General features: G+C 39.6%; 20 protein-coding genes across 41 annotated transcripts; 7 read left to right on the top strand and 13 right to left on the bottom strand.

Annotated features, from left to right (window-relative positions):
* Nucleotides 1-5,255: 5,255 nt before the first annotated feature.
* hrh2a (histamine receptor H2a) lies at nt 5,256-17,820 on the top strand. Of its 3 annotated transcripts, XM_033973632.2 has the most exons (6): nt 6,389-6,604; nt 14,912-15,196; nt 15,610-16,658; nt 16,736-16,910; nt 17,063-17,083; nt 17,358-17,820. In XM_033973632.2, exons 3-5 carry the CDS (start codon nt 15,662-15,664, stop codon nt 17,064-17,066), a joined length of 1,176 nt encoding a protein of 391 aa, XP_033829523.1. In that variant the 5' UTR covers nt 6,389-6,604; nt 14,912-15,196; nt 15,610-15,661; the 3' UTR covers nt 17,067-17,083; nt 17,358-17,820. The 3 variants fall into 3 exon arrangements, with proteins under 3 accessions (XP_055080907.1, XP_033829523.1, XP_055080905.1); XM_055224932.1 differs by lacking the exons at nt 6,389-6,604; nt 17,063-17,083 and adding an exon at nt 5,256-5,360; XM_055224930.1 differs by lacking the exon at nt 17,063-17,083.
* Nucleotides 17,821-28,205: 10,385 nt separating this feature from the next.
* On the top strand, nt 28,206-31,283 carry LOC117377843 (T-cell leukemia homeobox protein 3-like). Its single transcript, XM_033974347.2, has 3 exons — nt 28,206-28,808; nt 29,516-29,753; nt 30,462-31,283. The coding sequence occupies exons 1-3, from the start codon at nt 28,382-28,384 to the stop codon at nt 30,643-30,645; spliced, it is 849 nt and encodes a 282-aa protein (XP_033830238.1). The 5' UTR covers nt 28,206-28,381; the 3' UTR covers nt 30,646-31,283.
* Nucleotides 31,284-31,292: 9 nt separating this feature from the next.
* LOC117377844 (Kv channel-interacting protein 1) lies at nt 31,293-80,010 on the bottom strand. Of its 6 annotated transcripts, none has more exons than XM_033974348.2 (8): nt 64,078-64,550; nt 34,831-34,955; nt 33,610-33,679; nt 33,454-33,524; nt 33,260-33,367; nt 33,069-33,173; nt 32,862-32,924; nt 31,293-32,658 (listed from the first exon to the last, which is right to left on the bottom strand). In XM_033974348.2, the coding sequence occupies exons 1-8, from the start codon at nt 64,133-64,135 to the stop codon at nt 32,611-32,613; spliced, it is 648 nt and encodes a 215-aa protein (XP_033830239.1). In that variant the 5' UTR covers nt 64,136-64,550; the 3' UTR covers nt 31,293-32,610. The 6 variants fall into 6 exon arrangements, with proteins under 6 accessions (XP_033830239.1, XP_033830240.1, XP_055080825.1 ...); XM_033974349.2 differs by lacking the exon at nt 64,078-64,550 and adding an exon at nt 47,765-48,002 and having other exon boundaries at nt 31,527-32,658; XM_055224850.1 differs by lacking the exon at nt 64,078-64,550 and adding an exon at nt 79,867-80,010 and having other exon boundaries at nt 31,532-32,658.
* A 9,635-nt stretch (nt 80,011-89,645) lies between these two features.
* LOC117378010 (trichohyalin-like) lies at nt 89,646-100,867 on the bottom strand. Its single transcript, XM_033974550.2, has 17 exons — nt 100,721-100,867; nt 100,235-100,376; nt 99,005-99,718; nt 96,860-98,668; nt 96,693-96,779; nt 96,422-96,577; nt 96,220-96,336; nt 95,969-96,091; nt 95,820-95,876; nt 94,863-95,357; nt 93,975-94,142; nt 93,656-93,898; nt 92,214-92,850; nt 91,489-91,619; nt 91,354-91,407; nt 90,597-90,735; nt 89,646-90,488 (listed from the first exon to the last, which is right to left on the bottom strand). Exons 2-16 carry the CDS (start codon nt 100,295-100,297, stop codon nt 90,622-90,624), a joined length of 4,968 nt encoding a protein of 1,655 aa, XP_033830441.1. The 5' UTR covers nt 100,298-100,376; nt 100,721-100,867; the 3' UTR covers nt 89,646-90,488; nt 90,597-90,621.
* A 3,961-nt stretch (nt 100,868-104,828) lies between these two features.
* On the bottom strand, nt 104,829-124,613 carry jakmip1 (janus kinase and microtubule interacting protein 1). Its single transcript, XM_033974184.2, has 14 exons — nt 124,245-124,613; nt 117,533-117,833; nt 116,755-117,087; nt 116,123-116,284; nt 114,732-114,944; nt 112,282-112,395; nt 112,035-112,181; nt 110,696-110,866; nt 109,331-109,390; nt 107,425-107,553; nt 106,966-107,094; nt 106,801-106,884; nt 105,641-105,703; nt 104,829-105,321 (listed from the first exon to the last, which is right to left on the bottom strand). Exons 2-14 carry the CDS (start codon nt 117,686-117,688, stop codon nt 105,139-105,141), a joined length of 1,944 nt encoding a protein of 647 aa, XP_033830075.2. The 5' UTR covers nt 117,689-117,833; nt 124,245-124,613; the 3' UTR covers nt 104,829-105,138.
* A 691-nt stretch (nt 124,614-125,304) lies between these two features.
* Nucleotides 125,305-136,388, top strand: wfs1b (Wolfram syndrome 1b (wolframin)). Of its 3 annotated transcripts, none has more exons than XM_055224933.1 (10): nt 125,305-125,338; nt 128,443-128,775; nt 129,967-130,043; nt 130,158-130,302; nt 131,205-131,378; nt 131,456-131,536; nt 132,128-132,285; nt 133,200-133,436; nt 133,515-133,633; nt 134,224-135,962. In XM_055224933.1, the coding sequence occupies exons 2-10, from the start codon at nt 128,445-128,447 to the stop codon at nt 135,767-135,769; spliced, it is 2,868 nt and encodes a 955-aa protein (XP_055080908.1). In that variant the 5' UTR covers nt 125,305-125,338; nt 128,443-128,444; the 3' UTR covers nt 135,770-135,962. The 3 variants fall into 3 exon arrangements, with proteins under 3 accessions (XP_055080908.1, XP_033829938.1, XP_055080909.1); XM_033974047.2 differs by lacking the exon at nt 125,305-125,338 and adding an exon at nt 127,769-127,959 and having other exon boundaries at nt 134,224-136,388; XM_055224934.1 differs by lacking the exon at nt 125,305-125,338 and adding an exon at nt 127,797-127,959 and having other exon boundaries at nt 129,970-130,043.
* Nucleotides 136,389-136,732: 344 nt separating this feature from the next.
* On the bottom strand, nt 136,733-159,307 carry LOC117377738 (serine/threonine-protein phosphatase 2A 55 kDa regulatory subunit B beta isoform-like). Its single transcript, XM_033974223.2, has 11 exons — nt 159,180-159,307; nt 158,531-158,870; nt 155,928-156,084; nt 149,358-149,455; nt 148,113-148,278; nt 145,948-146,060; nt 144,459-144,636; nt 142,847-143,011; nt 142,275-142,444; nt 139,133-139,224; nt 136,733-138,343 (listed from the first exon to the last, which is right to left on the bottom strand). Exons 3-11 carry the CDS (start codon nt 156,007-156,009, stop codon nt 138,049-138,051), a joined length of 1,359 nt encoding a protein of 452 aa, XP_033830114.1. The 5' UTR covers nt 156,010-156,084; nt 158,531-158,870; nt 159,180-159,307; the 3' UTR covers nt 136,733-138,048.
* A 5,240-nt stretch (nt 159,308-164,547) lies between these two features.
* On the bottom strand, nt 164,548-170,915 carry LOC117377920 (zinc finger protein 91-like). 5 transcript variants are annotated; one of them, XM_055224939.1, is made up of 8 exons: nt 170,752-170,915; nt 169,397-169,731; nt 169,138-169,259; nt 169,005-169,062; nt 166,808-168,825; nt 166,644-166,735; nt 166,422-166,518; nt 164,548-166,341 (listed from the first exon to the last, which is right to left on the bottom strand). In XM_055224939.1, the coding sequence occupies exons 5-8, from the start codon at nt 167,094-167,096 to the stop codon at nt 165,518-165,520; spliced, it is 1,302 nt and encodes a 433-aa protein (XP_055080914.1). In that variant the 5' UTR covers nt 167,097-168,825; nt 169,005-169,062; nt 169,138-169,259; nt 169,397-169,731; nt 170,752-170,915; the 3' UTR covers nt 164,548-165,517. The 5 variants fall into 5 exon arrangements, with proteins under 5 accessions (XP_055080914.1, XP_033830335.1, XP_055080911.1 ...); XM_033974444.2 differs by lacking the exons at nt 164,548-166,341; nt 166,422-166,518; nt 166,644-166,735 and having other exon boundaries at nt 167,093-168,825; XM_055224936.1 differs by lacking the exons at nt 164,548-166,341; nt 166,422-166,518; nt 166,644-166,735 and having other exon boundaries at nt 167,447-168,825; nt 169,397-169,706.
* Nucleotides 170,916-171,456: 541 nt separating this feature from the next.
* Nucleotides 171,457-172,839, bottom strand: mif (macrophage migration inhibitory factor). Its single transcript, XM_033974445.2, has 3 exons — nt 172,648-172,839; nt 172,122-172,294; nt 171,457-171,735 (listed from the first exon to the last, which is right to left on the bottom strand). The coding sequence occupies exons 1-3, from the start codon at nt 172,753-172,755 to the stop codon at nt 171,669-171,671; spliced, it is 348 nt and encodes a 115-aa protein (XP_033830336.1). The 5' UTR covers nt 172,756-172,839; the 3' UTR covers nt 171,457-171,668.
* Nucleotides 172,840-174,010: 1,171 nt separating this feature from the next.
* On the top strand, nt 174,011-178,185 carry si:dkeyp-121d2.7 (zinc finger and SCAN domain-containing protein 22). The gene is made up of 5 exons (XM_033973923.2): nt 174,011-174,210; nt 174,650-174,971; nt 175,940-176,184; nt 176,465-176,567; nt 176,640-178,185. Exons 2-5 carry the CDS (start codon nt 174,662-174,664, stop codon nt 177,617-177,619), a joined length of 1,638 nt encoding a protein of 545 aa, XP_033829814.1. The 5' UTR covers nt 174,011-174,210; nt 174,650-174,661; the 3' UTR covers nt 177,620-178,185.
* A 63-nt stretch (nt 178,186-178,248) lies between these two features.
* Nucleotides 178,249-184,305, bottom strand: LOC117378007 (equilibrative nucleobase transporter 1). The gene is made up of 13 exons (XM_055225040.1): nt 183,903-184,305; nt 183,520-183,799; nt 183,321-183,450; nt 183,114-183,160; nt 182,969-183,045; nt 182,774-182,866; nt 181,785-181,924; nt 181,540-181,652; nt 181,319-181,462; nt 180,759-180,866; nt 180,260-180,446; nt 178,824-178,951; nt 178,249-178,406 (listed from the first exon to the last, which is right to left on the bottom strand). Exons 2-13 carry the CDS (start codon nt 183,770-183,772, stop codon nt 178,249-178,251), a joined length of 1,578 nt encoding a protein of 525 aa, XP_055081015.1. The 5' UTR covers nt 183,773-183,799; nt 183,903-184,305.
* An 822-nt stretch (nt 184,306-185,127) lies between these two features.
* On the bottom strand, nt 185,128-187,981 carry LOC117377487 (endonuclease domain-containing 1 protein-like). The gene is made up of 2 exons (XM_033973926.2): nt 187,661-187,981; nt 185,128-185,960 (listed from the first exon to the last, which is right to left on the bottom strand). Exons 1-2 carry the CDS (start codon nt 187,961-187,963, stop codon nt 185,298-185,300), a joined length of 966 nt encoding a protein of 321 aa, XP_033829817.1. The 5' UTR covers nt 187,964-187,981; the 3' UTR covers nt 185,128-185,297.
* A 1,223-nt stretch (nt 187,982-189,204) lies between these two features.
* On the top strand, nt 189,205-200,505 carry LOC117377486 (zinc-binding protein A33-like). Its single transcript, XM_033973925.2, has 6 exons — nt 189,205-189,812; nt 190,514-190,609; nt 191,368-191,601; nt 192,080-192,102; nt 192,853-192,968; nt 199,861-200,505. The coding sequence occupies exons 1-6, from the start codon at nt 189,294-189,296 to the stop codon at nt 200,427-200,429; spliced, it is 1,557 nt and encodes a 518-aa protein (XP_033829816.1). The 5' UTR covers nt 189,205-189,293; the 3' UTR covers nt 200,430-200,505.
* Nucleotides 200,506-205,938: 5,433 nt separating this feature from the next.
* Nucleotides 205,939-218,022, top strand: cabp2b (calcium binding protein 2b). Of its 3 annotated transcripts, none has more exons than XM_055224940.1 (7): nt 205,939-206,022; nt 206,955-207,218; nt 216,618-216,648; nt 216,726-216,857; nt 217,300-217,409; nt 217,614-217,761; nt 217,846-218,022. In XM_055224940.1, the coding sequence occupies exons 1-7, from the start codon at nt 205,939-205,941 to the stop codon at nt 217,869-217,871; spliced, it is 795 nt and encodes a 264-aa protein (XP_055080915.1). In that variant the 3' UTR covers nt 217,872-218,022. The 3 variants fall into 3 exon arrangements, with proteins under 3 accessions (XP_055080915.1, XP_033830069.2, XP_055080916.1); XM_033974178.2 differs by lacking the exons at nt 205,939-206,022; nt 206,955-207,218 and adding exons at nt 214,160-214,303; nt 215,323-215,493; XM_055224941.1 differs by lacking the exons at nt 205,939-206,022; nt 206,955-207,218 and adding an exon at nt 214,160-214,303.
* A 590-nt stretch (nt 218,023-218,612) lies between these two features.
* crybb1l1 (crystallin, beta B1, like 1) lies at nt 218,613-220,231 on the bottom strand. Its single transcript, XM_033974176.2, has 6 exons — nt 220,143-220,231; nt 219,956-220,053; nt 219,766-219,884; nt 219,551-219,683; nt 219,331-219,473; nt 218,613-219,239 (listed from the first exon to the last, which is right to left on the bottom strand). Exons 2-6 carry the CDS (start codon nt 220,046-220,048, stop codon nt 219,068-219,070), a joined length of 660 nt encoding a protein of 219 aa, XP_033830067.1. The 5' UTR covers nt 220,049-220,053; nt 220,143-220,231; the 3' UTR covers nt 218,613-219,067.
* Nucleotides 220,232-221,158: 927 nt separating this feature from the next.
* cryba1l1 (crystallin, beta A1, like 1) lies at nt 221,159-225,322 on the top strand. The gene is made up of 6 exons (XM_033974177.2): nt 221,159-221,276; nt 221,639-221,721; nt 222,119-222,237; nt 222,992-223,133; nt 223,630-223,772; nt 224,613-225,322. Exons 2-6 carry the CDS (start codon nt 221,647-221,649, stop codon nt 224,758-224,760), a joined length of 627 nt encoding a protein of 208 aa, XP_033830068.1. The 5' UTR covers nt 221,159-221,276; nt 221,639-221,646; the 3' UTR covers nt 224,761-225,322.
* A 173-nt stretch (nt 225,323-225,495) lies between these two features.
* Nucleotides 225,496-231,051, bottom strand: LOC129456578 (uncharacterized). The gene is made up of 6 exons (XM_055224760.1): nt 230,692-231,051; nt 229,957-230,078; nt 228,661-229,883; nt 227,287-228,069; nt 226,909-227,001; nt 225,496-226,780 (listed from the first exon to the last, which is right to left on the bottom strand). Exons 2-6 carry the CDS (start codon nt 230,057-230,059, stop codon nt 226,100-226,102), a joined length of 2,883 nt encoding a protein of 960 aa, XP_055080735.1. The 5' UTR covers nt 230,060-230,078; nt 230,692-231,051; the 3' UTR covers nt 225,496-226,099.
* A 2,474-nt stretch (nt 231,052-233,525) lies between these two features.
* On the bottom strand, nt 233,526-254,360 carry LOC117377697 (catenin delta-1-like). Of its 7 annotated transcripts, none has more exons than XM_055224590.1 (22): nt 254,095-254,360; nt 247,088-247,220; nt 245,841-246,004; nt 242,911-242,979; nt 242,703-242,822; nt 242,053-242,312; nt 241,687-241,968; nt 241,378-241,615; nt 241,049-241,271; nt 240,774-240,966; nt 240,563-240,680; nt 240,203-240,359; nt 239,967-239,984; nt 239,614-239,685; nt 239,388-239,515; nt 238,514-238,664; nt 238,228-238,420; nt 236,734-236,933; nt 236,562-236,603; nt 236,415-236,476; nt 236,167-236,266; nt 233,526-234,876 (listed from the first exon to the last, which is right to left on the bottom strand). In XM_055224590.1, exons 3-21 carry the CDS (start codon nt 245,997-245,999, stop codon nt 236,207-236,209), a joined length of 2,745 nt encoding a protein of 914 aa, XP_055080565.1. In that variant the 5' UTR covers nt 246,000-246,004; nt 247,088-247,220; nt 254,095-254,360; the 3' UTR covers nt 233,526-234,876; nt 236,167-236,206. The 7 variants fall into 7 exon arrangements, with proteins under 7 accessions (XP_055080565.1, XP_033830061.1, XP_055080568.1 ...); XM_033974170.2 differs by having other exon boundaries at nt 239,614-239,682; XM_055224593.1 differs by lacking the exon at nt 236,167-236,266.
* Nucleotides 254,361-255,635: 1,275 nt separating this feature from the next.
* Nucleotides 255,636-257,346, bottom strand: LOC117377698 (zinc finger protein 160-like). Its single transcript, XM_033974175.2, has 4 exons — nt 256,957-257,346; nt 256,799-256,845; nt 256,490-256,562; nt 255,636-256,396 (listed from the first exon to the last, which is right to left on the bottom strand). Exons 1-4 carry the CDS (start codon nt 257,249-257,251, stop codon nt 255,714-255,716), a joined length of 1,098 nt encoding a protein of 365 aa, XP_033830066.1. The 5' UTR covers nt 257,252-257,346; the 3' UTR covers nt 255,636-255,713.
* Nucleotides 257,347-257,769: 423 nt separating this feature from the next.
* Nucleotides 257,770-263,460, bottom strand: smtnl1 (smoothelin-like 1). Its single transcript, XM_055224750.1, has 5 exons — nt 263,213-263,460; nt 259,972-260,663; nt 259,341-259,452; nt 259,100-259,251; nt 257,770-258,420 (listed from the first exon to the last, which is right to left on the bottom strand). Exons 1-5 carry the CDS (start codon nt 263,282-263,284, stop codon nt 258,081-258,083), a joined length of 1,368 nt encoding a protein of 455 aa, XP_055080725.1. The 5' UTR covers nt 263,285-263,460; the 3' UTR covers nt 257,770-258,080.
* Between the last annotated feature and the right edge of the window lie 22,269 nt (nt 263,461-285,729).

Genomic DNA, 285,729 nt, shown 5'->3' with positions numbered 1-285,729 from the left:
CAAGATACTAATTATTTATTCTACAACAAAGAGCATATTATAATTGAAAAATAAATAAACTTCTGGTGTTATTTTTGAGGGTGCCCAGGGGTTTCAGAGTGATGAACAATTGGCAATTAACAATTGGCAATTAACAATTCAAAACTAAATATTACGTCCACTGACAGGAAGATCCAAGAAGTTATATAAAATTCAATAAATTACAGAAGAAACTCATGAATACAATGATAATTCTGTACGTTCATGCTTAATATTTCTATCCATTTTTGTGTGATACTTGAACCTGATATCCAGAAACCTTCCAAAGATCTTAAGAAATTACAATATGGACAGAACTCCCTGCTCCTTCACTCACTCCCACTCACATGACACACCGCCCCTGTCCTCCAGTGACTTCACCGACTCCCCATCCCACAGACAGAGCATTGATTTGAAGGTCCTGCTCATCACCTACAAAGCCCTCTATAATCAGGTGCCTCATACCTCACTGACCTCTTCTAGCCCCTCCGCCCCTCCCACCACCCCTCCCACCGCCTGCGCTCTGTCAACTCCAACCTTGTCACACCCACATAAAATCACTGCAGCCTCCACCCTCGAGAACTCACTTTCCCTCCTCTGATGCAATTATTAACCTCTATTCTCTTCTATTTATGTTACGCCACTTTGTTGATTTGTCGAGCATCTTGGGGTTTCTCATGAAAAGCACAGTAAAATAATGTACAAGACTAGGGTATTAAAGTTTCAAATTGGATTTTGATAGTAAGGAAGAGGCTCTATGATACCGATTTTGATATCACAATTTTGGTTTATAGCACAATGCAAGTTTCAACACAAAATGATTGCAGTTTCTTTAAAATTGCCATACGGTCAGCGAGTTCTAATACAGGCCCAGATCAAGAAAATTCTATTTAGGAAAACAAATGTGTCCTATTTATTATGTTTTTTCAGTACTGATACTTGTTCAAATTAGTATCCATAGTTTAAATATTAGTTATTGTTTTGCATCTGTGTATCAATTTTGTATGTATTTATTTTTAACAATTATTATTAATATCTATGAAAATTGGTCCAAAGAAGTGGTGTACTAGCAACAGGTGACAAGGGAAGAGAGATAGCAAGCAGTGTTAGGAAGTAACTGAATATGTACCAAAAATATGTATTCTGAATACTAATGCTGAGTACATGTATTCCCCCTTCCCGAACCGCCACCTTAACGTGGTGGAGGGGTTTGAGCACCCGAATGATCCTGGGAGCTATGTTGTCGGGGGCTTCATGCCCCTGGTAGGGTCACCCATGGCAAACAGGTCCTGGGAGACGGGTCTGACTAAGAGCGGTTCAGAAGCCCAGCATGGAAAGTAAAAGATCAAGGCCGGTTACGTCGCCCGGACTGGCGTTACCGGGGCCCCACCCTGGAGCCAGGCCTGGGGTGGGTGCTCGGCAGCGAGCGCCTGGTGGCCGGGCCTTTCCCCACGGGGCCCGGTCGGGCCCAGCCCGAAGAAACGACGTGGGGCCGTCCTCCCGTGGACCCACCACCTGCGGGAGGAGCCATGAGGGGCGGGTGCGGAGAGATCCGGGTAGCAGTCGAAGGCGGGGACCTCGACGACCGGATCTCCGGACATGGAGACTAGCTCTGGGGACATGGAATGTCACCTCGCTGGGGGGGAAGGAGCCTGAGCTTGTGCGGGAGGTTGAGCGTTACCGGCTAGATATAGTCGGCCTCACCTCCACACACAGCTTGGGCTCTGGAATCCAACTTCTTGAGAGGGGTTGGACTCTCCATTTCTCTGGCGTTGCCCGCGGGGAGCGGCGGCGAGCTGGTGTGGGCTTGCTCATTGCCCCACAGCTCAGCCGCTGCGTGTTGGGGTTCACTCCGGTGAACGAGAGGGTCGCGTCCCTGCGCCTTCGGGTCGGGGACAGGTCTCTCACTGTTGTGTCGGCCTACGGGCCAAACAGCAGTGCAGAGTACCCGGCCTTCTTGGAGTCCCTGGGAGGGGTACTAGACAGTGCACCAACCGGGGACTCCGTTGTTCTCCTGGGGGACTTCAACGCCCATGTGGGTAACGACAGTGACACTTGGAGGGGCGTGATTGGGAGGAACGGCCTCCCCGATCTGAACCCGAGCGGTGTTTTGTTATTGGACTTCTGTGCTAGTCACAGCTTGTCCATAACAAACACCATGTTCGAGCACAAGGGTGTCCATCGGTGCACATGGCACCAGGACACTCTAGGTCAGAGGTCGATGATCGACTTTGTTGTCGTGTCATCTGACCTCCGACCGCGTGTCTTGGACACTCGGGTGAAGAGAGGGGCTGAGCTGTCAACTGATCACCACCTGGTGGTGAGTTGGATCCGCTGGCGGAGGAGGAAGCCGGACAGACCTGGCAGGCCCAAGCGTATTGTGAGGGTCTGCTGGGAACGTCTGGCGGAGCCCTCTGTCAGGGGGGTCTTCAACTCCCACCTCCGGGAGAGCTTCTCCCTGATCCCGGGGGAGGTTGGAGACATGGACTCCGAGTGGGCCATGTTCTCCACCTCTATTGTTGATGCGGCTGCTCGTAGCTGTGGTCGTAAGGTCTGTGGTGCTTGTCGCGGCGGCAATCCCCGAACCCGGTGGTGGACACCGGAAGTAAGGGATGCCGTCAAGCTGAAGAAGGAGTCCTATCGAGCCTTGTTGGCTCGTGGGACTCCTGAGGCAGCTGATGAGTACCGGCGGGCCAAGCGTGCCGCGGCTCGGGCAGTCACAGAGGCAAAAACTCGGGGTTGGGAGGAGTTCGGGGAGGCCATGGAGGAGGACTATCGGACGGCCTCAAAGAGATTCTGGCAAACCGTCCGACGCCTCAGGAGGGGAAAGCAGTGCTTCACCAACACTGTTTACAGTGCGGGTGGAGAGCTGCTGACCTCGACTGGGGATGTTGTCGGGCGGTGGAAGGAATACTTTGAGGATCTCCTCAATCCCACTGTCACGTCTTCCGAGGAGGAAGCAGAAACTGGGGACCCAGGGGCGGACTCGTCCATCACCCTGGCTGAAGTCACTGAGGTGGTTGGCAAGCTCCTCGGTGGCAAGGCTCCGGGGGTGGATGAGATCCGTCCTGAGTACCTCAAGTCTCTGGATGTTGTGGGACTGTCTTGGCTGACACGTCTCTGCAACATCGCGTGGCGGTCGGGGACAGTACCTGTGGAATGGCAGACCGGGGTGGTGGTCCCTCTGTATAAGAAGGGGGACCGGAGGGTGTGTTCCAATTACAGGGGAATCACACTCCTCAGCCTTCCCGGTAAGGTCTATTCCAGGGTGCTGGAGAGGAGAATCCGACCGATAGTCGAACCTCGGATTCAGGAGGAGCAGTGTGGTTTTCGCCCTGGTCGTGGAACACTGGACCAGCTCTATACTCTCCATCGGGTCCTCGAGGGTTCATGGGAGTATGCCCAACCAGTCCACATGTGTTTTGTGGATCTGGAGAAGGCATTCGACCGTGTCCCTCGTGGTGTCCTTTGGGGGGTGCTCTGGGAGTATGGGGTCCGGGGCTCTTTGCTAAGGGCTGTCCGGTCCCTGTATGACCGGAGCAGGAGCTGTGTTCGCATTGCCGGCAGTAAGTCAGACCTGTTCCCAGTGCATGTTGGACTCCGCCAGGGCTGCCCTTTGTCACCGGTTCTGTTCATTATATTTATGGACAGAATTTCTAGGCGCAGCCAGGGGCCGGAGGGGGCCTGGTTTGGGAACCACAGGATTTCATCTCTGCTGTTTGCAGATGATGTTGTCCTGATGGCTTCTTCGAGCCAGGACCTGCAGCAGGCACTGGGGCGGTTTGCAGCCGAGTGTGAAGCGGCTGGGATGAGAATCAGCTCCTCCAAATCCGAGGCCATGGTTCTCGACCGGAAAAGGGTGGTTTGCTCTCTCCGGGTGGGTGGTGAGTCTCTGCCCCAAGTGGAGGAGTTCAAGTATCTCGGGGTCTTGTTCACGAGTGAGGGAAGGATGGAGCGTGAGATTGACAGGCGGATCGGTGCAGCGTCTGCAGTGATGCGGTCGCTGTATCGGTCCGTTGTGGTAAAGAAGGAGCTGAGCCGGAAGGCGAAGCTCTCGATTTACCGGTCAATCTACGTTCCTACCCTCACCTATGGTCATGAGCTTTGGGTAATGACCGAAAGGACAAGATCGCGGATACAAGCGGCTGAAATGGGCTTCCTCCGCAGAGTGGCCGGGCGCACCCTTAGGGATAGGGTGAGGAGCTCGGTCACACGGGAGGAGCTCGGAGTAGAGCCGCTGCTCCTACACGTTGAGAGGAACCAGCTGAGGTGGCTCGGGCATCTGCTCAGGATGCCTCCTGGACGCCTCCCTAGGGAGGTGTTCTGGGCATGTCCCACCGGGAGGAGGCCCCGGGGAAGACCCAGGACACGCTGGAGGGACTATGTCTCTCGGCTGGCCTGGGAACGCCTTGGGGTCCCACCGGAGGAGCTGGAGGACGTGTCCGGGGTGAGGGAAGTCTGGGAGTCCCTGCTTAGACTGCTGCCCCCGCGACCCGGCCCCGGATAAGCGGAAGAAAATGGATGGATGGATGGATGGAGTACATGTATTCCAGTACAGTTACTTTTTCATTTGGTGGTAGTCAGAATACTCTTTCCTAAGTTAAAAGGAATACATGGCAGTACTTTATCAAGTAATTTTAGCTTTAACTGCACACTATTAGTGAGGAAACACTGCTCTTGTGATCCATGTGGGATTTTATGTCTCTAATTAGACATGAATGAATGCATAACAAACAGAGCAAGCTGTTTGTAATTATATGTCATGTTTTTTTACACTGTAATATAATGCAACTTGTGTAAAAGTATTTTAAGCATTTAGTATTTATTTCATGTACCAAAATATGTTACAAATACATTTTAATGCAGGTATTCAGTATTCTGTAACTAAACCCATTTTCAAAGTATTGTTCCCATAACTGCTAGCTAGTGTGGCTCAAATTTCTTCGAGTCAGTTAATGCTGGATCTGTATGTAAGGTCAAAATACACGATGCAAAGCAGTTCGTTTAGTGTAGGGTTACATCAAATGCTGGTGATTGTTTTTGTTTTATGTTTCAATATTACACTCAAAGGAATGACGGAAGCGGAAAAGTGGAGTATAAGAGCAGATACGTTATCACACTTGAATCACATAAGTAAAAAGTTGTTAAAGTGGCTCACAAGGAGAAATGGGGGCGGGGTTAAAACTGCTACACAAGTGCGACATTACAACTGTTCACAATGGAATATCAGTCACACATGTCAAACTAAGGATATTCATTCAGGAAGGAACATTCGATTTTGGGCCAACTTTGATTTGAACATAGCAATAACAACATCTGGGGTTAATCCAAGAGGGACAAAGGTATGTATAGAAATAAGAGATGCACCGATACAACACTAGTATCGATATTGAAAATGTTGGTGGGTCGGGTACAGCCGATATCCAATTTTGGTCTATAATTTGGTGTAATAAGACGATTTACTGGACAATGGTTCGAAAACACCTCAGAATTGTTTTCAAAGTTATTCTGTAATTACTTTAATTATTTTAACAGCCTTTTTTACCTCATGCTCTTCGTGTTTATCCATGCATCCATTTTCTTCCACTTATCCGGAGGCTGGGTCGCCAAGGCAGCAGTCTAAGCAGGGACTCGCAGAACTCTGTGTGCAAAGAAAATAAATGATTTTTCAGTCTCTGCTCTAGTTGATATCAGATATTGCCAGATTCTCAAAGCCAAAGTATCGGCATCGGTATTGGAACAGAAAAACCCGTATCGGTGCATCCTTAATAACAATGGTTTAAATAGCTAAAAGTTAAAAAATGAAACTGACGGAAAGAAGAAAAATCCGCATTTGGCCACCAAAATCTCATAAAATATACATGAGTAAAAAGCATGCACCAGGAATAGACAGGCACATTTAGAAATCATTGGACCTTCGGGGTCACTGACATCACTGTGGTCCATCGAGTGCCAATTCTCAGAGCCTTATCCCCAAAGCTATTCATGACTCTCACCATCCTGAAGGAAACTTATTATTATTACATTGTTAAATGGAGCATAGTTTAGAAGCCATGGACCTTTGACGCAGGGGGAACAATACGTATCCATGCATAAATTACCCACTATCTCGCCCTTTCAAATAATGCTCATTTGCAAGCGATGCCATTTTGAACTACAATACAGCATGTTTGGATATGGGTTAATCCGAACAGCCTTCATTTTGGAGTTAAGCCCAACTGGCAAAAGCATGTATAAGTCTATATGATGAGAAGCAGAAACACTATTAAAAAAGCTATTAAAATAATGTATAGATGACAAATCGCCAAAGAAACTGAGGGAGGAATAATAGGTACAGACATTGGCTGCACAAAGCAAAGAGTGTGACTAGAGCTTGCGGTGCTGCCTCACTTCTCGTTCCCACATTGAGTTCAAAAACACACACACACACATAGTAGATAGACACACATACGCACACAAGCACACACAGGCATAGAAAGCACACAAAGAGATAGAGAGAGAGAGAGACTGTGCTTTTCCCCTACACTCCGGGAGCACAGCGGACTAACAGGGGCAGTCGGCACAAGGCAAGCTCTGCAGCAATGAGGTGAGTCTGAAAATCGACACATTTGAATTCATTTTGTCTGAGGCTGGAAGGGCTTTAATTGTAACTACTGTATATTTAATGTAAAAGATGAGGACAAAGAATAGTAAGAGTGAACAGTGATGTTGTGGTGAATGTGATGATTTAACTCGTGAAGCCAAATGCAAAGTAGGCTGTGAAGTATTTGAATGTAGAAAATCCACACTGAAGCAGCAACAAATTATTTCCTTAAACTAGCTTCAAAGTATGAGTAAGTACAGGTTATAATAGCAAGGTAGTTGACAAAGTAATGTTTCAATGATAAGTTCATATACTTCAAAATAGTATGATTTAAATTTAATTGTTACTAGATGTATACAGTATTAGGTACAGCGTGTCCAAGTACATACATCTCACTCTGATGTTGAGGTGCATTTCTGCAAATTGGGAACTGAGTCATTTAGACTTGTGCTACAAATGACCTCAATAAGTCTAATTAGCTTCTTAAGCAATGATGAGAGTACACTTTACCAACAGGTGTACAGGGTAACTGGGCTAGTCACTTTTATATAATGGACAAAACCCTATTATGGACAGAAACTCGGACAAAAAGTGCAGTATTATAATGAATGGTTATAAGGCTAATACGCTGGGGACTATGAATTAAGCATTCTTGTGATATAGTTATGCTAATCCAAAGCCCATGTGAAGAAGTGCTTGGAGGAAGGTGATCAGGAATGACTACCAGTGTCAAATATTAAATATAAAGACGGTATGTGAGTTCCTATGGGGATTCCAACAGAGTAAATTCAAAAGAAAAACACTAAAATGCACTAAGATCGTGGATTATTTATGAGAATTTTAAAACCACATAACATTGCCTGTGCAGTCTGTGTTAGTTGAAAAGAGGATGTGGTCAGGTGTCAAGGCGGGGTCAGTGCGCTACAGTCAAAGTCACCACAGCGTCGATCACAATAGAACAAATATGCCTTTGCTTCGCTCTATTTGCCTTGGCTAATGTCTGAGTATGCAGCACTGGTAATGAACAAGGAAGTTGTATTGTTGACATAGCGGAGGTGATGTAAGGTCAGAACTGACATACGGGGAGCCATCTAATGTGCTGTTTATGCCCGACTTCCACAGCACCGCACGCTGGCAGGACTCTATAAATATTTTATGTGTCTGATTCCCTGTCAGCAGCCGCGTCTGTCACTCAGCACCTTTTCTAACCATTTTTTCACAGTATCAGGTAGGTGTTCCACAAAGTCAAACAGGAAGCATGTAACAAAAACCCAACGCATACGGACGTGGACGTGTGCTATAAGGACTAATATAACGGCAAATATAGACTGCAAAGTTTCGGTAACTGCTGCTCCCTCATTTATTTAAATAACGAGGTAACAAATGTGTGATTGCATTATGCGGTTTCCCACACTTAGTTTGTGCAGTGTAGGCAAGTTGTAAATTCATAATTTTATTACAGCTACAGTGCAAGGAAAGTTAAATTTGTCATTAGAAGAAACCACTTTGCTATAAAAAGATAATTAATATAGATTTGCAATTGTTCACTACTCCATAAAAATCCCAGACATGCAAAATTGAGAAGAATGTAAATGGCTTAAAGAGAGGAGACGTCTATAATGATGAGTTATAAGATATTTTTAGCTAATGACTAAGCTAAATACAATGAATAATTAAATGAAATATGACTCATTTTATCTATTACTGAGCCCCCTGCTGGTGTTATAAATCACACCGTTAATGATGTTTGAAAGATGAAATGAAATCAGGACTTTGGGTAAAACATCGAAACCAGCCCCTGCGCATGTTTTTGGATGAAGAGCAAACATTTCATCACGTTTCTCTCCAAAGAGGGCACATCTGGCTGGTTTAAAAAGATCACAGAAAAGATGAGGACTTGGTATTTAGAAAATCTTACAAATGGTGTCCCAGCTGAGGCATAAATAAAGTCATTACTCATATGAGCACTCAAACTCATGCGTGTTAAAGAGGCGGCGCACCTCCTCACTCCTCGCGCCTTTCATCCCAAAAACCAGATTGGACTCCTTTTACCACATCGCTTATCCAGTAATGGAAAGTCTACAAGGGGCATATTCAGGTTCATCTGCAGCTTACGTCTGCTGTAAACATTCAGCGATTGAAAAAAAAAAAAAAAAAACAAAGAAAAAGTAGGAAGTGGCTTTTGAACAAAATTATACATTAAAGAATTTGTTAATGACTTAGAATTTTGTAATTTGAGGCCTGCAGCTATAGGTCTCAACTCAATTGAGCCCATTATAGTCAGTAAGCAATGTGACATCTTTAGGATTTATTTTTTATTAATAACTAAAAATCATTATATTTATATTACAATAAATCAAAACTATTTTTAAAAATCTCTTTGCAGTGAAATTTTGGAAAACAAGACCTGTTCATAACTGCAGGCACAAAATTATCACATTACACAAAATATTAATGAATCCTTACTGCAGCTATACTGATCTAGCTGTTTTTACATAAATATAGTAATTTGCCAATGTATTATAGTGGGTACAAGGTCTATTATGAGCCTCACAACACAGACAGGAGATAAAACAGAATCCTAAAACTCTGTGAAGGTTTGGGGCCAGTCTTTGAGCGTTGCAGCTGTAACATCTTCAGCTCTTATGGTCCATTACAGCCCTCCAAACCCATTACTTGGACATGCACCTTTGTTCAAGTGGTGATGGGATGAGGATGAGACGATGTATGGCTCCAAGTACACTGCACTCAGATAGTTAGAGTACAACAACACAAAACTAAAGAAAAGTTTGAAAAAGAAAGCAGATAAATGATTATTTGAACTTCTTAATGAGATGTATTTTATCATCTATAACTTTTATGGCTGTCCTTGCACGCAGCATCAGTCACATATAAATGGAGACTATACTTTCTCATTTGTATTGAGACAAAGAATTCATGAAGACCTGCTACAATCTTTGGTCCCTTTTGTAAAAGAGCGTGCTCATTACACATGATTGTTCTATTAAGTATAGTGATTAATCACATCACAAAGAACAATGGCTTTCACGCTTGTCCTGGTTTGACCCCAGTTTAGTCCAGATGTAGACCTGGTTGTGTCCTGTTCTAGTCCTGGTTTAATTCTGGTCTAGTTCCAGGTTCCAGGATCAGTCCCAGTTGATTTAGATGTGGGGTGCAAGTGTGAACTGACCCATCATGAAGTGTTCATAGCAACTAGCAACACCAAATTTCTCTTGCATAAAATGTTTCCACATGTCACTAGGGGTGGGAACACAGCTTTTTGTAGTATTTTTTTTAAATTATTATTATAAGCAGCATAATCAATATTCAAATGTTGTATATCCTCTACACAGTGAGCATTCATCTTTGCTCTTAAGTGATTGGGAATTCTTGTGCCTTCTGCATTCTCCTAAATAATGTTGTTTACGCAAGGCTAAACACAGGAAATAAATATAGTCATACACTTAGATAGAAACTGCAGCATGAGAATGGTCCATTTGGCTCAGGGGAATAACAACTGTCTGTATGAAGCTCACACGTAATCTATTAAATATACATTATACAGTCTGGGTTATACAAGGTTGTTAGACAGTTGGCTGCCCTACATAAAAGCACTCTGGTGAAAACAGTTCCCAGTAGTTTGGACTACTGTTCTCAATAGTGAGTAAAAGATCATAACTTTGAGTGACTTTTTACATAATGAAAGTGTTTGAGTGTGTTCCAGTTTCAGAGAGTAGAGCCGAGGTGGCTTTAGAGGCAAGTGCTGTTATCAGTGTTTGCTCTGGGTCTACTTCAAAGACACACAATAAAGATAGATTAGACCATGTACTATTCTGGTTTACAAACTGAAACAAAACAGTTCATTTGAATACAGTAATGGGTAGTAAAGTCTTTTTTTTTTTAATTTCTTCCAAGAGTATCTTACTGTAGAAGTGGGTAGAGCTCAGTTACAAGTTAGTTAGTTAAATAAAATTGTAGCTCTTGGAATATTTTTTCAGATTCCTACACTTGAGTAACATGTTTTTTCAGTTTTTTACAGCACTCCCATTTAAGTAAAAGTTTTGGTTACTTTCCCCATCTTGAGCCAAAACGTTTGTGTGGCAAAATGCAGAATGGTGAACAATTGTGTTTCTCGCACTGCTCTTTCAGATTAAGAATTTTTTGTTTTGTTTTTATGGTGTTGAAAAAGCCACTATATAATTTATTTTATTTATTTTATGTAATGCATGCTCTTGTGGTTTATTTTTTAGTATTATTATTCATTGTTTTATGTTGTAACGAAACCACCGTTCTTAGTTTGCCAGTGTCAATAAAACTTATTCTGATTCTGATTCTAAGGTTTTATCCTTCCAATTACATCACATGCAACTGTGAAAAAATGATAACAAAGAGCACTTCATGGAGCTCCAGATAGTGATGACAAGCAGTAAAAATAGTCAAACTGATGCTCTTTGGCAAAGGGACCGTCAGTGTACAAAAAAATGCAGAAGGCGCTCAAATAATGCATTGTGAGAGTAGCCAAACATTGTACTCAAGTCAAGGTACTGTTACTTAAAAAAAAATTACTCGAGAAAGTACAAATACAAATTGAGTCAGCCATAATATTGCACATGTAAGAGTGAAAAAGTATCAGGGGAGTCTTAGAAATTTTAACTAGTAACTGATTTGTAATTTTAGGTTGCATGTAATCTACAAAAATACAGAAAACACAAGGCACTCTCTCATAAATGTAAAATGTCTTGGTTATGACATGTCTTAAGAGACCTGAGCCCCAACACGTTCCAGTCTGCTTGGTTCAAGGTTCAACGTTACTTCATTGATGCCAACAGGTAAATTTTGTTTGGCAGTGAATCAGCTCATTCATTCACATGTACACACATCTGAATCTTGAGAAGAGTACATAGTGGAGACTAAAAGAACTAAAACCCCATTAAAAACAATGCATTAAAACAAGAGTACAAACACAGCACATGTGCAAAGGGCCATAAGTAAGATAAATATAATGCCATCACCTCGTTCAGTGCACTTATGGCTGCTGGAGTAAAGGTGTTTTTGTAACGCTTGGTTTTACAGAGAGGCTCTTTAAACCTCCGTCGTGATGGGAACAGTTGGAATCCATTATTTAGAGGATGGGAGTCATTTTTTAAAATGTCCTCTGGTAGCCTCTGTACCTGTCTAGAGTAAAGAGGAGCAGGGTAAAACTGAGACTCCCCAGTCAAATTGATGTCCCATTTTACCACCTAATTCAACCTGTTTTCAGAGACAAATTACCAAACCGTGGCCTTCTAGCCTTCATCAGGGGAACAAACTGAATTCAAAAGCACCATGTGATAATATATGCAAGTGTTCCAGCAATAGAGCTTCTTGACCTGACAGAGACAGTGTGGGAACTGAACCTATGTCAAACATGACTTAAAAAACAGTACAAAATGACCCTAATTTGAATAAACAGTTAATAATGCAAATAAGATTAGCAAATAACTATAAAAACATGGTTAAATCAAGGTCCTCATCTAGTCCAAGGTGTCCAGTGGCTTCAAGTGTGTAGATCCAGAATGCTTCCAATTTTTATAGGTCTAGTTCTTTTTTGTATAGTGTGTGGTATGTGGTCTGTTTCGTGTGTTTGGAGGGTGGCTGGGTTGTTATTATGGAAGTCTTAAATGTGTCTGGTCATCGAATAATTTGTATTCCCTGTACAGATACTGTGTTTGTGTTCCACCAGTCTGTCCTCTTGGCGCCTTTTGGTCACTCCTATGCAAAAAACAAAAAACAAAATGCAAATTTAGCAGATTTGGTAGATAACGAATGTGGTTTTGCAGGAAATGAAATGCTTTATAGTGTATAATTTGTGTGAAGAATAGTCCAGAAATGTTTTAGTCTGACAAATATTGTTGAAATGATTACAGTTATTGCACCTATAGGAACCTATTGGTGTAGACTTTTCTCATTAAGGTCCACATATAAAAACAAAAACAAAGCTGAGGGCCATAGACTGGTTGCCAGTACAGTGAATACTTCCAATCTGTGTGTTTATTACAAGTTAAACTGAACCACTAGATCTTTATTCATGCTTACATCCTCAATGGGATGCATTAAATATTTGATATGGGCTTGTTAAAGTAGATTTTCATAAATGTACAGTAAAAAAGTACTGTTTAAAGTAATATGGACCAATTCAACTGAAGCTTGAGGGCCAAGAAAAATTGGTCACAGGTCCGCATTTGGCCCCTGGACCACAGTTTGGGCATGCCTGGTGTAGATCTAAGCTAAGTCATTTTGGAAATGGGGGTTGGTAGCTGTGGGCCAGTTCATCCTGACAGGTGACAAGAGGTGGTTCTGTTCCTAGAGTGTCGTCACTTTCAATATTACTCCAGTTCATTCTATGATTAGTTCTATTCAGAAGTGCATGTGCAACTAAAAATAAGAGTCTCCTTGGTAGTCTTTGAAGAATGTCTTTCCACAAGGGAGTCCCTATATGGATTTTTGTAAATTCTAACTGGAGACTTGGATCTAGACCAAAGGGCTCCTATGAGTGCAATAACTGCATCATTGCAATAATATTCGTCAGACTAAAACACAGACTGCACAATTTTTCACACAGAGAATATACCATTTCCTGCAAACTCACGTTCGTTATCTACCAAATCTGCCAAATTTGCAAGTTATCTTTGCATAGGAAAAAACAAAAGTCACCTGATGGAACACAAATACACTATTTGTACAGGCAGCACAAATTATCAGATGGCCAGACACGTTTTAGACTTCCATAACAGCAACCCAGCCAGCCTCCAGGCACATGGAACAGACCACATACCAGACACTATACAAAAAAGAACTAGACTTAAAATACGGGAAGCATTCTGGATCTATATTTGAAGCCACTGAACCCCCTGGATTAAACGAGGACCTTGATTTTACTGTGTTTTTATAGTTATTTGCTCATCTTATTTGTATTATTCACTGTTTATTCAAATTGGGTCATTTCAACTGTTTTCTTTTAGTCACGGTTCACATAGCTTCACTTCCCACACTGCCTCTGTCAGGCGGAGAAGCCCTATTATCATATGGTGCTTTTGACTCCAGTTTGTCCCCCCGATGAAGGCCAGTTGACTCAAACATGTTGGAATCATACCCCAATAAAGGCATTTTACATTTAAGAGATTAGAGAGTGCCTTGGCTTTTCTGTATTTTTGTACATTACATGCAACTCAAAATTACAAATCAGTTACTAGTTAATATTTCTAAGACTCCTCAAATATGTTTTCACTCTTACATGTTTAATATTATGAATAGCTCAATTTGTACTTGCACTTTCCCAAGTTTCTTTTCAAGTAACAGTACCTTTACTTGAGTACAATTTTGGCTACTCTCCCCACTGCCCTTAGTGAGTACTAGTCTTACAATACATGTTTATCTGTTTATCTCTGTTTAACTACGCTACGTGATTTCATTTGTTTATTTAACTTGACAATTTTATGTAAACAGTTTGAAGTACGATCTTGCCTCTTGCTGTAGGGTTTGGGTTTTATACAGTCGCTCTGTACGCTGTTATAGTGAGGTGAAGGACTCTGTATCTCTTTGAGGTGATAAATGCGCTGCTTTGGACCGTGCTTGGCCCATGTCCCATAATCCATTACAGTGTTGAAAAATAGAAGAGCAAACAGTGTCTTCTGCTCACTGACGTATACTCATGCACTGCACACTTTCCATGTGTGGGGCTACTTAAATGGCCACAAAGCTATAAACAACACTGGCATGTTTATTATAACGTGTAACACTCAATTTTAACAAAGGGGATGTGGTTTTACTCATATCAGCTTTTACTAATAATTTCAATTTGAACATTCACACCAATTTGCAGTTTTCATTAGGAGCACCGGATTCCCAATTAAAATAAAAGTCCACGGGGTTAATTATTACATGACTTTTATCAGCAGACAGACTAGATCTACTTTTGCTTGGAAAATTAACAATGCCAACATAGAGGAGGTTTAATGTAGCAAGTAAGGAACCTATTACAGATAACAAGAAACTAATTTGTTTTCATAGTAAGGGGTTGTATGGACATTTGAAGTGGTGTGTTTTAGTGCATCATAGGTTGTGAAATCTAATGCAACAAGACCAGGTTATAATAGCTTTAGTGTTGTTACTACATTTACATTTTAGCATCAATCAAATTAGTGTTTGTTTTTTTTTTTTTATTTAACAAGTGGTCTGGGCTGTGTGTTGAGCAAACCCAAAATGTGTGTTTTGAATAAATCATTGAAAGGCTTGACCACACTGATTGTAATACCGTTCTCTTTCCGCTAGGTGTCACTGCAGGACAGATGACACGAAGGGGCACACAATGGACCGCTGACTCTATGAGAAATGGAGAAGGAAACTGGCATCAGAGACAACTCCACACCCAAGCCAAATGAGGATTTAAAATGTCACAGCCATATGTCTAAAATACCAGGGGTTACAGGAGCCAAAATACAGTTATGATTACATGGCATCCAGGTTAGACAAACAACTCAACAGTAGGCTATGTATAATGTTCAAATGATAGACGATAACAGATTATGGGTATCTCCGGTTAATATGGACCACCCAGTAAGTATAATTTCATGTAATCTAGAGCTGCACAATTTAGATTTTTTTTTTTTTTTTTAATAATAATAAATAAATAAAAATAATTGCAATTTTTCTAGTAGTACTGCAATAGATTTGTGATACATGTTTAAAAAGAATGATTCTAAAAACTGAAAAAATAAAATTAAAACATTTCAGAACATGTTTGTAGAAGTCTAATATTTTTTTTGTTTCTTTCAAAAGACTATAAAGAATATGTAGTTCTTTGCAGAGCATTCATTTATCTAAATAACTGCAGCCTTTGCGATTTGATAATTGTACCAACTCAAATTGCCATTTTGATTCAACTATGAAATATTGTGCAGCTCTAATGTAGTCCGGTAGTGGGCATTGAAAAGTGTGACAAAAATACTAAATCAATACTGTCTTTTTAGTTTGCACGAAACAGGATGTCAGCACTGAGTCCTTAGAGAAGTGGATGGCACCATGGTGAATGTGGCCCTGGCGGTGATCCTGTGCCTGCTGATCGGTCTGACCGTGGGTGGGAACGTCTTGGTGTGTCTGGCCGTGTGCGTGTCTCGTCGTCTCCGCTGCCTCACAAACTGCTTCATCGTATCCCTGGCGATAACAGATCTCTTACTGGGGGTCCTGGTGCTCCCCTTCTCTGCCCTCCTCCAGCTCAACAACGACTGGCCTCTGGGTCCCATTTTCTGTAACTTCTACATATCCATGGATGTAATGCTTTGTACTGCCTCTATTCTTACATTATTGGCCATCAGTGTTGACAGGTATCTTGCTGTAACCATGCCTCTTAGATATACCTCTATGGTTTTGCCCTGGAAAGTAGCAGTAGCCATGATAACAGTCTGGGCAGTGTCTTTAGCTGTTTCCTTTTTGCCAATCCAAATGGGTTGGAACACTGTGAACGGGACAGTGCAAAACCAAGGGCCGTATGCGTCAGAAAGGAGATGCCGATTTGAGCTCAACCGGCCCTACGTTCTCACCGATTCCCTCCTCACTTTCTACCTTCCTCTCATAGCAATGTGCTGGACTTATCTGAAAATACTGCGCATAGCTCGAGCACAGGCCAAGCGCATCACCAGCTCTCGTCCTACGTGCGTAACCACATACAACCGCAAAAACTCCTCCACGGTTACCACAGTGGTCTCCAATGTGACAGCCATCACCCTCCGAGAGCACAAAGCCACGGTGACACTGGCGGCGGTCATAGGGGCGTTTGTGATCTGCTGGTTGCCGTATTTTATCATGTTCACAGTTTTAGGTTTAAAAGAGCACCCTGACCCCAACACAGTGCCAGAATACCCCATAGTGCTGTGGCTGGGTTACGCTAATTCCGCCCTGAATCCTTTCCTCTACGGAGCTTTGAACAGAGACTTCAGGTCAGCATACTCACACATACTCAGGTGTAGATGCCCCTTCAGTGGGTGGAGGAGCAGACAGCCATCGCCTGTAATGACTGGAGGTAAAAGTGAACCAGTCCAGCTTAGTTAGAAACATCTTTAAATTTGACTCATCCACATTCATCTTGTTTACCTTTAGCCAGAGATAACCTTACAGAGGTGACACTGTTGTGTGGCCACATGCCCAGCACATGCAGGGCAGGACTCACGGACCAGAGCTTCAGTCTTCAAGAAATACACAGTGGGACCCCTCCAACAACAGCTGTGCAACTGACAAACGGCACCACACCCACAGACGTCAATGGAAACGACAGGTAAATCACATTAATGGCACTGGAAATACTATATAGGTCTGCGTTTTGTCTGAAAAATACAAAAATGCATTGCACCAAAAAGAACACACTATCAGATGCAATGAAGGTACACTCTATAATAAATGCTGTATGTATTTTTTTACATGTACCAGCTGACGAACATCTCAGGCCAAGTAAGGCAAATATTACACTTTAAATAACTACACCTTGATCAACGTTAATAAAGCATGAACAATTAATTCATTATGAACAAATCATTTCTTAATACTGATTACTAAATTGCTACCAATCCATGCAGAACAAAACAAACGGTACAAAAGAATGATTCAGTTATCAAATATGATGTCATTCTATCTATTGTAATAAAATATGTACCATTACAGTTGTTTTATTTGGATTCACACTGAGTTTCTACATGTTTTCTAAAAATATCTCACTGTTTTTAAGCCCGTGCTCATGCTCTGTCCGATCTTTGACGGGGGAAGAGTAGTCAAGATGAAGCAGTCTCGAGGAGAAGGTGCAACTGTTTAACCAAGACATCAGCTAAAATGGACAAACTTTAGTTTTTACAGACTTCAACTTTGCTTCAGTGTCCTTTGTGTCAATGTCTAGCCCTGAACAAACTGTGACACCAGCTCAAAGCCCAGATGAAGCCATATGGCCAAATGTGTTTTCTGCCAAAAGTCTTCTTGTTTCAGTCATTGCCATCAGCAGACTATAGATGTCTGTGAATATAACTGGTGTAAGGTGAAACCCAGCTACAGAAATGCCACTTGGACTTTTACAAAAACAAGATTAGGTTCTGTTTCTGAAATAGAAAATTGTATTGCCATAGTATTTACAGTGTGAAAGCAAAAGTATCCATTTATACCATCATCTGCAACTCCCTATAGACTGTAGTATAAATGAATTCAGTGAATAAATAAAGCTAATAAAGTGAAATAAAACTTGATGAACAAGTATGATTTCATTGAAGTCATATTCAGTCAAATGTTTACAAATAAACGTTTGTTTTTTTAAGAGCTCAGTGCACCATAATGTTTCTGACTAAAGACGTCCTCTTTATATGCTAACGATTACTGTTAATAATTAGTCATTTTAAGTCCACCACCGTGCTCTGAATGAGTGCAACTACAGCTTTTCCTGCATTTCCTGGTGTGATTGTAGATGCCCATAAATGCTGCATTTAATTGAGAAATGCATTTCCACTCAAATCTATCATGTCTCAGCATTTAAAGAATATATTCAATTAAAGAATAGGCAAGTACTTATTTTCTCACTAAGTTTAAATTGTCCATAGTGAGGGAATATGACATTGTGGAAGTAACAGACTCCAGCTGCCCATGAAAACACAAATGTACACCACACCTATCTTTATTCCTTATACAGCATTACTTTTTATAGTATTAAATTCATATCTAAAATTCATTCCCACTCACTTAACTTTGTACGGCACTATTACACCTCTTAAGACAAATGTCACTATATTAAAACTTTTTTTTTCTGCAATAGAGACAGGACAACCTCCTAAAACTAATATGAAGAGGGGTCATAAACGTGAGGAAATGACACTGAAGTGGCATTAATATTTGATTAAGTCATTTAATGGCTAAACCTGGATGGTTAACACAGCAGCGGCAGAGAGGCATTCATCAGTGTTCATCTCTTTGAGTGTCTCTTTCTCTGTATAAGCCGTATGCGTCCCCTGACACCTCCGGTCACCTGCTCCTCTCCTCCGCACTTTAATTTTCTCTGCTTTTTGAGCTGACCATTGACCGCCCAAACTACATGAAGGTCATTAATCATTGCTTCTTTTACATCAAATTAATCCGAGCTAAAAACGCTACATTTTCAACAGAGCGATGCCACACAAACAGGCCAGTGCTACACAGGCTATCAATCATACCCATTGTCATTATTCAACTGTGTCATCGACAGAGCCCTCTTCTTCTCGCTCTCTTTTCCACTTTCTCTGTCTGTTCTCTCCATCAAACGCTGTGGATTCATGAATCATAAATCTTATGTATGCCATCTAAAGACTGCTCAGCGCTATGAGCTGGAGACATGATTGATAGACGCAAGTGAATGAGGCGAAAGCAAAAACGATGGACAGAAGGTGGTAACCAGCAACACCCAGGTCAAAGGCAGAAGTTCAGAGGTCAAATGGATAGGAGTATGTACACAATATGGTCAAAAAGAAGTAGACAGGCCCAGAAGGATGGGACAGAGGAGGAGCGGAGTGGTTAAAAGGTTCAAAGAGAGAAAGAAAGAAAGAAAGAAAGAGAGAAGGAAAGGGAGGCAGAGGTAGGGGGAGGTAGGGGATGCTGCCACACTGAGGCTAAAGCCATAACTCATCTTTTATTAAAAATAATGAAAAAAACTTAATGAGTTAATAATATCTGGAGAAAGAGGAAGACAGAGATGGAGGAAGGGACAAGGAAGGACAGCGTAAAGAAGGAAAGAAGCGAAGGATGCAGAAGCGGGTCAACACTTGTGTGTCTTTGTGCCCTTTAGTCGTTTACACCAGCTATCAAAGTTCACACAAGAGCCATTAGACACACAGCACATAACTACTGCCAGCTCTCTTTTTCTGCCGACCCAAATCCCACAGCCTGCTTGGTAATTAAAGGCACTTAACAACCAATTAACCGTGATGAGCTAAATTAGCAGGATATTGTCTCCTTTGACTAGGCTACTGGATTAGCAGTGTGTTGGAACAAACCTCAGTGGCCCGTGTTTGCATGTAGGCAAATGACGGATTAATTACTATTAAAACATCAGCATCTTAATGAGCTTGGAAACAATTAGAGAGGTCGTTAGCATGTGAAGCGCGGCTGAGAAAACAAGAAGGGGGAGCAAGCACAAAACAGGAGAGAAATCTTCATTTTGAAGCAATACTGATTAAATGGACGCACGGTCTCACTCATCGTCCAATATCCACGGACTTATTAAATACATGACATCACCATTTGTCTCTGGTACCATCAAGCTACTTTCCTGCTGCCATTATCCTCTCCTTGTTCTGAGTCCTCCCCAACTCTCTCCAGCGCCTCACCTCTCATAAAAAGCCTTTTTCTTGCTCTTCCAGTCTTTTCTGCACTTTCTGGGTTTTAACTCCCATTCCTCCCATCCCTCCTTCATGCTTGGGGGGCACAGTCCTGTGAAGGAATTTAATATGCAACTTTTATATGAGAAACCAATCGCATACGTCTGGGTCTATTGGGCTCGCAATCTATCGGCCCGGATGGCTAATGCAATAGAAAGAGCTGGGGCTATTTATCACACAGGGAGCTATCTTTTCCTCTGTCTCTCTCTCTCTCCCCCACTCTCACCTCGCTCGCTCTGTCTTTATTCAAGCCCAGATTCCAGGCTGCCACTAAATCAGGCCAACTATGAGCTATGGCTGCCCAGAGGGCATCTTCTCTTTTATAGAGGGATTTGGATTTTGTATCTACTGGTTCCTCAGTGGTCATTGTGACTGCACTAACGGAAGCTATAAACATTCAGCAAACCAAGACAACAACGTACACGTCCCTGTGCCCGGCAGTAATGACCACAGACATCACACTTATGAGCCAGCATGTATATATGAAATACATATCATCAAGGGCATTTAAAACAGCAGACTTGGGTGCAAGCGCTCAAGACAGAACCTAAGTACAGTGAAGGCTTGTGTCAGTATAGTCAAGGTTTTCACAACAAAACTAGTTCACATAACTAATAGTACACAACAATGCCACTTTAAAACTTTAGCTTTGAAAAGCAAAAACAATAGCACCAGCTCCACACCTGCAGCACTTAAAATGCCTCCTGAAAACCAAATTCATTTCAACAAATTAGGCCACATTACTGGCCACTATGTAATCGCTGATGGCAATTAATAAGAAATTAGTCACTATCAGCCCTATATTAACATCTCACCCAGGGGCCGCGGCTGGAAATTAATAACCCAAGATTCATCTGTGTTACTGTCTTTTGGCCTGCTCCCCCTCACACACACACACACCTACACCCACCTATACTATCCATGAATCACCTCCAAGACACTCATTTTTTTCTAAGTGGATCATCTCATACAATCTGCTCATGTCAGCGAGCCAGCTTCCACTTTACCAGAGTGTGAAACCCCGTCACACACACATACATGTCTACGGCTGTTTTTGCCCTGTTGGCTCTGCTGCATTTAGAACAGAATCATGTCATCAAAACTTTTTTTAAAGTGACCGAGCGATTTAGGAAAAGGCTTAGTTTATTTCAGGATTATCCAAATAATATTCAAACATTTTTAAAGTTTCTTGTTTGAATGTTTTTTGTTTGATTTTGTTGCGTTGATGGTGTTTACTTTTACACTTTTATTTGTGAAAAACTCAAACAATCTTAATCCCAGCCAGAGTCCCGTGCCACTCTTTTGGAGACGCTCCCGTGGCGTAGATTTGATCCTTCTAAAATGTAATTACGTGTGCTAAGTGCGTTTGAAAGGTGCTACCACAGAGTAAACGGTTGAGGGGGCACTGATGCAGAGAGATCCCGCCTCTAGGGGTCCTCACACCAATCAGCGAAGCACACCAAGAATCAATTAACACCGGTGGGAGGGGGCAGAGGGTAAGGCACCGCACACACTGCCCACACAGGGTACTGTCTGAGGAGATATCCATCACAACACACATTGAGGCCTATGCCAGCGCAGTGCATCCTGGAGAGGCCCGGGTGCTCGTGGTGTAAGGTTGGGGAACAGATTGAAGGTCAGTGGGGGGGTCGAGCCAGGGTCACCCCCGCCTGAGCGCTGTGTCTGTAGACTGGTTTATGCTCACTGAATGTGTGTGGATACAATATAAAGCTTGACCAAACCAGGCTGGCAGGCAGAAGTGAATAAGATGGATGGTGTTGATTCATCCTACAAATTCATTGCTCTCCTTGAATCCACAGAGAATAAATACATCCACCAAAATTATTAAGCAAGGGACCAAAAGAGTATTTCACATTTCATATTCTTTCCTTCTGTGGTGTCGACTTTTCAAGTGGAGCAACATGAAAACCATTCATCATAGAATCTTTACCATAAAATTATTGACAGAAAGACAGATGAGGGATTATATTTGTTACAATTTGTCACTGTTGAACAAAAGAAAATCATCTGTCATCGCAATCTTGAATTACAAAATCTCACTCAAGTGAAGAGAAACAAATTGGGAGAAGATAGTGAGACAATGCCTTCCTACTACAATACTGAAAAAGCCAAATAAAGTGATCAAAGAGTGTGTAGCATTTGCCCGTGAACACTGCACTGTGAAACCCCACCTCGGCTCTTCCTCTCCATCTGTTAGCCCTAGCACTGGCCTGCACTGCACCCCCTCTCCTGGTTTCCTCTCTGCTCCGCTCTGGCCCTTCAGCCCTCGGGGAGGTAAGGTGATCCGCCCGTGCTGGTGTAAGTGACTGGGATTAGTCTCCTTCTCTGTCTGTCTGTTTGATCCCAGCACTAATGACTCCAGAGGGACTGGCCTCTGATAATGGGAAATCAATGCAGAGAAGAGCGCTCCGGAGTGGCCTCACTTAGCTCAGGCTCTTTCACGCCTCAGAGCAAACTGCCCCTGTGTATCCCACTGTAACTGTGTGTGTGGACATGGTCACACAGGAAATGAGCATATGGACTGTTTTCAAAAGACCCCTCCCATGTGGGCAGTGTTTTAACGTTGCTCTGATAAGAGATCACTAGTTCCCCTCGGATATGAGGACGTTTAGAAATCAAAAATGATTTGGGAATAAAGATATTTATGTTTGAGTACAATCTCACCATTTTATGAAATAAATAATAAAAATGTGAAATATGAAGTATATAATAATCTATCTATATGAAGCTAATCAAAGGTGAGAGAGATTACATTTTCAGGGTCAATAAGCAACAATATGTTTGTGTGGCTTTGTGTATCCAATCAGTCACAGTCGTCAGCCTGGAGCTAGACAGGTGGGGCTGGTGGCATGAGGCTGGTGCCCCCCCTTACCCTGAGGGGCCAGAAGGCCCATAGAAGCAGGGGGCTGGAGTAGTCCCTCTGCCAGGCCAATAGAGCTCTATGAGCTGGTGGCAGCTGGTCCTCTGCCCCCCCATCACCACTCTCTCGAACACCCTATGGGCGAGGCAACAGGCAGGGTGACGAGGTCAAGAGGCAACAGAGAGAGGCTGGACATGCAGATAATCGTCTTTTATGAAGCGGAGAGAATCCAGACAGAGAGAGATGGACAACACGATGACGACACAATTCAACTGCACACGAGCAGTAATGAATTAGCACATTAGCAGCACATCCAGGGGTGTTCAGAGCACTCAGCTGCTTTTAAATTAACACGCATCCTGACACGACCCCGCACATGTGCCCATGAATTAATGAGTCGTCATTAAGTCAGTAAATGACTAAATAACATTATGAATCTGTTCAGAGCTGAATTACAATGATACCATGGTGTCATCACTAAGCAGACAAACTTTTACTTATCACTCAATAATAAAGATAAGCCAGGGCTTAGAGATCGTAGCAACAACCACAAAAGCAGAGCAGGCTGTGGGAAATACAATAGTTCAAACTCAATCCATGTGTTCCATTATCATCAGCTTCAAATGACCCTCATTAATGCTTTAACTCTGTCACATCCTCAGCTCTGTCTCCTCTCTCTCCCACTTTCCCTCTCTCTCTCTCTCTCTCCCTCCCTCTCTTTCTCTCTCTCCCTCTTTCTCTCCATCCCTCTCTCTCTCTCTCTCTCTCTTTCCCTCTCTCTTTCTGCCCATAACTCAGTGTGTCTGTGGTTAACTCACATCCTCCTCCTCTCTGTCTCCTCCCTGCTTTAACCAGCGTGAAGAGGCAGCCATGCATTCAACCATCAGACAGGCTAACATGCGCTGTACACTCATAGACACGTGCACACACACGCACACACACATACGCAGGCAGGCACACACACACATACACACACATACACACATACACACACCACATAAGGCATTGTTTCCTCACTAGTAAAGTATTTACAATTCAATGAAATGAATATCTAGTATGTCGGGGCATCTTTCCCTTGTTAAATATGCATGCTGATACAGACACATCCTGATTTGTGTACAAGAGCTATGTTCAGCTGATTGCTGCTTCCTCTTTTAATCACTATGTGTCTGCTGTTAACTGTCCTCCACTGAACTAATACATCACTCTCAAAGCAAACAATTCAGCTTTCATGAACAGTAAAATATGATTTCTTTTCCCCAGTAAAGTGCACGTGCTCAAGACGGCTTCATCTGGACATTCAAATCCAGCAGTCTCTGTGCAGCCCCATGTTTGACATTTACACTGACATTTAACATGTGCTTTTTAAATGTCTCACACTTACAGTGTTTCCTCAGAGCATTAGCCCAGTGACAGGAGCACAATATGAAGATGATGGCCCTAACCATGTCCCTTATGTGGATCCCATTGCTCTCTGCTCTCATCCAACAGTCCCACTGAGGATGTCAATATGAAACCCAACACGCAACGCTGGAGCAGAGCTTGGGTCCTGTTATAGACAAAAACACAGCTCTGTGTATTGACTGACTGCTGCCTGTATGCATCTGAAATGTTCATGTGTAAATTAGATTGAAATCAGATTATTTTTTTCCTCTCAACAAAGACTCATTCTACATAAAAACTCTTTGCTAAATGACTGAACTGTAACACATCAGTAAGTGTGCAGGGAGTTTCACCATGAAATCCTCCTCAGTGAGTGCTTATGAAGAAGAGGTAAACAGCTCCACAATGTTCAGTGACTGTTCACAATGGTAAAAATATAGTCACTAAAATATCATAATTGTAATTCTCGTGATTAAAAACATAAAGTCATTCACAGAATGTAAAAGAGCCTGAATATGCTGCAAAATAAAACACACATCTAGATGTTTCCATTGTATCGAAATTGTTAGGGCTGAAACAAGTTGATTGACTACTGAAATAATCATCACTGTAATAAATGATAATCATTACATAAACTCTGTCAAACATGCCACATGCCAAGGAGAGAGGATTTAGGACTTATTTAGACAAAATGACATCAAAATGACACATATAACATGTTTATTTAGTGTGTGTGTTTTTTAATGAAAAACATTTTGTCTGTAAATATGGCCTACTCCATCAAGTCCTCAAGCTGCTTTTGTGTCATCTGGTAAATATTTCATAAAAATCTCATATTTGCAGGGCTCTTGCAATCTAAACAACTAATCAATTATTTCAAAGAATAGATTAAACAATTAACAAAATGATCGTTAGTTGCAGTGTTCATAAAAGTTGCAGTGTGAATATCTGCAAGAACAAGTCACAATGTGCAACAAGAACAAAGCCAAATCATATCAAATTATACAACTGGAACAGATTAAAGCCACAAAAACGTTTAAAAAATCATAATAACGACAATTCAGAATTAAAATCTAGATTCAACTCAAACCCAAACCAAACTTTCTCACTGGTTGTGTTCAGCCTATGACTGGAGCAGTGTTGCCAACAGTAAAGCACATTTCACATCATTACTCCCAATGTAAGGTGATTTACAACATTGCTCTAGCGCTTGTAAAGCCCATAAAGCAGTGTTTATGCAACTTTTAAAAATCTACAGCCTTGTAAATGTTGTCAGATGGCCCATGCCAGTGTCTTTCAGCTTAATACTACCTATATTAAATAGTTTAAATATTTCATAAGGACGGTTTTTAGAGCGAGGGAGGGGAAATCGTTAGCTGCGGTAAAGTTTCATTAACTGGTCCCCGTTCCGCTGCGAGGCAAACTCATCTCCTCTTATTGTAATAAAACAATCTCTGCGCTCTCAGTGCTCTCCGCGCGCCACCGCTCTCTCTCCGCTCATCTCCCTGACTTTTACATCATAATAATACACTACATCCCCTTTAAATGCACTATTACTTACCGCTGCCTTTTCATATTGGAACATCACGGGCACTTTAGCGACAATATAAAAGCGTGTCATTCATTATTCACAAGCAGCCGGCCTCGTCCCCTCCTTTTTAAAAAGTCAGGCGCGCTGCTGAAATTGATAACGGCGAAGAGACGCGCAATAAAAACGCAGCCCCCGGGTACCAGAGCAGCAGCCCAGACCCCCCGATTATGCAGATCAAGTGGTAATTTCTCAAACAAATCGCACTCTTTCACTCTTTTGTTGTCGTTTCTTTTTGGACTTTTGGAATCACCGTGTCAGCTTTTAGATTGCCCGTGGAGAAAAAACGCCAGGATTGATGTGCGTCTTAATTGTTTGCCCGCTGCTATAGGCTTTTTCCAGAAACACTAAACATTTTGCCCTACACCAGACAATGACAAAAGCTTCGGGGTGTCGTTTCCTTTACCTTCAGACTATTTTCTTTTTGTGATGAAAGAATTATTATTGAGGAAATGGAAAAATGTGTTCTTTCAGACCGTCTATAAATTAATAAAGTGTGCCAAAGGGCGAGGCGGGGGTTGGTCTGGCGCGTTTTGGATAAGATGTAATACTGTGTTATCTCCGCAGGTCACCACTAATGTGTAATAATTACTTTTAATCATTGGATAACACCAGATTACTAACACTTAACACATGACCCGTCTGCCCTTCATGTTCATGATTATTTGTCTAGAAAAACAAACTGAGGTGTAGTCTATTTTACGCGTGATAAAGGGAAAATGATCTGAATGCATTGGCGTTAATTTACTTGGGTCGTTGTTGTTGTCAAAACCGGATAAACAAATAAGGGAAATGTCCATGAAGCTGACAGCTAACAGCCCCATCATCTCTCCCATCAAAAGCCACCGGTGAGCGCGCATATGGCACAGAGATGCGGCCAACGCTCAGACTCTGTCCATATTGCCAAACAAACACCTCGGGCCTTGTCCCGTCTCATATTGCTTCATAAGGTTTTATTGTGAGGGGCCAAGTGGCGTGTTTATATTAACTTCAATACAACGGCATATCTTTGCATTTTTGTGTGACGTTTTTAGCCGCAGACTGCACATTAATAGTTTAATAGATTTCATTTTGAAATAAGTGCCAACTTTGAGATTTAAGTTTCAATACAATAATAACTACAATTCTAAACCCAAAAAAAGACGCGTCATAACTTTCGTGTAGCTACATAAAGCTTACGAAATAAATGATAATTATTATTACACACCATCTTTCATCGTAAAGTGACTTGATTGGCTCAATAAGTTTCCCTGCTTAGTTTGTAACGCTGATGTAATGTGATAGCTTAAAAAGCCACCTGCCGCATCCACACCACGCGCGCATTTGTCTGTCCCACAGACAAGTTAGTGCAAATGAGATTATGGGGTCACTTTGGGCGCCTCTACCATTGAATGTGAGCGCTCAGCTACTACTTCCAGAGGCCGGACACTTTATCTGCAGTAGCCCATGGCTTTCCCTTGTCATCTCATTTAATGTGCCACAGCAACAAGGAACAAATAAGAGGGGCGCACTGAGCATCACAACTATTGGTTTTCCACGACCCTATTTAAACTAGGCCTAAATGCAGTATTATTTGTGCGTCATTGCGCATACACTGAATGTTTGAAATAAATTCACATTTTCCAATTAACTACTTATTTGGTCACTTATCCAATTTTCTAGTTTTCAGAATCTTGCAAACGTAAAAAATTCCACTGTCATTCTGGTTAACATAAACGCATTATAGTAAAACAAACACATATTTGGCACGGTTGTACTGGATACATTTCTATTCCAGTTAGACGCTTTTCATAAAGACTTATCATCGTGGATGTCACATAAACTTCACTCAATCTGTGCGTAAAGGACAAATTCCGCGCGCCCATGTTAGCGCGTAATGGTCGGTAATGGTCGCTATTCAATTTATCTAAAACATAGCCTGCTATTCAAATCATTATTTAGAACGTTTCATGTTTATATTCGGAACATAAACGGAGTTATACGGAGATGGAACAAATGTAAAAGCAGTGATCTGAGTGATTCCCGATGAGACACATTTCCATAAAGTTGTCGTCGCTCGTAACTCTTCATTATATTGATAAAGATGTTGCGCGTAACGGCGACTCGGAGAAGAGCCATTTGTTGACATCTAGAAGGTCTATCAGTCTAGCGCCGGTGGTTATGGGACATGTTGGTTATTGTGCCAAATAGAGGGCCCACTCCCATTAACTTTCAATCAGTCACGGTACTGGTAGCCAATGGAAGGCGCGCAGAGATGGAGGGGGCGTTTTGACGTGTGGAGAGGAGGACAGAGCGTCACATCTCTCTGAACGCCCATCAAAGTTTGAGCGCAGAGCATGCAGAGAGGAGAGTCTTTACAAGAGGCCTGCTGGTGCATACGGACAAGAGCTGGACACGAGCAGAGAGACAACGATGGAGACACGAGCAGCTTTGACTAAAGGAACAGTTTAACCAGGCTGTAAAGCAAATACAGAGAGCAGTCTTTTTTCTTTTGAAGCAGTACAAAGACGGAAATGGAGCAACCACCGAGCGCACCGAGTCCTCCTCCCAAACCGGCCCAGCACGAGCCCATCAGTTTCGGTATAGACCAGATCCTGGGCGCAGGAACAGAACCAGAGAGCGCACGCACAGCCGGACGACAGAGCGGCTCGGACACAAGTAGCGGAGATGGCTATTATAGTTTGGGGAGTCCAACAGGGGCCAGTGCGCCCTCTTACACCGCGCTCTCTATCTCCCTATCGGGCATCATGCCCCCAGTGGACGCCCCTGGCTCGTACGGGGAGAGTAGGAGTTTAGGGAGCAGGGGGGTTATTCGGGTTCCGGCACATAGACCCGTAACGGCTTCTGGACCTCCAACCCCCGTGCAGAGCGCAGTTCCTGGGTTCGGAGGGCTCTGTTTCCCCTGGATTGGGAACAGGTTTGCAAAGGATAGGATATCAGGTAAGACAGACTGTTGCTGTCATGAATATTTCACTAGAGTCAAATCGGCGTTTAACAAGCAGCACGTGTCCACAGGTTTAAGGGTTATTGACAGACAAGACTTTTCATTATTCATAAGTATCACAGAAACACTTTGAGAGACACTGCAAAAGCAGGAACTGAAAGACAAGACTTTAACAACATAATAGTGAGTTAATAGGCCTCCATTTTTATTCTTAGATTAAATATTTAAAAACATTTAGGCCTGATGCAATAAGCAAAAACAGAGCTTTAGAATTTAATGTCTGAAATAATATGATAAAATTCAAGAATTATTTTTGCACATTTGGACACGCACATTATTATTATTATTATTATTATTATTATTATTATTATTATTATTATTATTATTAGTGCTACTACTGTTATCTTTATTATTATTATCAGCATCATCACATAGCACAGGGGAGCCATGTCTGAAGTAAAAAATAAATAACTGCATAGTCTCCAATAAAGGGTTTAGCTATTTCAGCTAAAAATCAGCTAAAATCGTGTTTTTCTTATGACAAAGATAACAAAAATGCATGGTGTAGAATAGAATATGCATCTTTGATATTTCTTGTTACATTTACAGGCCTTTTCTTTGAGCCACATCACTTTTAGAAGACAGTTTTATTATTGCCAGTCATGTGCCAGTGTTTTTAACCATGTGTGTGTTTTACCTGCAGCTGCCCTGGTGCCGTTTGCTGTCACGAGGCGGATAGGACATCCATACCAGAACCGAACACCTCCAAAGAGAAAAAAGCCACGCACGTCATTTTCACGTGTGCAGATCTGTGAGCTGGAAAAGCGCTTCCACCGCCAGAAGTATCTGGCCAGTGCCGAGCGCGCCGCTCTGGCCAAGAGCCTCAAGATGACCGACGCACAAGTTAAGACCTGGTTTCAGAACCGCAGGACCAAGTGGAGGTGAGATTCATGAATTCATACAAAATGTTTCGAGTTTGTTCAGAAGATAAGAGCTAAAGTGACGGTGTGTGTGGTTTGGCTGTTATTAGCCATTTATTAGCAGAGTTTCACGTGGAACAACTTCACGCGGTAACGTCCTAATGTGTCACGTGATTTCAAGGTTTTATGACCCCAGGTGGCTCGGAACAAGATGCAAAAACTGAAATAAAAGTAGTCAGCCAGTACGATAATATAGACTACTGTTGGGCCAAGAGTAATGTCTAAAGTATAAGGTGAAGTAACAGGAAGTAAAAAAAAAATAACAATTAGGCCTGCGTTACATTGGCCTTCATATTATGGAATATATATATATATATATATATATATATATATATATATATATATATATATATATATATATATATATATATATATATATATATATATATATATATATATATATATATATATATATATATATATATATATACATACGTACACACAGATAGATAAATAGATAGATAGATAGATAGATAGAGTTATTTCGATTTTACAGTCAGTGGCCCCTGTGAGTTTATGTTTAGTTAAAATGTATTTGCGCGGTTTCACTTTGCCAAATTTGAAAAATATACCGTGCGTTTTAAAAACATGTTATTGTTTATTTTTAATTCATATTATCTTAAAAAGAATAAAAATGACCTTTTTATTTTGTTTTTGTGCCGTGTTCAGGAGACAGACGGCCGAGGAGCGCGAGGCGGAGCGTCAACAGGCCAATCGCCTCATCCTCCAGCTGCAGCAGTCCGCCCTCCAGAAGTCCCTCGGCGAATCAGCGGTGTCTGATCCACTGTGCGCCCACAACTCCTCCCTGTACGCGCTGCAGAACCTTCAGCCCTGGGCCGAAGAGCGGGAGTAGAGCCTCGAGCAAATGCACTGATTCCCAGACCCATTTTGTGACTTTTGTTGTGGAAGATGATGAATCTTACGCACAGTGACGAGGATTGCGTCTTCCTGACTTTGAATGTGGAATGTGGAAAATGTGCCCTAATCCGAAGGAAAATCTGGGACAAAATCCTTTATCTGGAACCTGTCAAACTTCATACGTGCCACCTTGTCATTGTTATCAGTGTATATGTGAAGAAAATGAAGACTCTTCTGCCTCTATGGACCCTTAGAAGGATCGAGAAGCAATATCCCACACATATTTCTTTCCATGTCAGTAGTTTACTCTTGGGCAGATTAGTTTTGTAGGGTTGTTTTGGGAAAATGGAAGCCCCCATAATAACGAGACAAAATGTTACGTTCAAAAATGTGTTTTTAATGATTTTCACGCTTTATTTTATTACCAACAAATGTCTCTCTACAATTGCAGATGAGAAGTACTTGTGATAAATGGTCTGCCACTTAGACCCTTTCACGTTGCATTTCTGGCTCCCTTTGTCCTATAGCACTGTCGCAATCAAACTGCTCCCCACTGTGAACTACAGTTAGATGATAAAAAGTCTCGAAAAATAATGAAAACGAATGTCAGCAGCAGAGTCATTTAAACACGGCTCGGTAATAAAGACAGTGATGCATGTTTATTTAAGTTATTTCTCATATGCACAATATCATGCTTCGTTTGTGAGGCATAATTTACATGTCTTTTTGTACTTTCATTGTAAAGGTGTGTATATAACAGTATAAAAACAGCAACTGTGACCTTTTGCTTGTCTTCTTTGATGCATTAAAATAATGGCAAATATAAACATAAAAAGTGGCATGGAGCAATAGAAAAATGCCAGACATACATTCTGTTTCTTGAAAAGTTTATTGATAAATATAATGATTTTATACAATATTTCAATACATGTATGATTTCATTCTGAACTGTCTGTCTGTCTTCTTGTCTGAGGTGTCTCAATCTGTTTTATTTTCAAAGCACAGTGAGTGGGCATGACAGTAAATATTACCAAATCTGCATTTAGGTCTCATTCAATCATGAAAGCAACAATGGCTCTTTTTGAAAAATGGCTTCCTCTCCTTCAAAATCAGTGAAAAGGTCTTCACCTAATTTTTGACCTGCTCTCCTCACAGTGAACAGTTGGTCCTTCTGAGTCAATAATTGAACACAAATATTTTATGAACAAGGTTTTCTCAAGGTTTGATTTGTACTTGACTGATTTAGGCAAACGATAACGTCAGGACACCACACGCTCATGTACACAGAAATTTGAAAAACAGGGTTGATATAGCCACATGACAGAAAGACAGACAGAAGACCAGCGCCACAGACATACATGGAAGTATACACAGCATGTTCATGTCACAAATAACATTAACAATATATACAATCGAATGTAACAGTTATCGACACCACTGAACACACAGGGAGAGTTGGACATACGCCAGCTGGAGTCCATTGAACCAGATGAGTACTGCCACACAATCTCATGGCACACAAAGACTGTACAAGACGCGCTGTGCATGCGTAACATATTGCTCACTTTTGTCACATTGATACAAATGTCCTTACAAATGGTTGATTGTGCTTTAACCTATTTTTAAATATGTTTTAATATTTAGTAGAAGCTTCCAATACTTAAAATTCTGTTAAATTTACAAGAACGGTCCTTAGTTTTGTATTTGAGATTTTGTATTTACACGTTGGACTGAAGTGCACACTGAGGGAGGCGAATAGTCACATTGAGGCTGTATGAAATAAAGGGCTGAGTCTGAACCGGGGCTGGTCCCGTGTCCTTCATGCAGTCTTCACACACTGTCACACCCAAATGACACATATCCCATATATATTCTTCCTTTGGGCTTATAATCCGTGTTTCTCCTCTTGACCTTTCCTCTTCTGTCTTTGTTTTTTGCTTTTTCTAGTTTTGTTTGTTTGCTAGATGACATTTTCAAAAAGCTGCAGCGAGCGCATGATGTTTTCATCCTGCATATAAAACAAGAGAAGAACTTTACAATGTGTATGTAGGATCAATCCAGGTGCACTTAGACATTTAGCCACAAGGGGGCAGTAAAGCCCCATCAAAGACTCCTGTGGGCACATACAATTCATATTGAATAACAGCGAATGAGGCTTCACTTGCATATTTCTATGTTGTATTTACACCAGAATAAACTAAAATGGTCTACCTCTTGACATGACATGATGAATTCATCTAGTGTGACGACACCATCTCTGTTTTTGTCCATTTTCTGCAGAAATGCAAAGAAAAAATACAAACCACATTTGAGATCACTCAAAGCACTACCTGAAGAAAACTAAATGCCTGTCTTGTAACACAAGTAAACTACTTTTAACAGCTGCAACCTCATTATTACATTCTTCTAGGCTAATACCTGGAAAAAGGCATCCACATGCTGCTTGGGTGTGTCTGTTTTGAGCACAGGGTAAGTGTACTTCCCCATCATGTCATATATTGCCCTGACGATGTCCGTCATTTCCTGTTTAGACAGCAAAACGCACAAAAACTCAGTGTAGTTTAAACTGTAACACAGGTGATAATACACTATTATGCAAAGAGATTCACCTCTTTGTTGATGTAACCATCTCTATTGATGTCATAAAGGTTAAATGTCCACTGTAGCTTCTCAGTGACTGTTCCTCTGAGCAGAATGGAGAGGGCTGTTACAAAGTCCTGCAAGGAATCAAAGAAGAAATGTTCATTGACAAAGAGACTAGAACGAGGCCAAATCATTTTTACGCTGTCATAACAAAACAAACCTCAAACATTATAGATCCAGAATGTGCCGTGTCGAATGCATTGAACAGGTAGTGTGCGTATTGACTTGCATCTGTAAAAGAACACAATCATATACACAATAAGTAGAAAGATATTGATGTAATCTGCACAGAGAAAACAAAAAATGCATACAGTACCTCCATGCGGGAAGAACTGTGAGTAGATCTGTTTGAATGTGTCTTCATTTACTACACCGCTGGGGCACTCCTGCAGAGAGAGAAAAGTCAGTATAAGACTATCATAACACCAAGCAGACATTAAACAGATGCTGCTATCTAAAAGTGAACTATGTAACCTTTCTGGTGTAGGTTTTGCCACCTGCTAGTCATCCCCATGGCTCGTCATCCCCATATCTCGTTGCATTTATTAATTTTTTATTTTTATTTTTTATTTTTATTACTCATGTATACATTTAAAGACAAGGATTCGTACAGTGAGCTGGGTCTCCTCTTCACAGATCTGACCACTAACATGGCTTTGTGTTGTCACCTGCTTGTCTATATGGACATGCATGAGTTTAATGCCATACTACGGAATATTCCAGGCAGAGAAATAACATCTCCAGCTGGTGGGCTCTCTACCAGAAAAGTTATATAGAACACCTTTAGCAGACAACATCCAAGAAATTAGGAATGTTTGGGAACATTCCACATTCTCAAAACGGCAAAATGTCTCCAGCATTTTTATGTTTCCCTTCAGGTCTTCTCCCCAGAGAGGAAGGAGAGATTTACATCCATAGACTGTATATATAAATGGACATAGCGAACCTGCTAGCTGACACGTTCACAATAGGAAGTGAGCATTGGTGCGCTGCCGGCTCCATCGACTCTGGCTCCAATTCATTTTATATTGAAAAACTGTGACCCCTCTCTCTGTAACTGCTGGCTGTTGCTGTCAGACTTGTCGTTTGGTGTTAAAATGTTCGTATTAACCCGCTCTACATGATCCTGGTATTTTCATTTTGCTTTTGTCCATAAAATCAAGATATGAACATTAATAACAGACAAATCAGGTACCTTTTTCCCCCAAGGTCGTTCTTATTAGCTTTAGCAACAGGTTTGATTGACAGCATTGCTTAATACCCGTACCACTGGTTTAGCAGAGAGTGGGCATTACCTCGACAGCCGGTCTTGCAGTCGGAATTCTAAATATGGAACTCGGCTCCAAATTCATCCCTATAACTGCTCGCCTTGACAAGCTTCATTTAACTGGAGCTGATCTTTATACAGTCTCTGTTTACACCACATCCTTGTATCTCATATTATGTAGTATCCCAACATCAGAGCCTGCAATTTTTATCCATCTTCAGTCCAATAATTTAGTCCTGTATTTGAATATTGCTAGTTCTCAGTACGCACATTCTTGAAGCCTCTGTACAGCACTTGCAGCTCTCTCTTGCTGAAGTTGGTCTGAGCCTGAAGTTGATCCAGTCCCTCCGGCCGATGACACACCATGGTCATCTCCAGGTCATCATCTGCTTTATCTGCAAGAACATATTAAAAAAAACAATATTACTTGACTAATTTTACAACACTACTGTCTGCAATGAGCGAAGTCTTCAAGTTCACGACTGCAAAGGAGTCATTTGTTAGAAAGAAGAAAGACGTTTGGTCCGTGGGTGTGCGGAGAGGTGGAGGTCATTGGAACGGCTCTATAGTCTTTGTCTCTGAGGCCATATCATTAAAACAGTCATTACTCTCCTGCTGTAGGGGAGGAGACTGAGGACACACAGTTGCCTATAGGGCGCGCGTGCACACACACACACACATGCAGTAGATATAAATATAAAACGTACCACCAGCTCTCTCTATAGGTAGACATGACCGTGCAAAAGTTAGATAATGATTGAGTCAGCATGTCCGTATTTAGACCAGTGACCAATGCACGTCCAGTCTAGACTCTAACACTGTAATTATGCGACTTAAAGCTGCACTACGTAACCTTTCTGGTGGAGGGACCTGAATGTGTCCATGGAGATGCTATTGCTTTGATTAGAATGTTCCACAGTATGGTACTGAACTTATCAGTCACCGTGGAGACAAGCAAGTGATGCCGTAGATATTCTGTTATATTATGTGTTTATAGGTGATGCTACAAGGCAAACTAGTGCAAGTTACAGGTCATATCTGTGGAGGAGACATCTCGCTCAGAGTAAGAATGCATTTTTTCAAGGGATTTTTTGAGCAATTAAAGCATTTGTAAAAGAAAAAATGTAAAATAGATCAGTTTAATGGTAGCGGACTCCAGAAAAGTTACAAAGTACAGCTTAATCTCACCTTTATAAGATCACTGTGCACCGAGAGAAACAATATGACGCCATCACACTAGAATAACTGGCAGAGAATGATGGCTGTATGCAATGACCTTATGTTTGCTTTCCCAGCGTTGCAGTGTCATTAAGGGCAGCCATGACTTTCCTTGTTTTTCTAAAATAAATCCTTATTCAGTGAGTAGCTGTGATGTGATAGCCTCTGCAGTCGTGATGAAAAGCTGTTTAATTGGTGCCATGAAGCTCAAGGTTGACCAACACTGTGAAATAGAAACGTTTTATGAGTGCCAGGACTATTACAGACTCATAAAGTGTATCCACCATAACTCACTGCTGTTTCAGAAGATTATAGAGGAAAAGCACATGAGGTGAAACAACTGTCCCGCCCCGACAAAAGACCAAGCAGATAGGAGATATTTGTATTTTAAAAGTAACACCTCGGCTATACACAAGGGAAGGTTTTAGCTAAGCCACATAAATGCCAAAGTCTTTAATGTGCTTAAGCTCAGTGCCTAATGCCAAAAAGCGTAGTGTAGAGTGTAGTATGAATAGATCTATTATAGTAGTGTAGTGATAATAGTAGGAGCATGAGTAGTACAAATTCTGAAAAAAAAATCATATAAAAATGTACACAAAAAAGTTGTTAGTGTATTTTACTATGCATGAATTGGATCGTTGAGAATCTTCACATTCAGCATGACGCAGGGAGCTCTGTTGATGACCGTGTAACATGGATGGAGACGGAGGCAGAGATTGCAGCACATGGCGAGGTTTAAAAGTTACGCCCCTTAATTTCCATCAGATAGTGCAAAGCAGCATTAACATCAGAATACAACAGGGTTTAGATTAACTACAGGGACTTTATAAAGATGTACATCCAACTCAGCTGTTAATGTCACAACTGGACCAACACTATTCAAATACACTGTACAGCCAACCAGTTCTCTTGTGCATGGTATAGCCCTGAGAGTACAGTCACCGTCACGCTATGTGATTACAACAAAGGCACAGAACACAAACTCCCAATGCTACATGCCATACACGCTTAGCTTTGTGAAAAATTACCATAACCTGTACATTAATAAAAAAGACTCTTTGAACTATCGCAAAACTAACACAAATGTTGAAGGATACAGGAATCGCTCAACTTAATGATGTGGTATAGCTCATCTGCTCCCATATAAGCTGTATAAATACAACAGTTCAATCCAAGCTCAACTACAAGAAGTAGTAGTAACCGCTGTCCTGTGCAAAAGACTTATTTAGCTACTGACTTATTTTGCGTGTCATACTCTAGGCTATTAAAAAAAATCATCATTGAAGCGTGAGATAAGAAGGGGAAATATTTAGTTTTATTTTAGATACAAATATACACGGGCTGTACTGTGAGGCTGCAATTTCTTTTATTTTATTTATCTGTAGTTATTCTGAGAGAACCAAATACGGGTGCTCTGTTCAAACAAAACAAATAAGTAAACGAGTCCATTTTAAACATTAAAAAGTGGAGCAGGTGTGAGTATAAATCTTTGTTACCAGATTATTAAATTACTCTTGTGGTATCCAACTTTACTTGTCCTTGAAATATATTCCATTTTTGGGAGGTAAAACAGCCCAAAGCCCCTTTTCTCCATCTCAATAAAACAAATATGTTAACATGTTAAAGTTACATTTACTGCATGTACTAAAATAGCCTTAGTCTCACAGTTACATCTTTAAAGACTACAAAACAAGTTTCAGAACTCACCATCCACAGTGATGACTCCCAGCATGTGCAGCATTTTGACAGCTCCACAGCACATGAGTATGATGGCTATGGTATGGAGGCTATTTTCACTATGCTCCTCTCTTTCCATGTCCATGTTGACTGATTTTGGATTGAATCTTTAACTCGTGCGGTACAGCTGGTGGTATGTCCTGCTTTGTGCTGAGTGAGCTGTGATCTTACCTGGCCCTCTCCATCTCAGTCTTTTTATCCCCTCTGTACCAGCTCCCTCCTGGGCTTCCTCCTCTCTTCTCCGACCTTGGTTCAGTCCCACTAACTCCACCTGTCTGTCCCCATGTTTTGCCCATTTGTTCCCACTTTTTGACCCTTTCTCCCTGGGCCAACCCTCTCTTTGGTAGCATCACTGTGTCCTTGTATGGGAACAGTCTACTACTCGAGGGCTTGAACCAAAGTGAAGCAATGATATACCATGTGGGTGTATATGTTTGTATTGGCTGTGCATGTGTGGGCGCGCGTTCACATGCACGTCTGCACTTGATGAATTGGTCCCATTAAGACACACAGTCATCCCCAAACAACAGAAGCAGCTTAATTTAGCACAAAGTGACTTCAGTTGAAAACATGCCTCAGCCCTTTTGTACAGCATGACTTTACATTACTGTAGCTATGAATAAGCACAGGACCAAACACACCACTCATCCTCAAGTGAACCGCATTGATCATGGAGGCTGCTATAGCGGAGACGAGCCAGCAGATGGAAGCACAAACTAAACTTCTGAGCTGCTGTCTATCCACTAATTCTTTATTCTATCCACCAATTTCTTCCAAGTTTCTTCCAATTCCAAGTACTCAATTCTGTTACATAAGAAAGATTACTGATACCCAGCATCAAAATACTCAAGTAAAAGATATCACATGAAAAACTACCTAAAAGTCATTCACACAGATTTTGAAACAACAGATTCTTTTCCTAGCTGTTTTATATTTTTGTTTGCTCAAGCTATGAATATGTTAAGTAAACCTTCAGCTTTTTCAGCAGGTCTCAAACAGTAATAAAAATACTTTTACTTTTCAGTCCATCGAGACAAGCGGGTAACGCCACCAGGCCAAGTTACTGGTCAGATATGGAAAGGTGCCCTGCTCATAGTAAGAATTCATTTTTTTCCAAGGTTTTTTTTTTTTTTTTTTTTTAGCAAAAAACACCTGTAATGGAATATCACATCCATATACAAGTGGCAGATACTCCACCAGAAGAAAGGTTACATAGAGCACCTTTAAGAGCCACTGCTTCATATAGGTTAAACAATGTTAGATCTATATAACTGATAAACAACAATCAGGTATAACACTTCAAGAGAATACTGTCAGTGCTGTAACTTGTAAGTGATGGGAAACTGTGTCCAAGTTTTATAATGGTGCGTCTACAATCACTCTGTAGTAGTCATTAAGGTCTCTGTAGAGTGAAAGCACAAGCCAACACACTCTTCAGCTGTAGCTGTTAGCCTGTACACCATAGAACTCTCTGTCCAGCTGCTCCCCGGAGGCGCCTTGTTATAATGTGAATACATAAGCACTAATCATTACTGCGCAGCTGAAGTGCGCCCTGCGCCTGTGCCCGGCAGGGGGCTCTGCTGCATCAAGAGGCTTCACACAGAGTTGTCAATTGGATCTCTGCTTTATTTACTGCTTGGGAATTAAAACAGTCATGCTGAGTAAAATTACTCTTAGTGGCGAGACCACCTTTTAATTTAGCATGCTAGACATCTTAAAGATACACACTAGTGTAATCATGCTTATCCTTTGTAGACAGTGATTAAGTGGGACTTGTGTTCAGTAATCAGCCCTCAGCTATTTCTTACCGTGGCCAATAATTAGCAGCATTTTGATTAAAAGCTAAACAATGACACCTTCTGTGCTGTCATCAGGGGAAATCAACTAAATTAAGAATTAAATTTAATGTTCGGCAATAATTATGATGAAATGCCTGTCACATAGAAGCACTGTCTGGGCTAGAAAGGTGTGTTTTCAGTGTTGCTGCATAAAAGAGTGGAACAACACGGCAAAGACCAAAGTATACAGAGTTTGGCTCGGTGAAATCGTGAAAGTGCAGATGACTCAATGATCAAACGACTTTCAATCATTCCACTCATTAAACCAGAGTCAGAATTTTGATATTTGAACGTACTTCGACCTAAACCAGTACACAAGAACAAGTCAACAATTTAGGTGACCGAAAGTCTGAAGATATCAGTCAGTCTGAAGATGTACAATTTTATATACAGTAGATAAACGTGCTGATTAACTAAGTGGCTGGCACATCAGACTTTAGGCAGAAACTATATAATCATTGTATACTGTCAGAGAAATAAGTTTTTAGTACAATTGGAGCTGCCAAATTGTTCTATAAATCAAGAGAATTCATTTGCCTAATAGCTTCTAGGACACGCCAAGGTCTTTCCAAATTGTTCTCGCCTGAAAATGCTTGTACTTTTTTACTGTGAGTTTAAAAGATTAGAACAGCCCTCAAATGACCTCCAAATACAAGTGTTATTTCACTTCAGCAAAGTCACCTGTTTGCTAACTTTGCAGATAACAGGTGGGACCCTTATACTTGCTTGATTCATGAAGGCAAATGTGCAGGCTAAGCAGCTTGTGTACATTTTTTACAGTCCCAACCTAGAAAGCTAACTCCAGAGCTGTAAGCTATTCTCATCTGAACAGAAGACTTTTCTTCTTGGGCATTTCAAGCTTAAACGTGCCTGGCACTACCCACTAAGTTACATCAATCCTCCCAGCATTGCTTCGACATAACAAGATTTACCTCTCCAAGTGCTGTCCGTGTAACTGCTGCTGGCCCTGCCATTTACTATCTTCCTTTGCCCACCGAATATTCTTCTGTCTACCTTATCTCTGCCTCCCTGCCAAACTCCTGACTCCACTTCTCTTGTTAGCACTGAAAACGTGTCCAGTAATCCTCGCCAAGGAGTGTATGTCATTTGCATAATCTGAATTAGCCTAATCTGTCTCTCTACTAGTGGTAATGGAGAGAGTGACACTCATCGTCTTTGAAGAAGAAGAGGGAGCTTTCAAAATATACTACATCTGCCTTGCGTGGCATCAATGTTAGTGCATGCAGTAATTACACTGTGCACCACACTATATAAATAAATCACTGGTTTATGTTTGTTTTATTTCAGTTTCAATTTACAGCAGTGACCCTAACAGCATTAATAAAGGGAATGATGGAGGGATAGACTTTTTTTATGTATACTGACAGTGGCGCTGTAGATAAATGCTTGCCTTGAGAAGATAGTGGCTTCACTCAAGGCACATTCTTTACTTTTGTGATGCCCTTACCAGGGCATCACAAAAGTAAGTAAAAGTAAGAGCATTTCAACATATTGAAATTCGGTGTCACAATTATCATCCAAAAAATATAAATTAACGATTATATCACAATGATAATTAAAGCTGCAGACAGTTTAAAAATGTTATGTATAGTAATTATTTGAATTTTAATATTATGAATAGGTCCCATATTTAAACAGCTGTTAGTAGTCTAAGAAGGGCAAATATTTAGGGCAAATATAGTAGTCTATTTTGTCAAAGTGAACGCAACAATGATCTAGAAGAAAACATCATGAATACACAGCCTTCACATCTCTACAATGTGGCTACATCCAGCTCAAGTTATGGTAAATGTAAATGGTCACATTTTTATACAGCGCTTTTCACCTTCAAAGCAATCAAAGCACTTTACATCAAGGAACCACTCACCCATTCACACATACATTCATACACCAGTGTACACAGACACTAGGGGCGAAGTGGGTTAAGTGTCATCCATCTGTGGGATCTGTGAACTCAACCAATAATGTTTATGTCAAGAGCGGGATTCGAACCACTAACCTTCACATCAGTGGACAAATAAGCGTGAAGTTGAATGAATGAATTCAAATGTATGCTAAAACCTTAAAATAGATCATAGTCGGACCATGTTAAAGAGTGTACACAATTACATTCAGCTTCAGAGCATTGTTGTCTTGTCCAAGTCAGTGTAACCAACCCATGCATGGCCTTAGGGTGGCTAACTTCAAGTCCAATAACTCCCTTTTGGTTGAAAACACATGGAACGATCTGCAGCCAGCCCTTAAGACAAGCACTATTATTTACAGGGTCGTAGCTAACAAAAACAAGCGAGCATTTGTGTGTAAAACAATGAGCAGTCAATATACTTGCACATGTCGTACACGAGATGCTTCCAACTTCATGCTACTTTCTCTGTTGCTTCTGCATTTCTAATACTTCCAAAGCCTCAAATAAACCCATTTTGTAAGCTTATGTCAATATTGATTGTGGTGCCAGAGCATGGCTAGACTGGAAATGAGCAGAAACCCACAAAGCAAGCGCCCATGAATACAAACTACAGGAGCCCCATAAGAATGATGAGATGACTTAATAAGCACTCACACCAGGGCTAATGGGGAAGGTGGGTGATGGAGGAAGAGAGAGAAATAAAAGGGTACGAGGAAGCTTTGTGCCTTTGGGAAGGATAGACAAAGAAGAAAGAGGAAGGAGAGAGTGGAGGAATGAGGAGATAAGGGAGAGGGGATGAAAGAAAGGTGACGGTCTGAAGCTGGAGATGATTGAGACAACAGTGCTGCTGGGGGGCACGGGAGGAGGCATAGTATAGCGGGACAAAAACAAAATAACAAAGGAGCAGAGACTGTAGGTGAGGAGTTCTTGAGTACAATGATCTACAATACAATGTGATACGCCTGTACACGAGTGGGTTTCATAATGGATCCGGTATGACGCCTGGGAACAAAGAGCTTCTCATCTTGGTAACTTTGAACAACATGGGTTATATACACTGGTCTCATGGAATACAGCTGTGAGATTCCTGAAATGGGACAATATGTCTTTCATAGCAGCTTTAATATCTTTGTTCAAGGGCCTATATTACGCAAATGCTATAATGTTGTCACCTCATCACAAACATACCTGGAGTTTTGTTTCATTCGCACACGTTTAACACAAACTCTGAATATTTAGGTTTTAGTTCCTCTCTGAAACGGAAAACACTCTGTTCCACCTTGTGATGTCATGTGGTAATACAGGAAGTGCTTCACTGTGTTTTTAAACTCCCTATACCACATGTGTCAAACTTAAGGTCCGTGGGCTAAATGTGGCCCTCCATGTCATTTTATGTGGCCCTCGACAGGGTAAATTATTTGTAACTTGAAGAAGTAATGAATTGAATGAAGTAATGAATTGAATGAATTTGTAACTTGAAGAAGTAATGAATACATAAACTGTTAATTAATTAACAATTTAAAAAAGTAGTTACATTTATTTCCCACCTGGCCCTTTGACAGCATTCATTTTGCTGATGTGGCCCTCGGTGAAAATGTGTTTGACGCCCCTACCCTACACCTTCACTAGAATCATTTGGATGATTTCAGCCCTGGAATTGCCTGTCTCTACCGAACTAAAGGTAAAAGGTAGCTGTTAACTTCAGAACTATCACTGCATTACATCACAAGGTGGAACAGAGCATTTTGAGCTTTTCAAATGTAGACAGACTAATAAACAAAGATTACTTAAAAATGTGTGAATGAAACAAAACACAACTCCGGATATGTTTTTCAGGAGATAACGGCACATTATAACATGGCTTAAAGCTCACAAGAATCATTTTTGTGTAATATAGAACCTTAATCATTAATCACTGCCACCTTGACATTTTAATACAAGTTAATATTTCAAACTACAAAGCGCTGCATTCCTCAGAGTCTCGTAACATTAGATAACAGTTACAACCAGAGCCAAACTATAATACAGAGGTGTACAAATATTTTTAAACTCAAAAGTCTTAAAAAGTACACTCGCTTGTCTTCGTAATTTATCATGTCATTTCTTTGCCTGTAATGTTTCACAGTATGGCATTACACTTCTCATCTATCTCCAAGGAGACAAGCAGGTGACACCAACCAGGTCAAGTTACAGGTCAGATGACATATAGATTGCGTAGACCTGTCATGATAACAAATTTTGAAGTGTGACACATAGCTGCAGATGAATACTGGGATATACGATAATATTGAAACTATTTTATGTTACTGATACAATTAAAATAACACAATAATCCCAATAAAAACATGTTAAAACTTTATACTGGGTCATTTAAAGGCCTGAGCTGCAACAAATAAGAAATCTTAAGCCCTAGAAGTGAACCCTCAACCCTCTACAGCTCAAATCTTACAACAAAAATAAAAAAGACATATATATTGTTCCAGCTTTCACATATCAAACAATAAGTCGATATAGTCGTTACTGTGACAGGCCTAAGATTAAGTGAAATTTACAAAATAACTCACTGGCCAATTCTAGGACACACCAAGGTCTTTCCAAATGAATATTGCTAAACTGAGTACACTATTACTGTTACTGGAGAAAGGATCAGCAAGGCCAACATTTTCATTTTGTAAAGTCATTTTTTTTACAAACTTGGCAAACAGATGGGACACATTCAAACAGAAAAGTATGCCTTCTGTCTGCAGCTCAAACAACGAAAATAAGTAGTGAGTGTCCACTTGGTAAAAGGAAGGAAAGAACTTGACAGCTAACAGATGAAGTCAAGTTGATGGAACACGACAGATGAAAGCAGCAGCCATGCAAATAATCATGCCCCCACTAGAAGCAAACATATGAAGTCATTGCCGTTTGCTTATTCTGCAACTGGCCCCATATCCATCACCATGTACCAATCTAATCTCACAGTATACAATCTCCTAGTGTGTACTTTTCCCTCTGCACGACTGCGGTGTCAGTGTCAAACTCTTGGATAAGAAGTTACCACACTAAATACACGAGTGCTGACATACCAGCGCTGTCGGAGTAATCCTGGACAGAGCCAACATGTTGCAACAGCAGAGCAGAAAAATATGTCAAAATAAAAAGAACAGAACGGAAGGGAAGGGATGGAGTTGACAAAATGCATGGTCTTGTACAGCAGTTAGTGGATGATCTCACCATGTACCTGACCATCATCTGTCTGACCACAACACACACTAACTATACTTGGGCGCTTGACGTGATGCTCATTTTTAGCGATTTCACTTTAAATGACTTTCTAAATAATGTTTTTCCTCCTCAAAAAATAAACTCAACACTGCACAAATATGTTTTCTATCAGTTACACATCGTTTTAGTTTAAAGTCGTGTTTCATTTCTTTGTACATCAAAAAAAAAAAAAACTACAAAAAAACACTAAAATGCCCCATGGTTCACCCAAAAAACAAATTTTCTGAAAAGCTTTGAACATGCACAGTTTGATGTCCTGCAGTGTGACAGCTATATTTCCTGAGAAGAAAAAACATTTTAACTGTTAAAATGTTATTCTGTAAGATGGGGCAGTTGCATGAATTTTAAACTAGCACTAGAGATGTATTAAATAATTTATTAGAATTTTTTAACATGGCAGATTTGTAGTGAGTGTCCAGCGGGGTGACAGGAGAGGTCACAGCACAGGACAGGTTCAAATGTCCCAAATTAAAAGAGTTACACAAATGATTATATTTGTGAAAAGGCTTCTTACAATTGTTATAGAGATGATCTGTTTTGGAAAATCATTTTTGTGTTTTGCTACAAAGGGGTTACACGCATAGACTGTATAAAGAAGTGGACTAAGTGAATGTGACATCACCTGTAGCGCTCCAATCAAATGAAGCTCATCGTGGTAGGCAGTTACAGGGGCAGATTTAGAGTTAAGTTCCAACCACATCATGGCAACCAAAGAACCAGGCTGTTGAAGGTAACACCCCTTTCCACCTGCACCATTGGTTTAGCAGGGAGTGGGCACTTAGCAACGCTGTCAATCAAACCTGTTGCTAACGCTACTGGGAGCGACCTCAGGGAAAGAAGACGCCTGATTTGTCTGCTATTAATGTTCATATGTTAATCTATGGACACAATAGCAAAATAACAACACCAGGATCATGCAGAGCGGGTTCATGAGAACATTTTAAGACCAAAATGATGAGCCATGACAGCAACAGTTCCAGAGAGAGGAGTGACAGTGCTCCAATGTAAAGTGAATTAGAGCCAGAATCAATGGAGCTGGAAGCACACCCATGATCACATCCTATTTGGAATGTGGCGGCTAGCACGTTAGCTATGTCTATTTATATATACAGTTTATGGTTATGCTGCAGGCCAGAAAAAAAAGGTATTACACCTCCAAATGTCAAGTACTCACATACAGAAAAGTACAAGTAAATAGTCTATAAATATTAGTTAGGATTAGGGTTTATTAAGCACATTTAATACCATCAAAGCTGCCAAAAGTGCAATATTGTATAAAGGCAATATAAAGTGCAATCTCATAAAACTAATCCTGCAAAAACACAATAAAACAATACAACACAAGTGTCCCGCTCAGTTAGTGTTAAAAGCCAGTGCAGACAAATGAATTTTCAACAAAGGTTTTAAAATATTAAACAGGCTGTTCTAATACTCAGAGGTAGACTGTTCCAGAGTCTTGGACCAGCTACAGCAAAAGCTTGATCCCCTCTAGTTTTTAGCCGAGACCTTGGAACATCCAAAATCACCTGGTCTGCTAATCTTAAAGTTCTACTGGGAATATGGGCAGACAGAAGCTCAGAGAGAGAAGGAGGGGCCAATCCATGGAGACATTTAAAAACCATCAACGGAATCTTAAAAAAGACATCAACAGACTTTAAATCATGATTCACCCTCAAAATTCCAAGTAACTCACTCCAGGCCAAGTATTTCCTATCACTCTATGCCTTCTGTTTGCTATGGCATGTGTAAATGTGTTACAATCCACGTGAATTTAGTAGTAGTAGACAAATAGAGAGTGATATCTTGGTTTTTAAATGTACTATATAACACTGTTTTCACTGTGTTTTACTTATTTACTTATTCATATCTATACCAGTGTTGTATTATTGTTATTGCACTTTGGTAAGCTTTGGCTGCTATACACATGCTCTATAAATACATTTGAATGGATAAATGTATAAAGGCTGAATTGCTTCCAACCTATAATAACACTCTCCTCTTCGTTCTTGTATCGTGCCGTGTTTTGGGAGGATGTTTTCATTTGAAAGCAAGCTAGATTTCACACATTTCACCCAGTGGTAGTTCAGCATCCTCATTATTCAAAATAGCAACAAAATTGTGCTTGCTGTGTAACACCCTGAGGGAAAGGCTTGTTTGTTTGCTTTTGTAGTGGGAATGGGGGCAACTGAAAGGATAGAACCAGTCGAAAGCAGCGATTTGGAAAATGTACTGGTTGGGCCAATTGTGCAGTAACAACGTAAATGGGTGCAAATGCATTTAAATGACTTGATAGAAGGTGTTTTAGCTTTAGAAGTCACGTTGGGTACATGGATTATTTTGGCAATATAACACACAAGTACATGTTTAGCTGGCTGTAATACTGCAAAACACATCAAAGTAAAACTAACTTTAACTTTACTTTCTGTTATTAGGAACCGAACGCATTATTATATCTAGTAACTTGCCAGAGGTTTAATGAAATACCTTTCTAAAGGGGTTTCCCAAGGGGTTGTGAGTCTTATTACCCATATCTGATATTTTTTGTTACTTAATCTTCGGCACTGACCATTTTTGCAATAAAAAGCAAAAATTTAACAAATGCATTAGGTTGTTCTTATTTTTTATTTTGATGCAAACGTATACCTAGTTGCAACAGGTCTCACAAGCGTCTTATCCCTGCATTACCTGCCTGCATATTACCAGCTCTATTGCTTTGGCCTTGATTGGTTTTTGGTTTTAGGAATACCCCAATCTCATCACGCACCCCCATCCCACATAACCCCCCCCCCTTCCAAAAAAATCTGACATCTTTTGTGTTGCTATGACTACCGCGCTTCCAAGGTAACAGCAAGATGGAAAAGCCGTGTGAGCAGAGTGACAAACACCTCCGACATGTGTGTTTATTGGTGTCTGCGCCTCTCGTCTCTGCAATAGTCAGACGTAGACAATAGAGGTGTAGGAGTGATCTGGCAAAATATAGAAATCTGGAGTGAATCTGAGGTGGAACTTTAAGACTTCCAGTAGGTAGCACCTGTTGGTCTCTGCCTCTCATCATAAAAGCATCCTAACATATTGATTTCTGCCTGCAGCGTCTTAGCAGTGAAGCGCTACTTGAACTTGCCTTGCCTCTCCGTGGTGGTGTCAAAAATGGGTGTATTCATTTTAAAGCGCCCTGTGAAATGTGTTGTGTGTGTGTATAGTAGCTCTCTCTCACCCCTGGATGGCCTCCGCTGTTTGGTCTGCATGGTCAGCGTCCCCACCACAGCCCCCATGTTTTGGCGCTGTAGCCGTTGTCGTAGAAACTGCTCCGTATGCCGAAGTGTCGTTGTTGTGTCTTTTGGTGAGGTCACGTGCTTGGATGGCTACCGCGCACATTGACACATTCATGCACTGCACTCCCGCGTTCTCTGCTACCCTCTTTCTCTCTCATCCCTTCTTTCACGCTCCAAACTGGCACACAGCACTGCTCCTTCTTTTACCCCCTCCCACTCACTGCGTGCCTATTTTTTTTCCCTTCTTCATCATTTGGGTTTCATGCCTCGCTGTAAGATCTGCTTAAATATTCTCCTACATTTTGCTGCAAATCTAGAAGATAAAAGTGAGAATTGTATGGATTATAGTTCATGCTATCTGCAATAAAAAGCATGTTGTGTTGGTTACATGAAACTATGAGGTCACTGTACCTGTACTAGTTTGCAGCCGTAAAAAAGAAATAGCCTACATAAATCTTGTATTTCACTGCAGTAGCTTAAAATTCAGTTCACCATCTGTTGGAAAAGAAAGTGAAGATCTACCAAAATGCCATCAATAAAAGCCTCAAAATATATAGGCGCCCTGGAACTTCCTTCCAGAGTGCCCAAAGAGATTCATTTGCATTCGTGTAGTGATTTGACTATAAGATGCACACGGGATTTACACTATGAAAAGATCTTCATGTATCCAAGTTTTAAAATGTTATTTTCATCTGTTTCAATTGACTCAACAGCAGGCTCACTACTTCCTGACTAAAAATAATTGAATAGTCTTTATTTTAATTAATTTGAATTTTAATAGGTTGTTTATTTTGTGTTTTCTGATCTTAATAAAAGTTACCTTAATCTGGAAGTTTATTATTTTGCATGGGGCTGCCGATCTTGACAGCAAATGAGTTCTACAATCCGTTTTAAAGCCTCCGGAGAATCGGTGCAATGTTGACTTGTTGGTCACATGAACATAGAACGTTTTACACAAATCAACTTACTTTACATCATATTTTAGCTGCAAATTCTCCATTGTAGTAAATGGGAATCCCGTGGCACACAAAGAAAGCACGGTTTAGTCACATTTACGGCAAAAGTGGGCGGGGCAGAATAAGGTCAATACCATTCATTCATACTAATCGCTATATACAACAGGACTTAAATAATCACAATCACAATGAAAATAAAATCCATCCATCCATCCATCCATCCATTTTCTTCCGCTTATCCGGGGCCGGGTCGCGGGGGCAGCAGTCTAAGCAGGGACTCCCAGACTTCCCTCACCCCGGACACGTCCTCCAGCTCCTCCGGTGGGACCCCAAGGCGTTCCCAGGCCAGCCGAGAGACATAGTCCCTCCAGCGTGTCCTGGGTCTTCCCCGGGGCCTCCTCCCGGTGGGACATGCCCAGAACACCTCCCTAGGGAGGCGTCCAGGAGGCATCCTGAGCAGATGCCCGAGCCACCTCAGCTGGTTCCTCTCAACGTGTAGGAGCAGCGGCTCTACTCCGAGCTCCTCCCGTGTGACCGAGCTCCTCACCCTATCCCTAAGGGTGCGCCCGGCCACTCTGCGGAGGAAACCCATTTCGGCCGCTTGTATCCGCGATCTTGTCCTTTCGGTCATTACCCAAAGCTCATGACCATAGGTGAGGGTAGGAACGTAGATTGACCGGTAAATAGAGAGCTTCGCCTTACGGCTCAGCTCCTTCTTTACCACAACGGACCGATACAGCGACCGCATCACTGCAGACGCTGCACCGATCCGCCTGTCAATCTCACGCTCCATCCTTCCCTCACTCGTGAACAAGACCCCGAGATACTTGAACTCCTCCACTTGGGGCAGAGACTCACCACCCACCCGGAGACGGGTCTGACTAAGAGCGGTTCAGAAGCCCAGCATGGAAAGTAAAAGACCAAGGCCGGTTACGTCGCCCGGACTGGCGTTACCGGGGCCCCACCCTGGAGCCAGGCCTGGGGTGGGTGCTCGGCAGCGAGCGCCTGGTGGCCGGGCCTTTCCCCACGGGGCCCGGTCGGGCCCAGCCCGAAGAAACGACGTGGGGCCGTCCTCCCGTGGACCCACCACCTGCGGGAGGAGCCATGAGGGGCGGGTGCGGAGAGATCCGGGTAGCAGTCGAAGGCGGGGACCTCGACGACCGGATCTCCGGACATGGAGACTAGCTCTGGGGACATGGAATGTCACCTCGCTGGGGGGGAAGGAGCCTGAGCTTGTGCGGGAGGTTGAGCGTTACCGGCTAGATATAGTCGGCCTCACCTCCACGCACAGCTTGGGCTCTGGAACCCAACTTCTTCTTCTTGAAAATAAAATCTTTCTGCAAAATCATTTAGCAATGCTACGTATCTTCTTGCTACTTTCTGAGCACCAAAAATCACTAGGATCATTTAATTACACTAAACACTAATGCTAATGGTGCCACAATCAATGACTTGTCATCAGTCAAGAGCCGAGCAAAACAAACACGTCTTGTTACATTCACGCCCTGCTCGCGTGGGACCGGCGAGGGATAAAGACCCAAATATTGACACGAGCGAAAAGAAGATGAAATATTGACTGAAAGGAGATGTGGGGTTGTGTACGGAGCACTTGTGTTTCCTCGTCGGGCCTAAAATCATGTTCATGAAAAGGCCACTTCAATCCATCAAAGCTTGCATTCACACCATCCATCAGTTCTGTTCATCCATCCATAATGTCTCCGCGTGCACATATAAGCAGAGTTGTATGCCAGGGCGGAGAGCAGTGCAAGAGGGAAAAGAAAGAGAAAAACAGAGCTTAAAATCAAACATGGGAGAAGTAGAAGAGATTAAAAGCACTTGGAGACAGGGGATAGAGGAGAGCGTCAGCTTTAATAGCCTGCAAAATGGAATGAAGACCTTAAAATTCTGAAGGTGCTATAGCCAGTGGTATTGATCACATTTTAATTACAACACAAGTCGATATGAGCCAGAAGGATCCAAATGATGAAAGAGTTGGATTTGAAGACCAAGTGATGATAAACTTAATGCAGTGTGGGCGTATGATGGCTGCACAGAAGAAGCTGCATTGACTCAACGCAACAGAGCTGAGACTGATAAAAATAAAATCCTGACATGACCAAATGCTCATTCACACATCACTAGCCTAAGCTTCCGGACATAAGCGTCACTGCAGCCTTAAGGGAAATATCTAAGTGTCATGAGCTGTAACTGAAGCCAGCCTCATGTGACTACAATATCATATATATGTGCACTGTGTTGTAAATTCGTGTGCATGAATGGCTAAAAAATACAGATATATGCTAAAAGGAAAATCTATCAAAATTACCCCGCGTTGTTCACAAACTTTGGTTCTTTTCAAAGACAATAATTTAGGAGTTGTAATTACCTTTCTGATGTATCAGCTGCTTGCTGCAAGCCATCTTGAGAAGGTGCTACCGTGAAGTTGTGTGTTTGTTTATCACACCATCTGTCTTACATCTGACTAGTTTGAAAAGACTAAGAATAAATCATGAACTTCATTATAAAGGATGTCGAGATGAATTGTTTAAGTAATTCCAATCTGTGCTTCAAAAGAGTATGCAACTTTATAGTCTTTCACAAAGCACGATGCATATTTGAGGGATGGTAATCTGTTACACAGTGAAAGTGAGCATAAGTTAAAGGTATTGACTGTATAAAGAAGTGAACTAAGGTGTTGGGCTCCAGTCAAATAAAGCTCATTGAGGCTTGCAATTTGGCCAATTTAGAGACAAGTTCCATGTTTGGAATTCCGAATGTGAGTATCACAGCAACCAAAGAGCCAATCCGGAGCGAGACTGTTGATGCTAAAGCCCCATAGTTTCTTTTCATAGCTGACAGTTTTGACTGCTCTCTGCAAAACCTGTTTAAATCAGCTGACCAGACAAATCACAGCAGCATCATCTGACCACTCTGAAACTAAACCTTTAACCGAAGATCAGAGGAAACTCATTGGACCAAAAAAGATGCATCTTCTCGCAATAAAACATTAAAATTACATATAAATAACTGACAACCCTAATTATCTCATGTAAAGGACAGTGACATGTGCACCAAAAAAATTTAATTTCTCAATTTCATCTCAGTTCCACTTATATACCCCCGCAGAGTCATTGTGTGAATGGACTGGACACGAGCCACTTTCTGTCTGTTTACGCCGTATAATGAACAGGAGATGATTGTTAGGGAGCCATATGGACAGATTTAGCAGGAAAGACTTGGTGAGTAAAAAATGTGCAATCGGCCGTGTGTAGTGTGAAAATGTGCTCATGAATAGGCGGATGTGCTTGTTCCTCTTTCACAACAGCCTCGCAGAGACAGAACGGACAGCAGTGGGGAGTCTCCATGGTTCTGGCTTACACACACATACGGGATTGTACACACATGCCTTTGCACAGTACTGGCACAGAGAATGGCTGATTATAGGATGAGGTCCCAGCGGACACTAGTGGCATCTCAGCAGTGTGTTGTATGACCATTTCCTGCCCCTTTCTGCATACATAAACAATGATACTTTTACGGCTTGTTGTGCTTTACAACATGGAAGTGCGCCCATAGGAATATACAAGGCATCAAAGTGTATCCTACTTTATATCTAGCCTTAAACTATATCTATCCAACATCTCCCCACCTCTTTATCTCCGCATACATCTCCTAGCATGCAGCCTACACCAACTGGCCCTTATCTACACATCTTTTGTTAAATCTCTGCACATTTATCTTCTTCTCTCCTGCATCGCTATCTGACATACACTCCTGACAGCCATGTTTTTCTGTTTCAAAGTCAGTTCACGGAGCACAATCCAAAAGTGTGCGTGTGTGTTTTCAAAAGTGTGTTTGTGTAACTCTGCAGTTGGATTGCCTGGTGTTTCCCTGCAGGCTGTAATAAATGACTGCAGATTGTTCTAGAAGCAAACAGGCACAACTCAGACTCTAGCTTTTAAATACACTGTAACTAGTTGAGGAGATTTACTATCCCTACAAATATTTCACCCACTTGTCTCCATGGGGACATAATGCTAACAAATACCTTAAAAACATGCACATGTGTTATTACTGTGAGTGGACTCACCTCTCCACATATCTGACCTATAAATTGGCCTAATGTTGTCATCTGCTTGTCTTCATGGAAAGTAATAAATGTAATCTGTGGAACATTCCAAGCAATGCAATTACATTTCCACAGAAGCAAGCAGGTGGCAGACCTTCCACCACAAAAGTTACATTGTATATCTTAAAATACTACACTGCGATGGTTATGTGTTTAATGCCACTTCTTAATGGATGGATTTTAATTAAAGGTCCGTAATGAGTAAACAAACACAAGATCTATTCTGTGTTTTCTTACTGAGTGATAGGGCGACAGAAAACACCACCAGCCACAAGGGGTCAGTAAAGACTAGATAGCTTAGGATTATTTGCTAAAAATATAAGATATAAATAATATTTAAATAAAGATCTCTATAAAGAATTTAACTCTGGGCTAGAACATTTTACAAAGCAAATTAGAGCAATTAAACTGAATCGAAATTGTAATTTGATTGCAATTTTAACTATAGCTGACTCCAGATTTGCATTTATCATGGCTCTTACTAAAAGCGATCGGTAAATAGGAACACAGTTCAGACAAATATCTGAAGCTGATTGGGGTTGGGCTGATTGGATTTTATTGTGCATACAACCTTTTAAACCATGCTCTGAAATGCATTAGATTCAGGCCTGCCTCTACAGACAAGGTTAAGTTTAAAATTCTGAAGCATATTGTGTTTTGTGTTTATTTAGGACAGTTCTTTTGCAAAGCCTTCTATGTAATAAGAAAGAGAAACAGCAAAGTAGCGGGAAACACAATTGCTCAGAAAACAGTGAGGAGAAAGAGCCTCCAGAAGAGATTAGAGTGAGATCCAGAAGTGTGGGCGAGTGGCATCACAGGAAGAGAAAAGACAGAGCAAGTGGGACACGCAAACGTCAAGACGACAGAACAAAGAGAGGAGGAAAAAAGGATGTGAAAAAAAAAAACATGGAGCCAAAGCGTGAGAGAAAATGAAACGCCACAGATCTTGATTAAGATGAAACGCCAGAGTACAGGCTTCAGGAAATCAGTTCAGCTCCTTAAAGTTGGCCACTACAGAGACCAGCCTCGTCCTAACCTGCGGGCTAAAGCCAGCATGGTGGAAAAGCCATCCCTCTCCTTCTAAATACTTCACCCCAGCGGCTATGGATTATAGATCCATCATGTAACAGTATGAAACCATCTTGTCGGCACAGGAGACTTGGTAATTCGTCTGTACCGTGGGTTTGGACAGCAGAGAACATGTCTATTAGGAAAATCAATACTAATATCTACAGCTGTCCAAATGGCTTCTCACAGTGACGCGATGCTGTGTCTTTATTACCACACGCGCCACTTCAGGGATCCCATCACATTATGAAAAGAAGAGAATAATTAAGCAGGCTCAGATATTGATCATCTATAAGAGGAGGAGGAGGGTTAGGAAAAAAACAGCATGAGAACATAAAGCCACAAGACACTATAGGTCCCTGTGGTCATTAACAACCCAAAATCAGTTGTGTCCTTTCAACAAAAAGTCGCATCCTTGTAGTTTAGTGCCTTTATTGCTCTTGTGAAAGCCTAATTCTCTGCCTCAAGCTGCCCACTAGATCTTTTATGTCCGTATAAACACCGAATTCACAGCATCTCTCCATTTTATAGAGCAGCAATTTTACCAAGTAAGAAGTATCGCAGTGTCAGCCAGATTGTATCTTTCACATTAAAACAAAAAATTACTTTGCAATTCAACAAATCTGTCACAACAAAAACACCACCAAAAGAAGCAGAAGAAGGTTTTCATGAAGTCGATGTCAATATAGACATGAACTGAGTACAAAACAACCAGCTATGCAATAAAGTAACTAGATTTGGTATCCCTTAAAAAAAACATATTGTGCTTTTGTCTATAGTTATAATCTATGACAGCCAAGGAACATTATAATACATATGTTATAATAATTTGTGACATTTTAAATCTAAAAGGATTTAATAAAAGAAAGAAGTCCACATTACAAAACTGCAATGCACACCGCTGACGCCACCGCGAACGTCATCACGACAAAGCCAAGGAGTTGTCAGCACCTCTGATGGACAGCAGCAGATCATAAAAAAATGTAAAAAATAAAAAAATATATACACATTGGAGAATGAAGTACAGAGTAGTGGGCGCGTACTGTGAAAACGGGAGCAACAACGTCTTGAATATGCGAGCATAAAGATTCCTCAAACATGCACAGATCACGTTAAATACAACTTTGAGAGGATGAATGAGAAAGGGAACAACTATAACATGGTTAAAGGCTCTGAAATATTGATTTTGCAGAATAGGTTCATTTTAATTGAACAACAGACAATACAGACAATACAGATACAGACAATATCTGTATCTTTCTATAAGGAAAAGCAATGATCTCCATGATGAGCATGTGACACAACCTTAACAAAAGAAAAGTCACATAGTGCATCTTTTATTTAAGCGTTTGTGCCTGAGGATGCAATATTCTGCCACATTTACAAATGGAGCAAAAGTTGTTTAATATAAATGTTCAAGTAAGAGTTGGATACAAACAATAGATAAGAGATGAAAGCCTGTATTCTCAGCAGAAAGTTGAAACTTTTGCATAATTCCTGTGTCCTCCCATGCCAAAATAAAGACGCTGAAGTTAGCGAAGAAAATAAAGTTTGAAAAGTCAACAAAGATTGTAAACAGGATCAAGGGAGAGAAGTAAACAGTTGAGATTCTCTGTGAAAACTCCAGCTGGACTCAAACAGGGACAGAAGGCACTGCTACTCTATTGGGCGTTAAGCTCCAACTGTGACTGGAAAACTAAGCCACAGCACTAATACTGAGGGATAAAAGTGATTAGCCATTTGACAGGAAGAAGAGAACATTTCAGTGTTGCAAAAGAAGAGCCTCTGTTTCCATTTGAAGATGACATTTTTGGCACGTCTGATTTTTGGAGAGTTGTTATTAATCAATTTTGTGGCATTGAATAATTAAGCTTGTTTATTGTGCTTCAATAATTTATACTACCGCAACACTGCACTACAATACAACAATACCAAAGCAGTTTATCTGTGTTTCTATGAGTTGTGAGTGTAGTTTGTTGAGGAAAAGCAGAAGATAAGGAGGGCACCCTGACACCACTGTGAATCACTATAGACTATCCCTGGACTGACAGTTTAAGGGCAGCAGAATAAGACAGCACGAGAGGTATTTCTATTTCAACTGCTTTCATAACAAAACATCTTCAAAACACAGAGGGAGAGAGAAACAGCACATATTGACTTCGCAGCCAGAGCCAAAATACAGAAAATTGTTTTAGGTCTGATTTATTTGTTATATAAAGTGCTGTATACAGGAGAGATGTTCCAGATCTGTCTTGCTTTCACCAAAACAGCTTTTTATTTTGTTAAGGTCACTGAGCAAAAGCAGAGAACCTTGGAAGCATTGAGACCTCCACTAAGACATTAACTCTATATTACAATGATGTACGAGCACCTAGTTCTAGCGCTGTCCTGATAAATTGATATATTTTGGACGATAGGAAGTTTGAAGTGTCTTGTCTAGCAATATACTGTCAATTTTGGGGTTGCTGCAAATGTTCTAGCTTTCATGTCATTATAACTTTTACTTGTGCCATGTTTTCCCACCTTTACTGAAACTGTAAATTACATCATCTAGGACATGGTCTATATTTCTAAGCCACATAGCAATCTCCCAGCACCCCTGCAGCACCCTCTCAGCTTCTCATGATCTCATCGTCCCTTCACTCACCTCAGCCTCACCTCAACCACCTCCAGTGTCCAGGCCCCGGGGGGAAGACATCTCCTAAACGTCATCTAACACACGCTCTTCATTGCAATGTCTGTATCTGAGCGCTAAAGATGACTAATTCAGCCTATTAGTACTTTCTCTCTAGGTTGAAATATATATTGGTTGACAGAGATATCAGATCGATATTTGCACTTCAATCATGGTCTTCAATCTCCAACAGAGGGTGATATTTGGTTTGGGTCAAGCAACTGCAAAAAAATATGCATTATGCTTTATTTGAACCCTTAAGAGCAAAGAGAACACTGCACTTTATTAAAAACGGCTGTGGATCAGTTTGTAGTAAATTCAAAGTACATAATTAGGGGAAAAATCTGTCCTGTATATCGACCCAAAAATATTGGCAGACCTCATTGTCCATTGATTGGTCAGGATTCAAAAAAATCTTTAAAAATCAGTATTGCCATCAGCCATGAAAAAACAACAACAACATATCGGTCGATCTCTAGTCACAATTATATTTAATGTTTTCAATTCGAATAAAGTGTGTATCTGTTGCTTGTGTTTAGACTTTGCAAAAACACCACACTGGCAAAATAACTTTCTTTTTCATGTCTCATTACATTCGCTCCATTAAGTCTGTGTAGCGGTGTGCGTCATGCGGCCACAAGAGTGCATACAGTCAAGAGGCAAAGAGGGGGCCGTAAGTAGCTATCTATATTCATTTGCATTTCTCTCATTGGCTCCAGTATCACAACAAGGACCTGAAGGCAACACAAGGCAGAGCCAAATTGCACAGAAAATATTGTTTATACGTTTGAATAACTGAGCAAAGCAATTGCCTTTGAATATTATGCAAATAACACATCTATTTATATGCAGCAGTGATTTTTTAATATAATGGAAAGCTTGACAATTAGTTTAATCTGTAGCAGTGGATGATCTAACACATGCAAGCTTACACCAAGTCGAGATTCTGAAGAAGCTAGAAGACATTTAGCGTATAGCATCACAACATGGTACAGGCCTTTATCTTTGTTCCATCAATGCATGTTCACTGTCAACATGCTTCAGGGATGAGATTAAAAAGAGCCATTCTTCTTGTTGCATGCAGTTAATAAAGCTTTTTGCTGTCCTAATTGGGCCTTTTGGTGTGCTTCTTTTGATGTGCAGGGATGAGAGAGTGGGGTGGATATAGTAAAGCCTATTAGAGATATAGGGTACAGAGCCCGGCAACATGATTCTGAATTGAGCAAGGCCTGCACATACAACAAACGCATACAAATTCTCACATATATGCCCATACATTTGAGTGCTGGCCCAAAACAACAATGTGATTAGCTTAACTTCAAAAGGAGACTGAATTCTAAGGTCATTCACAGCTGAAATGAGAAGATATGAAGGGTTTTTTTTAAAGAGACGAAGAAATAAACCCTAGATAACCACTAGCCACGTGAAAAGCTTTTAGATCAATAGCTGTGAAAGAAAAGTTGATGGTTGAAACATAAAAGACAAAATGTGGGGGTGAAACGAGGTGACTTTGACAAAGGAAGAAAAAAAAACAGAACGAGGCATGAAAGTCTATGAGCTGAACAAGAGATGGCGGGAGATATAGAAGCAAAAACAAATGAAGCAATGGGACAGAAAGACAAATGTGCCGGTAAGGAGCGGGTTGTGTAGTTTACACGAAGCCCGCTGGGAAATATTTCACATGAGCAATGTAGTTTGTGCGCTATGACAGCTTTTAAATTTGTTTTTTGGCCCCAGGTGAAGAGGACACATACAGATAAATGCCTCAACACTGACCCTGAGCCACACGTACAAGCAGGTCACGGCACCAAGATAGAATAAGTTTTAAAAGTGCAGTGCCGAAGTTTTTCTGTGTGAAGTTGGTCTCTTGTTTGTCTCAGGAAAATGTTTAATGTTAATGCTTGCCTGGAATGTTCCACAGTACAGACTAATCTTTATCTTTCCTTCATTCAAATACAGGTGTTTTATAGGCTAGGACTGTCATGATATCATATTTTGAAGTGTGATAGATTTCTGAAGTAAATACAGAGGATAAACGATAATATTAAAACTAGCTTATGCCACTGAGCAAATTTAAACCACAAAATCTATTCTAAATCTACATATTCCTAAAAAATCATAATAAACAGAATGAAACACTTTAGTACTAGTATCTGTCATGAGTCATATAAGTTTTTAATTCAACCTTCTACAGCGTAAATCTTATCATACAGCCAAAAAATAACCAAAAAATGTCCCAGTAGCGCAATGAAAATGTACAAACGATCCATGGAGACTGATATGTTTTATGCCATTTTATGGAAGATTCCAGGCAAAACAACAATATCTTTCTGCAGAATAGAAGGTTTCAGACCCTCCACCTAAAAACATACGCCTCACTATATGCAGTGCCCCTTTAAGGACGAATAGTCTGTGCTCATGTTTTAGAATTTGAAGATGCCATATGTCCAGACAGAGGGCAGAGGCCAGTGTAAGTCTGTGGGAGAAGTGTAGTTTATGAGAGAAAAAATTTAACTGAAAATCCACAAATGTTGAACCAAGTTATAGAGATTTATTCCACAAACTCTACTGAACCTATAGCCTCAAGAGTAAAGGAATCACCTTGCGTTTTGCTCAATGTTGAACTCGGTACCGGTGTTTCATGTGGATAGGTCATAAGTTATTAACCAGGTTCAAACATCTCTGTTTTGATACTATAAAATTTTGCCAAGCCCTCCCGCTCAGTTTTAAAGATCTCATATTACACAACATGGATTCTTGTGAGCTTTAAACCATGTTATAATGTTGTTACCTCATCAAGCTCAAAATGCTCTGTTCCAACTTGTGACATCATGAAGTGGTAGTTTTTAAGTTAACAGCTACATTTTACATTTAATTTAGTAGAGATTGGAAATTTGAGGTCTGACATCATCCAAATGATTCTAGTGAAGGTATATGAAGTTTAAAAGCACTTTCTGTATCACCACATGACATCACAAGGTGGAACAGGGTGTTTTCTGTTTGAGAGAAGAACATGTTTTAATATACTTTGCATATTAGTAAATTGTAAAAAAAAGCCCAACCAGGGACGGGAGTTGAAAATTAGCTCTTGCTATAAACTGTATGCATCACATCAGCTGCAATGTTCATTTTGTAACTATGTCTGATTGCATTGTCCCTGTCAAATAAATATATAAATAAAATAAATAATGTGTGAATGAAACAAAAAAAGGGGGTATGTTTTGATGAGGAAACAACATTATACCACAGACCAGAAAATAGCATAATTCAGGCCCTTGAAACTATAGGCAGATTAGAATATTATGTCAGATGAATGCAGCCAATTTTTTGTCCCCAAGGCTTCTATACAATATAACTCCTGCATGAGGCTCTGAATATGTTCTTAATTTATCGCTACATAGCAGTTGGAGCAGGGTTATAAATTAGCCTCACTGTTATAATACTGCATACATTATGGAGCATCTGAGGATTTTTTTAGGCAATGAAGATTTGATTTGACTCTGCATCTCATCCTGCTGTCTCAATGTATTAATCAAGGCATGATTGCATATTGATTTTTTTCCTTCTTTTAATTTAAAACAGCCTGGAAGCTCGCTCTCTCTCCTTCTGCTTCAATCACAAAGTCTGTTATATTAAGGGTTGTTTGCTTTGGGTCGTCTTTGTTTTTTAATTCGACATAATCTATTGACCTTATTTTGACCTCCCACTTTTGCCTCTAAATGCTCCAAACTGCACTTCCAGTTCAGCAGGAATCCTATTCATTTCAATGTAGAATTTGGAAAGGTCTCATGGCTAAAATCTGATTTAAAGTAGGTTGATTTGTGTAAAAAGCAAAATAATACAACCCAAATGATGATAGAGGTATCTATGGCAACTCCCCGGCTCTTAAACTTCACACCAAGTACCACCAGTAAAAGATTTGCCTTTCCTTGTACCACGAGATCTAAACCAGCATAAACGATGTCTAAATACGACTACACAATTGCCGCAGTAACCAAGAAATTACCCAAAGGAGGAACAAAAAGTGGAACAAATTGGCTCTGGATTAAGAAAATATGAAAACCTCATCTGCTGTAGTGCCTCCTTTTATCAATTTATTTTCTATTTGGTACATGTGGTTGCCGTGGCAGTTACAAAGTACTGCACAGTTTGCAAGGTAATTTGAAAATGTAGATATTTTGAGGATTGGAAGCCGCAGTGAATTACAAGTCGCAAGTCCCATCACAGTTTGCCCATGCTATGTAAATCCAAAATGGAGGTCTATATTTGCAGCAAGAGGTTTATCCTGAAAAGCACTTTGGCTGTGGTTCACTCAGGGACGGTCTCAGCTGCTTGGTTTTCCCCATTTTGGACTGGAATCAAGGATGGTCCAACCTTCCATGTAGAACCAATCCTGCCCTGCTTTCCTTTGGCCACTTTTTATAACGCTGCAGCAGATGGCGAAATACACACAACTCATCCCTACATCCCCCTTAGGAGCTACCTCTCCTCTCCTAACTTTCCCTCAACATTTCTTCATTCACAGCTAACTGACTCCTTCAAACAGCTTCTCATCTCACCAGCTTCAATCTCTGGAAGGTTACGCAGTATTTGCCCTCAGAAGCGCTCAGCTAAAAATACTTGGATATCCATGGTGGTGTAGCATTGTTGCTCTCTCTAACTAGTAAATGGGTTAGGCTGCAAAGAAAGAGGACAGTGTGGCCGAGTTTTGCTCCACAGAGAAAAAATCAGTATTCAACTCCAAGTCAAAAAAAAAAAAAAAAAAAGAAATCATAATTTCAAAGCAGTTTCACTCAAAATTTGGTTTCTGATTTGTGATATTCGCATTTTTCTTTTGTGTTAACATTTTGAGTCCATTACTCATTCATTCTCTATTCAGACTAACTGGGACGAAGCTACCTATATAGACACAGTGGCCCCTTGGGATTGACAGGCTCAAACCTGACTATCCTCCAACACCAACCATCACACAATACACAAAGTGGGACGTCTGGGGACCATGAGTGATTGAACTGGCATCCTTTTGGTTATAAGGTGTATGTATCTGCAATGAATTTTACTGGTAACAAAGCTGTGTAGATATGCAGTGTATTATTAAAGATGTCTTTCAGAATATTCATAAGTGTCACCCCTGCTAATTTAAGCTTGGTTAACCACTTTCTCATATATTTCAAATGAGTCATAATGTCACTATGTTCTACTTACATTTGTTTCACATAAAGCTCCAACATTTTTGAAACTGGGTTGCTACTGAAGCTGCAGATATACTTGAATATAAATAATATGCCTCAAGTATGTGTCAAGCTGAGATCTGAAGTGGGAGCTGTTGCCATGCTGTTGAATGAGGCTCATCTTGGGAATTTAAATAAACAACCGACGCTCTATCTTATATATATATTACCGCTTTCTATCTGCCTTTACGGACCCCAGTCTAACTTTCGTATTGATTACTGCAATCACTTGAGTGGTTGAGCTATAACGTTTCATATTTTGACAATTTTTATTTTCGCACTGGGATTATTACACAGTTTTCACAGCTCTCCATCTCTTCGCTCACGTCGCCTCCACAGTTTTGGCGACATATGAGACACACAGCCTGTTTGTGGTGATCTCTGTCACTGATTGGTCCGGAGCCCAATTAGCGATTCAGCAGGATTTGTGGGGATGTTACAGGGGACAGGTGGTGCAGCGTGAAGTGGGATGTGTTATTCCTATGTGATCTAGGGGTGAAAGAATCAGGATGGAGGGTGGCTACGTCGCTCAATATATCTTAATTTGAACATAATTTGGATCTTTTCATTCAATTTATGCAAGAGGTGCAAAATTTTGGATTCTTGGATTTTTCTGACAAGCGTTGCAGTTGTGCATAGATTGGAGATAAATGTTTAAAAAGGATTTAACAGGGGTGCACATTGTAAACAAGTCCAGGAGCAATAACATTTTAGAGAAATCTAAAATATGAACTGAAAAACTAATAGTATCCCATGAATTTTCAGAATTTGTAAAGGTCTAAAGCAGAGGTGCCCAAACTTTTTTTTATTGAGGGCCACATCTCAAAACATATTCGAAGTGGAGGGCCACGGACCAGTGATCAGTGCAGTGCGGTACTTTAAAAACAGCTTTGACAGAGCCACTGTGTATTAATTAGGCTTGAAACACATTCATTTTAGGTCGGTATCACACTGCAATTTAATGTTTGAGGTTATAGTGGTAGAAATAGTTTAATTTGCTGTTAAAAGTACTGCTTGGGATCAATTGGACCGGTTCAGCTGGAGGCTTGAGGGCCAATTAAAACTGGTCTGAGGGCCGCATTTGGCCCCCGGGCCTTAGTTTGGACACCCCTGGTCTAAAGTATAGGCAGTATAGGTATAGTTAGAACAGCAATTTTGTTCTTTACTTCTCTACTTATCTAAATGATTGCTTACTATAGTACTTAAGAACCAAAGAAACATGAAAATAAAACAGGCCTGAGGTAAAATATAACATAGTCCAGTAAAGTTAGTTAGTGTCATTTATTTTGAAATTCAGTCTTACTCAACTAATGAATTCTGAGTCCGTCACGATAACACATTTTGAAGCAGTTACAGAGAAATATGGCGTAAATCTATAATATTGTCATGGACACAAAGCACGATAATCCCAGTACAGATATTTTTAATTATACTGTATAATTAAAAGGTACAAACCCAATAGAATGTACTTATTCAACCTTCTACAAATCAGATCTTACGTTATTACATAAAAATGGCAAAAAAAACTCCTCACTTTGGCAAAGAAATTGTACATACCCCAAAATATATTGTTCCAGTCGATATAGTAATTATCATGACAGGCCTATTCACATGACCGCTCTGCTTTTACATATTCTTATTTATGCTTACGGCTCATGACTTTATGCTAAAGAACAGCATTTTGTTGGCTAAAGATGCTGGCGTCCACAGTTTCATGAATATAAACAGCAAACACATTAGCATGCGTGAGTCAAGTGTCAGTGCCATTTCCCTCCTGTCAAACAGTAGCTGGGCAGACAGGGAGCAGGTTGGGTTTAAGAGCCAGTAGGGGTGAATACCATCCCCTTTTATAGACATACCCAATGTCACAGCCGATGCACACAGCCCTAAAAACACAGTTCAAACAGAGGACAGATGGGCTTGATATTGCATAATAAAACCCTACACTGACTTCTTTTTTTGTTTAACTTTACGTCCAGGCTGCTGTTTACATCCACGCTCATCCTCATAATGCATTTCCAGTGCAATATTCATGAGTTTCAGACGCAAACATACTTTACATGACACCATCAGCGGCTCAAACGAACACGCAACAAGACAGGTGACTCCTCTCCTACGACAGCCCTGTGCGTGTGCTTACAGAAAAGTCACGCAAGTATACACGAGAAGTATTTATAAATCACAAAATAATGCTTACCTTTGCGGTAGTCCACCTGCTTGGATTGCATTGAGAAAGTGCCCATTACCAGACCCATGTTGACGGTTGAGAGGTTAAGAGTGATTGGGGTGTTCCCTTTGCTATAATGAGTCCTACAGTAAGCTTGTACAAGTTAGTCCATGCGTTGAAGTCTAGATATCGCTACTCTCTCAAAGCACACAGGTCCGCTCGCTAAGCTCCGGGCTGTAAGTGCGTAGAAAGGAGTGGGAGAGATAGAGACGTGAATGAAATCGAGGCAGCACATGCACTAAAGCTACCTTTGTCTACTCCGTCACTGGAGCTGGCTGGGTCCGCATCTCTCCGCTATCTCTCTCTCTTTCTCTCTTCCTCCTCCGCCTCTCATTCAGTGCGTGTCCCCCGTGACCAGTCTGTCATCCCATCAATTCCTATGAGCCTCTTTATGTATCTGCCTCTCCTCCCTCTCCCTCTATCTGTTCTGGTCGTCTTGTCTCTTCGTCTGTCTGTTGGGAGGAAAAAGGAAAGATTGCACACTGTTGCACATTGACGGCAGGGAGGGATGGAGGGGGAAGATGGGAGGAGAGGGAAAGCAAGGAAGGGACAAAGATAAATTAGCAGGAATCATAAACAACAGGCTGGTAGGGAAGGTGGTACACTGGAAGAATAGGAAATCGGAAGGAAAGTGCAAAAGGTGAGGCAAGATAAAGAACCTATCTGTGCTGCTTTAGCTCCTGTGCTGCGTAGGGAGTCTTACAACCTTATCTTAACATGCAGCCGTCTTACAGGTGCCGCGCGGCCACTGTCCCTGTGTGATTACTCTGCTCGCGGGTGGGTCATGGGTAAAACCGGGGCATCCGACACCACCATGTTAGACGAAATGTCGCTCCTCATATGCCAGCTGCACCGCCATCAGCGAGAGGGATCAGATGGCTGGGCAGTAGCTGACAAATCAATCAACAGAATAAAAACAAACAGTGTAATGATGTCGCTCCACCTGACGCATTGACTTTGCTGTCAGTCATGGTTAACCCCAGGGCTCTGAGCTGTGTGGCACAATGGAGCTCAGACTGGTAGGTCCTACAGCGGCTATAGGTTGCATTCACGTAGGGGCGGGCGATATTGACAAAAATGAATAGCTTTTTCACAATAACGAAAATGATATTCAGTCAGTATTTTTTTAATGCATCAGTGTGCCTGTAAATGTATTGATTGAGCTTCAGTCGAAGGTGAATGGAGCATAAAATGAACCACAAAAATATCACTTGAAATTACACTTTACTTTTCTATCTCGTTTTGAGGTGATTGTAATTATCGATGATGTATTTGACATTGAAAATTCGCATATCTCGAAAACATCAACTGCAGATTGTACATTTCTTTTCAATTTATATTTGCCAGCTCTGTGCTCACGTTGGAGAATTTGGTGACGTCATTTCAGGTGGGGGTCAAAAGCCATTGTACGTTGCTATGAAATATAAAAAAAAGGGAACAAATGTTGAATCTGATCATTTATATTAATGGATAGACCCAAGAACTCACTGTATTACCTCACAAATCTGGATTTTAACAATATTCATTTAACCTGTCCCCATCTATATTAAATATTATTGGACTATAGAATGTCGTGATGTCATCTGAAACCCAGCAATACTATAGAACTCTACAGGACACTCACAAATCCACAAATGTTGAGCCTTTTCATTATCTGTTGGGGATTGGCTCCACAAACTCGACTACAGTCACATCTTTGAAATTGAAGAAAAGTACCGCTTTCTGAAGCTATTCTTTTGTTCATACTGACAGAAAATTCTTTTTTGGCAGTTTCCTGTGGATAGACCCAGTAATTACAGACATATTTAACAGTAAACCAGGTCAACAAATCGGCAGTCTGACATTTAAACAGCAAACTCCACCACTGAATTCTGACCTATCCTCCAGCTCAATTTTACACTATAGGCATTTTAGAATATTACGATCTCACATGAACGCAACCTATTGACTGCATCCCAATTGAAATTCCTCACATGGATTTAGTTAAGTAAACAATTTACAACAACACCAGAGCTGCGGTTGAGATGAGGCTATCCGGGGCAATGATAAAGCCATTAGGCCCTGGCATTCATTAAAAGCTACCGCCTCAGTCCCCAGCATGGAGGATCAATATAGAGTAAAACAGGTCGAAAAGTGCGACAGGAGACAGTGGACCACAGACAGAAATTGAAGTGAAATGCACAAATAGATAATTAAAAGCGAGAGAGGAAGCACCGCAGGCAGGTGGTAGCGTAATGATCTGAAAGAGTACGTGAATTTATGGGGTGCACAGTATACAGCTACTCTTTTGTATTCAAACCATTATTCTAAACTGATATACGCAAGCCCCTGTTCAATCTCACACAAGCAAAACAAACTCAGCAATATATTACCAGGGGAACTCGCTTCATAGCAGCCACACACATACATACACACACACACAAACAAACAGACTGAGTAAACACTGAAAGCTCAACTGAATCGACAATATAAGAGAGATCCACAGATGATGTTAAACTTTCATAGAGCCACACTTGTCAGGCGCAGAGAGCATATGGTTGATCAAACAGTTCCAAAACCCATCAAATCAAATGCAATACAAGCGACTGGGATCAGCGCGCTAATAGTGGCATTTGCTAAAACCCAACAGCCCGGCAAACAGCGAATTAATGGAACAGAACAAGAAACAAGCTTATCATTAAATTGAAATCTCAGCAAACAGTCGTCTATTTGGGTTTTATTTGTCGAGCGGTTTGGAGAGAGCAGAAAGTCACAATTTAATCCTCACTACTTCAGCTTGGCATTTTTATTGAGAAAAATAGTGAGTGGGTACAAAGCTAAGCAGTCATAAAAGAAAAACAATAGGTTGCATGAACAATGGCATTTAGGCTTCAGCGTTTGGTTCTTGAAACACAAATCAGCAGATTCGGTATTAGGGGTGAATATTTTGGGAATAATACTCAATTGGCCACATTCTGCAAGTATTGCTATTGAATTTGTATTTTTAATATGAAGATTTAGGTCAAAGCACACGTTTTAAACACATCCTGGGAATTTGCTTTTGAGAGAAGACTAAACCGTTAATCAGAAACACATGCATTTCAACAAATTAAGGCTTAAACTGCAGGATCAGTAGGTCCATCCATCCATTTTCTTCCACTTATCCGGGGCTGGATTGTGGGGCAGCAGTCTAAGCAGGGACTCCCAGACTTCCCACACCCCAGACACTTCCTCCAGCTCCACCGGTGGGACCTCAAGACCTTCCCAGGCCAGTCAAGAGAGCTCCTCCCGTGTGACTGACCTCCTCACCCTGTCTTTAAGGGGTTAGTAGGTTGCATACATAACAGAAAGCTTAAAAACCACGGTTAGTTATATAAAATGTACTTTTGTAAAACTATGTGACAGTTCACTTGCAAAAGCCTAGTTAAGAGCCTAGTTATGAGCTAATGAAGGCATAATCTTTGCATCTCTTATCACACAATACCACATCTGTACTAATCATAATAACAGACATAATCCCTATCTCTGAAAACTAATGAGGCTGCGTCAGAGATATCTCGCCCCTCCATCAGAAAAATGAAGCTATTAACATCTCTGAATGCACGAACCGGAATCAGCACTTAAACCACAACGCAACAAGTTCACTGCATTAAGACACCAGACCAAAACCATCTATGGCATCACGCTTGACATGCAGCTTTTGGCCAGCCGAATTCCATCTCATCATTTATTAACTATTACACAACGGACCTTTCACGAGCCTGAAACAGCTTTGCAAAATGGAAGCACAGAAAAAATATGTCAGAGAGCAAAACGCAGCAGAGACAGATTAAACATAGCAGAGAGAAGGTGTTGACAGGAGCTAGGCAATGTGGTGAGCAGGCTGTGAATTATAAATTGGTTAGTTAGTGGCTGCCCGATCTTATCAGACAAAAATGGGATGGGATCTGTCATAGCACAAGGACTGCACAGGGGGAGAAGATGGGGCTTTAGGAGCGGAGAAGGGGGGTAAATGAGAGCTGTGCAGACAGGTGGTAGAGAGAAAGAAGGAGTGACTGAAAGATAGAGAGAGGGGGGGGGCGAATTAGTGTTGAAGCTGCAGGGGGAGATAGATGTGTGGAGGTTCTGGTTGGAAGCAGGAACTGGGTGTAACAAATGAGTGGAGTGAATTGGATGGGGGAAAGAGAAGAGGGTTGAAAGATAAGAATGAAATGGGAAATTATATTGTGAGACTAGGATGTAAAATAATAGTGCAAAGTGGATAATGGCCAGTTATACATTATAAGCCATTAATTTACTAAGAAATTTGTTGCAAGATCGCTGTAACTAGCCCTGACGCAATAACACATTTTGACGTGCGATATATTGCTGAAGTAAATATAGACGGTAAATGACAAAACTGAGACTAATTTATGCCACTGACACAAGTGTAAATTCCACAAAACATCACAAAAATACCACAAAAACAGCAGAATGAAACACTTTTTGTTCAGTTGACAGAATTGAATTTTTCATTTACTCTAGGACTTAGTTTGCATCTGTAACGAGACACACTCTACAGCTCAAATCTTATCATATAGCTAAAAAATGATCCCAAATTTTCCAGTAGTGCAAAGAAAAAATGGCCACAAAAATACTGACCCCAAAAGAATACTGTTCCATCTAACATATACTGAGTGATAAGTGACCATAGTAATTATCATGAAAGGCTTAGGTTGGCTAAAATAAAAGAGCCGTGGATCTATAGCTGGACTAATTTGAGTTTTGAATGAATGCCAACTGCAGCAGCTTACATTTTAAAATCTCCATTACACGTTTGTAAACCAATGCCGTAAGTAGAGGTGTGACCACGCAATTGCTCTCTCTGTCAAAGGCATTTGTGAGATGAAGAGAACTCAATAGAAAGACTTGTTGTTTTAAATATATATTAAAGAGGAGATAATATACAAGTGGTTTTATGATTTTATATGAACATTTGAGCTTCAGAGTACTGTATATTCAGGAACTGTGAGTTGGTCAGACAGAAGACTATACCTTCAACTTCTTTGCAAAGATGCACCAAATACTGCTCCTATGACTAACTATGACTTTGTTTCAAACATTTTAGAAACTGGTAACAGACAAACTTTTAAATGGTTAAGTCAAGTACTGTCTTACAATAAATGTTACTCATAATCTTAGTAAAAGTCAATGTATGATACTAGGTCTGTCTTAAAGCACAATATATTGCTACAGATAAATACTGCAATAAATGATAACATTGAAAATATCGCAATAACAGTATGTTTATAAATAAGTTAGTATTAAAAGGCCAGAGCTGCAACAAATAAATAGCAGAATCACCTAGTAATCAGCGATATAAGTTATTTTTTGACCTTCTACAGAACAAATCTTACATTATTAATAAAAATGGCAAAAAAGCCTATTGCAAAGAAATTGTACACATGATAAATATAGAAAAACAAAATATATTGTTCTATAATTCATATACTGAACGATACCATGACAGGCTTGGCTGATACATACCAATTAAACGTATCTTTATCCAAGCAATTTAAGACATCTTGGTCTAGTTCTCTGTCTGATTCTGGTTTTTCGGCCAGCCTATGAACGCAGCGCAAGGAGCTCTAACACGCTAAAGGGTGTTGTCTGAGTCATCAGAACAAACAGATTGATTTAGTGCAGAGAAGAGCAGAGGAGAGCAGAGGAGACGAGCTAAACGACCCTGGCAGACCAAGGAATGAGGTGTTACTCACACAGAGAGATTGGCCAGACCCTGCTGCTCACAGTCAATCGCATGCTGCAGATAGGAACACAGCCAAAACATGTCAAGAACTACACATGTGAACCTGACCTGTAACAAGAACAGATCAAACTGCCTTCAAGTAATCTCCCATAGCTGGAAAACTCAAAAATCAACACTCTAGATCCATATTTCCAGTTGGTTCAGCGATATATTTGAACTCTCGCTCTGCTTACATTCCACTAAACTGTTTAATAACATTAGAAGAAAATTGCCTGGATTAGTTTATTTACAGAAGCAGGGGAAGAAACTATTACTTTGGGATAACACTTGTTTTCTGTTGATTTAGAATACAAACACGGTGTAATAGTAAAAATAACTAAAAATCATATTAACATTGCTGGCATGGGTCTTGAGGGGAAAATAGCTAGTTCCACAAAATACAAGACAAAACAAATTACCAGGGTTTTCTTCTGACAGGCAGCCTCCCCCACCCCCCATTACAGCTACAAACACTGTGATGCCTATAATAAGTACTTTCAACAGTTTGTGTGTGGCAGTCTGTCTTATCCAACCCACTTAGCAAATGAATCATGAATAATTTACACTATTGCTTGTTGTTGAAATTTGTGGTAGAACTTGTCTTGCATTATCATATCTTGGATTAAAAGGCTTTACCTGTTAAAACATCTATTCCACAGAACACACAATCATGCAATATGTTAAACTAGGCAACTTTGTACAGTGGTGGAAGAAGAACTCATATTTGTTACCTTAGTAAAAGTACAGATCCCGGAGCAAAAATATACTCAAGTAAAAGTATCACATGAAAAAATCTACCTAAGTAAAAGTTTTAAAGTGCCTGTTTGAAAATGTACTTAAGAGTGACAGATTTTGAGGTGTTATAAGGCTTCAAAAGGTTTCACACATGTTTGAGTAACCCTTTATTATTAATCTACATCTCCAAAGCTCAAAATACTCTGTTCCACCTTGTGATGTCATGCAGTGGTAGTTTTCAAGTTAACAGTTACTTTTTAGCAGAGATGGGCAATTCCAGGGCTGAAATTATCCAAATGAAGCGCTTCTTGTATTACCACATGACATGACAAGGTGGAACAGAGTGTTTTCTGTTTGAGAGAAGAACTCAGCTTAAATATGCAGGGTTTGTGTGTTAAACGTGTGTGAATGAAACAAAACTCCAGGTATGTTTGTGATGAGGAAACAATATAACAGAAAATGGAATAATATGGGCCCTTTAGGTAAAGTACTTTAGATACCTAAAATCTTAAGTAAAGTACTTTACTACTTTTACTTCATTACATTCCACCACTGACTTTGTACATATACAATGCCGGGCCAAAAAAACGTCACCACCAAAAAACAGGTCACACACTCTAATATGTCACTGGACCACCTTTAGCTTTGATTACGTCACACATTCGCTGTGGCATTGTTTCGATAAGCGTCTTCAACGTCACAAGATTTATTTCCATCCGGTGTTGCATTAATTTCTCACCAAGACCTTGCATTGATGATGATAGAGTCTGACCGCTGCACAAAGCCTTCTCCAGCACATCCCAAAGATTCTCAATGGGGTTAAGGTCTGGACTCTGTGGTGGACAATCCATGTGTGAAAATGATGTCTCAGGCTCCCTGAACCACTCTTTCACAATTTGAGCCCGATGAATCCTGGCATTGTCATCTTGGAATATGCCCGTGCCATCAGGAAAGAAAAAATCCATTGATGGAATAACCTGGTCATTCAGTATATTCAGGTGTCAGCTGACCTCATTCTTTGAGCACAGACTGTTGCTGAACCTAGACCTGACCAACTGGAGGAGGCTCGTACCTATTTGCTTAGTTAAAACCCAGGTGGCAACTTTTTTTTCAAGCAGTGTATATGTATATGTACAATACAAAGTCTATATTTTCATCTCAAGAGTCAATGGGCAGTGACAAATCAAAGAGCTGAATAGTCCATATATTGTAACAAAACAAACATGGCGGCCTACACTAGAAAAGAGTTATAAAAGAGGACAAAGATAGCTCACAAAAAGGACTAACAAACAGAGCAGACATGCCTGAACCAACAGTGCCAAACACTTTTAGTCAGAGCAGGGAGAAGAGGAAACTAAGATTAGATTCTGGAGAGTGGCTTTTTACAAAATGTCTAAATTGGTTTAAATAAATAAGAAGTTATAAGGTTTCCTCTGAATGGTATAGGGGTTTTGAGAGGAGCTGTCTTTCACATGTAAGTCACAAGTTATAGATACATGGCAGTGATTTGTTGTCCATAAACTGAGACAGTTCCATGATTAGCGGTGACCCTGTTGTATTAAAGGGGCGTGCACCACAGGCTAGCAATTTGTCATCAGTGGCACAATTCTACACAACACACACACAACTCCACTCTCTCTCAAACCGCAGCGTACGTCTTTAAATCAGTCTTATACCTGATCTAAACCCATTTAAACTGCTACCCTTTGATTGGTTGTCCTGTCTTCACTATCTCCAGGTTCATAAATCTTCTCAAGGCTTCAGCATCTGTTTCTCTACCCCTGAGTGAATCTATTGGGAGAGATTCACTGTAATCTGCCCACATACTTTATGTCACCTGTCACATGGGGAGGAACTCGTTGTGAATCCGCCTGACCTGCTTTCCTCAGTCGATAAGTAGAGATGACACACTTCTCCTGTCTTTTTCTGAAGCTTTTGCTGTGCCTAGAAACAGTAACAAATAAAAACAGTTTATCTAGGTATTATTTACAGCCGGGGTGCAAAATACATTTTGCCGGAGATGTAATGTTGCCTGTGGGTGCCGCTAGTGTCAGTTTCTCAAAACGTGAAAGGATTACTCTAAATATCTAACCTTACTTCTTAACATTCAGGTAGACAAAGACAAAGTACCTAGCGAGTATCTACAACTTATTCTTTCTATCTTTGTTCTAATTTTTATAACTTTTAAATAGCACAGAATTATAGGATCAAAGTAAAAGGTCCAATATTTATCTTTTGTGGTGGAGAGATGTTGTTGTTTTGTCTGAAATTTTACAGAGTGTAGCATTAAAAGTATCAATCTCCATAGAGACAAGCAAGTAACGCTATCAGGTTAGGTTACAGGTGATATCTGTAGAGAGGCAGGTCTACTTGCAGAAAGAATGCATGTTTTATTTTTATTTAGTTGTTTTATTTATAATATTTTTTTTTATTTTATTTTATTTATTTATTAATTATATATATATATATATATATATATATATATATATATATATATATATATATATATATATATATATATATATTTTTTTTTTTTTTTTTTTTTTTTTTTTTTGTAGTAAGGAATAAATGACAGATAATTTGAATGTCATGCCACTGTGAAACATTCAAGGCAAAGCTATAACATCCCCATGGAGACAGCCAGGTGGCAGATTATCTACCGGGTAGCCATGAAAGCCACGTGCTCCACACCCCACAGTGCAACGTGATGATGATGGGTAATGCCAACTCAATTAAGCTTGGAGATTGATTACAGTGTGAGGGTTGCCATGTCCCCTGAGAGGATTCTCTATATAAATTATTACCGAGCATTATTTTTCAGATTAAATATTCCCTCTGTCCCCTTTGGCCCAGTAAAAGAGATGAAGCCTTTTGTAGTGGAGCTGCTGCAGAGCGCGCACAAAGGTACCACACGCACATATTATTAGCTGCATCAAAGACCCTCCATGCGCACATTTACTTTTCAATATTTTAAAGTAAGATGCGTCCTACCCTCTGTCTCCACTTGCACCTGAAGCGAACATCTAATGAAAGATGCGCCTATTGAATATTTCATGCAGCACTTACGAATAACAACGCGGATTTAAGTCTTCCCGGTGTGAATTTGGATAGGGCCCCCAGTTTTAAGAGTCCACTTCAATGTCAGACACCATTCAGCCGCAATCACGTCAAGAGAGCAGTCACAAGAGTGCTAATAAGTGTAGGCACTTCCCTCAAGTTTTGTTGTGATTTTTCTGAGGATGTGAAGTATAAACGGGTGGCTATAGTGCCCCCTGCAGGACACTCTAAGAAAAGCGGTAGAAGATGCATTTTTGGAATAGGTTGAAGAATGCTCATAGTTATAGACTCCCACAAAGGAAATTACTTGGACACAGTAGCTCACACATAACGCTATAATAAAATACTATTGAGTATCTTCAGTGAATGAGCCTATAGTAACCAGCTGAAGCAATTAAAGTATACACTACCAGTCAAAAGTTTGGACACATCAGCTCATTCAATCTTTTTCCTTTTACATTTTAGATACATGCAGAAGACATCAAATATATGAAGCAAGAACTATGGAATTATGCAGTAGAGAATGAAAGGGTGTGACCAAACTTTTGTAGTGTATGTCTTTTAATATTTCAAATGTGCATACTGTTTTAAATTTGTCTGTGTTATGGGACTATGCGTTTGGTTGAATCGTAAACGCACAGGAAGCAGGATAAGGGGCGTTTGTCCCTTATTCCCTTCAGAAGACGCTTTGAAGAGTTCAGACAGTCAGCATGTTTAAAGTTACTCTTCCTCCAGAAAACTTCTCACTGATCACTGTGTAAAACTCCAGAGAGAAGGGCTGTATTTTTAGCATTGCAGATCAGAGTTCATTTGTCAAGATTAGACTTTTTTTTATTGAGTTTTATTTTTATACAGAAAGGTGAGGTTAACATCAGTATCAAACCAAACACAGAGTTCAGCCACATCTCATCCCAATCAAAATGATCAAACTCTGCATCCTAAATGGAGACTATCACACTGTGCACAAATGAAAGAATTCATCAATATAATCTTAGCCCAGCACCTGTGATGGCAAAAGTCCCCACACAGATACTACTACTATACCACTGATATACACCTGAATACAGTAAGCCAGTGTTGGGTAGTAACTAGCTACAAAGTAAGGGATAACTGTAATCAGATTACTTTTTAGTAATGTAGTCATGTAATTAGTTACAACTGAAAATTGAGTAATAAGATCACAGTTACATGCTCTGATAACTGAACCAAAAAAGTATAAATGGACTGTGGCGCTGCATCTGTGCGAAATGAGGATCTATAACTGAAAGTGTCATTTGTGTGAAGTATTTATGTTTTATGAAGCTGGTTCCTGAGCTGTATGTTTTGTTTCTTTTAAAATAACTTAAAGTAATCAGCAATCAAATTACTTTTGAAGTAAAGTAATCAGGGTAGTAATTAGATTATTTTTAAAAGGACTAGTATAGTCAGTAATCTTAAAGTAATCTGACCAGTAGGTCTGTATCATATCAGACCACTGAGCTTCTAAGTCGTCTACATTTTTCAGAATATAAATTCAAGTAATTTTTAATCAAACATTTTATTTATAAATTTCAGAACAAGAGGCTCACTACAGCACCCTCTAAAATATCCTTGAATAGATTAACTCCATTGCCCAATACTGATACAGCCACCTCTTATACCTCAAGGCTTTTTCTTTATATTTCACTCTTACACATAATGGTAAAATATAATATATGTGCCTTTAGCTGTTTCTAAGACAATTAACAGGAAAACAGATCCTTCAGCTTGCTGTCTAATGTGGTGAGAGAAGTGGTGAGAGAAAGTAACTCTGTCCAGGTCTTTAGCATATTTCTGCCCAGGTTTTTGGCTGCAGGCTACAATGAGTACCGTGTGTGAGCTGAAGCTAACATCAGGTGCCATGACACGAGTCCAGATCCCCACAGAGAACCGTTTCCTTGTCCAGCAGGACCCACCTGAGGCCAGGCTGCACCGGCAGGATAAGTGAATTCATGCATGGCTGGCACTGCTTATGACAGAGGGGCATAAAGGGATTGAACACAGCAGAACTGTAGGAATAAATAGAGGTAAAATAATCATGCCATTTCTTTATGTTTTATGTAAATAGAAACACCTAAATCAGAAAGGACATCACCAGGACTCAAACAAAGACAACGACCCATATAAATAACACTATAATAGTAAAAAGGAGCACTGTATAATTTTTCTGGAGGATAACTTGTCTTCATTTTATTTCTTTGCCTTGCACCACAGCATAGCACTAAACATTTTTATCTTGTGTTTTCAATTACAGATTTTTTTAGTGCTCACAAAAACCATGAAATACTGCAAGCGTGGTCACCTCTCCACAGAGCTGGCCTGCAGGAATCACTTGGTTGTCTTTATGAGACAGATACATTTAATGCCATGCTGTGGAAGGCAAAGAAATGACATCTTTGTGGAGACAAGCAGGTGTAAAACCCTCCATCAGATTTGAACTAGCTAATCACCCTTAATACAAGCTTAAAGCAAACATTTAAGAAAGTTATGTGTTGAACTAAGAGATAAAAGTGAATCTTGTGTGACCAGATGAAGCAGTAACCTACTACAACAGTTTACTGCAATGAAATCCATTAGCACATAGTTTATTGACCATCATGTAATACCCTATGGCCATCAGTAGGGGTCAGTGCTGTTCTGGGAGTCACTCATCTTGTCTGTATTAAGTCTTACAATTTACAAAAAAGTAAATTTTTTCTGCTGACTTTTTCCAGTAATATTTATAATTCTGAAAAGTATGTCATTACTGGAGCACTTTTTGTAGTTCCTTAGTACAACTTTTAAACTTTCCCAAAATGCTGACAGTTAAAGGTCAACCGTCAACGATTTGACATAAAAAATATGCTGAAATCTTTTCCTCTTTTAGCCAGGAACACAAGAGAACAGTTGCGTGTTCACATTTAGACACAATTATGTACAACAGACCTATAATTATGTACAAAATGTTCCTCTGGCTCTCAGCATACTGTCCTCTATATTTAGCCCAATTTAATTAAGGAAAAAGTGTGCTATGTGAGCTGTGGGGGATTGTATACATAGAAAAACAAAAAATAGAAAACACATTTATAAAATGGAATGCAGTGAATGTAAATTAGATTAGCCATTTTCACTGTAACTGTAATGGGGTTATATGACTGACCCACAATGCATTTCTGTTCTCATCAAATGAATAAATAGCACAAAAACTGGCCTGTACATTCTAATTGCTTCTAGAAATATGCATAACATGGAGGTGATTTAAGAATATAGGTTTACCTTGCCCATCTTTCAAAATAGTTCAAAATAGGCTATTAAATGTGCACAGAAATCTGATAATTGTCTGATTTCTGGAGTTATCAGAGTATGTTAGTAATCTGATTTCTTTCTGTTACAACTTTACTATAAACATTTACTGACTGTCCATGTGTTTTCATCACATATAATCATTGAAGTATTGGATTGGACAAGCTATCTGATTTTTACTCACCATGTAAACGTACCCAGTGACTCAAACACAATCTTTAAAACTGCACTTTTAAATGTCCTTTTATGGCGCTATCTATACATTGTGTAAGTGTTTCCTTGGACCATTTTATTTTATAGCAGTGCCATAATGTGTATGTGTGTGTTGTTGCCTAAAATTCCCTTGGAGGCTGTAGGAGAAGCAGCAGCATCTTGGACATTCTGCAAACCCAGATATATTTGGTCCCCTGTGCCATTTTGGCTGTGTGGGAGTTTAACGACTGGATAATAGTGCCATGTGGTCCTGCTTGTACAACAGCGTTTTATTTGTTTAATGACCCTTAAAGTGTCACGCAAAAAGTTGGATAGTATGAAAAATATGTGCTTTTAACTAAAATAACTTTGCTGATGACTTATTTTTGTTTCCTTACATAGTTATAATTTGAGAATAGAGCAGATTGCACATTTTTGTTTAGTGAACTATTGTTTGAAGGGACAATGTACAAAGATGTTCCACAGCAGATTAGAACTAAAAGGCTATTTTCTATCGACAGCCCCTGATTTACAGAAATAAATTATACAAGAGCAGTCCACACTGTCCACTCTCTGGCCCACACACACACAATATCACACATTAACAAAGTAAAGCATTAGGTAAACATGTCATGTTAAAACTACTTTATACCACTAATTAAGATTTAAATAATGCAAGGTAATCCCAGTAAATCATTTTTAAATAGACTGTTGCATTAAAAGACATGAGTTGCAAGAAATAAATAGCAGAATGAACCAATAATTAGCCATAAAAGGGACTTATTCACCCCACCACAGCTCAGATCTCCCCTCCACAGCTCAAATCTCCCCTCCACAAATCAAATCACCCCTCTGCAAATCAAATCTCCACAGCTCAAATCTTATCGTAGTACACCAAAAATACCTCAAATCGCCCCACTTTTGCAAAGCTATTGTTCCAGCTTTCATACATTGAACAATAAGTTGATATAGTAATCATCGTGTTTACAAAATCATGAATTTTAGATTATAAAATACATAGTAACCTTCTTTTTATACATTTCACATTATATCACTGATTTAGGTAAATTCATTCTTCAGGGTCACTCATAAACAGTTCATAGTAATTACCACAATACACTGGCTTTATATTCATGTTTACAACTCCATTTTTACTTTGTGTTTATTTTCAAAGTAGCCATTAAATTGTTACGCAACTCGCCCCAGCCGTGACGTTGGACCTTAAGGGCAGATTTACTGTGACCATGCTTCTAAATATGTGAATGAAACATGTTAACAGCCTGCATTTTACACACTGGTTTTGTGCATGCACTGTTTTTATATAACTGCCTATTTGATGTTTGTGAACCCTCTGGACAAAACGCCAACTGACTATAATACTACTGGACTATTCATGTGTGCGCGCTGCAGGCTTTCTTTTTGTATGTCCAGGATTAGCTAAAAACCACATAGTATATAAAAATATGACGGCATGCACTGCTAACCACTCAAGTACACAAGAACTTCACCCCTTTTTGACAGAGTGGAGGCAGGGTGGAGGCAGGGTGCGTGCAAGCAGCCCCACAATATGTTTTATTAGTCACATCTATCACTACATGTGTGCTCTAAATCAACTTTATCTCTCCTATATTAGCTGCTCAATTCCACTTCTTTGCCCTCAGGAAAACGCACAGAACAGAATGAGGTCAAGACAAGAAATAGAAAAGTTAGGAGTTGTACAAGTGGATTGGACTTTTGCCACTACTTTCTGCTGATGTTTGGGGACTTATCTCGGCCCTGGGTCAGGTTGTGTTATAAAGGTATACTGTACTTATCCTTAAATGTCCTGCATATTTATACCACAGCATGGAACTTTTACGGTGGTTCCCAGTTTTGTCACCATGGATACGCTATTGCATTGCCTGGAGTGTTCCAAAGTGTGATATTAAAACTATTTTCTGATCTATGTTATAATGCCTGGAGTTGTGTTTTGTTTCGTTCACACATGTTTAACCCACAAACCTGCATATTTAGGATAAGTAACACTGTGCTTTTACACTCCAGACACCTTCACTAAAATCATTTGGACGTTTTTAGCATTAGGAGTTGGTAAGGTAAAAGGTAACTGTTCAAAACTACCACTGCATGACATCACAAAGTGGAACAGAGCATGTTGAGCCTTGTGCATGCAGACAGCCTAATAATCCAGGATTAATCAAACATGTGTGAATGAAAACAAACATAACTCTGGTCTGTATTTAAACACACTGAAAAACACACTGAGAGCTGGGTCGCCTCTCCACAGATCTGAGCTGTCACCAGGCTTGATGGTGTCACAGGGTAAAGCAATAACGTCTCCATGGAAACAAGCAGATGGCTGGCCTTCAGCTAAAAAGTTACATAGTGCGACTGTGTCAATCTGCAAATCTATTCACATTAGACATTTATATTTTTATCTACGACTTTGTAATAACTATTAAGGCAATCGAACCTAAACAGCAATGTGATGTTCAAGGATGTACTACATATAAACAACTGATTCATAGTTTTTTGCAAACAGAAATACATAAAAACAAAGCAGAAATGGGGTCATACATGTATAAAGGTTCATCCAGACATCATTATGCTGTACAAATAAACTTGCCTATTAGGTCAAAATTTAAAACCAACATAAACCATTAATATAAACAAACACACAAATAAAAAAAATATGAAACAGAACTTATCCATACCTTTGATGAGCGTTCCAGTGACCAGCTTGTGGACCGAAATGGCAAACTTCACCAGTCCCTGTTTGCAGCGCTTGGCACATCCAGCCATCCTGACAGTGACCCGGGATAGTACAGGGTGAGCAGGGGCCAGGGCAGGAGCGTGTACGTGTCCCCCCAAAAGAAACAAACAAAAAAAAAGTCCCCAAAACTATAGGATAACAGGGAGAAGTGCTCCAGTAGAGACAAGTCCTGTGTGCCACCTTACGTCCCGGTGAGCTGTAAGGAAAAAAAGACATGGTGATCTGTTTTAGCCTCTCTCCCTCCCCCACTGAGTTACTTCACTCTCTCAATGTGTCTAAATTAGAGCTATTGCATATAGAAGCATGGGCAGAGAGGGAGGGAAAGAGAGAGAGAGAAAGAGACAGAGTAGAAAAGTATGCAAAAGAAATGAGAAAGAGCTGCAGCTTGTTAGAAACTTACCACAAAAACTTCTGTACAGTGTGTGTGAAAAGCCTCTGGGGTTGCAGTAATGAACTCCTTGATTCGTTCCTCTGCTTCTGTTATCCGCTACTGTAGACCCCCCACTATCACTCTTCTTCTGAGCCCACCAGTAATCCACTTTGAGCACCAGTGACAGTGGACAGCTCCCCACTCAGAGCTGCACACTGCTGCTACAGTACAGGGAGACACACCTCCTCCTCAGACTCCTCCCACAACCAACAGCTAATGGAAATAAGGGAGCATTATAATTAACCACTAACAGAATCTTTAAAGGGAGGACATTATGTAAATTTGACTTGGAGCTTTTAATCATGCTATGGTTTTCATATTGTCCTGCATTTGAGGCTTGAGTGTTCGGAAAATCTTTGTTTTTACCTAGCCCCTATCTCCGCCCGCTGCTATTTACTTGTGATTGTACAAAAACAATAATAACTCAGCGTTAAAAATGTTACATAATGGTAAAAAATATATATAATAATACAAAAACATGTAAATACAGATCTGCTGCTTGTAAAATGCAGTTCGAAAAAAGTCAATATTCCCACTTATTCAGCTATTTTAAATCTATACGGTGATCTATACAACTCTTTCCATTGATTCATCTGACTGTGTAAAGCTTTAAGTGGTTTCAAATCTAGTCAATTTATAACTCAAATTCTAAAGTATACTGTATAGTAGACAAATATATATAGTGCCACTGGAGAGAGAGGCAGAAGGGATGCAGAACAATAATCGTGTAAAGTCCCGCGTGGCTATATTTAGTTCTTGAATCACATGGGGGCTGCTGGACCGAAGAAGAAGAAAACAAAAAAATACTAATAAGGCAAGTTAGGGGGAAAGTAATGGCAGAACAGATGTAAGTCGACATGTTGCTGAGAAAGGAGGAGGTGAAGATGCAATGAAACAATAAAAATGCTAATAAAAGGCATAAAAAACACCAGGATACCAATTGATAGCTTAAGGGGAAGAGTGGCCAAGGTGCAAACTCTAAGAGCTCCAATACGATTTCAAGGGTTATTTGTGGGTGGAAGGTTTTGGCGAAGAAACAAAATCAATAGTGCTTTTGCTTTTCTGTGTTAACGCTGTTCTTGAAAGGTGAGATATTGAATGAGTCAAAGAAGTGAGAAAGAGGGAAGGCGAAGGAGATGTAGAACTGTTTACAAAGATGCCACCACTGTTTTGGTTATTAAGCATGTAGGAGATTACTGCACGCTGGAATTTGCATAAACAAGCCTCCCAATTCCCGCTCCTGTTGTTTCTGATTAATGAGATTACCCAACACGTATTCAGGGATGTAATAGCGTCTTAATTGCTTGTCTCATCCTCAAAATTAGAAGTTGCTTTGTTAGATGTTTGTGTTAAACTAGGTAACGTCACAGACAATATATGTACAGATATACTACACTACAGAAAGCGTATAAGACTGTTGGAGATAGACTTTATAGCTGCTGGAGAATTGGGGCAGTTTGTACAGGGCAACGGTGTTTCTGAATGTAGGTTCGGAATATGGGAATTTTAAGTGGAAGAAAATACGGTTAGAAGCGAGATTTAGTCAGACTAAGAAGGCACAAATTCCACAAATTGAGGATGAGAGACAGCGTAAAAGAATAAGCAGGGTTACAAGAGAACGAGGGATGCGAGTGGGGGAGGACGTGGGGAGAGAAAAATGGGGTATAGACAAAAAAAGAGGAGATTGCTTTGAACGTTGTAGATCAGTCAGAATTGAATCACAGGCGACCAGCTGTAAACTCTGATAGAGCCGAGCCTCTAAATATAACTGGGTCTGAGATGGACTGATACGGCCACAACAACAGACAGAGGGACGCAGAATAAAAGGGAGGCATCTTGAAAGAGGAGAGGGAGAAAAAGACCCACGGCAAAATGGCTGCGGACTCAAAAGGGCTTTTACAGTCTGGATATTTATACGAGTGTGAATGAACTGGATCAAAGTACAGGGAATACATATATAAGGCCTGGTACAGCTTATGACCACCTGTCTCATGTTTTGTTCAATACTGACAAAAAAATTATATCTATGAATTGGATTGTAAAATTTAAAAGTGTTTCAAGGGCCCGTGTTACGCTTCCTCATCACAAACATACCTGGAGTTGTGTTTTGTTTCATTCACACATAAACCCTGCATATTTCAGTTCTTTTCTCAAATAGAAAACGCTCTGTTCCACCTTGTGATGTCATGAGGTAATACAGGAAGTGCTCCACTGTGTTTTTAAACTCCGTACACCTTCAGTAGAATCAGTTGGGTCATTTCACCCCTGGAATTGCCCATGTCTGCTGAAGAAAAAGTAAAACATAGCTGTTAACTTGAAACTACCACTTCATGTCATCGCAAAGTGGCACAGGATGTTTAGAGCTTTGTAGATGGAGACAGACTAAAAAACAAGGGTTACTCAAACTTGTGTGAATGAAACAAAACACAACTCCAGGTAAGTTTTTGAGGAGGTAACAACATTATAACATGGCTAAAAGGTTGCAAGAAATAATAATAATAAGAAGAAATAATGTGATATATACGTATGTAATGTAAATATCACCCTTTGACATGTTGGAAAGATTGCGCTTAAAGTATCTGTTATTTTATTTTATTTTATTTATTTATTTTATTTTATTTATTTATTTATTTTTTGGGCTATTCTGTTTATTTCATCATGCAAGGGGATACTAACAAACGTCAGTACATCCATGTAAACAAGCTGGATTGCTTTCAATCTCACAAATGCTCTCTCATTCATACATGCTCAGAACTGGAGGCTAGTTAGGTAAAAGTGTCTTGCCCAAGGACAAAACATTATGCACAGGTTTGAATGAGATTAAAACCACCAACTTTCATAATTCACATTTTGCATATCATGAAAACAACAATTAGCCATTACCTTGCAGACAGTTCACAACCCATACCTATAATTTGAAGTTGGCTGGTTACACGTAAACAAACACTTACACTACCAGTCAAATGTTTCTACATTTTATGCACATACGGACGCATCAGATGCATGACGCAAGATATATGGAATTATGTAGTAAAGAAAAAAAGTAGAAAAACTACTAATATTATTTGACAAAGCAAAAGGTGGCTACTTTGAGGATTTTACTTCATATGTTTGACGTCTTCTGTATGAATGTATGTAGAAAGTAGTACAAATGAAGAAAAATAACACTGAATGAGATGGCGTGTCCAAACTTTGGACTGGTAATGTATGTAGCACAATAAAAGGCTTGCAGCACTTCCGACCATCTGGCCATTCGCTGCAGCTGGAGAGCCCACTAATAGAGCCTGTATCTGGGTATGAGCAACAAGTGTGGCCCTGGAGGTGTGAAATCGACTCCAGACTTAAGCCTTAGGTAGTTACGGTGTCATTGGTATGGTGACAAATTGACAACATGCCCTGTAGCTGAAATCAAAGACCCAGAACACATACACACACGCACACACACGTACACACACACGCACACTCCAAGCCTTTGTCCTATATATCCTCTTCCTATTGTGGCTTTTTCCGGCCAGCTCCCCTCAAGACACCCAGCTGATGACAACTGACTACAGCAGTCGATTTTCAGGCTCTCTTCCACTGACAGACGTTTGAATGAAGAAAGTCCCCTACAGAGCGCTGATAGCTCACACACATATGCACACACACACACACGCACACACACACACACACACACACATAGAGCCACATGCATACAATAGACTCACTGTGTTTCTCATTGGCGTAATGCATCCTCAGGCTATTTAACCTAACCTTAGCCATGACATGTAAAGAAATGACCCCTGCCCTGACCTGAATACAGACCCTAAACCTAAAACCCAAGTGGCTGCATGTGGTCAGTGGAAGTTTACAGCACGTGACGCACACTGTCCTTAATCCTATACATTTATATATTGGGTATCTTCAGTGGTGGAAGAACTACGCAGTTTTGTTACTTAGGTAAATGTACATATACTGGTGCGACAAATACTCAAGTAAAAGTAAAAGTATCACATGAAAAACCCTGCTTAAGTAAAAGTATTCAAGTAGCTGTTCAAAAATGTACTTAAAGAGTAAAAACGGAAAAGTATTTTGCACAGATTTTGAGGTTTTATAAAGTGATTTTAATGCAGATTTGTGCTGAATTTTGTTCAACAGAGACAGTTGAATCAATCAATTTTCCTAGTTGTTTTTATTTGCATATTTTGGTTTGTTCAAATTATGAACATGTTAAAAATAAACCCTCAGCCTTTTCAGCAGGTCTCAAACAATAATGAAAAATATATTTACTTTTCAGTCAAGTTAAAAAATCTGGTGGAGTAGAAAGTACAGATACCTGCTCTCAAACGTAGTGAAGTAAAAGTGAAATGAACTTATAGTACTTTACTACTTTTACTTTGTTAAATTCCACCACTGGGTATCTTATTGAATATGGACTGTTTGATGCCTTTGTTTAGCGTAGACAAATGGAGGAGTGTATATTTAGTATACACTCCTGTTATTAATAGTAATAGTAATGTAAATCAATGCAGTATACAGATGCCATACTAATTATTTATTAAGTTTTGTTAATAATTAATAACATTTTTGTCATTGCATTATTACTGCTTAAAGGTCCTATGTTATACAAAATGGACTCTTGTGCTCTTTAAGCAAGGTCATAATGCTGTTAGATCCTCAAAAACATACCTCTGTTCCACCTTGTGATGTCATGAAGTGGTAGTTTTCAAATTAACACTTACCTTTTACCTCTTGTTCAATAAATATTGGCAATTCCTGGGCTGAAATCATCCTAAAACAAATAGGTCAATTTATAGCTACACCGTTAACACATATAATTAATATGTCGCTCAGTCAAGGGAAATTCCCCGTATCATGGAAGTTTGCAAGTGTTATCCCAATATTTAAAGGTGGTAATCCCCAACTCACAGCTAATTACAGGCCAATTAGTATACTAATGTGTCAAAAATATTTGAGAAACTTGTAGTTAAACAAATCACTAATCATCTTAATCACAGTTCTTTTTCATTACATCCAATGCAATTTGGTTTCAGAACCAACCATTCTACAGAGACGGCAACATGTTATTTTTTGGAAAAAGTCAAATCATCTATGGATAAAGGGGGCACTGTGGGAGCAGTTTTTCTAGACTTGTGGAAAGCATTTGACACGGTCAATCATTCAATATTATTGCAAAAACTTAAAAATTTTATATTTTAAAATTTAAAATCTAATTCAGTCATATCTGTCAACCTGTACACAAACTGTTCAAATTGAAACTTGTCACTCTCTTCCTCTACAACTATCCACTGGCGTTCCGCAAGGCTCAATTATTGGTCCAGTTTTATTCAGCATGTACATTAATGATTTACCATCGGTATGTGAGAACTGTACCACCATAATGTATGCTGACAATACGGTCATCTTCTGTCATGGAAAAACTGCTGAGGATGTAGCAGTAAAACTAACAACAGCCATGTCACAGATCATAATCTGGCTTGAAAATTCTTGTCTTCAACTTAATCTCTCTAAGTTTGTATGTATTTCTCCAAAAGTAACCTACAAACAATGCCAGCCATTTCAATAGCAGGCCAAACGAGAATTCAAGTATCTCGGATTATACCTAGATTCAAATTTTAATTTCAAAACTTATATTCAAAAATTATGCAAGAAAGTAAAATTTTGTTTGTCAAATTTTAAATACATCAGAGATAGTCTGTCAATTGAAGCTGCCAAATTGTATTTCTTTACCATGATTATTTCTCATCTTACATATTGCATAGTCAGTTGGTCCAATATTTCATTCACAACAATAAAACAATTAGAATCACTTTATAAACAAGCTCTAAAAACATTGGATAAAAAACATTACAGATATCATCATTGTCACATTCTACAAAAATACAATTTGCTGAATTGGAATAATTTGGAATAAATGGAATAAATTTAAAAACATCTGCTTGGTCTATAAAATCAAACATGGCACTACCCCGCCGTCACTGGGTGATTTCGTAAAGTTTAGATCTAGTGAGGGCCGAGTGACCAGAGGAGCAGCGAGGGCAGACTGTGTTATTCCTCACAGAAGATCAGCTTTTAGTCAGGCAATTTTCTCAGTCAAAGCCTCCCAGCATTGGAACACAGTGCCTGAAGCCATTAGAGAGTCTCCATCATTCTTTTCATTTAAAAAGAATGCCAAAAAATGCTTGTGGAAACTCAGTCTTGTGAGCATTAATTGTAAATAGGTATTTGTAAATGTACATATTTTTAATTATGTCCACATTATATTGTCTTTCAATATGTTTAATTCTTATCTTTGAATGTTTTTGATATGAATGTTCTCTTAATTGTAGGTTGCCTTGTTACATCTGGCCTGGGGACAACCGATGAAAATTAGCTCTAGTCAGCTAACTCGGGCACATTTACTTTTTTTTTTTGTAATGTTGATTAACTGTCCCTTTTTTAAATAAATAAATAAATAAAATCCAAATGATTCTAGTGAAGGTGTATGGAGTTTAAAAACACGAAGCCCTTCCTGTATCACCGCATGACATCACAAAGTGGAACAGAGTGCTTTCAGTTTCAGACAAAAACTCAGCCGGAATATGCATGGTTTGTGTTAAACATGTGTGAATGAAACAAAACACAACTGCAGGTATGTTTGTGATGAGGAAACAACATTATAGCATAGATCAGAAAACAGTCACATGGGCCCTTTAATACAGGTCTGTTATTCTAAAAAGCTTTATCCAAGACACAGTTGAAGGTTGAAGCTGTCTGTCTGATCCACTGACAGCTCTGACAGCTCATATACACATGCAGGATTCTTCTTGAAGCATCATTTTTCTCCACACTTTCCCCCCAATTCTGGCCTATATGTAAGAGTCACCGCTGACATCATTAACAACCAGCATGGAAACTTAATTAACAGTGAGCCCATTAACTTATGTAAACACGGCGCAGCAGGGGCAGAGTGTGTCGTGTACTCTGTAGTGTGAGTTAATAATGAAGGTAGCTGATCCCCGGAGAGCGTAATGGGAGTCCTATATTGGTCAAGCTCATATAGGCTGAGAAACCAGGGCTTTTGTTTTTCTGTAGGTTGGTGCAATCTGATGATAGTTGAGAACCATTTTTCACGTGAGATTTTACCCCGACCACAACTGTATGACAGGTGCAATGAATCAAAAAGACAACACAACAAAAAGCGAATTTAGTTTTTTGCATAATGCGATTTTTAGAGTACAAACATCACATTAGGTACTGTAGTAGTGCTTACTCTGCTCAAAGGGCCGTATTACGCTATTTTCTGATCTGTGTTATAATGTTTCCTCATCACAAACAAACCTGGAGCTGTGTTTTCTTTCATTCACACATGTTTAACACATAAACCTGCATGTTTACGCTGAGTTCTTCTCTCAAACACAAAATACTGTTCCACCTTGTGATGTCATGTGGTGATACAGGAAGTGCTCCACTGTGTTTTTAAACTCCATACACCTTCACTTGAATCATTTGGATGATTTCAGACCTGGAATTGCCAATCTCTACTAAACTAAGCAGAAAAAGACAGCTGGTAACTTGAAAACTACCACTTCATGACATCACAAGGTGGAACGGAGCATTTTGAGCTTGGGAGACACAGATAGACTAATAATAAAGGACAATTCCAGGTATGTTTTTGATGCGGTAACAACATTATAACAGTCAATTTTGTGTAGTGTAGGACCTTTATGAGTTGTGTTTCTTTTCAGTAAAATTAATGCAGTGTCTGAGGTCCAAAACTGCCAAAAGACATTATTCTGACGGTTTTACTATGGTTCTTAGACTATATACTTCTCTAATCTATACCATGCCTGTGGGTCTACACTCCTGTACAACCGGAGGAAGCCTAAAGGTAAAGGACATACAGTACAGCACAAAGGTGAGTCGGTTTTCATTCCGCCTGCAGCATGTTCACGTTGGACCTTCCCCCCCTGAACCTCTGCACCTGAGCGCACGCGTCTCTGTTCCGCTCCCGGTGCTTTCTGCTGATCACGAGCGGTGCATTCCTCAGAGGACCCCCCCAAAGACAAAAAGCACAGCAGGACGCGCGATTATTATGGGGTTCATTTGCGGCTTTGCGCTCTTTTCAGTTCTTTGTGCTTTATTTTGAATGAAGAGCACGCGAAAAATGCACTCTGGATTTGATTATTTCTTTGTGCAAACGTCGACTCCACTGATCTGCAATGAAAGCGAAGCCCGCAGACCAGGGAACGCTGCCATCTAGTGGTTTAAACTCGAAATGACCAGATCAGAATATTACAAACAGAACAACAGTCATTAACCTCAAGAACTGCATAACACACTCAGTACAGAAAGATATTTGCTGAAATTGTATTTTTACTGTGAAGGATACCAAAATATTTAAATATTTTATATTACACATACCATTTAAGTACAGTTTAAGAGTTTGGAGTACCACCAGATCTACCCCAGTTCTAAAAACGGAACAGTGACAGTAGCTTAGTTAGGAGAGTGTTGTCCACTGATCTGATATGTATGGTATGGTTTTATTTGGACAGGGACAGTGCATGACAATATATTGACCTTAAAAAACAGGAAAGATGTTTGGTGCCAGGTTATAGTATAAATACTAATTTCCAACTGTAGTCCCTGGTCAGGCTGATGTTAAGTAAGAATAACAGTTTGGTGTAGATGGATGAAAGACCTGTAAACATATTGTACATACATCTAATACAACACATCTCACCCCTCAAATACGCCATTTCTAAAAACATTCAGTTCACACACACACACATGTACACAATCACTCAATTTCAGATATACAAATACTCTCTCTTTCATACACTAATGGGTGCTAACTTGCTTTAAATTCTGCTCTTGACATAACTGATAGAGCAGTCAGACCCACTGTTGTGTCCTTGGGAAAGCCTCCTCCACCTCACCCCCACTGTCTGCATACACTGGTGTATTAAAGTGTGAATAGGTGAGTGGTTCCTTAATGTAAAGTGCTATGAATGGCTAGAAGGTGGGAAAGCGCTATATATAAAACTGTGACCATTTACCAAAATAGGGCTACACGATTGCTATACCAGTTCTAAACCATTACAAAATGTGGATTAAATTGACTTCAGAGGAATCCATGTAGCACCTGAAGGCGCTACCACTGTCTAAGTTAGTGTAGTAACATAGGATTTCATTTACTAATTTTGACATATTCATGTAGAAACAACAGTTAATTTCCTGTAATGAGAAAGGACATAACCCACAATGTAGATTAGTAGATATAAAGATTTATTCTCTTGATAATTAAGGACTTGATGTGAAATAGCTGTTGATAGAAAAATAAGTTTGCTGCAACATTTTTGCTCTGAACCCAAACATACATAATTAGCATAATGAGTTATACTTGTTCTATAAAACAATATATGAGTGTGCATAATATCTACAGCAATACAAACTTTATACAAAAGACATAATTTAAGAGGTACATTAAACTACACCATTGGCAGATAGATTTTTTTTTAATCTACACTTTACAGAAAATAGCAATGTTCTCTACTTAAATATGATAATGTGCAAATTCAAAATACAAATTACTGTTTTGAGATCCAGGAGTAAAATGAAACTGTCTTTGGAGTATTTATCACATATTTGGCTTGAAATGTGTAAATCAAGTATGATGGTACACCTTTGTTCTTCTTCACATTATGCAGCCAAGTCCTATTATTTTTCCACAGTTTGAAAATACCAAAACCAGTCTCTTGAACACAGTGTAAACTTGCAGCAGTAGACATCGCTCTGATAGTTTGAGATTTTAATACGCAAAGACATCTTCAAAAAATGTTCTTGGCCTCATTATGGTATAGTAATTTGTCTGTATCCAGCAAAGAGGTATGATCCAAAAAGACGAATGCCATTTCTTGTATAAAACCATTTCTTGGTGCAGGGACCTTGCGAGATATTTTGATTGCCATCTTAAAACTCTGCTGTCCGCCCATGATCATTGGCCAAAAGTGGACCCGGAAGTTCACTTTAGGTTCTTGGTTGTCCTTCGTACTCGCAGTACTAGGTAAGTCCCAGCTGAATGGAGGTGTCTCTGTTGTTCTTGATTGAGGTTAGAAAAAAATCCCCTGGAGAGCTGCAGCTATATATGGCTGTGTAGTGAAGGACGAACCAAAATGCAGGACACAGCAAACACAAAAAGGATGAGCAACATATAAAAATACTGTAAAAAGTGTAAAAAGTGAATTGGCGAAACTTACCACTAAAGGCTTAAAGTTTCATTGGTCAGGTGGTTTGGACGTACATTGTATGGACACAGTTAGAGCTGAGAGCGTTAGATCCCAACGTCTGCACGCTGATTTTAATGGGAACACTCAGGTTTACATTCTCAAGTATACACTGTGAAAAAACAAAACACAAAAAGTAGTTAGTTATACATAAACTCTTAAAAAAGACATATTGTGCTTGTGTCTGCGCTATAGTTATAATCTATGACACCTGAGGATCATTATGCTATAGTTTGGACATTTTAAATATTGATCAAAAACGGCTTGATAAAAGAAACAAGTCAGCTAATTTTTGCATTGGGAAACTTCTGTCCCCAATGGGAGCTGACGTCGCCACAAATGTCATCACAACAAAGAGCGCACTTGTAGGCACCTCTGATGGATAGCTCCTCTTGCACTAGCGAGTAGCACATATTTTAAAAATTTGTTGAAAAATGGCTCTGTGACGCTGCAGAATCTTGCATGTATCACCGATTAAGAAAATTAAATGGTAGAATGAAGCAAAGCAGTGGGCGTGTGCCGGTGCTGATGGAAATGGTGGTTGATTGGAGCAGTGATATCTTGAATAAAGATTACTCAAACATGCACGATTCACACTAAATACAACTTCGAGAGGGTGAATGAGAAGGAAACAACTATAACACGGTTAAAAGCTCTGAAAAGCCAATTTTGCAAAATAAATCTGCTTTAAAGTAGTCCCTTGGTAAAAATAAAACCAAATTGAATGTACCTTAGTGCATGCTGAACTCATGACAGATTTGTGGAACACTCCATCAACAAACACCTGAAGAAAAACCTGATTTAGTCTACACAAAAAGTCACCATTATCTTATAAAGGCCACTAAAAAGTGAAGAGCCAGCTCACCCTGTATCCATACACAAACGTGCCATTGCTGCAGCCCAGTTCGTCCAGTGGAGGTCTCTCCCAGCCAATCATAAGGCCACTCACACCCACTGTTTTAATGACCTCGATGGATCGCACCTCAGCGGGAGCCTCTGCGCAAACAAACACACACTTTAAACCGTTTGTGAGGCTTCAGATTAATTTAAAGTTAAATAGTGCTGTTTTTTCTCTCTAAATGAATAAACACAAGAGTACCCAGACCAATAGAAGCTTGTTAATGATTTTGTTATGGCCTAAATAAACGCATTTTCAGCATCCCCGAATTGCGTTTACTAGCTATATAATCATTTATGCATTAAAAAGCTATGCTAAATTGTCCTTGTGTGGGCTGTGTTTTATTATCTTAAAATATATACACAAAACAATTTTCAATTTACTATGAAAATGAAGGACCCAATAAACAAAACAAACTACTTAATACTTTTTAGATTAGTGATTCTCAACTGGCCTTAAAATTATGGGAGCATATGTAAAGCCAGTTATTTCTCTTATAACCATCATAAGTTGCTTTTTAAGAACAATTTTTACTGTGTCCTAATGGAATTCAAACAGCTTTTATGGTTTCACGCAATTAAAACTGCATTTATGTATCACTTAAGATTAACAATGAAACTCTACCAGCCTCCCTATAACCTGTTTGTGTACCCACCAGTTGAAAATAACTGTCTTATTTACATAGGAATTACCTTGTTTCATTCTGGTTGGAGTTCTGGCTTTCTCTGCGTAGTTTGGTGACTTTTTGGCAGACACGGAGGTGGGCTCAGGAGATATAAGGCTGCCACAGCCATCTATTTGCGAAGTCCTATTGAAACTATTACTTCTGCTTGGGCCCATTGTATCAGAGGCAGTGCTTGCAGTAGTGTCTGGGTAATGGGACACGTTGCAGTCTGTAGTTGTCCGGCTCACGCGTAAAAATGCGGTCTTGTTTTCCATTGAAGAAGCCTTAAGGTCTTTGCCTGGCATATCAACGGCATGTTTAATAGCACCAGAAGTGGCTGTTAACATCACTTTGCTCTGTAATGCACTTGTACTGGAGAAACTAGAGACGTTTGATGAAGCCCGAGACACATTGTATTTAGAGGGTTTAAATGTCTGGGCAGCTGGATTGAACGCAATCGTTGCAGATCGAGACACAACTGCATTAAAAAGCTTATTGGAGGGTACAGGTTTGGTGTTTTCCCCTGAAGTAGATTGGCTTGAGGAAGCTGTGATATTGGCTGTTGTTTGTTTCTTCATCTGTGAGGCTGTAGGGAAGGCCAGAGATTGTGCTGAGAATGACAGGTATTTTCTGGGCTGCTGTCCTTTCACTCTGCCTGCTGGAGCCTAAAGGGACAGAAAATACTCAGGAAGTCAGTGCGTTTTCACATCGAATATAAATATTTTCACTCCAGTGTCATCAGAAATGGGCTGAACTGAGCATAAACCAGAACTAGAACAAGTACGAACCATGTCTATAATAATGGATAAACAGTAGGGCTGCAACAAATTATTATTTTAGTAGTGGTCAGTGGTTATTAGCTGACTAGTCAAACGACGATTTTACTCAATGTCTGATATCCAAGTTACCAAAATTTGTCATCATCCCTTAAAGTTCATAAGTTTCCACAAAAAATGACCAAGATTAGTGTGTTTTAAGCATGTTTTTAATGTGATTTGGCATATTTTTGGCATGTTTTAGCGTGTTTTGAAATGACAAGAAAGAAGGCCAGAGCCATTTAAGTGTGGTTTATGTTATGTTATGTTAATATTACTTGAGACCTGCTGGAAAGGCTGAGGATTTATTTTTAACACGTTCATAATTTGAGCAAAAAAAAATATGCAAGCAAAAACAGCTAAGAAAAAATTATGAATCTTTCTGTTGAACAAAATTCAGCAATAATCTTTATCCAAATCACTACATTTGAAGTCTTATAAAAACTCAAAATCTGCACGAAATACTTTTACTTTATACTCTTTAAGTACATGTTTTCTTGCGATACTTTTACTTGAGTACTTTTTTGCTTTTATTTAAGAAATAAAGTTGACTACTTCTTCCACCACTGCATGTGCCACAGTTTGAGAAATATAGGTGCAGCCTCCTATCATTTTACAATTCTTATAAATAATTTAATCCTAGGAGGCAGTTTACCTGAAAACTGCTGAGTAAGGTCTTCTGCAGTTGTTCCTGAAGGCTCATGATTTTTGATGGACTACTCAGTCTCGTACTTGGACCAAAGCAGGTGAGTGAAGAGGAAGAACCAGAGCTGGAACCGAACCCGCTGGCCTCTGTTAGCCGGGTCAGGTCTGGGGAGGACTTGGCTTTCACATTCAGTTGTTGATATTCATTTGTTTTTAGTGCAGAGCCTCTGGGAGAGCTTGGAGAAAGATGATGCTGCAAATGAAAGGAAGGTAAATTAGATCCAGATTAAATCTAAATATAATTGTTCACATTTTTGCAACCTATATACCTTTGTTGAGTTTGTGTTGCTTTTCCTTGAGGCAGCAGGTGATGTGGATCCCAGGATTTCTCTATGTTCTTGCATTGGTGAGATGAAGTTTGGGGAGACAGCCTTCTTTTCTTGTGTTGGACTAGTGTAATGATTTTGTTTCCTTGTACGGTTTGTAGGTGATAAAAGCTGTGGCAGAAAAAATAAATATTACATGAAGATGGTAAAACGGTCACATTTTTCTATAGCACTTTTCCACTTTGAAGGCACTCAGAGCGCTTTACATGAAGGAACCGCTCACCCATTCACATGCACATTCATACACCAGTGTATGCAGACACTGGGGGTGGGGTGGGTTAAGTGTCTTGCCCAAGGACACAACAGCAGTATTCATCTGTGGGAGCTGGAATCGCACCGCTAACCTGTGGGTCAGTGGATCTAACTCAGGGCTGTCCAAACTTTTCTCATTAAGGGCCACATATAAAAACACAGACAAAGCTGGGGGCCGATTGAGGGCCATAGTGAGTGAGAATATTTCAAATCTGCGTTATTATTACAAGTTAGACTGAACCACTAGACCTTTATTCATGCTTACATCCTCAATGGGACACTTTAAAAATTTGATATAGGCTTGTTAAAGTAGATTTTCAGAAATGTACAGTAAAAAGTACTGTTTAAGGCAATAAGGGCCAATTCACCTGGGCCACAGTTTGGGCATGTGTGATCTAACCGCTCACCCATTGATTTACGTTATGTTTATGTTGACAGCGTGATTCAAACTGCCAACCTTCAGATCAGTGAACAAACGCTCTACCAACTGAGCTACTGTCGTCCACTAAGCTACTGTATAAGATGCTCGTATAATCTCAAAAACAAATGGTACTGTCAAATATTTTGTTTGTTAATTACCTGGGAGTTAACTTTGTGTGAGACAGCGGGTGACGTAGACCCCATGACATGTCTGTGTTCTGGCAGTGGGGAAATGGACTGGATGGAGAAAGCCTTTACTGTTGGACTTGACTCATGGCTCATCTTACTCGTGCAGTCTCTGGGTGAATTTGCAAAAGTACTCGAAGTAGGTGTTACAACAGAAGGACTTCTACCACCCCCATAGATATGACTTTGCGAAGCAAATTCATGCATTTGTTGTTGTTTTGGCGGTGAAGCTGAACAGGGTTGATCTTGAGTGAATCTTTTCGAGTCTTCAAATGTAACCATTATTTCAGGGGTAAATCCGGCGGTGAATGAAGTGGCGTAGCTTTGCAGGGCGGGGTCTGTGAGCAGCTGTTCCACTTGTTGTTTCAGGATGTAGTCGATGCAGCCGTGTTTCTGTAGGATCTTCGTCATCTGAACCAAAATGTTGTTCCTCTCCTGACACTTCACCACCATACATGACAGCTTGGCCTAGACAGTGCATCACATATATTTAGATGATTAATAAGAAAAATAGCAATCAGTCCTATACATAACATATTAAAATAAACACACATGAATATCTTTAAACTTAGATAATATTTGGTTTGAGTATGAGTTTTTATTTATTTATTTTGTTTGATGAGGCCATTTATTTATTTATTTTGTTTGATGAGGCCAAGTCACAAAACTAAATGGTAAATAGTCAGATTTTTAAATAGTGCTTTTCCAACTTCGAGGCTCTCGAGGAACCACTCACCCATTCACCTATTAATTTATACAATTTATACAATATTGATACTGTATAAATACTTCAATTGTTATCTGGATATCAAATGAAAACTGAAAATGGTACAGAAATGTTATAGGCCAATAGAGGACCTACTGTAGCCGATCATGTTGTTCCAAATATGAAATATGTGAAGTTAATATAAAGCAATGTTTTATTCTTACCTTCAGAGGCGCAATGTCCATATCAGCTTGACTTTTCTTATGAAGTAAAGCGTCATACTGCAGACAAAAGTAAAAGTCAGTTTGTAAAAGTCACAAATGAATAACACACACAAAAGAAAAAAAATCTTTCAGTAATCGTAGAGACCGACCTTGGCTCTGATGTCATTGTAGCGGCTCTGCATGGAGACTAGAGTGGTGCTAAGGTCCTCCCTGATGCCCTGACCTTGTTTCAGACTGATGTATTCTGAGTTCAGCTCCTGTAGAGCCACAGTCTGCAGAAACCACACACGTAAGCATACATATTAAAGGGAGTGACAGAAGTTTGTAGCACTTTTAAATAGTAAACTAGGACCGTCATGTATTATATATACTGGATTCATTTGAGTTTTGTTGTTCTTACTTTGGCTCTGAGTTGTGCAGACAGTATATTGTATTGCTCATCTATTCGGGCCTTTAGAGCCACTGCTTCATTCTTCTCTCTGGTCAGATTTGTCACCTTGTTTTGTAGCTCCTTCACCTGCCCAATTCATACATACATATACATATTACAGAAATGTTTTGGGATTTATCAAGATTAAACAAGATACATTTGCTGTATTCACCTGTGCCTTAAGACTGTCACTCTCCTTCCTTGTTTCCTGTAGCTGATTAGATTCATCAGTGATTTTGAAAAGTCTGTCAGCCAATTGTGATGCTCTCCTCTCAGCCTCGTCCCTTTTGATTTCAGATTGAAACAGTTCACTCTGCAATCTTTGTCTCTGTGAAACCAAAAGGAAAAACAATAGGATTATTTTAGGGATTCATCTATGCATTACAATTAAAACATATTGATATTCTCAGTGGAATAGAAACGTTATAACAGTGTAAACACACCTCTGCTTTTGTCTCCTCCAATTCATTACAAGTCTTGTGGAGTTCTGTTGACAATGTTTGTATCTGCATCGCAACATCATTTTGACCCTGTTTGGTGAAAAATAAACAGAAGATATCACAAATTATCTAGTGCTAAAATATAAAATAACACAAAAAACCCAACATACCTCCAGGTTATTCTGATTTCCATATTGCTCTACATACTCATTGGCTGGATATGTTGGGTCCATTTCACTAGCTTTAGTTTGCCCTTGCGGTGTAGCTTGTAGTCTGCTATGCTCCTCTCGTAGTTGTTGTATTAAAATTCCCATTTGATTTTCCTCTTGTTTTAAACGTGACACTGAAAAGGTCATTCTCCTCTCCTCCTCTGTCAAACCTGAAACAGATTTTTGTAGCTTGGCACATTCCTCTTCTAAGTTATGAAACAGGTGCTCCTTATCTTTTGTTTCTTTTAAACTTTTAAGGTGACTTGAGAGTTCATCTTTTTCCTGTTTTAATTTGAACAATGCTTGGTTCAACTGTTGACTTTCTTTTTCTAAATTTTGTATTGTTTGCATGATCTGGTCCCTTTCTTTGATCCCACTTGAGATAGACTCCAAAATGGCATCTTTTTTCCTTTTAAGATTAGGTAAATCTTGAAAAAGCTGCTCTCTTTCTTGTTGAAGACCAGCCATGGATCTTTGAAATTGGTCTTTTTCCTCCTTGAACCCACACACTGTCCTAGTTAGCACCTCACGCTCCTGTTTTAGCCCAGTCAGAGATTTAAAAACATTATCTTTCTCCTCTTTAAGTCCCCATACCTCACGAGTCAAACGCTGCTTCTCTTCTGTTTGCACTTGAACTGACTGAGCCACTTCTTTTTGTTGTAATCTTTGGGTTTTAATTCTTCCCATGAGGTCCTCTTGTTCTGTTTTAAGGCTGTGCACCAACTTGGTTAACCGGTCCACTTCTTCATTCATCAAATTCACTTCAGGACTGTCAGCAGATTTGGCTACTGTTTGAGACGCTTCACTTGCATCTCCTTGCTTGGACATAAACTGTGGTTCTTTATCACTTTCAATTACACAATTCACCACTATATCTACACACTCGTCAATATTATCTTTCCTGAAAACTGTTTGTGTGTGTTTAGACTGAAATCCAAATAGTTTCTTACGCCTAATCTCTTCTTTCAGCTCTTCATATTCCACCAACTTTTGCTGCAACTCCATAATAGTATTCAGATCATCCTCTGTCTTTTTAGTCAGCTGTGCCACCAAAAAAGCCTGTTCATTTATTTCCTGTTGTTGCCTGGCCCCGTCTATTTCTAACCGACAGATCTGCTCCTTTACTTCACTTCTCTCCTTCATAATTTCCCCATCTCTGAGTTCAATATGGTCTCTTAGCTCTTTTATTCTCTCTGCTAACGCTCTGTTTTCTTCATTTAATGCCTGGACAAGATCATCCGACCCAATGCTGAACCTAGCGCTGTCGTCCAACACTGAATTTTCACAAAATGCATCTTTTGAAGACTCCTCCCTTAACCCGGTTTCTTCTTGCAGTTTGATTTGTGATTTTAAACTTGCATTTTCTAACAGGGTTATCTTTAGCTGCTCGTGTGTTTGCTGCAGGGCCTCCTCAAAGCGGTCACGTTGTTCCTTTATGAAATCAAGATCTCCTCCTAAAACCAAGCTGCGATATGCTTCCCTCAAGGCGTCAGAGTCCTCCCCGGGGCTCTCCTCCAAGTTCAACACGCCGTTATAGCACCATGCCCCCATTCTCAACTCATCTATTGTCTCTGTGGTGAGCGTGAGAGATTGAAAGCTGGGGTTTGACTTCGATCCAAAGTTGCCAAATAGAGTTTCTGGGTGATTTGTGGTTATCAATGAGGGTTCTGCTGAGGACGAATCCGCTGGGGCATTTTCAGAGCTCTCTGCTGTAACCTGGTGGCGATCTGGCAGAACTACAGAAAGCTGTCCTTCATCACTGATATGAGCCTAAAAGCAAGAGCAGAAGGATTTATAATTATTATAGAAAATATTATGCAAACTTGAACACCAAAAGTAATTATATTGAATGAGGTTCACCAAATATCAGTGATAACATTTGAAGGTAATTTTGTACTAAAAGGCTATAATAATGAGGATAAAATATAGTGTTAATATTAAGTTAATGGGGTGATGATTAGATGAACTTTCTTCTAAAAACATGCAGTAAAGCAAAAAATGGGGGAAAGACTTGCTCATAGCCAAAACCAAAATCATGCCGCTTTACATTATAGAAAAAGGCAGTCACGTAAACTTGCCCACTGCATACAATGATGTGCCACACACCTTTTGAACGCACACTTCACTGTTATTTGGCAGGTGGTCAGCATCTGTAAGGCCCTGTTGTAGTCTTTGGTTCTCCTCTCTCAGCTCCTCCACCTCCTCCTCCAGTGACACTTTAGACAGATTCAGATGGTCGATTTCTGCCTTCAGCTCCTCCACTTTACAGCCTAAAAAATGACTGCTCTCCTGGGCCTCGTGTAGCTGCTCCATCAGCTCTCTGTGTTCGGTCATAGCCTTCTCCTCTCTCTCCAGCAGCACCCTGAGGTCCTCCTGTAGGCTCAGTATAAACCCCTGGAGCCTGGTCTGGTCTGAGTCCTTATCCTTGCCTCTTTCGTCTCCTAAACCTTTTGGCCATTGCTTCTTGCGGTCTTCCTTCTTCTCCTCTTCTCCTTCTCCCTCTCCTCTCAGTGAAGGCAGTATGTCTTGTTCTTCCCAGTGCGCTACAGAACCAGCAGTGATTCGGATCGGTTCCGTTGTGGCGAGACCAGTAGCCGCGGTAACTGTCATGTCCAGTAGTTGCTTCTCTAAAGTGTAAATTCGGTTTTGTAGCGCTTCCTCTCGGTCCCGACCCTGTTTGAGCTTGTACTGAAGTTGGCCCTTGAAGCTCTCAAAGTATTGGGATTGACGAATCATCTCATCCTCTTTTGTCTGTAACTGCCTTTGACAACGCTGCAGCCGCTCCCTCCAAACCTTCTCCACCTGCTCCTTTTCCCGACTCTAAACAAAAGGAAACAAAACATGTAGAAAAACAAGGATACAATATTTTTGTTTCTATAATGTAATCTATTAATCAACAGAATAATGCCAATTAGTGCACTTTCTAGTGCACTACATTTTTTATATGCACAAAATACTTTTAGTTTTTACTCTTTTTACTCACTAAACCAGTACTTTAATATTTAAGTAGATTTTTTGCTCCAGTGTCTGTACCTTTACTTAAGTTATAAAACTGAGTACTTCTTCCACCACTGACTAAAACAATCATGGCCATTTAAAATATAATGTAAGAAACACTATGTGGCTGGACTAACACAGAGACAGATTAGACTTTACCCCACCAACCACAAACATCTCAATGAAACATTTACATTTTTTGTACCTACAGTGTTAATAAGTGCCCAGCTTTGAAAATTGTTAATGTATTCTTGGTATTTTAAAAACCTGTATGTTAGATAATATGAATAATACATGCATCTATATAGTTTTACGTGTGTGCACATTCATATTCCGTACCATGGTCCTGACTTCCTCCCTAAGCGTGTATAGCTTTTGATCCAGTCTCTGGGAGTGTTGCATCCTGGGTAGCTGAGATGTAGCTGCTAGCTAGTAGAGCCGATGCAGGAGTCTCCTCTCTGACCGCTACAACTGTCTGATCCTAAAAGTGAAAAAAAGATCAGGTAAAGTTACAAGTGTAGTTCAGTGGATAGAGAAACTTTAACACAAAACATTAAAGACATTGTAATTAAGTTAAGTGTCTGACCTAAACGCTACTTACGTAAGAAAAGAACTGGACACATGGATGTAAAATGGCTCTTTGTAGCAGAGAGCTCCAGGAAACATGTTGACAGTGACAGGCTCACAGTGGAGAGTGCACCGGCGCGAGGTGTGTGGGATATGTGATAGCACTGGACCAAAAGTGAGGATATGGTAGCAGCTGTGTGTGTGTGTATGTGTGTGTATATGTGTGTGTTACTGGATCCTCTGCAGCCAGTCACTCACCTGTTTGTCAGAGAAAGGTCCAAGTGAAGTCGGCTCTCAGGTCTGGACTCAAGAGTCTGCAAGTCTGAGTTAGCTCGTATCCTCTCCTCCATCAATGAAACTGAAGAACTCCCAGAATGCATCAAGTCTAGCTCAGTCATTTTATCCCGAATTAGCCATTGCATGATCGTTTCAGTGGGTTCTCTCTAAACAGGAAGGTATAACATGGTATAACAGCAGTTACACAGGTGAAAATGACACAACCAAAAGTAAACAGGACTAAAAAGATAGAAAATGCAATCATCTATTATTAACCACGTCAACAGCTTGGTAGCAATGGCTGGGCACCGGCATCTCTCAGGTTTCCACACCTCCTGGTCTCTCTCCTTTCTGGCCTCCTACAGTACTATGTTTCAACAATCCTCCCAATTTAATATGTAAGCCAGCATCAAGGTAAAATATGTGCTTGTCATAGAGATAATGAGGCTTTTGTCTGGAATTCCATGCAGACAAGCAGTTATCACATCTAGGCTAAGTTACAGGTCAGATCTGTGGTTAAGTGAGCCCACTCACTGAATGCATATTTTTCAATGTGTTTGTTTATTATTTAAGTAATGTGGAAGTCAAATGTAACTGAGAAGGTGGTTAAGTGTTAGGTCATACTGTGAAGAATTCCAGGCAAAGCAACAACATTTCCATGGAGACTAGCAAGACCACTAGAAAAAGTGCATAGTGCCCCTTTAAGTTGCAACTTTTTAGTGGCAGCTAATGGTTAAATGAAACAAATAACAGAAATCAGCAAAGCAAAATAATTCCTCTTTCTAAAAGAACTCAGCACTATACAAATTTGAAATATATGTGTTCTTACCATTAAGTTCACTTTAGCTCCATGTTCATTTTTGTTTCAGAGTGAGAAGCCTTTTCCCCACACGCTGGTGGTCTGTGTGGTCGTATCCCTAGAGACACAGCAGGCGTTTTGCCAGATTCCTCCTGATCCGGTCGGCTCAACTCTCACTCCATCTTGGTTCTTGTCTTCCACTTTCACTCCCCTCTTCTCTCTCTTTAGTGTCTTTATGTAAATACTTTCCACTATATTTTTTTCAAAGTCCTGGTATTCGATGCCCAAACTACTTATGTCGGTGTTTAGGCTAGCTTTCTTTTATCTTAGTATATCTGTTCATGTAAAAATTCTCTATAAAATTGCACATTTATTAAAAAGGCCATTGGGTTTTCAAGAGTCAACAAAGGCATAAAAACTGGTCTTTCATCCTTGTGTTTTGAGAGTGCTTCAAAACCTAAACAAATTATAAAAATACAATTTAAGCTTTGTTTGTTAATACCACTGCAAAATACAATTGGGTGTACCTGATTTTGGTCCATATACCATCTTGTTAGGGCCAAAGTATGAATGCTAAGGAGAAAAACAAAAATAGGAACAAAAACTAAAGGAACAAAGGGGTTGAATTAATAAGTAAAAGGAGAGAAAAGACAAAAAGTATTAATATAAAAAACAACTAACAGTGACACATGGTTAGATTGAATTCAGACTTTTAAGATCTTGTAGATCAACTACCTTTTCCTCTATTTCTTTTATTTGTCTCTTTTGCAAGTCAATCCTGTCCTCCAACTCTCTAATTCGCTGCAAAGTAAGAAGAGAAACATTTTTATGAGTGAAAAGGCAGAAAGAAGAAATTTATTGACTACCAAAAAAAACAATAGAGAAAATTATGCATTATACATTTATGGTTCAACTTTTCTTATCACGTCTCTAGGAGAGCTGCTATGGCAACTGCAGAAGAGGTCTGTACAAACATTAAACATTATATATAGATCTATAATGAACAGATGTTTCTTTTATGTTTTAAAAAGTTTGTATTAACTGTTAAGTGTAACACTGCTTCCTTCCCCCATGTTGTATTACAAATCCACTCATACTGGGAAAGAGAACTCACCCTACAACAGAGATCAAAGTGCTATGTTAATGTGGAGAAATGATAACAATGAGGTTAATGGGAGTAAACTACAGTGAGGGCAGGAGAGTGAAGGGACTGAAGGAGAGGGGTCATCACAATGAAGACTGATTACGGTTCATTCTGTCACAGTAAAGGCACAGGAGCACACAGAGGGATACTGCATCTTTTCCATTGAGGTTTGGTTCAGACCAGGGTCAGAGGTAGGATCATATAAACCCTGGGGTTTGGGCCTTACCTGCTGCGCCTGTTGGAGGAGCTCCATGCGCTCCTGTAAGATCTGACTGTCAAACTGCCGGCTCTGCCTGAGGATCTGCCTCCTCAGCTTCTCCACGGAGAGCTGCAGCTCGTCCCTCTGCCGCTCGCTCAGAGACTCGGCCACAGCGCGGCCCCCCGACTCTTCTTGCTGCAGAGCGCTGTACAGAGTGGCCTCCAACTCCTGGATCCTCTGCACAGGCAGCCACACACATGCCAGCACATGCACATGCAGGACACATGCACATAGACCAGAGACACAGACACACCACTGAGACCAGGAAATCTGCAGCACTGTCCACTACACACTGAGGGCCACTTGACTTTTACATACTGCACTGTGGCACAGGGCTAATCTACTGGAACGATAAACAACTGCTTTACTTCTCTACCATACCACCACAGCATGTAGAAATCAAGCACCATAATTTAAAGTGGAACATTACCCAGGAAACAACAAAACTGATAAAATAAAGTAATGAGAATTATGTACATGTTTTGTGCTATAAATCAATAAAAGTCATTATTACATCACATTCTTTAAAGTAACACCTAAAAACTGTTCAAATCCACAACCATGACTTCATCTTCAAGATCAATATTTTTTGTTAATTCTTTGAATTGTATTCAATGTGAAACGTATATCTAGTGTAAAAATCCAAACATATTCAATTGGCTTAATCTCACAGGTGTAAAAGATGCAGTATCCCAACAAAATGTAAAGTACCTTTATGAAAATGTTCATGAAGTCCAAGATGTGTCATGCATGTGTTCTACTACAGCGGCAACATTATATGAAACAATTTGCTCATGGATTACTTGTCTACAAAATCATCAGTTTTCTGCAAAATAACTCAAATATTTGTTTTTATTCTTTAGAAAAATTCATACCATATAGGCCTGATCCAGAGCCTGCTTTCTGTAATCCAACTCCTCCTCAAGAAATCCCTTCTGTTTACTGAACAGCTCCTGTCACAAAACAGCATAATCAACTGCAAATCATGGCGGGATATTTGAACAGTAAAAATCAGTATTTCTTACCTTGTCATTTTCCAAATCAATCATTTTCTGAGTTAAAGCTGCCTCAGTGTTGTCAATTTGCTTTAGCCACTATAAAAACACATGGCACATGGTTATGAAGACAGACGGTGTAGTAGCAGTAACTGTCCACTGGGTGTCAGTAAAAACAACACACTTGCCTTTTCACAGAGGGAGATGACTGTCCCTGCTTGGATCACAGCAACCTGCTCCTCATTTCTCAGGTTCTGGTCATTTGGAACAAAAAAAGAGTTATGTTTATATAATAATGTACCAAAAATAAAGTTTAAAAGCTTTTTAAACTCACCCCATTATCACCAAGTATATCAAGCTTCTTCATGAGCTCAGGGATAATTACATCCTGTTGACAACATAATTAAGTATAAATATGACTAATTGAATGTACTTGGACAAAGGCATACATATGCACTCACCTTTACCCCCTGCTGGTGGCAGTAGGTCTGCAGGGCGCTGCTGCTGTTTTCAGGAAAGGCTGACATGTGAAGATTCAAAGCAGGAGACCTCCGCTCTCTTTCCTGGAATAACAGCAATTCAATTAATGCAGACAGGAAAACACAGCATCAGCAGAACACTATAATCTCATCTGTAAACTATGGCCTCGACACTGATCCAGCCAACACGTTTGACAGGTAATAAATACTAACAGTACTTCAGTGATAAAGGAAACCATTGGGATGTTACTTACATTAAGACAGAAAACATGACCGGGATCTGCTAAAACAAAGGAGGTGAAAAAACAAATACAGAAATGGGGTGCAAAAATTCACATGGACAAAATTAAATCTGGAAAAGGGATCGCCAGTGAACACATTGTTCAAATTGAAAACATCAGTGAAGATATGTGCTCAGATATAATAACAATAATCATTTATTCACATTATAAATATTATACCTCAGTAATATACAACACTGATGATTTACACAATACAAATAAAGTAAAACATGCGTGCAAATGGGATACAAAATGAGCAAAGATGAAAATGAAAGTACTTAAATATGGTTTATTCAAGTAAAATACATCAACATTCATGCATTCAAAATGATTCCAGTTCACGGATGGGGCCAACAGCTGCCATGCAAAACTATAAACAACAGTCATATGGATACAGTGTCGTTTTTTGTGTGTTCAATGAAACAATCCAGGCAGTCTATGGATCACTGTAAATAGGTCTTGATTCTGGAGCTGAGGTTGTTGTTGTCGCCTCCTGGTGACACTATGATGGTATTACAGTCTCTTACTTCTAGTTCAAGAACTCTGAACTCCAGCAGCTCATTTTGGTCCCGAGCGTCCTGGACCTCAGCTTCTAGTCGCTTCTCCACCTGCTGCAGTGCACAAATCTAGGACAGAAGCATATACAGCATATCAAAATTATATTGTAGGTAAAAGTGGGCGATGTGGCAAACAATGTCATGATTTTTTTGGAACCAGTTCAGGATTTGGATTTTATCATGATTTTTGTACGCATTTAATTTTTCTATTCTATCTATCCAGCTGTCACTCACTTAGAGCCATACAGTCTAACCAATAGGAGAAGTGACAATATGACCAAAATATCATCACAGGGATGAGATTCACTTTTCATCACCATATTGCCCAACTCTAAATGTACGTTTGCATTATTTCAATTCTAATTATTATTTTCATGAACAGAATTACCTTTTCATGAAGATCCTGATTGGTCCTAAGCAAGTACTGCTTCTCTTCAACCCATTTTGAATCCTGTCATAGCAACCAAGTCAAACATTAGAAGAAAAATCACAAAACAATGTGGATGTCCTTGTTTTCATGCCAACTTTTCAAACACTCAACATGCACTGTAAGTGAATTGAAACAAGCTGATGTGATGTAGGCACAAACACAAGACAAGAACAAGGTGAGACATAGTTTTATTGATTTGGAAGAAAATCAATATTTGGAAGAAAAGAACAGGCCACCACCTGAGACTAGAGGCACGACAAACTGGGAACAAATGCTTTTGGTAAAGAACATGCTATGTCAGTAAGCCTGTCACGATAAATACTATATGGGCTATATATTCAGTATATGACAGATGGAACAATACTTTTTGGGAGCATACTTTTTCTTTGTACTACTAAATTTTTGGTTATTTTTCTGTACTACGACAATATTTGAGCTGTGGTGTGAAGAATTATGAACTTCTGTGAAACATTATAGATACAAACGAATAACTTATTATTATTATTATTATGAGTGTTGCATTCAGTCACTTATTTTTGTAGCTCATATTTTTTAACGATATTGGGAATAATTCTGCTTTATGGTTTGGTTTCAATATTTATCGTCTATATTTACTTCAGCAATATATCGTACTTTAAAATGTATTATCGTGACAGGCCTATATGTTACCCAAGAACACATGACACATATTCTCAGTCTCATGCTTAAATCAACACTTCTGAAATTAACCTGGTAAAAATATAATGCCACTTTAAAGATCATTTACTTACTTACTTACTTTATTATTTGCAAATATTAACTTACATGGATTTGGAAATATCACATATCTGAAACAATAGCTTTGATCTATTTCTGGATGGACACAGTGGCCTCAAATAAAGTCACACAGAAATATACAGCACCAGCAGACAGATTCATCTTTGGGACATAGAGTAAGGCGCAGATGACAGCCATACATGCAGGAAGTGATGTCACACATGCAGGAAGTGACATCAAAGAAAGGCGTGGATGTGTTCGGCATAGCGCCAGCCCAAGAACAGAGCAGCCAGAAAAACATGCAGGACGGCCAGTGAGAGCAAGACCCGCGAGCTCCTGCCCCCCTCCCTCGTCAGTGTTACCTGCCCCCGCTCCGACAGGGCCTTCTCCAGGTCCACAATCTTCGCCTGGCAGCTGCTCAGCTCTGCTTGCATCTGCTCTCGGGTCTGTGGGGCATAACAGGAATGAGTCCCGATGCAAGAGCAGCGTCTGTTTGAGGTCATTACAGATTATGTAGTTGTACAAACCCTGGCCTCCCGTTCAGCATCCAGTGTCCCACCAGTCTGTTCCTGTAGTAGAGCGTAGGCCCGTTGCAGCGCCTGGTACTCTCTGGTCAGCTGTCGAAAACGAAGCTCTGACTCCTCACGAGAAATATTCTGTAGTGAAAATAAGAATTACAAACCAACATAACAACTTTCAACGTGTACAGAAATAGTTTTAAGTTTTAAGAATCTTGCTACTGATGGTGTGTTATTGTGGTTTTTAATTTGTCCTACTGATGCAAAAACAATTGGTTAGCCTTATTTAGCTTTTGAAGAAAGACTTAATTCATAATGGAGATATACCGGTAGATATACCAAGAATATTTCAGGCTACTTCATTAATCCTGTAAGCCTAACTCCTAAATTAAATAGTTACAATAATAACGAGGCATTAGTTTAAAATGTTTAAATCTTGAAATAATCTAGAGTCAATCTGACATTTACCTCTTCCAAATCTTCCTCCGGAGTGGCAGGCGTGCGGTCTGTCAGGTCGGTGTTAAATGAAACAAGCGACGATGTTTCTGAATCAATCGACTCCTCATCAAATCCAAAATATGTCTCCACAACATGCCTCTGTAAGAAAGGTAAATTAACATACTGTATTTTAGTACTACAGTTTTAATGTTTTCTTATACCGCGTTCATGTTAAGTAGGGCTCCAATGACTACTGAATTAATGGCTGACTGGACCAGACATAGACCTGTCACTATAACATATTTTGAAGCACGATATATCGCTATAGAGAAATATTGCGATAAACAATAATACTGAAACTACTTTAAGCCACTAATTAAGACTTAAATAATGCAAGATAATCCCAGTAACCCATTTTAAATAAACTGTTTCATTAAAAGGCTTATTCACCCCTCCACTGCTCAAATCTTTTCGTATTTCAACAAAAAATACCTCAAATCTCCCCACTTTTGCAAAGAAAAAGTACTCACAATAAATATTGAGTTGCAAAATATGTTGTTCCAGATTTCATATACTGAACGATAAGTCGATATTGTAATTATGGTGACAGGCCTAATCAGACAGACAAAAAAAACAAACAAATTTTCCCTATCTAGAAATTTTAGTCAGCATATTGTTACCTTAATCTGTTTGAAAATATATCTAAAAAAAATCTCATTGTGCAAAAGAAATTACAGTTTGGCTGGTCAATTTATCAACAAAAAAATACAAAATGCTAAAATAATCTTAGTTATAGTCCTGATGTAAAGTGCTAAAAACTGCTCGTCTATTCTAGCTGCTCTTTCTTAACATTAACTCTTACCATCATGTTTATAAGTCATCTCCTGACAACCAGAAAAATACAGACAGACCAGGGCACACAAGCAGATGAAGGCAGAAAAATACAGGATCAAAAGAAAGTACTCCGTCATGATGCCAATGAACAAACTGGTGTAATCTACCAAAACTGTCTCTACAACATATAACCCACAAAATGGAGTGTAGTTTAGAGGACTCTCCAATAAATCCTTGAGTCAGTGGAATACCTAAAGAATAAAAGTACTCAACAGTCCAAAGTCAAACTGCTACATCGTTCACACAGAACCAACACAGACGGACTAAGAGAAGATGAGACTGAAGACCCACATCATAAACTCCACCCTTAGCAACATCATGGCCTCCAGTGAATCCATCCAAACGTGTGGTAACAAAGGCGACCTGTTTTCTCTTTTATCAGAAGGACAATAAGCAAAGGGAAATTTAACTATTATGTTTATGTACAATCCCTAATGATTTTTAAATTTAATTACACCATGTCATCATAAGCCTAGTCCTCTTGAGAAATTGTATTTATTTGTTTTCTTTTTATTTAACCTTTATTTTAAAGTTTAAATATTTGAAAACTAATTATTATTCACAAACATGACCTGGCAAATCAAGCCCGAAATCTAGATATATAGTGTAGGCCACAAACTCAAATGCCCATCAAGTCTAGATGCACATTTTAGTATTGAAATCAATTTATACCTGTTTTTTAGACAACAACTGTACCAGAAACACAACGCATCTTAAAACTGATAGCCATAACCTATAATCCTGTTTATAGACACAACAAGAAACATACAGCCAGCAGCAATACCAGCCGTGACTCCACTTCACTGGGACTAGCACAGCAGGAGGTGTGTGTTTGGACAGCTTGATGCTTCTTGTTGTCTGGTGTACTGTCATTAAAGTCCCTTGAGGCCAATTACATTAAAAATACTGCACACAAGCATCAAAACACACAGATGCACACTTGCACACACTTGCACACACGCACAAACAGACGTCAGGAAGAGGAGTTGCTAAGGTACAACACTGTTTTATCAAGAGAATAAAGGAACCAATTCACACTTACTTTAGGCATCTTCACTTGTCTCCGCTTGGTTTTTATAGTCATGGCCAATCTGTCACGTTCCTACAAACAAGGAAAAAGATTTATATAAGTGAATATTAAGGCTATTTTTTTGTTTTAGATATTCTTTTTAACCATTTCACCAATTTTAAGTGTAAATTCTATAGGGACAATTCTCTATTCTGATATTACTTTAATTAACTTCAATAAATACATCTTTTACCTTAGTGGAGTAAATCTACCATGTTTTCCCATTAATAGTGGAGCAACCCATAGTCTAAAGTTCTCCTCCATATTCTAAAAACATACTGAACAATATCTGTGTAATCTCTCTGTTGTCCAGGTTTGACATCCATCGATAAGAAAAAATTCAATTTTGTCAACTGGAATGGGGGATTAGACATAATTTATCTCGTGTTTATAACTCCATCCTCAGACCTAAATCAAAACAAGGAAAACAATAGTGCTAGCCAGTATGATATGAGTATAATACGACTAGGGCACAGTTCACACTTGTGTAGTATAGTTCAATACCTAGCTAACAAACAAACTGTAAACAAATAGGTGTGTTATTTTTAGTGTAGTTAGCACCTCCCTTTAGACAGATATAAGGCAGTGTCCAGAAGTAATCTGACCAGAACTGAAGAAGCAACTTGGATGAGTCTTCTCTCTAAAGCTTTTGTCCATTTCACAGAATTACATTTTTCTTTTGCTAAACTGAACTATACATTGGCATCACAAAATCACATCATGAACATTTGGATCCACTATTTCACTCTACCCTTTGCTTTATTACAGGTGTTAGATTTGAAACCCATCACTGTATTCTCTATGAAAAAGTGGGTTGGCCATTACAGTCTGTTAGAAGAGAACATATGAAAATGTATGAAATGTATCTATAAGGGCCTACTTCAAAAACTGCCAGAACACCTCACCTGTTTGTTAATCATTGATAATGGCACATTTAATACCACATCACATGACTGCATAAGACTAAGGACGAGCCGCACCAAAACTGAGACAGCAAAGAGACTTTTAGCTGTTTTGCTTCACAAAAATGGAGCACATTCCAAGGAAGAGCAAAACTAAATACGTTGGTGACACAATCGCAATATAATAATCAGGTAACAAACTTCTATACTCACACCTGCACCTGTTTTCAATGTTTTATATAGACTTTTATACTTTTATACTACTCAGTTTTTCTGCTTGTATCGCATTTTAAACAGGCCGCCTATGAAAAACAGAGCCCAAGTGCACTCATGTGGTTCCCCTGTATAAATAAAGACTTTTATTTGACATATTTTATTTTATATAGTAAAGTTTTACTACAGTAGTAATAGAGTGAAACTGTAGGCCTCCTCAAACCTGTGTGAGTTCATCAATGATGCCGCGTTGCTCGACGACCTGCAGTTTGAGGAACTCCACTTCCTGTTCCTCGTGGGCGTGGCTCAGGTCTGTCAGAGAGCTCCGCCGCTTTAACTGGGACTGATGAGGCTGTTGTTGTGATGGGGGACGAGAGGAGGCAGCTTTCTCTTTCTAGGAATAGAATATGACAAAAGAGCTGTTAGTTTTTGTCCCTAATTGTCATGGGGCCTGCATTATCTGTCCTCCTGTGCTCTCTCCCCCTCCCCTACCTGTCTGCTTGGAGCTGGGCGGAGTTCCTGACTCCTCCCGCGCGCACCTGGAGTGCATCAGCGCAATTACCTCCACCTGCTGCTGAGTATTTGAGGGCTCGGCAGAAGGCACTCGGAGCCAGACTGTCCGCGTGTCAACGTGAATGCTCCAGCTTAGTTTTTGCATTTTTGTTACCTGTCTACCTGATACTCATTGGAATTTTGCCACCTTCCAGATTCCTGCTCTTGCCTCTGCGCTCCAGCTCCGGTACAGTCCACCCCTCTGCCTTGCCTCCTGTCCCGTCTTGGTCTCCAGCTTGCTTCCCGTCTCCTGCCCTGTCTCCCGCTCTCTGGATTACTCCTGCTGGGTCGTCTTCCCTGGCCCTGTCCCTGGTCCCGTCGTGCCCCGGCCCTGGCTGTCTCTGTGCCCGCTCTGGACATCCCTGCTTGGCTTGTCCTGGTCTCGTCCTGATCCTCTCCTCGTTACGGTCCTGGTTTCCCGTCCCTGTTCTGCACTACTCCCGTCTGGTCTGCCTCCTGCTCCCCGTGTGTGTGTTAAAGGAACTATTAAAAACTGAATTTCACCATTTTGTAACTAAACACTGTAAATCTGCACTCCTTGGTCCGCACCCGCACTAGCCGTTACAACACTAATGTAAGAATCAACACTACAAAACATAAGTACTTCAATATATCGACTTATTTTTCAATATGACAGAACAATTATTTTTTGGGGTCAGTATTTATCATGGGGACTTTTTCTTAAACTTTTTGTTATTCTTCCTGTTCTACGATTAGATTTGAGCTGTTGATGCTTGAATAAATAACTTCTATGACTCATTATAGATACAAACTCACTACCAAAGTGTTTCAAACTGCTATTTATTTATTGGAGTTGGTGTTTTTTTTAACCATATCGTACATTTAAAATGGGAATAATTCTACTTTTAGAGTTATTCTGTCAGTGTCATAAATTTTTCTCAATGTTATTGTTTGTCGTTTATATTTTTCTTCAGCGATATATCGTACTTCAAAATCTGTGATAGGCCTACTTGTTTGTCTGCAAAAGCTTCTGAATATGAAAAACTCACCATCTCAGCATTATCGCGGCTCAGGTTCTTGAGTTTCTCCTCCATTCGCTGCAGAGTTTGTAGGAGGTCATCATTCTTCTTGGACAAACGCTTGTTCTTCTCAAACATGGGTTTCATCTGGCTCTCTGCCTCCCTCACCCGCTTTAGCTATACATATAAAAAAATTTAAAAAGACATAATTCCTGATAACTGCCTTTACATAGTCCTGAATTTGCATTAGTTATGTTTATTAATCTGCATGACTCACCAGTTCATTTCTCTCATCGGCCAGTAGTGCATTTCTGTCTTCAAGTTTCCGGATCATCCCATGAAGTTCAGCAATTTTCAACTGGAACCTCCTCATGTCACGCTCGTCCACCTCCTGAACAGTAGGGGGCAGAGGAGAGGAGGAGGAAGACACAAACTGAAAAGGGGACTGTCATGCAGGCACACATGCAGGTTTTGAGAGTGGATGGAAAAGATGAGGTGAATCAGAGATGCAAATACGGTTTAAGCATGAACGGTGCTCTGTGTCCAAACTTTCCCCAGCACCTGAGCAAATATTTGACTTTCAAAGTATCATTCTGCCATATGAGAAACACTGGTAGAAACACAATGGATTTCAATGATGAAGCACTTCTCATTCGGATGATCAGCAATTTAAAGATTCTATGTTACATAAAGTTGACTCTTGTGAGTTTTAAGCTTTGTTAGAGTGTTATTACCTCCTAAAAACAGACCTGGAGTTGTGTTTTGCTTCATTCACACGTGTTTCAGTGACACTTTATTATTAGTCTGTTACATTTCCAAAGCTCAAAATGCTCTGTTCCACCGTGTGATGTATTGAAGTGGTTAACAGTTTAAGTTAACATCTACCTAAACTTTGGCAATTCCATGGGTGAAATCATAAAAATGATTCTAGGGAAGGTGTATGGAGTTTAAAAAAGCAGTGGAGCACTTCCTGTATCACCACATGACATCACAAGGTGGAACAAAGTGTTTCAGTTTGAGAGAAGAACGCAGCCCAAATATGTAGAGAAACAACATATATATATATATATATATATATATATATATATAAATAATATATATATATATAAAATATATATATAAAATATATAAAAAAATCAGAATATAGCGTAATATGGGCCCTTACAGTTTTGGAATTATAAACGTCTTCAGTTCAGCCTAAAATAGAAAATAGACCAGGCTCTGTACTTCTTTTATTTCAAAGGGAAGGCTGTTCTAAAGATGTGGTGCAGAACAACAAAACACTTCCCTCTCCACAGTCAGGCTCTGCCTAATGCTGCGAGCACTGAATGGCATTAGGACAAAGCAGTAATATTCAGTTATATCTGCTTTATGTGATTCACTGCATTTACGCTTGTTGACCTGGAGATCTTTCCATTTTGGGGGGCAACAGCTCTTGATTGATTCAGATTCAACTTAATTGTAACTGCACTTGTACAAGCACAGTGTAACGAAATGCAATTTTAGCATCTAACCCGTGTGCAATCAGCAAGTACTAGATACAAATTTACATTATAATTTACATATAATTTTTAAAGTTTATTTTTCAGGAAATTTATTAAAGGTACATTAGAAACATCAAGTACTCAAACACTAGAATTTCACACTTGGTTTCGATACTTAGGAAAAGGCCCAATACTCAAGGCCCAATATTCAAAGCCCAATGCATAAAACCACAGCGATAGAGAAAAAAAAAACTTGCCATGTGTTCTGATACTAACTCTGTCTCTGATAGATCATGATCATTCTAAAACTCATTAAAAAAATACTTATTTATGTAAAGGAGGAAGGTTTGACATGAGCATATTTGTTCATTACTAAAGTTCAGGTTGAAGTGCATATATTTAAAAGTTTAGAAGTGTGACAGCCCTGGAAAAGAAACTGTGCCTTAGCCTGAAGGCTCCTTTAACACCTTCCAGGAGGCAGGAAAGTGAATCTGATTTTGATATCTGGTTTTCTTTATCATGTATTAATAACAATCTAGAATGACAAAACAGAATTACAACATTCCATTTAACATAATTTGTTTGAGCTTACTTTTCATTATCTATTTATGGTGACACTGCCTAGTAACAGAATAGACTTTAAAGCAGCTCTACTTGTGCACAAGTCTCTGCATGGCCTAGCACCAAAGTACATCTCCTACATGTTAGAGCCACATGAACCATCTCACACTGGTGTAGCTCTGATTCAGTTCTGGTTTAGTCCTGGTTTAGGGACTGGCCTCCTCCTGGTGCCCAGACTCAGGACATGAGGAATCAGCGTTTCAGTTTCATGCAGCTAAAACCTGGAATACTCTTCCTGAACCTGAAGATGTGAGACAGGCCTCTACTTTGAAAATGTTTAAATCCAGGTTCCAAACTGTTCTGTTTAGCTGTGCATATGACTGAAAGGCTTTTATTCTTTATGATGATTATTTATGTTTCGATTTGTTGTATTGATTTTAACATCTTTCTTATTCTGTAAAGCACTTTGAATTACTTTGTGTACCAATTGTTATATACAAATAAACTTGCCTTGGCTTACTTTCTGCAGTGCTCTCCCAGGACCACCATCAAAAGAAACAAAAGAAAAATACTAATTTTTTTGTTACTGTACTCATACCTTTAAACGGTCCCCTGCCCTATGTGTGCGTAGCAACCGTGAAAGGAAAGAAAGTAATAACTTCTTTCCAGTATGACGCCATACCTGGTTGTACTGCAGTTCTGAGTTATCTCCAAGCCCAGGCACCACTTCTCTTTTGGGGCTGCCATGGTTGAACTTCTCAGCCTCCCGGACCTGCCCCAGCTGCTCGTCCAGTGCCTCTTTCTGTAGCTGTAGTTTTTGAGCATATCCAGCCTGCGCTCCCAACTCCCTCTCCAAGGCACACACCACACGATCCTTGGCTTTCAACTCATCCATCTGCAAAGAAAATCAGAAAACAAATGAAACAAATATATTGACTTCATATTTCTAAAACCATCAACATTTTATGATGTCTGTACAATTTTATGAGATATCAGTGCATTACTGGACTTCAAATTCTTAGTGACTTTACGATTTTGGTGCTCACACTAATGTTTATGCTCATAAAAGTTCAAAGATTTATTCAATTTTGCCATTTTATTAAAACAAAAAAAAGTATTTCATTCAGGTTTACAATATTTTCTAAAACGTTCCCTCCAGTGTTTCTACCATGTCTCACACTTCTAACAAGTTCCTCCTCAACTTCCGCCCAGCACTTTGTTCTTTTAGCTCTGGTATTTCCTGAAATGCCCTGTTGCAATCAATCAGCATTACAGACTCACCGGTTTCACCACAACAAGTCACCTTTGTTTTACAGTCAGTGCACATTACATAATCATATAAACCTACTGTTTGGAATAGGCTTAATCAATGACACTAGGAAAAGCAGCATATGCAGGAGAAAACTGACTGAGACTGGACAAACTGAATACCTAGGTTTTAGTGCTGTTACAATTTTTAAAGTTTATTTGGCAGGAAATGTATTAAACATGCATTAGAAACAGCAAGTACTCAAATACTAGAATTTCATCAGTTTCAGTACTAAGGAAAAGGCCCAATACTCAATACCCATTTTAAAACCACAGTGACAATGAAGAAAAACACTGTGGTTTTTCACAATTGTATCAGTAAACCTGTCACATGAATCAATATAATCGACTTCTCATTCAATATATGACAGCTGCAACAATATTTTTTGGGGTCAATATCTATCGTGTGTACTTTTTCTTTGCACTACAGGGAATTTGTTGTTATGTTTTAGCTATAGGATAAGATTTAAGCCGTAAAAAGGTTGAATTAATAACGTGTATGACTCATTCCAGATGCACACTAAGTACGAAAGTGTTTTTATCTGCCATTTATTTTTTTGAATGTTATGTTTAAATTGTTTTTTTTTTGTGGTTTAAAGCTGCTCTTGGATTATTGTGTCATTGGCATAAATTAGTTTCAGTGTTATATTTACATCTATAATATATCGAACTTCAAAATTTGTTATCGTACATTCTGTAAAAATCTCGTCTTGGCTCGCTCTCGTGCATCCAATCTCGTGTCTCAGCCCTGACAGATGCCCTCACCAGTCTGCGGATGTCCCTCTCACAGTCTCGTTTGATGCGGTGCACTTCATCTTGGTGCTGTTGATAAGCCGTGCGCAGGTCTGCAGCTTTGGCTTTATCTGCCTGGAGAGCGTTAGCCAGGGCCTCCTCAGCCTGCTTTCGGCCTGTCTTCTGCTCCTGGATCTAAAATGATCCAATAACACACATAAAGAAGTTACAGCATTTTATAAGCGCATCAAACCAATCATATAGGTGCAGTATGACATAAACTTGTATTCAACTGTATAAATAATGAATGTTGTGCTTCATGAATTGACCTAGAAAAACAATAGCTTGGCAACAGGCATTTCCACTGTTTCCTGTGGTTCAGAAAAATACATTTACAAAGGGGTCTACAGTCTCCTATCAGCACTTGGCCTACACCTCATACAGTTCTATATATAGACACACCCACACTTATGCCGTTTTACTATATAATATACATATACAGATAGGCACACATGAGACTAATAGAGAAACAAAAAGCAAAAATAATAAACTTCACCCATGTTTCTTTACTGTAGTTACCCTTCAACAGAAATGAGTTCTTGTTTTGATTTTGTACTAACATTAAAATACACAAGCCCATGATTATTCTTGACTTTAAAACTTACCTCTTGTTGCAGCTTGAGTCTTTCCCCGTCAAACGCCCTCCTGGCCTCCTCTCGTGCCTCTCCGAGCAGTGCATTTTTGAGTTTGTCAGCCGCTCCGTCCCTCAGCGCGTTGACCAGGCCCTGCAACCTCTGGACCTCCGTGTCTCGGATCTTGATGGCGCGGGCCAGCTCCACCTCATGTTGTCGGGCTAAAGCTTCTCGAGCAGCACCCACGTCTCGGAGTTTCTCTTCGTGGAGTTTGGCCCTCAGGTCTGTGATGGCCACAGAGTGTTTGTGTTGTTCAAGCTCTCGAGCCTGACGCTGTTCCTGGAGACGCTCACGGAGCTTACAAACCTGAGGAAAGAGGAAAACAGAAACATTACAGTATTCACCTCTTTTCAGTTAGTCCTGCCTCTCATTAAAATAAAATCAATAGGTGTGCATATTGTAAGCATATTTCTGTCTCTTGAAAATATCATGTTTTTCTTCATTTGTCAGGGCCCTGATTAAGATTAGGGTTTGGGTCAAGGCACACTTTATTGTCCCATAGGAAAATTTGTTCTCTGCATTTGACCCAACTGCCTCTTAGGAGCACTGGGCGAGCCTTAGCTGGTGGGTTTTGCAAAATGCCCATGTTTTGTGTTGATGAGGAAAACCAAAGTGCCTGGAATAAACCCACCCAGACACAGGGAGGAACAAGCAAACACTGCATAGAAAGGGAATCAAACCCAGAACCTTGTTGGTTGGTGTGAGGTGAGAATGCTAACCACTCAGCTACAGTGTCACAATGTGAGCTCACCTTGGCTCTCTCTTGCTGCAGTTCGACCTGCACATCCAAGAGCTTGGACTTCAGCTCCTCGTTGGTGGCTGGAGCCGGGTCAGCCATCACCTCGGGTTTGTCTGGCTTCCGGCCCTTTTTAGAGGGTTGGGCCCCAGGGGGAGTGGTGGATGACATAGCAGCCCGTCTGCCTGAGCGGGGCAGACATAGAGGTGGTAGGTTTGTGGGGAACAGACCAGAGTCAGAAGCTGCTCCTTCGCTCTGCTTCACTGAACAGGCTCATTATCAACACGGTGGCAGTTATGGCTACATCCTGCTGGATCTGTAAAAGAGACAAAGAGCACATGAACTTAGACAACTGCGCGTTTTCATGCATTTTGTATTTTGTATTTGATTAATAATAAACAGGTGTGGTGAGTGAGATACTGACACGAAAAAAATGAATATTTAACTTTTGGGAGGGGGGGTTTAGGAATTAGAAGCAATATTTGTTGTGGCATTTCATAATGTAATAAATTGCAGTTTGATTTGATTACATTACAATTTATATTGCAGCTATAGTTTTATAGTTTTACTTTTTCCCTTTTTTTTTTTTAGCACAAAACAATAAGGTACAAAAACTTGAGCATAAGAGCCTAGTTTTGGATGAAACATACTTCGCTTAGTTCTGTCCTGCTTTCAAAACCTTGTGGATCCAGCCCTGACAAAACCCAAGGCATTTATCATTGTCCAGTTCTATTCCCTGAACTGTGCTTAGAAGCTCCATTGGGCAGAGAAAAGTGTCTGGCAAATACACAGTCGCTGCTCATCCGCACTCTCCCTACGGAGCGGACTGCGACAGTTTTGACGCTATAGATTTGTTCAGATTTTGTGTTTTGCCTTATTAAATCCTGGTTAATTAATTAAATACATTTGAAGACCATTTGCAATTAAAACAAGCATATTCATGGATGTCATCTTCTCATTATATGTAACATTATGAGGGCTTTTTTACCAACTGCTATGGCAACAGTCCTAATTTTTCATCATTTTGAAACCCATGGATAGACTAGACACCCACATTAACTGAGCTGAGACATGTCTAATCTCTTCAATGAACATAGCCCAGTGACCTCGCCATCTTCCTTATAACTATTCAATAAATAATGTAGTGATGAGAGAGCTGAAGATCACAAACGTAGCCCTCTTTTCATCCACAGACATCAGACATTCATGCAACAAACACAGATGGATGAAATTGTTACCAAGGCAATCCTTAGTCTCTGAAAACCTCCATTTCTCTTAAAGCAAAGCATGCTGGGAATGGAGGGACATCCACTAAACCAAACACAGAGTAATGAGAGAAAGCACTTTTGTAAAACACACTTAGTGGTGCACATGATTTTGTAATCAGCTCTCCTATCTTTAAGCTGGGGTTGAGTGCCAGACAGAAATGCACCAACCCAGGCAATGGGGGCAGAACAGCACTCTCTCTCATGCAACTACACAGCTAGCATTGTTAAACCGTAACATCCAAATGACTTCACAAACTAACAAACATGCAGTGGAAAAAATAGACTAAGAAATAGGAAAATGGCCATAAATAGCTCCCATTTGCTTAAAAAGACGGCCTTATCGGGTGCAGTGCAATGGTGTGTGTGAGGTCATTGTTTAATTTAAATAGATAAGACAAGAAGAGAAATCCCTCACAAAGAAAACATTGATGCCATAACAACTAGAGACTGACACAGCTGCATCTGTTCACATCAGCACAAGTCACACACATGATAACATTCACACTTAGGTCTTGGCAAGAGTTTTTAGCCTTATATTGATCAATTATCATTTTCAATTTGATTATATATTATAATTTTTTTTTTTTTATCAACAAAAAATGAATGTGGGTTATAATCTTGCTTTTAAAGAAGACATACTGTGCACATTTTAAATCACAATATTCATCTAAAATGCCTTAATAAAAGTCTGCTGATTGCTGCGTTACAAAACTGCAGTGTGCGATAGGAGCTGACATCATCACAACAAAGAGCCGTGTAGCTGTCGGCTCCTCCTATGGATAGCTGTGGATCACACTAGTGAGTAGCACATTATTTTTTTTTTTAATTTGTTCTAAAATGACTATGTGATGCTGCAGGAACAGAAATTGATCAGTAATATGGCGTCTTGAAATTAAGCAATTAAACATGACTCAAACATGCACAAATCACCCCAAATACAACTTCAAGAGGAAACAACTATAACATAGTTATAAGCTCTTAAAAGTTAATTCTGCAGAATAGGTCTGATTTTAAAAGAAATTTAAACTGTATTCCTCAGAAGTATGACTCTTTTCCAAACAGCATGCCACGGGATTGGCTATAGAGCTGTCAATTACAAAACCCACGCAACTCATTAAAAATTTGAAAAACTGGAATGTGATTCACAGCTCTATTTACAGCGTTCATGACAACAGTTTGCAGCAGAGTAACTATAAACTGCACTTTAAGCTCCCTTAAGATAAAACACCCTGTATTGTCTGTAAACCTTTGAAACAAACACACATATATGTAAGCACAGATAAAACTTACAATCATTTCTTAGATAGAAGAAAGAGAGAGTTTTGTTTGGACAGATCATCATGACTCATATCATGTGGTGCATTTGTGCTCAGGCTTGACACCTTGAAGCTAAACACATTTATAGTTCAGGGGAAAATAGGAATGTTACGGGAAATGGGACACTTTAACTGGGGCACCCACAAAGTAACAAGGGTCTGGTTGTCATCACGGCCAACCAAAGTCACCAAAGGTCTGAGGACAAGCGCAGTCACTTTAAGTAGTAAGACTGGGACTTTAAAAACAAATGTACAAGTGGACTAGGATCAGGGTAGATATTGGAGAAAAAAAAAATTCCCTTGCATGCCCCTGGCTGATTCAATTTTATTTATTTATTTTTTATTATTGTTGTTTTTTCTATCTTATTTTAATAGAAAAGACTGACTTGAATCAATGACATTTAATATAAAAAATCGAATTTATTCAACCTACGTCTGAACTCTACTCCAAAAAACATATAGTTGGTAGACGGTTTGTCCACTAACCCAAAGGTTAACAGTTCAAATCTCGCTCTTAACATAAACAACATTAGTTAAGCGACCAGACCCACTGGGCAAGACACTTAACCCACCTCGCCCCCAGTGTCTGTGTACACTAGAGTAAGAATGTGTGTGTGAATGAGTGGTTCCCTGATGTAAAGCGCGTTGAGTGCCTTGAAGGTGGAAAAGCGCTATATAAGGATGTAACTATTTACCGTGTATATAACAATTTAACAATAACAACGTGATCTGGATGAGATTACATTTCAATTCCACAGCCTTACTCACAACAACGGGGAAAAAAAACTGTAAAAAATATTCCAATTTCAATACCGTAAATGAACTCTAATTAAAAGAGCACCAAATTAAAACCTTTGACTAATCTTCTTAGGACAAACAATGGCTAGAGACTGGATAAAGAGCATTAGTTGCACAATCAAGCTAATGAGTGCTTTTGAAAAATAAACTTGTTTGGTCCAAAACCACAAGACCACAGCCCCACAACAGCATAAGAGCATAAGAGCATATGAGCATGAGCGGTTCTAGACTAAAGCCATATGTGAGTGTATAGTAAAGACGGCTCAGGCTCAAACTCGGCTGGTATTTATGTATGTTGTAATCTCGCTTGTTAAAAACAGGCAGAGCTGCAGTAACTGTCATAGATATAGAGTTGCACGGCTTTGAGGAATTTCTGAATCTCGGTTACTGTTCAATTGTAACCTCCATTAGAAGACGTGGAATAATAGGATCAGTGGCTGTGGTGAAACTATTATCCACCTACAGGTTAGCAAGAAACGGCTGCCTTTTCTGCTTCTGTGGGTTCATTTGGCGGCACAGACTGTTGAGCTAATGAGCTTTTAAAGATTAAGAAAAACACAATATAATGTGATTTAAGCATCATGTGCCAACCTGCCAAACCAGCAATCTGACACAGTTATTTAATATTGTTTGAGATATAGATATTGAAATGCAACGAGATCCCCCCCAACTATGATGATATGAAAAAGACACAAAACAAACACATCTTCTTCTGAGAGTTCATGTCACTGTGAAGTACTCAGTTTTAAGTACCCATTCAAAAATGTACTATAAGAGTAAAAACTAAAAGTATTTCACTCAGTACTGTTCATTTGTTAAAGTGTAAATGTAGTGATATTGACTTGATACATATTTTGGTCAACAGAAACAATATGAATCAATGTCTTATCTTATCTTATTTTTCTCATGAATTTTGTGTATTTAGTTTTGTTTACTCAAAGCTGAAGCTTGAACTCAAAAACATTAGTCAGGATGTTAAAAATGTAGTGGAGTGGAAAGTACAGATACCTGCTCTCAAATATAGTGACGAAAAAAGTGTACTTTACTTTAAATTTACTATAAAATTTACAGTGTATAGACTTTGTTACGTTCCACCACTGGTTAAAACTGCCTGTCAGTCACTCAGATCATGCTGGAGGCTGACCAATAGAAGGAAAGGAGGGAAAAAGCAGGTGTTTGTTGATATGTCAGGTTGGCAAATGATGATTCAGTGAGTTTGACTTCCTATCTTGCCATCGCTGCTCTGTGGTGATGTTTTTTCTGCTGTTGTCACTACAGAAATGATCTCACATTAACTGGACATTGGATTATTATGATTTTTATGCGGCTAAATTTGAAACAGTCGTCCTGAAGATGTAAGACAGACCTCCACTTCACAATGTTCCCATCCCAGCTCAAACCAGTTCAGTTTAGTTGCGCATATGACTGAAAGAATTTTATCAGCGCTCTCCTCTTTTAAAATTAATTTCATAATGATTGTTTATGTTTTATTTACTTTTTTATAGTATTTTGTATTATTTTTTGTATTGTAACATGCTTATTGTACTGAATTCCCTACATCCGGACAAACTTAACCATCACGGTTTATTTTTTGGAAAGGTACACTCCCTTAAAATCCACAATAGCCAGAGTCTCAAAAGGCATTCATCTTTTAACTTAAGGATAAAATGACAGGAAATGTTAATTAGATTTACTTAACAGATGTGGAGTGCTCCTTCGCTTTTAACCAACTCCAAACACTCCTCTTAAATGCTCAAGACCCCACACACACATTCTTAGCGAACGTCAACCATTAACCAGACTTGAGAGGGACCTGAAGCCTCATAAATACATAAAAAGGTACTCACCCTGGACAAAAAACAACAATCAGGGCGTGGAGCAAAGTGCCACCCTGTTTGCATGTGTAGTACAATGCCACAGACAGATAAACCGGGCAAACAGCACACCTTGTCATTGAAGCATAAGTATGAAAAGCTGTGGACTGTCAGAACTAGTCACAATCTAGACCCAGACGCACACTGATAGTCCAGTCTGTGTAAACTTCACAGAGAGAGGCTGAGTAACACAAGAGGCAGGAGAAACGTATGACCTGAAAAAGTCACTGACCTCAATGACTAGTCAAGCCCAATGAAACACACACAAAATGTTTTATACTTCAGGGCGTGTTCACATTGTCCTGGTTGTGTTGTGGTTTGAGCCCAGTTTAGTTCTGATGTAGTTCAGATGTGATGTTGTTGAGAAAGACATTTACAACGTGTTTTTACACCTCAAGATACTGTTACATCATGCATTAGGTTACTAGCATTAGGTAACTTACATGATATTTTGGTCATAGCAGTGAGGTGTTTTAAGCTTCTCATACTTAGCATTTTTCTTACCATTGTCTCAAATAAGCTTCCAGAGGCCTGCGGCTGCATAACATCACAGTGCACATACAGCTAGAGCTTATTCTTAAAGCAGCTTCATATGCTTACTGGGAAAGGTTTATGATTAAAAATGAAGTCCCTTAGCTGCACACGCAAAAGGTAGAAGTGAACACTGTAAGATGTAAATTATAGTAAAATATTGCCTACCCAAGCTCTATAATTGGGCTGTAGCAGTCTTACAGGCGGAAATGAAGTTCCTATGCAACACATGCTGTCTGATGTGGCGGATTTACAAGGCCCCAGAGCAGATGAGGCAGGGTGCTCATTAGACATGCATGGTAAAGCTGAGGTCTGATGAAGATGTTGTGATACTATACTGCAGAGTGGTCAATCTGTAATGACTTCAGTGGACAGAAGGTGCCCCTAAAGGAAACATTTCAAATGAGGATGCTTTGCCAAACCACACCCCACAGCAACAAACAGCATCCTGTAGCCTATGGCCCTGTGTCCTTGCATTAGAGTTACTACTGAGGTGTATCTGTTATAGGCTCTGTGCTGAAAGATGCTGAGACGTCTTTTCTAATGGTGTGCACCAAAAAGCATTTACAGACAACATCAATCTTGTTCAACGTGGGCCTTCTTCCCTTGGGCTGGAGGCACAGGCAAAGCCTTTCTAATGCAGCCTGATGATAATGTTATCAAATGGACCGCGTTAAATGTAATCTCATGGCAGCTATATGACCGTGATCCTTCCTCTGGAGCTGTCCATGTGCACAGATGTCACATCAATAGTCTCTGCTGCAGCATCGCTCCTACACTGTTTTGGTGAGAATCAGCTGTAGCTTCTTACACCTGGTTTAATACAAATTTAGCCACGGCATGAAGTGTGCTACAGTAGATTCCCACGCTCCTCCACGCGCACACGCATCAGCAGCAGCAGATAAAGTGATTTATAAAGTGATTAGACACGAAAACCTACCTCGATGTCCAAGTGTCCAACTCACAGCTGATGCAAAATGTGCCGCTGATAATTTCTGTCACATCCAGGAAAAGAAGGCAGCAGGGCTTCGGCGGAGGCTGCGGCGTGGACTCTTGAAAACGCACAGCCAACCGCTAAAAAACCGCCACAAACTTTAAAATAAATTAAAAGTGTTTTCGCCCGCTGACATAAGTACTACAGCTATAATGAGTCCAGTTATCAGTGGCTTGTATGGTTCCAGGTTTGTCCTGTGCTCTCACTGCACGCTGACATGTTCGCTCCCGCCCACACGCGCGCACAGCCCGCGTAACGTCATCTCTTCCTTCCTCTGCCCTCCACTGCATCCATGCGCTTCAGGAAAAACACTCGACAAACGAAACCGGTTCAGCAGCTGTGCGTAGTGAACGTGCATGAAAACGGTCAGCGGGCGTCGCCTGCAGCGTGTAAGAAGTGCGACACCTGACTGCGTGGACAAGAATGACACCGCGCACTGAAACTGCGTGGACACGCAGCTCTTTGGCGCGCTGCGCGTCAGGACGCAGGACAGTTTGACCCATCTGGCTAATTAGGAAATAAAACAAACAAACCTGGTATTCGCTGGGTTTAGGCCACTGGAGACACACGGGTAACGTGACTTAGCTGCAAAGTGAGGTTTCAGAACCAGGGTCTTTATATTTATCTTGAATAACACAGGATCGACAGCATTAGTTCATTTTAAATAATATTATATATACAGTCTTATAAATTAAATATTTTTAAAAACGAGACCAGAACCAGAATGTCATTCATTTCTGATCTATTCAGTCTAAATGAAAAATGAAGTCACACTTTGCGTAATTAATGTTGTTTCTCCAGAGGATTTTCAAAATGCTGAATATAAGAGTAATATCAGTAGATTATGAGATGATGCCATCTTGACAGACAGTGAGATACCATGACTTGTTAATTATAAAAGTAGGTGATAGTGTGACCCACATTCTGGTGGGAGCATTACTTACGCACAGCTGCCTGACTCTGCCTCTCTTCACTGTGCCACTGCCATTCACATCCTTTGTGCTTGGCTGCATAATGTAACCCACTGCTGCAGGCTAAAGGTAAGACTAGACACAAGATAATACAGAGGAAGAGGATGAGTTTCATCGCATCACTTTTATTCTCTGCCCTTTTATTGTCAACTATCCACTTGGGATCAGATCAATTTGCACTCAGCCATCACATAGGCTATAATTTTTAGTGCAAGAATGCTAAGGCTTATATCAGTAAGTTGTCCTAAGTACCCCCAGAATAGTATTCCTCTTTTTCTAGACATCTTCAAGTTATGTCATAATGACTTTTAAGCATGGTTTTGGCCCTGTGACCAATTATGCAATCTTCATATCTAATAGTATAGTGTATCTAAATGCCTGAATAAACAAATATATACACTTTTGCCTCCCAGCGTAACTGTTGTATTAGAGATTTACAGTCATTAGAAATCCCCGCCAAGCACACAGACATAACATTGTAAAAGCAGACTTCAAGCCAAACTGACCTCAATTTTCCGCTGAAAAGGTCTTTGGATGACGTCATGTGAAGGTAATCAGGCTCTCCATGACTCACTCACCCCAACAGTGGCTCCAAGATGCCCACATTTTATTAAACATATGACAAATACAATGCAGTCTAAAGAAAAAAAAAATCCAACAAGATTTGTAAATGTTATTTGGGCAAACACAAGTATCTGCGGGTTTGGCTGTGGTTTGGGGAAACGCTGATGGCTGTTTTTCCACAGAATCCTATCCAATTTTCAGCTGGATAATTAGCTATTATACTGTCCACGTTCGTTATGGGTGGGCTATTATAGCTTTTTGCATTAATTTGTTTTAAAGCACACTGAGAGACTGTGTTGACAGTGTTGTTTGATTCTAGCTTTGTTAGTAAAAATAAAGTGGTTGCTCCTTTCAGTGTGCACTGGCCTACTCCCATGGGCTACAGACCTAAACCTAGTAACAAATCAATACATGGCTTGATGGCTGGCTAAATTTCCTGTTTGTGGAACTATATCAGATGTCACTGTCATGGCTGTCTATAGAAGGCTTTATCAAGGCTCATCTTTAGCAGCAACATTAAGCATGTAATGTTAAGAGTTTAGTTGTGATGACGACTCACTCAATCTTTGTTCATGGAGAGGGGAAACTTCAAAGGCCAAAACTCAGTGACTTGAATTCATGATGGAAAACACATCATCATTGCAGTCTTGCGTTGCTATGGTTACATGTCTTACTCTTCTTCGTGTATTTTATATATTGAAGACTGCTACCACCACTTCGTACCAGTATAGACATTTTACACAGACTGTAGGTTATATATCTCAAAACAGATAAAATAAAACAAAACATGAAAGGGTATTTTCAGACCTAATTCAGTGAAATGTGATTTGGACAGATTCCTTAACTAGATTGGCTATTGGCACAATGAAAACAGACTTGCTCCAAAGAAAACAACCACATTATCACAGTTCACCTTGAGCTGCTTTTCCTAATTCAGATCAAAATTGCATTTGCAGTCATGTGTCTTGAGGCTTTTTTAAACAATGGGAAGTATGAGGAACTTGCTTATCCTCTCAACAGGATTGTGTTAATCTACTAATCTAGAACCATTTATATAACTACTTCTTGCAGCTGCACTTAAGCAATTACTGCCCCCGTTTCTTACTTTTCCCAGGATACTCTATTCTGCTCTAGACTTGATCTTTAATCCTCCCGTCCAGATGGTTCTTATTGTCTTATCTTTTTAATTAGTTTATTTCCTTTTCCTTTCCATTTGAGTTGTAGCCCTCTTTTAGGAAGCCCAGAAAAATAAATTAAAAGTAATGAAGACATATTATCTCAGCAATCTTTTATCTTCATTCTTTTATCTGCAATACATTCTTCTTCTTAATATTAAAAATGATCATAATATGTAATGTTGTACGCACAGGCTAAATTTACTTACCTGTCAAATATTTAAAAAGTAATTTGGACTGGTTCACACATTGGAGTCAACTCATTACTCTTTCAGAAATATGCAAGTATGCCCTCGTGTGGTACAAAATTGACATTACATGTGTTTTGCAGGAATTCAGAATCAGAAGAATCAGAATCACTTTTATTGATCCCCGAAGGGAAATTCTCTTAGTTACAAGATGCCACAACCACGGGATAGAATTTAAGAATAAGAATAAAAAGTCATTTAAATAATAAAATTTGTGCAATAAGAATAAAGTGTCATGCAATAAGAATTAAAATCAATAGCAGACATAACCAACTACCTCGCTCTATTTGTACAAAGAAAACTACTTAGGCTTAACCAAGAAATGTATCTTTATTAGTATAACCTTAATTATGTCTATGTAGGGGTGGTTTTCGTTTAATAAAGGTTTTAAAAACGATGTTCGGCTGGAGATCGATTACTAATGTCTGCCACAGAACCCACACGGTAGCCAATCACAGGACTCAGAGTACTCCCCGTGAGCCAATCAGAGCCGCGGATTGCAGGGTGGGCGTGTTCGTTCAGGGAAGCAGCTGACCCGTTTTGTCCCTTGTATTGTCTGTTTGGAGTTTGACCACGCAGAACCGCCCTAAACATACATCCAACAGCGACAAAAACGAAAGGATAAAATGCCTCGAGACACTGTAAAGTAAATTTGTATTTGAAGTCGCCATCGATCGAGTTCAAGGCACATCTGTCTGCAAAGGTCAGTGCTAAACATCAACCAAAAACAAGTCCAGATGTAGCTAAAAGGTTGCAAACTCCACAAGGCTGGAAATCAGTGTTTATTTGAGACAGTTACGTCGTAATGTGTCACCTACCCACGTTTCTACATCAAGTACTTTTGGGCTAACTAACACTATAGCTGCTTATTATGGGGTCATCAGTGTCCTGTTTGAGCCTATTCTTTTTATAACGGGGGTTCCCCATTGTGCAACTGTGCACACTTTTCCCATTCAGGGCATATGAAGGATGCCATTGTCTAGATATAGCCAGACCTTTCCATAGCTCCCTTGACTAAAAATAAACAGAACATCATGCAACCATATGTTTAATGCCATCATAGTACCTAGGTTAAAATAATCCCCATGTGTTACTATGGTATAACATCTGCTCTATAGGTTAACCCAAAGTAATCAGTTTGAATGCTTTTAAACGTTACAAAATATATCATTTATCTTTGTTTTAGTCATGGACCCATCACTAACCGGAGTCCCGAGTGGCCCTGCTATCAGATCAGGTGTTTCAGTGTCCACGTCATCTGCTACCTCAAATCGAACCAGACCTAAAGTCAACATGCCAACGCTGCCAGCGACCCCTTCGACCTCCACTGCCTCTCCACGGTTAGCTCCAGGGCAGCTTTCACGCTCGTCTTCCTTTTCCACCCCACCTGACTCCCCTCTGCGTCAGCCCATCCGGAGTGCCTCTATTGGGGGTAGGTCTCAGCTCAACGCAGCCTCCCCTGGAAGTCCCCTTTCTGGAGCAAGCACACCACCGCAAACCCCTCTCACACCAGAGCCAGGTAAATGGTTATCTTTGCAAAAATTCAAATTTATTTCTCATACTTTTTTGTGTCTCTCAGTGCAACATGCAGGCTACCACTCCTATTTTTTTCTCTATGGTAACTCCACACATTCAAACGTTATGTAAAATAGCCTCTCCCAATTTGCTGACCCACAGAAAACCTCCCTTATCATGTAATGTCAAGTCAGCTTATTTAGCTGAGTGCCAAATGTTTGTGTTCTGAATCAATGTATAACACAGCACACTGAATCTATACTACAGATTGATTGTCTGGGTCACTGAAGGTAAATATAGCCTATAGCCTAGTTTTACGAAAAGAGATTGTACTTCTGGTTATGTGTTCATTAGACAATTCATTTTACATATGCTTTTTGGATTTTATTTTTATTTCCTAAAACTTTTTAACTACTAAAGCTGACAACATCAACAAAACCGCTGTTTATTCATGTTTGCATAAGATACATTTAAGACAAAATGGTCTTTTTAAACACACCCATTTTTAAGCTGCTCTTCATGTTCAGACCCATAACTGTACATTCCTACAGGTGACTAAGTACATGTATGTCAGTGTGATGCATGCAATATATTCTGTATATGTTACTGACAACATTTATAATCTATAATAATAATAATTATACTACTACTACTACTACTACTACTACTACTACTACTACTACTACTACTACTACTACTACTACTACTACTACTAATAATAATAATAATAATAATAATAATAATAATAATTGTTGACATCAATAATAATACTAATAACTGTCACATAGCACTCAGTAGGGATATCACAATGTCAAATTTTAGTTTTACGATTATTGTGAGAAAAACAACAACACACAATTTAACAATTATTCATGATTATTGACCCCAGGAAACTGTGAAAACCAAAATTTTCATTTCTGTAATGTTACAGTCTGTGACCTCATTTATGAAGTCACTTTTTGTGAATAAAATAAATTTGAGATGACCTAACCAGTGAGGAAAAAAAACATTTTTCATGAGTTGGACTTTTTTTGGACAACTCTATAAAATGCCTAAACAAAGTTGAGAATACTGATTCATTTCCTGCTTTGCATAGTTGTTTCTGCATAATTATCAACTTTGCCTGTAACATATATATTTCTGTGCAATTACTCCCCATGTTTGTTTGTTTTTTTGTTGTTGTTTTTTTTTCCAGGAGACCAAGAAGAGGAATTTACTTTTGAGGTTTTGGAGGAGAGAGCAAAGTCAGGAGATGCCAAAGCCCAGATGAAGGTTAGTTTGATTTTTACATAATGTAGCATATGGTGAGCTATTCTTAGGTGCTCATAAGTCACCCAAGTCGTAGTAATGTCCTGAATGCTAATTGTGTTATGTATTTGTGTCCAGATGGGACGATACTTCCTGGCACTGGGAGAAGAGAGAGATGAGGAGCTCAATAACTGTACAGCAGTGACTTGGCTGATCCAGGCAGCTAAACAGGGGCGTAGGGATGCTGTTAAACTACTTCAGCAATGTTTGGCTTCTAGGAAAGGTAAATGTCCCAACAGTACACTATGGCTTTAAAGGGAACATATACAGAATCAACTTTTATGAGGATTAACCATGTTATAACAGCGTTCCCTCGTCATTTCTTTACTCAAAGTTTTATGTCAGTGTACTCAGATAATTCCTGTATTCACTGACCCCCCCATCTCCACCCACCGCTCTGTACTTTCTTCCAGTTATTCAAAACATGCTGACTCCATGTCATGCATGATGAGTTGAAAAATGTCACATAACAAATTTTAACAACATAATTCTGCTAAAAATTTCAGTGTAAAGACGCAGGGCTTAGAAATTCTGGAGTTTTGTACAGGAAGCCAATGTACCAGTTTCATTTATTAAACGTCCTATATTACACAAAATTGACTCTTGTGAGCTTTAAGTCATGTTATAATGCTGTTATCTCATCAAAAACATACCTGGAGTTGTATTTTGTTTCATTCACACATGTTTGAGTAATCCTTTATTATTAGTCTGTCTACATCTCCGAAGCTCTAAATGCTCTGTTCTTCTTTGTGATGTCAGCAGTTTTCAAGTTAACAGCTCCTTTTGCCTTTAGTTCAGTAGAGATTGTTAATTCCAGGGCTGAAATTATTCAAATGATTTTAGTGAAGGTGTATGGGGTTTAAGAACATAGTGGAGAACTTCCTGTATTACCGTATGACATAACAAGATGAAACAGAGACTTTTCTGTTTGAGAGAAGAACTCAGCCAAAATATGCAGGGTTTGTGTGTTTAACATGTGTAAATGAAACAAAATACAACTCCAGGTATGTTTTTGATGAGGAAACAACATTAGAACATAGAACAGATCATATGAGCCATTTAAGCATCGTATATCTTCTTTAAGTGATTGAGCACAACAATAAGTAGTGATCATTTGTTTTGTAGGTATCACTTTGGAGAATTTTGAAGAGGTGAAGAAGCTGAGCACAGAGTCGCGTTTTGAAAGAGGTGTGAGAAAAGCCGCTCTGCTCATGTACTGGAAGCTCAACCCAGAAAGAAAAAAGTCTGTGGCTGTTTCTGAGATGCTTGAAAATGTGGAGCATGTCCACACTGAGCCAGGTATGAGAAATAAAAACTATTGTTAGGCTTTATTATGAGACAATTATGTATGTCTACTACTTTCTGTTCATATACAGGCCAACCAGTGTCCCAGAGCCCACTAAACAGCTCTGCCAAGAAACAGAGGAGAGTTCTGGAGACTATGGTCACCAGTGAATGTAAGTAGAAATTTTAGGTATCTGTACTTAAGTAAAGTTTACAGTGGATGCTTTTTACTTTTACTTCACAACATTTGAGAGCAGGTATCTGTACTTTCTACTCCACTACATTTTGAACTGGACTGAAAAGTAGAAAGTACTTTTTGAGTAAACAAAAATAAATAGATAGATAAATATATTCATGTTGATACATTTCATCACTGTTAACACTTTAACAAATGAACAACACTGAATACTGTGCAAAATACTTTTCTTTTTACTCTGAAAGTACATTTTTAAACGTGTACTTAAATACTTTTACTTCAGTTGATTTTTTTCACATGATACTTTTACTTGAGTAACTTTTTACCTCTGAATCTGTATTTTTACTTTGAGTACAAAATTGATTACTCCATCCACCACTGGTTGTCCCTATCCATGGGTTTCAGAGTGATGAAAAAGAAGCACAGTTGCCATAGCAATTAACATATTAAAATGCCATATATCTTTTGAATGGTGATAAGTACACAAAATGGCACCTATAAACAGGAAGCTGAATACAAAACGCCTGTATAAACAAAATATTTAATGCTAGACGTTTGTTTTTTTCAGCCTGTTCCCATGTGGGCCTGGATGACTTTGTCGAGATGACCAAAAAATACGCTCAGGGGGTAGCACCATCTCGAGTCATGGCCGCAGCTGGAGATGACGACGATGACGATGATGCTGTTCACGTGAAAAATCCCGACGAGCTCCCTCTTCCTCAAAAGGTAATGGAATCTCACGTCAATACACCTACACAAGGTCTACACAGTCTTAGCAGTGTGTTGAATGGATTCTATGACTTTCATTTAGGCCTGTCACGCTAATCACTATACAGACGTACTGTTCAAGAGATAAACTATATTTTTTTCATTTATTGCATGCTTTGTTTGCAGTTTCTTATTTTTTGCAGTATTAGACCTAATCAATAACATGTAAATTGTAGATGGTATAAGCAGTAATGAGCATTGGAGACATTATAAAACTTAAGTGTTTCATACTGTTTATTTACTGCAGGACAAATTGTTTACAATATGAATTAGTGGGAAAAGGGTTTACTGGGATTATCCTGTTTCAAGGTTATTATGTCAGTGGATTAAATTCATTTTGACTTCAGTTTTGTTTGTTGTGGCATTTTTCTGTATCAGTATTGAAATTATCTGATATTTTGTGTTTAGTTCAGAGTTGACGCCTTTTGTAACTGTTTATGGGTTGTTGTTTTTGTTGTTACTGCTTTTGTATATGACACTTGGTTGCCGACAAATTGATAGGAAGGTTTTGGTGTGGGTTACGGCCATCTTAAAATGTTCGTATTGACACACTCTACATGATCCTGGTATTTTTTATTTCATCTGCAACTCAAGATATGAATTAGTAAGAGACAAATCAGATGCCTTATTTCCCCGAGGTCACTCCCGCTAGCGTTAACAACAGGTTCGATTGACAGCGTTGTTAAACATCCACTTCTTTATATAGTCTATGGTTACGGCCCACAGTAGCCCTTGTGCTCAGAAAATAAACAAATAGAAGAAATTTGATGTGTTTCCTTACACCAGAATGCTACAATATGTTGTGCAGTTCAAATATGTTGCCTAGTTTCATGATGTACTCAGTTGAGCTTATGTGTTTGTACTTCACCCAGATGCTGAAGTTTCCCCTTCACGCTCTCCTGGAGATAAAGGAGCACCTGATCGAGTGGGCGTCCCGGGCCGGCATGCAGTGGCTGAGTGCTCTGATCCCCACACACCATGTCAACGCCCTCATCTTCTTTTTTATCATCTCCAACCTCACCATTGAGTTCTTTATATTTTGTATTCCTTTGCTAGTGTTTTATCTGTCATTCTTTTCCATGGTTATCTGCACACTGAGGGTATTTCAGGTAAGTACCTGTGCAGTAGTACCTTCAAAACCCTTGACTTTCAGTAAGTGTAATAAATTCTTTGTTTTTTCTGAACAGAATTCAAAAGCTTGGGAGAATTATCGTGCATTGACTGATCTGTTGGCACACTTTGAGCCTGGCCTCGACTTGGACCAGGCTGAGACAAACTTTGGATGGACACACTTGGAACCTTACTTGTAAGTAAATATACCTATAGATATTACATACAAATTACTCCTCCCCAAACCCCAGACAACAACTAAAAACATAGCAAGAAAGCATTTTTCTGTCTAATCTCTGTAATCTCAGCCAGACGTTTTTTTTTAATAGCTTTGCCAATATGCTGTATTTCATGTAACAGTTGTAGGTGCAATTATAAATGTTTATCACCAGATTATTAAAGAGCATTAGTGGCACCAGTGTATCCAGTTTTGAATGTTTTTGGGTTTTTTTGGGAAGCAAGCACAGGCACAACCAAAAGCTTTTTTTCTTTTCCCCATTTCAGTTCCAGTGCAGTTTTTAGATGTAGACAGTCATGAGATCTTATATTAAAAGGTCCCACATCAATGTTCAAAACGCAAATGAGATATTCAGACATTCTGTCGTCATAGTCCCTTATAAATTAATAATTAATAATAATTAATTGTTCTTGACAGATAACAATGGCCAACCTACTTTTCCATAGTGTACAGTGATGGGTTTTAAATTCATCACCTGTTATGAAAATCTATCTTTTTGAATGGAGCAACAGTTTTGTCATTATTTTTGCGCTTTATTTATGTTTCAGATACTTTCTACTCTCTGTGATCTTCGTAGTATTTTCCTTCCCTGTTGCTGACAAATCCTGGATCCCGTGCTCAGAGATGGCTGCAGTCGCCATGTTCTTCACCATCACTGCCTTCCACAGTCTCCACGCCTCCGCTCAAATTTTCGCCCGGAAAGCCCTTTTCACTGAAGTCCTCTCCGGAGTCTGCTCTCTCACCCACCTGCTCCCGGACTCCCTTTGGATCCTGAAAATATTTGGGATGACTTTGTTTTCGTTACCTCTTGGAGAAGTTGTGGCGTTAAACATCGGGGTGCCCTGTCTTCTATACGGGCATCTTATCTATCTACTTTTTTGCATGGCACAAGTAAAAGGATTTAAAGGCACTTATCTTTGCCTGGTGCCTTACCTTGTTTGTTTCACCTGGTGTGAGTTGTGTTTGGTTTTTCTCAACAACGCCTCCACAATTGGACTTATCCGTACCTGTATTGGCTACTTGCTGTTCCTATTCGCCCTACCTATTCTAACGCTGGGCCTCGTCGCTATGCTAATTATCCAGCTATGGCACTGGTTCCTTGCGCTGGAGGTTACCAAAATGGTGGTCACGCTTGTCATCTGTTTGGTACCTGTTGTGTTACGATGGTGGACACGTTTTAGCCTGAATCCTATCAAAGTTTTACGCTCATTGTCCCGAAGCAGCATCGTCAAACTCATTTTAGTTTGGCTCAGTGCAGTGGTGCTGTTCTGTTGGATGTATGTCTATAGATCAGATGGTATGAAAGTTTATAATTCCACACTAACATGGCCTGAGTATAGCAATCTTTGTGGTCCTTTGGCTTGGAAGGAGTCTAACATGGCTCAAACTCAAATCCTCTGCTCTCATCTTGAGGGACACCGCGTCACTTGGACTGGGCGCTTCAAATACGTTCGTGTAACTGACATAGAGAATGGGCCCCAGTCAGTTATTAATCTTCTTCCTGTTGTTGTGGGGAACTGGATGCGGTGTCTCTATGGTGAACCGTATCCCAAGTGTGATGGAGTGAAGGATTCGTCTGATGGGCCTCAACCTGCAAATGCCCCCATTCCAGAAAATCCTTTATGCAGACTTAAAAAACTAGCTAAAAACGAATGCCATGTGAAACGTTTTGACCGATACAAATTTGAAGTTACACTGGGCATGCCTCAAGAGAGAAAGACTAAAAATGGCACAATAATAGAAGATGAAGACTCAACTAAAGATATTGTTTTAAGAGCGAGTAATGAGTTCAAATCTGTGCTTTTACATTTGAATGGAGGCAGCCTGGTGGAGTTTAGTACCATCCTAGAAGGACGGCTAGGCTCCAAGTGGCCTGTGTTTGAACTGAAAGCGATTCATTGCCTGTCCTGTGGAGATGCCCGAGTCCCCACCAGAAAACAGTACAAGATTGAACACGACTGGAGACGCACTGTTCAAAATGCATTGCAGTTTGGTTTTGACTTCTTTTTCAGCCCCTTCCTCACAGCACAGTTAGAGCATCCAGACACAGAAACTGGGACAGAGATTGTGGTCAGAGACGATGCATCTGACTAGATGTCAACCACTACTAACAGTAATAATGGATTTATATAGCACTTTATAAGCTTGATAAGCCTCAAAGCGCTAGGTAGAGCAAACAGTAGTTAAATAATCCAATACACTGGTGAGAAAGTATTCCTGTAGTCACAACTGTCTGGGGCAAACTAACAGAGATGTGACAGTCTGCCTGGCAGCCATCTCCAATGATCAGTCCTGAAAATGTACTTGTACTATATATTCCATAATTTATGTAATAATTATCTAATCTTTGACTATTGTTTTAATATTTGGAGTTTATAATACAAAGTCAGTGTTTTGATACACATAGAATATATTAAGTATATTTTAATATTGACTGTAATCTATAGTGCTTGACAGTAAGTTTCTGCTGTTGGTGCAGTTCTTTGTCATGGAGAAATATTAAAGTGCCTTTTACACAGAGTTTACCAAATTATGCTACACTTCATTCATACACTTTATTTATGTCCAAGTGAAGAACCATTTTGTGTCATAACATTCAGTCCATTTATTTCCCTTGACCAATGTTTCCTGCTGTGCAGGCTCATAATATTATGTGTTTAATGACACTACCTTGTAGCTGTACTATGACCAGTAATAAATATGGTAAAACTTAAAGATTTTCCTTGTCTTATTTTTTGATTTTTACAGATATTTAAATGTAGCATGTTTTAAGGTAAAAAAACAAAAAACAAAACTGAAAACCATAATGTGCAGTACTGTATTGCATACGTGTAATGTATCCATGCTGGCACTAGGTGGCGTGTCGGATCATAAAGCTCAGATCACTGAATGGAAATGTTTAATCTCAAAAGAACCCTTTAAAAATGTATTAGCAATATTAGCAGTCTTTGGTAATTACATTGCAATAAAAATCACAGGTGGTTATTTCATTGAAATATTTATTCAGAAAAAACATATTAACATTATTTATAATTGCCCATTTGACAATTAAATCAACATTCATTAACAAAAATATGTGACACTTGAGGGTATGGACAGTGAAATGACGGACGCTCATTAAAATAAAAAGTTTCTAAAAATAAACATTCTGCAGTGAAGCTCCGAAAACATTCATCAGTGATGGAAGTTACACTTGGATCAATGTTTTGGTCATGAGTTACAAAAATCAAACATGTACAGAAATGGTTTATTATACAGACACATTTTAGCCCATTATTATTTTATTTTTAGATTACATTAATCAGAAACATTCGCCATTTTCATTGGTTCTCAGTTTCAGATTAGAAACTGATCATTCAAATGTACAAGTGTATGAGCCGACACTGGTAAACATGCGTCTGTGTCAGAGACACAAAGAAAGTATGGGCTCGGTCCTCTATAGTGCTGCATAGGGCTCCAGGCCCAAGAAGCCTTTGTACAGCTGGGTCTAAATAGGTTAGAAGGCAGCCATGTCAGTCAGTTTCTAAACAGCAGTAGGTTAAATTTGTTTAACATGCAGCATATGTTTGATTGGTGACATTATGTAGGTTATCTGTTTTTTGCTTGATTGACTTTGAGTATTGACGACAGTACAGAAGGCAGACCAGAAAGTACACGAGGAGCAGATGAAGGCCTGTGAAACACTGGCTAAAGCAGTGGGTGCAGCAGTTTGTGTCTCCTCACTTCAGCCCATTTGTCAAATCTGCTTCAGTTAAATCAATGAACTCACTGACCTCAGCTCAGCTGTACGTTTTACTCCTGAATTATGGAGAGACTGGTGTCTAGGTGCACTTGGGTTTAAACAGAAAGGGTCCAGGGTCCGACTCATTTCACATCACACATTATCACTGTCTTCATATTTACCATCATTTACATCATTCCATAAGAAGCATATGAATTTAGGTAGCTGTAAGAAACAGCCATTTACATTAAATAAATGCCCTATTTTTTTAATCCATGGTGCTGGTAAAACAGGGTCATTCAAAACAAAGAGGGGAATACGCAGGTGGGGTGTGTAAAAAAAACAGGGATACCCAAAAATGTAAAATGTCTGAAGTAGCCAAAAAATAAAACACGCTCAGTCCAGAGGTTAAAAATCAAGAAATCCTCCGTTTAGACATTTTTACTAATCCACAATCAATTGCATAATCCAGCCCGTTCCCTTCTAGTCCGCTCGCTCGCTCAGTTCTGGGAGCCCAGGGAGGACATGGGGGGGAGCGGGGGGTATAGACCTAGATCTGTCAGCCTCTTGAGGCATATTCATGGGTGTCTGCATGTTTCGCATAGTGGCATAGTAGTTGTGTGTAAACTTGTTCCCAGCTCAAATTGCTCCATCAATGCATCTCCGAGTTGAGTTTATCCTGAAATATGTACAGGTTGTTGGTGGCAGCGATGGCGATGATATTTTCGTTTGGGTGCCAGGCGGTGTGTAGGATCTTTTTGGTAAAGTCCAGACTATCCACGCTGATGTCGTCCTTCCGTCTCTTTCCTCCTGCAGCACAAACTCTCCGAGGTTTCAGGACGGCTCGGGGTTTGCTGCTTTCTCTCGATGCTTCCAGAGTCACATCACGTTTGGTGTTTCGGTCAAACATGCGGAAGAAGTTATTGTAGGCTCCCGTCATGATCACACTGAAACAACATCATAGGAAAAAAAACATTACACAAGCCTAGAGAATTAGTATCAATAATGTAAACTACCCATTTCCAACTCAAGTGTGAGTTTCAAAATACAGCTGAGTAAAAGTATCACATTAATAAATCTACTTAAGTTTTAAAGTACCTGTTAAAAAATGTACTTAGAGTATTTCACACAGATTTTGAGATCTAATAAAGCTTCAAATGTAGTGATTTTGATACAGATTTGTGCTTAATTTTGTTCTAGCTGTTTGCCTGAACTATGAACATCCTAAAAATAAACCCTCAGCCTTCTCAGCAAGTCTCAAACAATTATAAAAAATACTTTTACTTTTCACTCCTGTTCAAAAACATAGTGCAGTATAAAGTACAGGTACCTGCTCTCAAATGTAGTTAAGTAAAAGTAACAAGTATCCACTTTATAGTAGTAGTACAATACTTTATTACTTTTAATTTGTTACTTTCCACCACTGCTTAAATGTTGCTACATATAATCATCATCAAGAATTACAGTGAAAAGGACACAAAGCAACATATTTTACTGTGCTGGAACACAGTTTTAAATAAATACATTTTTGTGCAGGTTCTCCCTCCTACACTCTCATCCGACGCACACATTTTTACACATTGATTTGTGGTGTCTTTTATTATCCTGTTGGACAATACCACAATGCAGCAGTTATAATAGTTGGTATTTCTCACTCATACATTGATACCACAGACAGCATAAATAAGATGTATATATACACTCTATGATCGATACACACTTGATTATTGTCCTACCTGTCTGTGCCATTCCAGGCGCACTCAAACTTGTCAAAGATGCAGTCGTTCTCGTAAAGTGAGCACAGCTTGCTTCGGAGGTAATCATGGACCTAGAAAATGAAATAAGCAAGAAGCAAGATTAGCAAGAATATGAGCACATTATAAATTGACTTTTTGTTTTACCAATTTCAGTATTCATCATATTTAACTGTTTAAAGGCCCCGTATTAGGCTGTTTTCTGATCTCTGTTATGATATTGTTTCCTCATCAAAAACATACCTGGAGTGTACCTGCGTTTTGTTTCATTCTCACATGTTTAACACACAAACCCTGCATATTTAGGCTGAGTTCTTCTCTCAAATTGAAAACACTCCACCTTGTGATGTCATGTGGTACTACAGGAAGTGCTCCACTGCGTTTTTAAACTTCTGACATCCATGACATCACAAGGTGGAGCAGAGCATTTTGACTTTGCAGACTAATAATAAAATGTTACTCAAACATGTGTGAATGAAACAAAATACAACTTCAGGTATGTTTTTGAGGAGGTAATAGCATTATAACATGGCTTAAACCTCACAAGAATCCATTTTGTGTAATGTAGGACCTTTAATTTACACTTATTATGAATTCAACTACATTTCATAATTTGATTTTTTTTTTCTAGGTCAGCATAGAGACTAACCCTGGCTTGAATTTTAAAAAAGTCAAAACTTTGATTCAACCAGTAATTATGTCTCTCACTGTACTATCAAGGGCACAATAAGAGATACCCACATTCCCTGACTAATATGTCTTCTCCCCTGTGTTTCTCGTTGACCTGTGTCAGCAGCGTTTCTACAGACAGCAATGCAAAAGGCTGAAACCAACACCTTTCTCTGCGTTAAGCCCCTGTTTCCCATTCTGCATAAAGTCAGCACTCAACCGACTTTCAATCAATAAGTGGTCAAGCTAAGGTCAGCTCATGGCGGTACATCAAACACAGTGACATTTTTGTTTTCCCCCATGGATGCTCCTTTTGCGCCAGGTGGGATCATACAGTGTCAGCTTTAACGAAAGATATGTAGGCTTTTTCCTGTCTGCACTTTCTCAGATTTAGTGTGCTGTGTCCCAGAAGCCACTGCTGCTTTTTCACAATGCACAAGGTCTTTAAAGCTATAAATTTAACATTGCCATCAAATTTAACTCATTCTGCACTTCCTCTATGCTGCGAACGCTACCACTGAGTTTCAAGATTTATCGCAACAGAATCAAAATTACTATTTGAGTCATTCCAACTGTTAACTTGTGAAGGCAGTGAGTAATTGCATTAATAGTCCCTTGCAAACGACAAAAACATTATGTCTGTATGGAGTTTTATTTTGCATTAAATCTCCTAACCCTGTAGTTTAGATCTTTACAATCATGCCCTGAAATGCATGAGATTTTTGTAGTTGCACAGTTAAATGTATTTCATTATTAGCTCCTACTCCTATTTCCTGCCTCCTGCGTGTTTTATGTTAAAATCTAGACTGTGAACTGAGTCTTGGGATAAAAAAGTAAGTTAAAAAATTTACAAAAGCAAGATTTCAAAAAAGATTCTAATGTAGTATTGTTAAACCCTGCAGTGACATACTTTTTTCTATTATCTAAACTACTTCCCAATCCTCTATGTTTTAATCTGAAGTCCCCTATGAACCCTTTCCCTCCCTCCCCTCTCGTCTCTCCCCCCTCTCTCTCTTCTTGTGGTGCATTGCAGATCTAGGTGTTACTTGGGCACTGTGTAAGGTATCCCTTCTTCCCACTCCTCTTTGTGAGTGGAAGCTCAGTGGACTATAAATAGCTTGAGTGCATCTTAGCCTCCCACTTCTGGCTGCCTTTAGACGTCAGGGAGACAACACATGTTCACTGTGGCTAGACTAATAAAATCCAACATCTCTAAACTAATAGCACATTACTTACTGAAATATAAACTGTATGAAACTGAGCATGCTTTTTCAAACACAGCAGATGCACAAGAGAATAGTCGACTATGTAACTTTCCTCAAGCTACTATTGCTTTGCTGGAACCTTTGCACCTTTGCACAAATCTGACCTGTAACTTTGCCTGGTAGAGTAACCTGCTTGTCTTCATAGAGATAAGTTTATTGCTATATTATGGAACATTCCAGGCAGAGCAATAACATCTCCATGGAGACAGGTTGCATATTAAATACTTGGCATGTAATCAGTTCAATTATCTTTAAAAGGTTTTGCTGAACTAAACACTGTGATGCCAAAGTTAATGCTGCTATTTTGTATATAGTGAGGAACAGTGACTGAAATAAGATAAGAGAGCCTTTGTTTGTCACACAATGGGGACATTTCACCAGTAGCTCACTTGGCAGAGTGTTTGTCCACTGATTTGAAGCTTGGCGGTTTGAATCCCGCTCTCGACATGTCCTTGGGCAAGACACTTAACCCACCTCGTCCCCAGTGTTTGTGTACACTGTTGTATGAATGTGTGTGTGAATGGGTGAGTGGTTCCTTGATTTAAAGCACTTTGAGTGGATTGAAGGGGGAAAAATGCTATATAAAAATGTGATCATTTACCATTTCAGACTCCTTCAGATGTAAATTCTTATTTTCTTTATTATTTAATCTAATTTGTTTTATCTGATTGTACTCAAGGAGTCCTTTGGTGAACATATTGCTGGATTTCAGATGACATCATAACAATCTATAGGACAATAATATTTAATAGAGATGGGAGGGCAGCTAAAATTAATATTGTTAAAAATGCAGATTTCTCTTGTAATACAAGCAGTTCTTGTGTCTAGTAAATAACAGAAATGACCAAGTTCAACATTTATGAATTTACTTTTTGGGCATTTCATGGTGGCAAAGTACAATATAATCAATTGGGAAAACCTTCTCTTGCCACCCATCTGGGAGTATGATGTCATCACACTTTAAAATCTGAAAAAGACCCACCAAGATCTGTAGTACTAGTGCAATAATACTAGAATGAATGGACCATTGTTCAAGTGAAGGTGGAGGCCTGACAGATGAATCACTCACAGATAGGTATGAGTAAAACAGCTAACAATGCAGCAGCTACAACTCTGTCAGCTGTGACTGTGGCACTCAACTGTAACAATTAGATTTTGCCCAAAGCGAGCTCAGTCTTTCAAACACAAACCTGGTATGTCTCCAGGGGCTTGCTCTCCATGTTGAGGTCCCAGACTTTGGCCGTCAGGTAGTCCCTCGTGAGCAGGTAACGGCCGCTGTGACTGAATTTGACATCTGACACAGAGGAAATTATTTCTGAGAAGAACGAGCGAGCGCTGGGGTCCTCAGGCTCCTCGAATACTGCAGAGAAATAAGGGTTAGGAGGTTGTGAAATGTATAGGAGCCATAAAATACACATTTTAATGAGGTACAAGTTGTTTATGTTTCCATTTTGTGTTTTGGTTCTCAAGCCGAGTATCCAGTGAAAGAGCCGTCTCATACTTTGTGTTGCCAGTTCCTATTACTAAAATCAGTTGGAAATAAATCTTAAACACCTCTCTCTTGACACTCACTACCTAAACCCCAGCACCTGAAGAATCATTAATCAGTGTTAATGCAGCCTCTGCAGCTCACTGAGTGAATTCTGGAGGTTCTGAGTTTCCCCATAAGGCCTGTCCATATACTGAGAATTGCTACTGTTCTGCAGTGTATTTTTTTTATGAATCACAGTTTGTACAGTAAAATTATGACAAACAGACTTACATTTGGAGTGTTTGTCACAGAGCGCTGCCTCTCTCATGTCACACAGACGCAGAGTTCCTTTGCTGCTGCTGTAGACAAACAGGTTACAGTGATGAGGGTGAAACTCCGCAGCTGTGATCACTTCCGTCAGATCCTCCATGTTGGCAGGTTTAATGTCCACAATGTCTGAGAAAGGGATTTTGTTCAGGAACACAACAGGGTCAAAGATTTATCAAGTACTATGTGTTCTATCCAAATTTCGATTTTGATACTTATTCTACAGACACTTTTTTTGCTCTCAACAGTGTGTAATCTGGATCCTCAAAAGTATCGTGTGTTGTCCTGTGTCCATTTGTCCTTACTGTTTTCTACCTCTAAGATTTCTTTTGACAGTGTCTGTCAGTATTTCCCCTTAGGGACAATAAAGGTCTATCTATCTACACATAGACACACTCATTCTTTAATAACACCATCATAGACAAATGTTTCTTTTTAACTACACATTATCAGGGTTTGTATGAGGAATACATTATATACCTCTGAGCATTTTTTTGTAGTGAAAGTTTTATGTTTTTGATATTTACAAGAATTATTATTATCTAAAGATGTAACCATTGCCAAATCAGGAAGGAATAATTTGCCTGTTACTCTTTGATACAGTATTTTCATCCACAAATGGGACAAGCCCACTAAGAACACAATTTTAACAATGACTCTTAGGAAATGCTGTCTGACTTCACACAGTTATATAAATTCACTCATAGCATAGTAATAAATGTATAATATTTGTGTGCAAGGGCATGTGTCACCAACTATGTAAATTATTGATGGCTGAAATAAACAGACCAATAAAAATGCGTCTTGGGGGGAATTGTCGTGGAAACCATAATCCAGACATATAAATTGTCATATGATAAATCCTGCATGGGTCATGGGTGAGACTCCGATGTGTTCTCCTACTGGGCAGGATTAAAACTCAGAAAAAAGCCTGCAATATTTATACCGCCTTTGAATTATTCATTAAGTTACATTTTCACTCCTCAAGAATAATATCCCCCTCCCCCACAGCGACATGTCTTTGTGCATTTCTTTACACAACAAAGTGGGATGTAAATGAGTTTGTAGTGTAGGCATTTGAGTGTGTGGCCAAGGACTGGCTAATGAACATATATATGCATTTATTATGTGAAGGGTTGGGTTTAGGTAAATCTGCTTCCAGATTTTGTGGGCTCAGCGTTTTTACAGGCTACTATCAAGACTAAACGTAATGTGTGAGTATTTCTATTTATTTGATTTTTTGTAGAGTGAGGTGGTTTTTAATTTTGTGTAAACATATTTTTTTGTACTCCTAGTAGTAGTTTTGTCACACCTTAATTGTACTTCAGAAGATTCACTTATATTATGACCATTACTGAGTACATTTATAGAGTAATATTGTTAAGAATGAATAAATTAATATTTCATTTCATTCAAGATTTTTCAAAATACAATTCCCACTTCATCAATACTAACAGTTGTATATATATTTTTGCTTCTACATTATTTGAAGGAACTATTTTCCTTGTTCATCACTTTTGATGACTTGGCCCTATCTGTATATCAATATTACTAGTGTGAGCAGTGCAAAGGATACTGAAGCTGCGGTCAGTGATGTCCAGGTGCCACAGGTTGATCCGCAGGTCGTCTGCAGACATGTAGGTCTCATAATCCGAGTTCACAGAGATGGAGTTGACGTGGTACGTGTGAGCGTTAGCGAAGACTCTGCGCGGGCTCACCTCCACCATCAGGTCCATGGGCTTCAACACAGGCACCTACACACAGCATTTATTTAGGCTTCACTAGAGCAAACACATTAACACTCACTAAATGCTAACACTTAGATAACACTTAGAGATAATCATGTTGTTGGTACATCTTATCAAGGCAGAGTTGTTTAAATAGTTCAAGATCGTGAAGTGATGTCATTAAACACATCCATCTTCAGGAAGACAAGCAGGTGGCACCACCAGGCCACAGCAAGAGTTTTTTCAAGGTATTTTAACTATAAAAAAGTCTGTAATTTAATAAATGCAATTCAGATAACTTTAATTCCATACTGTGGAATATTCTTCACAAAGCAGTAACATCTCCTTGGAGAGGTGTATCCCAAACCAGAAAAGTTACATAGTGCACCTTTAAAATGAAGTGTTTCATACAATCTTGAGTAATTTAAATATTAATTTTGTCACATTCAAATGCATCATATTGTTAAAGGGCCCATATTAATCTATTTTCTCTTCTATGTTGTCATGTTTTTTCCTCATCACAATCATATTAGTTGCATTTTGTTTCATTCACACGTTTCTCTCAAACAGAAAACACTCTGTTCCACCTTGTGACGTATTGTGATAATACAGGAAGTGCTTCATTGTGTTTTTAAACTCCATGCACCTTCAGTAAAATCCTTTAAATAATTCCAGCCCTGTAATTACCAATCTTTACTGAACAAAAGGTAAAATGAGCTGTTAACTTGAAAACTACCAGTTCATGACATCACAACGTGGAACAGAGCATTTTGAGCTTTGGAGGATTACTCAAACATGTGTGAACGAAACAAAACACAACTCCAGGTATGTCTGAGGAGGTAAAAACATTATAACATGACTTAAAAGTCAATTTTGCATAATATAGGAACTTTAATGAGTGAAATTATAATTTGTAAATTAAATTAAATTGTGACTGTGTATTGCTTTTGAATGTTATTAAATTAGTGTTAATTGCAGTCACAAATTCTTTATTATATGGCTAACTTCTAGTTTATTTTCTCATTTTACTGTGTTGATAATATCCAAAATGACTCATATTGTCTTTATAAAATGCAGATTAACATACTGTATAATGTAATACATGCTTAACCCTGTAAAATCCAACTAATCTTTGCCCTTAGCAGATGCTGTTGTGCTGTGTTGACTACAGCTGTAAATATCTCCACTTCCCCCACACATGAAGTACCTTTGTGCCAGTGACCCATTTCTACACATGGAAACACATCTGTACCCACTGACCCAGTTATCAGGGTCAGTCTATTGTATTTGTGAACAGCTCAGCATATGTACAGTAGGAATAGTAAAAAGAGGCATTGCCTGTAGAGACGTGACAGTGGAGATGTCCTTGATACGGCCCTCCTCATCCTTTAGGTTGTATCCCTCTGGCCGCTTGTCTCGCTCACTCACCTTCCACAACTTAATGGTCTTATCTACAAAATAAACAACAATATTAAGATTACAGATGAGAAATTCCACTACATATATTCAGTGGTGGAACATAACAAAGTACAAGTAGTAAAGTACTGTTCTTAAGTACAAATTTTAGGTGTCTGTACTATACTTAAGTCAGTTTTAAAGTGGATACTTTTTACTTCACTACATTTTTGAACAGGACTGAAAAGCAAAAGTGTTTTTGTATTACTGTTTGAGACTTGCTGAAAAGGCCGAGGGTTTATTTTTAACAGGTTCATAGTTTGAGCAAACAAAAATATAAAAATAAAAACCGCTAGAAAAAAAAACAATGTAATTGTTTTTGTTGAACAAAATTCAGCTCAAGTCTTTATCAAAATCAGTACATTTTACGTTTTATTAGATCTCAAAATCTGTATGATACTTTTCATGTGATACTTTCACTTTTACCCGCGTAGTTTTTCAGTACCTGTACTTTCAGTTCTCCAGTATCTGTACTTTTACTTAAGTAACTAAATTGAATACTTCTTTCACCAATGCATATTTTATATTATTGAATTAATTCATTATTGCCAACAAGTATAACTGTATAAAATTTGGATTAGACTTTGCTTTCACAATGTTCAAATTCAGTCTCAAAATGACTCTTTTTAGCTGTGCATGTGAACACTGAAAGGTTTTTACTTATAAAGCTTTGAATGTATTTTTTTGTTTTGTAGTCTCAAAATATAATTTAATGCACCTTTCTTATTTTTATCTTTTTTTTTTTAAACTTTATTTCATTTATAGAATATAAAGAGACATCAACAATGTCATAAAGTCACACAAGAAATGAATGAAAAGGAGCAGAAAGAAGACTAATCTTATGTTATGTGCCCCTTAAAACTGATAGTTACATTTTAGATAATTTCATTAAATACACATTGCATGTTGTAAATTTTGCACAATATTCAAAAACACGCAGCTATTAGTGGGGATTTTTATTGTAAAGAACTGATCATTTGAGAGAAGAACTCCTAAAGCCTAAATATGCAGGGAGTGTTAAACATGTGTGAATGAAACAAAGCAAAATTCCAGGTATTTTTGAAGAGGATGTTAACATAGATCAGAAAATAGTGCAATACAGGCCCTTTAAAAAGAGATCATCAGCTCTAGACTCACAGGTCATAACAGGGCTAGATATTAATAAAGCATGTTTTATTTCATTATTTAAATGAAGTTTCCAAAAATCATGACAAATTCACATTATATTGCACCTTCTTTTACACAATATCAAAATACTCTAGAGGTGAACAAAGTATGACAAAGAAGATGCTGGTTTCTGCTCAAAATGTGGTGGGCTTTCAGGCAGATATCAGCCAGCCGATATGACAGGTCGTACATTTTTCATACTCTCTATCATAAATAATAAAACACTTAAATAAATCAGTGGGGCTGTGCTCTATAGATTTCCAATAATGCCATAAACTGACAGTAAGGCATCATTTCTTCAGCACTCAGAACCTTAGACACCTTAGAAACCCTTCGATATCAAAACAACACAAGACATTTGCAGCCAGGTGCCAGTGTCATTATTTCTGGAAGCTGTCTGTCCGTCTCCTCGCTCGTCTACCTGCCTGCACCTCTGGACACCCCCAGCCTCATACTTACCACATTTACCCGATTACTAGCCTGGACCATAAACAGTTGAACTACTTAACAGTTTTGGGTCCTAAGTAAAACTGTGACAAGAAGCGAGCTATAAGGGGCTTTACACTGTATTTATTTAATTACTGTTATCTTGTATATGCGCATTTGAATCTTAATATTATGAGATTTGTGTGACTTTATAATGCATGTTCAAGAAGCATACTAGAAATGTATTTTGCATATATAACACAGAAGTGGAAATGTATAAAAATGACTTCATACCACTCAAGTGTATTCATGCTTTTTTTTTTTTTCCTTTTCTTAGACAAGTATGAAAAATGATCCCAGATCAAGGCTCGAAATAAACAAATCATCATCAAACGACGAAATCAAATGACATTTGGCCCCTGTTTTGCTGTTGTGTACATATGTTTTGGTCGTACCGTTGGTGGACAGGAGGAAGTGTGCTGCGTTCTGTTGAGGCAGCCATCGGATTTTGTTGATTTTCTCCTCAATTTCCAAACTTTTAAGGTAGTCGAACTCGGGCTCATGGCTCTGAAAGGTGCTGTAGACGTTGTACTCTCCCTGTGAGAAGGGCTCAGTCTTGCTCTGTAAGAAAAAAGACATTTTATTTACTACAACTGTGGAAGATAAAGAGAAAATGTGTGTATGTCTTATTTAAGGAAGTGCTTAATGATGAGCATTTAATATTTATCTGAATCTAAATTTCAACACTGACCAGGTTTGTTACAGCATTTGTGTTCTGTAATTTTTGTCAAAGTATAATATTTTAAAAAGGGTTCATCAAACTTTAAACAAATCTGTATTGACTTCAGCTTCTGCATTTCAGGGTATTGTTAGCAAATAAGCCTTATTTCTTTTTCAGGTAAGTTTATTTTTTATAGCACAATTTGTACACAAAGTAAATTAAAGTGCTTTACAGAATAAGAAAGCCATTAAAAAAACAATACAAACCACACAATACCAACCATCACAATCAAAACATAAATAATCATCATAAAATGAACATTAAAAGAGCAGAGTGCTGATAAAAAACCTTTCAGTCACATATTCACAGCTAAACAGAATCGTTTGGAGCCTGGATTTTAAATATTGTACAAGTATATATATATATATATATATATATATATATATATATATATATATATATATATATATATATATATATATATATATATATATATATATATATATATATATATATATATATATATATATATATATATATATATATATATATATATATATATATATATATATATATATATATTCTTTTTTATTGTACAAGTATATTTTTGCATTTTACTGCTGAAATGGTCCAGGACTAAACAACACTGGAGCGTAGACTGGCTTGTTACTTTTAGAAGCTGGATCAAAGGCAAAATGTTACATGTTATAATAATATAAATGTGGATATATCAAGAAAAGTTTGTCTCTTCTGTAATTTGCAATTTACACAACGCCACACACACTAGAAAGGCACCTTTCACAATCACTACAACAACAACAACAGAGAAATCTGCAATCTATATATCTACAGAAAGGCAGAAACTCCAGCAGAACCCATACAGAGATTGACTCAGCAAAACCTGAAATTGTCCATCACTGTAAACTGCAGGGAACAGTGGAATATAATAGTGACTTGTGTGTTGGGTTTGTGCTTCTACCTCAGGTTCTCTCTGAAAGATGACCACTCGGCCTCCTTTGTCCCCTGTGGCCAGCAGCTCTCCAGTGTGGTTGAACTCGACAGTGGAGATGATATCAGCTGCAGAAACCCAGAGCGGGACATGGGGGTAAAGGAAGAAATATGAGGAAAGGGAAAAACAGACACAGAGGCCATTAGCTAATTGACAACACATCATCATTCATCTGTGTAATCTGTTTATGTATGTATGCAAATACATCACCACACCAAGTCAAATGTCAGTGCATTACAGTCTAAGTGGATTTAACATATGCAAATGAATGCACAGAATAAGATTTATTTAAAGAAACAGTGAAGAGTGGAAACTGGTCAGGCAAATTCAATCCCCTGTCAAGGAAATATACATGTATTTGATATTTACACTAGGCATGACTGTTTCTGACATTTATACAGCACACTTGTGACACATAAAACTGGTCAGAGCTGGAACTGAAATGACAACCTTCAGGCAGTGGTTGATGAAGAACTTCACTTTGTAACTTTGTATCTGTTACTTACTACTGAGGCAAAAAGTTTATTCAGTAAAAGTAAGTAAGTATCGAATCAATAAATCTACTTAAGCAAAAGTATTTATGTACCCGTTTAAAAAAATGTATTTACTAAAAACTAAAAGTATTTTGATAAAGTGTTAAATGCTATGATATTGATTCAGAAATGATACATATTTTGATCAATAGTAACAATACAAATACATTTCTTAATTTCTCTGATGAATTTTGTGTATTTATTTTCGTTCGCTCAAAGCTGAAGCTTGAACTCAAAAACTTTAGTCAAAATGTTACCACGGGCCATGATTGAACTAAAAATAACCCTTCAAATCACATGAAAAGTACCTTTTACTTTACAGTTCAAAAATGTGCTGAAGTAGAAAGTGCAAAGTACAAAGTGCAAATACCTTCTCTCAAATGTAGTGAAGTAAAAGTAAAAAGTCACTGTCAAATGTACTTAAGTAAAGTAGAGATACCTAAAAATTCTACTTAAGTGCAGTACTTTACCAGATTTACCTTCCACCACTGCCTCCGAGTGTGTGGGCAAAGACTCTACAGCTGACCCTTTTAAATGTGCTGTGATTTAGGGCTTATATTAATTCTTGACTTGAATGATACAGTAGCTACTTGAACGTAATGAAATGTACTCATTACTGCTTAGAATCACGGATATGAAGGTATGCATATCTTAGTTTTAATAATGAAAGTCAGTGTATTTACAGTTGTAACACTGCACATAGTTTCACACAAACCAACGACTAAAGGAGTATTTCTTCAGTTTAGTGCCACAGTTTGTTTAGTGCGTCATCTTCAGAGCAGTTTCACACTTGTAAATACAGCAGACATTGATGCTGATCACCATGGCGATGACATCAGTGCCTCTCACACTGCATGCATTCATCTTTGTTTTCTCCTACATCACTGTCCACCGCAGAATCACTCATGCAAATCACATTAATAACTGCACTGTTTATTCAAAACATGAGACGCCTGAACCCAAGCCATGGCGTTGATGAATAAAGAGAAGCTGAGATTTCAAGTTCATTTGGCACGCATTTACACATTTATTGCAATATGACAGCAAAACTTGATAAGTGCTCTATCAAATATATGTAATTTATTTGAAATGCACAGTTCTATTCACACATTAAAGGTATTCTTATATATATTTATACGAGGTTAACCACTCTCATAGAATTCGACTGCCCCCATCACCTTATTTGTATACAGTATAAATTACAATATTTATAAGTTATTTCTATACAATTTTGTTTTTTATTACCTATATATCGCTCTCCCTAATATTTCAAAACCTTATCTTAATATAATAATAATCATACCTGTAAGTAATGGCCTGAATGGAATACACTAGCAATTGTAAATTATATATTTTCTACGCAGGCTGCCACTACGAGCCCAGTTTTGATGAATAGGAACATCGAGCTCCATGGGCATTGGTTGTAATAAAACCAGCGAGCGTAAATCGTGTTTACTGAAAATGTTTCGAGCCTGGAGCCTGGCCCATTTTGCGGTGGCCTTGAGAGAAAATAGATGTTATGATGAAAGGAGGTGGGGACACTCTTCTCCCTCTGCATATAACAATATTTATTATTTTGCTAAGCTGATTTTTTTATCTAAATTTCTCTTCTTCTCTGCTTCGTGGTTGTCTCTCTAAATTCATTGCCGTGTGTTATACCTCCCCCATGGTCCAATGCCTCCTAGTTATGTATGCTACTGTGCGCGTAGTGGCTGTGGTGCGGGTGGAAGAATGAAAAAGATGGGGAGAGAGAGAGGTGGTGGAGGAGGAGGAGGTGGCTGGGGGGGCTGGAAAGCGGAGGGGGGTTTCTCCAGTGAGCTGGGGTTTCCATAGTAACAGGCAGAACCAACCAGTGGCTGTGATACTCATAACAATTTGCCGTATATGGTCGTCAGGAGAAATGAGGAAGTGGAATTCATCAGTGCAATCCTCACAGGGAGACGTGGCCCAGTAAAATAATTACTCTGCTGCTGGACACTAACAAACAACAACGGATATTCTCAATAGAATAATAAGGGAATAAGTAAAAGACAAAAGACAGAAACATGTGAAACTGGTGAAATCTATGTAGTAGTAATTGTAATTATGCATCATTAACAAAATATAATGAATTAATAAATGAACAGACAGAGACATTTTGCTAACATGTGCAGTCCATACAGTGGAAGAGCTAAGCTAAGCAAAACCACAGGAGCGGTAAATGGTTTCAGAATGAAATTTAGTGAGCACAATCTATCATTTCTTTCTCATCCACTGCCGTATTCCACTCAGTCCATCACCACCACTGTCTGTTTTACTGCATTTAAATGTGGCAAATTAGGAAAACAAGAAAATGATAAAACATAATGCTTCTTCTCCCACCAAATGAAATGACCTCTGCTCTATAATATGTGCTGGTTAGATCATAAAGTGGTCATTTAAGCTGCTAAGATGTGGTCTCTCACTACAGAGACAGTGAACCAGTGGACAGTCCATTAGTATGAACAGGCCTGACTCATCACCACACTGCAAACTGGGGAGCACACTGAGAGAGCGAGTGCGCCTTTCACCCACTCATGTTGTCTCTTTTATGTACAACCAAATAAAACACAAACAAATATGCATGAACTCACTGACACAGAGAAACAGCATAGAAAACTCATAAAAAGAGCTAAATTAACTGTAAACTGCATAATACGGTATGTATGATTTTTACTGTCCAACCCCCCAATCACACAATCACATGAACACATTCATACAAGCAAAATGGTAAGGCTTCTGTCCAAGGATACAATGGCAAGAGATGTTGGTAGCGGGAGAAAAATCTATTCAGCATGGAGGGAATGAATAGGGCTGTAAACTGCTTTGGGTGTCTTAAAAGGCATAATATAAATTCAGTGTGTCGTTGTGTTGTTTGAATGTAAGAAGGTAAAAGTTTCACTACTTCAGTATATCCAACAGTAACATCCAGCGACAAGAGAGTAGACTCCATGTTAATATCATTTTTCTTTTGCTAGAGCTTGAAATCTAATTGAAAAAAAAATGTAAAATGAAAAACTGTAAATGGAAAACTGTAGATGGTCACATTCAAGGCACTCAAATCGCTTTACATCAATGAACCACTTAACCATTTACACACATATTCATACATCAGTGTACAGACAGGTCTTGGTTTGAGCCCAGTTTTTAAAAAAAATCTGACGTAGACATAGTGTGGTCATGTTCTATCTAGTCCTGGTTTAGTTCTGGTCTAGTCCAAGTTAAATTCCAGGTTTAGTCCCAGTTTTGTCCCAGTTTTTCCCAGTTTTCATGTGGTGTTTGTGCAAGTTCCCACATGTTAGTGCCATGTGTACCATCTCACACTCTGAGGACTTCAGGGACCGGTCTGCTGGTGCCCAGAGTCAGGACTAAACATGAGGAATAAGCATTTCACTTTTAGTTAAAACCTGAAACAGTCTTCATGAAGATCTGAGACAGGCCTCTACTTTGACAATGTTTAAATCCAGGCTCCAAACGGTTCTGTTTAGCTCTGCATGTGACTGAAAGATTTTTATTCTGCACTCTTCTCTTTAATGTTCATTTTATGATTATTTATGCTTTGATTTGTTATAGTGATTTTAATATCTTTCTTATTCTGTAAAGCACTTTGAATTACTTTGTGTTCGAATTGTGCTATCCAAATAAACTTGCCTTGCCAAGTGTGAACGCACTTTAAAATCATGTCCGCATTAGCACAGCACCCAGTGAAGGGGAATTCCTATTTGTATTAGCAGCCACTATAGGGACACACAGCAGAGCGGCCATCACACAACCCCAATTATTGCTATCTTAGGTCCGTGTAAACACAGTCAATTAGAGTGGAGCCAAAAACACACAGCGCTAAGACCTCCGCATGCGCCGCCACTCAGCAGGAGACAAGTGCTGTTCTGTGGGACCAGCTTGCGCACATTATAAAGATCCAGCTACACAACATTTCCCGGGCCAGTGTGTGGACTCAATTACCCTGTAGAGAAATAAACTGGTTGTAAGGGGGTAGGAAGCAGACTGCCGGAGGGGGACATCAAATTGATCCCTGTCCTGCAGTTATGGAGCTATCTGTAAAAAAAAAGCGCTCTGTTTGTGTTGTCTGTACATGTGTGGGGGAAGGAATGATTTAAGTACAGCCCAGCAGGACACCTAACCATTTCACCAAACATAAAATGACACATTGACGTAAAAGCCAGTGTGAGACGAGCGCTTCTGGACATAAACAATAAAAGTCAGGACATAAAAACCTCTCAATCTGAAAACAGGGCTGGCTCAAATGTAACAGTAACCATTTGTTAATAAATGCCAATAAAATCAATTTGATATTTAAACTGATTCAAGGCAATACAGGAAAATAAGATTAGGGGCTTAGCTGGTTTACACTCCTTCCAAGCACTGAGATAAAATTCACTGCAGGAGATGCTGACATATCAAATATACTAATCCCTAACACGCAAAGCCTACACAGTTTCATAGTTGTCATTTTGTCTGTCAGATCAGGCGTTTATGGGGCATTTGGGAGATTTCAAACCAACACATTTGTGGTCATTTACACAACACAACAAGACATTTATTCAGTGGATAAATGTTCTCACATATAAAGCAATAAAAGCTCTGTGTACATATCCTTTGTGGGTGGAGGAAGGCACATTTCAATACCGTTAAAAGAGCATTTATTGGCATACTTGTAACTAATGTTAAAAGTTTAATGCATGTCCTACTTTCTAAATTTGTCTAAGTCTGATCTCATCTGATCAAGGAAGCTAAGCAGGGTTGGACCTGGTAAGTACTCCAATGGGAGTCAACTATACCGCTAACAGCAGAAGTAGCTATAGAACATACTTTTGTGTCCTTAGACTAGATGATGCAACTACACATTATCAGAAGTCTCACAATAATTTGAAGGACAGTTATAATATAAGAATAAGAAATGACTGTTATCAAATATAAATAAATACATTCATTTGTTTATTTATTTATTGTAACCAGATACTAGTCTGCACTAAAATTTGTATCAAAACTAGACTTGGTTTATAGCAGAACTAATATAAGACTGCATAGTGATATTAAAAAAAATACTATTAATATGTGTTGAAAATTACAATGTATTGCCATGGTCAATGTGGTATCAAAAACAGTGAGTATTGAGCCAGTTATATCCTTAAACTCTGGTATAATGGGAATGAAAATAAAACTGATGGAACAAAAATAGAGAAGACAAGAGACAGAATGAAATGTGTGATATTTAAAGCACTCACTTACAAATACACCTGACTCATACAACAGATGCCTTTACAGCAGCTCAAGCCTGTGTGATATCCCAGTGGAGTTGTGTGGGTGAATATAGCGTTGAACGATATGACAAAAAATGTATATCACAATTTTCTTGGAGCCAGATCACGATTTTGATTTTATCATGATTCATGTACACTTTGTATTTTTCTATTGATTTAAAGCAGTAAAGTAAGCCTTCTTCTTCTGAAAGTTCACTGTCATCGGTTAAATCCACCTGTCACTTACTCAAAGCCTTACAGAGAATAACCAATTGGTGGTTGTCAGATTCTCAAATGTGATACTGTCTACTACTCTGAGATGGGGGACATCAAGAACCTGTTTTTCATATTGATTACATTGTACTTTGCCATGAAATAACTAAAAAGTACATTCATAAATGCTGAACCTGTTCATTTTTATTACTGACTAGACCCAAGAACTCACTATTTAACAATAAAAAGCAGCATTTTAGCCATTTTAATTTTAGCTGTCCCCCATGTATTAAAAATATTGGCCTAAAGAATGGTGTGATATTATCTGAAACCCAACAACAGGAGAGGCAGGTGGGAAAAAGCTTTGTGTTTGAGCAGATAGCGGCAATAAATAGAGAACTAGTCAATTGCGAATTAGAAGATCACAGGGACCAGGATGGATGGAAGATCACAGGGATAAGTTCACCATATCGCCCAGCCCAAGGTGTATGGATAAAATAGGAGAGAGCACACACCTTCAGTGTAAGAGGCAAACTGCTCGGGCTCCAGAGAAAGGGTAGTGATGTCGGAGCACAGCACCTGGATGGGGCTCAACATCCTGGGGGAGGACTCCAGGGTGGAGAGGGGTGGACGGGATGGGCGGAGCTCTTCAGGCTATAGCCAGGAGCAGCCCTGCAAAAGGAACAAGGATGGAGGGAGGCAGGGTGTAGGGAGGGGAGCCAACAGAAAGGGAGAAAAGGAAAGGTCAGGCAGGGAGGATAGGAATGGGGTTAGGGAGTGAATTACTACATCACCGCATCAGCCATAAGCACTAAGCAAGAAGAGCAAAGATGATGATGTATTGATTATAGTAAAGAGATGTCAGTCACAGCCGTGGTGCTTGTAAGACATGAAGATAGAGACAGGGAGCAGACTCGATCACGTGTGCAGTGCTGGCTGGAACAAACAATTGAGTTACAATTCATTTTCACCAGCACCACAGCCAGACATGACCTATACTATGTTCCCGGTGGCTGCTTAAAAGCTAGTCTACGGACAGGACTGCATTTTGTAAATTCAGGAACTGGATTAGAAAACAGGTTTACCAACATCTTAAAAGAATATAGCACAGTGATAATGAATAGTTATTGTGGTAAATATGCATAAAATGGACCAGGCACTAGTTAATTTGAATTTATGCATAACTACAATCTAAGAGTCTAAGTCTAATTACTGTGTTTATTTATTTAACTCATTTATATGTCAAATTATGTTATAATGTCACTGGTACATTCAAATTACTGGTATATTCAAATTTATTTATGGCCAGTTGAGGGATCCATAAAGTTTAGGCAGGACAAAGATATTCCTAAGGTCAACAGAAGCAAAGGGGGTTTAAGATGGTAGGGGGTGCTTTAAGGTGAAGGAAGGTTAAGCGTCTTTTCCCCGAGTTAAAGGGCAGGGAAACCCCCACGGGACAGTACAGACAGACATGATGCACACACACACACACACACACACACATATTCATGAAAGCTGAACACAAAATGAAACACGCAACATGTCTAAACCCCAGACGAGATGCAGAGACATGACATGAATACAACTCAAGCAAAACAGGCAGGCAGTTAGCAAGCAAATAGATAAAAATGCATATGCCCTTTCACCTTTTAGCACCCCGCTTCCTGCTTTAATGAGCACATAGAGCTACATAATAGTGCACTGGATCAGCCTTTGTAGCCTTGTTGGATAATTGTTTGGCAGGCGCACCTCTTCATCACTGGGCAATGCTGCATGTTGCATTTGAGTGGAAAGGTGGGGGGATGAGTTGGACGGAGACACTGGGAGGTGCAGGGGGATGGGGTGAGCAATGAAAATGGTTTTGGATAAAGGAACAGGTTTTATTCTGTGACCTGTAGTCCACGTGTAAGATTACTACTACTACCTTCTGTTTCTTCTATTTAATTTTATGGTTGAAGCTAAAATTATATATAAATTATGTAGTCCAGTCTCGTAGAAACTCATCAGCAATTCAAGCTGAATAATTCTCTGTCGACTGGGATCTGTGGAATAATTAATACAGCTATTATTGGTGGGTGTTGACCAGCTGTCAATCATACTAGCTAAGCATGAAAAGCAGCATGTTTATCACTGGTTGTTCCTATGGCAATGGGCATAATGGACATTTGGTAATAGATTTTAAGGTGGTCATAACCTTTGCTGGAAAATGAAATGAAGTACCTGCAGCCTGTATAACCAAATGTGAAATTACTGACTACTAGCAATGCAATTGGTTGAATCCCCACCTACACACGTGTCACCAGTGAGCATGTGTGCCTGGATGAAGGAAATTATATTGCAGAGCCCAGATTCAGGAAACATAATTCTCTTTCTAGGTTGAGATTGGATCACAAATCAGCTTCTAACACATTCATGACCCCCAGATGATAATCCGCTGTTCTGGTCTGAAAGGTGTAGTGAACAATGAGGTGACGCGAGGAAAAGGGATTGAGGGCAAACAGACACGCACACCATATGAAGCTCAAGCACAGGTGAGATTAGCAGCGTAATTGAGATTAGCAAGAGGCAGCTGCACGAATGTGATCCCACCATTTACAGATGAAGAAGATATACTAGACTAGATAAGAAAATAGATTTAAAAGAGAGATTGTTTCCCCATGTAGGCCTATTTTATCTTACCGTGGCAATATGTTAATTTAAAAAGACATGATAATAATATACATGATTTTCTATTTATAAAACTACCCTGATCTTGTAAACACACAGGCCTATTCAGATGAAAGATCAATTGTTCTTGGTAGTGGCAGAAGGGTTGCATAATAGCAATATCTGATGTGTGAGTTTCTAAATGCATATAAGGTGAATAGATTTTTTTTTAAGATTACAAAACACTTGTTTCCTTCCGGCTAGTTTAACACTTATTTTGTCTTCAGCTCAGGCCTGTTTGTCAAGCTGCTTATTGGTGATAAGTCTGGAAAGCTGTGCTGAGCTGGCTTTCCCTCCCAGACAGCACATAAGCATTTACATTCAAATAACCCTCACGTGAGACATGCATACAGTCACACCACTATAATCCTACTACTACGCTATTAATACAGTTTTGTTGTCATAATCTTACCGTCAGTCACATAGTTGTGGTCTGGGAGGAAGCCGCGGTGGTTTAAATTCTCGCTGGAGTCAGTGTCTTCGCCCATCAGAGGGGCCGGTCGGGGTGCCCGGTTTGGGGGGGCAGCGTGGAGGATGTGGTAGAGTGGTAGAGAGATAGGTGATAGAGGTAATGGTGGTGGTGGTGGGGATTTCGGCTAAATCTGTGCCCATGCTGCTGCCTGCTGACGCCTCCTCAGCAAAGAGGCGCAGAGCAGGGCATCCTACACCCTTTTGGTTGGGACCAGTCAGGACGGATGGAGCCAGCCCCTTGGGAGGGATAGTGGCATTCAGGAGTCCACACCAATTGAGACCTGCAAAGGGATTTTACAAGTCACTAATGAAGGAGTGGGAAACACATCGCTCACGAGGATAGCACACCTCATGACCATGCTGCATCTCCTTTGGACAGATATTGGGATTTCTTGTGAAACCAAACAAACCAGAATGATATAGAATCCTAATCAGTAAATTCACACCATTCTGAATATATAGCAATGTTATACATGTGATTGGGGGATGGGGGAGGAGGGATGTTTTTCATATCTGCAGTGCTGATGTTAAATCCACTTGCACATTCACACACTCACTGACACACTCCAACAGCTCAAAGTCAGTCATACCTGTACGAATCCTTGAGAGATGTCGCCACTGTCTTCTGGTGTGTTCCTGTATTTTCCACTACGATGGAGGAAAGGGGGGAGAGCCTGATGGTCCCGCTCGCTGCTGCAGTCTCTGGCGTACGTCTGAGAGGATATTCAGAGGTAGAGAGAGGAGAGAGAGGAGAGAGAGGGAGGGGGAGGGAGTGAGAGAGTCCTACTGCGCTGCTAGCGTTTGTGATGCATTGGAGCAGGTACCGCCTCTTTCCACTGCAGCCAATAGTTATGGAGCTATGATCTGTCTGACCATTGACTGCAGGTGATTAAATATGGGAACCGAGTGGAGATATGAGAAGAACGAGTGGGTGGAAGTGAGAGTGAGGAGAAGTCTTACTCAATGGTGGCTAAATAATAGATAGAGAAACAAGATAGTGAATAATTTTCCTTGAAATACTACGCATACAGATATGGATATTTCCCTCAGGTAAATTGGTATAATGGAAGTTTACTTGAGGTCAACATTTATGTATAAGATTTCCTTCTAATTTTAAAGGTCCTATATTACACAAAATGTACTCCTGTGAGCTTGAGCTTGTGAGCCATGTTATAAACCTGTTACCTCCTCAGAAACATACCTGGAGTTGTGTTTTGTTTCATTCACACATGTTTGAGTAACCCTTTATTAGTCTGTCTACATCTCCAAAGCTCAAAATGCTCTGTTCCACCTTATGATGTTGCAAAGTGGTAGTTTTCAAGTTAACAGCTACCTTTTACCTTTATCTTAGTAGAGATGGTAAATCCAGAGGTGAAATTATCCAGTTATTCTAGTGAATGTGTATAGGGTTTAAAAACATAGTTGAGCACTTCCTATACTACCACATCACTCTAAATATGCAGGGTGTGTGTGTTAAACACGTGTGAATGAAACAAAACACATCTCCAAGTATGTTATGTTTGTTTTCTAATCAACAATAATCAGCTTGGGTCTTGTTAGTCCAAAAAAAGATGTGCTTTTTTTCTCCAAGCCAATTTCCATTACACCATCACAAATTGCACATTAATGTAGGCACATATGTTTGCATTATGGAGCTGCAAGATTAATCACAACCCAAATCAAAATAGAAACATTAATAGTCACAATAAGGAAAATCGAAAGGATGTAGTTATTTATGGATTTCAATTTCCTTTGCAAGTAACATAATATTCTGTCTCCTTCGAGTCTTTTTTATGTGTAGAATTTGCTGATACACGTAGTATAAAGCTCCGCAAACATGATTCTGAACTGCTGAGAAGTTTAACAGTTCTTCTGTCAATGTTAATTCTCATTATAACTCATTCGTCCCTAATTTGCACTGCACCATCTCTTTCCCTTATATTGATTGTAATGTTCATCTACTGCTCTACACCCTAGACCAGATCAGAACCAGTTATATTTGACAGTGTTCAGTCAGCACGCAGCACAGACTGAGGAGATGCCAGGGACAGTTGGTGCCATCTCTGGAGCTGGCTGTCTGCCACCAGGCTTTAAACCCACACTTTACTCTGAGACTCGCGGCACAGTCCTCCCCCACTTAACAGTTATGGGCACAGCTCCATACGCCACCAACCATATCTGCCCCTAGAACTGTCCCCCCTACCAGTGCAACATAACCACAAAACCCCTTAAGCACCACTGTTCATCCGTTATAGTAACTCCCCCTTTATATGAGCTTCTTATGAGTTTTTCAGATGTATTTGAAAATCCAGACTTCTTTTTTTACATTCAAATCCATGAATTTCTCTTTACCTCTTACTGAAAATAATCATGGTGGGTGATATACACATATTTAAGAGCTAAGAGCTTTATCTGCTTTTATCTGAGTCATCACTGATCAAATATTTGAAACAATCATTTTTGAGCTGTGCGCATAGTGAAGAGGCTTAGTATCTTGCTTATATGATTTAAAAGCTTCTGTAGCTTTGACAAGTGACTGATGTGATATGTTTTACCCATGATTGTACTCGCAATATCAGATTTAAATAACTGCACACCCCTATTTTTATATCAAAATGGACCAGGATAATAAGGCTACAGTTCACTCAAAAACTGTCAATTTACATTTTCTACATTAATTCCCATATATGAAAAAATATACGTAACCTGTTTGTTAAAAAATTGTGCTGCAATCGCCCTATTGGTTTTACTCTTTGTAGCATCTTGCACAGACAAAGGTTACTGATTACTGAAGTGTATCATGTCAGCAGGTGCCATGCATCAACTGTCAGTGGCAGATGGGTGAATCTCTGGGCTGTGAACAAGAATCTAAATCAGGACTGAATTACCATTGAAAATCAAAACGTGTTACCTTTGTGAGAATTATGCTAAAGGAATCAATTTTCAGTGACCTTCAAATTAACAAGTGTCAATTTAAAGTAGGAGTGCATGATTTTGGGGGAAAAATCAAATTAGGCCTATTACAATTGTGATTAGATTGGAAATATATCAAAAGTTTAAAAAGTACGATTCTGTTCAGACTGCAAATTGTAAACAACTCGAGGAGCATTAATATTTGAGAGAATATTGAAATATGTAATGAATGTATTATGCAACTAATACAAGAATTGCATGCATTTCATAACATGTTTGACAAGGTCTAAACTACAGGTCTGAAAAAAGCAAAAAAAAAATTCTCATAGGCCTATTTTAGTGCACTACAGGCCAATACATTTGCTAAAGAGTCTTGGAATAAACTACTGTGTAGATGAGGGGATGGGGTCTACTACAGCCTAATCGTTCATCATGTGTTCAATCAGATTCGTGCAGACGCTGTTTGGGACCTGACCTGGTGCATGCCTGATGCTTGCGGTGCGCGGATCCTCTCCAACCCCCACTTCACTGCGCAGACACTGTCACCATAGCAACCAGGGCAGCCCAACGGTGAACGTGCACTTGTCTGAGCACACATAAACAAGACACCTGGAAAAGCCTTGTGGGAATTTTAAATAATGGATGTTTTCTATAGCAGCTGAACTAAAATTCTCACTGTTTTATTCTTATTTTAATTTTATGCAGCTGCAGGTTGAATTGGCACATTCTTAAGCTGGATGCCCTTCCAGTCACAACCAAACACAACACAGTTACAACTAGATCAAGATGTTCTCGATTAATCAGCTGAAGTAAATAGGCAACTTGCTCCTCATTGTTTCCTTTCAGTTAAGTAAGTGCTTGTTTGAATTTATACTTTTCCAACTATAATTGAGCCAGCTGCAGGGTGAATTGGCAGATTTTTACGCCAGATGCCCTTCCAGTCACAACCAAACACAACACAGTTACAGCACAACTAGGCCTCGATGTTCCCAGCAACTCAGATAAAGTAAATAGGCAACTTACTCCTTATTGTTTCCTTTCAGTTATGTAAGTGCTTGTTTGTATTTATTCTTTCCCAACTATAATTGAACCAGCTGCAGGGTGAATTGGCAGATTTTAAGACGGATGCCCTTCCAGTCACAACCAAACACATTACTGTAACTGGTATGGGCAAGGGCTAATGAAAACTACATTTGTCAGTGTATTTTTGCCTCGCATAGAGTGCACTTACTGCTTATTACATTCCTGGCCCTGCTGGCCTTGTGACAGTAAACTGTTCTAATCTATTATGTTTTGAAATGTGGAAGCTTTACTGTGTCTCAAATTAGTAGCCTTTAAGTGCTTAACTAGTGAAAGAATCATTGATCAACTCTTCCTGGTGGACTGCCATAATCACTTTACAGGGGATGGGGGTGCCACACAGTAATGGAAAAATGCATTTAACCACAGTCTCTGGAGAGAATGGGTCTGTATACATTAACCATGGGACCACGCTGAACCCCTCTTCCCTCTGCAAAGGCACTCAATCTCACAGGTGTGTACTTAAACATACCAGTGCCAGAAAATGAAAGTAATTTATCAAATCTATTGTATTTATAAACATTGTTCTGATATGTTTTGAAATCCTGCAGGCTATGTCTGTGGCTGGACAAAAGGACAGTTACTATATTTTCAGCCGTATATGTTAGTAGCTGCAGTTTACATATATAGGCCAATCACAATAACACATTTTGAAGCACGGTATATTGCTACAAAAGGATATGGGATAAACGATAATACTGAAATGCTAAATGATCTATATAGCACTTTTCCCCATTCAAGACACTCAAAGCGCTTTATATCAAAGAAACACTCACCCATTCAGACACACAGCCATACATCAATGTATGCAGACACTGGAGTTAAGTGTGTTGCCCAAGGACACAACAACAACATTCATCTATGGGAGCTGTAATCACACTGCCAACCTGTAGGTCAGTGGATCTGACCGCTCAACCAATGATGTTTATGTTGAGCGTGGGATTCGCACTGCCAACCTTTAGATTAGTGGACAGATGCTGTACCAACTGAGCTACTGTTGCCCCAAACTACTTTATACCACTGACACAATAACAATAATACAAGATAATCCCTGGAAAACATTTTTAACTAGGCGGTATCATTAAAAAGCCTGAGCTGCAACATGTTAATAGCAAAATGAAGCAGAAATTAGCCATAGAAGTTACTTATTCAACGCTCTACAGCTCAAATCTTATTGTATTACAACAGAAATACCCATGTTTCAGCTTTTATCTACTGAATAATAAGTAGATACAGTAATTATCATGACAGGCCTACACATATATTCAACTGTATGCAAAAAGAGAAAATATTCAACCTATACATTCAGCCCATGTTCAGATCAAATCACTTCCTGTTTATTTGTAATATGTCACATGTCCATGGGATAATGATAAACCATGGTAAGCTTACTTAATGTTGTGCTACTATCGAGTAAACCGTAAATACCAACTGTAAACACATACACACATTACAGTGTGGTCAACTGCTCACTTGTACTTTCTCAGGAAAAGCAGCTTATGGTATAAAGGAGATTACACAAAATATACAAACAGAAGAGACAGCAGAGATTTGTATTCAGTTATTTTATAGTATGTGCATCCCATTGGTTACAAGCCAAATTCTGTAGCCCTGCCTGACCCATTACTGTACTTAAACTGGACACCGCCTGCAGCTTACTTAATTAACTCCACTGCAGTTTCCATTCTCATCAATAATACTTGCATGATCTGATTGACAAACCAAACCATGAAACATATTAACTTAACACAAAATATCCTCACTTTTAAACAAAAGCGTTGGTTGTCTGGTTTATTTCTAATTTCCTAAAAATGACAACTAACAACTAAAAATAGAAACTAAGCCCCAGGTGGCGGATACAGGTGACCTTTTGGGGGAGGGTGAGGTCACTGTAGTGCGTCACTGTGGGAAATGTTCAAATTATCCAAAATAAAGCTTGCAAGCCAAAGAAATATATCATTTATGATGTACAAAAGTGATTTTAATATATAATACTATAATACTCAGGTCTAATATAATCACCACAAACATACACTGTAAAATGATAAAGGATGAGGAAAGTGAGAGATTAACTGGTGAAACACTGGTTAAACATTTGTGCTTTGAGGCCAATTGAGATAAGCATTTATTATTATCAGTACTATGAGAGAAAGCATTGAAAACATGGGATGCAGACGCGCAGTCATTTCTATCAGTTTTAAATTGGCATTGCCCCCTAGTGGCTAAGAATCAACATTGCAATAACAGTATTCATATTCTTTATTAGTATTTGTCACATTGGAGGACTGACAAGATACTGACAATACTGAACACGTTTAAATAATTTGAGTTAATAATTTGCTTAAAGCAAATGGGTCTATTATGTGTTATTAAACAAGCGTACCACTACTTTTTTGATAAACCTATACTTGCGACTTAACTGGAAGTAGTAAAAACAACATTGAAACTTTGCCACGGCAAATATTTTGTAAAATATTTGACTACTAGTGATAAATGACTGTACCTTAACATTTTAAAATCATTTTATACATTGACATACCACAACAATAACAATTCTCAATATAAGTCTACATCAAAATGACAAAATAAGTTAAATAAAGCAGATTATATTCTTATATACCGTAAGTGATCTACACGACCAGTCAAATGTTTGGACACACCCTCTCATTCAATGTTTTTTCTTTTTTTAAATTCCTTTAGACATTTTATATACACACAGAAGACATCAAATATATGAAGCAAGATAAGAAGATAAGAAAAAAATGAATTAACTCAAAAAAATATTTTTTCCACAAAGAAAAGGGTGGACATTTTGAGCATTTGAATACAAAGTATAAAAGTATATTTTAGTAGTTATTGATACATTTTTCCTTGGTACATAATCCCATAAATCTTATTACATATATTTGATGCTTCTGATATTCAGTATCAGAGCCTATTGAGTCTGTTGGAGATGTAGTCCATTGTGAACTCTGTGTTTATGTACCCGCAGGTTGCCCTTATGTGCGAACCTCTGCCCACATTCGGTGCAAGCAAACGGCCTCTTGCCCAGGTGCACGTCCCTCTGGTGGGCTCTCAGATTTCTGCTGCGGGCAAAACGTCGTCCACACTGGCTGCAACCAAAAGGTCGCTCCCCCGAATATGTGCAAGTGTGTGTCGTGAGCTCCGAGGGGGTCAGGAATCGCTTCTCACAGAACTGACACAAGGGCAGCCGGACCCCCGTGTGACAGAGGAGGTGTTGCCGGTGATGTGAAGGGTGTGTAAATGACTTTCCACAGTAAGGGCAGGAGTATGGGCGCCTGTTCACTCCACTGGCTGATGGACGGTGGGTTAAAGACTCCATGTTTCTCAGTGTTAATGTAGGAAAGTTGGACTGTGGTTGGTCCCTGGATACAAATGTTGAACCTCGTTTGGTGTAAGGAGTGAGTCCACCTTCTAATCTTTGAGCTGACTGAGCAATTTGATGACTGGATGTAAGATTTCCAGGATCTTCTTCCAGGAAAGTAACATAATTGTCTTCTAAACATGTTTCTCCAACACCAAATACAGTGTTTCTATTCACTGGACCAGGGCAGTTGGTTTCATTTCCCTTAAAGTTTTCCATTGTAGAGTCTTGAGCGGCGCTTAAACCTGGGACCCATCCCTCTGTCTGGCTTGTGTTAGAACATACCTTTGGCAATATGGACAGAAGAGAAGGGGAAAGGGCCTCTTCTGCATTTAGTTGTGCTGCAGTGTGAATACTCTCATCCCAATCTGGCACTGCAATGACAGAACATTTGCAGTTTGTTAACACTGATATTTTTTTTTAAATGTCAGTCAATCAGTTACTAGGCTATTACTTTCATCCTTGCATTGAGCCGGAGGGAACAGGTTAATTTGTTGATTCAGTTGAATTTCTTGTATTGTAGCAGAGGCCTGTCTTGGTGACCCGTTGTGCTGGAACAAACAGGAAAAATACCAATTATCTGAGCATCTATGTCTGTACTAAAACACAAGATCAAAGTTTAAAAGAAGAGTATTAGTATAAAGCAACTATACTACTACTGAAAAAATGAAATTACTTCAAGTTTGGATTCATCAGCTTCAAAATCTGGGAACTCCTGGGACTCTTTCTTTATTCCACTTAAGTTCAGACGCAGTGCCTTTTCTTCATCTGTGCAAAAAATGATAAAATATGACACCAAAAATGGTATTTCCAACTCAGGTACAGGTATATTTATCCTACCTGATACATCCACGGTGTTTGGCTCTTGTTTGACGCACAGTCCACGCTCTGATATTGGCTCATCTGCATCTGAAATGTTTGTATTTGTGCTCTTCTCTGCACATTTTCTCTGAACTTTCTCCAGCTCTTCTCGAAGGATGGTGATTTCGTTTGTCTTTTGCAACAGCTCCGCCTGGTGTTGGCTCAGGCTGCTTTCAAAGATCTTCACTATCTCACGCACTGCATTTGCAAGCAGAGTGTCCATAACGGATGCCAATTTTGCATGGAAAACACTTTTAGCAATCTCCATTTTGCCTATAGATGAGCACTGTCTGGACCACGGTTAAGTTTTAAATATAATCCATGTAAACTGCATCCGACGCTACGATGCCACCTTTAACTAAATCTCAACAAAGACATATTTTGAGACATCTACATGGTTAAATATTAATAACACACGACCAACAGAAACTAATATTACTTATTTAGTTAATATGCACATCAGATATATAAAATTGTACAGGTTTAAGACATTTGTTTGTACCCAGCTAAATGCTACAGATAGGTCCCTCCGATGACAATGTCGCCAAGTCTCGCGAGAAGACAAGTCTCGCAATCCCAAATACTGTATACCAAACATAAGCAGCCATATAAAACATAGAAAGCTGTGGAGATTGGGTTTTATTTGATTGAAATGTCATGACAGTACTTCAATAATTTTACACGACTACAAAATCAGACAGACAAAGCACTACAACACGTTACCTACAAAATACAACCAACATTTAGTTTAAAAATTAGTAAATCTAAAAGATACATCTGACAGCACAATAGTTACGCCTTTTTTCCATTTTTCTGAGCATTAGCAGTGGGGCAGATCAGTGTGTGTTCCTTGTACTTTAATTTGTACATAAATCTCTTGGAACACGCACATATTAGGTACTTCATATGCATACCATGAGTAGTTATTCTATGGTGGCTCAGAGCAGATCTGTGAGCAAATGTTTTCGAGCATACACCACAACTGTACGGCTTCTCCCCAGTATGTGAATAGTAATGTTCCGTAGCACTGTATTTTGTCGCACAGACCCTCTTACAGATCAAGCATTTAAACCCATCTGAACATCTTCTTATATACTTTTCAGTTAGCGAGAAGTCTTTTTCTTGATTGTCCTCATTCTCATCCAAGGGTTTGGTCCAAGATAGTTCCAATGTATTGTACGTGGGATTCTTGTGTATTTTTGTTGTATGCACCTTTAGATTCATTTGACTGGTAAACCTTTTTGAGCAGATTGGACAGACCGCAAAATTACAAGAATGCTTTATAAGTAGCGAACGTGTAGCAAACTTTGTCAGGCATTTTTTACAAGTAAACTCTTTGATAATCCTTCTAACACGCGATGTGCTTTCTACTGAAGTGTTGCATTTCTCAGAGACTTGTTTGATACTTGGGCACTTTCCTCCCTTTGTAGGCAGTTGTTTGGATAACTTCATTAACGCCTTATAATATTTACATCTGATCTTATGTTCTTGAAGAACACTTGGAAAAGGAAAGATTTTTTTGCAGCCTTTGCATTTCTTGTGTGCCCGATCATGAACACTGAGGCCGAATGCTGTGTCAAAGACCTTAGGACAGAACCTGCAGCAATACTGTTGTCCTGTAGAGTTGCGTCTTTTGCGTCTCTTTGTGCGTCTCTTTGTGCGTTTGTGGGTTTTCTGTATTTCTGTTTGTATGGGTGGCTTTACTTCATAGTCGGAGGGTTCTTCTTTAATATTCACTAGCACATCTTTAAATCTGTCCTTTTCCAGAGGACGGATCCTTGGTCGGCCACGTTTAGATGGGACTTTGGGTTCGATTTTTTCATGTAAATCTTTAAATGCGTCTTTTTCCAGAGGACAGATCCTTGGTCGGCCACGTTTAGATGGGACTTTGGGTTCGATTTTTTCATGTAAATCTTTAAATGTGTCTTTTTCTAGGGGATGGAGCCTTGGTCGGCCACGCTTTGACTGGCCTTTGGGCTTGATTTTTTCATGTAAATCTGCAAATGTAGCAACACAGAAAAGATTATTGAACAATATTACCGCACATACTACATGTAAATTTAAGATGGTTCCAATTCACCATCATCCACAAGAGATAACTGTGAATCGACCAGGCTAAATTAAAGCAAATAAATCTCTTGCAGCATTAATTATCACAACATTTTGAATCACAAACCTTTATTATCTCTGTTTTGACGTGGTCTAAGCCTTACTTTTGGGATTTTCAGAAAAGCCTTCAGACATACAAGTATAATATCAGTATAAGTACACACATGATACACAATATGTGTATGAGAAACGCTCATTACCTCATGCTGTAAAGAAATGGGCCACAGAGGAATAGAAAATTGTTTTAGTCGAACACTTGGGCAAGGAATGTCTTGTTTGACCACATTCTCAGAGTCCAGAGGAACACACCAGTCATCAGTTACTGCACAAGAGCACAAAGGAGATAAATGTAAGAAAATATAAAATTTTGTTAAAGAACAAATGCCATTACAAGAAACTAAATCCATTGGCTGGAAGAACAAAAACACAAAAATTATACAATCTTCAATGGAAATATACCTTCAAAATCAATTTCAGGGTCAGTGGATTTTTCAGGTGCAGGTTCTTCTGACTTTGGTGAAGTTTCATAAATCTGTGTAAAGCTCGTGTCAGTTGCACTTTGTGCTGACATGTCTTTGAGCTTCAGCTCAACTCGCTGCAGCTTCACTTTCAGATGAGCAATCTCTTCTCCTTTACGTGCGAGCTCCACCTGATGATCATGTAAGCTATCCTCAAAGATCTGCGAAATCTCCAACACTGCAGTCCTTACCAGGTTCTCCATGGCTGTGGTTAGCTGGAGTCTGCATGCCCTGGACAGATAGTCCGCCATCTTGGACCACAAAAGGTGATTTATTCTATAACAAACAAATCTGGCATTGAAGTTATAATGGCATATGTATAGTATGTTAATACTAACAGAACTTTTAATAGAGTCAAAAAATTTACATTTCTGGTCACATGTACAAAACAAATATATTTTTAAAAAAAGTAAACAAAAGAATCAACCAGATAAGATGCTGGGTCACACCTGGTAGATACATTCATCATACTATAGTGTCAGAATTCTTGTGTGTTACTGTTGTGTTTAGTAGCATCTTATTCAGTCTCCGCTGGTTCAAAATGTGAAAATCTTCTATATTAGATATGGTCTAATTCATGCAATTAGAAATAGAAATTCATTCATTTTCAATCACATTAATCAAAAATCACCAAATAAGTTATTTAGTTGTTATTATTTGATTTGTGTACCTGTGATGCTGTGAGTGTTTTGCCATCAGAGCTGTGCAACTTTCTCTGAAGTAAGACACACTAAAATGTTTTTTTTTGCCTAGTCTGTTTCTTTTGTAATTGATCTTCTATTGCATTTTCTTTATCTGTCAATATTTAAAATCATAATAATAAAAATCATAAAGGTCAATCATTTTGCTACTTTATCAAGGTCTTTCATAACTACTTGCTACTTGTTACTAATTTACTTTTAATGTGTGTATTATTCTTTGCCAGAGGACACATGTTGAACCCTTCACACCCACAGCAGTTTGTGCCATTTGTGTGTGTTAAACAGTAAACCTTGTGAACCTGGACTGAGCCTGTGTCATCTTTACCGCAACATCTACAGCACAGCACAAAACACAGTGCAAACACAGCGCAGAGCCACATCAACAAGGGCTGGACTGGATCCATGAGCATGTGGCATCTATTGTAGCATTATTCATAAACACAACAGCGAGCATGACGAGGAAAAGCAAGCCACAGGGTGCTACTTGGACTTGGGACTACTGTCTCAAGATAAAGTTATGTTGCGCAAAGAACCCAGGTCCGCGGAGATACTGCTGCGACCAAACACTAAAAAAACACCAATCCAGAATACTCACGTTTAGGGAAAGCTGCGGGCTTAAACTGCACACGTCACACCTCACAACAGTCAGTCAACATCATAACTTTACACTTTAGCTCTAGATCGATACATGAGGTTATAAAATTAGACCTCACTGGGCTTAAAAATCATTGGGCCGTGATCGGCCATCTTTGGAGTGACGGAAAGCGAGGGAAACGCGTGGACTAGACGAGCGTGAAAACAAAACAAATCCTAGAGAGGTCTGGCTACTGCTGCTGTGGCGAATGTGGCGGCCATCTTGAAACTGTAGGAAGGAGGACATTCTAAGCCAAGTGACCAAACTTCAAAGACTGCACAAAATTTTAAGAACTAAAATTAAGTTATTGTTATACTTTTAAGGTTTTACCCAAGTCAAACATAATGCATTCTCTCTTTGTAAGGATGTGATAACCGTATTATAATTCACTGCAACAGGATGGCAACCTTGCAGGACAAGATCTCTCTTGAATTTATATATGCTTGTAAGCATGTGCTGTGCTGCTACTAAGTCTAAGTACTTCTCAATACCGCCACCTTTTGGAGCAAAATGTTTCCTCCAAACTCATTGAATGTTTTAACTTGATTAAAAAAAAAATGTACATGGAACTCACTGTAGTATCCCCCGTCAAACCAAATTCACATAATTTACACAATATATCTAGAATCCACTGTAAATGTGAAACAAATAAAACAAAACACGCATAAGTTACAGGATTTGTTTTATTCATTCTAGTCAGTGCAATTTTACCAACAAACTCCAGATACTTTTCTAGTACTAATTTCTTATCCCTAAACTTAATGACTGCAATTGAATTTGTTTGTAGGTTTTGTGAAACATACTCTGCCAACATGTAATATAAGCAGTATGAATTATCATACAAAACTGGAATGATATTTTCTGTCTTGATTCTTATCTTATCCAAAGGTGGTGTTGTTCCAGCCCACGTTGGCTGCATCCATATCGACAAAGTTGATATAAATCCTAGAAGAGAGAGAAGGAGGGGATATACATTTGTTAATGAATGTATTCTGTGTGGTATAGTGTGATCATGGACCAATCACTATTGAGGCTAGTTATTATTAAGATTTTGCCAATATAATACATCTCGATACAGTACTTTTTCGATTCGATACAATACATTTCAAATTCGATACGATTCAGTGAAAAATATAGATGCGTCAGATGCGTCCAGTTTACGTTCACACCGGTGCGTCAGGTGCGTCGCGTTCACATGTAAAGTCATGGTGGACGCGCGTCTTGAGCGTCCTGCGTTTTTGCAGCGCGTCTTGAGCGTCTAGAATCCCATTTTGCACACACCTAATCACTATTATAGATTTCTATAGTTTCATAATTTGTGCATTCCTCACCTCTCAGGGGCGACCCCCAGGTGTTTTTTGAGCAGCCCACATAGGAGTTTGGAGTATTGCTTGTTTTGAGCACCACTGATTTTTCCAATGCTGTGCAGTGAGCAGAGGGCACAAGGATCTCCTTTGTTTCCGAACATCATCATTTGGTCAGGGTTGACTTGCACAGCGATGTACTGAACAGAATGCAGGACAAATCAGAAACAATTTTAAAACGCACAAAAATAGGCTAATAGTACAACTATTGAAATCACCCAGGACCATTATTAGAAAAAGAAAAGCAATTCTATCCTCAATATACCGTCTAAATATTATGCAAGACCTGTGCACTAAAAGAAAAAACAAACACAGAACTCAGCTCCATTCAACGTTATGAAATAGTGTGCAAAGGATCTTATTTGTTTTAGCAGATAAGACTAAAATACAAGATATTTATTTCTATGTGTAAAACAAACAACACACCATATGAAGACAATAAGTACAACTGATTATATTAAAGTTGACATGTTAAACGGTCAAAAGGACCTACCTGTATAGGTTTACCCATGGCTTTGGCCAGCTCTTCGGTTGCCTCTGACAGAAATGCGTCTGGCACCTCACTTCTGGCTACATTTGTGTGGACAACACACATCGGCATGATTGCTGCTTTTGGAGAGTTTTGATTTTATGGAAGAAATGAATGTGACAAATGATGATCCGCCTCTTTTACCCAGGTCTGCTTCGACTATGAAAAAGCAGAACAAGCACAACATGTGTGTGCTACTGCCCCCTGCTGTACCTGCACTCCCAGAACAGGTACTCTTTCATTTAGAGGCATTCAGAATACACTTACTTTTCTAAAAATCAAATAATACATTGTTGTACTATTGTGTATCACACAATTAAGGCTTCAAACTGCATAGTATTAGTGAGAAACCACTGCTATTGTGGTAATTGCATTTGTGATTTTTCCTTCTCCCATGAGTAAGAACTAACAGTGAAACAAACATAAAGCTTTTTTTTAATGCTATGTTGGGTTTTTACACTATACTTTAAATGAAACCGTGTGTAAAATTATTTTAAGAATTCAGAATACAGTATTCTGATTGGACCATGTATCAGAATACGTTACAAAATACATTTTAATTCAGTTATTCAGCATTCTCTAACTACATACATTTTCAAAGTATACTTCCCATCACTGAATATTAATAGGATATGGATGGATATGGATGGAAGAAAAACTGAAACCACTGCTCTTGTGGTAAGTGCATTTGTGATTTTTCCTTCTCCCATGAGTAAGAATAAACAGTGAAACAAACATAAAGCTGTTTTTCAGAATCAGAAGACTTTTATTGCCATTGTCAGTGAACACAGCTTACAAACTAGGAACTTACTTCAGTGATAAAGTGCTACATAAAACACTGAATAAACACAAATAAGGGCATGCATAAAGTAAAAAAAAAAAAAGAAAGAAAAAAAGAAACTTAAAAATAAAATAAAATACTTAGTGGCAGAAAATATATACAACACAATATATACAATACTCCTAGGGGTTTTTACACTATAATTTAAATGGAACTGGATGTAAGTATTCAGAATATAGTATTCTGATTGAACCATGTATTGGAATACGTTACAAAACACATTTTAATTCAGTATTCTGTAACTACATGTATTTTTTCAAAGTATACTTCCCATCACTAGATATTAGTAAGATATGGATGAATGCATACAACTCTATTAAATGAAACATGTTTGAGTAGGCTTCAGTCTTCAATAATATATAATTGAAGTAATACAAAACTAGAATGAAAAAGGTAAAGATCCTCCTCATGAGTGATCCTGCACATATCCACGGTTGGGTGGGTTGTGTGGACAAGTCAGCCTGTGAGTGACTAGGCAACTGAGCATGCGCAGAGCTCTCGAGCGCATCCGCGAGCTAAGGGAGGCGAGAAGGAAAACACTGGTGGCTTTGGGGAGAGAGAGCGGAGAAGTTTCCATTGTCGAGGGGACTCTACCTCTTCAAACGGCGTGTGAGCTTTTTCTAAGTCTTGTATCATCCGTCGGATCGTTGTAGTTTGGGTGCATCTCCGATTTGTCCTTCTAAGCGGTGAGTAATAGTGTTAGCACGGCAGCTAGCTCGACCACTTCCCAACATGAAAGAGGATGTATGGTGGTGTCTCGTCTCCTACTTCAACGCCACTGCCACACGATCAATAATTATAGCTAACTTTGCTGTGTAGGCATGTAGAATTTTGGCAAACAGCATTGTAATCTATGTTTTTGTAAAGTAATGATCACTATTCGTCTTGCTAATCCAGTCAAATTGTTGTATTTTAGGTCGCGACTTGCTAGTGTCAATACATGGAGCTGGGGACAATTTGTAAACTAGTATAACAACACTGGAACTAGCAGGATTCATGATCATAACACTGGTTTACAAATCTAGTAGTGTTTGCCCTTCTAAACCAAAACGTGATACAGGGTTGCCAAATAAACTGTACACTTTCCATCCACTGAAATAATAACTCTCACAGTTTTTGTTCCAGGTCTGCTTTTATATGGCTGTAATGAAGATGATGGAGGAAACGGTGACCACCTTTGAGACCCACCTCACTGCGGTGATGGACAGTCTCATCCGGGCATCAGTGTGTGAAATCACCAAACTCTTCCAAGACTCAGTGAACGACTACCTGGTGGAGTTATCGCTAAACAGGAACGAGAATGAGGCTCTGAAATTGAGATTAAAACTGACAGAGAACAAACTAAGAAATGAGCGTAAATATGGGATGAGCTGGGCTGCCCATCGTCGCACCTCTGGGCTGGCAGCTGACGGAACTACTCGACAAAAACGAAAAACTGAACTAGCCAGTAAGTATTTTGATCAGCCTCGGTAATAGCTGGTGAATTATTTCTATTACACCAGGTAAACCAAGTGTTGAAAATAGATTCTCTCCCATATGACCCCAATTATTTAATCCTCATCAGTACAACAAATACAGTTTTATTCATAGTTATTGTTTCCTTATAAATTATTACAATAGATTTCTATTAGGCATTTTATAAACAAAGGTTTCTGATTTTGTTCTCTTTATTGTATTCATTTGGCTAGGAGCCATCTGTCTCCTCCTCATTCTGCTCCCTCTGTCCTTGGCCTCCTGCTACATCAGTGTATCCACTCCTCTGGGCCCTCCCTCCCCCATCTTCTCCCTCCCTTTCTGCTTGGCTCCTCTCTGCTTGGCTCCTCTCCCTCCCCCACTCCCTCCCTCCCTTCCTTCCTGCTTGGCTCCTCTCCCTCCCCCGCGCCCTCCCTCCCTTCTGCTCCTCTCAAATCTCCTCCCAATCACGTTGCACACAGCTCCTACTCCTACTTGCTCCGTAAAATGTCCTCCCTGTCACGTGTTCTAGTCTCAACTCTCCATATCCTTTCTCCCCTCTTTATCCTTGGTGTCTTTAGGCTCCCTTAGTAAATATCAGTTTGCTCTTTTTAAATCAATGAAGAACTATAAAATTTTAATATTGTGTTTTCATCTTTCACCACAGTGATTTTGTTAATTGTAGGTTTCTACAGGTGTAAATTTTATTTATTTATTTTTTAACAATGGCAATGATTAAAATTCTTTATTGTTAATGTTCAGGCAGTTAATATTAAAATACATTCCATATGTTTTAATTAGTGTTAATAAAATAACAGTTGAAAATTGTGAGGAGAAAAAAATCTGAATCAATTTTGTTTTGTGATTTACATTTTTTGACATATTGCCCAGAACTACATCAAACCTTTATACACTTGAGATACAAGTTTCTTATACCCTTCTTTCATCTGCTTTTCTCCACAGGAGGCAAGTCAAAAAGGGGCGTTGCAGCAGCCTATGGCAAAAACTGGCCTGGAGGTGTGTGGGAGGCGGGCAGCAGTGGGGGAGGAAGCGGAGGTGCAGTGGTGAGAGCGGGGAACGAGGCCAGGGAGATGTTCCTGGTGCAGCTCCCCGGAGAGGAAGAGGAAGGAGTCGTGCAGGAGGAGGAGGAGGAGGACGAAGGCAGCCTCAGCGGAGAGGGGGAGGAGACAGCTGACATCAAAGGGGAGGTGAGCGCAACACAGGCTTCTCACAGGAGCTGTAGGAGGAGAACATGCCAGAGCAGAACTGCAGTGCCCAGCAACAAGCTCAGTGCAGATGGAATGAAACATATTATTGAATCTGCAGTAGTTTTCAGTCTTGTAACAAAGAAATACACTAAGTTTAAGTCAAAACCAATGTTGATTTTAAATGACAAACATGACATTGAAAAATATATTGATCAACATTGTGTATCTCCAGACCCTTTCCCTCTTCATTTTATTAAACCTAATGAATGTTTCTCCTCAGTTGGCTGCAGCAGAGGGTTTTCAGCCTGCCTCTATTCGGCTTATTAAAGAGGCTCTGAAAATGGACCCACCCAAACAGAACCATCACGCCTCCCAATGTGAAGGTAACCTTGCTTTTAACTGATTAGAATTAAATTAATAATACTTGCTTACAATGGGTACTTCTTGTGTTTTAGGAGATGTGTCCAATCGACCTTTGAACTCTGAACGCTCAATGGGAGGGATGACGGCAGATGAGCTCAGAGGTTTGGAGTCTGCCCTGAGAGCTGAGAAGAGTCGTGAACAGGCTGCAATGAAGCCCACTCACATGATTAGTCCTGACTCCAAACACAGCAGCGCAGCCCCCAAATACATTGGGTTAGACGGCCTCGAACATGAGGAGGAGCTGGACCTCGAGCCGCCCACTCTTCAGAGAGAGGACCAGTTTGGGCAGATTCGGGTGAAGGTGGAGCTCGGTGGTGGGGAAGCAGAGGCTGAGGAGGGGGCATCTGGGTGGGTAAGAGAAGTCCACCCCACAGACGTTATGGATGAAGACAGTGAGAGTGAGCAGGGACAATCAGAGCCTCCTCCGCACCTCTCTGCTCCTGCCAGTGTGGGCGAGTGTGTGGGCGCTGAAAGTGGAACGGGAGATCTGCTTCACTTCTGTCCACATTGTGGAGGCGGCTTTAACTCAGAACATGAGCTGGAGGAACACCCCTGTCCACTAGGTGGCGCTCCTATAGAAAGCCCCTCAGATGAGCACTCTGGCTTCCAATGTGCATCGTGTGGAAACTCTTTTAACCATGCCTGGGCCCTAAAGACACATGAATGTTCCCAAGCTACAGATCGCCCTCATGCCTGTGAGATCTGTGGGAAACGCTTCACACACTCGCGCTCTCTAGAGCGCCACCATCTGGTACACACAGGGGAGCGGCCTCACCGCTGCCCTCAGTGCGGACGCAGCTTCAGTCGCTTAGGAAATTTGGAGCGCCACCAGCGCATCCACACAGGCGAGCGGCCGTACGGGTGCGAAGCCTGTGGGAAGAAATTCAGTCGTGTGGAGTATTTAAAAAGGCATCAGCTCATTCACAGCAACGAGAGGCCTACACTCCAGTGCTCAACCTGTGGACGAGGGTTTGGTGATGTGGAGGAACTGAAAAACCACCAGTGTTTTTAGACAAAAATGTTAAGAACTTAAACTCATGTGATAGTTGAGGTAGTTTATGAATGTGACAAAAATGTGATGTATATTACAACACCATAATAGTTCACATACATAGATAATGGAGTATCTCCTTTGGTAGAGAATCAGAATTGGTATTTTGTTTTGCTATGCTTTTTCAACTGTGCTTTTGTAAGAAGAATTTTATAGTTTACCCATAACTAGAGTTGGTCTGGTTTTTAAAGTAGCACATAATGCTATGGTAAACTCAATAACCAAACATCAGATTTTTTTCTAGTCCTAGTTTTTCTGTTGTGATTTTTTTTTTTTAATAATTGTGAAAACAGTTTGTTGTTTGTTCATTTCAGATTGTACAAACATAACTACAAACCTTTGGGAGGACACATTACTGTTCTCACTCTTATCTGAGTGTTGGCTAAACTTTAGTGTTATGTTAAACATTTTCCAATATGCACTCGGTTGTACCATTTTTATTCATTGTTTTATTTTCTATACAAATTATACCTTTTTCTGGAAGCTGGTCAAGGTGTGATATGGACTAATAAATTTGACGTAATTATAGTTGGATTTTTGTATCAATGCAAATAATGAACAAAATGTGAGTTTTGTAGCATTTACTTTTGTTATGCAGTAACAGACATACAGACTTCATTTGTGACTAACATGAGACAGTATTGACTTTTATTTGCTTTTGTCTTAAAGCAAGTCTTTGACAGTAGATGTACACAGACACAGGGTGGATGAAGATCACCAGGACTAGTACTGTGAGACCAATGTTGACCTGGAAATGAAAATATAAGTCAAAACAGTAAGGCCACATATGACAATAATTAGAGGTGGACTGGATAGCACGGTTGGCTGAAATATCGTGTGAATATTTGGACTTTAGCATATTTGCCTTAAATATCCAGCACAGGCTGACATTTTGTTTTGGTCACAAAGCTTTATATCAACACTTACGAAGAGACAGGGCAGTGCAGTCACGTTTTATGCAGCTTATAGCTTTGTGGTTAAAAACAGGCTTGAGGAGTTTGGAGTAAGCTTAAGTTGCACAATTTGGGGAAAATAATCAAAATCTGCACAACATATCGGCAGAGCTCAAGAGCTATCGGTTGCTGTGTACTCTAAACAACTGGAAAAAAAGCCATATCGGTCAATCTCTAATAATACATTTTAAAGAGCATTCTATGAGATGTACTTGCATATAAGGGATCCCCATTGAGGATGTCCTCCACCAGGATAAAACAGGGGTACTGCAGCAGAGACAGAAGAGCTGACAGACCTTTGATAAGGCCATACACTTTACCAAAGTGACATGACGGGAAACTGATAACAGAAAAATAACTAGAGGTTAAATTCAAATAGAATCATTACAATTACACCGAGTTTTTTAACCACTCATGCACCATCAACTGCCTGATGGTAAATGGCCTTCCAAAACACTCAAGGACAAGTTAAAAACATAAAAATAGGTGTAAAAACACAACAATACAATACAAAACTGGATGACTCTGATTGGTTTTGTGAGGGATTGTCTGAATAGGTCATTTTTGAGTCATGATTTGAGTCGATGTTGTGGAGGTCAGGTGGGAGTGAGTTTGAGGTGGGGAGCAGTGCAGCTGAAGGCCACAAGAGCAGATTTAAACCACAAAAAAAAAAAAAAAAAATCTAAATCTACAAAATTGTTTAAAAAAAAACCCAGCCGTTTATTTATTGCATGAGCTGCAATAAACAAACAGCAGAATGAAACACTTTGGTAATTGGTTTGCATCTGTAATGAGTCATAGAAGTGATTCATTCAACCTTTTACAGCTTAAATCTTATCGTATTGCCTAAAATATTCATAAATTCCCCAGCAGTACAAAGAAAATGTACCCACTATAAATATTGACCCTAAAATTATTGTTGTTCCAGCTTACATAAATTGAATGATGAGTGAATGATATATACTGCCTGGCCAAAAAAGAAGTCACCACCACCAAAAAAAAAAAAAAAGTCACACTAATATTTTGTTGGACCGCCTTTAGATTTGATTATGTCACACATTCGCTGTGGCATTGTTTCAATTTCGCTTCTGCAATGTCACAAGATTCATTTGCATCCAGTGTTGCATTAATTTTTCCCCAAGATCCTGCATTGATGATGGTCGAGTCTGACGCTGCACAAGCCTCCTCCAGCACATCCCAAAGATTCTCAATGGGGTTAAGGTCTGGACTCTGTGGTGGACAATCCATGTGTGAAAATGATGTCTCATGCTCCTGAACCACTCTTTCACAATTTGAGCCCGATGAATCCTGGCATTGTCATCTTGGAATATTCCTGTGCCATCAGGGAAGAAAAAAATCCATTGATGGAATAACCTGGTCATTCAGTATATTCAGGGTTCAGCTGACCTCATTCTTTGAACACAGACTTTTGCTGAACCTAGACCTGACTCGTACCTATTTGCTTAGTTAAATCCAGGTAGCAACTTTTTTTTTGGTCAGGCAGTGAAGTAATTATCTTGACAGGCCTACTTCTACTACAACTTTTCACAAATACCAAGTTGTCCTGTAGGTCTTAAAGAGTATGTCTTTATAATATATTCAATTAATATTCCATCTGAACAATTCAAACATGTTTACACTGACTCACATGATATGGATAAAGGCTGCATCACTGCCAGTGTAAAAGGCTCGGTTTAAAACCTGCAGGAAAAAGGTGAAGTACTGAAGTGGCAGAACAGGGATCATGGCACAAACCGAAAACAGCACACAGAACAGAGACGTCAGGGTGAGAGAAAGCATCACAGCTCGCAGTTCTGCCTCATGATCTTCAAGCCCTACACAAAAGATACACTGACTTTAAAGGGGGCAGTATTCAGGTCGAGGGTCTAAAACCTTTTCTCCATTCAGATTAAGTTTTGCCAGAAATGTTTCACAAAATGGCTTAAAACTTCAAACTCTATGCAGACAAACAAATAACTCAGAAGAATTTTGGTGCAATACAAATAGCTATAACTGAGTGAATGAAAGATAACTTTATACCATACAGTGAAGCATTCGAGGCAAAGCAAAAACACCCTCTGCCAAAAAAGTTAGTCGATTTTAGCCACCATTTTGTTCTACATAGAATACTTTTTTTTTTTTTTTACCAGCAGCTTTTAGCTTGGCCTGGTGTCTGTCCATGATGAGACCGTTCCAGGGAGCGCACAGGACACCACACAACTGAGTGACGGCAAACGCATTGCTGTATTGGCTCACTGCAATGAGTGAACAGCAGTAAAACAGACATTAAAGGGCCCATATTACTCTGATCTATGTTATAATGTTGTGTCCTCATCAAAAAACATCCTCCGTGTTGTGTTTTGTTTCATTGTCTAGCACATAAACCCTTGTCTTTCAACCAGAAAACAATCCGTTCCACCTTGTGATGTCATATGGTAATACAGAAAGTGCTTCACTGTGGTTTTAACCTCCATACACCTTCACTACCACTGCATGACATCACAAGGTGGGACTGAGCATTTTGAGCTTTGGAGGTGTAAACAGACTAATAAAACGGTTACTCAAACATGTGTGAATGAAACAAAACACAACTCCAGGTATGTTTTTGTGGAGATTACATCATTACAACATGGCTTAAAGCATTTTAGAGTCAATTTTGCATAATATAGGATCTTTTAAGTTTAGAAATGTACGTAATGCTTCATACCAACTGACTGGTCCTCTCCACTGAGCCTCTGCAGCATCGGGTTAAGTGTGCCAATGAACAAATAATGCCTCAGCTGTATCACAGACAACCAAAGCAAGTGCCAAAAAAAGAAACTGGACCACAGACACTCACGGAAACTCAGCTCTGAGAATAAATAGAACAGAAAAAACATCTATGTAGAATTATAAGTTTGAAATATTTTATCATTTCACTGTGCGTACCTTCGTTCAAAGATGTGCTATCCTCAGCTGAAGTTTCATTCAGTATTGTGTGGGAATTATTGTTTGTTTCCATTCGTCCCAACATCATAGGGTTTGATTTACAACAAACTATTCTGGTAAAAGAATTAAGGCCACATTAGCAGTTGTTGTAATATAGTGTTAAATCATAGAGGGGCGCGGTCTCCAGTTCGTAAAGACCATGCATGCAGTTTGGATGTGTAAAAGTAAAGTTGATGCTTTATTACCCGTAGGTGTAGTGCTCAGGCAGTGGGTATGGGATTCTCTTCAGGGGGAGGAGGAATAGAGTCCTGAACACCAGAAAGACGCTGCAGGCCGACAGGAACAGAAAGGAGGATTGGAGCGGGACCCCTGCTTCATATAACAACTACAACAACAAACAGGATCAAACTGAGAAGCTTCGAGTACTATGACTCAGTACTGCACAGGACTACAAGGGTTATACTCTTCATCATATTTTAATCAAGATCACTGGTGGAAGGTAACAAAGTAAAAGTAAAGTTTACTTACGTAAAATTTTGAGGTATCTATATTTTACTTAAGTACATTTTAAAGTACTTTTTACTTTGCTACATATGAGAGAAGGTATGTGTACTTTCTACTCCACTACATTTTTGTGCAGGTCTGAAAATTAAAAGTATTTTTTATTATTGTTTGAGATCTGCTGAAAAGGCCAAGGGTTTATTTTTAATATGTTCATAATTTGAGACCCGGCCCCGGATAAGCGGAAGAAAATGGATAAGCGGAAGAAAATGGATAAGCGGAAGAAAATGGATAAGCGGAAGAAAATGGATGGATGGATAATTTGAGTAAACAAAAATAGTACAAACAAAAACAGGTAGAAAAAAAAAAGACTAATTCAGTTGTTTTTGTTGAAAATTAGGTACAAATCTGTATCAAAATCACTTTGTTTGAATCCTTATAATCTCAAAATATGCACAAAATACTACTATAATACTACATTTTTAAACAGGTACTTTAATACTTTTACTTCAGTATTTTTTTTGCTCCAGTATCTCTACTTTTACTTCTTCCACCACTGATCAAGAGTCATTTCAAATAGTCAGTGATATGCTGGGGTCTTTTTAATCAAGGTCTATAGATTATGTTCAGGACACTGATATTAAAATACATTTGTTTTTAATAAATAAATAAATAAATACAAATGTAGATGGCTCAATATTTTATCATCATTTTGCCTATCCCTGGGGCTCACCTTAATGATGAGGAAGAGCAGGGAGGAGGATCCAAAAGCTCCGGTGTAGACTGTGATGACTGTGGAGCGTCGAGCACCAAACAAGTTCCCCACCTTCACAAAAACACACACACCATTATATGCTACATGGTCACATATAAAACACCTTGCTTTGTGTATTTTAGTTACTATTGGATTATAAGAACAGCCTCTCACCTGCAGGTTGGTCATGAGGTACATCCTGCCTGCGACCCCCATCAGGGACAGAGCAGGGAAGAGCAGCACCGACAGGGCTGAGAGAGAAAATACTGTTCATTTGAGACACTTTATGATAATCCTTCTCAAATACTACAATTTTGACCTGGTGTAGAGAAGGCCACCATCAATGTCCCTGAAGTGAAGATACATCTAATAAGAACAACACCTCATTCAGAATTGTTTCATGTCTAAAAATGACTGAATGCAACAGAGACATAACTGCTATATTCTTAGATTGATCTCAGATTCTCAGGAGTCAGATCTCATGACTCCTTTCTGTTAAGCATCTAATGTATTTGAGTGGACTTACATGGCACAGAGCCGTGCGATTGCCGTGCCCACCCAGTCAAAGAGGACCCCGCTGGGAAAGGACAGAAAGTTTGATGCAAAAGACGTGATGGTGAACACAAGAGAAAAGTGCTCATCTTGCTTACTGCACTCTGCCAGAGACAATATATTTAAAAAGTAGACAATATTTGTTGAACCCAATGATATGATTGTAAACTCACCCAATGCATGTGTGTTGTTAACTCCAGTAGAGCTGAATTTCAGTCTCTCACTGGCTACTACTGTCCTGTTCGGTCCTGTGGCTCTGACCGCTGTGTTGTTCACACACAATGAGCTAAAGTATCCTTCACTCCGGAGGATGATGACAAGAGAGGCCCATCCGAACACGGCTCCAGCGAAACACAGACACTCCAGCAGGCCCGTGGTGAAGGTCAGCCACCTGCGCAAACCTGAGCTGCTCCCCTTACAAGGCATGGTCCTCAGAGCTACTGATGAGGGCTACTGGAAAACATCACCCCTGCTTTTATAAAATTTCATTCAATCTTGCTTGTTCAAATAGAGTTTTCATCAACTTCAAGACCTGCTGAAATGGTAAATTACTTACCTGTATGACACTCTAAAGAAACACTATACCCCACTACCCTTCTTTTGTTTATTTACTTCCTACTTTTTTTTTTTTTTATTACTTGGCCCAAGGCATGAAGGATAGCTTTTAATAATATGTATTTTTAAACTAATGATAAATTCAGATTTTTTTTTCAACCTAAAACTATGCCCTTCTCATTGGTACTTTGTTTGCAGCTATTCTTTCCTTCACATCGAGTTAAATCTTCAATCAAATTAATTGTATGATTTTATTCTATTAAAATTATTAATAAAATGACATTATTTTTTTATATTTTCTAGATATGCAGTTTCTTTAAAAACACAGTACTTCCTCTGCCGCTGAGCTGATGTGTCTGATCCAGACCTAAGTGCCTAATTGGTGCCACCTGTGCATTAGGACAGCATTTAAAAATACAAGCTGAGTTAGAGCAGCTGTTTGCCTTTTACTGATTTGGTGCAAAGTAGTAACCAAAACATGGCTCATAGCTGAGATGCAAAATAAAGTGTGCATGTAGTAAACATTCATCAAAGGGTCATTATTTCTTGTTTAGCTGTGAATATGACTGATAGTCCTTCATTCTGCACTCTTTTCTTTATGTTTTGCTTTGTTTGCATTGTGATTTTAATGTCCTTCTTATTCTGTAAAGTATTTGAATCACTTTGCATACAAATTGTGCTCTATTTGTGTAGGTTGGTAGTAGCCTTTTACCCACATCATTCACTTGGTAAATTACAAAACACTTCCATGTCAAATGATTTATTGTTGTTAAAATTAAACCAAGTTCCTGTTGCACCCCCCAAAGGAATGACCAGGCTCACATTCATTAGTGTTTTTTGGGCGACTTTAATTCCAGTTCTCAGTTTGGTTACATCAGGCTTTTTTTTTGTTTTCTTTTTGCACACGCGCGCGCACACACACACAAAAATCAGTGTTCTCTGTTCATACAAGTCCTTGTGTCTAATATTCTTAAAGTAACATGCCGTCGATATATAGGTACAATGAAACGATAAAATAAAAGTAATTACCCATCAAATTAAAACAGTTTTCACTATTTAAATGAAATACATTTTGAAATCAATTGTTTAATGAATTTTAGGACAGCATTTTTTGTATTTTCAACTTGGAAGGCACAACATTAGTGAATAGTGAATACAAAACATTTAGTCACAATCTTACAGTGAAGTACACGAGCAAGCTATACCACTGCCAAATAAAAATGATAGTGATTTCAAACATGAGAGTATAAATTGTGGAATTGTGGGTGCCAAATATACATTCCAAGTACCTTTCTACCTTCTCTCCCATGTGGCATGTTCACTACTGTTCCTACCTACTTCAAATAACTTTACACTGATCACTGTGAACTGGGACGCGCCATGAGAGCTGCAGATTTCAAGCTATTTCCTCCACTTTTTCAAGAAGCTCATTTGGTACAGGGGTTGTTGTAGCTTGCTGCTGACACTGGTCTTGAAACAGACTAATGGGCGTGCCTAGTCTTTGTGTCAAAACCTCCTCCAAGGCCTCTAAGGACATGCGCCTCACATCGTAGCCCACCTTTGAGCGCTTTTTCTGGGCTTTTATGGGCACAATCTCCTGGTCACTGTAGCGGTCGTTCCGCCCCACTGCTGCAAATGTCGGGAAATATGTGTGGTCAGAGACATTGTGATTGTAAGATGGACAACAGTACGCGGACCACATGTATTCTGGGATTAAAACTCTATTATTAACCCAGCGTTGAGTATTTTTATAAGGCAGTGCCCCTGTAATCACATACATCGGACCAGTACAACCTCTCTTAAATCGTTTTAATACTTCTAGTTCCAGTTGACTCCATGGGCCAGAGTTGGAGCCGGCCCGCTGAGGCACTATATTGGTCAAAGTGAAAGTGGCCATGCGGTTAGTTCTGGTCTCCTGGTGCATGCTGGGATTTAGATGCCCTTTAGTATAGTTGGAGTATTTGTAGTCTTGATGCACAGCCTGGCTCTCTATAATGTTGTTGTCCATCGTAGGATAGGGGAGAGGCCGCATCTCAGGGTCGGCACGAGAGAACACCAACTGGAAACAGGGAAATTTAATTAGGAAATGCCTTAGAGGATTAATCAGAAAAAGAAATTGTTCAAGCAAACTTATATAATATACATGCAGACATCAGACTCTTCTTTGAAACCTTTACACACAATATAATAACGCAGAGAGGAGACATATAGGAGAGAGGACCTACATGGAAACAGCAAAATAAAGAACACATACTGGCTACTCATAGTCATGTTTATTATATGACCATCTATGTGTACAATAAGAGTTTGGTACCCACTAAAACTAACAGCTACAGTAATCTAAATAACAGTGTAAATACATTAAATACATCCAGTCAATAATTGTACATATACAATAATAAAGCACACAGTTTCGTATTGTCATTTAGACCTGGGAAGTTAGTGTTTTGCAGAGTTTCAGTCCAAAAATATTTCCCTTAGACACAAAGTTTTTAGTTTGTCTCACCCCTAATAGTTTTGGGTATGACGTACAAGGCCATAACTTTAAGAAGGTTACACCCAGACAATTTGAAATGTTGTACTATTGAGCGATTGTGATCAGAAAACCTGTCTCTTTTTGAACTGTATATAATGCATTTATGAGGGACGACTTGACAGAGTGCCAAAATATCTCTTTCCTGTTGAACTTTGATATGGGAACTTTTCATTCAAGTTCTCATGACGTCTAGAAACTGGCCGCATTACAACTAAATGGGGGAAAAAATAACTTTTGATTTCGCTTTCCAAAAGTGGAATACATTTCGAGGACAAGCAAAACTGGATACATTGGTGCCACAAATGCACTTTAATAATCTGGTGATGAAGATTTATAATCACACCTGCCCCTGTTCTGTGCAATTATTTATTTTGTTTGTTTTTTTTTGTTTGTATTATAGTGCATATGGTTCTGACTAAACAAAAGCATGATAAAATCTTTCTTACTTGGACGACGGAATGTAGTTAGTAACATGTATTCAAATTGGTTTGGCTGTGGCGTTAAATTGTTTATGAAGAGTGATTTGGGAATTGTTATGTTTAACCTCCATATTTTTCATCTAGAAAAGATCAGTTACTGCAAAAGTCTATCTTGACCTTTGACTGAAAATGTGGCACCACAACTGCAGCACCTCCAACCAACCATAACGGCAAGAAATCCAGTCCCGTCTTGACGTACATTGTCTGACTAATGGTGCCCATATAGAGGTCAAAATGAGGTCAAAAACTTTGGAAAACCACTGAGTACAATAGAACAAGTCTGATTAAGATATCGTATCAATTGGCTTTGTAATATTTTTTTTAAATTGTAAGGAGACTTTATGGACACCCTATATACTGACCCACAAATGCGTTGAGAATGCCATCCCAACCCGGGTGTGTCCCAGTTTTGAAAATCTGGTCACCCTAGTTACAATACTAACATTTCAAACTTAAATTGATTATCAAGACTTTTTCTTTGTATCAAAATTCTGTAGGTCTGCCACAATAATGACAAAAACATAATTTTCCTAGACAACAGAATGCAATGTTAAATTCAAAAATGATACTTGTACTTTCTTTCTTTTTTTTATACCAATTAGTGTATGGGAGTCAATATTTTTGCACAACTCTGTAACATATATAAACAAACCTACAATATATGGAATAAATACTATATTCCATTGCATTCACAAGTCCCAGAAGAAGAAACATATTATCAAACATAATAGTTTCCATACTCACCTGTGGTTCATACATCCATGTTGAATTTGGTCTTTTTCCATTTGCAGGTCTGAGGATATAGGCGGAGAACAGTGGCACCCGGTGGTCTCTGTGATACAAAGTGGCAAAGTGGTACTGGTTTCTGAAGCGCTGACATATCGGCTGGTGGGACGCTCCAATAAAACCCTGTGGGGGGATCCCTCTGTAAAAGAAATCAGGACATTTGGAAAAGTCCTGGCTCAGTTCTGCTTGCACCAAAACTATAGAGCAGTGCAAGAGAACTAGGGTCCAAAGAGAGAAGGGCATTACTACGACACAAGACATTATGCACAGAGCACCATCACTGACACACTGAACAAGTTACAAGGGTTATAAATTTCCTGTCAGTCTCAACTCTGGGGGCAAACAAAACCAAAACTTCCTCTGTAGGAGGTTAAACGAAAAATGCTTAGGTTGACTGTCTCATTTCCTTTTACGGTCAGCAGAGTGTCAAACAGATGAGCTGTAGTTTTCATCTTTTGGGATGCACAAATTTCTTGGTAACCAGAAAAAGATAGATAGATAGATAGATAGATAGATAGATAGATAGATATGTTTTAATATTGCTAAAGAATCCATCTTTAACTTACAGGAATACTAGTCATGGGACTTTCGGCTCTTTTATGGGATCCGAATCTTTGGGATCCATTCAAAAGACTGTCTGTTAAACTATGTATTTATATGTGTGGCCAATGTGAGAACTCATTTTAACAACAAATTAATCACAGAAGAAATGACCAAACTGAGAGAGGGAGTATCTTTTAAATTATGCATAATATAAATACAACATTGCACTACAATAATAATAATTTAAAACTGTTAATATGCTGCCAAATATGTATTTGTGCACAAACCTCTCGCTCGTGTCGTCTGTTCTGCTTCTGTTGATTCTTGTGTCAGTTCAGTGTTAATCAGTGTAAAAACAAATTAGAAAGTAAGAAAAGATTCGGCTCTTTAAAAAAAAATGAGAGACATTACTAGTCGCAGCACATCACATTTTTAAACAGTGGCCTCGACATGTACAAATACAAAGATTGTCCGGTAAGTGCCTGTGCTCGCTGTTCTTTCACTTCTTTCACTTACACATTAAACAGATTAAATAAATCCTCAGACTCTTGGCACTTCACTTTGAGTCACTCCCTCGCTCATTCTCACTACAGATGTTTCTGTCAGACCCAGCACACAGCAGCTGCAGACTGTGTCAGAGAGTCTCTCTTATGGACTTCATGTAAACAGTTTTAGGCATTTGTGATTTTGAAAATGAAGCACGTGACGGAGCACATCTGATCCTTTCCAGATGGATATTTGGACTGTTACTTGTGTGCAGATTAGAATAGACTCTAGTCACTAAAGACTAGTACCTGGTTGTATATTTTGTTACTTGTAGTTACTTGTGTATGTTGCAGTATGTCTGCAGTTCTATTCCCATGTCATTTCGTAGAAAACCTGTTTTGGCCCTGGTGCGCACAGGGTCTGCCTCTGCTTGTAGCTACACGCCTCCAGCCTTTTCCGCATCCACATAGACCACGCCCTCCCGCTCTATTTCTGCTGACAGTTACAGACTTCTCCAACCTGAGTCATTTCTTGTTTTTGGGGACTATGTTCTCTGCTGAGAATGGCGGAGTCCAGCGCTCTTGAAGAGCTCCAGTCTGAGCTCACCTGCCCCGTGTGTCTGGAGCTGTTTCGGGACCCAGTCATCCTCGAGTGCGGCCATCACTTCTGTCAGAAGTGCATCATCCAGTGCTGGGAGGTCAAAGCTGAAGAACTGTCCAACTGCCCCAAGTGTAGAAAAGCCTGTGCCCGCAAACTTCGTCCCAACTCTCTGCTGTGCAACGTCGTGGACAGCGTGCGCCGCGCGCGCGTCATGGACAGCTCTGCTGTGCCAACGGCCTGGGACACGGAAGACGCACTTGAATACCCCGAAGAGCGCGAGGTTGGCTCCAGTATGAGCAGTGTGGCCTCGTCCATCTCTAACTGGCCCCGGATGTGCTCGGACATGTGTGAGGAGCACGAAGAGAAGCTGAAGCTGTACTGTGAGGATGACCAGCTGCCCATCTGTCTGGTGTGTGGTATGTCCAGGGACCACAAGACCCACAATGTCATCCCCATCAACGAGGCGTTTGAAAACTACAGGGTACAGCCTTTGACACTCTCATTATATAATAACTGATTAATACCTTACATTTAGTGTCACTGCATAAATACAGTACATGTCTCTAACTCATACCGCATCACAAACTCATCTGGCATTTTGTAAAGAGATAAACTATTTACCAGTGCAAGCCTAATTTTACATTATTTTATTGTAACTTTGAAGTACTTTCCACTGTTCAACTCTTTATGAGCTATTTTTACAGACTAGTACTAGAACAAGAGAAGGTAAGACATGTTTGCTTCAGTCTTTGTTATAGACTTAGGCTGTTACTTTTAGGGAATGTCTTCACTCAGCAGATATGAACTCTTTTCTCTCTGTTTCCTCCGAACCTGCCAAAAGTTCAAAAGTTTATAAGAAAAAAGTATTAGCTTTTGCCATCTGGTGCCCCTCACTCCTGTCTTAGGGCACTGGTCTATGCGGGGCGTATAGACACTGTAACAGGAATGCAGCAGGGCAGTGCAACTCTTTTAACTTTGTTGACCCTCCATGTTTGAATGTTTTACTGGTGCTAAATTCCTGATTTGTTTGAATTTGTAGATCACATGGTTTGGTTGGAGGTAGAGCATCATATGAATCCTGTTTAACACTGTTGTTTTTCAGAGGAGGAGCCAATCAGATCATGTCTTAAGTTGACTTAAGGGACAGCACTTGTTAATGTGTTTCATATGACTGTTGTCCAGGATAAACTGTCAGTCGCCCTGCAGAGGGTGCAGCTCAAGGCAGAGGAGGCCACGCTCTTCCAGAGACAAACCAATGAGAAGATTCTCCTCATTAAGGTATAAAGTTGCATAACCCTAACCCTAGATATATATGTCAAGTCCATTGTCATGTGTGTGGTATGCTCACGAGCTTTGGCCCTGACAGTAAACACAGACAAGTTGTGGGGACTGAACCTGAAAAGCCTGTTGCTAGGCAGCGCACACCTGCATTCCACCCCATTATCTGTGATCCACAGACGACCCAGTCATTACTCACTGTGTTCAGGCCTGGGCTTTCTCACATTTGGTAAGACTGTAATGCTCTGAAGTGATATTTATGACAGAAGAGTGCGTAAAGCTGTGTTTGTCTTTCTCACCCTCTTCAAATGAAAAGTATAAACACAATATTAACGTGAACAGTGTACTAATGCCACACACCCTCATAAAGACAGATAAGGGCTCTGGTCACCTTACACCCTGGCCTGTGTGTTAAGATGTCTACAGGGTAAACTCACTATGGAGCCTGCAGCCTGTAGCTACACTAAACATACCATCCGCTCCTACTATGAACATGTGTTTTCCTGTCTGCCAATTTGACCCAGTTTGTGTGCACAGTGTGCAGTGCACACACAAAGATTTCACTTCTGTAAGGATGTGGCCAAATAGAATGAGTAAATACTTCCTCTTTCTTTCAATACACGTGTTCCCTGTTGATATGCAACCGAAAACCTACAAATCATATGTAATAATAAATGATCTTTTGGGTCATTGCCATTTTATCCACACTGAATAATATAATATATATGAATGGTACTTATTCAATACATGTGTTTTAGGGAAAGGCTGGAGACCTGGAGGAGCAGGTCACAGCGGAGATCAGCCGTCTGAGGGACTTTCTTCTTGAAGAGGAGCAATGCATCAAGGAAAAACTACAGAGGCAGAAAGAGGACAAACTTAATCAACTAGAGGAGGCTCTAACACAGGCCACGGAGCAGATAAGCCAACTGGAAAAAACAGCTGATGAACTGTGTGCCAAGCTAAGAGAGGAAGAAGACCCAGAGCAACTCAAGGTAAAAAAAAAACATAACATAACAATAGGTGAATTTTAGGAGGATAAAATGAGTGGATCTGGATGAAGTGATGCACAGTATAAATTAGTATAAATTTTTACATTTCTTAAAATAATCTTACAATGTGAATTTACTTTTCTTTTTTTTTAAGTGCATTTATATTAGATTATCCAGGTCACTTGTTTGGTAATAAACATTTTTACCATGCACACAAAGACATTTGAAAAAGTTTTGTTTCATATTGTGTTTTAGTAATTTTAATTAATTTATGTTTGCGCAAATCTGGGAACAAAAATGAATTCCTCTTTTATTAGATCACAGCTCAATTGGGTTCTGAAGATAACATCAGATCATCAGAGTGAATCCATTGTTTAATCCGTATTGTTGCAACAATGAGGGACTAAATGACAAAGCCAGATGGCAAAAACATGTTTCTGCAGATAGCTGAATCTGACATGTTTCAATCTGCTCTCTACAGGGAATCAAAGACTTCATCGGGGGGTGAGTATTCCTCTTTAAATCAAACCATATCGCACCAGTATATCTGCTACGTGACCGCTGTGTTGTTCTGTTGAGTAACTGACATTTGTAAGTCTCAAGTGTGTCCTATGATGACCTAAGGCTGTGACAGGATGTTGGGACATAACTGTGGTTTAACTGATAAAGTCCACAAAAACAAATATGAAACTATACTTGTGTATATTCTGGTTTTATTAGGTTTACACACACTGAATAAACTTAAGAGTCAAGCCTAAACAATCCATTTCTTTCCTTTTTATAAATTTAATTAAGCGCAAATCCCCAACTTGAAATGAACTCAGGAGATTGGGTCAAGAAAGACAACTTGCATAAGTTATGAATCAAGCCTTACACGCTCTGGGTGGACAGTTTGGTAGTGCTTATAAATGGATTAAGCTGAAACACTTATCTGGTATTTTTTTTTTCCTGTTTATTCTAAAAGCAGAATATATGGACAAAATTCTCAGACAAAGGAAAGTTGTCATGTCTATTTTTAGTGTGGGAACAGTTGTTGATAAAGCTATGGTTTAAAGAATTCAAATCGTATAGGGAGACATATTTAGTTACAATGCATAACAGGAATGAATGGCATTTCCTCTGTCTGTGAATTTGTATTTCTGAGAAAACTAAAAGCGAGGCTTGTGAAGTCATTAAAAAAAATGTCAAGACAATGTTTTGATTTTGAAACCTGCTGAGTGCCAGTGCTAAAAGCCTGTTCCTGTGTTTGTTTAGGGCTGAGAGCCTGTTTGAGCACCCACCGGAGGTGAGTGTGGATCTGCAGTCTGGAGAGTTCCTTGGCCCTCTTCAGTACAGAACATGGAGGAAGATGTGGTCATTATTTAAGTCAGGTAAAGCCAATAATACAGACTCATTAAAAGTAATCCATCATTTTGCATGCGGCTTATTATTTAACAGTAAGGCAAGGCAAGGCAAGTTTATTTGTATAGCACAATTCGTACACAAGGTAATTCAAAGTGCTTTACAGAATAAGAAAGACATTAAAATCACACAAATCAAAACATAAATAATCACCCAATCTGCAACTCTCTCACCCACTCGTTTGCACCTTTTAAAAACTCTCTAGCACTCTTTAAACACCGTCTTGCTCAGTTTAAGAACTTTCCCATTACTTTACAAAACTTTCCTGTCACTTTACTATGTCTAATAAAAGTCCGTCAGCCCATGTTTCTTTTGTCATCATAAAATTACCATTAAAGGAGAAGAGTGCAGAATAAAAACCTTTCAGTCGTATGCACAGCTAAACAGAACCGTTTTGAGCCTGGATTTAAATATTGTCAAAGTAGAGGCCTGTCTCACATCTTCAGGAAGACTGTTCCAAGTTTTAGCTGCATAAAACTGAAACGCTGATTCCCCATGTTTAGTCCTGACTCTGGGCACCAGCAGGAGGCCGGTCCCTGAAGTCCTCAAATTGCGAGATGGTTCATATGGCACTAACATGTCGGAGATATACTTTGGACCTAGGCCATGGAGAGACTTATACACAAGCAGAGCTGCTTTAAAGTCTATTCTTTGAGCTACAGGAAGCCAGTGCAGAGACCTGAGCACAGGACTTATGTGCTCGTACTTCCTGGTTCTAGTCAGGACCCGAGCAGCAGCGTTCTGGATGTACTGCAGCTGTATTAAGGCTCGTTTGGAGAGGCCAGTGAGCAGGCCGTTACAGTAGTCTAACCTACTGGAGACAAATAACGGCAGCATGTAGAGATTGAACAGCAGGGGTCCCAGGATTGAACCCTGGGGCACCCCACAGGTCAGGGATATTTTATCTGATATACATTTTCCAATTTCAACAAAGTACTCCCTGTTTTCTAAATAGGACTTGAACCAGTTTAGTGCAGTACCAGAGATGCTCACCCAGTCCTCTTATCTCTGTAAGAGAATCCCATGATCCACAGTGTCAAAAGCAGCACTCAGATCTAACAGGATCAAGACTGAGACTTTGCCAGGATCAAGACTGAGACTTTGCCTGCATCAGTGTTCAGGTGGATGTCATTTGTCACCTTGATAAGAGCAGTCTCAGTGCTGTGGTGGGGTTTAAAACCTGATTGGAAGACATCAAAGGAGTTGTTGATTTCGAGGAAGTTAATAAGTTGTTGGTAAACAACTTTTTCGAGGACTTTGCCAAAAAACGGCAGATTTGAGATTGGTCGATAATTGTTCAATATTGTGGCATCAAGACTGCTCTTCTTTAGGAGAGGCTTGATAACTTGGGAATGTTCCAGATTGAAGTGACATATTAACTATGTGAGTGAGTGGTGATAGCAAACTGTTGAGCACAGACTTTAGAAATTTAGTGGGTAACACATCGAGGCAGCATGTAGATGAACTCAGACTGGTGACAATCTCTTGGACAGTTTTGTCAGTTACAGGTGCAAAGTGAGTCAGCTCTAAGTGTCTAGGTGGGTGCTGGGTTGTTATTTGCATTGTGGAATTTATGGCATTTTTAATGCCCTGAACCTTGTCATTAAAGAACACTGCAAACTCATTGCACTTAGATGTGGAAATTAGTTCTAACGGCAGTGGAGCTGGGGGGTTTGTTAATCTGTTTACCATTGCAAACAGGACACGAGAGTTGTTACTACAACTTCCAATAATGTCAGAAAAATACCTTTGCCTTGTTCTACATAAACTGTGGTTGTATATGTGCATCTTTTCTCTGTAAATCTCATAATGAACCTGGAGCTTTGACTTGCGCCATTCCCGCTCGGCCCTCCGGCACTCCCTTTTCTGTGCCCTGACTGAGTCATCATTCCTCCATGGTGCTTTCTGCTTATCTTTAACCATTTTAACCTTCATTGGGGCAATGGTGTCCAGAACATTCAAAACACTCGAAGTTACAGAGTTCAACAAATCATCAACATTAGAACATGAGGCATTTTCAAAGTGTATCATTTCCATGAACAATGCACCTGTGTGGTTTGGGAATAACAGACAGGTCAAAGAAGACACAGAAATGATCAGACAGAGCAACATCCACCACATTGACATTTGAAATATTTACTCCTTTTGTAATAAGCAGGTCCAGAGTGTGCCCTCTGTTGTGGGTAGGCTCACTGACATGCTGAGTCAGACCAAAGGTTTCAAGGACAGAACTGAGCTCTTTAGCGTTTCTGTTAAACACATTATCCACATGTACATTAAAATCACCTGTAATGACTAAACCATCAAAGTCTGTGCATACGACTGAAAGCATCTCAGTAAAATCATCAATAAAACTCAGACAGTGCTGGGGAGGTTTGTATATGACTAAGTAGAGTATGGAGGGGGATTGTTTTAGCTCCATTTTGAATGAAACATACACAAAAGATGAAAACACCCCAAATGACAATCTGTGAGTAACTAAATTAGCTCTAAAAAATGCACACACCCCTCCACCCTTTTTGTTTACTCATGTTTCAGATTCAAATTTGAAGTTGGGTGGAGTTGATTCCACTAGAAATGCATTACCTGTGTTTTTGTCAAACCATGTTTCAGTTATAAACATAAAGTCAAGACTAAAAGAAGAAATAAAATCATTAATTAAAAAGGACTTGTTACATAAAGATCTGACATTGAGCACAGCAAGTTTCAGATTAGTTTCAGTAGGACTGGATATTATCATCTTACAGGGCATGTGAACTAAATGTCTCTGATTGGAGAGTCTAACTGTCCTTCTGTTAATCAGTCTATGTGGTGTAACTGTAGATATAGATATAGCTCCATCACAGGGCCTCAGCATGATATTATTTTTTATCATGACTGTATGACCTGAGACAGCAGAGGCCCTGTGTGTCCTAGCTCTTGTTGATAACAGCTCTGGGGGAAGGCAGGGAAGGGCGAGCTGGGGGGAGTTTGGGTGAGCGCCAAAGAGGAGCAGGGGGGAGTTTGGGTGAGGGACCAGGTGAGGGCTGAGGAGGCGGAGCAGGGGGGAGTTTGGGTGAAAGACGAGGGGGCATAGGTGAGTAGGGGGAAGAGTTCAACATAGTTGATGCCAGAACTCTCGATCGCTCTATATTAGGTGTGAGGGGAGCCATCTTAATTCCTGATCTGATGAGACTTTCTAGATGGTCGGGAAGGGCCATAGGTGAAGGTGGGGAGGAAAAGGAGAGTGAGGAGTCCCTAGAGGGAGTAGATGTAGCAAAGGGGACTCAGGGCTGGTCTGTGGGCAGGGGAGGTGATGTGGGTGCTGCTGCGACTGAAACCTCTGCTGGGGCTGTCACAGACAGGTTCAAGGCCTGTGATGAGGGCCCTGAGGGAAGTGACGCTGGAGATGCATCCTTCACTTTTGTAGGTGGTGCTGATGCTGATTTGTTCTCTTGGGGAGGTGGTGGTGCTGCTGAATCCTTCACTGGGGGAGATGGTTGTGCTGCTGGTGGTGAGTCCTTCGCTGGGGGAGATGGTGGTTGTAGTTGTGGTGCTGCAGATGGTGCTGACATGTTGGCTCAGTCTCTGGTTGGTGCAGCAGGAATGCTTCCCTCATTCCTCTTTTCTCTCACTGGCCCAGGACCCTGTCCAGGCCGGTTTCTCAGTGCGTGGAGGAGGTTATCCGTCAACACTCTTACTCCACCTCTGCTCAGGTGCAGGCCATTTCCCTTGAACAGGTCCTCTCGTTTCCAGAATAGATCAAAGTTCTCAATGTAGTACAGTCCTCTGGCTGCACATTCGTTGAACAGCCATGTGTTCAGCTGTCTTCATTCATCACTGTCTGCAGTTACCAAAATCAGATCAATATCTGATTTCTAGAAAAATCTGATAATAATCCGATTTGAGTGTGCATATAACCGCAACCACTGTAAAAGTCTGAATATACCAATAGAGATACTTACAATTTATTGTTATTAAATTCAATTATAATAGTTTTTATATTTATTAAAGCAATAAAAAAATATGCATGCTGTGCTTTTGTTTTCCATAGAAATACATTTACAAGTGTTAAATGAGATGTTACCAGTTTATCTCTTTTTTGTAACCTACATCAAACCATAACAAAGAAATCAGTTAAGCTTCTTGTCAAAATACTGTTTATTTAATATGCACACATAAGTCAGAGATACACATGTTTTATCCAGCCATTGTATCTCTGCTATGGTTTGAGTGCTGTAGTAATCAGTAATCCCTCTCTGTGTCAGGTCTTTCTACACATGCACATACTTCCACCTTGAGCCAGCTTTACTATTAACAAAAGGCGGACACAAATTATACAGTGAGGCAGTGACTGTGGCCTCATTGTCTAAAACCCTCTAAACTGTTTATTTTCCTTCGCTGTAAAACTCCTAAGTTACGCTGAGCTTCGACTTCCAAGAATGTCAAAAATGCAATGATTAATGGACTTGTAACTTGCCTTCTTCCTTCGTCTCTCATTGTGTACCCGCCAAGGGCATTCGGACTGACCAGACAGATCTGAATTTCAGTATACGTCAAAGTAGTTATGCACACTACCATTTAAAATTTAGTGTGTCCATTTAGCTACAACTCTGGACCGTCTCGTCTTTCAGTAAATTAGCAGTGAGTGATTAACGGCTGAAGGTCAGGAGCAAGGATATACCGCAGGATCATTGTAGGCCTTGTTTAGAATATCTAAGTCCTGCTCAGGTCTAGTTTATTCATATTTATTACAGATTTAAAGCTTGGTTTAGTTCTTAATAGGCCTGTCACAATAAAAACTGTTAAAGTACAATAAGTTGCTAAAGAAAATATTGGCTAGGCAAGACTAGTTTATTAGTACAACACAATTAAAAGTGCTTTACATAATAAGAAAGACATTAAAATTAAAATACAACAAATCCAAACTTAAATAATCATCATTAAATCAATATTAAAAGAGAAAAGTGCAGAATAAAAAGCTTTCAGTCATATGCGCAGCTAAACACAACCGTTTTGAGCCTGGATTTAAACATTGTACACAAGTAGAGGCCTGTCTCACATCTTCAGGAAGACTGTTTTGGGTTTTAACTGCATAAAACTGAAACGCTGATTTCCCAGACAATAAATTATAATACTGAAACTAATTTATGCCACTGACACAATAACCCTGAAGTAAAATTATCCCTCCAAAAAATGTCTAAATGTGTTTTTGTAACCGTATTACACAGACTGCAATACATAAATAGCGGATTGAAACACTTTAGTAGTTAGTTTGTATCTATAAAAAAGCTAAAAGTTATTTATTCAACTCTCTAAAGCTCATATGTGAAAACAGAAAAATAACAAAATGATTCCCAGTACTACAAAAAAAAAGTACCACAATAAATACTTACCCCCAAAATTATTATTATGCTGAAACATGATAACTTGATACAGTAATTATCGTGACAGGCCTAATTCTTAGTATAGTCTTGGTTTAGTCCCAAATTACTTTTTTTATTTTTTATTGATGCAATACATTTCCACAATTTGATGAAATGTTCAGATTTGATTATTCAAGCGCAACTGTAAGAACTAAGAAGTAACTAAGAAGCAGAAATGAAAGCGCCAGTTCAGTTTGCACTACAAAAAAAGAAATGTTCTTTTGCATCGGACTGTTTATGTCATGTTGACTTAACTCACTCAGAAACTTTAATCTCATAAAGCTGGTTACCAAGGATGAGGCAAGGTCTTATGCCACAAGAGCTTGTGAGGTGAAACCGTCACAAGATTGGGAACACATGAGGAAAATGACCTTGTAAACACACGGAATCTTACATTTGGATGGGGAAAAATTATTAACTTTGCTTAGTCACACCTCTTAAGAAGCTGTAGATCCAGAAAACTGTCTTAAAAAAATAAATGCAATATTGTGATGCCAAACTTGTGACCTGTATTCATCTCGTTGTACAATTGATGTCGTAATCGTGTCACGTTCTAGTGGACTCAATCTTGTGTCGTGTCTCTCTGTCATCAAAATGGCTTCGTCCAACTCCTACAGTGACATATTCATTCATATTTATTCATATTCTCAAAACAAAACTCATATAACTGTCATGACAATTACTATATTGACTTATCATTTAATGTATGAAAGCTGGAACTATAGTTTTTGGGACTTGATTTTTATCGTGTGTACAATTTCTTTGCAAAAGTGGAGAGATTATTGTTATTTTTGTTGTAATATGATAAGATCTGAGACTTCTGTAGCTAATTACTGCTTCATTCTGTTATTTATTGCTGCAGCTCAGGCATTTTAATGAGACTGTCTATTTAAAAATTTGTGTCAATCTCAAAAAATGCTATACATATACATAACACTCAGACATAACCAGTGATGGATGAAGGATACAGAGGTAAAAAGTATCTCAAATAAAAGTATGAAAAATGGATGTAACTTTAAGAGTAAAAGGTAAAAGTATTTCACACAAGTGTTGTTAATTTATTAAAGTGTTAAATGTAGTGATATTGATTAAATATGAGACATATTTTGGTCAACAGCAGCAAAATGAATGAATTTGTTAATTTTTCTCATGAATTTTGTGTATTTATTTTTGTTTTTCTCAAAGCCGAAGCTTGAACTAAAAAACTTACTACGATCATAAAAATAACTCATCAAATCATATGAAAAGTACTTTTTACTTTTCAGTCCTGTTTAAAAATGTAGTGGAGTAGAAAGTACAGATACTGCTCTCAATGTATGAAAATGTAGTGAAGTAAAAGTAAACCTAAGTAGAAGTGCAAGCAGTAAAATACTGTACTTGTTATTGTCCACCACTGCTCATAACACAAAAACTTTACATTGTAACATAAAAGTAAAAGTTTTCTTCTTTGTTTTAGCCATGACCAAAGTGACTCTTGATCCGGACACCGCCTACCCTTGCCTGTGGGTCTCCGAATGCCGCACCAGTGTCCAAGTGGGTAACATCCGTCCGACGCTCCCCAACAACCCCGAACGCTTCACCCGCTACAACATCGTCCTGGGAGCTGAAGCTTTCACCTCGGGACGGCACTACTGGGAGGTGGACGTGGGTTCAAAAACTGCCTGGGGGCTGGGAGTGGCCAGGGCCTCCGTCAACCGAAAGGAGGAGATCAGCCTTTGTCCCGAAGACGGATTCTGGACCCTGGTGCTCCGGGACAATGGGGACGGTACCAGTGAGTATGAGGCCTGCACTGATTCAGAGGAGGAGGGCTTGATTTATCCAACCAAACGTCCCAGGAGGGTGGGGGTCTACCTGGACTACGGTCGGGGGGAAGTGTCATTTTATAATGCAGAGGACATGGACCATCTTTTCACTTTCTACGACGCTAAATTCAAAGAGGCAGTTTTCCCATATTTTAACCCCTGGCCAATTATCAACAAGCAGAACCGAGAGCCCCTCATCATAGTCGCACCGCACTGGGCTTAACTTGCTTTATATTAAAATAGGAGCTTTATTATAGTAAATGTACACTAACCTGATATAAAATGTGCCTTTATTTGTATATTTGAATACTGTTTATGTAAAATAATTTAAATCTCCAAAGCTTTCAAACTGTCAACCAAAATGCATTTCCTAACAAGTGTAATGTTTAAAAAAATGTGTTTTTACATGAGCAATGTTAGATCCCCTTTTCCACTGTATTTTTCTGCTACTTCTACATAGCTCCACTAGAGGGCAGGCATGTGTACCAACTTTACTCTGATCATTTAAATAATGTGAATCCATATTAACGTGTGAATCAGATTTCACATTTTGTACATTGTAACACCACACATCACTGATCTACTAATACAAGATTTAATTGAATTTATTATTACAATTATAATTTTTCTCAGTATTAATATTTTCTGAAAAAATAGAAAAAAAAAAGTAACATAATTATGATTGAGGAATAAAATTATTGACCAATTTAGAGTTAGAAAAAAAAAATAGAGCCTATAAAACATTATTTAAAAAAAACAACAAAAAACATTAAAATAAATTGTTGGTACTGCATTAAAATGAATAAAATACTTAATCCAGCCTTCAATTTGTTCTTTGAGTAATCTGTCTGATGCCAAAGACTTTTTAATGTCCCACTGTCCTTTTCGACATGGTGAACACGTTGCCTTTTTACCCTTTGAGTATTTGAAATGACTTCTGTTACGAACAAATAAATAATGAGAATTGGTCTGACCCAAATAAAAGTTTTATCTTTGTTTGTGTGCGTCACCCGCCTATAGATTAACTGCTGACTTCAGTGTTACGAACTTGATGGGGTCATGTCTAGGCTCGCCCTTCATGTCTGACACCAGCCTCATCTGTAATTAGATATTATAGAGGCCTGATCAACATGACATTCGTAACACAAGCCTACACTTCTACATTGCGACTAACCTGCCACTCCCTGAATCACTAACTCATCTTGGACCAAGGTTAAAACTCAAATTCTGTCAAACTTTTCCCATCTTCCCCATCATATTTGAACACCTCTACACATTTTGTCAGACCCAAACCTGAGGATAATGTAATGTAATGTCTATTTTTAACCTTGACTGTCCATATGTTTCATCTATATTTAATAAGGGTCGGGATAGTGCGAGTGAGAGACAGAGAGGTATGTGGTTTAAGTCCCACGTTTAAGTGATTAATGGAAACCTCATTAGAAATCGGAGATAACTTAAGCCATACGTTATCCACTGTCTGGACGGATTACAGTGTGTATCAGATGTTTAATACGGGTTAACTTGAGAGAAGAGAGGAAGATGGAGCCAAGTTAAACAAAAAGTCGTCCAAAAGTCAAGTCAACCTGAGGAGCTTAAAGGGCCATATTTCGTTATTTTCTGATCTATGTTATAATGTTGTTTCCGCATCACAAACAGACCTGGAGTTGTGTTTTTTTGTTTCATTCACACATGTTTAACACATATTTAACCCTGCACATTTAGACTGTGTTCTTCTCTTACAGAAAACACTCTGTTCCACATTGTGATGTCGTGTGATAATAAAGGAAAGTGTTTTTAAACTCCACACACTTTCACTAGAATCATTTGGATAATTTCTGACCTAAAATTGCTAATCTCTACTGAACTGAAGGTAAAAGGAGCTGTTAACTTGAAAACTCCCGCTTCATGACATCACAAGATGGAACTGAGCATTTTGAGCTTTGGAGATGAAGACAAATTAATAATAAAGTGTTACTAAAACATGCGTGAATGAAACAAAACACAACTCCAGGTATGTTTTTGAGAACAAGAGTCAATTTTGTGTAATATAGGACCTTTAATAGGGCTGCAATCATTAATCTAAATGTATTGAAAAAATAATTGCTGATTAGTTGTCCATTAAACGGGCACTTTTGGTAATGTATATTTATACTATGGACAGTTGCCAACACCTCACAAAGCTTGACACAATGACATACCACACTAATAATACCAAGCAAATTTAATAATGTATTGTAATGTTACCCAAAAACACAATTTTTCATATTTTTAATGAAACTAATGCAGTTGGTAAGAATCATAACATCATATTTGGATAAAAAGTCTCCCTTCTCCATACAAGCAAGACAATGAGAACTGTTCTTTTTTTTTTTTTCTTTTTTTTCAGGGCTCATATTATTCTATGTTCTGATCTACACTCTGTTCCACCTTGTGATGTCATCATGTAGTAATACCAGAAGTGCTCCACTGTGTTTTTAAACTCCATACACGTTAACCTTAACTAGAATCATTTGGATCATTTCAGACCTGGAATTGCCAATCTCTAATGAACTAAAGGTAAAATGTAGCTGCTAACTTGAAAACTAAAGCTTCATGACATCACAAGGTGGAACAGAGCATTTTGAACTTTGGAGATGTAGGTGGACTAATAATAAAGTGTTACTCAAACATGTGTGAATGAAACAAAAAACAACTCCAAGTATGTTTTTGAGAGGTTAAACAGCATTATAACATGACTTAAAGCTCAATTTTGCGTAATATAGGAGCTTTAAGCTAATAATATAGTAGATTGATTTATTTAAGTATGTGTTGTAGACTATGTTCTTGCTCATAATATCACTACAGCTCACCCCTGTCATCTGGATATGCCTGATTTCTATATTTAAAGAGCTTTTAGTGAAAGTAGGCTTTATGCACTCACTATTGTGCCTTTGTTGAGTTGAAACTAGCACAGATCTGTTAGTGTTTGATGTGCACTTGCTTCTTTGCACTTTAACAGACATAACTAGGGCCTGTGATGGGACACTGCACCTGTGTATGCCGCTCATCCACACATGGACAATATTATTATGTAAGAACGTGGACGTCATTCAAGAGATGTGTTTTTATTCAAAACCCATGATTTCAGAATCGTTCATCTGACCCGGGCAAATGTAACAAAAATCCAATTTGGACACAACAACGGCTTCAGATATGACAGAGGAGGAAGGATTAACGGCGTCTCCCCAAATCACCTTCCTGCTATTGGCCCAAATATTGACACAGATTCTTAAAAATTTGTCAATGTAAAAAGAAAAGACAAAAGTGGTGCAAGGTCTCCTCTATTTTTATTTTTTTTCTTCTGTGATGATTTAATGCTTTTTTGAAGTAGTCACTATGTCGAACTATTAGTTACTATTACTCAAGTTTCACTCTGGTGTAGTCCAAGCTGAGTCTTATTTTAAACTTATTTTTGTATTTGGTGTGAATAGTTTGATCATACTCCCACCTGTTCTAGTTTTTCAAATCAAATCAAATCAGACTTTATGTATAAAGCGCTTTTCATACAAAAATGTAATACAAAGTGCTTTACAGTCATTAAAAAACAATCTCTCAACCCCCACAACTGCCCAATCCCACACAATCATACAACTGACAGTCACACACACACACACACACACACACACACCCGCACCCCCCCCCCCCACACACACACACATACGCTAAAATACATAAGGCTAGATACAGACCAACTTTGATCTCATCTTTGAAATATAAAAGTAAAACAAAGGATGAATTTTGTATGTTTGTTTCATTATAGACCTTTCTTAAGAAATTCTTTGTCAAACCTAAAATCTTCACCCCTCACACTATTAGCTTACCTATTTGTTTAAATCATAGACTATATATATAAATGGACATAGCTACCCTGCTAGCCACCGCATTCCAAATAGGAAGTGATCATGGGCGCGCTTCCGGCTCCATCAACTCTGGCTCCAGTTCACTTTACATTGGAAAACTGTGGCTCCTCTCTCTATAACTGTTGCTGTTAGACTTGTCATTTTGGTCTTAATATGTTCAAATTAACCCGCTCTACATGATCCTGGTATTTCTCTTTCACTATTTCACTAATCAAGATATGAACATTAATAACAGACAAATCGGGCCACATCACCAAAGTGGTTTGTCTCAAATTTGCAAATATATTAAAAATATGTCTGTGTAACTGCGTAACTCCTGATAAAATGACATTTTAAGACAGTCATACATTTATATTTACCTTGTCGCGGGCCACATAAAATGACATGGCGGGCCGCTTTTGGCCCCCGGGCCTTGGGTTTGACACATGTGGTCTATGGTTTAAATGTGCACTGTGACCTTTCTGGTGCTGAGGCTGCCACCTTCTTGTCCCACAGAGATGTTATTGCTTTGCCTGGAATGTTTCACAGTATTGCATTTATCTTCCCTTCCTCCACCAAGCCAAGAAACAGGTCAGATCTGTGGAGAGGCAACCCTGCTTAAAGTGCACGTTTTTCAAGGTACTTTTAAGCACTAAAAGCGTAACGCCATACTATGGAACAGTCCAGAGAAAGCAACAGCATCCCCATGGAGACGAGCAGATAACAGACCCCCACCAGAAAGTCACAATGTGCATCTTTAAATTTTAAACTTGCGGTTTAGAAAGATGACCTGTATACCTGTAGTGTTGAGAAGAATACTGAAAACGTATTTAGTTACAGAATACTGAATACCTGCATTAATATGTATTTTGTAACGTATATATGGCCCAATCAGAATACTGCGTTCTGCATACTTTTACACCGGGCTGCATTATATTATAGTGTAAAAATACACACACACACACCCACACACACTCAAACACAGACTGCTAGAGCCATGTCTTCTTTTTTCTCACTAATACTGCACTGTTCAAAGCCAAAATTGCATGATAAAGCACTACCATGTATTTTTTTAATTTAGGATGTGCATTCAGAATATGTATTTTCAGTACAGTTACTTCAGTTACTTCCCAATACTGCCTGTAAAAGTAGACATACAGTATGCTAAAGATGAAGTCAGTGTTGCATATATTCTTATTTGCATCAACTAAACTGAGAAATATTTTACCTTTTGTCAGCGTTGATGGGAATTCAGAGTGGAAGAGGAGGAGAGAGAGAGGTCGGTGTGTGAGAGGTAGATAACGTGAGAGACCAGTAAAGTTGGGGAGGTATAGAATGACACCTAAAGGAGCTGGGATCGGCAACGAGGGCAGAGGTGCAGGAACCCAATCCCGCAGCCAAGACTACTGCTGATGATAAAAACCTGCTCACCTGAAACACACTCCGAGACCGAAATCTAGACAAGCAGCATGCAGCACTGAGGAAACCAACCAGAGCAGTAACTTGGATTTTTCACATTTCATTTACAGGAAGAAAGAAGCATTTGGACAGTTATATTTCACTACACACTGGAGTTTTTTTTTATAGCTTTTATATCTGGAGCAGGAAAAAAGTTTTTGCTAACTTTGCGCAACTTTTTGGGTGGCACATTTTAATATTTTTGATTCTATTATGAGCTTTCTTGCAGATTGTGTGTGCAGGTTGAGATTTAAGACATAAAAGTAAAAAAAAAAAGCAAAACAAGGCAGCGTTTAGGGTCAGCTGCAGCGGAGGAGAGAGGAGTGAGGCGGGTGAGGGAGGGGGTGTGGGTGAGCGAGAGAGAGGGAGCGTCGGGATCACCGCGGAAACAACATGTTCATGATCATTCGGGAGACACCAGCAGCAGGAGGCGCTCCGGGTGCTATGAGCGCTCCGCCCGAAAGGACTGCAAAACAGGTGCGTGGACAAATCTAATGGCTGTTCTTTTACCAGAGAGATAATGCAAAGGTAGGGCATCTGAAGGGGTTGGATAATGCTTAAACAATGAAAAAAAAGCTAACAAAAGATGCTTTCTTTTTAATCAAAGCAAAGTGTTAAGAGTCTATTGGAGAATTTGAATATAGACTCGCTTTTATTTTAATTTTTTCATAGTATTTAGTTGTGTCTGGCTAAACCCTTTATATTCCACATAAGCATTGTAAGTTAATTTATTCATTCATTATTATTCTAAATCTTCAAAAGTTTCTAATTGAAATACAGAAATAGGTCCAAATCACACAAAATTTCCCCGTATATATAATTTAGTTGGCCTGTCGTTATACACTATTTGGTTGGCGGTTCAAATCCTGCTCTCGACATACTCATCATTGGTTGAGTGGTCAGATCCACAGCTTCCACAGATGAAGGCTGTCGTTGTGTCCTTGGGCAAGACACTTAACCCACCTCACCCCCATTGTTCTTGTACACTGGTGTATGAATGGGTGAGTGGTTATTTAATGTAAAGGGCTTTGAGCGCCTCTGTGAATAATTTATTGGACCCTGGTTTTGGTTGCACCTAATTATGAATCTACAATGAAATGCAAATGTAATATTACTTTTAATCTGTTTTTACATGTATTATAACTTCCTTAAAGGGACTCATCTTGTGCACTGCAAACCAAGAGTAAAACAGCCCATATAAAATGTTAATAGAGCTCTCATTTGTCTTGTTTCCTGGAAAGTGACAGAAGCCCTGCCTAATTCACATGCATTTTAAATGTCCAGGTGTCATATAAAGGACACTGAGCCTCATATTTTGCACACTGTGACATAACTGTACCGGGCTTGCGTGTACAGTCTCTTTTTTTCCCCCAAATGTCGTAACTGTCCCTCTCCTATTCCGTCTAAAGGTTCAAGCTGCGATCAAGAAGAAAGTGGAGAAGCAGAAGAAGAGAAGAGACGGGCAGGAAAAGACGTCCGGCGAAGTCCCAACGCCGCAGACGCGTCGACAAAAGAAAGTGGTGAGGCCAAACCCCACCGTGGAGGAGGCGCACGCACTAGAGAAGACCCTGGAGGAGCTGATGGAGGGACCACACCGAAAAGAGCCCGAGGAGCCAGAGAAGGAGGCGGAGCCAGTGGACCTGCTACCCATTGTCACCTCTGTGTTCGGACAGGTAAGAGCTGCATAAATTTGACTTTATCCCATTATGAAGTTACTCAAATGTTCTATATTTTTTTTTATATAGACACAAAAGGCTATCGTATCAAAACATTGTAATTCACATAGAGCATTTCTGTCTTCATCTTATCAGTTTTGGTCTAAAAAGTAACTGTTGAACCTGCATGATTCTATGGAAATACAAAGTTGAAACCATACTCTGGACCATTTCGGTGTTAGATACGTTTGTGCCAAACTGTGGAATATTATAGTCAAAGAATATTTCCATGGAGACAAGCAGGTGCCCAAATAAGAGTCAGGTTTGTTCAAAGTAAAGATGCAACACTTAAAATGCCAAAAAACAACAAACAAACAAAGGGAAAAAAATACCTTTCATGGCTTTAGATGTTATTATAGTTCTATTATTTGGCTTTATTTGGAGTGTCCCTGCCCTCAGAGTACTATTAAAGTTATATGAAGTCGCAGGCTACTGTTCTGGGCTTGTGTTACCAAACGCTTTATGTAAGTGCGTAGTAGAATCGTCCTCTGTGTGGGCCCATGTTGCGTGGCTCAAGTTCTGCGGCTGATTAAATGTCTTTCCAGCCACATGATTGAAACTCTAAGCCCCGAATACAAATTTAAAACCATCTCATCGGAGTTACACTTTTTGTCTGGAGCCCCACCTGACCCCCTTCCCTCCCTCTGTCCCCTCCCTCCTTGTCCTTAACATATAGGCTACTTTAATTACCTACATGTCACTAACGACTGTGACAGCTGCTGTGACCCAAACCACTCCAAACAGGACTAAAGCTGAGAAGATAGCGTGCGTTTGGGGGGGGGTTTAAGCTTCCCTGCATTGGAAAACATGACGGAAGTGTAATCCTTACGGGATACAGACACTGCCAGTCTGACATCTGATAAATCACTGAAGGCATTGTGCGTTGGTGTCAGCTCAAATATGGAACAACACTGGCACGTATAGGTTTTACACATCTGTCACTTAACATGTGGATTCTGGCGGTATCATGTTGAGTTAAGCTGGGAAATGTATGGACTTGTGTTTTGAGTAGGAACGCAAACAGATTACGTTTCACTCACTACAAAGCGCTCATTGCCTTTTTAGAAACAAGTAACCTGATCCCAGCTGAAGCCAGGTCAAAAACAGGAAGTCATTATTACTGAGATGCTCACGAGAAGTCAACCGTGATGTAGTTGATCCTAATTAGGGGGACTGGGGTAACTGACAAAAGAGCTGGTGACGCAAAGAGAGGCCCCGGTTATTTTAAGAACCTGAGAGACAGCCCATCAGTCATTATGTTTACATGTGTAGAGGTTGCATCAAAAGCTTTACCTTCACTGACCGCTACTTTTAATTATAAATGAAAAAAAATGGCCTCTTCTTAAATGTATGCATAAATTATTCATGTTGTTTAACGTATCGACTCCAGAGAAATTGTTGCATCTGCGTCTTGGTAGTTTAAAGTTGATTTGGTTGTGGAAGTAAACCGTGGTGGAAGGTAATGAAGTACAAGTAGTAAAGTATTGGACTTAAGTAGAATTTTTAAGTATCTGTACTTTGGTGAAGTACATTTTACAGTGGATACTTTTTACTTTTACTTCACTACATTTGAGAGCGGTATCTGTACTTTCTACTCCTCTACATTTTTTAACAGGACTGAAAAGTAAAAGTACTTTTCATATTATTTGAGGCGTTATTTTTATCATACTCATGGTAACATCTTGACTAAAGTTTTTTGAGTACAATTTTCGGCTTTGAGCAAAAGAAAAATAAATACACAAAATTCATAATTAAGAAATGTATTCGTATTGTTGACCAAAATATGTATCATTTTAAATCTATATTTACCGTATTTATTATTTATTATGTTTTTAATACATATTTATTATGTTTTAATACATCTACATTTAAACTACATTTACACTTTAACAAATTAACAACACTTGTGTGAAATACTTTTTAAATGGGCACTTAAATACTTTTCCTTAATTACATTTTTTCATGTGGTACTTTTACTTTTATTTGCGTATTTCTTTGCTCCGGTATCTGTACTTTTACTTAAGTAACAAAATTGAGTACTTTTTCCACCTCTGCAAGTAAATCATGTAGTCTTATATTTGAGTAAATATTGTTTTCCTCAACACAAGCGCATTGTAAAAACATATCTTTGTGACAAAAATCAAACTCAGAAACGTGTAATTAAGAGCCTTGTGAGTTGCTGTAAGACGCTTTGGGATGAGAGCTGATTGGCTGTTCTTTGGTGGTCCAGCCTTCTTCTATTTTCTGTCTGAAAAAGTTCTTTTAAAGCTATGATAGTGGTTAAAAAAATAAAAATAAAAAAATCCATGCATGTAAATACAATGTGCCAAAGAGTTTGCGAGAACTGAAAACTAAAACCAACTTCCTCCTTTCACAGTCTGAAAATCAGGTAGTATAAAAATGTTGTAATATGACAGTGAATACTGTTTTTATATATTTCGATATATAAAAATAAAAATCAGATTACATAGAGATTAGTATCCATAATCTGCCTTTTATTTCATTGTTCTGACCCATAGGAACATGCTGGTTCTGTATGATCCGGTCTCCTCTGTCCATAGACCCTCACCTGATCTCACATTACAGGTCGATCTGTAATAGAGATGCACCGATACGATACTGGGATAAGATATCAGCTTCCAAATATCGCTTCAGTCGATATCCTGGTTGGACATATACATTGATGTAATTAGATCATTTAATCCAAGTCTCATAATGTTTGAACTTGTTGTTTATTCAGAGCTGTTTTGTGGTTACTTGAGGGATAAATAACAGCTGCGTATCACATTTGAATCAGTTTGTCTTAAGTTATTTGTGTTTTAAGGAAATAAATGTTGTTTTCAGTCTCTATGCTGGTTTTGCTTCATATCAGATATAGGCAGATCCTTAAAGCTCTTGTACTGAAATCGGTATCAGAACTGAAAAAGCTGGACTGGAGCATCCCTAATCTGCCCCGTGCTGCACAAACACTGTTATTCTAAGATCACTTTACTGTTGTTGTACCATGCTCACCCACAGAAGACATGGACAGCTACTATTACAAGTACATGCCACTAAATTAACCTACCACTGGTGGAGTTACAGCCGGTCATGTGCCGACTCGGGACATGCAATTGAAAAGTAAACAAAACACAGTGTGGACAAAGCTGTGGGTCCAGCATTAAAGAGTCATTCACATAAAATATTAAAATGGTGGAGTTTAATCAGACCTAATGGCTCTGCTCAGGTCTTTGGTTATTTAGAGACGGACTTAATGTTGGCCCAACTTGTGTTGTCTTTAGACAGATCAAGTGATGTTTACAGTGTGCGCTTGGATAGACTCAGTGGTGAAAGGTAGAGAATTACAAGAAGTAGAAGTACTGTACCTAAGTAAAATTTCTAGGTATCTGTGCTCTACCTAAATACATTTTACAGTAGATACTTTTCACTTTTACTTCACTACATTTGAGAGCAGTATCTGTACTTTCTACTCCTCTACATTTTTAACTAGACTGAAAAGTAAAATGTACTTTTCATATAATTTGCGGGGTTATTTTACCATGTTCGTAGTAACATCTTGACTAAAGGTTTCAACTTCAAGCCAGGGTAAGAGAAGACACAAAACCCCACAATGCCAAACCTGATGTAAAGACAAGTATAATTTGAAATGAAATATAACAATAACCTAATTATCCTAATGCAATAGTTTGAGGATAAATGCTCATTTCATGGTTTTCTATAGAAATTACAGAATATAAAACTAAAATTAAACATCGTTGTGCTATTAGTATTAAGGCAATTTATTTATAGAGCTCTTTTCATACAAAACAGCAAATCTGTGTGCTAAAGAGGAGGAATAAATACAAGGACCACTGTAAAAATATAGTTAAAAAATATAAAAATATAAACAAAAACATACAAATAAGAAAATATATTAAACTGAAGCTTATTAATTAAATACAAAGGTTCCTTGTCTCACAAATTGTAGTAAACTATGAATGTGACTAAAGGCATCTGTCCCTGCCTGGTCTTAAGTCTGGGCACTAGTAGCGGTCACATATGTGCAAGCAGTTTCACTTTTTCCCCCCGCTCAAAGTGCTTTTTAATAGTTGAAAGTAAAAGTGCATTGATATCATGACCCCTGTCACATTTGGTGGTATAAGTCCCTCTGCTTAAGCTCCATATCTGTCCATGAAAGAACAGCCACATTTCAGCTTAATGCCAGTGCAGCTGTTAGAGGAACTCCCTCAATCAGCCTGTGCTACAGCGGCCTCTGGTGGTGATGATCTTGCAATACACCATTCTACAGAAGTAACTGAATACATGCACTGAGATTACTGTTCAGAATACAGATTATGAGTAACTGTTTTCTGGTACAGTTACTCCAAAAATCAAAAGCACATTGCAGTACTTGATCGCACAACATAGGCTTGAACTGCAGGAAACTAGTGAGAAAAATATAACACAGCCCTTGTGGTGAGGCAGGTGATATTTTTCCCACTCCAATCAGTGAAAGAACATGCAGAACAAACAGTGAAACAAACTTAAAGCTGTTTTTAATCCTATGTTGCGTATTTACATTTGAACGCATATAGTTCTATTTTTTTCTCTTATTGAGGTCCCATATAACATTATTTCTTTCACATTTCAGTTCAGCTAAGATTCAGTTGTATTTGACAGTATTTGAGCAACAGAAGCTTCAACATTTTTTGACAACCCTAAAATGAAAAAAGTCTGCCTTAAAAGTTGCATTATTATTATTATTATTATTATTATTATTATTAGTAGTAGTAGTAGTAGTAGTATTATTAGTATTATTATTAGTATTATTATTATTATTATTATCATTATTGCTATTATTATTATTATTATTATCATTATTGCTATTATTATTATTATCATTATTGCTAATATTATTATTATCATTATTGCTATTATTATTATTATCATTATTGCTATTATTGTTATTATTATTATTGCTATTATTATTATTATTATTATTATTATTATTATTATTATTATTATTATTATTATTATTATTATTATTATTATTATTATTATTATTATATATCTGTGTTTGTGTAGATTTGTGGCAGATGTGTTGCAATCTTTGGTTAGTTCATGATTCCAACTCTTTCTAAAGCACCACGGCGATGACCCCTCATCAAAGGTCATCAGATTGTGTAACAGCTTAAACACAAAATATTAAGAAGGAATGAGAGCCTCGTTCATCCTGCCACACCATATGACATAGGAACCTGCCTCAAAATACACTGAAAATAAGGTTGGCTCAAGTACAAACGGAATAATAAATACTTGATTAATTTATGCGACTGCAGAAAAGTTTGATGCGTTTATGAAAACAGCCAGAAAACAAAATTCAACACACATCTTTTTCAAAATCACTACATTTGACGCCTTATAAGACCTCAAAATATGCACAAAGTAGTTTTACTTTTTACTCTAGTATATTTACAAATGGGAACTTGAATACTTTTATGAGTTGATTTTTTCATGGTACTTTCACTTTTACTTGAGTATTTTTTGCTCTGGTATCTGTACTTTCACTGAAGTAGCAAAATGAAGTACTTTCCTCTTCCTTTCCCTATTTTGTCCTAGTTCGTGTTCTTCCTTCTGTTGTATTTGCACCTTTTCTGCAGTTTCTATGGAGAGTTATTGATTTTCCTTGAATGTTCCATAGTTTAGCATTAAAAGGGTCTATCTTGCATTTACTTTAATTATTTTACATTACTCAAACTTAAAAGCATCTTACTTATTTTTGCCTCATTGTTAATTTCTCTTGATCAGTGTATCTTTCTCAGTAATCTAAAAGCATAAGGATTAACCCCAGTTCATTTATATGCTCTTAATTCCCCCTTCAACACAGATAAACCCACTGCATCTGAGCGTGAGATGAGGGGAGGATGAGGGGAGGAGAGGATGAGACGAGGAGAGATGACAGGAGGGAGGGAGAGGGAGGGGGGGGTGACAGGAGGGGGAGAGGATGGAGAGGGAGGAAGAGAGAGAGAGGGGAGAGGAGGACAAGAGGGTGAGAGAGAGGGAAGAGAGGAGGGGCTCTGAGATAGGGAGGAGAGAGAGAGAGGGGGGGATGACAAGAGAGGAGAGAGGGAGAGAGAGAGAAGGGGTAGAGGGAGAAAGAGAGAGAGAGGAGGGAAGGGTGAGAGGAGGACAGCATGAGAGGAGGGGAGATGACAGGAGAGAGAGAGAGTGGGAGGGAGGGAGAGAGGAAGAGGGAGAGAGAGGGAGGGGAGATGACAGGAGGGAGAGAGAGAGAGGGGAGGGAGAGAGGTGAGAAGAGGGGAAGAGGAGAGGGTGAGAGAGAGGGAAGAGAGAGAGAGCAGAGGAGGGGAGATGACAAGAGGGGAGAGAGGGAGAGAGAGAAAGAGAGAAGGGGTAGAGGGAGAATGAGAGAGAGAGGCAGCAAGAGAGGAGGGAAGGGTGAGAGGAGGACAGCGTGAGAGGAGGGGAGATGACAGGAGGGAGAGAGAGGGAGAGGGAGGGAGAGAGGAAAGGAGGGGAGGGAGAGAGAGGAGGGAAAAGAAAGAGAGAGGGGAGGGGAGAGGATGGGAGAGAAGGGGAGAGGAGGGGAGATGGACAGACTGGAGAGTGTGAGACTGTGAGAGAGAGAGTGAGAGAGTGAGAGTGTGAGAGTGTGAGTGTGAAAGTGTGAGAGAGGAAAAGGGAGAAAGAAAGAGAGGAGAAGAGGGTGAGAAGGAGGGAGAGAGAGAAAAAGAGTGAGAGAAATGGGGAGTGACGGGGAGAAAGAAAGAGAGAGAGAGAGAAAGAGAGACAGGAGAGAGAAAGAGAGAGAGATGGGGGGAGGGAGGGAAAGGGAGGATTTAAAACCAGTGCCTCAGCTGTGGACCCACTTCTGTGTCTGCAGCACTGACTTACAGAGACTAATTGGGCTGTAGAATATTTACAACATGATGAACGACAGGATCCTGCTTTTTATCATAAATGTGGCACAGAGGAACACAGGACTTTACTGATGTTATTTGGTGATGGGCAACTGCACCAAACCATCTATGAAAAACAAAAAGGTAGGAACTTTCACATTCACTGACAGATTTTTGTTTAGTGTATTTTTTGACTGATAAAACTTTGATTCTATTTGATGCGTAGAACATTTTGAGAGTTGACAAGACACAAAAAAGACACAAAAAAGAAAAAAAAAAGTTAAATAAAAATATAAGTCAAAAAATAAAATTTAATTAAAACTTAAAAACAACTTGATCAGAAAATATATTTATGTATTCATTTATTAATTAATTATGTTTGGTATAGTTTTGCTGTGAATTTTTAATTGAATTGACTTTAATCCTTAACTTTATTATGTATTTCCTATTTCCCTCTTAAAGTTCCTATATTACACAAAATTGACTCTTGTAAGCTTTAAACCATGTTATAATACTGTTGCTTCATCAAAAACATACCTGGAGTTGTTTAAGTCATACCTTTATCATTAGTCTACATCTCCAAAGCTCAAAATGCTCTGTTCCACCTTGTGATGTCATGAAGTGGGAGTTTTCAAGTTAACATCTCCTTTTACCTTTAGTTCAGTAGAGATTGGCAATTCCAGGTCTGAAATTATCCAAATGATTCTAGCAAAGCTGTATGGAGGTTAAAAACAGAGCGGAGCCCTTCCTGTATTACCACATTACATCACAAGGTGGAACAAATTGTTTTTAAGAGAAGAAATCAGCCTAAATGAGCAGGGTTTGTGTGTTAAACATGTGTGAATGAAACAATATTATAAGATAGATCAGAAAACAGCATGATATAGCCCTTTAACTGAAGAACACATTGTACAAGACGCTGTGAGTCTTATGTAACTCCAGAAGATGTTAGAGGATCAGACAATTAGCAAAATGAGCCTTTGGGATCGGATACGCAAAGTTGTCCAGTGACTGGGCAAAGGCTGATGTGAGAGGATTGCCTCGAAATAAAAAGCAGCTTATGTAATCCAGGCTTACAACTCCACTCTCACTGTGTGTCTGTGGGTCTTATCTGTTTACACAAAGATGATTATGATTAATACTCATAATTGTGTGACTCTAAGGGGGCAAATGACAGCATTAAGGCTCATTCGGAAACAGAGCACCAGCTAGAGGACGATGAAGACCTGAGGGAAAAGCCGTTCAGTGAAACTTTTGGTGCTTTGGTGAAGAACTGCAAGATGCTGCAGATAGTAGGCCCGGCCTGTGTGTTCCTAAGACAAGGGTTTGCGTTCGTATGTAACAAGTTCTGTACTTTAAATCATCCAATTCTTCAACCACCTCATCTTCATTTATATGGGAAGTTTTTCTCTGGTGATGGGTTAAGTAGTGAAGTATCTCATCAACTTGTATCTGACTTTTAGTATAGTACAGAAAAGAGCATTAGAAAAAATGTCTGATGTAGATGCTGCCACCTGCTTGTCGCTATGGATATTTAAATCTTAACCAAGAGTGTTCCGCAGTTTTATCACTCAAAATTACCCTGAAAAACATGCATTATTACTGTGAACATGTGTCAGCTCTCCACAGACCTGACTTATTACTTAGCAATCCATGCTTGTTTCCATGGATGCTTTGGAACATTCCAGGCAAAGCAATAGCCTCCATGGAGACAAGCAGGTGGTGGACCATGAGAAAAGTTACATAGTGCACCTTTACATATTGGTAATGAAAATAAGATAACAAAAATGCAATTCAAAACAGGAAATATAACTCACCGCTACCACTTTTACCACCACTATCACTACTACTACCACTTCCACTACTACTACCTGCCTCTGTGTAATGCTATAGCGTTGTCGTTACATGCCATCACTGAGCCATTTCAAACCCCTTTTAACTTCCACTCACAAACAGTCGATCGTTTCCATGGAAAGACATTGATTGATTTGGCAGCACTATTAGGTTTATTAGGGCCAGTGCGAAGGACAAGCCTGAACGCCCCAAAACATACTTTACATTACTATATATTATTTTCTTTGAGCTATAAATACATACCGTATCTGTATCATCTATTAACAGAGAATTACAGTGCATTTTAATCCTATGCAAGTATACATACATAACACTGATCACTCAAAACACATTGCTTTTTTACATTAGCAAATTGTGCCAGAACAGTAAGCCTGCTTAAACATAGTGTTTGTATGTAGGGGTTTTATTGTTACTCTTTCATTCTCATTGGACTTATCTTACGTGTTTACATTCAATCATATCATTTGTGTTCTCCTATTGTAAAAATGTGTTTAGATTTGGAGGCCCCACACTTGTGATTAATTACATTTGTAAATATTTCCATCTTAAATGTTCTCATGGTGTACTCTGCCTCGTCTCAAACCTGTACATGTCTGCTTCCCAGGACAGGGAGCTGAGGCCCGAGGAGATTGATGGTGAGGTTAAATAAGATCTAACATGAGAGCAGATGCTTGTGTACATGGGCCTAAACATTGCCTTGTGTGTTGAACAGAGCTGCGAGAGGCATTCACAGAGTTTATGAACAAAGACGGATACATCAGTCACAATAATCTGGGCGAGTGCATGAGGACGATGGGCTACATGCCCACGGAGATGGAGCTGATCGAGCTGAGCCAGCAGATCTGTGAGTAAGCCTTAATTACAAAAACATTGGACATGATGTTGTTTATGTTATAATTTAGTGTTTGTTCTCAAGATTATATTCCAAACAGAAAGCAGAATGATCCTCATGAGTCTCTCTCATTTGGGTTGCCAGTTTCAATGTTGAAATCTAATTGGATTGAACCTAAAATCACTCTTTCTGGTCTGAATCTAAACCCCAGCACCTGCAGCCAATGATTAATCAATGCTAGTCCAGCCTCTTCTGCTGCAGTATTTGCTGTCCACATATTGAGAATGAATAAACAGTGTCCTCAGGTTAAGGCACTGGCAACTCAGGTGACTGAAAAAGGTATCACTGTGAAAGCCTAACTACATACAGTGCCTTTAATAATACATTTGTAAATCAATACTGTCATTGTAACATCATTATATGTGATAACAGCATGGTGGTGTCTTTCCTACAGGTGGAGGCAAAGTCGACTTTGAGGACTTTGTAGAACTCATGGGACCAAAGATGTTGGCCGAGACTGCAGACATGATTGGGGTCAAAGAACTGCGGGATGCATTTAAGGAGGTATAGACATGATTGGGGTCAAAGAACTGCATGATGCATTTAAGGGGATATAAATGTGGCTAGGTTGAATGAACTGCGTGATGCATTTAAGGGGGTGTAAACATGGTTAGGGTCAATGAACTGTGGGATGCATTTAAGGAGGTATAGACATGGTTGGTAGTCAAGTATTTTGGGCTGTTTTTGAACATGTTGCTTATGGTGCAGTTTGACTCCAACGGCGACGGCTTGATCAGTTTGGCAGAGCTGCGTGAGGCCATGAAGAAGCTGATGGGGGAACAGGTGACAAATCGGGAGATCAATGAGATCCTGCGTGAGGTGGACCTGAATGGGGACGGGCTGGTGGACTTTGAGGGTGAGGGGGCACAGCTGCCTTTGTTTGTTTGTTTGTATGACAATAATCGCCTTAACTGAACTGTTTCTTTTCCTGTGTTTTTAGAGTTTGTGCGGATGATGTCGCGCTAATGCTTCCACCTGTCAGAGGGGCAGACCGACATTATGCAATAGCTGTTTAAAACACTGAAATGAATGAACATCTGCTCATCGGACCATGGTTTTCTATTAAAGGAAATGTTATAAATATATATAATATATATACAATCATAAGCATCTAAACTTGAAGTGCAATAGAAAAGTACAAAGTATTTCCATCCATTTCTTCCCACTGCCGTGTCGCCCTCACCCCAGACATTTCCTCCAGCTCCTCCAGTGGGACCCCAAGGCGTTCCCAGGCCAGCAGAGAGACATAGTCCTTCCAGTGTGTCCTGGGTCTCCCCCTGGGGCCTCCTCCCGGTGGGACATGCCTGGAACACTTCCCCAGGGAGGCACCCAGGAGACCTCATAGTTGCATATCGTGACTGTTTTTTTATTTTTATATATCAGTGTTCGTTGTATGAGTATAAGATATTGTTTTTGAGGTCATTTTATAATTTATGCAAAGCATTGAATAAATGAACAACCCTTTGTCCCTTGTCACCCTTTGTTTTTTTCAGTTACAGAACGGCGTCCCATGAACTTATCACAAGACCATTATTTAAGCCACAATGCCATTCTAATAAATGCTGATTTTATTCAAAGTACACAAAAAACTTTACTTTGACAGACATCGTGTAGATGTATTTAAGTTTATTGAAATTAAATTTAGGCTGTGAATAAAATTCTATACAGAATTTATTCAACAATTACAAAAAAACAATACAAAAAATGTATGAGTTCATGATTTTTCTTTTTATTGAAAACTTGGCCAGAAATCTGTACAGCAGAAAGGGTGTCCAATGCACAAGGGTTAAAGGCAGGGGCAGAGGACTCAGTTTCCCATGGTGCATCACACCCTGTGCTGAAAATTGTGTTTAAAAGCATCTGTCTTGCTTCCTCTTTGATGTTTCATAAAAGAGTGAAGAGGATGAAGCGAGGGACTACAAAGGGGGAGATAGAGGTCATTACCGCTCGGCTCGGAGGGGAGAAAGAGAAAGTCGAGGCAGAGGAAGTCAGGGAGGCCCATTATGGGCTGAGTGGTGTCCATCTCCGCTGGTCAGAATGTGTCAGGTCAAATACTGACCCAAAGCCCCAGAGGAAAAGCTTCAGTGGTCTCTCCCCCTCTCTCTCTTCCTCCGCCCCTCTCCCTCACTCCCACTCTTTCTCTTTCTCTCCTTCCCTGAGCCTCACTTGCTGGCCATGGTGTAGCAGCCCTGTTGGTGCCACTGCATGTCGCGGATACGCCTCACAGACTGGAACTGAGGGCAGCGGGCGCCATACTCGTTGAAGTGCCTGTAGTCGCCCTTCTCCAGAAGGTACTGGCTGCCACGGTAACCAGGGTACTGGTATCCCACCCAGCTGTGCGGGCCATGGTATCAGTGTTAGTATATGTGAAATGTATACATAGTATAATTTAAACTGCAGCAAGTTGTGCTGTTTAAAGACTTACGTTCCACAGCTGACGATAATGCTGCCCACTCTGTCAGTGAAGCCATAAGAGAACAGACTGGGGACATCGTCGTCCATGATCTCCATCTTGCGGCCCTTGAACTCTCCCACCTCGTACAGGCAGATCTTGTGCTTCTCAGGGTCCTAGAATAGAATTTCATAGAGGTGTATTAATATTAGCAGAACATAAGCATTTAAAACAAACAAGAGCCATGTGATACCATTCGGACAGGTCTGAAGGACAGCAGGTAGTCGTTCCTCTGGCAGTTGCTCCAGGAGTCCCAGCGGGGGTACTCTCCTTTCTCCAGAATGTACATCTCTCCACAGAAGTTCATCTGCTCGAAGCCCACGAAGCTGCAGACCCAGCTCATTTAAGTGATCCAATAATGTGTTTCTAGAATATGTTTTTATTGTATTCAGTCAGCACATCACTTACGGTCCACACTCCACACGCAGAGAGCGCACACGGTCCATGCCCATCTCACACACATTCATGCACTCGTTGCTGATCTCGATCATACGACCTTGGAAGTTCTCCTGGTCGAACACGTACATCTGGAGCAAGCATAGAAATAAGCTTTGTACATTTTAAAGGACAACAACTTAGTGAAGTTTGTTTCACAAACCTTGTAGGACATCATCCCCATCTCAGACTTCTTGCTCTGAGCAGCCTTGCCGTCAGTCTGAGAAGAAGTCTTGGACTTATCTCCACTGGACATGATTGCTGAGAGAGAGGCTCTGTTATTAAACTCTATATTTATATTGGACAATAACTTATTAATTATTTAATCAGTGATTTAATAATGGCCTTACCTGTCTGTGTGTGTGCCTGTGACGAGCCTCACTCAGAGTGTGTGGGCTCGGACTGAGCCCCTCCCCTTTATACTCTGGCGCTCACAGGGCCAGGATTACCCCCAGAGAAATAAACCTGCTGAGGTCAGTGACGCCGCACAAAAGAAAGTCCTCATCATCACAGACATGGACACGCGTGTAGACGGGATGCGTGTAGATGCACACACGTGTAGACGGGACGAAAGCAGCAGACACGCTGAGAACAAGCTGAAGTTCAAAGACAAACCTGAGACATTCTCAAACGACCATCTGAATGTTTCTGCTGTTTGTATCTGTGACCTTACACTCCTGAACCTGCATCAAATGGATTTTATTATGACTTCAGACAAAATACTTCAGTGCTATAATACTCATATGTTACTTTCATCTTTATACTGGACTGGTTGTTGTCATGCCACTTAATGCCTGTTGTTAGAAGTGTACAGTGTAGGTTATATGCATTGTATACTGATTGTGTTTCAACTATTGCAATAAAATAAAAACAGCAGAAGTGAATAGTCAAAACACAATAGTTACATTTATGGAATAAAAATGTATAGAGATAAAGTTAGGGCATTAGACACAACAGTGAATACATTATTATTATAAAGACCTTTAGGCACAGAGTTAAAAAAAACAAAAATGTAGTTGTCCAAACTTGCCTCAAAGGTTTTATGATTTCTATGGAGATACAGTAGGCAGTAATTAACAGTATACAGAACTGTTTAACCCTAGAACGTTTCCACATGGCTCGAGCTCTTGTCTGACCCCAGCAGTGCCCCTCTACGGCGCGTCTAATCCCCACATTCCACGCGCTTTTGTCCCTTGCCACGCGCCGTACTGCTGACCAGCGCCCGAACTAACCCGAGCGCCTTTGTTTGACCACTATGGGATGTGCTGAGCTGGCCCCCCGGCAGGACAACACTGTAACTGCAGCCACTCGCGCGCGTAGCCCCGGGGACGCGCAGAGTGCATAGGCCCAACCAGAACCGTGAGCGCGCAAGCATCCTGGAGCGCAGGTATAAAACTGTAGCGCCAGGATGTGTCCAAGCTCTACGCGAGGCCGGCGGCAGGCGCGTTCCACTCCACAACTCTTCCAATAAGTGCCAAACATAGGTAAGGATCCATCTCTGCTTTGTACACAGCTCAGGGCCGCACTGTGCACTCAAAAAACAAAAGCACTCTCTCACACACCTGTAGTATCACATGAAAGAAAATAACTCCATTGTACACTGCATTCTGTTGAGCAAAGAAGCTTATAAATAACATTTTCTAGTTGATATTTCAAGTATATATTGAATTTACTGTTATGATCATATTTTAATAGTCATATTTGTATTGTATTGTAAAAGAGTTTTATCTAAAAGTGTACAGTACAAGCTGAGTTGACAAATTATACTTAAAAATAAATATAAGTATGCACAAAAGTGATGCAAAACCCAATATATAATTCTTTCATATCTGATGCCACTGTCCAGGAGCTAAGATGTACCGAACTACAAGATCCCCAATGATGCAGCCAATGGTCAACTCTGGAATGGGCATGGCTCCATTTTTCAAGGTAAAAATACAAAACAGCTTGAGTGTCAGTTCAGTCAGTTATTTGAATTATAATTTGATTACAATTGCAAACAAACCATTTCTGACATGGCCGTTAGTCCAGTGAGGTTCATCTGATCTTCTGCTAATTTATTTGAATAGAGTCATTTTCCCCGACTGAGGTTTAATTTGTTTTCATATTATATCGTTCTTCGTTCTGTCCCACTAACTCAATGTCAAGTCACTCAGAGTCAAATATAAACCAGCTTTTAAGACATGAATTCAAAACAATACAAGGTTAGTTTTAGACATTTATGACCCAAATATTCGTGATTTATATATTTTTTCTTCCATTAAAACAGTTTGCTAAAATTACTTACCTCTTGCTTGTTGTTGGTACGATCTTCTGTCCTTTTCAGGTGACTGTGTTTGAGCAGGAGCACTTCCAGGGAAAGTGTCTTGAGTTCACCTCGGAATGCTGCAACATCCAGGAGTGCGGCATGGACAATATCCGCTCCATCAGGGTCGAGAGCGGAGCGTAAGTCTGACGCCAACTGTGAAAGAAAGTTTAAAATAATGAATGAGGAGGAATGCAGGAGTAGGTCTTACGAAAGTGTTGAATCCAGAGAGACTGAACTAGGAATGGTTTTGATATGTACAGAGGAAGAGATGCCAGATTAGAGGCATTGAGGAACTTTAACTGTAGTTTTCCATCGATTTGTGTGAAGAGGATGCGGAGGATAGGGTCACGTGATTCAATATGGAAAATGGAGAGACTGTAGTTAGAGCAAGTATTTCAATTGTTTTTAAAAACTAATTCAAAAGGCATGAAACATACATTATTTTGCTCTCATGGCGTAGCAGATCTGGCTCACCTGCAGTGGTCGAATGTAACAAAGTACAAGTAGTAAAGTACTGTACGTTTTGATGTGACACTTTTACTTGAGTATTTTTTGCTCTGGTGTCTGTACTTTTACTTAAGAAACACAATCGAGTACTTCTTCCACCACCGCTCACCTGTAACCACTCATAAAGGATATAAACAATAATTAAAATAGTAGTGCTTTGTTGCATTGTAAATTTTCTTTAAAAACATTTTTGGAATAGAAAACGTTAAACATTTAGTTAGAACCAAATGGTGGCACCACTGGTAGGCAATCAGACAGAAAATGGAGCATGTAACAGCAGGTATATACAGACCAAAAAGATCAAAAGATCAAGGTCAATTTAAATTCACCCCATGATGATAATCTGTATTAATCTGATTAATCTATACCTCTGTTTTCTTTCAGCTGGGTGGGTTACGAGCACCATGACTTCCAGGGCCAGCAGTTCATCCTGGAGAGAGGAGAGTACCCGCACTGGGACTCCTACAGTGGGAACATCTCATACCACGTGGAGCGCCTCATGTCCCTGCGCCCCATCTACTGCGCTGTATGTACACAACAACAAATGATCTAATACTATGTTGAGAATGGAAATAACTATATGTATGCAACATTTGAATGCACTATTTTTGATACAGTAAATTTGTTGTGGAAGGTCACGTAAAGTAAGTAGTAAGCACTAAAGTACTGTAATTAAGTAGGCGTTTTCATGTGATACTTTCACTTTTTCTTGAGTAACTTTTTACCTTTGTATCCGTATTTTTACTTGATTAACAAAATTGAGTACTTAATTTACCATTGACAAAAACCTAAATGTATGTAAAGTTTAGGGATGTCAGCCCAAAATCTAGTCCAGCTATCTACATTTTAAACTGAGAAAGCAATTCATATAAAATGGTTTCAATATTTTGAATCAAAAAGTTTCCAGTTTAAACTATGAATATGAAAGCATTCACTTTTTCTTTTTTTACCCTACAGTTGAACCTAGATATAACAGGATTGGTCTCTTATCTTCTGTTTATCTTGCTTTTGCTCTTTTGCAGTCCCATCAGAGCAGTCGCATGATGATTTTTGAGAAGGAGAACTTCCTGGGGCGTAATGTTGAGATCTGTGATGATTACCCGTCTCTGCAGGCCATGGGCTGGATGTGGCCCGAGGTCGGCTCCATGCACGTGCAGTGTGGCGCGTAAGTGTCCCCATCAAACCCTGCAAACAAGCGCAGGCATTCACATTCAGTTTCTAGTCTAATCTTAAAAAATCTGAACAGGCCTTTCAGATAGCAGTTAGGATCTGTTTTGAGCACTCTGCACTATGTAACATTTCTTGTGTTATGACTTTGCCTGGCATGTTCCATAGTATGGTACTGAATATCTATATTACATTAATATAGTATCTATTTTGCATTTATTTAATCAAAAGTGGTTGTATTGCACAAAAATAACTTACAAAATATACATTATTACTGTGAGCAAGGTCACCTCCCCACAGATCTCACCTGTAACATGGCCTAGTGGGTTACCCGGTTGTCTTCATGGAGATAAAATGCCACAGTGTAGAACATTCCAGGCAAAGCAGCATAGTGCATCTTTGGGTAAAAATAATAGTTTTTTTATGTATTGGTGATTTAAATCCCTCACATACATAAATCAACAAAATCTACTTAAGTTTCATTGTACTGTGTAGTAATATTAGGCTTCATCAATAAATGCATCAACACAACATTCCCGTATAATTGATAAACTGAGGATAACTTTTGTAACATTGATCAAATTGGGTGATAAAGAAACCTCACATTAAACATTACATATAAAAATTATTATGTATTGAGACCTCCTAAGTCACTCTTGTAATTACCCACTACAGACAACCTGAGCTCTTAAATGCACCCGGCCCAGTATGAAGTCTACGCTGTAACATGCCAAACACAATCCCTGAACATGTTTCAAATCCCCAATCCCTCACACTTGCCTCTTGCATGTCCCTAAAATAGCCCTCCACTGACTATTCTATTTATTTGCACTTGCAGCTTTGTGTGCTACCAGTATCCAGGCTACAGGGGGCAGCAGTATATCATGGAGTGCGAGAGACATAGTGGAGACTACCAGCACTGGAGGAACTGGGGGTCCCACAGCCAGACCCCTCAAATCCAGTCCATTAGACGCATCCAGCACTAAGTCTAAACAAGATAAGATAAGACTGAGGACAAGAACAGCACAATTTAAAGACCTACCCCTTTTAATGCCTCCTTATCAGCACTTCTTTCTTCTCTTCTTTCTTTAACCTTGACTTGAGCCACGACCCCTTGACCTCTGAACTCTCAACTTTGCAGCCAAAACAGTGATAAGAGATGATATCGCACTGGGGGAAAAAAGAAACACAAGCTCATATACATATACACACAGCAATGTATTTTATTTGGAGAGAGGTCCCTGCATGTTCAACACTTACCTGCATCTAGGCTGTGCTCTGCAAATGAGAAAATCTGAAAGACCCCAAATGGCGCCCCCTATCCAGAAAGTTTTCCCCAGTAAGTGCAGCGCAGATGTGGCACAGGGTTGTGTGTAGGAAGTTGATCCACAGGTTGAGAACTAATAAAAGTCATTTTCACTTCACGTTTTTCTTTGCTCTGTTAAGTTTGTACATGATGTATCTGAAAAGGTGTGAGAGTGGATTTTTGTTTGAAAAGTTTATGATGTACTAAAATATGAAATAAATAAACAGTTGTTTGACAGGAAACCTGAATCCATATGGTATATGGAGGACACCAACAGTAAAATGTTTGAATGGGGGTCGAGTCCAAACCCATAATATTCAATGACTTCATATGTTACAATACATATGACACAATTTAGACATGAAGTAAGGTTAAAACATCAACATGGGCACAAATGATCCCTGATATCGCCTCAGAATGAAAAGGAAATTTATTGTTGAATTATTGGGTTCTGGACAAAACTTTACAATGAAAGGAAAGGAAGAGTTTAAGAGAGAACAATTATAAACTTTGAACAGAGTTACATAATCAAATATGTACAACCAATACAGACATAGTCATATTAACTAAATTAAATTTCCTGATTCCTTTGATGCCAAATTATGCTGTAACTACATCCCATAAAATTGTTAAACTGAACTTTTTTTATCCATTTCCCCATTGGACATCTAGCAAGAACTGCTTTTTAAGTGAGATACTTAAAAACTATTCATCTTAAAACATTTAACACTATATGCTAAACTATATTTTCTTTGACAAAACAGTTTAAAACTAATAAAACATGAAATCTGTCACATTTGACAGATTAAGTGAAGCTTTTCTATTTTTCCTTAAGTTAACAGGAAAAATGAACCGGGTACTCATAAAAGATGTTAAACTAATAAACCGATGATTAGTGATTAACCCTTCCAATGAACTGTAACAGTTAAATTAAATCAAAGGTTTTAAAGCACAAGAGCACAGAACAATAAAAGACAAAAGTGAAGCAATAAGTACACAGACTAGCTTTAAGGCTGCGTTTAAGATGGCACTAGCCGCTCTTTAGGCAACGCCACTGCCTGTTGGTCCAGAGTGTCTGCCTCTGTGTCCTCCTCTGCCTCTGAGGAGTCTGTCCAGCTGAGGAACACTGGAGAGGGGGCGGGACTTGAGCCGCCAATCACATCAATGTCATTGTCCAAATCTTCAGGCTTTCCTGCAGTGACAATGTCTGCTCTGAGAGAGCAGATCATCTCTGTGTGGACCAGATCTTCTCTGTTGAGTCCAGTCTCATTAAAGTCCCCCTCCAAACCTTCCACATCAATAATTGCATTGTTTTCTGTGTCTGTTGAATTTTCTTTATCAATCACATCTGCCTCTCCAGTGTTATTTATTAGCACTGTGTTGCTCGTACTGCTTGGCGAGATTGTCTCTACATCAATGACTTCAGTGTCTGCCGTTTGGGAGGTACTTTGCGCAGAATTATGACAAATTCTTTTTACTTCAACATTGCTGCTCATGTCCTCATTGGAGTCTGAAGCCCTCTTCCTCCCTCTCTGTTCGGGCTCCCTCATGTCTGATCCATTCTCGTCTTCATAGCTTTCCATTTGTTCTTCAACAGTCGACAAAGAAATGCCCCGGCAAGATGGAGAAGGAAGAAGTCCATGCTTTGTGGTTTTACTTTTGTAGTTTGAAAGAGGAACCTCAAGGAATGGAATGGCATCCTGTGAAACGAATGCAAACAACCCTCTTTACTAATGCATGTATATACATACTACACTGAATATATATTCTTACTTTAATATTGTAGAGATGACTGATATTAAAATATTACCGTAATCATGTGTCATACCGTAATCTGTGCTTCCTTAAACCTGCTCCTGATGGGGTAGGTCTTGGTACCCCACAGTTGGGTGGGTGACTTCTTGGCTCTCAGTTCAGCACTCTGTAATACAAACATATTGAACTAACATTTTAACAGATGTTCCGGAATACAAGTCGCCCTACCAGACACGTATTCAGTTCGCTGTCTGTGCTTCATGTAGTTATGTAATGGTAGATTATACATGTTACAGTTCACTTGTTTGACCAATAGATGAAGCTGGTGCGACTTTTTTTTTTTTTCTTCTTCATTATTATTATACTCCAAAGTGACGTATAGTCCGGAAAATAAGGTACATACAGTTTGTTAATGGTGTTATAATATTTTTAGATGATTCATTTGGCAAACCTGGCTGAGCTCTTGGACCTTTATGCTTTCTGGCGGTATGTCTCTGCGCTCCAGTTTGACCACAGGAATCAGCTGCAGCTGCCTAGTAATGCGCTGCTTCACCTCCTCTTTGTTGAGGGCGCCACCCGCAGGCCTCTTCTTGGTCTTGGGTTTCTCCAGAGAGAACAGAAAGTCCCTCTTTCTCCGTGCTGGTCGTTTCCTGGCAGGGCAAGCTTTTTCTGAGTTTTTGCTTTGCTGAGCAAAAATCTGTGCTGGTCCCACTGGGCTGTCAGTGCCACTGGTCTCAGACGTTGTGGACGCGTCGAATCGGATGGGTGTCGGTGTGGCTGAGCAGTGAGGCGTGTGCAGTGAGAGTTGGATGTTGTGTTTTCTGTATTGCTTGACACTGGTGTGAGACTCACTGGACTCTGAGGAGCTCTGTGCTTCAGCCGATTCCAGACACTCAAAGGACTGAAGGAACTGGTCCAGGATGTCTGTGAGCTCCCCTTTATTCTGCTGCTGGAGGACAGGCACCTCGGAGCTGGGCGGATCTCTGCCTCCGCACGCCATACCAACCAGTGTAGTGGTGCCACACTGTCTCTTCTCTCTCTCTATAGCGGCTGGGGCACCATGGTGACAGGTGCTCGAAGTTATTTGAGACTTTGCGTTATTATTCGGTATAATGTCCATCCCCATCATCACCTCCTCCAGCAGTAGGTCGATGTGCTCAGGCTGCTCCTCTGGACCTTGAGCTGTCGGCCATTTAGTACCCCTCCGAGCCCTCTGAGGAGGAGAAACCAGTTCCTAAAACAATAAAGGGGACTGTATGTAGCCTGTGCTCTAGTTAAAAAAAAACGAAAAACATTTTACAAGCACAACTGAACCTGGGTTGACAGAGCTTTAACCTGTATATAAGTTTTTTTTCTCATTCTCAGTATAATGGACAGCCTATACTGCAGCAGCAGAGGCTTCACTAGCACTGATTACAGGTGTAGTGAGGATTCAGATCCAGAGTCCTTTTATTAAACCAACTGGATTTCAGTATTGAAATGAAAGAAATTAAAGAGATTCATGAGAGAGATTCATGTGAGGCATAGTCTGCTTTATATTGAATTATAACATAAACCACTTGGTCATCATGTCCAATGTTTTTCTATTTAAGAAATAAGCATTACATTTGATACCATTAGGAGGTATATTTGATTTGAACATGCCTACCTCGCACATGGGGACACAGACCATGTTCACAGGTCATGTTCATGAAATTTAAAATTAAAATCTTACCTAGAGTCCCTTCAATACAGTATTATTAGGAAGAATAGATAGTGGATTATGGTGATTAACTGGACAAATTTGTTGAAAACTAAAGAAATAGTAGTATAAGGGTTGAGTCACCTGTACAGGTGCACTGATCCCTCTCCTTGGCCTGCCGCGTTGGCCTCTTCTTGCTGCCTCAGACTTGACGCGTATGGTTGCATACTGGTCCATATCCCGCTCGAGGCCCCGCCCCTTTTGCCTCAGTGTACTTCGCCTAGATCTCACAAACTCTCGGGATTTCACATATAGCTTTCTCCCAACCGCTCCGCCCCCCTGTCCTGTTCTGTTCACATACATGCCCCACCTCTGAAGGTACATCTTTGAAAGTTTGCTCACGCCCACATCCTGTACATCCACAGTTTGGGTCAGTCCTCTTCGTCCTCGTGGTCCTCCTCTCATCCCAGATTGTCTCGCCCCTCCCAACCCTACTCCCTGCCTCCTCCTCCCTCGTCTCCTATTAGAGCCCTTTTCATGTTCAGGGTTCAGGAAGTAGTTTATGAATCCTGGTATATTTCCTTCAAACTGTTGAAACCCCTCATCAGCCAATTCGTCCATCCCCGAAGCTCTTCCCATGTTCTGGCCCCAGTGTGGAGTCTCTGCGGCACAAGGCATGGCTTGGTTTGAAATAGGCAAACCATGATTATGAACCGAAGAGTAATCCACAGCAGGGGACAGTGTGGCAACTGACACAGAAGACTGTCCATAGCTGTGACTGTCTTCAATTGGACAGACCACAGACATGGGGACATAAGGGATTTGAAGAGGTTCTGTGTGACCCAGACTCTGAAGTGCATTTAAGTCAATGGTTTCATATGTGATAGGTGGCTGTGAACAAGATGGACTACTGGTTTGCAGGTCCTCAGTCTGTGTCCATATTTCAGTGCCACAAGTGGGCAGTCTCTCTCTCCAGAGCACTGTTGTACCATCTTTCACCTCTCTCCTCCACCCTCCAAGCCTCACCTGATTTTCCCCAAATAACTGAGAGTCAGTCTGCACCGCCACCTCTGTGTACAGACACTCGTCCTGCACTCTTCTGTGTTCACCATCAATGTGAGAGACCTCCACAAGCCCATGAATACCAAGTCTAGCAGCAGCAGAAACAGCCTCACGCTTCTCCCTCTCACCCTCCCCAACCATCTCCCCAGAGTACAGCAACCGGACCAAGTGCAGGAGTGTGCACGCCCCCAGAGACCTGAACTCCAGGAGCCTCTTTTGGGTCGGGGTAGGCGTCTGAGAGAGAGAGGTGGAGAACTGAGAGCTGATAGCTGAGAGCACACAACTGTGAGCTGGCACTGACACTCCTGAAAACATAATAGTGATGCCTCTAGTAATGCTGTATTAGTCACAATGAACCCATAACAAAGTACTTTTTACCATCTGCTTTGAGTACAATGTCACAGAACTGGCTGGACTGCTGCTGTTTCTGCAGCTCTGCGAGAAGCAGGGCCTCAAAGCCCGGTTTTTGGTAACACCACATCTCTCCATGCAAGAAATAACTGGACAGAACAGAAAAAAATCGGTGAATAGTATATCACTTAAGTTTAATGGTGTAGCTCTTGGTTATTTTAATGTGCTGTTAAGTGCCAGTAGTCTGAACTAGCTCTTCCAAAAACAGTACACATGGTGTGAACAGTATGCTATTATTTCATTTTCAAGCTTAGACTTAATACATTTTACTGGCTAAAAACCTAGTAACAACTTGGCCTAACAGTTGCTAATTTCCCCCTGGACAACACTTCAGTCACTTACAGGGGCTGTAACTGACTTAATAAAGACAGGAAATTGAACTTGATTATCATGTATTGGATTTGGCACTTTTGGTGTAAAGAAATACAATAGAAGAGTTTGAGAGGCCATTCCCGTCCTCCCCGCGGCCTGGAGCCGCACGTCAAAGGCACAGCACACCTGCGCTGTTAGCATCAGCACAAGACATTAGCTTTATGAGCTAACACTGTGATTCACATGACAAACAGGGAATTATAGCATAAGAAACAGCGACTATAAACTAACATGTCCTATGCACAAATAGATTACTTGAAATCGATATCTTGACAAATAAAAATTAACTTTAAAAAATACCTGCTGAAATTAAAAGGCGGGTAGACTCACCATTGATTTCTCAGAGTTTGAAAAGGCCTCGTTCCTTGTTAAAATTGCAATTAAAGAGTGCAATAATACATTAAATCGTGATATTTAAAATGTTTACGGAATCGTTTGAGACAAATCAAGAGGTCAGTGATCAGTGTGGTGTCCCAAAAGCGACCTCAGCTGCACTTTGATCACTGACCACTAGAGGGGGTCAGTGTAAAAGAGCGCCACAGACTCAGCTGCACTTTGAACACTGACCACTAGAGGGCGTCAGTGTAAAAGAGCAGCCACAGACTTAGCTGCACTTTGAACACTGACCACTAGAGGGCGTCAGTGTAAAAGAGCAGCCATAGACTCACCACTAAACCACTTGTACTGTATAACGACACATCATCACTGAAATAATTCATTCAATGAGGCAAAGAAAATAGTTTTGCTTTCATATTAAATCGTACAATAAAACATGCTGTAGTTTATCCATGAGTTTCAGTGTGACAAAAAGCACTGTTAAAATTAACAATTTATAATCTATCTTTTAAATGATGAAAACTCCTCAGTGTCATCTATGAACAGGAAGCTGAAACACATGAATACTATAATATGAATGCAAAACAACTAAAATTCAATGTCCATATTTCTGCATCATTTTCAAGATTGAAAGACCTTTGGTCATTCTTTCAAATTCAACTTAACGGACCTCTTATTAATACAACCAAGATTTAGATTGAGAAATATAATCAAATGTTATCTCTTCAACAGATGAAAAACAAAACACATGTTCACTCAATGTCAAAGTTATAATGCATTTTACAAAAAGTAATTTTTACAAGGCACTTCTGAACCCCAATGTCTTCACATTGTCCCATTTTCTGTTGGCGAGTTCGAAGAGGGGACAGGAATGAAGAGTTTTGTAGACCACTGGCCCTCTTGTGTGCTTAGGCTGGGCCGTGGCCAACGTTCATTAAACTTGACAAAGAAAAGTGGGTCTTTAAAGGGCCCTCCATAGATGATATGCTGCATCAAAAAAACCAGGGCCACCACCATGAAGCTGATCAAGAAGAAAGGGATAAAGGGCCTCAAGTGTCTCCAGGCCACCCCACAGCTATAGCCCAAACCACAGAGTGCACTCTGTCTCCCTGTGTGAGTGGTCTTACGGGACGAGTCCGGAGCTGGGGTCCTGTCCCCCTCATCATCAGAGTTAGACGAGGACAGACCTGGGACTTCAACTGACTCCATCAACACAAGCAGGTGTATCCTCTTACACTGCTCTTCAATCAGCACAAACAGCGGGACATTAGACTCTTCCTTACTTCCTCAGACATTATGGCATGACACAAATATTCCTTGTGTGGTATCCGTGTGGTAGAGTCGTCCCGATCCCAGCACCGGAGTTAAAAGTGCCCTGCTTCTATTTGAGCTTAAGGGAGATTTAAAGGAAATGAATAACTGCATGAGAGCCTGAAATAGCTCTGACACCACATGATGGGACACAGAGAGGGAGGGGGAATCTGCAGTGTTTGGTGGTTTCAAGTTTACATGAAAGTCATACAAGCATTACTCAATCACAAATAGTTAGTATGCCTATGGGATTCAATGAGAATTCTAGTAAACACCAGAATTCAGTGTGGGAAGTAACATTAGACTAATCTGTAATGGGCCCATATTCTAGTTGAGATACTTTGAGAGTCTTGAAGTAATTGAGTTTGGTTTTGAAAAATGTATTTTAAAGTTTACACTCCTTGTATGAAATATAAAATACATAAAGATTATCAAAAGTAATTACAAATGGTATTAGAAAAATGCTTTAAATACAGGCCTAGAAAAAATAGAATTAGTCTATATCAAGAAGTTATTATAATTAGATCCATCCGAGTAGACCACTGCTGTAGCGTTTATGTCTGTCAAGATAAGTCGATTAAAATTTGAAAGGTAAACTATGTAACCTTTCTTGGTCCGCCAGCAGCTTGCCTTCATGGAGATGTTATTACTTTGCCTGAGTAGTCCACTGTATAGCATTAAACTTTATCTCCATGGAAATAAGATGGATGCCAACAGGTCAGATATGTGGAGAGTCACAGTAGAATGTTTATCAAGGTATTTTATAAGCAATCAAAACATCTGAAATTTCAAAGATGCTAGTTATGTTTAATGCCATACTGTAGATTGAACATTTCCATAGAAACAAACATGTGGTGAGATCTTATTTGGTGCAACATTCAGTCTCACAAATATCAATCTTTCATTAAACAGAGGCTTAAATTAGATTTACAGTTAAACCTTTACACATCCAAAGGCCGTGTGAACCAACAGCTGCATTTTACTCACTACTGGGAACATTTAGTTACATGCGAGGCACGACTAAATACTTTCACACCCTCACCTGACACTCACCCAGTCGTCCAAGTACTGCACTTGCACAGTCACTACATGTTAGCGTACTGATAAATGTAAAAGAAATGAATGAAAAGCTGGAGACATCACCACTTGTTTAAAATCTCACCAATGATGTCTACAGATTTGAAAACTATAGTGAAATTTAAGCCAAGTGGACCGTTTTGAAAGATTAGATTGTAATTATACCAAAGACAAGTTCATTGGTGAATACATGGACATGGTGCTAATCTCGCACAACAGTCTTTTGCCTTAGCAAGTCAAAATAGTAGTCATAACTCGGGTGGACCCAGCTCGTTCTCTTTAATTAGACGTGTTCATTTGCTTGACATGGCAATCCCCCCCCCTCCCACCTTATACTACTATACATTACATAAACTGCTGCACATCTTCTAGGACATGGCAACCCTCCCCCCAGCTTACTTACTACTATACATTACATATGAAACTGCTGCACACCTTCATCTAAGAAAAAATCTTTATTTATAAAAACAGTATAACAGTTACATTTTATACTGAAAAAGCAACTTCAAGAGCCAAGGCAGGTACGAATGGTACATCATAATTTTACACGGATAGGCAACATTACAAATATACTATTATGTGTGGAGTTATAAAAAAACAAAGATGACTGGTCTCTTTTGCCTTAAAAGTAACTGATAAAACCAGGGCTAAAAAACTGGATCTTTCGCAAACTAAAATACGCAAACAGTACAAAAAAAAAAAGCTGTAAAAACATTAGGTTGAACATGTGCTTATTTTATCAGTATCCCAATTAAAACATTATTGAGCTTCCTTTGAGGTTATCAAAAATTCATGTGCATGTGATGTGCAACATTGCCAAAAGCAGCAGATCTGTGATATTACACTTAGCCCCTGTTTAAATGTTTGAATGAATATAACGTTAGCTTTGAGTAATTGGTTTAGTAGTGTTTTTTTTTATTTTCTTTTACGCCTTTTCTGGCAACCTTTGGAGGTCAGACAATAATTTTTCAGTGGGAGAAAGGTAAAAAGCAAGGTCTCAAACAAACAAAAAAGGAGGCGATTTGTACAAAACATCTGACACAAAGTTGTCACAGAAGCGTGCATTCAACAAACATAATGCACACATAATAACAACATAACGCGTAAGGTCCTTATTCATTTGACACACATACACACTATCACAGGTTTATCGTATGACAAATATACACACGCCTGGCTTTTTCACACCAGTCTCTGACCCGAGCAGGAGAAAATAAGTCTACACAGGAAAATAAAGCCTATATTAAACAACATTCTTGATCTACAGGTCACTCACATTCTGCTAAAACGTCAGCCAGTCCAAAACTCCCAACAGTCCCATCAAAGGGGGCAATTTAAATTAAGTCGTCAAACCTTAAGCAGTCATCCATTTTCTTTTTATATACAGAATATAACCTACATAGAAGAACAATTTATCAATAGGATGCAGTGTTGGCAGCAACAACTTGACCATGACAAAGTTTTACCAAAATGTTGACAAGAGCAAGAGAAAAAGAACAAGAATGACAACACCAAAATTAAATGATTGTCAACAAAGGTGATTGCCAATACATAAGTAGAATAATTTAAAAATTGTATATATTCTGTTTGCTACAATAGATTTGTAGAAAAGTGGGTGTCTATGTGTCACTATGTGCTGCATGTCATGTTCTGCCTGCAAACAGTCTCTTTGGATGTCGCCCCCTGGTGGTTTAATCCCGTGGTGAAGGGGGCCTGTGCATCGGGATCTTCTTCAGTAGCAGTGGTAGGGCAGGGATGGCCCCATCTGGGTGATGCACACTATTAGTTTTTCTGTAGGAACAAAGAACAAAGTGTGAATAAAACACATCATCGTAGGAGTGTTTTACAGTGGAACAAGGAGGTCATTCACAAAGAAGCACAAGGACTCATTTTGTTGTGAAAGTATTGTACAGGGTAAACTAGATCACAGCCATCACTACACCCATGACCAAGATATCACTGAACATGGCCTTGTTTAAACAAATATGTGTTGCTGCTTTATTTTTTAATTTAAAGCAATTCCCCACTTATACAAAATACAGTCACAAGGGGCACACACACAAAGTAGGGTTAGAGACCAGTCACTGTAGCACCAGGTACAAAAACAAAAAACCCCAAAACATTCTACCACTTACTTTTGGGGTTAATCACTACATTTAGACAATGCAGAAAAAAACACTTTGTACCAACTATAGCAGTAGCACAGTCGGACATATACAATACATGTCTGTACAATATATTAAAAATACACCATTATTAATACAGAAGAGGTTTCACAGGGGATTTAAAGTTTAACAACAGAAAACCTTTAGCCTAACCAGCCAGCCTACAGTTTTTCTTTGTCATCAAATAATAAAAATAATGGAAACAGGAGAAAGTACAGTAGACTGCCATAAGGGAATGAGACACTAAGCTCCGAACCTGAAATAAATGATTCATCAGGTTTCATTTTACTCTACTTACACACAGGTTTCTGAATAGTGGTGACTCAACTGCAATCTCCGGGACAAGAATACTTTTCAAAGACTCGACTAACACAGATTTTATTTTGGAGGTTGCAACCTGATAATTTGGGGATCTCCAATCTTGGAAGGGCCGTGTGAGTGACGGAACTGATTTATAAATATCTATATATCTTTTCAGACATTTGACCCAATTTCTTTATGAAAATAACTTGTGTTAAAAACATTAGAAAGTTTTAAAAAGGTAGATAGAAATGGAGACATTTCAGTTACCATCCGGAAGTCACTGTCCATTATCTGGGCAATGTTTTGTTGAGTGCCAAACCTTTGTTAGAGGACTGTCTTTGAAACCTTTTCTCCCATGGGACACTCCTTACATTTTGTATCCCTTTACGCAATAGTGAACAAAACTCCCAACTGGAGCTGAAGATGACTCACATTAGATTCAGTAACTCAGCAGGTGATTCAGACGACTTCAAAAACTGACTTGCTTAGAACTGTGACTAGAGTCTGAAACATGTGATCAAACAGTGCCCTGAGATAAGAACATGAGTAGGATTGGCTGGCCAGGCCTGAAAACCCTGAAGTCCATGCAGGACGAGAGGTGAGTTGGACATACCATGCTGTTACATGCAGAGGGGTTAGGAGGGAGGGGAGGGCTAACCATCGTAGGAGTCCAACAGGGGCAGGGAGCCCTTTCTGGCCCCATACACCCCTCGCTGAGAGAAAACCAGAGAGAGACAGAGGCGTGAGAGTGAGAACTGGCAGTTCAAGTCAAAGCGGAGAAGCTGTTATTAGGTGATTAGGGGTTAGCAGACTGCAGAGGGCAGTGCAGTTTGTGAATGAAAATACACAAGCCATACGTACTGGTAAAGTGGCAGCAGTGTCGTCCAGAGTGCGTTTCCTCTGGTCCAGTGTAGAGTAGGCTTCTGAAACAGGACAAAAGTAACTTAATACAACCATATTTAAAATCACTGATTATCCCAATCATTTTTCCAACAAATAAATACCAACCAGGGCCAAGATCGTTAAGAGGAATTATATCTCTCTTCTCCCCTATGGAAGAATACAATTGTCACATGAGTAGATTCAAAACTACAAATAATTTGACCAAGTACTCAAATCTACAAAAACTACAACATTACTCAACAAACTACATCTTATTGAAACCAAGCTGCTCCCTAACCTCTGTCGAGCAGCGGCGTGGTGCTGTCCTCATAGGTGCCGTTGGCGTGGGTGCTGGGACCGTTAGCGACAGGATTCAGATTCACCATGAAGTCTGTTTTCTTCCACCCGTCTTTCTCCAGAGGCCGTCGGAGCTCCTTATGGGCCCAGATGAGCTGCAGCACCTGCCCGGCTCCTCGCACCTCACGGTCTGAACGCTTTCTGTAGCACGCAAAGCAACACAAGGATTAGCGTATGGTGTAGTTAAATATGTATTATAACCTCTTAGATTTTTTGACTCGAGGGCTTTATTGGATTGTACTGTTGAAGTCATTGCAATAGAAAATTAAAACTCAACTTTGTTAAAAAATACTTTGAAACAGTCTCTAGGGAAAGAGATGAGTTCTATGCCATACCGAGAAATATAATAGCAAAAAAATTGAATTTCCATGGAAATAATTAGGAAGAAGCTCTTTCAAGCCAAATAAGAGTTGGTTTTGTGGAGATGCACGTTTGCTACCAGTAAGGACGCATGTTTTTCGAAATGTTTCAATACAATACGAGCATGTTTTTCAATTTGGATATTATTAGTCTATTTTTGGCTAAAACGTTACACAGCAGGGCTTTAAAATCAATTCAATTCAATTCAAAAACTCTCCTCCATAAACTTGATGTCATTTATCACTCAGCAATCCGTTTTATCACAGGTGCCCCTTTCACTACCCATCACTGTCCTCTGTACTCACAGAGTGACTGGCCGTCACTTCACTCCTGCAGATTAATAAATTGGTACAAATTCATCTATAAAACATTAATTGGTAAAACCCTTCATTATCTTCACTCACTCATCAATATTTCTAATAACACACATAACCTACGTTCCAGTAACATTATCACCATGATCACCCCACGAGTCTGTACATCCTTTGGTCAATCATCATTTCAGTTCGCTGCACCCAACGACTGGAACAATCTACAAAAAACTCTAAAACTTAGCACTATGATACCAATAGCTTGATTCATCAACTCAATAATATCTATAGTACGTGACCAATGTACTTGTTTTTAACTCTTTACTTTTTAAACTCTGCTCACCTATGTGTATATATGTAAATAGTGGAAAATAGTAACTGTCTTAGTGTTGTTGTTTTGTCTTGTCTTGTCTTTGCCTGTATTGATGTTATTCTGTTGTATGTTGAAATTTCTGCTTCTTGGCCAGGTCGTCGTTGAAAATGAGAATTGGTTCTCAACCGACCTACCTGGTAAAAGGTTAAAAAAAAAAATAAAATACTACAACTGAATAATATCAAGTTTAAGAATCATCTCTACATTGGCAATTGCAATATTTAAACAGCAAAGTCTGGTTGTGGTTTAGTCTTCATTGGGTTTGGTTTTTGACCCAATTAGAAGCCCAGAGCATCATCGTTAATCAAAGTTTAACTGAATGTTGCGTCACCAACAGTTTCTAATCTACTTGTATTGTGTAACAGTTTGATTTTTTTTCCTGGCTGCGTACCCGTCTTTGTTGATGAGCACCAGCCTCTCGATACCCTGGGTAGCTCGAAGGGTTTTGGCTGCTTCTAGCCTGTTCCCAAGAACCTCAGCCAGAGTGCTCAGTACAGACACCACAGTTTCCTCCGAAAGAACGCGTCCCGACTGACTTTGGCCTCCAGGAAGATTGGCCACAAGATGAGGCACTGCATGTAAACCTATTAACAAAACAAGTTGTAAGAAAGCTGTATGTCTGCAGTCTTTCCAACAGGCTAAAAATATACATGAATAAAATTGTTAAGTTATTGTACCTAGAAGTTCGCAATTCCGGCTGTCGATGGCAAGGTTTCTCAACGCTCCAGACATGGCCCGAACCACACGGTCGTTGCCATGGGCCAGTAACTCTGCCATCATTGGAAGACCTTTCTCAAGACGCACAGTAGCTCGAATATATCTACCATACTGAAGAAAAGACATGAAAGATGGTATTAATAGTGAATATACATAGCAAATACTGCATCAATATGGTAGTGATTTGACTTTTAAAATGCTATTTTAATTTACTACTATTTGGTTGTTATGATAATGTAGTTCTATTAAGTCAGTCTTTTTAGTTAATTCTGAATCAGTATGGCGGGACAATTTTAATTGACTAAACATTTCATTATATAGGTTAGGGTTAGTATTTTGCGCAGAATTTGAGATCTAATAATGCTTCAAATGAACTGCTTTTGATAAAGATTTGTCTTGGATTTTGTTCAACAGAAACAACTGAAGTGATCTTTTATTCTAGCCGTTTTTATTTGTCATCATATTTTTGTTTGCTCAAATCACAAATGTGTTAAAAACAAACCCTCAGCCTTCTCTGCACGTCGCAAACATAAAAAAAAACACTTTTATTTTTCAGTCCTGTTAAAACATATCCACTTCTAAATTTACTGAGAGCAGGTATCTGTACTTTCTACTCATTTCATGTTTGACTTTTACTTCCCTACATCCAAGTACAAATTTAAGGCATCTGTACTTAAAGTACAAATAGTAAAGTACAATATTTGAGTAATGTTCCACCACTGATTATAAGTATAGTCCTGGTCTTGGATTGCGTCTAGTTTTGTACTACTTAAAAACACACTTTGAGCCAATTCAGCCAATTTGAAAACCACTGAACTAATTACTATAACATACCGTCCATCGTCCAGCACACAGGTTTTGAATGGCACCAGCTGCAGCCTCCAGCACTGAGGGGTTTTTGCTTTCTCTGAGAAGTGAAGTGTAAACTCGCACCACCTCTGGCTGATACAAAAGCTCATATCCTGAAATAAGATTCAATAATTAACAAAAACAGACAGTACAAAGATTTAATTAAAACTATAATTTTAAATAATCTCTTAAGTGTTTTGCAGGGACATACCTTTGGCAGGCGTTGTCCTCTTTGGAATGTCAACTTGGTCCGCACTTCCATCGTCTCCATCCTTCTTTCCTGCTGGAATGAAAAACAAAACAAAGATAAAGCTAAAGAAAAAAATAGCATAGCGCAGTTTCTATCCTGTATTTTTTGTATGTGAAGTGACATGCCGCCATTGGACAAGCTGTACCATGCAATGCCGTATGTGAATTCTAAACATGCACACTCGATAAAAATACATTCAAATATGTTTATGGTGACTATAATGTGTGATTCAATGAAAACTTGTTAGTCAAATGCTCATGGTGATGGGGTGGTCAGTTTTTGATTCGCAGTAACACCAAGATGAGACTTCTTACCTTTTGAAAACCACTCGTCTAAACCAAACAAAGAGAGAAGGTAAGAAGGAGGAGGGTGGGAGGAGTTTTGGAGAAAGGAAAAAAGGATGAAGAAAAAAGGTGGAATATTGTGAAAACCAGCAACAGGCGCTTTTTTGCCACCACCAAGCTCAAACCCAACAGCAATGAATTGTCATAAACAGCCAATGTTTTTGATTTTGAGTGCTCATGACCTGCTAAAGCTACACAACACTAACCTTTGCCTTTTCGAGACCCAAAACAGCCCCCTTTGTTAGCACCGTGAGCGCCCCCTTGGCTCAGCGGCGTGGTATCGATGTAGCGCTCACAGCCCGGGATCTCCCTGTGGACCTGATAGGACAGATTCCTCAGGAGGCAGACGCAGTTCTCCACCAACTACAGAAGAAACGTAGAAAGGGAAGAGAAAGCTGAATTATTGATAAAGTGATCAGACAACCAGTATGATTTATAGGTTTATGTTATTTGAAAATTTACTCAAACCAGCATTCATCAATAGTCTGTTAAATTTGAAAATTAATAGTACATTTTTATATAAGGTAAACTGAATAATAAAACAACACATTTAAAACTGAACTCACCTTATTATCTACATCTTTGCGGTTGATCTGTGACTGAACAATATACATGAGAGAATCCACCAAACCAGAGCACTCTCTCAGCTTTCGCCGGGCCTCGCTTCGTTCTGAGCTCACATTCCTATTAAAAAAAAAAAAAAAAAAAAATATCACAAATTTAACGACTTAAAGACTTAAACTTGATCATCATCTTATATTTTAAAAGCTCATGTACCGAAGGCAGCCAGCTGTGTTCGTCAAAGCAGTCTCCCATTCCAGGTGCCGTGGTTTGCAGCTCTCCTCTGGCCCGTTACCTCCGCGCTCCCAGCCTGAGTGTGGCACTATTACCTCATCAGCTAGTGCATGAAGGGCGTGGTCCACTATCTCCATCTTTACAGCGTCGTGTGATGAGAGGTTCCACAAAGTGCCTGAACCAAAACATAACTATTCAATTAGACAGTGAATCTTAAAAAGTGAATCTTATGGGTGATATAGAATTGTGTGTAATACCTGTGATGGTGTCTGTAAGGTCCTGGTCATGTGTTTTTCTAAGTAATCTGGTCAAAGCTGGCACGCCATCACAATTTTTGATTGCAATTTTGTTGTCTGGGTCCCGCCCATAGGATATATTCTTGAGTGCCCCACAGGCGGAGTGGTGCACCTCCTTGTTGGGGTGGTCCAGCAAAGACACCAGAGCTGGGATACCCTTTAATCGCCGCACTTCTGACTTGACCTACACACATAACCAAACATACCCAATCAGACATGCATAATCAGAACTTCCTGCTACCAAATCCTGTTTTTGAACAGCAGAGAAAGTGAGCAGTGCAGTGTTTTACCTTGTCATTTTTAAAGGTGAGATGCTGCAGAAAGGCTGCAGCGTTGGTCTTGACGGGGTCGAGACGATAGCTCAACATAGCGATGACCTCAGGTAGCTCGGGTTGTCTCCAGGAGCCGGGAGGAGCCTTTCGCAGTGTGCTGTCCAGAGACGCCATGCTCCCCCTGTCCAAAGTCATAGGGACTCCCCAGGGATAAGGGTCCACTCCAATGTCACTGTCTAAAGTGTCTTCACAACTCCTGTGGACGGACAAGCATTTAAGTACTACAAACCAGCAAATTTATGTCACCATTTCATAACCGTGCTTTACCTTAACCTTCTCCGGTCCATGCCTCCTGGGCCAGGCCCGAGGCGGGGCATGGTCCCATAACCCCCAGGGTGCATGGGCGGGGGTCCCATCCCATAGTCATCATAGCCCACACTACGCTGGTCGTCCTCGAGGCCGTAGTGTCCATGCCCATACCTCATGTCCATAGCAGAGCCCATGCCCCTCATCCCTCGGCCCACTTGGGGCTGAGCAGCGTAAGGGTCCATCTGTTGCCGGCTGGGGGCGCGGTAACCAGAATCCAAAGTTCTGTAGCCATCAACAGGCCTGCAAATTACATAATTTATGTATACTTCTGCAACACCAAACCAGCAGACACTCCATAAAAACTTTGAAAAGAGTGTTGTGTACCTGTAACGCTCTTCCATGTGTGACCCTCTGCTTAAACTGGTGTATGCCTCTGAGGGAGGGGCTCTGTAGTCGTCATATCCACCCACAGGGCCGTAGTGGTAATTCCTGGGGACTGTGGCAGTGGGGTAGTCTGGGACTCCGACCTGTCTGTAGGGCCGGTCCAACGTGGCACTGTACACCCCCATCCCGGGCACAGAGAGGCCCCCATCAATGGACATGGAGTCTGAGGGCATAACTGTGCGCGAGATTGGCTTCTTCATCTAAAACAGTCAACAGCAGCATATATTGACAACGGTTCTTCTCAAACTTTCCACATCAAGTACCTCGAGATTTAATCCCACACTACATCAGGAAAAATTAAGGCTAAACCATGTCTACATTTTGACTACAGCACGAATAAGTAGTAGTTTTGAATAGTAATTAAACCAAAAGAGGACAAAATGTTTCCTATAGATTTGTCTTTAACTTAAATATTGCAGTGTACCACAGTTTGAAAACCACTAGCATAAATCATTTCATTTCGGCAAGTAAAATACAATTTCTTTTATTCCAAGTCCAAAAAGCACTCCCTTTGCGGCAGATTTAAAAGCACTATTGAAGTTTCTTTTTGATTTTAATAGGTTTGGAGTTGTTATGGCCTGCCTGCCTACCCCATTATCTTGTCTCCGGGCAGTTCCTTCATCTGAAAACACTGAATGAGCCTCGTGGGAGTCGTCTTCTGGTGTGTAGCCATCGTCTACAGAGTTGTGTGCAGGGTCCACCATTCTGTACTGTAACCAAGACAAACATAAGACACATTTAAACCTTACACATTGTATAGGGGAGGCAGTGAGCACAAAGCAATGAAAGACAACATACCTGCGTGCCGTTTATGTATGGGTCGGTCAGTTTCAGGCGTTCAATGTCTGCATCACATAAGCGCCCGTTCTGGAAAGAGACAAAACATACTATTACGCATTTACGCAATTACATCATGTGGTAGGGCTGCGCGATATGCCAACATACCCATCATATTTTTTGCCTCATAGTGGGCAGGAGGAGTTTTGATTCAATTTTGGTTGTATTAAAAAAAAAAAAAAAAAAAAAACTGGCTTCAAATTTGACTTTTTAAAATGACAATATTTATTCTTTCCTCTGAACTCAGTGAAAAGCATGTGGAGCAGAGAACTGACATTTGACCTCTCGATTAAAAAGAACCAAGCACCATTAACGATTAGAAATGAGCCAGTGTTGATTCAAACTTTAATTGCACAGCTCCAGCTAGTGGTTTAATGATCATAGTTTAACACCCATGTAACTTTCATAAATATTAACCTGCATTTAAATTTGCATTTCTGTATAACCTACAAAACTACTTCTTACAAGCGTGTTTTTCATGTGAGCTATTGTAAGCAAGATATTTCCCTTGTGCTTCAATGAAGTCTAAAAATAAAGTTTTTATCTTGTTTATGTGTTATTGGACTTTTTAAATCAAGTTAGAGGAAGTAAATGACTACACTCTGCCTGACAATGCCCCCCTTTAAAAGAAACATATGAGTCACCACCAGACGTGTAGGAGGACACTTGGAATGCAGCCAGTCATCTTAACACTCATCACTTGCTCAAACAATGCCTTGTAGCTTAAGTTGTGCCCTCCACTTTAATCACACAACATTTGTACTATGCTTTCTCAGCCTCTCTGACATACAACTAATTAGATGCAACTCCGCTGTTTGATTAATGTCCACATGGGGGCAGCACTGCTGTTAAAAGAAATCATTTGAACTGAAAGGTCAGATTTCCTCTGATTATTTATGATGCGCTTAACACGCTTACGTTAGTCATTTGCTGTATTAACAGCTGTGCCGACAGTGTAATCTGGCAGAATAATGAGAATGAGCATTTCAAATAATTATAATATTAAACCATCTGCTCTTAGATTTTAAAATGTCAAAATTACACATTGCTAACGAAGCTCTAATAAGTGGCAATGTGTGAAATTATTCTCATTTCTAATCTAAATCGACTGTAAAGAAAATAACTATTTTTCTCCAATGCAAAAATCAGTGGTACGACACTTAGTAAAAGTTTTGCCCCAATATAATTGTTGTTTTTCTTTTTTTTTTTTAAATATGGCACTTCACTCTGTAAATGCACAACTGGATTATACGAAATGATCAGTGGTCATTTTCAGAAATACAAAAACAATGGAATTGGTGATTAATTAACACAACGTTTTCAGTTGTTAAGCAGCGCATGCAGGAGAGTGACCACATACCATGACCAGAACATGCTCAAACACAGAGGGACATGAAAAGAATTCCACAAAAGCAGGAGAGGAAAGGTGCGCATATCCGGCGTGTGACAAAGCAAGGCATGCTGGGAAAAGCTCAAAGCTGCTGATGGCCATCTCTGGCATGTCAAAGGCATTGATGGTATGTGCAGGCTGTAACTGATGAGTTTTGCAGATGGAGGCTTCACACACGTTTAATACTGACACAAATGTAACACTGCAGTGATCACAGAGGACTGGTCAGAAATCGCAGAGAAACATGATTTTGAATGACGCTGGTATGGGAAAGGCGAGGACTGGAGTCCACAGTGAAGTCCACAATGGGCTCCAGGCAGAGGTGGGTCTAATTTCTTTCAAGACCTCAGTTCACACCTTACACTGACTGACTAATACTATGACTGATAACAGTGCCCTGTATCATAATTTTATCTTTGGTGATAATTTTAAATAAAATAATTGCCATGGGTATCCATTTCTATTTCAATTTGTCTACCCAAATTTACACAGTAGTTTTACCCATTTCACCCATGTATTGATGTAAACTTTGAATATGTGTCCTTTAGTTTCTAAAATGTTGACATCACTACAATAGAGATAGAACGATATATCGATCGGCCGATATATCATGCCGATACCAGTTATTGGCCTTAAATCTCAAACAGAGGCCAATGTTTGATTTTGGCCTAAAGAATCCACAGAGCTGCAATGGAACACTTCAATGTGAACAGATAACTGCACAAAACATGACTACAACACTCTTATAAATTTGTGCTGAAAAGGGGTATGGGTGAGTTTGTCATCAATTTAAAATACAAGATTTGGGCAAAAGCAGCTCCACATATCGGCAGAACTTATTGGCCATCGGTTCCTCTGGATTCTAAATGATCGGTAAAGGCATCAGCCATGAAAAAAGCTGTATCGGTGGATATCAACACTACAATTTGGTTTTCTTTGGGTAATTACTTTTTAGTTCTTCTGTTTAGGTCTGTCACGATAATTATTATATCAACTTATCGTTCAATGCATGATCGGTAGAAGTATTTTTGGGGGTCAATATTTATCATGGGAACTTTTTGGCATTTTTCTGTACTATGGTAAGATCTCAGCTGTACAGAGTTGAATAATTAACTTCTATGACTGATTAAGTGTTTCAATTATTTATTGTAGCTCATGTTTATTAACGCTACTGTACTTAGAGAATAGTTTTTTTGGAGGTAATCCTGTTTTAGGATGTCAGGGGCCTAATGGCATTCAATATTATTGTTTATTCTCTAGATTTTCAACACTAATTGAACTACTTCAAAATGTGTTATCGTGACTTGTCTACTACTAGAGTATTTAGACTAGCGTCACTAGTACAGTTCCTGAAATGTTCGTGAAATATTTTTAGCTTTTCAGGAGCTTGGTTACTTTTTACTTGTAGTCTTGAAGTAACAATAATACCCTAGCAGTAAAACCCCTTCGCTATCCCACCTCTGCCTCTGGAACGTTTGACATGGGGTGGGCCGGTGGTTACCTGCTTGTGGGGCAGAGGGAGGCCCATGGCGGAGGGGCTGGTGGCGGGGAGCCCCACTCTCCTCCTCTCCTCCTCCAGGGCCCGGCTCAGCTGCTCAAACTGCACCTCCTGCTCCCTGACTGACTCCAGCAGAGCTGCCGCGCTCTCACACTGCTCCATACACACTGCACACGGCCCAGAGACACACACAGTTACACACTCAGTTACACACAAGTACACACGCGTATACACAAGTACACACGAGTACACACAGGCAGCAGCACAGGACAGGGAGTGGGCCAAAATAAAGACACACCTTTCCCAAAAACAACCACAGCAAAATGTGGCAGATAAACTTTTTGTGGGATTGGCTAAATCTCCAGGGGACCGTGGGAACTAAGGTTTTCAAATACTTATCAGAATACTATGACTACTGCAACTGCTACACTAGCCTACACACAAGTTAAGAGGAACAGGTTTCTTTCCTTTGAAAAAAAATGTTGTATGCAGTTTTTAAAATGGTCCTTCTGTGTACGCCATTTACTATAAAACAGTTATAGTATCACAAGAGCAAATTATTGTTTTTACTTTATTAGTTTTAACATTATAAAGCCATTTTGGGCAGTCCTGCAGACACAATTTTGACTCCATTATAATTAGGCCTGTCACAATAATCACTATATCGACTTATTGTCCAGTATATGTTAGATGGAACAAGTACCGGTAGTTTTTGGAGTCAGTATTTATTGTGGGTACTTTTGTCTTTGTACTAGTGCGGGATTTTGAGTGATTTTTCTGTTCTAAGATAATATTTCAGCTGTAGCGGGTCCAATTATGAGTCATTGTAGATGCAGACAGCCTACTAAAGTGTTTCATTCAGTTATTTATTTAATGCATTTTGTGTTGTTTTTTTACAATATTGTTACTAGAATAATTTTTAGATGTCCTAGATGTTCTAGAAATCCTACTTTAGGGTTATTGTGGCAGTGGTATTAATTTGTTTCAATATTATCGTTTATTGCACTTCAAAATGTGTTATTGTGACAGGCCTAATTATAAATAAAAGGGAAGTGTGCTGTTCATAATGTGCTTATTTTTTAAGTAACAAGTCAAGTATTTTCACCAGCAACAGTTGCGTGCAAGGTGACTGTAAATGTGTTGGGTCCAAAGTGACACCTTTTCGTAGAGGGGATATTTAAATCAACAACCAAAACTTACATGCAACATTCAACAAAACAATATCAGAAGTACAAATTGTGAATACACACCTTCACCAGTGGGCGTGGCTTAGCAGAACAGGTGGAGTTATGGCACCAAGAACCCAGAGCTTTAGCTGCTCATGGGAAGAGGGGGACAGGAGCACCAAGCCCAGAAACGAGTGGATCTACAGGGAGGAACCGACTGCAGAGAACCAAAAGAGAGGGAGAGGAGGGAGAGAGGGAGGGAGGGAAGGAGAAAAGGAAAGAGAGGGAGGCAGAGAGAAGGGGTGGTCGTTTTAGTCCAGGCACTTCTGTTTGAAAAGCAGCAACATAGTGAGAATACCGTACAGGCATGTCAACGAGCCCACGTGTTTATTCTGTTAAGAAAATAACAGCCCAAGACACAAAGCCCCACAGAGTGCAGCTCTACCTGCGGCCACACCCTTCATTTACTCAGCATCATGTAGAGCAGAGCCAACAGCTAACGTAGAGACTATGGGGACTGCTACCACTTCAGATTCCTGTTATAGGTGACATTTTGAGGACTTTTTCCACAATTCAAAAATATAGAATATTTTTGTTTTATTGATTTTATTGATTATTTATTTTAAAGGAATGCATGTACTGTACACAAAAACATAAGCTCTACAACCTGCAATCGCTTTATTTCAAGATTTTACTACGTTTAGGTTTATTATAACAAAATGAATCATCAAACACACAAACGCTAGGTAATGTTATTATCAACTGGCGAAAAAGCTTGCTAACGTTTGCAAGAATTAGGGTTGGTAGCTTTGACAATTTTTGGGCTGGAAATGCATATTCAATTGAGTGTGCATGCAAAAACATTTACTTATAATACCACAGAAACTTCCTCTAAAATCTGAAAATAGCACATTTATTTAAGGGAAGCTCATCCTGCAAACATGAGAACAAGTTTATGACAAAACAAAAAAAACACTACCCTTTTAAATATTTGACATTAGTGGGTCATATCCAGAGATAGGAGGATAGGGAGGTGGCATTGTCCCTCTGTGCACCCCGTGTACTTAGTCAACTATACAAACAAAGATGGCCTTATTTAACTAGAGCTTGAGCAGGTGCAGAGTACTGTTGCTCACCAACCTGTCCTGGACTAAAATTACAGGTTCCTCGTTCATTCACAGGGCATAACCTTTTTAGAATAGTTCAAACCATAGTCCAGAAATGACCTCCTTCTTCAGTGGTGATTAAGTAAATGCAAAATGTGAATAAAAACTAAAAGCGCAGATGTCACAAAGATAACAACATGACTGTGATAAAGGCTTAGAACATTAGTAATTTTTTGCCTAATTTGGACCCAAGCAAAATGGTTATAACAAGAAAAGAATTTAAATATCCCCTAAAACAGATGCTGTATCCGATTACTTTTAGGCTATCTGCAGACGGGAGTATGTGTTGCTGAATCCTCACTCTGTTAACACATTCCTAGCTTCCCAATTCTAAATCGTAATGAGTTTACAAGCACATTTTACAGCTTTTAGCCCTAATGCTAACAACAACTAGCATGCTAACAGTGGACCAGTGATAAACACTTTTAAAATTAGATGCAGACAGTATACAGCTGTCTTGTTTTGACTCCAAGAGCTGCTTTTACAATACATCTGTACTAAAGCAAAACAAATTTTAGCCCATTTAAGCAACACATGCAAATCTCCAGAACCTGGCCCTCATTTAACCTCTTCTGTCCCTTATCTGAGTCTTAACTAAACCAACAAAAACATTGTTTTCCCCAATCCAAACTTGTTAGTGATGCCGTTATCTGCTGACTCGCCCTTTGCCTAAAACCAGTTCAGTTCCGTGTAACCCCCGACTTCAAACGGGAATAAACAGGCTCGTATGACCGGTTAGACGAGGCTCAGAGGGGGGGCTGGCCAATTTCCCAATGTCTCTCCATGAAATAGTTTCTTTCTAGTATCATTAGTAAAGTAAGTTAATACAAATGTGCAAATGTACTTCAGTTTACAACTTACTAAAGATACCTGGAGTATTATGTGTTATCATTATTATAATATGGAGGAAGCATTTGTGAGGGGAACTTGGGACAGCATGTGAAACTGACTCATATTTTCAAAGTAATCTGATTAGGCAAACAGAAAGAGACAGACAAACTGACAATGTTGACAGACTGTTGCAACACCTTTTTAACTGTAAAAAACACAACTATCTCAGCGGTTTGCTGACTAACAAACGCCTAAACGTAGCTTATCTGGTAGATCCTGTGGGGAAAAAGAGGGAGTTAGGAGGATTTTCTGGTGAGAAATTAAGGAGTAGCTAAAGTAAGTCATGACATTTTTTTGAAAACCAAAACCAGGAGATTGCATAGGAGCTGGCGATGACTAATAGGGAGACGTGAGGTCATTTTACACACACACTGAGGCCTATAGTCAGAAACCAAAGTTAAATAGCCTCCACGTGAAGGGATCCTGTCTGTACCAGTCATGCCCATATAAGGTCATGGCCAGGACACAGCTGATACAAGGGGGAAAAAAACAGACAGGCAGGCAGCATGGTTTACAAGTGGCAAACGAATATAAAACTGCACTCAGAAACAGGAGTCTGAGGAGGCGTAGGGATGAGATAAAGAGGAGGGAAAAACTTAAGGCTGAATTCTTGCATTGTCTGCAGCCAAGTCAGCACAGCAGGCCACCCACTCTTCTACTGTAAACCAGGATTCACAGAACACAGGCTAATATGCATTGAAACGTCATGGTCTCCTGCACTTTCACACTTACTTCAATTTCTGTAAAAGTGATGGTCAAAATAAAGATATACCATCATGAATTACGATATAAATAAAAAAAAGCTCTGGCATAAGTACTATTTAGGGCTGGGTGATTACACTCACTTTTACTCGGTGCCATTTAACAAACAAAAAGTCTGAACTCTGCTCCAAACCACATGCTTCACTAAGCTGTAGACAAGAGATCAACTGATATTTTTTCAAGGCCGACGCCGATACCGTTTGTTTAAAATCCAGAGCAACCATTGACTGATGAGCTCTGCCGATATTTTTGGAGTGATATGTTGGGCTGATTTTCAAAATATGCAACTTAAATTTACTACAAACTCAGGTATTTAATTCTGCTATTTATTTATTTATTTATTGCAGTTTGTGTTTTTAACCATTTTATACATTTTGAATCTTTTTAGGTGAATAATTCTACTTTACTTCTACGTTATTATATCAGTGGCATAAATTTGTTTCAACACCATCGTTTATTGTCTATATTTTCTTCAGAGATATATTGCACTTCAAAAATCGTGTTATCGTGACAGGCCGAGGAACAAAAAAGTAATTCTTACCACCAATAAATCATGAATAAATCAGCTATCAATAAGCACTAACAGACAGTATTACATAAAATACAGCCTGTGGAGTAGCGGTCATTGCCATCACTCTCATTATCCCCTTTGAAAAAACATGTCCAGCTCTGACCGTCCCACGCTGCGTCTTCATAATGAGCCCATGCATCAGTGTGGAACATGACAGATTATAAACAGCACAGATAAGTCTTGGCATGTGAAGACTTGGGAGTGAGTGTATAGCTTAACCTCCACTGGACCGAGGCATCCGCAGCTGTCCATCTCAGAGGTCAATAGAACAATGTGATGTTTGTATGACTCAAAACACATCAATGAAACTTTTAAACAAGTTTAACAATATATGTTAATGTGCTTTTTCTTTGCACAGCCCTACCTTACAGTAAAAGACACATACATCTGCAAATAATACAATTCTAAATTTTTTTCCAATCAGCTTGGGTCTTTTTCAATAGAGAGGTCCACAGCTAGTTCTGTCAGTAAGCATCTGGTTTGAAGCAGAGTTTATTCTTTGGAGAAATAAACTGGCCCATTTTGAGTTGAATGACCCTGATTAAAATGTTTTCCTTTATCTTTAGGAAATTAATTTTGAAAGTCATATTTGTTTTTAATGAGACAATAAACCAAAAAATAAAAATTAAAAAAAAAAATCTTGATGCGTTACATTGCTCTGCCTTATTCTAAAACGACACCGAGTCTGCCTATACAGTGAATTATTATTATTACTATGCAAGAAACAAACAGCACTGTGGAGTTGACATTGTATGACTATGTACAGGTCTTGAAATATGGCTGCAAATGTATCCTCATCGTCTCCTGGTTTAGTGCATGTTTATGAAAGTTTAACTAATACATGGAGGGACTTAATTTTGCATTACAGTGGTTTCATAACCGTTTACACATAATTGAACCAATAATTTATATCTGCTGAATGCTTCATTTTTAAAGCATTATTTTTCTGCCATAATATGAGTATGTGCATGTTTTAAGAAGCAGGAGCTGTACGAAGAGGCCAAAGTACACACATATGACCCATGTCTTACACTTGGCTCTCCCTGTGACACAGCTGTTAGAGGCGCTCCAAGGCTGAAACTAAGTTTCAATGCAGACAACAATCGGTGCTGCCCCCCTGCCTCACCCCAGCCTCTCCTCCTGCTACCACTTCCCGAGAAACAGGATGTTGTGGATTGTGGATTTGAGGAGTGCAAGGAGGATGCATAAAAGATTGCTTGGCTTGCCAAGAATCCTCTCCTACATAACTGCACACAGGGACCAAAAAGAAAAAAAACAAAAAAAAAAAAAACAACAACTCATTAGCAGCAGGGGGGAGCTAGTTGAACTGACCACCTGCTCCTGGTTGACCTCTGTCTTTTACAGTGGTCAGAATTCCCCTATATTCAGATGTTTATCACCAGCCACTCTTCCTCTTTCTTGTGTGGTTCTCCATCTAAAGTAGCTGCTTCTGTATTTTGTATGAGACAAACCAAACACTACCATCGCATTAGAAAAGAGCTCAAATTTTCATACTGATTCATGACTGAATTAACAAAATCACAGCTCTTCCCTTGGGCACTTACAGGGTTTCATATGCAGCTATCCTGTAGTTGCTTCAATAACATAACTGGTTGTTTACAATATAAATATTGCATAATAAACCACACATTATTTCAACATTAAAACTTTGAGCATCTGCAAATTGGGATGCAATTAATATTTTTGATCTAATCTCTGATCTAGTCAAAAAGTTGTCCATTGTACCTTAGATTAATTTGAACCACATTAAATAAAAACAGACTGGACACCTCTTAATAGAAAATAAAAATGAGATAGTATCAAGTTCAAGTCTTGAAATAGTATAATGATGACATGTAGTTTTGATACAGAAATCCTTTTTGGCTTTCCTGAATAATGTGGTTAACCTGACATTACAAAAGCAAACAAAGCAAAACCATCAAAGGCGCTGCCTCCAACTGCTGATTACTACAATTTAAAAACAGTGTAATATTTAATCTGACAAGTGTCCCTGCACTACAGTTAAGAACATGGTTGAGAGGTCAGTCAAATGTCTTGGGGTCAACATCTGACTGTCTTTGACGCACCACGAGTCACAGAAACATCTGATACTGGGGCCGTCCATCAGCGTGACTCACTTAACTCAGAGACATCTGTGCTCACATGTAGCTACAGTGCATGCTTTGTGGACTGTATAAGGCACGCTCATGTACTCTGTAGCTACACCTGTATTCAGAAACACACTCTCCATTAAAACAACACACACAGGAAAATGCACATCTGTCTGTTCATCTCACGTATGAGCAGGAGAGCAATGGTTTGGACTGAGCGTGGCTCGTAATGGGATTGAGGCTTTAACCCACTAATCCACTTACCTCCTAACACATACATGCTGGATGTTAACATGCACGCCCAGGCATTTTGCTAAACCTGTACAACTCAAGAGAGCACCTAAAGATCATAGTTCAAAGAAAAGATTGAACTCAAAGCCTGTTTTGCAGTCTTCACACAATGGAAAGCTGCACTTAATAATTTCCGTTTAAGTAAAGTTGATGCATATAGAAACTCTCCTTTATACATTAACTTTATTTAAACAGAAATGACTCCCCTACAACCTCTGGGGTCAAACACCAGTCCAGTAGACACTGCACTACGCTGCCATTCGTAAACACTGTTTACAGGTTAAAGGAGAGATTAGTGGCACACACTCACCCATACATTTGCAACCAAAACAAGTTCACACAGGACTGACTCAACAGGTTCAAGAGTTGACAGAGGCACTGTCCCGCCTGTGACAGAGCAGAGACCACCACCCAAAATGCATTAAATACATGCACACTTGTAGGCAGCTCTGTAGAAATGACAACTTCACAAAAACATTCATTGTAACATGCAATTCTAAAGCTATGACATGCATCTGGCGTGAGGGCGTTTCAATTGGACCGTGAACAACTAGGTCAACGCACAGTAAATGCACACAGCCCACAGCATAGATGTACAGCCTGACCACCACTGAGCTGTCAAGTCTTTAGGTTATGGGAGGTCCAAAAAGACCGAACCTAAGCACGTGATGTGATCGTGACCCAGCTGATGAGAATCATTATTTCACGACTAAAGACTGGTTTACCATCTACCAGACAAATCTGGGGCATTGGCCAGAGAGTTGGTAACACTACCCCGGCTAAGAGTAACATTACAAACTATAGTCTGGAGAACAAAGAGCATTGTGCATCTGTGCGTAAAGCTCACACCAAAGTCTACAGAAATTAAAGTTGAACATCACATCAAGCCCTAAACGCCTCTCAGCAGCAGCCATATGACCTGGTTTGCCTGTCCTGCTCCGTTAGCATCACAATAACCCACACAGCCCCATGAGAGCGGTGCCAACAGCGAGCCTGGAGCATAGCATGGCAAACAGATTAGCAACAAAAGCTCAAGTTCCGCTCAATTTCATTATTTAAAAGCCTGCTATGTGGGATACATTTACACATCGCTAGCATGTGCATTTACACCTTTTTGCATGCTGTGAACGCGCGCCCTGCAAACAATAAAAGCATGTGAGCGCGGCTAGCACAGTTAGCATGTTAGCACCGTTAGCCTCTGTCGATGATGTGACCACTCCTTGCCAACGCTGCAGTGCACCCTCTACCAACACGACCTGTTTCATTTAGACACGATACTACGGCTATGAGGATACTTACAGCGTCCTGCAAATCGCCCACAAGACCCCCGGGAGACAGGCTAGTCCGTTTGGTGGCTGCTTTTCTCTCTTGTTTTCCCCTCCTTCGCTGCTTCTGGGTCAAGCTTGTTAAAGATGAAGCGACATCACCGAGTTTTCTATCACAGGGAGGGCGGGGTCTGCACGAGGCTTTACCGTAAAGGCGGCGCGCGCGAATCCTCTGCCACACAGGTGTTTGTTCAATTATAAATAACCAACTTAAGTCAAGCTGTGCGATTTTAGATGGTGATATCTTTTAAGGAATGAGACACAAATGCAAAATGCCAAAGGGATGTGAGATAAGAAACGCTGTAAACGCCTTTTTCTCCGCCTGTTTGTAATTCTCCTCCCATTTATTCCCAACATGAGTCTCACACTGATGTCATTTCATTGATTGCCCAAGAACAATGGTCAGGGGAGGAGGAGAGGAAGCAGCGTTTCTTGGGGAAGTACAAAACACATTCCACAACAGCGTGCAAAACTACTGGCCTTGATCCATACTTTGGCAAACAAGACCAAGACAAGAGACATGAGGGATTTTTTTTGACTGGCCACCACTGCCCACACAACCCTGAGTCATGTGTGTTTCTCTATTTTAACCACGTTTAGGAATTAATCATTTATTTATATCTATCTAGTAAGCCTAATAAAAACATCTTGCAGTTCTACAGGCCTATACAAAGTAAACCCATAATGATAATGGTATGTTTGTTATGGTCTGCTTTTATTTGGACAGGGACAGTGCACAATACATTGACCTTAAAAATAAAAAAAGCAGGAAAGATGTATGGTGCCAGGTTATAGCAAAAAATACAAATTTCCACCTGTAGTCCCTGGACAGGCTGATGTTTAAGTAAAAATAACAGTTTTGGTGTAGATGGATGAAAGACCTGTAAACATATTGTGCACACATCTAGTACATCTAGAACACATCACACCCCTCAAATATACCATTTCTAAAAAATATTCAGTTCACACTCACATACAAAACCACACCCATTTATTCACACACACACAATCATTCAGTTTCAGATATACAAATTTTCTTTCTTTCATACACATTCACTAATGGTGCAAACTTGCTTTGATATCTTTGATTTCTTTGTCACATGTGCAGACTTTTGAAAACTTGTGCATAATAGATGGTTTATATGAGAGTTGCAATATTGGGGCTTAGATAATTTAGTTTACACCAACCAAAGTAGTCCCAAAGTGCAACCTTTTGTCACAAAAATAGAAGACAGAAATATTTGGACAATACTGCCTCCTGCGGGCACAGTCATGTAAGGCAAGTCTGTAATGTAACTCTAAGTATCTAATCTAAGTAACCAACACTTGATTGTATCTTCATATAGTGAGTGGATATAAGGCATAAGAAGAAAACACACACACACACACACGCATGCACACACACAAAAACAACAGCAAATAAAATTATAAACAGTATTTCTTTAATATATTATATGAACTTATTAATACAAAAGTTTACAGTGGACCAACAAAGCAATAACAGTCTATATAATGAACAACTTAAACTTATAATACATTTGGCATTTCTGTATGAAGGCAGTATAAATATACCAAAGTCAATTCTTGAGCTTGCTAAACAGCGTCGTGTATGATCTTATGACGCCGCAGGTTGCTGGGGTTGTTAAAGCTGGTGTGGCACACTGAACAGCTGAAAGGTTTCTCGCCTGAATGCGTTCTTAGATGGATCCGGAGACCGCCATTTTGTGTGAAGCGTTTCCCACAGAGCAAACAGACATAAGGCTTTTCTCCTGTGTGGATTCGCATGTGGATCCCTAAAGTGTTCTTGCTCACAAATACCTTACCGCACATGTTACAGGTGATGGGAGAGCCACCCGTATGACTGGCACGATGTGTGTTCAGCTCGCTACGGGTGTTGAATTTAGCCCGGCAGACGGTGCAGGGAAACATTTTGTGACTAGACCTCTGTTGCTTTGGGGCAGGACTACTGGAGCTGCCTTCACTACCTGCACCCATGTCCTGGTTCATTGTTAGTGAAGTAACGTTTTGTATAATTGGTGTTCTTTCAATGTGGTTGGCAAGTGACACCCCAAATATGTCATTATGCACTGTAATTTGCATATGTTCATTGGAAGTTAGGTCATGAGAAGCTGTTTGCATGGTAGGTAAAGAGGTAAAAGCCAAAGAATCAGATGTGTTGTAAAAAGTACCACTGTGGTCTATGAAAGCTTCCTGTGCTTGACTTGGGATGTCCACAGTATTTTCATTCTCCATCTTTGCGCTGCCAGATCCAATGTCTATAAATATAAACAGAAATTTATTGTGCTTATGCATGAGAGGTTGAGATGAGGTTATATAAACTACAAAATAAAAAGGTTTAACTAACTCACCACCAGCAGTAACTTCTTCAGATTCATCCTCATCTTTGATTAAAATGACATCAGGACACTCTACAGGTGTTTTCTGGAAAAGATGCAAACACAAGAGTGCACACAATTTCATTGGTACAGCATTGCACTTCACCCTCCTTGTCTCTGTTGCAGTGTGTGTGTTTGTGTGTGTGCATGACTGAATGAATGAAATAGTAAACTGAAGAGATTGTATCAAGACACAAACCACTTCCTTGAATTTTGGCCTTGTTCAGTTTTGATCTCTTTCTCTCTAGATTCTAAAGCATGAATATTTCTTTAAAAAGTTACCTTTTCAGTGACAGTGAAGGTAGTTTGATCCTCTGAAACTGCAGGAGCTTGTGTGAAGGAAAAAAGCATCATTTAGTTGAGTTATTTGACAGTTCGTTATTCCGCCGCTAGGGGCAGCGTAGGCCACTTCGTGGTACTCGTATATTTTAGTTGTTTACCTTGTGCTTTAACTCGTGGTTTGGGGGTGTTCGCTCGCAGGATTCCAAAGCGGCTGGAGGGTCGTGCAGCTCTGGTCTGCAGCTTCAGGGAGAAGATCTCACTCCTCATGAGCTTCACGCGGGTCCGCAGACTGTCGTTCTCCCGCAGGCTCTGGGTTAAGTGCAGGCGCAGCTCCGCAGAGCTCTCACAGAAAAGCTGACTGATTTCTACCACCGCCGCCTTCACCAGCGCGTCCATTATGGACGAAAGCTGCGACTCTAGGTTCACACCACCCGGAGGCAAACTCACAGCCATCTTTGTAAAAGCTTTTCCCACTATAATGTTGACCGAACGCACCGCTCAGACTCTGCTCCCTCCAAACAGGCGACACAACGGCCTTTTCCGGAGGCATGACGCAATTACCGTAATACACTGAGAGGCTTTGTTTATGTCAGAGTGATTGGACCCTGTAGTTCAAAAACACTCAAATGAAATGAATGAAAACTGAATTCAGCCTAGCTCTATTGAGAGTGAAGCCTGGGTAATAATAATAATAATAATAATAATAATAATAATAATAATAATAATAATAATAATAATAATAATAATGCATTTCTATTTTTTTCCTTGTTATTCATGAAATTGTTCTATTTCAACCACTTTTTACTCACTTAACCTAAATGGTTTGTTTGACTAAAATAATCTAGTGATGAAGCCAGTGTTAATCTTTAGTGTTTGACTCATCTTAATACTGGACTTGGGGTTCGGGTTGTGTTTTTGCAAGTTGTGAGAAATTATTGCCATTTGTTTATAGGAGAAGCAGTAAGCAAATTCTTCAATTCAGTTTAATAATATAGTAACATTTCACATTTGCATTTACAAGTCAACACAGTGAAGTGACAAAACACACAACTACATGTATCAAATGTAATATATAAGAAATCTGTATCACCTTCATTTTACTTCAGCTCATTCAACCAGTTCTATAGTACAGCAGTTTTAAACACTTGTGTCAAAAATCAACATACAATTGTAGTGAATAAAACACACATGATGAAATATTGTCTACGAACTTAAAAATACAGCAGTTTAGACCTCATAGCATAAATCAAGATCGTTTTGGTCTTGAACATTTTGAATAACTCTAGGATTCCACTTCCTCCATTGTCTGAATATCAGTCTCTTCACGTTTCGACATATCGTCCTCCTTCTCGCCGGTCTCCTCTTGACTTTCATTTATAACTTGGGTCTCCTCTGTGCTCTCTGTGATCTCACTGTCCTCTGTCTCTGCTTCCTCTTGTGGTTCATCTTCTTCCTTCTTATCAGCTTTCTCTTTTTCTGCTTTATCTTTCCTCTCCTTCTCTATCTTGGACAGGCTGTGGCAGAGTGACTGGACATAGGTGAAGATACACATGGGGTCAGGGTGGTTTCCCATCATGACCATATCAGACACATCCAGAAGGGGGCAGCAGTCAGCCAATTTCCTGGGAGACAACACAAAGAGAGGGAGGTAAACATATATATCTGTTAATACCATAACTTTGGCACTATGGAACTTTTCTGGTAGCGTGTCGGGCACAGTCCATTGTATCCATCTCTATGGACATAAGCAGCTCACAGTAACATGTATTTTATTTGTTTAATTTATCTGGAAAACAAGCAGGTAGCACATTTGAGATAAGCATTAGCATATTAGCATTTTAAATTAATATACTGTAAATTTCGGACTATAGAGCGCACCTGAATATAAGCTGCACCAGCTAAATTTGAAAAGAAAATCAATTTTGTACATATATAAACCGCACAGGTTTTTGTGTTGTAACATGTGATATTTACACAGAAAGATGGTACACAGAAGGTTTTTTTTAGTTTTAATTTAGGAAATGCTTTTTTTTTTTTTTAATCACACCCCCGAGGTGAGATATCTCACCCCCGAGGTGAGATAAATTCAGTTTTATCATAGGTGACCAATGAGCTTCGTTTCACATGTGTCACTGAAAAAAAACAAATCTGATTGGATGAACATGTTTGACCGGGCTTGAGACACAACGGACGACGTGGGGACTAGACTAATTTTTATCTGTATAAAAATTACAGCGACATATCAGTCTGAATATCAGGCAAGAACTTTGTTACTATTAAACATGTAAACATTTGAATTACTCAGCAGTTTCAAAGGCCAGGGTGAAGTTCTTCTCTCTCTCTTTTGGATTCAGGGAACTGAAGTCAAAAGCATCAGGGAAATAACGATGGATCAGAGCACAAAACGCCATCCCATCAGACCAGGATGAAGAAAAGTTCTCTATGTTCACCCCCTGAAATGTCAAGGACGCGACATAAGAGCGAGTAAGTCAAAATCACTAATACCACATGTTTCAGAGTAAATAACAGTACTGGCTCATGCCTCGTATTTGCGCGTTTTGCTGATGCACCACTGGAGTATTTTCTGCTTGATTGTAGCCCCTGTGGCCCCAGCTGTGGCAGACTTCTGGAGTTTGAAGTTGCGTGGGACTGATCTGAAACATGAACACAGCAAGTTTAAAGAAAATACTTAAATATGATGCCAGTAAGATACTGATATTCTGAATACATCACAAACTTAGACTATATGCTAGCATACTACTATTCTATGGTTTAGCACATTTCTGATCTTTATCTTTATTTGACCTAAGGATGCATTTCAGTTCCGTATCTGCCGATTAATGACATCAACCGATACTAGTACAGTGACTGAAAACGGCATTTATTTTTTTTAAACAAAAATAAAATAAGACAAAACTGATCCAAATGTGTTATGTAGCTGTTACTTATCTCTTAAGTAACCAAAAACAGCTTTGCATAAATAAAAGTTCAAACATTACGAGACTTTCTGGGCCAATTACAACCTGTTAATAGTCTTATTACATTAATGTGAATGCCAAACTCTATATCAATATCGACTGAACCGATACTTAGAAGCTGATATCCAATTTTGCACATTTTTCAGTATCGACGCTGATCTCAGATTCCAGTGTCAGATCGGTGCTCTCACTCACTCTGGCGCTCCTTGCTGGAACTTGGCGATGAGGTCCTTTTTCGCCGATGCGCGGATGGAGCGGGCCGAGGGGCGTGGCCGACTCAGAGCGGCGAGAGACGCAGCAGACGGCCCAGGCTTCCTCTTTGCTGGTTTTTCCAACTCCTCTGTTTTCCCCTTTTTATTTACATCCGATTTTACATCTGCATCTTTGCCTTTGCTTGCTTTTTTCTTATCTGTTTTATTCGGTACCGCCTCTTTCACCTTTTCCTCATTATTAGCTGATGTGTTTTCTTCTTTCTTCGCACTTTCCTCTTGTTTTTCTGTCTTGGCCTCATCCTCTGTTCCTACATTACTGTTTGTGCTGGCAGCAGCTGCATTATCAGTTGAGTTATCTTGTGCGTCTTGTTCAGCATCACCTTCCTGAGATTCAGTTTGAAGTTGGCTTTTTTCATCTACACATTTTGCTTCTTCCCTCTCTCCATCTTTCTTGCTCTTATCTTGTGCGTCTTGTTCAGCATCACCTTCCTGAGATTCAGTTTGAAGTTGGCTTTTTTCATCTACACATTTTGCTTCTTCCCTCTCTCCATCTTTCTTGCTCTCATCTGTCTCTATCTCTCTTTCTATCTGGTCTTTGCTTGTTTTTTCTTCTTCTTCTTCTTCTTCTTCTTCTGTCTTTTCAAGTATGTTTTCCTTTGGTGCAGCATCTACAATCTAAAGACAAAAACACATTTAGAATATGTTGTAATTTTGTCAGATATAGCTGAGATAACTTAATTAAAATGCCGGCGTATATTTTGGACACATTTTTGCAAGATACCTTACTTACCTACATTTTTGGCTTGTTAGTTTGATGCCAATATTCCTTTATTTAAACAATGATATACAAAATATTGATGAAAGCTAACAATTGCTAAAACTAAACTATGGTTCTAAAATGTCCTTACAAAAGCAAATAATCAAATTTTAAATCAATCTAAGGCAAATCTGTTTAACTTAAATGAACATTCCCCTACAAATAGACCTGGCTGACAAACAGAAACTGTAAACAAATAGGTGTATTAGTTTCAGTTAGTTAGCTCTTCCCTTCAAACAGATGCAGTAGCTCAGTTGGTAGAGTGTTTGTCCACTGATCCGAAGGTTGGCGGTGCGATTCCAGCTCCCACAGATGAATACTGTCATTGTCAAGACACTTAACCTTGCCTCTAGTGTCTGTGTACACTGGTGTGTGAATGAGTGGTTCCTTGATGTAAAGCGCTTTGAGTGTCTTGAAGGTGCAAAAGTGCTATGTAAAAATGTGACCTTTTACCATAAAAGGCAGTGTCCACAGCAATATGACATTTCGCTTGGTAGAGGAGCGAAACGTCTTCACTCTAAAACTTTTGTCCAGTTTACAGAATTGATTGTTTTTTCTTTTGCTCTGGATCAGACATAAGCACTATAAACTTGGTAATTGTATTGTAATTGGTTGTACAGGAATGCCTTTCAAATATCTCTCAACCTAAAAATATGCAGTTGTCATGTGACCTTTGACCTGTTAGTACCAACTAATCTTGGGCTTTACTGGGATTTCATCTGTTGCTTTAAAATTATGCCCTCCTAAATATAAGTGGAGATGGTAAGCTTCTATTACAAGTTCATTAGAATGTGTAAATTCATGTGGCACTACATGACTGTATACACATTAGAAATGATTTAAAATTAGCCTGGCTCTCATGAGGAAGGCACAACTGCTAAGACTCTTGGCAGTGAATTCGTTTACACTGTGTTCGGGTTTATTTTTATCAGCTACTGTTAGTTTGCAATCATTTCCAATGTGATTCTCAGAAATGACGAGTTTGTCCTATGCAATATGGAAGCATGCAAATTAAAGGTGGGCTATACAAACAAAATTGTGATCTCATCCCTGTTAAGAGACTCATTTTGAATTCTAACAAAATCTAAAATCCAATCTATGCAGCCTAACCGTATGCAAATGTTTAGAAATATACTATAAGCTGCCCATACTTATACCACACTAACAATGTGCTTTACAATATAATGATAATATAATGATATACAATAGAGACGATAGTTAAAGGGACCATATTATGCTATTTTCTGATCTATTCTAATGTTGTTTCCTCATCACAAACATATCCGGAGTTGTGTTGTTTCATTCACACTTGGTTAACACACAAACCCTGCATAGTTAGCCTGAGTTGTTCCACCTTGTGATGTCATGTTGTAATACAGAAAGTGCTCCACTGTGTTTCAAAACTCCATACACATTTCCTAGAATCATTTGGATAATTTCAGACCTGGAATTGCCAATCTCTACTGAACTAAAGGCAAAAGGAGCTGCTAACTTGAAACCTACCACTTCATGACATCACAAGGTCGAAAGAGAGCATTTTGAGTTTTTGGAGAACATGTGAGAATGAAACAAAACACAACTCCAAGTATGTTTTAAAGGAGGTAGCAACATTATAACATGGCTTAAAGCTCACAAGAGTCAATTTTGTGTAATATATGACCTTTAAATGCTGGGCAATATTTACATCTCAACAGAAGAAGTGTCGTCATTTTTAATTAGTGCAAACGGGTTAACATTATACAACAATATCAGCTAACAAAAATTCCAGGACTGGGCGATGTAACAAAGAATATTTACATTTATCATATTTATTTTCCCATCTTTAATTCCCTGAACATAAACAATACAGACTTTTATTAGTGCAATTTAACACAAAAAGTCAGATTTATTCTCCCAAAACCTGAACTCTGCTCCAAACCACATGCTTTTACTAACAGAACTACATTTAAATCCCTATTGCACAGCCCTCTATGTTTCATTTATGTAGCTGTCTCGGCAGGACATCAATGGTTTGTTTGAGAACAGTGACTCATGACTCCCTGTGGTCCCAGTTCTTTGAAAGCAGAGGTCCAACAGGTGTGGCATTGCCATCCTATTTTACTAACCCCAAGCTTAACAGCTGTAAATGTAAATCCTTTTAAACCGCTTCTTGGTACGATTTGCACCACTATAATCGTTTATATAGAACACATCTCTGAAGTACTTATTTTACTAGTGCAATTCCAAAAGTACGCCTGCTGTATTGTTAGCATTATTAACTGTAGACATATACATTAATTTAGCTCAATACATATACTACTATATGCAGTTTGTACGAATAAGCCCTTAAAACATCTTTGTATACATAGTCTTTGAGTCTACTGAAGCCATAATGTACTTTTTATAAAACACACGAGACATAACCCACCTTGTTGTTGTTATTCTTGTCACACTGTGTTTTCTCCACAGCAGGTTCAGATTTATGAGTTTCTTCCTCCATAATTTTATTGTATAAATGATCTAAGGCTTAAAATGGTTCAGTCTCGTCACGTCTCTGCACTGCCTAAAACATATGACTACAGAGATGTTACTGCTGTCCCTCCTTTTGGCTGTCCTCAGCGTAAGGTGTCTCAAATGCGTCTTTGTGGGCAGTGTCTTCCTCAGACTCCCGCCCCCCTGCCCTCTGCGTCTTTATCTGACCTTTTGAACAACAGTGACTCCTGAAATAGAGTGTAGAGTGCAGAGCCGGACAGCTGCCTTTGCTGTGGAAACCACAGATACACATTCACTGGAAGAGACAACAACCACTAAACAAAATGGTATAGATTAGTGATACAAGTCTAGGCTTAGTACATGTTAACTTTATCCAACAGAATTATGATCATAGTGCGGTGTCAGAGTGTGGGGTTTTACATGTCTGGCAATTAAAAAAAGCTTTAGGCACTTTTGTCCCATTTCTATAAACTTATTTACAGTGAGCTACATTTTGAACGTTAACAGTATGTAGCCTATCCTCAGAACTACAATCACAACTGAACCTGGGTTGCCAGTGCCTTAACCTGCAGACAAGTTTCTCTGAGCCAAGGAAGCTGACATAGCACCAGTGGTGGAATACAAGTAAAAGTACTGTGCTAGAGGGGGAAAAAAAAAACAAAACTACTCAGTGAAAAACAAAATTTACTCAACTTCTACTCCACTCCATTTTTGAACAGAACTGAGGAGTAGAAATATTGAGACCTGCTGAAAAGCCTGATGGCTTTTTTTTTGTTGTTGCTCAAAATGTTGCAGTTTATATATTTAAAAAGAAAAAAAGCTTTAACAGGTACTTTTGAGCATTTTTGCTCTGCTAGCTGTACTTAAGAGTTCTTCCACCACTGATTGGCTGCAGGTGCTACAGTTTAGGTGGTGAGGATTCAGTTTGAACATTTCCTCAGCAGATATGGTTGTAGAGTACAAGTATTCACATTTTGACCTAGCATTCTCCCTGCTTACTACAAGTGAGCAATGAATGCAAAAAACACAATTTAACATTAAAAGATTTAATGCTTCAGTCAGTCATACAAATGTAATCAATATTCACTAGAAAACCACCCCGAATGGCCTGACCCACTGTCTGTCTGGGTAGTTTGTGTAATGAACATCATTGTTGTAGTTTGACCCGTCCTCAAAACTTCTGGTCTGGTAACTATATGTTCCCTGGGGGTACTGGCCCATCAAGAAGGCATAATCAAATGGAAAGTCCATGGGTGGAGGCAGTGGTATAGGCCAATTATTTGGAGCACCAACATATGGGAGTTGATCGTCGGTTGGGCCAGCCATCGGGTATGGGTCTATGGGAATGGGAACAGGACCGCCAATAGGAGGAGGAAGAAACAATGGCCACATATTTGACTCCCTCTGATTATGTCCATAATCATGACTTCTGTCAAATTTATACAGTTCTCCAGCCTGGTAGTCGGGCTTCCAGGGACTCATATCTGCATAAGAACAAACAGTAAAGAATATTAGAAATGGCTTCAAACTGTTGGTCCAAGTTTAAAAAAGTTGAGCATATTAAATAAAAAAATCAAGTTCCTCCCCAATTTGCAAAACAGCCCTTTGGAAATGCACAAATTTGCTAAACAGTTTTACCTTGTGGACCATTGAGAGGGGCTGGAGGCATGTAATCAGCAGTGTCACCAGCAGCAGCCTCAGGAGCAGCCTCACCAGCAGCAAGGACAGGTTGGTCCTGCATCTGAAACTGGGGCAGTCTGAACACATTATGAACATCTGGCCTCACAGGCCCAGGAGCCGGAGCAGGAGGTTGCTGCAAGGCCTCCTGGCTACCGCTACCTGGAGCATAAGGCTCGTAAGGCTTGTATCCTGTGTACAGAAAATGGGAGCAAAAAAAAAAACACACACATTAATGCCCAAACTCTAAGTCAGGTTCCATTTTGTGTTAACCTACCAAAAGGAACACCGAAGATGTCCACTGTCAGTGAAGCAATGAGAAGTACACTGGAAAAACAAATACACACGTCATATTTTATAAAAATCACTTGACCCTTAAGCCTTCTAAGACGTAACTAAAGAAGGGATGAAAGTTTCCTATCTGAAAAACATACATACATACATATACAGTCACATTCACAAAGTTATCATTTCAAACTCACCTTAGTGCCAGTTGTACAGCCATGCTTCTGCAGCAGACCCCCAGCATAACCCAAACTTCTGCCACCTCTTGTTTTTCAATAGTTACAAGCCAATCACAGGTTAATGAGCAAATCACATACAGCTGATCTCTCCTCAATGAATCCTGTTCCAATGAATACTCTGGTTCAAAAGAATATAAATAATATGGCAAGGCAAATTACTGTAATGTGACAGAATGATAGAAATGTAATAATTAAAAGAAAAGAAAAGAAAAAAAAGTTTAATGCCCTAAATCATATGGATACTGCTGCAGTTTTATCGGGACACCACTAGAGGGGGCAATTCTGTTTGATCTAAACCAGGGGTGGGCAAAATTTGGACACACATGCCACAATGGTTTCTAAAATTTGACAGAGGGCCGAGCCGGGATACACACACACACCCACACTGATACACACGCACTGATACAGACACACACTGATCCACACATACACTGATCCACACACGCACTGATACACACACGCACTGATACATACACGCACCGATCCACACACGCACTGATACACACACGCACTGATACATACACGCACCGATCCACACACGCACTGATACACACACGCACTGACACACACGCACTGATACACACACGCACTGACACACACGCACTGATACACACACACACACACACACACACCCCTACACCCCCCCCCACACTGATACACACGCACTGATACAGACACACACTGATCCACACATACACTGATCCACACACGCACTGACACACACGCACTGATACAGACACGCACTGATACATACATGCACTGATACACACACACCCCTACACACCCCCACATACACACACACCCCCACACACCCCGATACACACACACACAGATCCACACATACACTGATCCACACACGCACTGATCCACACACACACACACACCCCCACACACACCCCCACCCCCACCTACACACACTGATCAACACACACAGTGATACACACACACACTGATACAGACACACACTGATCCACACATATACTGATCCACACACGCACTGATACACACACGCACTGATACACACACACATACACACACCTACACACCCCCACACACACCCCTACACACAAAGACACACACACAGAGACACACATACACACAAACATATACACACACAGAGACACACACAAACACATACACACACATATACACACAGAGCTCTGAGTAGAGAGAGAGAGAGAGAAGACCAGGGGTGTGCAAAAATACTGAATTATCAATATATCATATCGTTTAATTTAATGACACAGTATCGATATCGTGGGCTGCTGTATCGCGATATCACCAAGAGTTTTTTTTTTGTATATTTTACCAAATTATTCTGTCACAGACCTACATTTGTGTGGCTTATTTAGAGGAAAGAAACTCATTTATGCAGAACATTTGACATTTGATTCACTGTTTTGATGATTAAAACAGGTTTATTTCATATTAACTTTGGTTTAACAAAGACTTTTAGTCTCACAGTTGTTTTAATGGATCTGTTGTGATCCTTCAGAGACGTTAAACTGCACGTCTCTGTGTAAATGTAAATGTGGAGCTCGTATATCACTGTATCGAGGTGTGTATCATTTTGACAAATTCTTAATGATCCCCAGCACTAGGCAATTAGTTCAAGATGACGACTTTAATAGATTTTTGAGATTAAATGTGCTGCTCATGTTTTCAGTGTGATTTTAAAGTGTAGTTTTACAGATTGACCCATGTAACTGTGAGAAGTTCCTCTTCACCACTGACATGTAACAGACATAAGTAGAAAATGTTTAAATGTTGTTGGATACAGGAAGAAACATACATTTAGACTCATTTGAATTTTTATTTGTTCATTTAAAATGCAAGACCTGTGTATGTGTTGTACCTCAACTCATTTGTGCCACTGACAGTTTGTGCAGTGGAAACAAGTCAAGATACACAGACACAGGTTCAGAAGGGGTTGGGTTCAGCCTGGAGGGTGGTTTACTGCCAGCAGATAAACCACCTCCTCCTCTTCTTCTTGTTCTTCTTGTCGACCTCGGCTTGAAGCTCCTCCACGATGACCTTGGTCTGCTGAAGCTGATCACCCGACTCCTTCAGGAAGAACTGCAGCTCATCACATCTGAGGAGGGCAGATGTCTTCTCCTCCTCGCTGTGGGTCACAGCTGTGCTCAGGTCTTTGATGGTCTGCTGGTGGAGTGAGTTCTCCTCCACCACTTTTCCAACGCAGCCGTAAAAGCTATCTTCTGAGAGTCCAGGTTGTTTTGGAGGATTTGAACTTTACTGTGTTCAGTCTTCAGGCTCTCATCCAGCTTCCGTAACTTGGTCTAGGCGTCTTCACCCGCCTGCCTCTGCTCCGTGAGGGCAGACTCCAGGGAGAGGACCTGTTTGCTCCAGGCCTCCTCAGCTGCCCGCCTCTCTGATGCATGTGCAGACTCCAGGCTGAGAAGCTTCTTGTTGAGAGCCTCTTCAGCACTCTGCCTCTCTGCTGCAATGGTAGATTCAAGGGAGAGGACTTGTGCGTTCAGGGCTTCTTCAGCTGTCCTCTGCTCAGTGGGGGCAGACTCCAGGACGGTGATCCTCCTCTGCAGAGCCTGCCTCTCCTCCTGTTTCTTCTGGAGCTCTTGTTGAGTGCTAACCAGACGTTTGTCCTTGCTCTCCGCCACCTTGTTGGTCTTTTGTAGCGTGGACTCCAGAGCCCTTTTCTCTGCCTTACACAGCTTGAGTTTCTGGGACATTTTTATCATGGAGATTTTCTGCTTCATTATAGTGTCCCGGGCGTTCTCCAGCTCCTCAGAGACATCAGCGCTGTAGGTGTGGTTGTTTGCCTTCTGTGTCTTCAATTGTTCTTCGAGCTCCTCCACCTTGGCTTGGTACCTCAGGGCAAGAGTCTGTTGCTCTTGAGAGAACCTTTTGAGATTATCGTTCTCCTTGTAGAGGTCCTGCACGTATTTGTTGACCATCTGCCTGCCCTGCTCTATCATTTGTTTCATCTCCTCGTCTTTCTGTTTGAGGAGATTTCTCTCCATGATGGTTTCCTTTTCCTCTAGAGTTTCATGCAGCTGTGTCTGGAGCTCCTCAACTTTCTTCTCCAGGGCTTTTTTCTCCTGGACCTCCTCCTCCTGCTCTCTCAGTCTTGTCTGCTGTTTGTTGTTGACATAGACCTGCCCTTGAAGCTGTCGTCTCAGGTCCTTCACCAGTGGGTTCTCCTCTAAAGAGTTTTGAACTTCTGGTGGAACCTGAGATGCTGCCTCGAGCTCCCTCAGTCTCCATTTCTGTTTGGTGTTGATGTGGAGCTGTTCTTGGTGAGCTCTTTGGAGATCCTTGAGGTGTAGTCTGAGGTCCATCACCAGATTGTGTGTATGTATGTGCCTTATATACCATTGTGAAAAATAAATTCCATTGAATTGATCAGAGGACGAAGACTACCAACTGAGCTATTGTCAGCCTAGCTACTGTTGCCCTAAACCAGTGGTGTCCAAACTTTTCTCATTAAGGGCCACATATAAAAACACAGACAAAGCCGATTAAGGGCCATAGACTCATCACCAATACAGTGAATACTTCAAATCTGTGTGTTTATTACAAGGTAGACTGAACCACTAGAACTTTATTCATGCTTACATCCTCAATGGGACACATTAAATATTTGAGATGGGCAGTAAGTAGATTTTCAGAAATGTACAGTAAAAAGTACTGTTTAAGGTAAGGAGGGCCACATTTGGCGCCACAGATTGGGCATGCCTGATGTAAACGATTCCCAGACGGGCTAAAGAAATGAACACCAAAAGATAGACATTTATCAACAGCCTAGAACAAAAGACCAAGTTGAAAAAGTACTTAATATTTTTCAAAGGTTTTGAGCAACTAATAAAAGCAGCATGATAATATTGATATATTGCCGCTTGGTGAAGAAATGTCTTCACTCTAAAACTTTTGTCCAGTGACAGAATTAAATTTTTCATTTGCTTTGGATCTTACCTGGACAACAGAGGGATTACACAGATATAAACACTAGAAACTGTGTAAATGTGTAGTCATGCACATTATGTAACTCATGTAAGTAATTGTACTGTAATTGGTTGCACAGGAATGACTTTAAAATATCTCTCAGCCTAAATATATGCATTTGTCATGTGACTTTTGACCTTTCAGTACCAACTAAATATAAGTGGAGAAAATGTGTAGATTCATGTGGCACCATATGACAGAATACACATTAGAAATGACTCAAAAAATGTGCTTTTGGAGAATCATTTAGTAAGTGGATTCACATCTTACACAAATCACCCACTGCCACAGTCCTAACCAGTGGACTAATATCACAACCATTCACTCCTACGCAGAGGAGCTAGGTATGTCCACTCTCCTCTGCTCTTTTCACTCTTTTCTTAGAACCTCTCACTGCAGCAATTCACCAGAACATCCAAATTACAAGAATAAAGACACCCACCTCTCACCATAAAATCTGTTTATTTGCAGAGGATATACTGCTTTACCTACAACAGCCATATACATCTCTAAGCAAAGCAACAACACTCATTAAAACATACTCAAACATCGCCGACTACTCTATCCATTTTCACAAGTCCATAATCTTACCACCTGCATACCCCACCAGTCCCTTTATGCACAACCCATATTACATATTTAGGCATTCAAATGTCCCTCAGGCTGTCAGATCTGTCCAGTCTAAACTTCAACCCTCTCCTCAAAACAATTACCGACAGACTCAACCGCTGGTCAAACCTCCCACTTTCTCTCACTGGCCAAATAGCTGCTGTGTCAACTCTCCCTAAAGTCAACTATCTCATGTCCATGATACCAATCCCACCCACTCAAGCCTGGTTCAAATCCCTCAACTCAATCATAACAAAGTTCTATTTGAAAAACAAAAAAGCCTCGAATAAACCTGCCAATCCTACAAAAACCAAAAACAAAAAGGAAGCCTCGCTGCTCCAAATTTCCATCATTACTCATTAGCCACGCAGTTACAATATATATTTAAATAGACCCATCCCAATACCACACAACTACAACACACCTTATGGTTCTGTTCACGTGTTTACCAATCCTGGAGCTTTTTGAGGGATACATTACCTAAACCCATCAGACACCAAACCTTTACTTATAGCCTTAACTACTGCAAAGAAAACCACACTTCTCAACTGGAAATCAAAGAATAATATAAAAAATCCCTTCTAGTAAATTGTTTCACTTGTGCTCATCCCTCTTATTCTCTCTCTCAGATGCACACAGGCACCCACACGCTACACATAAACACTCACTTATGGTTTATTTTTATTCATTTATTTATTTATTTGGCTTGTCTACAATCATCCCCATTATGTCTTCTGTCTTCTTTTGTGAAACAGTATGTCTTGTTATTAAGGTGTCATTATTCACTAGTAAGCGACTTTCCTAGAGCTTTATCTGTGTCCACGGCTCGCTTTACCTGCATTTTGTTGAGAGGAGCAAGGAGCTCGTCAATGCTCAAGGCAGGAGAGTCTAGGGGAAAGGGACCGTCATTAGTGGGAGGCAAAACCAATTGCCTAAATACATAAATTGGTTAAGAAATAGTTTCACCTTGTTGTTCTGGACTATCTTGAGGCAGGTCAACAGCAGTGTCGTCAGCAGCAACAGGTTGCAGCAACTCGTCATTGGAACCGCGACCCAGAGCAGAAATTTTGTCAAAACCTATGGACAGAAAATAGGAGTAAAAAAACACACATTAACACTGAACTCTAAATCAGGATCTAATTTAGAGTTACGTTCCAAATATACCCAAAGGAACACCGGAGATGTCCCCTGTCAGCAAAGCAATGAGAAGTACACTGGAAAAACAAATGCACATGTCATTTATTATTTTAAATCATTTGAGTCTTGAGCCTTTGAAGACATAACTAAAGAAGAGATGAAAGTTTCCTAACTGAAAAATGTAAACATATAGTAACAACTACATTCACAAAGTTATCATTTCAGACTCACCTTAGCGCCAATTTAAGAGCCATGCTTCTGCAGTAGTAGTAGTAGTAGTCCTCAATGAATACTCTGGATCAAAAGAAGATTAAAAAAAAAAAAAAATGACTTAAGGCAAATTACTGTAACATGACAGAACAACACAAATGTAATAATTAAAAGGAAAAAAAAATGCATTGATTGAAACTGATATGAAAGTGCTGAAAGTGGAATTTGAGTGTTGTGACCACACTAATGTTGCTGTAATTGCTACAGAATAAATATTTTATGGTCACAGCCACTGTTCCCTCCAAGCTGCGCGCGTGCGCAATTGCGCACTGCTGACACGGTCTCCGCGCACAGAAAATCTGCGCTGCGCACAAAAAAATCTAACCAGAGTTGCAACTAAAATAAACGCACAACAATTCATTCTGCGCTATTTTTCAATGTGATTCAGTGAGTGTGACCGGTGATGAGCTGCTCCAGCCAATTATGTGATTCACATACGTATTTGTGCAGCTTATCAACGTCACTGACAGGCGTCCTCATGTGCCGCTACCAGTGTTTTAGCCAATGTGGCCGATGTGGAGTGAAAACTCGCTAATGATTCTAAGTGCTGTTTAACCCCTTAACGTTCCGACGGCCCGCTCTCAGTGTGTATTGGTCATTGAATACTGTTACTAGTTTATGAGTCGTAAAAATCAAATGATCGTGTCATATACTGAAAAAGAGTTACCGGACTGTCTCCCAGACACAGTAGAACAATCTCACTCAGTGCACAGCAAAAGCTTCACACAATGGCTTTTACTCATAATACAAGTCAGAGCTTTACTATAAAAATGTTAAGTGTGTTTTCAACATTGGAGTTTACATTTGTCTTGGTTTGGTTGGAAGCTCATGTTTTGCCATGGTTAAAATTAAATATTTATACTTCCAATAGCGTTAACATATTACACAGGTCATGAGCAAGATTTTTGTCATTTTTTCAGTGTATAAGTGGGCTAAAGCACTTAATTAGAAGTCTTATAACAGAAATGTAAATGCAGTAGTTTGATTCTTTTAATAAACCATTTAACTTGGATGGATGTGATGCAGCATGACCACAGTGCACACGTCTGATGTTGCTCACAGTGGTCCATGGGACGCACAGGGAGTTTGTGTGTTTGCTCAGACTCGTGAAAACTTAGAGGGAACATTGGTCACAGCAGAGAGGACTGCAAACCTATGGATCCTTTATCCTACAACAAAATGAACATCATCAGTGACAACATGCATTTGCTTGACCTTCTTCTGCATTCGATCGCCCAATAGCTGTTTTACAAAGAGTATAATAATAATAATAATGGCTTACACTTGTAATGCGCTTTTCAAAGCCTCTCAAAGCACTACACTATAGTCATTATTCATTCATTTCCACACTTGGTGATGGTAAGCTACTATTGTAGCCACAGCTGCCCTGGGGCAGACTGACGGAAGCAAGGCTGCCAATCTGCACCATCAGCCCCTCCGACCACCACCTATCATTCGCGCACACACCACTTTCATACTAGGCAATGTGGGTGCCTAAGGACACAACGATAGAACTTGGTCTGAGCTGGACTCGGTCCTCCGACCTTCGGGTTGGGGGACCAACACTCTAGCCACTGAGCCACTGTTGCCCCTGTATGTGCTTCATAATCATGTTTTAGGTAAACACTAAAATGCAATGAGGCACTTTAGTGTCTCTGAGATACATATACAGGATGGTTAGCAGAAAAAAATACTGCTTTAATAAGATATTAATGAATGTATTCTAATGTTTTAATGGAAGTATTCTGTTCTTGAGGCTGATTCACTTTACAATTACATCATTAATTTTCTCTCCACAGTTGGTTTGTACTTCTATTATACTTCTATTTTACCTACAGCTTACCTGGGATAGACTGACAGATGCCTGCTGTTGTTTTCTCTTCTGTTGCACGAAGAACAGGCGCAAAGTCACTGAAGCAAAATCCAGAGTCTAAAGCAGAGTCTAACAAGTGAGTTTACACCAGGGCTTTTATGGTCCTCTCGTAGTGGGAGTCAGTGGGAGGCACTCAGGTATGAAAGAAGGCTACACAAAAGAGATGTGTAGCCTCCTTTCATACCTGAGCGATGACAGAAATGCAGATGCTAAATCTAAGAACATTTTGCACCTTTGCAAGAAACATTTTGTGCCTCAGAACGTTTTGAACCTTTGTAAGAAAATGTTTGTACCTCAGATCGTTTTGTTCATTATCATAGGTGAGGGTAGGAACCTAGATTGACCTTTAAATCAAGAGCTTTGCCTTTCGATTCAGCTCCCTCTTCACCACGACATCCGATACAGCGACTGTATCACTGCAGACATTGCACCGATCCAGCTATCAATCTCAGGCATCTTCCTTCTCTCACTCGTGAACAAGACCCTGATATACTTGAACTCCTCTACTTGAGGCAAAGACAATATAATCTCTACTGTACATAAGTACAGATTATAGGTCACACTTCTGTCATGTGATGTGGACCTGATGCGGGTCGGGTCCGAACAATCGTTCGCTTTAATGTGGCAGCACAATAAACCTCTCCTGAACCTTTGGAGCCAATTTATACAAACTTTCTTTAAGCAGTAAAGTACATTTTAATAAACTGAAAGTCATCACATAATAAAAACTAAATATTTTGCTGTTTTATCTATCACTGCTGCAGATAACACTATTATCAGATCGATGATTTGGTGCGCTGCCGTTGTCAAGACGATAGTAGAGACAGCACCAGGGAAAGTCCGGTACTTTGGACTTGAGGGAGATAGATTGAACAAACAGAATACTTTGTAGATTCTTAGTCTGGAACTGAATGTTCTTCAGGTGTGACCCAGCCCTTAATTATCAGCGTCAGATGATTCACGTGATCATTAGGCACATGTTTGATTGTTGACACATAAACACTTCTGAATACTTTTCTTTTGATTGATATTTATTAAAACTAGCTATCACATTTGAGCTGGTCATGTGACACGTCACAGCCTCTCCCTCTGAAGCCTGTTCCACATGTGCTCCAGGTGTGAGCAGGACACTTGGCTCTGCTTTGGAGGAGCTCACTCCAGAGGAGTGCTACAGAGTGGTTTATGGAGGAATGATCCTGGGACTTGGGATCCTGGGAAAACACCCGTTGTGACTATAAAAGTGATGCTCCAGCATGAAAAAAATCAAGTCACAGAACATAGTGTGCATGTGCACAGAGCGTATGGTTAGGTTCCTCACTTGGACTCGTCAAGCCCATGTTCATTATCAAGTATGTTAGTTCCACACTCCTAATACCTTTTACACTGTTTCTGGTGTGTGCATCCTAAAACTGTGATCTGAGCAGCACGAGTATGTATGACCCAGGTCCTGTGGTACAGCACAGGGCAGGAGAGGAGCTGGAAAGAGCACTATGTGAGTTCTGAATGCAGCTGCTCTGTACCAGCATATAGTGAGGACTCAAAGGATGTGGGAGATGTTTTGAGCCCATAAAGGTGTTCTACAAAGACCAAACTCTTAGCCACTTTTTAGTTTTTCAAAGTCTTTCAAAGTCATATTCATGTAGTTTGATGCATAAACAAGACAGCATAGTATGTTCAGACAATAATCAGTTTCTCGCTATATTTCAGTTGAATTAAAAGCAACATAAAACATAAGGCCAGGTGACCTAACAGATGTTTGAGGATTTAGTTTTGTCAAGACTCTGGGGGGTCTGTCCACAGGAAAATGTAGGCACAAATGAAAGGGGCTGGTGCCCAGTATAGCTGTAGTGACATTGCTGATACACATGTGATCAGTAAAAAAAGCCGCCAGTCGCTTTCCAGCCCCAGCAATCGGGCCGTCCGCTCTAGATGGAGTACACGGAGCTCTCTCCTCATGCTTCAGAGTGACTGTGAGCACAGGGGTTTGAGAAGGTGATTCAGAAGGTCTTGCAGCCTCTGGAAAAGACCGCCTTCTCTACCAACCCGTCCCTCATGAGCAGCTTGAGTTCATCTTTTCTGACAGTTTTTAGGTCCTGAATGTCATAATATTCAGCAGTAACAGTTCAATCGTTCTTTTTACATTTGTCAGTTTTGCCCATAGAAAGATTATCCATAAAATCCTGCAGATCGAATTATGCCATTTTCCAAATAAAATCAAACTTACCTGCACTAAACCTGGAATGGTTAGACGACACACATTAAACTTGTGTGTGTAACACAGTTACACACACAAGTTTAACGTGTTGCAACTAGCAGTGCGACACATCAAGTGAGGGAACGCTGACGGCCAGGACTGGCCACAGGCCACAGACTGGACAAGGAATCAGACACAAGAGGATAAGTGAAGAACAGGGGCTCGCCAGGCATGGCCCTTTATTTGTACAGCACAATTCATGCACAAGGTAATTCAATGTGCTTTACAGAATACAACAAATCAAAACATAAATAATCACAAATAATCATCATAAAATTAGCATTAAAGGTGAAAAGTGCAGAATAAAAACCTTTATTAACATGTGGGAGATGTTCTTTGGTGCTGGTTCATGAAGAGACTTGTTCAGAGGCAGAGCTGCTTTAAAGTCTATTCTCTGAGCCACAGGAGCCAGAGACCTGAGCCACAGGACACATGTGTGAAGTACTTCCTAGTTATAGTCAGGACAGCAGTGTTCTGGATGTACTGCAGCTGTGGAGAGGCCAGTGAGCCGGACGTTACAGTAGACTAACCTACTGGAGACAAATGCATGGATAAGTTTCTCCAAGTCTGGTTTTGACGTATACATTTGATTTTTGCAATGTTTTTTAAATGGCAAGCTGCAGATGTTATTGATTTGATGTGGCTGTTAAAGTTCACGTTCATTATTACCACTAGATTTCTAGCCTGATTTAAAGGTTTTAGAGAGAGAGACTGGAGGTGACTGCTGAAACTTTCTCTATGTTTCTGTGGGCTAAAGATGATGACTTCAGTCTTGTCTGAACTTAGCTGGAGAAAGTTGTTTTGCATCCACACACTGATCTGTTGGATGCAGTGAGTGAATCCACTGGTCCATATTCACCTGCTGCAGTGAAACATAGATCTGAGTGTCATCTGCAGAGTTGTGATAGGACACATTATTGCTGTGTATTAACTGGCCTAATGGCAGCGTGTAGAGACTGACCCCTGGGGCACCCTACAGGTTTTATCTGAGAGACATTTTCCAATTTCAACAAAATACTCCGTGTCTTCTAGATAGGACTTAAACAAATTTAGTGCAGCACCAGAGATGCTCACCCAGTCCTCTAGTCTCTGTAAGAGAATCCCATGATCCACAGTGTCAAAGGCAGCACTCAGATCTAACAGGATCAAGACTTTGCCTGAATCAATGTTCTAGCAGATGTCATTTGTCACCTTGATAAGAGCAGTCTCTGTGCTGTGGTGGGGTCTAAAACCTGACTGGAAAACATCACAGGAGTTGTTCATTTGGAGAAAGTTAATAAGCTGTTGGTAAGCGACTTTATCAAGGACTTTGCCTAAAAATGGCAGATTTAAGATTGGTTGGTAATTGTTCAATATTGTGGTATCAAGACTTCTCTTCTTTAGGAGAGGCTTCATAACTACAGTTTTCAAAGCTCTTGGGAATGTTCCAATTTGAAGTGACATGTTCACTATGCAAGCGAGTGGCGATAACAAACTGTTGAGCACAGACTTTAGAAATTTAGTGGGTAACAACAGTCTCTTGCTCCCTGTCTCCTCTTTCTCTCTTTCACCCTCCTCTCCCCCCTGCTGCTTCTCTCTCTACCATTTACCATGATTTGTGTGAGAAAGCGAGATTTTTCTGACAAACTTCGGAATTGTATTTGTGATTTTTATTTTAATAATAAGATTCACGTTTAAAACACGTACAAAAGGATTGACAAAAAGACTGAAATCTGAACTGACAAACTAATACAAGAATCACATTTCAGAACATGTTACAGGGTTAGCAGTTTTTATGCAAAATAAGACTCAATGGAGACATAGGGAGGGCATCTGACACACAGGGAGGGCATCTGACACACAGGAACATTTCAAAACATGTTTGTACAGACCTAAACTACAGGATTAGCAGCTTTTTTTGCACAATAAGACAGGAGATTTTGTTGTTTGTGGAGAAAACGAATAACCAACTTAAAAAGTATAGCTAAAAAAAATCTACTTAAGTAAAAGTACCTGTTTAAAATGATCTTTTGCACTATTTTAGTATTTCGCACAGATTTTAAAGTCTTCTAAAGTTGCAAATGCAGTAATTTAGATACAGAAACAATTGAATCAGTTATTTTTTTCTTTCTGTTTTTATCTGTATATTTTTGTTGCTCAAATTATGAACGTGTTAAAAATAAACCCTCAGCCTTTTCAGCAGGTCTCAAACTATAATAAAAAATACTTTTACTTTTCAATCCAGTTCAAAAATGTAGTGGAGTAGAAAATACAGATACCTGCTCTCAAATGTAATGAAGTAAAAGTAAAAAGTATCCTTTAAAGTAAGTAATGTACAGATACCTAAAACGTGTACTTTACTACTTCGACCTGGTTATGTATCACCACTGTTTCTCTTGTGTCCAGAGTAATGTTTGGGAGACAGTCAGACGTCCACCTGCATCACCATAGAACCAGTACTGCTGCTCAAAGGGGATATTACTGATGAGAGACGTGTACTTTTACTTTAAGAAGAAGCTCATTAAGCAGGAGCTGAATATCTCCTGTCCTTTATACACGCACTTTGACAGAGTCTGTGTTAAAGCTGCACTATGCAACTTTCCTGAGTCCGTCCACATCTGGATTTGACTGGAATGTTTCACAATATGGCCTTAAACGTATTTACACTCAACAGAGACAAGCAGGTGACACGTGTCCGAGTTACAGGTCAGATCTCTGAACAGGTGAGCCAGCCAGCTGTAAAAATGCAGGTATTTTTGACCAGTAAAAATACACATAATTAAATAAATGCAACATCTTTAATGCCATACTGTGGAACATTCCTGCAAAGCAATAACACATCTCCATGTAGACAACAAGGCGACAATGGTCCAAGTTTATTTTTGAGCAATAAAAACTCTGCACTGTAATGAAATAAATATGAGATAGATATGTTAACGGCCATACTGTGGAACATTTCAAGTAATAAGACATCTCCATGGAAACAAGAAGGTGACAATGATGATGAGTTACACAGCTGCGTTCATACATGTGAAACAGACAGAGACAGACATGGAGAGGTTTCAGGTTCAAATCTCACTCTTGACATGAACATCATTGGTTGTGCGGTCAGATCCACTTACCCACAAGTTGGCAGTGCGTTTCCAGCTCCCACAAATGAATGCTGTCGTTGTGTCCTTGGGCAAGACACTTAACCCACCTCACCCTCAGTGTGTGTGTACACTGGTGGAAGAATGTGTGTGTGTGTGTGTGAGTGGGTGAGTGGTTCCTTGATGTAAAGTGCTTTGAGTGTCTTGAAGGTGGGAAAGCACTTATAAACTCTTATACTTTAAATTATATTGATTCTTACAGACATTGATCTTTTGCCATCTTTGGTTTAGGGATGCAGCACCTGGAGAACAGTCCATCTGTTTCTGTGGATTATAACACCCAGGACCCTCTGATCCGATGGGATTCCTATGAAGACTTCAACCTCAGCTGTGAAGATGTGCCAGACGGTCAGAACATTTACAGGTTGTATTGTCAAAGCAGTCTTGACAATCCCTCTATTTTAAGCCAATTTTGAATTTACAATAGTTTCTGCTACAGTTGTTATGATGCCAAAAATGTAAACCCAATTTTGATACTCGATACAGATTCTGGTACAATGATAATAAAAACACTCTTTAAACAAACATTAATGCCTGAACTCTAAATCAGGTTCCATTTTGTGTTAATGATTAAAAGAAAAAAAAAGTGCGTGTTTAATGCCCTAGGCCCTTTGCCTACTGCTGCAGTTTTACCGATGTACCACTAGAGGGGGCCATTCCATGTATTCTCTCTGATCTAAAGATTCCCAGACACGCTACAGAAATGAACACCAAAAGACAGACATTTATCAACAGCCTAGAACAAAAAAAGACCATGTTGGAAAATTTTTTTTTTTTTTTTTTTTTTTTTTTTTAAGGTGATCGGCAACTAGTAAAAGCAACATGATAATATTTAAAATATTATCTTATAATATTTTTTACATTCAACTGTTTAGTTTTTTTTAATTTTTTAAATCATCATTGTGATGTCTAAATTGCCATCAAATATCAAACTGAAAATTGAAATTTGTTGTGACCACACTAATGTTGGAGGCCTAATTGCTACAGGATAAATTTTGTATAGTCACAGCAGAGAGGACTGCAAACCTATGGATCCTTTATCCTACAACAAAATGAACATCATCAGTGGCAACATGCATCTGTTTGACCTCCTTCGGCATTCAATCCCCCAATATCTTATTTACAATTAGTATGTGCTTCATAATCATGTTTTAGGTAAACAATAAAATGCAATGAGGCACTTGAGTGACTCTGAGATACATACACATCATCGGTTGAGTGGTCAAATCCACTGACCCCCCAGGTCTCACAGATGAATGCTGTTGTTGTGTCCTTGGGCAAGACACTTTACCCACCTCACCCCCAGTGTGTGTGAACACTGGTGTATGATGTGGCTTAAATGTAGATAAGCGCTAGATAAAAATGTGATCATTTACCATTTACAATATAAGACAGTGTCCACATCAAGCTGACCAGAATTTGAATTGAATTTTTCTTTCTGGATCTTACCTGATCGACAGAGGGATTACACAGATATAAACACTAGAAGCTTGTAATGTGTAGTCACGCACATTATGTAACTCATTATGTAAGTAATTGTATTGTAGCTGGTTGTACAAGAATACCTTTAAAATATCTCTCAACTTAAAAATATGCATTTGTCATGTGACCTTTAACCTTTCAGTACCAACTAAATATAAGTGGAGATGGTAAGCTTCTATTACAAGTTCTCTAAAATGTTTAGATTCATGTGGCACCATGTGACAGAATACACATTAGAAATGACTCAAAAATGTGCTTTTGGAGAATAATTTATTGGATTCACATCTTATCAAATCACCCACTGCCACAGTCCTAACCAGTGGGCTAATATCACAACCATTCACTCCTATGCAGAGGAGCTAGGCATGTCCACTCTCCTCTGCTCTTTTCACTCTTTTCTTAGAACCTCTCACTGCAGCAATTCACCAGAACATCCAAATTACAAGAATAAAGACACCCACCTCTCACCATAAAATCAGTTTTTTTTTGCAGAGGATATACTGCTTTACCTACAACAGTCATATACATCTCTAAGCAAAGCAACAACACTCATTAAAACATACTGAAATATCGCTGACTACTCTATCCATTTTCACAAGTCCATAATCCTACCACTACATAAAAATAGCTGGGAGCTATCCCTTTATAGCAACCCATATTACAGCACCTGGCAAAATCTATTCTAACAGCCATAAGATTACAAACCATCCATACTAACACCCATTTGGAATAACCCTGATCTACTGAAAAACAAAAAAATATATACTTTCATGGGCAGACACACCTACAACATGTCTTGTTATTAAGGTGTTTCAGTATTCAGAAGTAATTGACCTTCCTAGAAATACTCCATTGTAGCTTGTGACACTGTCAGAGTCTAGGAGAATGGGAACACCATTAGGGGTAGGCAAAAACCAATTCCCTAAATACGTTAAGAAATAGTTTTACCTTCTGGTTCTGGACAGTTCACAGGGTCTTGAGGCATATCAGCAGCAGTGTCGTGAGAAGCAGGCTGCAAGGTTTCCGCGCTACCGCTGCCTGGAGCGTAAGGCTTGTAATAATTGATGCACAGAAAATTGGAGCAAAAAAAAAAAAAACCCAACACACACACATTAATGCCCAAACTCTAAATCAGGTTTTGATTTAGAGTTACCTACCAAACTTACCAAAACGAACACCGAAGAAGTCCCCTGTCAGCGACACAATGAGAAGTACACTGGAAAAACAAATGCATAGTTATTTACAATCACATGACTCTTGAGCCTTTGAAGACATAAGAAGGGACTAACTGAAAAATATAAAAATATATTCACAACTACATTCACAAAGTTATCATTTCAAACTCACCTTAGTGCCAGTTGTACAGCCATGCTTCTGCAGTAGACCCTCAGCTTAACCCAAACTTCTGCTGCCTCTTATTTTTCAATTGTCACTATTTATGCACTCGTCACAGCTGATCCCTCCTCAATGAATCCTGATTTATGCTACTCAAAAGTACATTAAAAATATGACATAAGACAAATTACTGTAACCTGACAGAACATGCCTGAAATTGAATTCAAAGTGTTGTGACCACACTAATGTAAAATGCAATGAGGCACTTGAGTAACACTGAGATACATATACAGAATGGTTAGCAGAAAAATACACCTTGAAAAAGATATTGTGTAGCCTCCTTTTGACCTGAACCCTTCCTAGAGCTGGCCGTCCGGCCAAACTGAGCAATCGGGGGAGAAGAGCCTTGGTGAGAGAGGTAAAGAAGAACCCAAAGCTCACTGTGGCTGAGCTCCAGAGACGCAGTGCGGAGATGAGAGAAAGTCAACCATCACTGCAGCCCTCCCTGCTTTATGACAGAGTGGCCCGACGGAAACCTCTCTTCAGTGCAAGACCGATGAAAGCCCACACGGAGTTTGCTAAAACACACTTGAAGGACTCCAAGATGGTGAGCAATACGATTCTCTGGTCTGATGAGACGAAGATAGGATTTTTGGCCTTAATTCTAAGCAGTATGTGTGGTGAAAACCAGGCCCTGCTCATCACCTGTCCAATACAGTCCCAACAATGAAGCATGGTGATGGCAGCATCATGCTGTGGGGGTGTTTTTCAGCTGCAGGGTCAGGACAACTGGTTGCAATTAGAGGAAAGATGAAAGCGGCCAAGTACAGGGATATCCTGGACGAAAACCTTCTCCAGAGTGCTCAGGACCTCAGAATGGGCCGAATGTTCAACTTCCAACAAGACAATGATCCTAAGCGCACAGCTATAATTACGAAAGAGTGGCTTCGGGACAACTCTGTGACTTGAATGGCCCAGCCAGAGACCTGACTTGAACCCAATTGAGCATCTTTGTAGAGAAATTAAATTGGCTGTCCACCAACGTTCGCCATCCAACCTGACAGAACTGGAGAGGATCTGCAAGGAGGAATGGCAGAGGATCCCTAAATCCAGGTGTGAAAAACTTGTTGCATTATTCCCAAAAAGACTCATGGCTAAATACTGAGCAAAGGGTCTGAGTACTTATGGCTGTGTGATATTTCAGTTTTTTCTTTTTTAATAATTCTCCAAAAAATTCAACAATTTTGTGTTTCTCTGTCAATATGGGGTGCTGTGTGTACATTAATGAACTTAAATGATTTTAGCAAATGGCTGCAATATAACAAAGAATGAAAAATACTTTCCTATGATTGTCTGTTGTGGCATATCTGGTGCTGTTTCAGGCACGTCTGGTTGTTTGTCTAGTGTTTCCTTGTCGGTTTCTCCATTTCTGATTGAAGATCTTTGCACAGCTCTTCCATTATAGTTGGCAGCTTGTTTTGCTGCTGTGTCTGCGCATGATTTCCTTGAGAAATTAGATAATTTCTCAAGGATAAAATAATTGTAAGCTTTGCATTTCATTATGGCCACTCTTCTTGATGCACTGCCTCAGTGATTTGTTTTATCAGAGCCTTGTGTTTGATTGGAGTTCCCTCAACCAGTTTGAAGTCATTTCTCAACCAGCCAGAAATCGAGATGGTCACTGTTTTAAATACATAGACGGAATCTGTGAAGGTGTTAACCAAGCGATCTTCAGTTAGCTGTAGGGCTCTGAGCTACTTGAGCAGATCCATGTGGAATTTGTTGGGCCTCCATGACTTGATGTTGTTCTTGTGTGTCCTGCTGTATCACAGCATATGATGAAATGGTGAAGCCACCTGTGGCTCTGTGTGAGCATCCATCACAAAACAGCATAAGTTTGGCTTCGGGTAGAGGTGTAATTTGTTGGTCTGCTTGGTCTGCTTTGTTCAGTCTTCACTTTCTCCTCACATGCATGTGGTGTTCCCTCTGTTTCCATATTTGAGGCCATGTTGATGTTTCCTCCGTCATAGGTTATGTGTGACTGTTTCAGTCTCTGAGCAATGTTGTTAGTTCTTTGAGCTGTGGTTATGAACAATCTTGAGTTCAAATAAGCCTGAATTCTATGGTATGTGTGAACCACCAGAGAGGGTGATTCTGCACAATGTGAGCTGTCTTGTCAATAGTTTTATTCACGACTACCAAATATCTTGCACATCCAGTTTGGGTTTGGTCGTGGCTGCCAAGTTTGCATGAGTTTGCATGTTTCAAAACTCTTCTCCCGCCAGATTGTTTCTGGTACAGCACAGATTGTACAAAGGATTGCTTTTCAACAATGTCCAGGTGGAATGAAATGGTACAATCTGCAGCACATAAAGCACATGCAGAGCAGATAGCTTGTTTTGTCTTTGTGAATGCTTCTTCAGCTTCTATGTAGTACGGCTAGGCCTGACCACATCCTCTGCCCTCACCATAAACACCGGTGCACCACAGGGATGTGTGCTTAGCCCTTTTCTCTACACACTATGCACAAACAACAATACAAGCCCATCCTCAAACATCAGATATCTCAGATACTCTGACGACACTGCTGTCCTGGCCCTGCTCAGTGACAACACCTCTGTCTTGGATTACATGGACACACTCACTCACTTCACCCAGTGGTGCACTGATAACCATCTGCACCTCAATGTCAGTAAAACAAAGGAACTGATCTTCAACCCCCCCCCAATCACAACAATCCATCATCATTAACAACCAAACAGTAGAGACAGTGGACAGTTTTAAGTATCTTGGGGTTACAATTGACAACTCACTTACATTTGAACATCACATCACGGACATTCATAAAAGAAGTCAACAAAGACTATCAGTAATAAGAAAACTCACACACCTGTTATTACTGTTGTATAAATCTATCATTCAGCCCATCCTACTGTACTGTTCCACCTGCTTCTATAACATGCTTACTGTTAAAAACCGGACCAAACTCATAAAAGTAACACACATAGCTGCTAAAATCATAGCACTCCCCACACCCAATCTCACAGATCTAAATAATTGGGCTATTGGACGCTTCGCACTCGCCATAATACAGGACTCCACTCACCCCCATCTAATCCCTCTGCCCTCAGGACGGAGGTATAGGGCGATCAGGTGCAGCAGGGCACGGTTCGGTAGAAGCCTGATCCCAGCAGCCATTGCCTTCTTAAACAACAGGCCCCACTGAGGCATAATGTCTGTTTTTGTAATGTGTTTATGTGACTGTGGTGTTTGGTGTTTATCTGTGTATATGTAAGACGTGCTCTGTGTATGTGGAAAGGAATCTCCCCCGGGGACAATACAGTAAAATCTAAGTCTACTCTTGTTCTGCTGTTGGATTGTGCATTCCAAATGGCTTGATGAGGTCATGAAGTGGAGCTGTCAACTGGATGTAACCTGGTAAGTTACAAAAGTCCACAAAAACGAAGCATCAATCACTCCTTAGGCTCCATTTGATATTTCTTGTCCCAGGAAATGAACTGTTCTTCTTGCCACTTGAACCTTTAATGCTTTAAATTGTATCCATTGGTGGACAGATGAGTCAGGAGCTTGGCAGTGGCTTGTAACACATCTTGAGATGTTGGGCCAGCTATGAGATTAACATGTAACACACTGAAGGCTAGCCGGACTGATTGCAAAAGGTAATGTCTCAAAAATAAATTCTGGAAAGGGCCGTAAGGTAAGTGAATGAAAGACAGGCACAAAATAAAGTTGGTTATATGAATGGCTGTATTATAATATTTTTTCTATGTATATATTATTAGGAATTCAATAATAATAATAGTCAACATTTATAATAGGCAGATATGTATTATAATAATGCAGATACATTGGTGCCTCGCTATATCGAGGTTCACATTTCGCGGTCTCGCCGACCATTGTTAATCAGTCTCCTTCTGCCATGTCTCCTGTACAGTACAGAATGCGTTCAGCCAAATTTACATAAATGTTGGATCGACACTACAGCAGTGATGCCAGGACGAAGAGGCACGATCAGACGAACTGTGAAATACACGTCACTATTAATTAATTAAACAAGAGAGAAATGTGAGAAAATGTTAATGCCTGTGTGAGAAAAGTGTATATAGTGTGTGGTGACGGGTTTTACAGCCTTAAAACATATATAATACTTGTAAAAAATAA

Source organism: Periophthalmus magnuspinnatus, chromosome 10 (assembly GCF_009829125.3).
Source record: "Periophthalmus magnuspinnatus isolate fPerMag1 chromosome 10, fPerMag1.2.pri, whole genome shotgun sequence".
Lineage (NCBI taxonomy): Eukaryota > Metazoa > Chordata > Actinopteri > Gobiiformes > Gobiidae > Periophthalmus > Periophthalmus magnuspinnatus.
Note: the sequence above shows the minus strand (reverse complement) of the source record. Positions and strands in the feature narration are given on the sequence as shown.

Excerpts from the sequence above, each read along its gene's own strand:
- LOC117378010 (XM_033974550.2), bottom strand. The coding sequence starts at position 100,297 with ATGCAACACTCCCAGAGACTGGATCAAAAGCTATACACGCTTAGGGAG. Across the intron at positions 96,337-96,421 it reads GTGACAGTCTTAAGGCACAG|GTGAAGGAGCTACAAAACAA; the intron begins GTGAATACAGCA and ends TGAATTGGGCAG. Across the intron at positions 96,092-96,219 it reads CTGCACAACTCAGAGCCAAA|ACTGTGGCTCTACAGGAGCT; the intron begins GTAAGAACAACA and ends TGGTTTCTGCAG.
- jakmip1 (XM_033974184.2), bottom strand. The coding sequence starts at position 117,688 with ATGTCATCCACCACTCCCCCTGGGGCCCAACCCTCTAAAAAGGGCCGG. Across the intron at positions 114,945-116,122 it reads AGAGGGACATCCGCAGACTG|ATGGATGAGTTGAAAGCCAA; the intron begins GTGAGGGCATCT and ends TTTTCTTTGCAG. Across the intron at positions 109,391-110,695 it reads TCATTGATGAACTCACACAG|GAACGTGACAGATTGGCCAT; the intron begins GTTTGAGGAGGC and ends CCTTGTTTGTAG.
- crybb1l1 (XM_033974176.2), bottom strand. The coding sequence starts at position 220,048 with ATGTCCAGTGGAGATAAGTCCAAGACTTCTTCTCAGACTGACGGCAAG. Across the intron at positions 219,474-219,550 it reads CCTTCAGACCTGTCCGAATG|GACCCTGAGAAGCACAAGAT; the intron begins GTATCACATGGC and ends ATTCTATTCTAG. Across the intron at positions 219,240-219,330 it reads ATTATCGTCAGCTGTGGAAC|CTGGGTGGGATACCAGTACC; the intron begins GTAAGTCTTTAA and ends TGGCCCGCACAG.
- mif (XM_033974445.2), bottom strand. The coding sequence starts at position 172,755 with ATGCCGATGTGTGTTGTCCACACAAATGTAGCCAGAAGTGAGGTGCCA. Across the intron at positions 172,295-172,647 it reads CCATGGGTAAACCTATACAG|TACATCGCTGTGCAAGTCAA; the intron begins GTAGGTCCTTTT and ends CATTCTGTTCAG. Across the intron at positions 171,736-172,121 it reads CTGGGGGTCGCCCCTGAGAG|GATTTATATCAACTTTGTCG; the intron begins GTGAGGAATGCA and ends TCTCTCTTCTAG.
- LOC117377486 (XM_033973925.2), top strand. The coding sequence starts at position 189,294 with ATGGCGGAGTCCAGCGCTCTTGAAGAGCTCCAGTCTGAGCTCACCTGC. Across the intron at positions 191,602-192,079 it reads AAGACCCAGAGCAACTCAAG|GGAATCAAAGACTTCATCGG; the intron begins GTAAAAAAAAAA and ends TGCTCTCTACAG. Across the intron at positions 192,103-192,852 it reads ATCAAAGACTTCATCGGGGG|GGCTGAGAGCCTGTTTGAGC; the intron begins GTGAGTATTCCT and ends GTGTTTGTTTAG.
- cryba1l1 (XM_033974177.2), top strand. The coding sequence starts at position 221,647 with ATGTACCGAACTACAAGATCCCCAATGATGCAGCCAATGGTCAACTCT. Across the intron at positions 221,722-222,118 it reads GCATGGCTCCATTTTTCAAG|GTGACTGTGTTTGAGCAGGA; the intron begins GTAAAAATACAA and ends TGTCCTTTTCAG. Across the intron at positions 222,238-222,991 it reads ATCAGGGTCGAGAGCGGAGC|CTGGGTGGGTTACGAGCACC; the intron begins GTAAGTCTGACG and ends GTTTTCTTTCAG.
- LOC117377698 (XM_033974175.2), bottom strand. The coding sequence starts at position 257,251 with ATGGCTGTGAGTTTGCCTCCGGGTGGTGTGAACCTAGAGTCGCAGCTT. Across the intron at positions 256,846-256,956 it reads ACCACGAGTTAAAGCACAAG|CTCCTGCAGTTTCAGAGGAT; the intron begins GTAAACAACTAA and ends CCTTCACACAAG. Across the intron at positions 256,563-256,798 it reads CCTTCACTGTCACTGAAAAG|AAAACACCTGTAGAGTGTCC; the intron begins GTAACTTTTTAA and ends CATCTTTTCCAG.
- LOC117377738 (XM_033974223.2), bottom strand. The coding sequence starts at position 156,009 with ATGTTGAGCCCCATCCAGGTGCTGTGCTCCGACATCACTACCCTTTCT. Across the intron at positions 146,061-148,112 it reads CTTCCTCCTGTCCACCAACG|ATAAGACCATTAAGTTGTGG; the intron begins GTACGACCAAAA and ends TTTATTTTGTAG. Across the intron at positions 139,225-142,274 it reads AGCCCCTGGAGACATACCAG|GTCCATGATTACCTCCGAAG; the intron begins GTTTGTGTTTGA and ends TTCATTTTCTAG.
- LOC129456578 (XM_055224760.1), bottom strand. The coding sequence starts at position 230,059 with ATGTGGTGTTACCAAAAACCGGGCTTTGAGGCCCTGCTTCTCGCAGAG. Across the intron at positions 229,884-229,956 it reads CATTGTACTCAAAGCAGATG|GAGTGTCAGTGCCAGCTCAC; the intron begins GTAAAAAGTACT and ends TTATGTTTTCAG. Across the intron at positions 226,781-226,908 it reads TTAAGGAAGCACAGATTACG|GATGCCATTCCATTCCTTGA; the intron begins GTATGACACATG and ends TTCGTTTCACAG.
- LOC117378007 (XM_055225040.1), bottom strand. The coding sequence starts at position 183,772 with ATGCCTTGTAAGGGGAGCAGCTCAGGTTTGCGCAGGTGGCTGACCTTC. Across the intron at positions 181,925-182,773 it reads TGCTCTTCCTCATCATTAAG|TTGTTATATGAAGCAGGGGT; the intron begins GTGAGCCCCAGG and ends TTGTTGTTGTAG. Across the intron at positions 180,447-180,758 it reads GGCCAAGCTAAAAGCTGCTG|GGCTTGAAGATCATGAGGCA; the intron begins GTAAAAAAAAAA and ends TCTTTTGTGTAG.
- smtnl1 (XM_055224750.1), bottom strand. The coding sequence starts at position 263,284 with ATGGAGGAAGAAACTCATAAATCTGAACCTGCTGTGGAGAAAACACAG. Across the intron at positions 259,252-259,340 it reads GCAAAACGCGCAAATACGAG|GGGGTGAACATAGAGAACTT; the intron begins GCATGAGCCAGT and ends TTGACATTTCAG. Across the intron at positions 258,421-259,099 it reads CTGGCCTTTGAAACTGCTGA|GAAATTGGCTGACTGCTGCC; the intron begins GTAATTCAAATG and ends GTTGTCTCCCAG.
- LOC117377920 (XM_033974444.2), bottom strand. The coding sequence starts at position 169,706 with ATGGCGGACTATCTGTCCAGGGCATGCAGACTCCAGCTAACCACAGCC. Across the intron at positions 169,260-169,396 it reads CCCTGAAATTGATTTTGAAG|TAACTGATGACTGGTGTGTT; the intron begins GTATATTTCCAT and ends GCTCTTGTGCAG. Across the intron at positions 168,826-169,004 it reads TCAAAACAGAGATAATAAAG|ATTTACATGAAAAAATCAAG; the intron begins GTTTGTGATTCA and ends CTACATTTGCAG.
- LOC117377697 (XM_055224590.1), bottom strand. The coding sequence starts at position 245,999 with ATGGAGCAGTGTGAGAGCGCGGCAGCTCTGCTGGAGTCAGTCAGGGAG. Across the intron at positions 240,681-240,773 it reads AACACAGCTGGCTGCCTTCG|GAATGTGAGCTCAGAACGAA; the intron begins GTACATGAGCTT and ends TTTTTTTAATAG. Across the intron at positions 238,665-239,387 it reads TGTGTGCTGGACGATGGACG|TATGGTAGATATATTCGAGC; the intron begins GTATGTTATAGT and ends TCTTTTCTTCAG.
- LOC117377844 (XM_055224850.1), bottom strand. The coding sequence starts at position 79,954 with ATGGCTGGATGTGCCAAGCGCTGCAAACAGGGACTGGTGAAGTTTGCC. Across the intron at positions 33,680-34,830 it reads TGTACAGAGGCTTCAAGAAT|GAGTGCCCCAGCGGTGTAGT; the intron begins GTGCGTACTGAG and ends CTCTCTCTGCAG. Across the intron at positions 33,174-33,259 it reads ATGGTTACATCAACAAAGAG|GAAATGACGGACATCGTCAG; the intron begins GTGAATCTCTTT and ends CTGTCTAAACAG.
- wfs1b (XM_033974047.2), top strand. The coding sequence starts at position 128,445 with ATGGACCCATCACTAACCGGAGTCCCGAGTGGCCCTGCTATCAGATCA. Across the intron at positions 130,044-130,157 it reads ATGCCAAAGCCCAGATGAAG|ATGGGACGATACTTCCTGGC; the intron begins GTTAGTTTGATT and ends ATTTGTGTCCAG. Across the intron at positions 133,634-134,223 it reads ACACACTTGGAACCTTACTT|ATACTTTCTACTCTCTGTGA; the intron begins GTAAGTAAATAT and ends TTTATGTTTCAG.
- cabp2b (XM_055224940.1), top strand. The coding sequence starts at position 205,939 with ATGTTCATGATCATTCGGGAGACACCAGCAGCAGGAGGCGCTCCGGGT. Across the intron at positions 216,858-217,299 it reads CGAGCTGAGCCAGCAGATCT|GTGGAGGCAAAGTCGACTTT; the intron begins GTGAGTAAGCCT and ends TCTTTCCTACAG. Across the intron at positions 217,762-217,845 it reads CGGGCTGGTGGACTTTGAGG|AGTTTGTGCGGATGATGTCG; the intron begins GTGAGGGGGCAC and ends CTGTGTTTTTAG.
- si:dkeyp-121d2.7 (XM_033973923.2), top strand. The coding sequence starts at position 174,662 with ATGGCTGTAATGAAGATGATGGAGGAAACGGTGACCACCTTTGAGACC. Across the intron at positions 176,185-176,464 it reads CAGCTGACATCAAAGGGGAG|TTGGCTGCAGCAGAGGGTTT; the intron begins GTGAGCGCAACA and ends GTTTCTCCTCAG. Across the intron at positions 176,568-176,639 it reads TCACGCCTCCCAATGTGAAG|GAGATGTGTCCAATCGACCT; the intron begins GTAACCTTGCTT and ends CTTGTGTTTTAG.
- hrh2a (XM_055224932.1), top strand. The coding sequence starts at position 15,662 with ATGGTGAATGTGGCCCTGGCGGTGATCCTGTGCCTGCTGATCGGTCTG. Across the intron at positions 16,659-16,735 it reads ATCGCCTGTAATGACTGGAG|CCAGAGATAACCTTACAGAG; the intron begins GTAAAAGTGAAC and ends GTTTACCTTTAG. Across the intron at positions 16,911-17,357 it reads GACGTCAATGGAAACGACAG|CCCGTGCTCATGCTCTGTCC; the intron begins GTAAATCACATT and ends ACTGTTTTTAAG.
- LOC117377843 (XM_033974347.2), top strand. The coding sequence starts at position 28,382 with ATGGAGCAACCACCGAGCGCACCGAGTCCTCCTCCCAAACCGGCCCAG. Across the intron at positions 28,809-29,515 it reads TGCAAAGGATAGGATATCAG|CTGCCCTGGTGCCGTTTGCT; the intron begins GTAAGACAGACT and ends TTTTACCTGCAG. Across the intron at positions 29,754-30,461 it reads AACCGCAGGACCAAGTGGAG|GAGACAGACGGCCGAGGAGC; the intron begins GTGAGATTCATG and ends TGCCGTGTTCAG.
- LOC117377487 (XM_033973926.2), bottom strand. The coding sequence starts at position 187,963 with ATGTCTTGTGTCGTAGTAATGCCCTTCTCTCTTTGGACCCTAGTTCTC. Across the intron at positions 185,961-187,660 it reads CATGGATGTATGAACCACAG|TTGGTGTTCTCTCGTGCCGA; the intron begins GTGAGTATGGAA and ends CCCTGTTTCCAG.